The 218,369-nt window shown below is 43.3% G+C and overlaps 2 protein-coding genes and 2 long non-coding RNA genes across 11 annotated transcripts; 2 read left to right on the top strand and 2 right to left on the bottom strand.

Moving 5' to 3' along the window:
• Positions 1–6,454: 6,454 nt before the first annotated feature.
• On the bottom strand, positions 6,455–77,009 carry ARFGAP3 (ARF GTPase activating protein 3). 2 transcript variants are annotated; one of them, XM_075899250.1, is made up of 17 exons: positions 76,772–77,009; positions 65,041–65,159; positions 61,693–61,765; positions 54,846–54,977; positions 53,116–53,199; positions 49,279–49,366; positions 44,787–44,846; positions 44,528–44,572; positions 41,843–41,889; positions 38,072–38,217; positions 21,524–21,649; positions 20,417–20,539; positions 16,402–16,539; positions 12,179–12,302; positions 10,635–10,725; positions 8,483–8,604; positions 6,455–7,565 (listed from the first exon to the last, which is right to left on the bottom strand). In XM_075899250.1, exons 1-17 carry the CDS (start codon positions 76,838–76,840, stop codon positions 7,548–7,550), a joined length of 1,605 nt encoding a protein of 534 aa, XP_075755365.1. In that variant the 5' UTR covers positions 76,841–77,009; the 3' UTR covers positions 6,455–7,547. The 2 variants fall into 2 exon arrangements, with proteins under 2 accessions (XP_075755365.1, XP_075755370.1); XM_075899255.1 differs by lacking the exon at positions 44,528–44,572.
• A 43-nt stretch (positions 77,010–77,052) lies between these two features.
• On the top strand, positions 77,053–129,783 carry LOC102459807 (uncharacterized). 3 transcript variants are annotated; one of them, XR_012896133.1, is made up of 5 exons: positions 77,053–77,493; positions 125,000–125,171; positions 126,084–126,249; positions 127,121–127,246; positions 129,459–129,783. It is a non-coding gene; the product is annotated as an uncharacterized LOC102459807 (long non-coding RNA). The 3 variants fall into 3 exon arrangements; XR_003090254.2 differs by lacking the exon at positions 126,084–126,249 and having other exon boundaries at positions 77,061–77,493; XR_003090253.2 differs by having other exon boundaries at positions 77,178–77,493; positions 126,084–127,246.
• Positions 96,515–215,305, bottom strand: PACSIN2 (protein kinase C and casein kinase substrate in neurons 2). 4 transcript variants are annotated; one of them, XM_075899269.1, is made up of 11 exons: positions 215,169–215,305; positions 170,210–170,331; positions 134,616–134,772; positions 132,994–133,229; positions 130,769–130,924; positions 116,423–116,598; positions 110,742–110,862; positions 106,635–106,759; positions 105,817–105,933; positions 104,496–104,692; positions 96,515–98,248 (listed from the first exon to the last, which is right to left on the bottom strand). In XM_075899269.1, exons 2-11 carry the CDS (start codon positions 170,267–170,269, stop codon positions 98,136–98,138), a joined length of 1,458 nt encoding a protein of 485 aa, XP_075755384.1. In that variant the 5' UTR covers positions 170,270–170,331; positions 215,169–215,305; the 3' UTR covers positions 96,515–98,135. The 4 variants fall into 4 exon arrangements, with proteins under 4 accessions (XP_075755384.1, XP_075755393.1, XP_006127767.1 ...); XM_075899278.1 differs by lacking the exon at positions 215,169–215,305 and adding an exon at positions 214,893–214,916; XM_006127705.4 differs by lacking the exon at positions 215,169–215,305 and adding an exon at positions 141,198–141,304.
• On the top strand, positions 146,138–153,563 carry LOC112546542 (uncharacterized). 2 transcript variants are annotated; one of them, XR_012896140.1, is made up of 4 exons: positions 146,138–146,271; positions 152,155–152,205; positions 152,818–152,973; positions 153,358–153,563. It is a non-coding gene; the product is annotated as an uncharacterized LOC112546542 (long non-coding RNA). The 2 variants fall into 2 exon arrangements; XR_012896139.1 differs by lacking the exon at positions 146,138–146,271 and adding an exon at positions 150,315–150,415.
• Positions 215,306–218,369: the final 3,064 nt, after the last annotated feature.

Raw genomic sequence — 218,369 nt, forward strand, 5'->3', positions numbered from 1 at the left:
CTACTGCCTATTCTCTAAACAAGTGTAAAAGTTATGTGAATTCTTATAATCATTCACAGTGTACAATCAACTTGCTCAGCCCTGAAGGCCAGTGACTTCAGAGATAGAGGGGGATTTTGTCTCCACTTCCATCCTGCCCTCTCTCTGAGTGCGCCAACAAATATGCAACCTACAGCTGAAGCACTCAATTACAATGGAAATAGGTGTGATATAAAAACCTAGACTGATGATCCAGTAATTTTTATGTATGCCATAGTGTAGCTTTCAAATAGTCATCCGCAATCCAGAATGGTTTCAACCCAGTGATACGGACACAAAAGGGTCCTTATTCCTTTATTATTCTCATAAATTATCCACCTTTTAACTGGAAATCTGATGGTGTCTGTGCCTCCATATACTTTCCTTAGAATTGTGCAGCTGTCCACTGAGTCATCTTGTGCTGCAGGGTGTATTTGCACACACCATTTAACATAGAACTTTTCCATCGCCACTAGCTGAGATAGCATAACCTGTCTCATTAACTATAGATTTCCTGCCTCACGTTATCACTTAAAGACTTGGGTGCAAGGTACATTATGTACATTTCTCCTCTATTAATGGGCATCCACCTTCCTTTCAGGATTACATTTCCTATTTTCCTGAGCTGTTTTTTCTTTAACTGGAACTTCATTTTCACATATTTATGTTTTATTTCCCAGTTGCATACATAATTCTCAGAGCAGACCAGCTATTGTGAGTGGATCCAGTCACGATATGCCATAAGCCAGGTTTACTCAAACTTTTTCAACTCCAAAGCCTTTACTAACTCTTTCTCGAGGTCAGCAGTGAGATCTTGAATGCGACACACAACAGTATTGTTTGACAGTGGCACTGCTTCCACTTTTTTTGCTCATCAAGCATACACATCACATTATCTTTTGCGCTAGACTTGATAAGTTTATCTGCAATTGTTTGTGCTTCGCCAGTGAGTTCAATACAGTCGCTCACTTCGTAGGGTGCTTTTCTTGCATTTTTGTTTTCATCACTGAGAGTTTACTATTTGAAAGTGCATCAAGCTTTTGCTTGAAAACACTTATGCCGTTGAGTTCAGAATGATTTGTTTCTAAACGCCTTCGGAGTTGAGCAGGTATCAGAGCACTGTTGTAAAGTATTTTGTTGCACACCACACACTTTGCATTGGGAGCATTTTTATTTCTAATGCATATAAATCTGAAAGACAAATAACTCATCATACTTGCATTTCTTGTTGCCTGCTGCTAATCCGGGGGATGAGTGCTTTCCTCTTCGACAGCTCACTTTCCGATTTTTTAGTCACAAAAGGCAGTGATTGTCCTTTTCCTAGCCCGACATTTTGCTCATTTGTTCCAGCAAATGTCCAGTTGTTAAAAGCCAAAATTCCTTTTTACATCAACTTAGCCATGGGCAAAGTGTTTGATAAGGATAAAAAACTAGAATGTTCCATCTAGTGACCTGTATTTTAAGGGGCATGAAGAAGCTGTTTTAGCTTTTCTTTCACACATGTAGAGATAAGTGGTGATGTATTGTGAAAAGTTGAATGGAAATTCAGCATGAAGACCACTGTATTGCAGCGAGTTTTGCTGAGCATACTTTGGAAAACCCTGCCATAAGCTTTTAGTCCTCTTGGATCAAGGTACTGACTTCCCACTCTTCTAAGGCACACTCCCAGGGGCACTCTTTGTCCCTTACTCTTCTCATGTAGTGGAACAATAGAGTCTGTCACTTAGACTGTGTAACCAATGCCTTAGTACTCCCAACCCCCGTCTCCCCAATAACTTCAACACATTCTAGCTAGGTTCCACCTGTCTATCAGAGTTCTAGTTTCCTAATTACAACTTTCAGGAAAGATGTGGTAACACAGGCTTAGCCAAAGAATTTTTTTTAATATACCACCACTTTTCTCTTGAGAAGCACAAGAGTTACAGATACATGGATAAAGTACAAATGCCTCTCAGTCTGAACTCAACCCCTTTTGTAAGTCTCCGGTTTTGGTCTAAGCACTTAAGCGTGGCAAAGTTTCTTCTACTCCAACTCCTTCTTTTAGGTTGTGTGTTTTTGGTGATGAAATGACTCTCTTAACCTTAAACATTTCTCTTTACAGAACAACTTCTAATACGTATCCTTTTCCTGCTCTTCAGCTAGGCATTTTCTATGCTCCAACCACTCCACTGGCTTCTGGACAGAGTCATTCAAAAGTCAATGGCTCCACCTGTAGCAACTCACTGTACCACAAGAGGAGAGCTGTTCAATGTTGACAGCTCTACTGCTAATCCCCAGCTAGTCTTTGTACTGGGTGCCAAGTTTCTGGTTCAAAATGAATGCTCAAAGCCACAGTAAAGGTTACACTCAAAATGGAGGTTGAAATATAGCAGGTGTTCAGAAACAAAAATAGAGTACATAAATTAATACAGACATGTCCCACATACTTAATTATTTCTCACAAACTATGTGTATCCTCTCTAGATTATTTGCTATGTGTTTCAGACAGGCCCTACTACCAATTTTAAAATACAGAAGAGACTATAATTCATGGGCCAAATTTGCAACGCCATTCAATGGAGTTAGACTAGGAATTCATTTGCCTCAATGTTTTAGAGCCTCAATTTTTCTTAGAGTGCGTCTACTCTGTAGGGCTTAACTCGAAATAAGCTATGCAAATTGAGCTGTGTCAATTGCATAGCTTATTTTGAAATTGGGAGTGCCTACACAGCACTTATTTCAAAATAAAGCACTCTTCCTCTGACTTCCCTTAGTTCTCATACAACGAAGGTTACAGAAGTCGAAGTAAGAAGTCCTCCAGCTTGACAGTATTTTGACACTATTTTGAAATAACTGCCTGCTGTGTAGATGCAGACCAAGTTATTTCAGAATAGCGCTAGTTATTTCAAAATAGCGTTGCAGTGTAGACATGCCCATATATTAGTTGTGTTAGTAACAGCATCTTAGATTAAAACTGACAATTTATTTCACACTTTTTATACCATTTATTCTATTATTTGCATTTCACTCAGCTTTACCATGACATTAGACTGGCTCACGTATACTAAAAGATGGTTTCACAAGTTTTTGAAAGTCAAGTTCAACTCTCAGAGGTTTAGTTTGGACATTAGGAAAAACGTCCTAACTCTCAGGGTGGTTAAACACTGGAATAAATTGACTAGAGAAGTTGTGCAATCTCCATCACAAGAGATTTTTAAGAGCAGATTAAACAAACACCTGACAGCAGGCTCCCTGAGGGGTAGGGAGTGGGGAGGGAGAGAAGAAAAGGGCAAAGGAAGCAACTCCTGCCATTCAAAGGGGCCTGGGGCTCCTGGGTGCCTCCACTGCTACTACTGTGGCTACTACTACTGGATGATGCTGGGGTGTATGTGTGGGCTGGTTGCCTCACCCCTTCTGGAGCACAGAGAAAGGCTGTCCCCATCTAGCCCAAGGGTCTAGCAAGGCTGTTGGCTCTCTGGCCATTATAGAGAAATCATCTGTGTAATACCTCACTCAGCCTAGCTAAGATCAGAGATTCCGATCTCGGTCTCACGGCTCTAATAGCTGGTGCCAAGAACTGTTTCAGTACCCAAGAAGCTTGCGTCCATACTAATGAGAACATAAATGCTGTATGAGTCACTGGCATCATGGGGGTTTAGTGCCGACTGTAACCTTTGATTTAAATATTTTCAGTTAGCATTTTCATTATGAATAATACTGCCAACAAACAAATTAAATTCCTGAGATTTGAGCCGTAGGGTGGTTACAGATAAATTTAATTTAGTGGAGAAATATAATTATATCACTCCTTGTGACTTTCAAAGACTTCATTTAAAATAAAATAGTTAAACCAAAAAGGCATTATGGTATAAGCATAACCTGTATATTTAAACACTCATTTTCTAAGATGAAATGGTGCAGCCAGCAGTGATCGAGCCCTGAAAGACAAAAATGGATATATAATCCTCCGCAACCCCCTCTCTCTGATATCTTGATGGTGGATGAGTGTGCTAATCTAAAATTAGCATGCTCCCCTTTTACAATTACTTATAACACCCCTTAAATAAGCAAGCCTGACTATTAGAATATCCATACTTCTGCTACCATAACTAGAAAGCCTTCTCCTCCCTCACTGGTTATATTAAACACCTGAATTGCATAAATGCCATTTCAATAACTATCACTATAGAAAGCATTCATCCACAACAAATATTTCCTCTAGAGCTTCTGTTAAAACCAGTTAGTGTCAAACACATTTACAGTGACCTGGGATTATATCCCAATATCTCTCTAACTTGCCTCAGAACGGTCTTACTTTATTTCACCCACAATTCAACAGGTTTCATTACTCTCTAAATTGAGGCCCCAAAACCTATTCTCTACTTACATTTTAGTACATTTTTATTTAACATGAAAAGCCATCACTTTGGTATGCTACTGATGCTTGTTTTCTCTGTCGATGCCATCTGTAAGAAACCATCCAGTGCATTGGCAGAGAGCAGTCTGCCCTGAGTTGTACCAGAGCAGCATGCAGCTTATTGTGGGGAGGGACTATCAATGCCAATTGTGATTTAGATATACATGGAGCCCTGCAGGAGGATGTTGTCTCATGACTGAAAGATGTGTCCATTCCCTGCTCTGCTGTAATAAACCTGGTGGCCCACTTCTTAAGCTGATGCCAGAGCTGCAAAGAAGCAGGACTTCTGAGTGTTCCATGTGCTTGGGATGACATCAAAGATTGCTGCCGTACTACAGGAGCGAGAGTAACTGGGTCAAGTAGGTCAGTCAAGTTACTTGCCAAGATTTGAAGACACCCACACAGATACAAGTCTGCCTTCTTTAGCTTTAAAAGCACACTTGGAGAAAGATTTGTACACTAAGCAGTTTACATTGTGTTCTCTAGGCATAAGAGGCATCTGGAATGTCAAGAATTGACAGGCATTTCGGTGTTGGAGGGCAGGCAAATCTTGAATTCTATAGACTTGACTTTGGCCATTTAGGCCCATGTGCTGGGAGATTGTGTTACTTGCCCTAAATCCTGAACGTCTGTAAAAGATTTTTTTTCTTATCAAAAGGTATTAACTACATTTATCTAAGTAACAATTCTAAGTAACCTCTCTGTAGGCAGAGGCATGGATATTGTGGGGTTCCATTTTGCACCACAGGCAATAAGAATCAGAGCTGGTTGAGGCTCCCACTCTGGTACACTCAGCTAAGGTTCTTGCGAGAGCTCTTAGAGCCTAGATGGGACCCACCAGACATTGCTATGCAAAAAGAATTCATTCTTGCACGTGTGGGACACATGTGCACCAAGACTGGAATCTGTGTGGGCAGGCACTCAAAGAACTTCTATTGTGGGGATAAGCTACATTTTAGTGCCTTTTTAAACTTTTAACATTAACACATTTTGCATTTTTTTGTCTATTAAGTATAAGGCTCATTTTTTAGCTGCAAACAACCACCTCAGCAATTGCTAAATATAATTATACTAAAAAGAATCTGACCTCTGGATTCATTTTCTCATTACACATTATAAAACTTATATTTCTGCCACTGACATAGGCAAGTTTCACCACTTCCTGAGACCCTGATCCAACTCCCATTGTAGTCAATAGAAGCTCTTCAATTTTCAGTGGGAGTTGAATCAGGCTCTTAAATGGAAGCAGTCCTGAGGTCTACGTGTACTTTCCCTCTGACTTTCGCATGACTAATGAGGTCTGTATCCTTCCAGCATGATTTTAGAGTGAGAGATTGTACAATCCTTTCCACATTCCAAGGGAACTCTTTATGCCAGAGAACCTGACTTTCAAATGTATTTATAAACATGGCACAGTAACATCCAGGTTCTATCAACTCCACTGGGCAAATGAGTATATTGTTTAAGCACCAGAACAGCAGTCAGCCCAATTGATACATGTATATAACCCCTATGGATGTCCTATATTAGCATTTCCCTCTTTTTCCTTTTTAATAGTATCAGGACTTTTTTTGTTTCTGCTTTATTCTTGCAAAAACACACCACCACTATCTACTAAAGTAAAGCTGTGTAGTTAACTAGGACAACAGTCCAGCTGTGTACAGTTTTTAGAAAAAAATTAAGGATTTTTGGATTAATACATCAGGATATACCACACAAAGCAGCAAGTAAAGATTAAGATTAAATGTAAAGAACTTGAATCATATTTGGCCGGTTAGATAAGAAGTGGAGCTACATATGAACACTACATTAAAATCTTAATTTACAAAGCTACTAGCACTACAGGTTCCTTCCCCCACTCCCAAATCAGTGGTGTTCTTAAACATAAAAAAACCGATATGAAATGTCCACTTCACTATATTTTAATTAAAGAATCATTCCAAACAGCAAGCACAGTGTTCCCAGAGAGACTAAACATGCATGTTGGGTTAAAAAAACTAAAAACTCAGCTCCTACATATATGCAGAAAAGAAAATACAATTGATTTCAATTGGTTTTTATTAGATTTTAGAAGTTTACAAATTTGAGAGTTGTTTAAGAAATAAAACTATAGACCAGAGTGAGTTGGAAACTCATTTGGGGAGTTTTTTTAGATCCATAAAATTTGCAATAAGTTTGTCAACAGCAAATTCCAGGCTGTCTAAAACACAGCCCACTATATTTTCTTATTCATCTATTTTGTAATTTATCAAAAAACTTAAGATCATTCAAATACTTAATGCTAAATATTCAATTATGCTACTCTATTTGTCTCTATAATTATGTATACTTGAATTCTGTTCATTTTGTACATGATACTGATTGTTTAAAAGCACTTAAGACTATATTGCATTTTTAATATTCTCAAAGTTATGAATAAATAGATAGATCGCATGACAAAATTAAATCTATTACCTTATGTATTCTGAGAATTTATATTTCTCATATTCCACCCTAAACAAAATATTTTCTAGAAGAAATAATGTTCTTTTATTTTAATGCTGAGCAACAAATTTCAAGAGCTTCTATTTCCTGACAAACAAAGGTCCAAATCAAGTCCTTATTTTGCTATAATACAGTAAATATCTCAATGTATGATTTTTTAAAAGATTTCATTTCTACAGGACAAAACATGTAAGTAGCCAAACTGTGTATACATGTGGCACCTGAGGTTTATGACTACAGATGCAGAGATTCATCTTATGAAGTCTCATCTTTCCATGTAAGAGTTCATCTATCCACCTTTTTCTTCCCTGCCCCACAGCCAATTTGGGAGGGGGGGGGGGAGAGAGCGAGAGAGAGGAAGAGATGTCATGTATATAACACTAAGGACACTGGAAGATATAACACTATAAAGCAACAAAAGCATGAGTGATGTAACAAGTTACTATAAGGTTTTTGCTACATAAAAATAAAGTGACAGTTAAAAAATTCCAAGAAACAGAAAGTAACATGGTAAACAAAAATGACAGAACAACTTGCAAAATATTTTACAGCCTTAAAGCTGCTTTCATTTCAATCAGCAATGTGATCCCTGGCATAGCTGAAGAGAAATTCTTCTTTAGTATACTTAATAACGTTGATATGCATCTGGTTAAGAATTATATCGATCCTAGAAAAAAAGGGGAAAAAAAACGAAAAACACTCATGGGAATGTCTTCCACAGCACAATAAATACAGTAATATTCATTAAAAGTGAAGTTCAATTTTTGAAGCCGCCACATTTGGAAAATTGTCCAAGATTTAAAAAAAAAACCAAGAGCTTAATATTGGGCTCTTCAATTTCAAACACCCAACAGCTCTTTAATCTGAGCTCAATAGGAATTGCTGGACTTTTTGTACTTTTGAAAAAACAGGTTTCTTAGTTAGGTGCTTAATTATGAATTTAGGATTTTAAGATTCAGTGTCTATTTTTAAAAATATTGATCCTTCTATCCATGGACGCTGTGGTACATTTTTCAATCAGGACAGTTACAGAGACAAACAGCTTACTAGTTACATTACAACTAGGTACTCTAAAATGGGATATAAACAGCATAAGAAAAGTGAATTATTAATTAGATAAAAAAAACCTTAAATATTTTACCATCTGTTACGAAAGTTCTCCGACATTTCAGCTACATCGTATAAAAACTTTTCTCCACAGAGGAGTTAATTAAGGATATGTCTACACTGCCCATGATACAGCATTGTCTCTGCAGCACTAACATGGGCAGCATAGTCAATTATCACTAGGTAAGAGCTCTCCTGTGGATAAAAACCCCACACCTTGTACAAGAGGTGGTAGCTTTATTGCTGGGAATACAACTTCTGGTGATATAGTGCTGTCTATTCAGGTTCTTTCCAGTGCTAAATCTTTTATTACTCAGGATGAAGTTTTTTCTCATCCCTACCTACGTGACTAAAGATTTAGCACTTAAAGTGGCAGCATATACACAGCCTAACAAGAGTCATGCTACTAAATCTTCATGACAAGACTTCATTCAATATTGATCCTTTTATTTTTTTAAATGTCTTTAGTTTACTAACCTGTATAGACGTCATGACTCCATTAGCAAGAACAGAAAGTTTTCCAGCCACTGATTTCACTCCTTGTTTAAACTGAGCCATATCAGGAGCTGAAGGCAAGACATTTGCAATACTGTAGTTTCCTATATAGGAAACAAAACATTTTGTAATTATACTATAGGAAAAAATAACAGGTTTTTAGAGATATTATCTACTACACTGAACCAATCCCATGAATATCTGAATGTTCATATTAACTAAAGTTCTAAAAATTAAAAAAATCATCATCTTTAGATTAAAAAGCTCACATTACACAAGACTCATCTTGCTTTACATTTCCAAATTTCTATTTGAGAATTTGCACATATTCCTACCAAACCTGCTATTTTCTAAAACTGTACACTCCACATTCCAAGTTGAGCAATTATATATTGACAGGGTGTAAGATCCTCCTGGAAATTTCAATTGGATACATTATTATTATTTTCCTTTCCTAAACTGTTATGTCGTGTTGCTGTGTGTCATTAAACAGCTACTGTGCTTTCACTTCAAATGCACTGGTTTAGGTGGAATTCAGGGCGGTGCCACAGGAACACCTTGTCCTGGTGGAATACAGCATTGGACGGATCTGCCATCATGGCTGCTAGCTCACCTACCCACCTGGTTGAAGTTATGCCAATAGCATGTGAAGGGCAAGACTCTCAGAGGTTACTTTCTGATGTGAACGCACTATTAGGAGCCAATCATTGAGAGAGTAGCCTGCTACCACTACAAAGATCTTTGGGAACATTCACAGAGCTGTTGTTATACCAAATGGGAGGAACTAAAACCAGTAGCTTTGTGGTCTTATCCAAAACTGGAGAAACTTTTGGTGGGACAGGTGAATATCTACACAGAAGTGAGCCAGGCTCCCGGGAGAGGTAGGGAATAAATGACATGATTAACATATGGAACTTGGACTTTCTGAAGAAAGTGTTCACCACCTGAAGTTCTAGAATGGGATGCTGCCACCCACCCTTCTTCAGGATGAGGAAGTAAGATGAGTAGAAGCCTCTTCCCTTATACTGAGGTGGGACAGGCTGTAGGGCCCCCCGAAGAGCACCAGTTTCTGCTTCTTGCTGGATACTGATAGGGTGGGTTCCTGGGGAAAAGTCCAGGAGGGGGAAGGTCAATGAGGTGGGAATGAAAGGAATTCTATGGAGTGTCTGTGGTGGATGATCTCCAGTACACAACTGTCCATGGTGATCTTGCTCCAATTGTGGCTGAAAAGGGAAATATGGCCCCCAAAGACAATATAGGGTGCTGCAAGTAGCACTGGGGAAGGTTCATGTGTTTGAACCTGCATGTCAAAACTGAGGTTTTGACTATTGCTGGGAAAAGGACAAAGAAGTGGTATTGGTGAAAGCAGGAAACCATGACCATTGTGAGCAGTACCGTCTATACTCCCTTTTATTCTCTCTCAAACCTACCTATGACAAGCCCCACCTGCTACTGCAGCCTGCTAATGCAAGCGGGACGGGGATGTCATAAAACAGACTAACAGTTTTCTTTCACCGAAGCCTGGCTAGGCAAATAATATGTAAATGTAGTATGCATCTTGTTAAATACACACATGCCACAAGGCATCTAAGGAAAAATAATTTTAAAACCTAGTAACAACACTATCTAAGTGTTCTAGGTCTTCTTGAATCACTTATGATTGCTTTCTCCCCCAAATAATGGTTTTATGTTTATGACTTTTACTATATGTGAAGATCAAAATCTATTTAGTATGATTTAAGTGCCATATAAACCTATCCAAAAGATCTGAAAATACTGGATCACTAGACTTCGTAATCCTATTTTGCAAAGATAATCATTTCCCATCAACTGACTAAAAAACGTAACATTTAGAAGTCATAGCCTAGATACATGGCATAAATTGAGCTTCAAATAATATTAAGTGACTTGCCTTGAAGGTTAGAAAAGCTTAATTGAGCTTCCTTGTATTTTTATAATTAAACTTGCCCAATAGTGTTCCGAGTGAATTGTTGCAATAAATGCTGCAGTTTATACATTTCATCTAGTGGGAAACGACAGAGCTAGCTTGCTGACAGTGTACACCTGGAAACTATTATTCTTAATATGTTTATACAGTGACATTTTAGTTTCTCTCATTGCCTTCCTTTGGTACCTGAAGGTTGCTTCTTTTGCTCTTCAAACAAGTCGGCTGAACTTATGGAGGAACTTGCAGAAAGTCTCTCTAGACGAGCCCTAGCTTCATACTAGAAAACAATTAAAAATACAACATCACTTAACAGTATATCGATGTCTTGCTTGTTTGCTCAGCTGCCTGATGGTGTGCTACAGAGACTTTCACCTGTAGAACACACAAAAATCTAGGCAAGACTAGCAACAGCTGAAAGTCACTACCATCTAGTTGTTCTTTAATGCTCTACATAAAGTGAGACGGTGGTCTCAAGTCTCAGCTAAGTTCCTAGTGGACAAGGATTTAGAGCAAAACCCACCACCACACCCTGTATTTATTAGAAAATTTGCTGTCTGTGTCAGTAGAGAAGGCAATGATTGACTAAAGAGGGAGAATGAACTCTCTCTCTCCCTTCAGCCATCCAGACAGATGTGAAACACATAGAATTGTAGAGTGAGGAAGCATGCACTGTGAATGCCCTCATACTATCTGTTCTGACCACACAATACTTTGTTTTAATGGTTTCTCAGTTAACTGTCAGTAGAGCCATGTGCAGATATAAATTTATACCCATGGGCACCAGTCTCACCAGCACAACCCTGACAGGAGATGCAGACAGCTGTATGGAAGGGATGAGGTGAGATAAAGGGTGCTACAGCCACACTGGAACAGCTGCCTATACAGGTGCTTGCTCCTGAGAGCAGCAGCCCCACATTCTACTCCTTTCTAAATTGCAGTTTCTGGGAAAGCCCTGTAATTCCTTGGATACTAGTTTATATTGGCAGATACCTGAATCCATGGGTATAAATTTGTTCCTGCACAAAAGTCTAATTGTAAGTCTTCCTGATTATAAGCTATGTAGGTACCATTTCCTATATTCTATACAATACTAAACACACTGTTGAAATTTCATAAATAATATATTATGGGCAATGATTCCTTCCCAGAAAAATGGAATGCAGCATTACAGTTTCTCTCACATTCTAACCACCAGTAATATGATGGATTCCCAAATTGCTTTAGCAAAACGAATGATTGGATCAGTCTGTGTGGTTAGTCCAGCCTTATGGTTGCACTATTTTGTTTTGTTTACATATTATAAGCACGAAGACAAGACCTCTGTTCATTTAATATTTTTCTTAATCAGCATAGCTGAGACCTTTACAGGACATAAGAAAGAAAATGTTTACTCATCATCAGGCGGACCATTTTTACACAAATTCACTTGACTCCTACTTTCTTACTTCTATTTTAGCACAGTTGCTAGGAAGTGATAGTATTATTATTTATAGATGTAATTCTTTTAAAGGGAAATACCACACCAGTTACAGCTAAGTCAAAAGCCTAAACACTGAATATTCAGTGATATGTCTCAGAAAACTCTCAAAAGGAAACCTACTCTCTGACCATTAGCCAATCAGAAATACTGACACTGTCCATTAGTAGTAACTGAGATACAATTTTCTAAAATATTCAGAATATTTGAGCGTCCAAAAATATTTATTTTGCACAGAAACTTTTGTACTTACATCAGCATAATCTTGCTTTCCAAAATACATATCTGATGAAATAGCTTTGACATTGCCAAATTTTTTTTGTGCCTCATCTGTGCCTAAAGGTGGTTCATATTCAGGTTTACGACGAGATGTAGGCCTAAAGTTTAAAAAATTGCATTAATGTTTTTAAATTCTATCCAGTATAACAAAAGCTTTCAATTCAATCATGTTAACAAAAAAGGTACTCCCTTTTTATAAATGCTAGTCAATACGACACAAGGACAACTACAAATCATAGAATTATAGGAGTAGTAGGAACCTTGAGAGGTCATCTAGTCCAGTTCTCTGCACTCATGGCAGGATAATTATTATCTAGGCCAGTGATTTGCAAACTGTACTTTGGGACCGCAATTTAATGAGGGACACCAGTGCTGACTTAGACTTGCTGGGGCCCAGGGCTGAAGCCAGAACCACACCACATAGGGCTGAAGCAGAAAACCAAGGGCTTCTGTGCTGGGTGGCAGGGCTCAAGTTACATGCCCTTTGCCTGGGGCTGAAACCCTTGGGCTTTGGCCCCCTGCCTAGGATAGAAGGGCTTGGGAATGCTTAGGCTTCAGTCCCCTGTCTTGGGGTGGTGGAACAATGAAGTTTGAGAAACCCTGATCTAGGCCATCCTTGACAGGTGTTTGTCTAACCTGCTCTTAAAAAAGTCCAATGAAAGATTCCACAACCGCTTTAGACAATTTATTCCATGGTTAACTATCCTGACCGTTAGGAAACTTTTCCTAATGTCCAACCTAAACCTCCCTTGCTACAATTTAATCCCATTGCTTCTTGTCCTATGCTCAATCATTAAGAATCATTTTTCTCCCTTCTTCTTGTAACTTGCTTTTATTTATATGAAAACTATTATGTCCTCTCTCAGTCTTCTCTTTTCCACACAAAACAAACCTAGTTTTTTTCTATCTTCCCTCAGAGGTCATGTTTTCTATTTCCCATTTTGTGTGTGTGTGTAATTGATTGTTCCTTCCAAAGAGGAGTACTTTGCATTTATCCATACTGAATTTTATCTTATTTACTTCAGATCATTTCTCTAGTTTGTTCAGACCATTTTCAATTATAATCCTAATATCCAAAGCATTTGCAATCCCTCCCAGCTTGGTATCATCCGCAAACTTTATAAGTGTACTCTCTGTGCCATTATCTAAATGATGAAGATATTGAATAGAAGTGGGCCTAGAACTTATCCCTGTGGGACTCCTCATTATGCCAGGGTGTAGAACATAATGCCTGGGGGGCTGGATGTAGCCCTGGCTTGCCTGGATCCAGTCCCTGAGTCTCTGCATTGGGGAGCCTGAGCTGGCACCCTAGCTCCCCCCACCTCCCCGTGGGGCTGGAGCACACAATCTACTAGCCTGGACCCCCCAAGGTTATGGGGCCACATCAATGAGGGTTTGTTTTTTGCTTCTCACTTGTGTGTGACTCCTGCCTGATTTTTCTGCAGGTCAGCAGCCCCTGACCCAAAAAAGGTTTCCCACCCCTGCACTATGCCATTCCAGCATGACTATACTGGGTAAGCCACGGTGGTCTCTTGCCATACTTCCTATCCTAGGCTATGGGATAGTTCACTTGTGTGCCCTTAATAATGACTATCAACTGCCAAATTGTTTTTCCTCTTAGACTTGGTTCCCATGGAATCTTACCTAGCAACTCCTTGAGAGTTTGCTAAAGTCTGCCTCTTTGAAACCTACTGTCCTTATTTTTCTCTTTTCCTTACCATGCCTTAAAATCATAAACTCTACCACTTCATGATCACTTTCACCCAAGCAGCTTTCCACTTTCAAATGTTCAACCAGTTCCTCCCTATTTGTCAAAATCAAATCTTAAATAGCCTCTCCTAAATCTAAAATCCTTTCAAATCTAAAATAGCAGCTTTCTCCATCTTCTGAAATTAAAAAAAAAATGGTCTCAAATGCATTTCAAGAACTGCTTGGATAATCTGTGCCCTGCTGTGTTATCTTCCCAACATAGGTCTGAATAGTTGTCGCTTATCACCACCAGGTCCTGTGCTTTGAATGATTTTGCCAGTTGTTTAAAAAAGCCTAATACACCGCTTCTTCCTGGTTAGTAATAGAGAGGTAGCCGTGTTAGTTTTTCCTTTTGTTTTCGCAAGATCAGACTATGTAGCACTTTAAAGACTAATGAATCACCCCTGATTAGCCATTCATTGACTGAAATAGCTATGCCCTCCCTCCCTCACCCTCACCTCACTTTCTGTACTAAATCTGATTTGTCAATTTAATAATGTGTTTACTTTTTTCATTGTATTCCTTTAGTATATACGGTCATGCCAATTCTCTTCCAGAATATGATCTGAGGAAGTGGGTCTGGCCCACGAAAGCTCACCTATTAAGCCATCTTGCTAGTCTTTAAAGTGCTACATAGTTTTTCCTTTTGTTCTTCCTGGTTACCACAGTCTTCACCCGTGAGGGTTTTTTTTTAACCTCTTATTCTTACGCAGAGTTTTCAATAAGTCTGTCTCCTATCTGAATGCGTACATTTTTAATATACAAGACACTTCCTCCTCCCTTTTTTCCCTGTTTCTGTCCTTCCTGAGCAAGCTGTGTGCTTCTACACCAGCATTCCATATTATCCCACCAAGTATCTGGGATGACAACTATATCACAGTTGTGTTTATTTATTAGCATTTCACGTTCTTCCTGCTTAGTCCCCATTCTGCTTATTCTCACACTAGTATACAGACATCAAAGATAATTATTTTGAACCCCTCCCAGTTTTGTGTTGTCTCTCCCTTATCCCTGTTATAATAGACCATAAATATAAAGAACTTTCCTTTAAAAAACTGATAGTGGCAGAACCATATTTTATTAACAATTTTATAAGTAAATAGTTATTTACAACTTGACTTATAGATTTAAATCAATGTGTTTTGTTGGTTTGAATTAGAAGAACTAATTCAAAAGAAATGTATTCAAATAAAACCAATGTCATAAGGGATTAGATTAATTCTACACCTATGTTATTTACATAGGTAAATCACACCTATGTTAAGCTCTGCCCAAAATGAATATGTAAAAAAATAGTTTCATCATTACTGTCCACATTTCGTTGTCAACTAAAATATATTCAAATTTTCTACAAAAATATAACATTAAAAGAATGCCAAGGAATCACAAACACGTACTTTAAAGTCAGGAAATTACAATGTTAAGAATACATTTTGATATTCTTTAGTTGCACAATCAAATTCTGTTATTTTCTGAGAACAGCTATTCATTTAGTGTGGATGTTGGGTGGTGTCAATAAATTAAGATGTGCAAAACTGATTGTTAAATAAACTGTACAGTAAAAGCAAAAAAGGATGCAGACTACAGTTGTAATTTATTATGGAAAACAAATATTTTAGACCAATTAAAAAAAATCAAATCTGTGCTTGTAAATTTAGTTCCAATTGTACACGTGCATCATTATTTCATTCATTCATTCAGTGTCCAACTTTTTTATATATATATATATATATATATATATATATATATATATATATATATATATATATATATATATATATGTTTTCATAGGCAAAACCCACTTCCTCAAATGAGCACAGTGGAAAGAAAAGGGGGGACCTTACAGTTTACAGCAGAAAAAGAAGAGAGGGGGGAGTATATGTCAACAGTAGTGCCGGTGCTAATGAGGCTAACAGAGTGCTCGAAGTGTCCCACACTTAGCTTTTGATGTCAGTTGGGTGTTGAATGTAAGGCAAGCAGGTTTTATAATAAGCACCACCAACAAAAAGTTACAGTGAAACAGAAGAAACTCAGGCTACATAGGTAAGGAAATCTCATTACTAGTGATCAGTTTTGACCAAATCCTTCTAGTATTAGTTTTATAGGCAGGACCATTTAAGTAATCAGGATTACTCTCAGAAACTAGGGGTATGTCTACATAGCAGCATTATTCTGGAATAATGTCGAGCTGGAGGACTTCTTACTTTGACTCCTATAACCCTCATTTCACAAGTAGTAAGGAAAGTCAAAGGAAGAGGGCTCTTCCTTCAACTTCCTGCTGCGTAGACAATGCCAAAAGCCAAATTGAGCTATTTTGACTTCAGCTACACAATTAACATAGCTGAAGCTGCATATCTTAATTTGACTTTTGCCCTGCTATGTAAACGTGCCCTAGATGAGCAGGTATAGCTTTTTGTACTTAAGTTAGTGCAAGTTATCTTCATTTACCTGTCAGCATAGTCGGCAATTTTTGACGTTAGAATTGTGTCAGCATCTCTGTTACTACTGTCCTTCTTCCAAAAGGAATTTGAAGTGTCATCCCATTTAGAAAAAGTGCTGCTCCTCAACTCTGCAGAATCAAAGTACCTGAATGAAAAAAGAAGAAAAGCATTAAATAAGTTGGCCTATTTCCTTTTTTTAAACTCAAAGCACTCCAGTCTTCTGCTATTACTAATGCAACGGTTCTCAAACTGTGTGTTGCGACCTCAAAAGGATCACCACTCCCTTTGAATGGGGTCACCAGGGCTGACAGATGTGCTGGGACCCAGGCTGAATCTTGAGCCCCACTGCCCAGGGCCAAAGCCAAAGCCTGAAGGCTTCAGCCCTGAGCAGCAGGGCTCAGGTTGCAGGTGAGCTTCAGCCTCTACCCCTCCCCCACCACCCTGCCACCCAGGGCAATGAGCATTGGATAGGCTCAGGCTTCAGTCCCTTTCTCCTGGAGATGTGAAGTAATTTTGCTGTCAGAAGGATATCGCGATGCAATTGAAGTTTGAAAACCCCTGTAATAAATGCCTGCAAAAGCTAACAGATTAAACTAGGCGAAACTCTTACAAATGGTTTCCAATAACCCAGGGGTGGGGAAGCTATAGCCTCCAGGTCAGATTCAATACCTTGCTCATTTTCATTTAGCTTGCAAGCCACAGACATTCAACTTACCTGTCCGTGTGTGAGTGCCTCAGTACCGCTCCCCCCCGGCTGGAGTCACCATCTCCAGCTCACCCTGCTGCAGGCAGGAAGCCCCGAGTCTTGGTGCCCTCTAGTTAATATTCCCTCTATTTTTTTCCATCCATGTGCAAAATCAATTTTGATATGTGCACCAATGTTGAGGTAATGTGTACGTATGTGCCACCAATACAAATAAATAAAAACCCTTGGATATATATTTTTTAAAAGTTTATAGATATGGAGTAATATAATAGAAGGGATAATTAACAAGGTGTGCTGCTTAGTATGTTAATTTAATATGAAATCAAAAAAAATGTAACACTACTCTTGGAATACACGTATTTATCATCTTTTCTAACAATTCAAGCTAGAAAACAGCAAAATGTAGCACACTGAGAACAGCTATACAGGCAGTCCCCGGGTTACATGGATCCGACTTACATCGGATCCCTACTTACAAACGGGGTGAGGCAACCCCGCACTAGCTGCTTCCCCCCAGCAGACCAGGGAGACGCGAAGCTAGCGCCCCCCGCAGCAGACCAGGGAAACGCGGAGCGGCTTTTCTCAGCAGACACCTCAGCTTGAGAATAAAGGACTGAGGGAAGTGAGGTGTGGGAGAATAAAACTGAGCTCTGGAGAAATGTTTGGCTAGAGTTTTCCCTACCATATGTACCAGTTCCGACTTGCATACAAATTCAACTTAAGAACAAACCTACAGTCTCTATCTTGTACATAACCAGGGGACTGCCTGTATCAATAAAACAAAGCTATGGTCATTAAGTCAAAGCATAAAAAAAATATGCGCCAGAAGCCCAATTTAATAACCTATCCTACCATAAACCACTAAATTTTCAAGAAGAGCTGCTTGAAGCATCTTCCCAACTTTCACAATCATGCATGATTTGGTCAATTTACCTTCAGAGGCTTTATAGTGCCTCTCTTTACAAGAAGGCACTGAGCTTTACAGTTAGTTTTTGCTTCTGTTCAGAAAAGGTCCCTCAGTCTTTACTCAGTGCTGCCTTCCCTTTACCCTTTGGGAGTCCACTTGTCTTCTTGACAGGGCGCTAGACCTGCTAGTAGAACTCTAAAGCGTGTTTCCTCTGGTCTGACGAGACGTTTACGTATTTTGTTCCTAATGATGGCACTTTAGTCTCAGACCTTCTGATTTACATGTTTATTTTTTGGCAAATGGTTGACACTATTATAGTAGGTCCCACTCTTTTCCTTCATGTGATGGGTCAGGTCACTCTTGCCCCTTACTCCGTTCTTGGAAGTTGATGGCTCCACTAGTGCCCTGGTGGGGAAGGAAAGGGAAGGGATAAAGGGACCCTTGGCCCACCCTCTGCACTGGGTCCCAGTTCAATCCTATAGACAGTGGCTAAGCACTTGGAACTGATTTGTATTGGTGGCTAGTTCCTGCTCGGCCTCCGAAGCTTCATGGGCTTCCCGCCCCCTCTTTCGGACTCCCTAGGCACTGAGGACCATCTGCTCTGCTTGAGCAGGGTTTCCCTTCCCCAGGTGCTCTGATGCTCTAGTCAACAACAATACTTCGCCAAATTACAATCAACTGGTTTTCCCCCTCTCCCTCTGACTAAAGCAGGGGATTTGATTAGGTCTCTGGCAGGGCCTTAATTGGCTTCAGGTGCTCTAATTAACCTGAAGTAACCTCTTCTCAGTCCACAGTGAATAAAGCTCTAATCATCCAGGGACTTATATACCCCTCATCTACCACTTTCCTGATGCCTTCTGTACTACAGTGTAGAGAATTAGCAGACCAAAACATCTGCTCTGTACATAAGACTTCTCCAAACAAGAGACACCCCTACTATGTTCAGCTACAGTCGGATCCACACTCACCCAACTTGAAAAAAAGTTAAAATGTTAAGAGATGAGAATGCCTAGTAGGCATTTTGGAAATTGTTAAAAACTAAACCAGGAAGCAGATTCTCTGCTGGTGTGAATTATTACTGCTAAACACAGATCAGAACTCTAAAGAGCCAAGTCTTGCTGGTGGCCATTCTCTCAAACCCATCTCTCTCTGTCCTTGCTTTCTATGGCCCTTCAGCTATGCTCTCTTTGAATTCAATTTCAATTGAATTCTGCTAATACAAAGCCCAACAGCTAGATCATGATTATCTTCTAATTATTGAACAAAAATATAAAACACCTCTTCCATAATTCATAATTTGACTGCTAGGGTACTAATGAATAATTTGAGAGCAATAAGAGCTCTTTTCATGGGACAAATAGAAGCATTCAAATGGTTCATGTTTTATTTTACAGCATTGTTGCCAGTGTATTTGGTACCATGCCTGCATTTCTGCCACTAGTGATTACGTTACAAAGTCATGACGTTAAAGTCTTTGTGTTTTAATTTGACATTCTGCAGGTAAGTAGGTACAATTTTTCAAAGCCTATTTTTTCCTGTTTCTTTGGCAGCAACCCAATACTTAAGATTTATAAAAGCACCATCTGTTCCTATCTCCATACATGAACAACTGTTTCATAGCAATTAAAGCCTTTAGGAGTTACTCTTTTTTCCTCCAGTGATAGCAATATCTACCATGCATTATATGTGCTTTGAATGAAAAATAAGCAATAATTTACACATTAAACATTTTTTCATTCAACTTTAAAAAAAAACAACACCTTACTTTTGGAATATAAAATATTTAAAAATGTGTACAAATCAGAAAGCTTACCAATATAGGAAAGCAATATATCTGAAACATTTGTAAGTTTTCCATGTTTGACAACACAGACGTACAATTAGATTTATTCCAATCAATCATAGCATTCTAGTGTCACAGTTTAATATGAAGCTTATCATTAGGATTGAGAGTTATTTTACACATGCTAATAAGGGAAGAAAAGTAATAAGCCAACATGATGCAGAACCCGCTGGATCCAAATTGCAACAAATCAGATTTTCCTACTCCCTACATATATTAATTGGTTTTGCAAACACACACAAAGTAAGAAATAACACAACATATAAAATAGATCCATCAGCAGGCCCAAGTTAAAATAAATGAAAAACATGTAGCCCCAGTCAGCAGAAACAAATCCCAACATGTCCCACCTTCCCCACCCAAAACTATTCACTTATTAAAATAGTAAAAAGGTTCAAAAATAAAAGTACTATTGATTTGCTTTTATTACTGAGATATTAAAATCAACTATTTTGCAAATTTTCCATTTAAATTAGTTTACTCTAAACAATAACTGATGAACCGCTGTATGCAATTCTGCCCTCTGTCTTTATTTTTAATACAAGCAAAAACTTTTAACACATTACCTTGAACTAGGGGAAGAAAAATATGAATCATCTTCATCATTGTACTTTTTTCTTGGTTTTGCGGTTGTAGGTGTTTCTTGTTCTATTGTTTGCATGTCTGAAATTACTGAATGGGAAATGCCACTATACAAACAAAACAAAACAAAACAAATCATTAAATTGAAAAGAGACCGAGTACAACTCTGAGCTCAAGAAAATTGCAACCTTATTTTTTGAAGGTTTCAGGTACCATCCAAAACCTAGGAATAATTAAGGTTTGGGGGCAGACAGGGAAGCTATGAAGTCTGCACTGTATATTTTCTAACACAGTCAAGCAAAACTGAGAACATGCCTGACATCTCCTCTGATTTTAAAGTTTGCTAACTTGCTTTGTTAATGGAGCTCTAAAGCAGGAACTGTGTTATAAGTTTACAGGACTTGGAGCTCAGTATAAACATACCACCTAGTCCCCGATCGTCAGCTAACTAGAGCAGAAATTTGGTGTAGAGGCACAATACAACAACCTTTGGGAATATGAAGTCAGACTTCAGTTAGCTGACTCTTTTTGATTCATGTGAGATGCACTGTATATAATATAGGATTTACCACAGCAGCAGTGCTCACAGGCCACAAAGTCCAGTATTTTGACTCCAAGAATGGGAATACCAGTTTTGGCAATGGATTTAAAAATGGCTTCTGATCAGTTATGCATCTTTTATTTCCTTTCTGATCCTTGTGATATTAAATCAGATTACCCTCACCAAAAACAGGGTGAAAAGTACTAGGGAAGTAAAGGGTTAACCAGTTAGCAGAGGGCCAGACTGGAAAAGAAATCTCCCTCTCCCCCACCTGCCATATCACACTCACTCTCATTCAGACACATACAGACACACACTCTACAGGCTATCCTGAGAAAGGGCATCTGGACTCAAATGGTAACAAATCAGATTTTCCCTTCTCCTACATACATTAACTGGCTTTGCAAATAAACACACACAAATTAAAAAATAACCAATTACATTAAAATTATGCTGTTTAATTGGTTAACATTTTTAAGGGGTATTTACATCCCTAAAAATACAGAGCTACATAAAAGCATTTTAACACAGTTTACAGAATTTCACATACCTTCTGTTGCTTCCAAATCCCATGCCAAGTCTTTCTACCTCAGTTTTCTTTTTACTAGATACATTTAACTTTTCTTCTTTCATTTGAATTTCAAGATCCTTGTAGGCCAATCGTAAAGATGATACACTGAAACAAAAATACACAGAGAGTGTATAATACATGTAAATTAATTTTAACTTTTAGTCCCCCATCCAGTAATGTTAGTAGGAAAGCAACAGAAAACTCCATTTGATAATAAAAATAATAGGACTAAATTAACATTCCTGTAAGAACTTTAACTTTTGCATCTCCTGACTTATTTTAAGTGCTCAGTATTAATACAATCAATTTTTACAATTATTACAAATAAACTACTTATTTAAATAAATAAGGTAGCTAGAGGAGAAACCCAAGGGACAGGAGGGTCAACGTTAGTGACAAGTGCCTCAATCTGTGTTTAAGCATACATGTAAAGATGAAAAAGTATGCATTTGTGGTCTGTTTTGAACTGCACACCTTTCGACTGTTGTACTGTGAAAGTTCAATATGTAATTTTCTTCTGTTGAGTCAACCCATATGTTCCCCCCCAAAAACATCTATGTACTTTACTTCTCATTAAGGAGTATTTGCTTGAAAAGTTTCAAGCATCCAAATATACCAGTTTGAACACAATCTAAAAAGTGCAACCACAAAGTATTCTTTACCCACTTAAATAAAGACAGGTGAATTTTTTTCTGTGTATAAAAAAAATTGTTTCTCCCTATCATAGTGGTTGTGAAGGATGGGTGGCCCCTGCTCAATCACAAAGGGGGAGAGCTCACATCTATGCTAAGTCTAGACTCCAAGGGTAAGTCAGAAAAAGAAATGCAATTTGCAATACACAAACGGCATAATTTTTTCCACTTTACTGTCGAAAGAGGCTTTTCCAAAATTTGGTGCACCTACCTACATGTCACCAAATTTTGGAAAGAGTCCTCTTTCGACACATCCCTTCTTTCTTATAAAATGAGGTTGACAGGGATGGCAGAAGAGTGCATCCGCTTTATCGAAAATTTTTCCAAAAAAGCAGACATGTTCTTTAGATGCAGCATTGCTTTTCTGGGATACCGCTGGTATCCCGGAAAAGCACCGCAGTCTAGACGAAGCCCTAGGCTGGAGCTTTGTTGCTCCTTGCACCTCAAATTAATTGTGTGTGGGAGTATGCCAAGAGTAGGGGCTTCTGTGCCTTCCATTGGCCAGCTGGAAACAATTAAAGGGGCTAATTAGCTCATGAGAACCAGGAGGAATCTTGCTGTGATTGTTACCCCATCCACTCTCCATCAGATGTCTCTCTCAAATTATGTTTCCAGGATGCTGTGTGTCCAAATGATCATCTGTTTTTAGGATCAAGAAAAAAAAATTCCTCCATGAGGGTAAACTGACAATCTAGAAAACGTTTTGTCCTCATCACAGCACTGAGGCACAGTTTAGTTTAAAAGAAATAAGAATAGAAATTTTAATATTAGGAGGTAACAAACTAGTGTTTATTTTATCAATTTTGTAGGCTATAAAGAAATAAATAAATGAATATTGGGATATGTCTGATGGACTTTTTGTTGCAAAGAGATGGGGAAACAGAGTCTCCTCAAACAGAGATCCCTTTTGGTTTCCTCTATCCCTACATGGGAGAGATTGGGGGGTTGGTGGCAGGAGAATTCAAATATGAGCTAAGTCCTAGTATTTAGGCAGGAAAGGGCCTACCATGTTATTGGTTACATGGTGAGAGCCCTGTAACTTCACACTAGATCCAAGCAAATGCCTGATATGTGAGAGAATGTAGATGGGTAGTGCCCTTCACCACTGTTACATTAATAAAGTTATCTATCCTTGTGTTTTTTTCCATTCACCACTAAAGACATCATAAATAAAATGGAAAAAAACAGATAATTTCCACTCTGCTATCAATATATCCCACATCTTGGCTACTCTCCTCTCTCGGTAGCTCAATCAGGAGGATTCGTTTGGGAGCCATGTGGCAATGCCCTCCTGCTGCTTCTTGCTCCCAAGTGAATTATTCACGAGCCCTAAGAGCTATATAATATCATTAACAACTGTAGTGGGCCGGAGTGGCCGCCCACTGACCCGGAGGAGGAGGAACCCCTCCGGCCGCCATGTTGGGCTAAGGCTGACCCCCGCCCAGCCACCTGACCAGAAGCCACGGGGCAGGCCCAGAACTATAAACGCCCAGGCAGTAGCCTCAGTCAAGGTAAGCCTGCCAAGAGACTAGAGGCATCCCCTGGGCTCCCAGCCTGGGAAGCGGGGACTGAGGCCTGGCCAGGACTCTATAGCAGGCACTATAACAGCCAAGGTGGTAACCTTCCAGCAGAGGATGAGAAAGGGAACAGGAAGCCACAAGCTCAAAGCAGTGTTCTATGAGCCATGACCGCACAAGATTCAGATTCCAAGACAAGACAGGGTCTTGGATGTGGGAGTAAAGTTGCTACAGATCCTTGAGATATCTGACCATTATGCCCTGATCAAAATCCAACCTACTAAGATGCAAAAGGTAGCCCAGGTTTTACTATGGTAAGGCTTGCTCAAGCCGAATTCGTCAGTCAAAAGTCCAGCACAAACTCCTTTCATTTGGCCATATAGGTTGCTCTGGTAGAAGGCTTTCTGCTGCCCAACAGGACTTGTTGGGCACAAGCTGAGTATTCCTGTTCCTCCACCTTCAGCCATGCAGCAGCCAAACCGGCAGGTGCAATGCTGCTAGGCTCAGGTGCAAAAGACTGCCTTGGTTCTGGGACAGCACATTCGTCTGCAGCAGCAGCTATAATGGGGCAATCACAAAGAGGTCCAGCAGCATGCCAAGCCAGTGCTGGCCTGACCAAGCTGACACTATGGAGGATAACATTTGCCCTATCTTGTTGATTTTCATGAGGATTCTGTGGATTAATGACACTAGGGGTATATTTAAACTACACCCCACTGCGGACAGAGGGATGTAGATTAGGCCCATCCTATTGCAAATAAAACGGGGATTAAAATATCCCAACCGTCATTTCAATAGAAATGGCCACCGCTTTTTGCCGATGCAGCTGTCTAGACGGGGATTGGTCAACGGGGAAAGCCTTTTCCAACCGATCCCTTATGCCTCATGCAACAAAGTTTACAGAATTGGTTGGAAAAAGCTTTCCTTTTCGACCGATCCCCGTTTAGACTGCCGCTTTTTGCCGGCAAAGTGCTGCGGCGGCAAAAAGCGGCGGCCATTTCCATTGAAATGAAGCGCGGGATATTTAAATGGTGAACTGAACCTGGAAGTCCCATAGCCAGAGAGCTTCTTGGCAAAGAGCAGACAAATACCCGCTGCCTTGCTTGTTGACACAGAACATTGCAGTGATTCTGTCACCCTGACCATCAGATGAAGCAAGAAAGCCTGGTAGGCCAAATGAATCATTCTGAGCGATCAGACTTTTGATCAGACTTTTATGCAGAGGCGGCAATTGTGACTCATCCAATGTCGTTGCATACGGAGACCACCCAGGCAGGCTCCCCAACTCAGGTCTAAGGCATCGGCGACCAAGATCACTGATAGGGATTAAAAGGGGAACCCCCAACACAGATCTGGGATTCAACCAACATGTGAGGGACGACAGGATGCAGACTGATGCCAGCTACACCTGCGGAGGCCTGAGATGGAGCTGAGCACACTGAACAATGTAAGTACAGGCTGCCACATAGCCCAACAACCTCAAACATGTGTGAGCAATGATGAGAGAGAGTGATCACATGGAAGAAATCAGGTCGCTCATAGCTTGGAATTGAGCTTCAGGGAGGAAGGCTCTAACCCAAATGGAGTGGAGGACTACCTGATTAATTCTATGCTCTGCACTAGAATTAAAGTAGATTTTTCCTCATTTATTAAAAGACTTAGGACATGACAGGTAGAATAAATCATATCAAGATGTTGCATCTCATGTTGGGAACAACCTTTGATGAGCCAGTCATCGAGGTATAGATAAATCCGGACACCCCAATGCCTCAGATAAGTGACCCCTGGTGCCATATGTTTGGTCAACTCTCAGGGCTGATGGGATACCAAAGGTCAGAGATGTGAATTGGAAATGTCACTGGCCCAGTGCAAAACAGAGGAACCATCTGTGTCCTTGGAAGATGGAGATATGCATCCTTTAAGTCAAGGATAACACAATCTCCCAGATCTCGGAAGGGGATTACAAAGACTAGAGAGCCCCTGCAAAACTTCAACTTTTTGAGAAGCTTGTTGAGGTGCCACAGGTCTAGAATGAGTTAAGACCTCTTTTGTTTTGGGGATTAGGAAATAATCAAGAGTAGCACCCTTTCCCCCTCATTTCCTGAGGGACCTCCTCTACAGCCCCTCAGACAGAAGAGATTCTCTACCTTTTCGGAAGAAATTGCTCATGAGAAGGGTCCCCAAAGAAGGATGGGGAAAGGAAATAGAAAGGAGGAACAGTCAAGAACTGCCAGGGTGTAGCCTGAAGAGCCACCCCGGGAGCTACCAGTCCGCCAACACAAGAGATAAGGGTCGACCTGAAGAGATAAGGGACAACGTTAAGGTTGGGAGGGTGCCACTGTATAAGGGGCATCCTGAAGATAGGGTGGTGGGGTGGGTTCCCACGTGGTTCTATGAGTACCCAACGGACCAAGATTACTTGTACCATGCTGACCAAAGGCATGCAGGCAGCTACAGGAAAAATAGGATCATAGATGCCGGAATGTGACAGGGGCACCATTCTCAAGTGCACCCTCAAGATGCCTGTTTTTCCTCCTCTTAGTCCCCTGGTGCCTCAAAGGGCCAGGTTGAGCAGGTGAATAGGAAGACAAAAAGTAGTCTCACTTAAACCCCTTGTCTCTGTCCTTTTTCCTATAGCTGTCTTGTTGGGAAGGCCCCCAGAACCTAGAAACTGATAGTTCAGGAGGAGGCCAGAATGGCTTTCTAGCCTGCTCTGGAGTGTGAAGGCCCTAAAAGCACATGGAGGCATGGGCGTCTTTAAGGTCACACAGCCTTGCACCTGTGAACTCAGAGAAAGGCCCCACTCCTTCAAATGGGAGGTCCTGAATAACGGATTGCATCTCTTGGGATAAACCCAGGATGTGCAGTTAAGAGTTATATCTCATCACTACCATGGAAAGCATGACACCTGCCACCCAGTCTATAGCATCCCAGGCCATCTGTAGGGCTCTTTCTGCCACTGCTTAGTCTTCCTTCACTATTGTGGTGAACTCCTGAGCATGGTCCTGTGGAACGGTGTCCTTGAACTTGCCAAGGGAGTCCCACAGTTTAAAACTGTATCTGCCCAACAGGGCCCGATGATGGGACACTTGAAATTACAGTCTAGTCACTGAATAAATCTGCCAAAAAGGCCCAGTCTTTTGGTGCCTTTGTTCTTTGTCATACTGCTCACTGCAGATACAACCAGTGACCCAGCTGGTGAGTGCAGGGTTCGCCAAGCCACAGCAAGCCCTGCTCGCCAGCCGCGCAGTTCAGCATGCTGCACATGCGCAGACCGCGCTGCGCATGCGCTGATCATGCTGCGGTGCCATGCCGGGCTATAATCTACTCGCCCATGGCAAGTAGATTGCCCAAATTGTCAAGCCCTGCATATAGGACATATGCAAACCCTTTTGTGGGGACACAATACTTTTCCACCTTTTTTGGAAGTAGATGGAATAGAAGAGTAGATTTGCCTCAATGCCTTAATGATTTTGAGGATGCTTGGGTGGACTGTCAACACTACGTGGGGCAGGCTAGTGGAAAAAAGGACAAGAGATCATCTGATTGCTCTTCCAACTCCTTATTTTCCAAGTTTGTTGGCAGCCACCCTCTTAAGGGGAGCCTGGGGCTCCTTAAAGTTGCTGGGGGAACTGTCAGTCTGGAAAGGGCTTGCCACTGCTTCATCAGGTAACAAAGTGGTCTCTGGGAGAACACCCAGGTAAATAGGGACCAGCGCTGGATCAATCTCTGGCAAGAGACTGACTAGTACCAAGAGTATGGAGACTGGTGCCTTGATTCTGGCGTTCCATGCCTCATTGAAGAGGAGACCGGAGACCTGGCTCTTTTAGCCAGAGACTAAAAGTTGTGGGGCAAGGGACAATCTGAGGACTGATGGTGCTTCACCACTTTGGAAAGTGGAGAGGTCACGTGGCTGGCTTGCCCTGGGATTGCAGGGTGTTAGCCACATCCAGAGCCTGGTGCAGCATCTGCAGTATCAGCAGGCCCATGAGGTCTTTGACTGTCTGGGCAACTTCAGGCATCAAAGGTCCCAGGAGAAATCATGGTCCCCTACTCCTCTCAGGAATCTGATCCCTGGTTAGAGTAGGGGGACCAACCATAGCAGTGCTCCCTTGTAGCTTCAGGGTGGGTGTGTGGATGGAACTAGATTCTGTGCCCAGAGTTCCCTTCCCCTCTTTAAAGGAATCGGGGAGCCTCTTTTCTGGCACCAGTGACAAGAAACTGCCAGGTGGATTCCAGTGCCTGCAGGGTACTTTGCACCGATGACGAGATGCTGGGAGCAGAGTCCAATTGGGTGATCTCTGATGCCAGAAAAAGTGCAGCCTCCATGAAGACGGCTTTCAAGTGGATATCCAACTCCTTACAAGTTTTGGGACAAAAGTTCTTGCAAATCCTGCACCAGGGTCATCCTTAACCATACACAGAATATGCAGCTGCATAGGGCATCTGAAAATTTTAGGCACCACTTGGTCTTAATATGTCTATTCACCCACCACTTCCTAACCCTGTTCTATGGCTCTGCTTCCTCTGAAAAGGATCTAGCTAACCTAAAAGGGAAAAAGCAGAATGCCTGAATCTGTAAAAGAACCATTCACGTGGTAATAAAGCCATTTAACAGGTATCTGCCAACCCCAGGTATTTACAGTCAGTTTCTGAATTAGTTTCTGTGTTAGTCTACAGGACCTTAGTTTAAAATTTGCTTTAAAAATATTACATTAGTTGCTGAAGATTATAAAATCACATCTCTAACAATACTGTCATCTGCCCACCCTTCAGGCCACTGTCAGGCACAGGGGCACCAGTTTAATAGTATTATATTGGGCCCCATAAACCGTAAGGATGTCTCTCTCCTGCACTTGTCCTTTACATGATAGTCCCCCCAGGCACTTCTAACAGCTTTTATGGGAGTCAGTAATAAGCATGAATGAACCTGGTTTGAAGCCAAGGGAACGGGGCATGCTACACTCTGGGGTGTAGTCCCAGCCGGGACACCAACAATTAAACTAAGACTTAACTAAATGACTAAGTATCTAAGAACTATATACAAAGATCAAAAATGGGCTGTTAATCACCAATGTTCTTGCAGTGAAAGAGGAGGTGTTCTGACCAACAGTCACAGGCAGTAAGAAGGAACTGAGGGGGCCTAGGTCTGGCAGTACCTAATATACTAACACATGGGTGCAACACTGAAAGGGGCACCACTGCTGGCCATACAGATGCCACTAAGGCAAAAATCTCTGACTGTGCAGGTGGATAAACACACCTAAAATGGAACTGACATTAGCAACATTCAAAGAACATGACTGTCCTCTAGGCTGGACTACTAGAGCTTTCACAGAACCAGCTTGAATCCTCTTAGTTCTTGAAGTTTTATCTGGGGATTTGTCCTTGAAGTTCCAGATGTCTTGCGCAATCTGGGACCCCAGGTGTGTTTCCCCACCCCCCTTCAGGCTGGCATTGATTGTGAGAATCGAGGGATCTGAAAAGCATATAGGAGGATATTAAGCTGACCACCATTTTAAGGAGTTGATCACCTGTGTCAGAACCCTCCATCGATCCTTCATGCATTCTGGGTAGTTGTCCCATACCTTTAAGATACAGCCTTGAAGGCAAGTGATGTGTGACTGCACTCACAGAATGACCCCTGTGCACAATTCTAGGAGGCAAGGGCTCAGTGTAGTAGTGGCCCTCTTACAGATCCAAAACAACACAAGGCATTCTTGATTCTTCTGATACGTCTCAAGAAATGGATATATCTTTGGTTACCAAAGTGAGTTACGTTGGTGGACCAAACCAAGTAGCTTTTCTTAGTGTTGATACATAAAGCCACACTTCCTCAGGATTTAGCTTGGTGTACAGCTGCTGAGAATCGAGCTCTAATTAAAATGTCATCCAAGAAGTGATACAGGTGGAATCTCCTATGATCTGAATCTGGCTATGATTACCATCAAAAACTCTTTAAAGACCCTAGGGGCAAAGGACAAGAAAGTACATTATTGATAATGATTTCTGACATAGGCAAACCTTCAGAGTCTGATCAGGGTGCAAAGGTATGCATTTGCCAAATCCACTTAATTTAGATAATCCCCAGGACAAAGAGGACACTAAACAGGTTAGGGTCCCCATCCGAAATACTGCTTTCTTCATCAACTGTTCATAGAACACTAGAACTGGAAGGTACCCCAAGAGGTCATCAAGCCCAGTCCCCTACCCTCATGGCAGGTATCATCTAGACCATCCCCGATAGATGTCTATCTAACCTGCTCTTAAATATCTCCAGAGATGGAGAATACACAACCTCTCTAGGCAGTTTATTCCAGTGTTTAACCACCCTGACAGTTAGAAAAATTTTCCTAATGCCCAACCTAAACCTCCTTTGCTGCAGTTTAAGCCCATTGCTCCTTGTCCGATCATCAGAGGCTAAGGAGAACAATTTTTCTCCCTCCCCCTTATGACAACCTTTTAGATACCTGAAAAAAAATGTTGATGGTATTGTTTCAGTGGGGAAACTGAAAAGCATATAGGAGGCATGTTGAGCCTTTTGAGCAGTAGAATGCTTCAGATTCCCCTTGTATGCTTCAAGGTTATAAAGAATCTTGAATGTCTTTCTTTAGGAGGGAACATTCTCTTATTCTCCTATACCCAGGACGACAGAAATCTCATTTTGGATTAGACCATGCTTTAAGAACAACAACAAGTCGTCCTGTGGCACCTTATAGACTAACAGATATATTGAAGCATAAGCTTTCGTGGGCAAAGACCCACTTCATCAGATGCATGTAGTGGAAATTCCAGAGGCAAGTATAAATAAAACCTGCCTCTGGAATTTCCACTACATGCATCTGACGAAGTGGGTCTTTGCCACGAAAGCTTATGCTTCAATATATGTGTTAGTCTATAAGGTGCCACAGGACTTCTTGTTATTCTTGCAGATTCAGACTAACATGGCTACCTCTCTGATACTTGTCACCATGCTTTCTGAGGTCATTTGATATGGCACAATAGATGAAAAAGAGATGGGGTGGAGACCGTGAATTATGGATAGTCCCAAATCACAATCTCCCTGACTTACTGGTCCATGATTGAAACAATCCATACCTCTAGGCCAGTGGTCCCCAACACGGGGCATTTATGTGCACCCACTGAGTGACCCGGGCTGGCCCAAGCCATTCTTGCGCCCCGCGCCCCGGCTGCGCGGCAGCCCCAAAAGGTTGGGGACCACTGCTCTAGGCTAATGGAAATCTTGCCTCCAATCATCAGCTCCAGGCAGAGACCTATAAAGAAGCTTTGGAAGTCACAGGATTCCTTGAGACCTTTCTTCCCGAGTCAACTTCAAAGCTTTCCTTCAGAGACCTAGCTATCACTTCACTGCCCTTTAAGAAGGCCAGTCTCCTTTCTTTTAAGGGTACGAACATACTCTTTAGATATTACAGCTCTGCTTGCCACTATCTTGTCTAGCTTCTCTCCCAAGAGCTCTCATGAATTTGGCAGAGTGTCTGCTTCACATAGCTATCCTTTCAGTGATGGAGTCAGAGATGGAACCTGGTCACTGAATTAGAGGCCACAGCTTTGGCTGAGAATCTCATCTCATCCATTGAGGCATCAGCAGTGAATGCTGTTGTCAGGGAAAATTGTCTTTAAACAGAGTTCAAGTCAAGGTGAACTTGAGGGCTCCGAGAACCTTCCATACAGTAGAGTGATGATCTTGCAGATCAAGCAGCTGCTAGGGATTCCTTGAAAGAAGCTGGGGTGGCCTCAAAGTCTTTAAAGTAGTTTTTTATTCTATCTGTAGTTAAGAATGCGATCTGTTATATACCCTGGCCTTCATTTTTTTTTAATCAGTGGGAATCTTTAGGATAGAACTCCCCTTCTAAGGGGACAAACATACCTCTAGCTAGGGATGCCAAGTCAGCATCAACCTTTGGTATCTCAGTAACTGGAACTTTTGGTTTATGAATCCTATAGACCTTAATGTCATTTCTGTTAATCTCATTACCCCATTCATCCCTACTTCCTTGAAGGAGTATAGGGAAACTGCAGCTTCAGAAGAGGTTTTGAAAGAGAAAAATTTGCTCAGTGGCTTATTCTTTAGATATGTTTAAGGTTGAATCTGATTAATGGATTCAACTGAATATAGTCTTGAATTTCTCAGGAAGGGGAAAAAACTTTTGCCGAGTCTTTCCCTGATCCTGATTGGAGTCACCCTGACAATTCACCATCCTCTGTGAAGAATGAGGTGAAAGAGGAGTCAGACTCTCAGATCCTAAATCCTTTAACATTTTGTTTCCCATTTTTGCTTTCTTTGATTTATTAGCTTTTTTAGCTTCCTTGAAAAGTATAAAAGCTCCACTACAGTTTTAGTGAATCTTTTTTGCACAAGTATGTCAGATCAGCTTAAATAAAGCACCAAACATCATCCAAGTGGTGCTCCATCAGTAAGCCTGCCCTTTTGGTCTCAGCAGACAGTGAGTTATGTCCAGTCTGCACCAGCATTATGTCCCTAACTCCAATTCCTGGGGCTGTAAGTTACACAAGCACATGGAATTCCATACCATTTGTAGCAAATGTGACCCTGTTGTGGGAAAAATAGACCAGGAGACTAGACAGAGGGGGAACTGGCTTCAAAGATGACAGGAGACACTCCAACTGGCTGACTCAGGGGGTAAGTCCCAAGTGGCCTCTGGAGAACAGAGAAGGCAGACTTATAGGGTCACAAATCCTCTCCTCCTCAAGTCCTAAAATAGTCCTGAGTGTCCTGGAAAAAGAAGTAGGGCTTGTAAAAACACCCTATCCTTTCCAATTCAGCTAAGAGGAGTGTCGAAGCTATTCCCCCCTCCTACCCCGTCAGAAGAATGGGACCCAGCAGGGGTGGACGTAGAAAGAGATCTCTTAGGAAGACTTAGGACCCTCAGCAGGGCTAGCTGCAAAAGTATTGTTAAGGTAGCACATATGTACCTATTATAAAACCCTTTTCTGCAGCCTAGCATCTTCCATAATTACTGACATCTGGGCTGCCCTCCTCTGCAGCTCACAGAAGCAAATCAGAGTTCTGGAACTATACAGACAAGCTATGCCCCTTCAGTTCCTGCTTACTGTAGGTTTCTCTGCTTCTGTGGCAGTCCAGCAACTGGGCATTTTTACAACTCCTGCCTTCATATCTGCCTGCGGGTGGGGGATATTTTTGTCAAAATTTGTGGTAGTAGTCTTAAAAGTCCAAACTTTTGCATATAAAGTCTCAAACAAAAGGTTATCTTAATTTATTTTTTGTATTTCCTGTAGGAAGGGATTATATAAATGGAAAAGCATGTGTACGTTTCCACCACGTTTTTACAAACTTGTTTTAATATGCATGTAAATCAAGTTGAACTTTTAAAATTAAACTTTTGGGGAAAAAATTCCACAATAAAAAAGGTATTTGAGGCCAACTGAGTGGACTGGAAGTGCCTCAATCTTAACTTACACAAGCACATGGAATGTCAATTGGGAGCTGAAGGTAAGGGAAGCTGGTCTTATAATGGCCCATCACTTATAAGATTATTATATTAATTAGTCTCTAAGGTGCTACAGGACTACTCATTTTTTTATGGAATTTTAGCTGAACTAAATTCACTTCAAAGCTCAGAATCAAATACATCTCCTCAACTATCCAATGTCACTTTTGCGGTTATGTATTTTGATACAGGATGAGCCTCTTTAGTTTGGCATTCTCTGTTCCAGCAATATCCGTGGCCTGGCATTATTTTAGTCAACCGTATGTTCACTTATCAAGTGTGTGGCCAAGTTTCCCGTGGTCCCATAAAGTCTGTTTACAGCCACCAGTCCTGGCTCTTAGTGTTCTGTGCAGTTTAGTTCTAATTCACCCCAAATGTCTTCCAGTAAGCAGTGAAGTGCTGGCAATGCTGTGGTCCGGCATCAGTCAGATCCCGAGGGTGCTGAACTAGAAAGATTCAACCTGTATAACTTCCTAGTAATTGGCATGTACTGATTTTTTAAAAGAGTACAGTCTCTCCAACATATGCTTGAAAACCATCTCCAAAATACTGATCCCTTTGCTTGATTCTGTCTTCTGGCCCTCTCACTTCTACATATAATTCTGCTAACTCAATTCCATTTTTTTATTATATCAATAATGTAGTAGCAGGACAGCAAACACGGTTATTCCATCAGTAGTTAAGAATGTAATCATTCACTATTATAAATCTGAATACTATGAAGTTTATAATAAACATTAATACAAACCTTCTACAGAAGATCTCAAAATTAAAATGCAAAGTTTTAATAAGGTATTTCAGTATGAGGTTTAGACCCTATATATGCACATGGTTTTCAATTTCAAAATGATTTTAATATAAATGCATACCAGCTAATCAGATACAAAAGAATGCTAATAAGCCGTTTATGCTACTCCATGTTAGGTATCTAATTTGACTCCTTACTCTTGATTTAAATATACCGTAATGACTTGATTAGGATATTCCCTAAAGCAATACAGTGCTGATAAAGAATGCCAAAATGCAGATACATTCAATATCTTGCCTCACCCACAAAGATAACATTTCAAATCTTGTAGCATGGGCATACTTAAAATCAATGTACAGTAAAAAGTATCTATTAAACATATCAGTTGCCCCTTTAAATATTAAGGTACATCAGGGAAATTGTATTCCTGTGGCTAGCTACAGTAATAATGTACTCCTTACCATACATATTTTAAAAGGCATAAATGTACACATCCTTGAATATGTAGTTTACATCATCCCAAAAAAGAGCAAAGATCTTTCCTTTATATTCGTATAATATTATACAGATGAATAGATTTCTTCAAGTAGTAAAGAGTAAAAATGTCAAACGACATTTAAAATTATGACTGGGACAACAAAATTATGGAATAAAATCTTAAGATATGAAGTATATTTTTCTGGATGAATATAGAATTTCTACAAGTTCCAACAACGAGATATTTACATGCATCTATCAGACAGAAAGTATAATCTTAAACATTTGATTACTGTCACTTTCTCTCCACAAGCATATTAGCTAAAACTAAAGGATTAACCTTACCTTAAAATTTTAAGTTCATGTTGGCATGGTAAATTTAACTCTTTTTACAACTGTATCTAGACATACATATCCCAGAAAAGTCAATATGAACAAAAGCAAATCTGAAAAAATAGGCCAAATCACTAAACTGAAGATGGTCTATAAAAAAAAGGAAGTTTCCTAAGCTATTGTGTACTCCTTTAAGTTTACAGTTCACTGAGTAAAGTGTTCTACAATGGAAGACATGAAAAAGATGTATAAATAACAATCAGTCAATGGAAATTAGAGCAGTTATGTTACTTAGGGAAATGGCTGTATATAGCAATAGAAGTAAGAAAAATCTGCATTAGAAGTAAATGCAACAAAGGAGCTTTTCCTTAGAATTATCCATTATGAAGCCGTGCATGTTTTTATATGCTGAGAAAACTTTCACTTCTAAAAACATGCATTTTGACTTTTACAATTATAAATAAATTAGACTTACTGTTATACTTCTGTGAGAGCATTAATGAAATCAAGAAAATAAGAAAAAACACATGTCTTCAAACCAAGGCATATCTTTTGGGCAAAGTCATTAGTTCTTATTAATTCCCCCATTTACAGCAAGCTCTGTCACAGGGCAACTGAAACTAATCATGTCAAATTCAATTTGAAACTTGTACTGGACTTCAATTTTTAAACAACCAAATGACCAAGATTTTAAGGACTGAGCTGAAGAGCACAGTTTACCAAAGATATTTTAGCAACATCAAACATTCATATTTGCTGCTAGTTAAAATAAACAACATACTCATGGCATTGAATAAGTTCACTTATCCACTCTAACAGAACACATCACAACAATAGCAGAAAGAGAAAAAATAAAAATCTTAGAAATCTTGTACACAAAGAGTTTAAAATTATACACTACATTTAGAAAATAGTACATTTTTCCTCAAAACTTTTGTGATTTGAACGCAACTTTTGATTTCTAGCTATTTCATAAAATCCTACTGGTTTTTTCCAAAATTTTAAATTTAAACCAGCAGAGAGATCATTTGGAGCCCACTGCCAATTAAACTATATTCATGCTCCTTTAAATTTTGTATGCACTGCCACCTAGTGGCACACAGCAAAGTGTCAGTCAGCATTTTTTAAGGAAAAAAACAGGCGACTTGCCTATAACTGCAAGATAAGGTTGCCTATCCAGAGCCATGCACCCACATTTTTTCCCCAATAATTTTCTAGAGGATTTTGGCCCCTAGAATCACATGTATGCTTCCTCAATGCATCAAGCTCTTGGCTCCAAAACCTCAACCCTGTCCCTCCAACTATTCCATTACCCAGACTTCCCAGAAGTAGAAACACAGCATGGATCGTACAGAACTGTACAAGTAATCATCCAAAGAACTTCATTCATGGGTGGGTAGCCTATTTTCCTTCTTCAAGTACTGTTTTCACAGAGCCACACTTGGAGATTGCCAAGTAGTAATACTGGCCCTGAGGAAGACAGAACTTAATACAAATATAATTACTCTTTCAAATTAATTATCAAATCTTCAAGACCTGTATGAAGATTCATGGCTCTTAGTTATGGACAAAGCTTCAGGCAGCAGCTCTGTTATTACAGAGAGGTTTCTGAGATATAATATAGTAGGTGGCTTAAATCTTGTATTTAAACTCCTTGCAAGTGAAGACCCAATTTAAGAAAACAAAATAATTGTGTCTCTTCACTAAAACAGCTCAAGTTATTACACTCAAGCTAATATAGCTCTAACAAGAACTGCCCCACTGTGGCATAATATTTGAGCTACACAGATTGATTGGATTGGCATCTAATAAGTTCTCAAGCTTGTAGCCTGTAGCTGCATCCCCAATGTATTACTAGTTCAAGCATCAGCAGTACATGAGCTTCACAACCAATACTCCTTGAAGGTATGCTTACAATGCATTGCAACCAATAGTACGTCTCCTAGTCAGTATACACCTATGCTAGAAGTGTTTGAACTAGCACATTAAAAATAGCATAGTGAATATCACAGCTCCAGCAGCAACTTGGGCTAGCCTCTTGAGCTCAAACGCAGGGAATCAAAAGCAGACTTGAGAACCCAACCTGTCTAAGCCACAACAGTCACACCACTATTTTTAATGTGCTAACTCAACCTCCAAAAGTTCCATTCTATCTATCCATAATGGGAGATTTGTTAATAGCAGTAGCATAAGCATATCCTGAGGGGCCAGCAAGCTTGAGTTTAAAGCACCATTTAACTTAAGCCAGAATATGTCTATACTACACAACTTTTCGTGACAAGGCTGAATCACAGTCCTGTCGCTACAAGTCAGCATGTGTGAAAGCTTTTTGTCATAACCTTTGTTTATAAAATAATTCCATCCCCAAAAAAGGGGGTTGGCTTTGCCGGCAGCAATGCATTCCTGCTGACAAGGCCATTCACACTTTCACTTTTCAATCAAGTGCGAGTGTAAACATAGCCCTAGAGATATGCATGTGTGGATAGGAAGTGGGTTAGAAATAAAAGATATACCGTGAATGACACTGCAACAAAGAAAAGCCCTATGCAAGTGGCAATTTGAACCTTAGATGACACCTGTAGGCTACAGACAATCTGGGAAACTCAGTAGATTTTTAAAGGAGTGCACCCTTGGCTACAGGAAAAGGATTTAATTTTGCAACCGTACAAATGTACAAAAGTCAAGTGCTAAATATATTAACTTAGTTAATAACTACCATAAAAACTAGAAATAATAAAAGAAAAACATGCAGCTATCTGAAATCTGCAGGAAGAAACTACAGAGGTTGCAACTAACTGCTTTAGTTACTGAAAAGAACTAAGGTACAGGGTGGAAACACAGTTCCTTATGGTCTGAATGATCATTACCTAGGGAATATGTGAGGCAACCTAAAGGTAAAAGCATTTTAGTAGGTTCTGATAAAGATTCGGGATGTACTCGACACCCTCGATCATGGATTTGTACAGGTAACGGTACTCACACTATTCTTTAATTTTAACAGAAGATAAATAGTGAAAAAAGACTGAAACACCATTTCCTCTAACTAAAATAGGTTTTCACCTTTATTAAGATTTTGTTGCTGCTGTTTTATTTTCTAAACAGAGCTTTTAGCAAGTTACTTTTCAAACCACAATCTATTATTGCAGTAAAATACGAAAGTCAATTGAAGCTTTATTTACACCAAATATACTTAGATATCTACTAACATTTTGAGCAACACCAATTAAGTAACAACTGTGTTTTATCTTTTATAAGAAATTCATACTTACAATGGTTCTTCCCTTTCAGTTCTCTTACTATCATGAAGATCTTCCTGTTCCTTCATTTTATCTACAGCTTGTGCTTGCTTTTCAATCTCATTAAAATTCTTGCTGCTCACTTTCTGGGCTCCCAAGCCACCTTTTTTGGCACCAAGCTTTAATTTAAAAAGAAAACAGAAAGGCTTTATAACCTATAGATACCTAGATTAACTAGTCCTATGGTTTAGTATGTTTTTGAAAGAAGAATCAAGTACTGTCCCTGATTCCATAGATTCTGGTATCAGTAATAAAAAGTCAGAGTGAAGAAGATCACATAGCAATATGTTCCTAAAAGCTGCTCACCTGAGAAAACCTTTGATTTTCAGGAACATAGTTAGGCCTCCCACACGGCAATTACAGCCTAGTGAAACTCCTGCAGTTTGTCAGACCTTGTTACTATTCCGATAAATTCTGTACTGAATACCATAAAATATGAAGGTGCCTCAGCCACTATTGAAATAAGAGGGACTAGTTTTGTATAGCTGTCGAAATTATGGTTAGCGAGGAGAGCCGCATAATTAGACATTCTTAAGGTTGAGGTGGCAGAGGAATATACTTTTCTGCCTAAAATATCCAGCCGCTTAGCTTCCTTGTCATTGGCGGTGGTTTTGCCCTGCGTTGTTTTTGACCTCTGTTGTGAAGCATCCATGACGAGGGAATTGGGCTGGGGGTGAGTCATCAAAAACTCCATACCCTTAGGAGACACAAAGTACAGTAAAACTCCAGTGGTCCGGCATCCAACGGTCCGGCACCATCTGGAATCTGGAAGTGCTCCAGGCAGCCGGATAATTGGAGCTGCTCTGCCCCCAACTTCCCCAAGTCAGCCGCTGGTCAGTTTCAGCAGCGGCTGACTTGGGGACGCCTGGGGCAGAGCAGCTGGGGTGCTGCAAGGTTAGTCCCGCAGTGCCGAGGGGCGCATCCCCCCCACTCCACCTCAGACCCCTCATGGCCCCCCCTTCCTATAGTCCAGCATATGTGATAATCCGGCACCCCCTGGGTCCCAATGGTGCCGGATTGTCGGAAGTTTACCGTACTTTTTATCTGATCATTTGTTAGTTGGAGACTGCCAGACGTCAATAGTGATCTCCAGTATGGCCTCGAAGGGAAGTGCTAGCTTCAACTTTTGGGACCACTGCAGGTTCTTTAGCAAGTGATGTTGTTTTTGCTACACGTCTGTGGTTTGAACCTCCTGAGATTGAGCAACTCTTTTGAAGAATTCCTGGAATTGCTTATGGTCATCCGTCAGGGAAGATTCCTCTTGGAAAACTGCATCGTCTGGTGATGATGATGATTGATCGGTTGGGGAATCTAAATGTTGCTCTTGTTATGAAGGGTGGTTATCATTCTGCTCTTCATGGCTAAAGGATGAGATCGTGTCTCCTGTGGGAGTTGACGAATCCATACGAGGAGGCGAAGTGTCCTGAGCAGGATGGTGCAGAAACACTGGAGAGCTATAAAGCGGTGATCGTGATTGCGGGTATCCTCTACTGTGCGAGCACAGGCACTCGCGATAATAGTGGTCGTAGTGTTGCCTGTGATGGTATGCATCAGGTGAATATCTTGAAGGAAACCCATTGGCACTCCTATAGAGGCAGGAGTACACTGAGGGTATTGGGGATCTCGGTGACATTGACCTCCTGGCGTAGTGAGACGGGGATCAGGAATAGTGGGCTCGGTAATATCGTTGCAGAGAGGGGAGTGATGAGGTGACCTGTTGTAGCACTCTCTGGTGGAGACATAGTGCGACGCATGGTGGTGACTGTCAGGATAAGAAGAAATTGGTGAGGGAGGCTCCGGAGAAAAAGTGGCCAGGTCTGGGCTAAGGGACAGTGTTTAAATGTGACCAGACGTCCGTTGTGCCTTTGTAGGCACTGGGAAGATGTGTGCAGAAGATGGGGCCGTTTCCAGACGGCTGGCTGGTGCAGAGACATCATGGGTGGAATGTCTGATATCACCAGCGTGCGTCGGTGCCGCTGGTGTTGTCAGTGGCATTGGCACCGCTGGTAACGGTGCCAACAATGAGGGCTGCATGGAGTCTATCGCAGTCGACACCGCCGGTGCTGTAGCCCTGGGCGCTGCTGATGCCGGCATCATTGATGTCGGTGCCAGTGCTGTCAGCACCAGTGTTACAGGTGCTGGAAGTCTCGTCTCAGCACAGATGCCAGAGGGGCCGGTGCCGAGGTGGTCGGTATGGGCTTCGTGCGAGCCGTTAGGGCTGTTGCCAGTGCCAACTCTGATTGCAGTTCCTTGTGCAGTGCCGGATCTTTTGATAGGGGAGGGCTTGAAGCCAATGCACTGCGGCCCTTGCCTGTTTTATCAGTAGATTGCCTCACCTGAAGTGCCCAGCCTGTCACCCACACTCACTTGCCCGGTGGGTTTGGAGGTCCTGTGGTCCAGAGTATCGGGGACCGGGCAAGTTTTATGTGCCACTGCGGTCTTGTCAGGCAGCGCGTTCGAGTTTGGCGGTTGCAATGCTTTATTAAATAAAAGCATTTGTAGCCTCATTTCTCTATCGCGGCTGGCGCGCGTGGTTAGTTTAGTTCAATGTGTGCACTTTTGAGAAATGTGCCCTTCTCGTAGGCACTTAATACAGCATGAGTGCCCATCTGACACAGGCATGGCATCCTGGCATGCCATACTGTTTTTTAAACTGGGAAACCCTGGCATAAAGATTGTTTTCTTGCCTTCTTGCTCGTCTTCTTTCTGTGTTTTGTTCCGTTTTTTTTCTTTTCCTTTTAGGGATACTCTAACAAGGACGTATAACTGGGACCAAAAAGATTTTTTTTTTCAAACTGAAGTATACTTAACGAAACAACTACTAACAAGAATTTGTGAATGAACGAACTAATTATTTCTATTTTCCTATTCTCCTCAGAGCAGAGAGGGAGCTCATCCTGACTCCGTCTGCAGCCGGGGACGGTTAGGAAAGAACTGACAGGACCGGACAGCACTCCGCAAAAGGGTGTGAACAGCGCGAGACAACATGCGTGTATGCGCGGTCCGGCTGGGTTACTGCTGATGAAGGTTGTCCGGACTACGGCACCAGGATGAGCCCAACACCTTCAGTGGAGCACCTACGGAGACACTACTCGACGAAGAATATAACACATACACAAAGTAAATTCTGCTATTGAGTATGTATACAAAATGTCTATTGAATTCAATTAATTACATACGTATATCCAGGATCAGCAAGTGCTCAGTATTATCATAAGAAGTCAAAAAAATGACTTGAAGGATAAAGTACTCATCCCACAATACTAAAAATCATTTAAACAAATACGTATGAACAAGAGTTTAGGAGACCATTTTGTTTATAATGTTGAATATTTTGCCATAGTTCCAATTTGTTTTAGTGAAACATGTTAGGCCAGATCTACACTAAAGGAGAAGGTCAAATCAAGATACACAACTCCAGCTACATTAGTTACCTTGATTTGAGTATTCCTGCCCTCTCCACAGTGGGAGGCCGATGAGAGAAAATGCTCCCATTAGCTTCCCTTACTCCTCACAAGAGCAGGAGTACCAGATGCCGACAGGGACACCCTCTGAGTTCAATTTAATGCATCTTAATTAGACCCTCAAAATCAAACTCCAGAAGATCGATCGCAGCAGCGTCGATCTTCTGCTGAGTGAAAACATAGCCTTACTGATACAAAACAGTAATTCCACAAAACACTTAGTTAAAAGTCTTGCAGTTTAAATGATATAAGCCAAAATATATATTAATTACATACTTACCCCCTTTTTAGCTTGATTTGGTTTCTTTTTCATAATAGAGATGCCCTCTGAAAAGATTAACAACCGTTACTTTGGTATATAACTTGATATTTATTCAATACTTGCAGATGTATATTTCCACAACTAAAGTCTTAACCTGTAATTTTTGCAGTTCACTCTGCTACTTTAAAATACTGTAGTTTCTAAATGAAGACATTTAGAAATTAACTGTGTTACTATGTCAAGTATCAGAGGGGTAGCCGTGTTAGTCTGAATCTGCAAAAGCGACGAGGAGTCCTGTGGCACCTTATAGACTAACTGAAGTGTAGGAGCATAAGCTTTCGTGGGCAAAGACCCACTTCGTCAGATGCATCTGACGAAGTGGGTCTTTGCCCACGAAAGCTTATGCTCCTACACTTCAGTTAGTCTATAAGGTGCCACAGGACTTCTCGTCGCTTGTGTTACTATGCTTTAATGTATCTTGTTGTACTGTCTGTTAGTGCTTTCAATTTATGGCTAAATTTTCAAACCTGGGTGCCTAAATAAGAGCAAAGGATTTGTCATATTGGATCAGTCTCTCAGTTCACTTAGTTCAGTATCTTGCCTCCAACAATGGCTATGCAGATAAAGGTTGAACTGCTCTAGTGTGGCACCCTCAGGAACCACACACGGTCAATATTACCAACATTTCCACTGCTTACTGGGATCTTCAAAGGCTCGTAGGGGTAAATTAGAGCTAAACAACAACAGCACAGAACACAGACTGGTGGCTATAAACAAACTTTATAAGACCGTGGGAAACTTGGTCACAGCCATCTGGCTAAACTAAAATCATGCCAGACCAGAGAGTGCTGGACTAGCGGTTCAACCTGTAGAACTTCTGTGGACATATATGTTTTCTGAATTCTCAACTTTTCTGAAAATTAGGTGATTTATAATCTATATTTAAACACTTAAATAAAAACAGTTTAATGTTCAAAGGGGCTGAGCGCACTCAGCCTAAAATTAATTTTATGTAAGTTAAAAAAAATTAAGTGCATAAATACTGATTTCAGAATCTAACAAGTTTAAAAATTTCAACCACTGTGAACAACACTAAATTTTGAGGTGTGGAAATGAAGTGAAATTAATTTGCATAATGTTTATCAAAACCCATAAAAATGTAGATTTTTGTCAATAAAAGAGTAAAGAAAATGTTGTACTCTTTCACAATAGCTTAAATTTTATATGATTTGGCTTATTGTTTAACATGGGAATTTTCAAATTATTCTCACTATAATAATCCATAACTTCCAGTATACTAATAGTATCTTCATAGCAACTTGAATTTACTGCAAAGACATTGGAAGTGTAATTTGCAGCTTGTGTAGATATTTGAAACTCTAGGTATGTGCTAGGACCAGATAGCCTGTCCATGAAGTCATGGCTACACTGCTAGTTTTAATACACTACTGTAGTTAGTTCTCACTATCCAACAACTCGCCCACCCATACTTCCAACTTCCATTAAACTCTCTTTGTTTTATGGGGTGCATGTAGGAAAGAAGTGTACATTGAGAGAGCTGGCAAAGAATGGGGCCCAAATGAGAAGGATACTCAATGTCCAGTCCCATGTCGTTTGACCAAAAAAGATAGAGACCAAGATACCAGGGAGAGAGAGAGAAGGGGATCCTGGTAACTTTAAACTAGTGCAGAGACATTAGGTATTCTGTGGGTGGATGGACTTTTTCATAACACTGAGTCTGACACATCTGCAGGAATAGTTCCTGTGGCTTATCCCCCTCAGCAGAAACAATACCCCCCATCTCCCAGAAAGGATGATCCAGGCTAGTATTTTCAAAGATGGGATTGTTTATAATTTGGAAATTAGTCCAGAGTATGGAAAAAGCAGATCCATCCTCTTATTCAAATATATCTGAGTGTCCTCATTAGGGATGTTAAAATGTGTGTACTTTTGTAAACATGTAACTGCTGAAATTTCCAGCAGTTACACACTTTCACACAGGGGAGGAGGGCTCCATGGGAGGCAGCAGCACAGGGTGGGGAGAGGCAACATGGGCAGTGAACATAGGAGGAATGATTTGGGCTAAAATTTAGTTGTGTAACTGATTTATTTAGCTTTTAAATTTCTAAGGACAGGGACTATGTCTTTTTATAATTGTGAAATGCCATGTAAATCTAGTATTTGTTTTTATATTATAATTGCTCTACTTGACATCAAAATGCCATTTTCACTCAGCATGAAAGGGACAGACACTGTTTCCTATGTGAATATTATCATGATTCATTTTTATAAAGAGACAGTAAAATTATCATAAAAACTGTAGTATATTTCTGGGAATATTCTCTTTCATTTCTGAAAAACTGAGTTTCTTATGTTTATCTCAAGTAATTACTCTACAACTAATTAATTTAGGTTGTAGGATTCAGCTTTGCAATGTTGCTTAAATTAACAATACAGTACTGTATGCTGAAAATGTATATTATTAGTTTGCTGCAATACATTAGAAAAGGTTTTTAAACTAAAAATTATTGCTGGAAAGAGCTAAATAATGTTCAAGACAGACAGGAAAGCCTATTAGAGAAACATGTGTTTGCTTTATGTAAACAGCAGGCACGAATCATAGTACAATGCTCTATTCCACCTGTGTGCTTAAGTGTGGAACCTGAAGCAGCCCAACAGGAGGTCTAAAACATTAAGGATCACCTTTGTTAGGTGCGATGCCTGTAGCATTTAAATTCAGCAAGTCAGCTAAAATGAGATAAAAAACAAAGAGTATTGAGTAAAAATCACTTAAGTGTCATACACTCGATTAACATCTTATATTACAAGTTAACTCGTTTCAGTTATCCCATGTGTATAAATATTAACATAATACTTGCACATTTCTTCCCAACCCAACATTTTGTTTAACAGGTGTGCTGGAGTAAAATATACTGTTCATCTATCTGTTTAGGGCCATTACCTAATGCAGCTTTTGGTGAGACACTAAGGCAATCAACACTTGGTCCATGGTCTGGTCCACCTAAAAATATAAAAAAATATTGAGAACAACAATGTATGTTTATTAGGATATTTTGAATCACTCATATACTTAAAAAAAAAAAAAAAAAAGATTCCACAATCTGAAATCCAGTTCTCCCTTCATTTCCTTATAATTTTCTGTAATTTCACAGAGGCATGATAGAGCTTGATGCAGTTAAAATTACATTTCTTCTGTACAGATTTGACTTTTCTAGTCTGGCACTTTCTGGTCTAGCAACATTCATGGTCTGGCATGATTTTAGTTAGCAGACGTCCACTTGTGGGTGTGGCCAAGTTTCCCACAGTCCCATAAAGTTTGTTTATAGGCACCAGTCCTGGCTCTCAGCATTCTGTGCTGTTATTTAGCTCTAATTTACCCCAAATGTTTTCTAAGAGCCCAGTAAGCAGTGGAAATGTTGTTAATGCTGCTAAACAATATTGACCTCCCCGACTTGATAAATTCTCTGGTTCGGCACTGGTCAGGTTCCAAGAGTGCTGGACTAGAAAGGTTCAACAGGATACCTGTAGTAACATTACAAGTGATTCACAATACTGCAGGTAGAAGGAACCTTTTAATGACAGTTAGATAATTTCTATGTGGTCGTAAGTACTCAAAATTCCAGTCTCTTTCTCAGGCTACAAAACATGAAAACTAGAAGCTCGAAGTATGTTTGGAATATACAGAATTTAAAAGTACTGAATTCCAAGGACCAAAGAGTGAAAATTTTGGCTCACGTTGATTATTTTCAAGAAGTAAACAAATATGGCAAACCCACAGCGATACAATGGGGAAAAGTATATCTGAACAGAATTGGTTTTACAAACCTCTTTAAAATGGATTCCAAATTAACATGTCCTGCTGGCCAAGAAAGACATGTCACAACAATCCCTACCCAGCTTATAGCTTTTAGTAGGGGGGGAAAACATAATGGCAGCGTCACATAAACCAGACAAAGTAAAAACGTAAACAACAAATAGTCTAGTAGCACCTTAAACACTAACAAACATGTAGATGGTATCGTGAACTTTCATGGCACAACCCACTTCTTCAGATGACAGGAGATCCAAGAATAAATAAGTGAAGGACGACGGGGAGGAGGAAAGAAGAGAAACAGTGAGTAGATGGTTCAAATTAACTATTTGAACCATCTTGAGTAGATGGTTCAAATTAACTATTTGAACCATCTACTCACTGTCTTTCCCACCTCCCCTTCTTTTTCATCTCTTTTTCCTCCTCCTTCCCCTTCCCTTATTTATTTTTGGTTCTGGACTTTTAACACTCCTATCATCTGAAGAAGTGGGTTATGCCCATGAAAGTTCATGAAGCCAGCTACATGTTTTATTAGTCTTTAAGGTGCTACTAGACTATTTGTTGTTTTTTAAGTTTTTCCTGTTACAGACTAACTCGGCTATCCCTCTGAAGCTTTCAAACAAAGTAAGTTAGCCTGAACCAGTTCTTTATGCAATTTTGCAAGCAAGGAAAGTTTACTCACTTTGTGCAGTAGCTAAGGTTCTTCTCCCTGTGGGTACTCCACTTCATGTGTGGGTGGGTCCCAGTACTACTTGGAGATTTATGGTAGTAGTGGCTGCGCAGGTCAAGCATGCACTGTAGGAGTCTTGTGATGTTTTTGTCGACGCACATAGTGTGCACACAACCCAAGCCCTCCAGTTCCTTCTCTACAATAGAGCCACTACTGTGAACCCCGAAGCAGAGGGGAAGAGAGTGAGTAGTGGAGCACCCACAGGAACACACATCTCGAAGAGCCAAGGCAAGTAACCATCTTTCTTCAAGTGCTGTTCCTGTGGGTGCTCCACTTCAATGACTGTAGAGTCATGCCCCTCAGAGGGAGGGATAGTGGGAGGACTTGAGGTTTATTGGAGTCGTTGTGGTAAGTACTTTGAGACCCACAATGGCGTCAGCCTTGGAGTCATGAATGATTCCCTGAAGTCCTGTGTCCAGCTCTACCCCCGAGGTTGGCTCCCCCACTCTTTCCGGCTTCCATGTAGCCCCCCCACCAGCCCTGCCCGGCCCCACCTCCCCTGGCTCGCTCACATACAACACTCCTGGCCCTGGCTGGTCCCATCCCCGTGGAAGACCAAGCAGCACAGACAAGGAGGTATTGCTCCACACAGCTCTGAGCTCTCTGCAAGGAGAGAAGGGGAAGCTAGGTGGAGTTAACATCCTCAGCTGGCCAGCTGAAGTGTGTGGGCAGATAGGAAGCGACGGGGAGACACTTGCTGGCCCAGCTCAAGGAAGGGATTGGAAAGGAGTCTGCACCTCAACAAGAGAGGGAAAGCCCAAGCCCTTTGCAGTACCCCCCTGCCTTTGGCACTTTCAGTCTGGGCTCAGTTTGCCCGTCCCTACTTAAAGCAGTAATTCTAGCACTATTGGTACTGATACTATAAAGGCTATTAAATGTCTTCCTTGACACCATGTGGAGCACCTCTTCCATTTTTGAAGGAAAGAATTATGCATGGTCATCTTCATGCTGTTAATAGCATGTTTAACTTGTTGTCATCTGGTTAGTTTGTCATGGTGAAACCATGTAAGAGCCAAACTTGTAAATGGAGTTTCTCTGAGTCCTGGTGAAGAGTTTGAGCACTGTGCTGAGAAAGCAGGTCCAGACAACAAGGGAAAGCCTGTGGGGTACATCCAGTAAGGGTAACACGCTTGTCTGGGCCATGTTGGAACTATGAGGATAACTTTGGCCCTGTGTGTTCATATCTTCTGTATCATGCATGGTATTGATGGAATAAGAGGAAACGCATAGGAGTTGTGCCTTATTTAGGGGTGTTAAATTTAGTTTAATCAAGTAATCGACTAGTCAATAAGCACGGGAGCTGCACTGGTATTAGTTCCTAGCGCCATCAGCTAACTCTGCTGTGGCTCAGCCTTTTAAATATATTAAGAGCTGGCAAGACTGATGCACAGCGCTGGGGACTCGGCGCAAGCCGAGACAGCTGATTGCCGGCTTGCGCCAGTTCCCCCGCTACATTTTTGCTTTTTAAATTGGAGTGCCAGTCTTGGGGAGCCAAGGCAGACTCCATTAACATCACTTTTAAGCAAATACACCTGTCTTTAGTTCTAGGGCAGATCCGACAGAGTCTCACATCATTGAGAGGAAAGACAACAAAAGCAGTTCACATGGAGATCACTAACTGGCATGGACCTGCAGCAGTTAGCATATGATTTAAAGCCATGGGAGCAGGGCATGTCCTGTCCCCAGGCTAGTTCCTAAAGGGGACTATCTACTTGTACAGCTAACAAACAGAAGGAAACTATTTACATTTGAAAGAAAAACTATTCACACCAGCAGAACAATGTCCCGAATGGCAAAGAGGATCTGAGGGAGGGAGCTCCACTTGTGGTGGGGCGGGGGGGCGGTGCTGGAGCTGGTCTACCTACTTTGAATGGACATAAACAACACTCAAGAAGAAGAACTGGAAGGCTCACTTGCTATGTGTGGCATCAAAAGCACCACAAGATGCCTCTGTCTTCTGCCAAGGATAGCTAAGAAAGAACTGGAAAACTCAGGCTGTGCACATACTACATATGCATCAGTGGCACCACAAGACACCTACTGCACATGCACAAGCCACAGAGATGCTGCTATCGTAAATCTCCAATCAACCTGAAATGGAGCACCCACAGGGACAGCATTTAAAGAAGACAAGTTAGTTCTCAATATAAATAAGGCTAAAGTCTCTGGTTGTATTACATTAGGCCAAGGGGAATTCTGCAATTGTTGCATTTGGAGTCATAGAAAATTGCAGAATTCCCCCATGACCGCGGTCACTGTCTGCATTCTTAAAACACAGAATTCATATTTGTAGTGTTAAAAAAATAATATACTTTTGATTTAAATAAGCAAAACACTTTTTATGAGTTCACGTAAAATACTATAATGGAAAAAAATCCTTCAATGTGGATTACTATTAACGTTCTTATCCACATTTCACTTAAGTGTAAAATAAAATGAAATCTTAGACAATTAAGCTGTTACTTGACTGATGAAGAAAAACCCTTAAGTACCTTAGCAACACCAAATTTTAATCTACTAGTAGCCTATGTTCTGCAAAGAAATAATAAAATATGTTTAAAAGATTAAATATACTCTGATCATTAAAATTACTTTCTGGTGTAAGACTTACGTTTATGCTTTCAGTAATTTCCAAAGTAACCAAGTTTAATGGACAACTCAGAGAGTAAAACCTGGCTCAAAAGGTTGCAAAGTAAATATGAGTTTACATTAAGGGCCTCTAACAATACATGCACTGCACAGCATGACCCCTTTACACTGTGTTCCCTACCTAACCAAAGGCTTCTTAGATTATTGCCAGCAGAACACAATTACACAGTGAGTGGCTGTTACTGTTATAATAAATAGATCAATACAACAGTGAACTTATTGTTAATGGAAGGTGAATTATACCTTCATTAGATTCTGGAATGATTTCTGAAGAACTCTCCTTTTGAAAAACTGCCTCTGGTTGTGATGATGCCCATTCTGTGCCACTCACCTGCAACAGGAAAGGGAAGTTACTAAATAAAAACGTACACAATATAAAATTCATTCAGTAAAATACAATTAGCATCTGCACTGACTAAGGCAAGCAGTGACTGATCTTGGCATTTTGGGGTAACTGTTGGATTGGATTTCTACCATTTACGTTTAAAAATTGTCTCAATTAGTAATGATCTTTTCCTTGTTAAATGGGTACAACCATATGATACTGGGAAAGCAACTTAAACATAGTGTCTCAGTTCTCCGTCCATAAAATGTCATTATACTTCTCTAGATCTAGATCAATATACTTCTCTGAGATTTAGCATGTCAATGAAGCCTTACTAATACCATAATAATTTAAAGTACAGGAAGTCCCCGAGTTACGTGGATCCAACTTATCATAGAATCATAGAATTATAGGACTGGAAGGGACCTCGAGAGGTCATCGAGTCCAGCCCCCCGCCCTCAAGGCAGGATCAAGCTCCGTCTACACCATCCCTGACAGATGTCTATCTAACCTGTTCTTAAATATCTCCAGAGAGGGAGATTCCACCACCTCCCTTGGCAATTTATTCCAATATTTGACCACCCTGACAGTTAGGAATTTTTTCCTAATGTCCAATCTAAACCTCCCCTGCTGCACTTTAAGCCCATTACTCCTTGTCCTGTCCTCAGAAACCAAGAGGAACAAATTTTCTCCTTCCTCCTTGTGACACCCTTTTAGATATTTGAAAGCCACTATCATGTCCCCCCTTAATCTTCGTTTTTCCAAACTAAACAAGCCCAGTTCATGAAGCCTGGCTTCATAGGTCATGTTCTCTAAACCTTTAATCATTCTTGTCGCTCTTCTCTGTACCCTTTCCAATTTCTCCACATCTTTCTTGAAATGTGGCGCCCAGAACTGGACACAGTACTCCAGCTGAGGCCTAACTAGTGCAGAGTAGAGCGGCAGAATGACTTCACGAGTTTTGCTTACAACACACCTGTTAATACAACCTAGAATCATATTTGCTTTTTTTGCAACAGCATCACACTGTTGACTCATATTCAACTTGTGACCCCTAGATCCCTTTCTGCCATGCTCCTTCCTAGACAGTCGCTTCCCATCTTGTATGTATGGAACTGATTGTTCCTTCCTAAGTGGAGCACTTTGCATTTCTCTTTATTAAACCTCATCCTGTTTACCTCCGACCATTTCTCTAACTTGCTAAGGTCATTCTGAATTATGTCCCTATCCTCCAAAGAAGTCGCAACCCCACCCAGTTTGGTATCATCTGCAAACTTAATAAGGGTACTCTCTATCCCAATATCTACATCATTGATGAAGATATTGAACAGTATGGGTCCCAAAACAGACCCTTGAGGAACTCCACTTGTTATCCCTTTCCAGCAGGATTTAGAACCGTTAACAACCACTCTCTGACTACGGTTATCCAGCCAATTATGCACCCACCTTATCGTGGCCCTATCTAAGTTATATTTGCCTAGTTTATCAATAAGAATCTCATGCGAGACCGTATCAAATGCCTTACTAAAGTCTAGGTATATGACATCCACCGCTTCTCCCTTATCCACAAGGCTCGTTATCTTATCAAAGAAAGCTATCAGATTAGTTTGGCATGACTTGTTCTTCACAAACCCATGCTGGCTATTCCCTATCACTTTATTACCTTCCAAGTGTTTGCATATGATTTCCTTAATTACCTGCTCCATTATCTTCCCTGGGACAGACGTTAAACTGACCGGTCTATAGTTTCCTGGGTTGTTCTTATTCCCCTTTTTATAGATGGGTACAATATTTGCCCTTTTCCAGTCTTCTGGAATCTCCCCTGTCTGCCATGATTTTTCAAAGATCATAGCTAAAGGCTCAGATACCTCCTCTATCAGCTCCTTGAGTATCCTGGGATGCATTTCATCAGGACCTGGTGACTTGCTGACATCTAACTTTCCTAAGTGATTTTTAACTTGTTCTTTGTGTATCCTATCTTCTAAACTTACCCTCTCTCTGCTTGTGTTCACTACGTTAGGCACACCTCCAGACTTCTCGGTGAAGACCGAAACAAAGAAGTCATTGAGCATCTCCGCCATTTCCAAGTTTCCTGTTACTGCTTCTCCCTCCTCACTAAGCAGTGGGCCTACCCTGTCCTTGGTCTTCCTCTTGCTTTTAATGTATTTATAAAAGGTCTTCTTGTTTCCCTTTATGCCTGTAGCTAATTTGATCTCATTTTGTGCCTTTGCCTTTCTAATCTTGCCCCTGCATTCCCGGATCCCTACATACGAACGGGGCTTTTCTCGCCGCAGAGGACGCATCCTCCGCGTCTTTGCTCCGCGTCTCCCTAGGAGAGACCAGGGAGATGCGGAGCGGCTTTTCTCGCCGCGGAGGATGCGGGCGGCGGGACCGCGGCGCGTCTGGACGGTCCCGCCGCCCGCATCCTCCGCGGCGAGAAAAGCCTGGTCTTCTGGGGGGAAGGGCGCACTAGCTGCGCCCGTCCTGCCCCCCCCAAGCACACCAGGGAGACGTGGGCGGCGGGACCACCGAGAGGCGCCACGGTCCTGCCGCCCACGTCCTCCGCGGCTTTGCTCTGCGTCTTCCTGTAGCAGCTCTGCCTCGAGCTTCCTGTAGTCAGCCACTGGTCAGTTTCAACAGCGGCTGAATCTGGACGCCAGTTCCGACTTACATACAAATTCAACTGAAGTACAAACCTACAGTCCCTATCTTGTACGTAACCCAGGGACTGCCTGTATTAATTCAAAGAACTGTTTTCCATTGAAACTGCTCCAAGAACAGTACTGCCTTATTGCTTACTGCTGAAATTTGCCTCTCCTTAAACTCCCCCCAAAATTATACCCACTTGTCATTTCCATCGTGTTTATTCAGATAATAAGCACCTGAGGGCAGACTTTTTATTTGCCTATAAAGCAATGTGCATGCAATTATAGTATGACATTAATAAACTGATGAGGAATAAGCATTTTGCATAGCAAGTGCCAGTTTGTCAATATAAAACCACAGAAATGTAGGATTGGAATACACCTCTACGGGTCACTTAGTTCATTCCCCTGTACTAATCAGTTCATAAATATCTCCAATGATGGAAATTTCACAACCTCACTAGGTAATTTTTTCCAGTGCTTAACTACCCTTATAGTTATGAATTATTTCCTAATGTCTAACCTAAATCTCCTTTGCTGAAGTTTATGCCTATTGCTTCTTGTCCTGTCCTCGGTGGATAAGGAGAACTTATCATCCTCCTCTTAACAACAAGCTTCTATGTATTGGAAATCTGCTATCACATCCCCATTCAGTCTTCTCTTCTCTGGACAAGAAAAAAAATTCCCTACCATTTTTCCTCGTTTGTCATGTTGTCTAACTCTTTAATCATTCTTGTTAATCTCCTCTGAACTTTCTTCAAATTTGTCTTCTAAAGATCAAATATTTGAGATTCTGTTTTTTCAGGAAAATGTGAACTTAAATATTTGCTAAGAGCTACTAATCCCTTATTGATTTACCATAAATTTAATCTATTATAATGTTTTCATCTCATCTGACATATTTACTGACTAAAAGAACAGCATCTAAGGAACAAAATAAATAGGAAATAAGCTTCAACTCAAACTGTTGTCAGACTAGCATCCCTCCTGTAAAATAAATTTTATTTCAGAGATTCATGTCTAACTATCACAAAGCATACATTTAACAACACTGAGACAACAAGCACTTGAAAAGAGTAATGTAAGAAATATGTACAGCATATTCTATACCTTCAGAGAAGCATGGGATGCAAAAAAATCCTCCTCTTTGTGTTGGGGTGATCCAGGCAGAATTCCACAGCCATCTAGCCACAACTAAAATAAAACATCTTATGATTAGAGCTCCAGCTTCCACCGGATGTTACACAAATATATTTAACATTTCTTCCAAATATAGGACAAAAACTATTAATTGAGACTTAAATTGATCTTAGACATACTGACAACACCAGAATCATGACATAGCCTTTTATCCTAAAGGTCACAAATTTAATATTTCACATTGTCTGTTGTCTCTCACCAATAACTGTGCAAGACTGGTTCCCTTTCCCCACCCATGTTATTTGAAGCAGAAGTGTTCTGAACTGCTTTAACAGAAACAAGAATTGAAAAAAATAGCTCTTTAAGTGTTGTAGTGCTTTCAAAACCTCAGATGTGTCTACATTGCACTGTAGGTCGAAATAAGATATGCAATTTGAGCTACGCAAATTGTGTATCTTACTTCGATGTTATTTGGAAATAGCTTATTTCAAAATTTGGCATGGTCTACACAGCACTTACTTTGAAATAAGTCACTCTACTGAAACGTCCCCTACTCCTTGTGGAATGAGGATTACAGGGATGTCGGAAAAGCGAGCCTGTTATATTTCAAAATAATGGGTGTGTTCAAAAGACGCAGAATAGCTATTTCGGGATACCTCTAGTATTCCGAAATAGCACTGCAATTTAGACATAGCCCTAAAGTGCTAACTATAACTTAATGAAAACATAGCATATGATTGAGATTATCTAATTATACTTTGAACCAAAACAATACAACTTTCTCAACATGACTTAACCCTACTTTGAAAGAACCCTCCCACTAACCCAAGAATAAAAGGGTGCCAAAATTTCGATCATATTTAGGGCCTGCTTATGCAAGTACTAATATTTAACTTCCCAATGACTGCAAAAGGAGGCAGAAGGCTTTCAGCATATTGCACGACTTTGCAAGTCAGGACTTTAATTCTTTGCCTGCACTCTAAGACAATTGATAAATAAGTCATTTGTCATGGCACTCTCAATTATGTGGACTAAAAAACTAAAACTAGCAGTCTATTCCATAAATGTCACAGAATAATAAGCTGGTAATAAATGTACTTCTACCATAGCTTGAGTAGGATTTGACCCAGTGATGCTGAAAAAGTAAGTCCCCATATCATTGCAAAACCCAGAAGTATTTTAAAGTAGACATTTCATAATCCTTGATGACCATCCCTTTCTGTACTATTTTCACCTGCTCTATTAACAGAGAGGTTCAACTTCAGAAGCAAAATACACACATTTTACTGTTTACAAAAAAAGAGAGACTTTTTCCATTAAAGTTATATAAATTAATAAATGAGCTACTCCATAACAATAATGATTATAATTAAATAATAAAAATTACCTCTTTTGGATGTAAAGTTTTTTCTAGCATTCATAATCATCACAGTAGTACTTATCTGATTAACCCAAAACTGAGTGACAGTATTAGCTCAAACTTGACATTCTTAGCATTCACCCCAACAAGAAACAGAATTAGTTTCAGTACATTTCCTTGCCCCGCAGTTTCACTGTAATCTGTATTTACTTAGCTACAAAAGCAGACAAATACCACTCTTTACATTACATTTTGTCCACTGCTTAGAGATCTAAAATTACTTTGGAGCCAGGAAAGCAATCATTTTATATTAAAGCAAATTATCCAATATATTACTTACATCAGTACCATGTTTCCTTGTTGCTTGTGTTGCAAGATATTTAATCTTTTCCCTGTAAAGTTGTGCACCACGACTATTATACTTGGCATTGGTGTCATTTGTTATGCATCCATGTTGTTGGAAAAATGCAGACTGTAAAAATAAACAAAAACATGTTTAATTCTATGTCTTATAATATGCATGTGTAGGGTAGAATGAGGTAATTTTAAATTGGATGCCAAATTTTCTTTTAAAAATTATTAAAAGTATTTTTTTCATCTTTTATTGGACAAACTTGTTTAGAAGGGAAACAACAGAGGCTGATCCAATAAAAGATATTAGCTCACCTCAATTTGAGTCTCTAGTATTCCTGAGACTGACATTTACAACATTACATATAAAAATACTTAGACCAAAGGAACAAATTATAAGCAAGCAATCATTACTTGTCTCTTTCACTGCCAAATCATGGAAAAGCAATAATCAAAACATGGAATTACTGACACGCTATTCATGAGCCTCTCTTGGGGGATTTGACTCCTAATATTTAAGATATACAATTTATAAAATCCTTAGGGGACACCATAATTAAAAACCAAGCAAAATAATCTGAATTAACAACCTCAGCTATGTTATTATTAAAGAAAGGAAGGAACAGAAAAATATTAAAAACAAAACAACCCATATAATCAGAGATTATAACAAATAACCACCTTTCACTATGCCTCTCTGTTTTAGCACTTAATGGCCACGTGTGGGATATTCTTCATTTAGTAAATTAAGATCTATGTATATTGTTTCTCAAAATTATTCTGAATCCAGTCTTAGTATCATAGATACTTAAAGCTATTTACATGTGGACATAATATGTTTAAAGAGGTGAATTTTGTGTAGTTTTGATTAAGAGCCAATCCTAATTAAATCCTATGAAACCAAAAGAAATATTGAAATTTGTTACTCAGTTACTTTAAGCACCTATCTTGAGACAGGCTAATTTCAAATATTAAGAATCTCAAATCCAACTAAATTCTACTATTTCTCTGTTTACTAATGTTAGGCCAATCCTCTTCTCTAGGCTACATGATCTAAGCATTACGTGATTAACAGGTGAAAATGCTAGTATCTTACATCACAACATCATTTCCATATCCTAATAAAATAAATGCAAGAGTTTGAAATCTAATCTCTTCACAGCATCTTTGTTAACTTCTTCTCACCAATCCATGTTAAAGTCTTGTATAGATTTTCCTTAGGTATGGTTTCTTCTTAAGTCTTTTCTGTTCTTAGCTTTCTTTAGTAACTTGCTTGTAAATATGGACCGGATGACTTGTGGAATATTTGCTGTTTAAACAGGATAACAGTATGTGAAAGATTGGGGGGTGGGCTGCTCACATCATGGTTTTATATCCTTTCCTTCCTATTTTAATGAAATTATGGGAAGACATCTTTCCCGTGTGTTTCGATCCAGAGTTGGTTGCTGTCATTCTTTCACTGGCTCGATACTTTCCTGATTTGTCCTTAGGAGCATCTTCAATTTACGATGTAGTTTGTTAATAAATGCAATTCTTTCTTGACACTATCTCTTTTGTTTTAGGGGCAGGAGGATCTCAACATCTTAGATTTTGGAGTTTTAAATCATCCTTTTCAATCTATTCTCTGGTGCTATCCCTTCAAATTTGAGTTCAACAGAAAATAAAATGCTTTCAAAGAGTCCAAACATTTCTGTTATTTATATAAAAGCTATTGTTTCAAAATACAGGTGACCCTCGACCTCCCGCATTTACGGTCACCCTGCTCTGGGAGCTGCCTACCGCCCAGAGCAGCCCCCAGCTGGCCGGCTCAGGGTGCCGTTTGTGCCGCGGGGCCACCTACTGCCCCCAGCCAGCTCATGGCACCATTTGCACTGCAGGGCTGCCTACCACCTAGCGCAGCCCCCCGCCAGCTGGCTCAGGGTGCTGTTCATGCCGTGGGTCTGCCTACCACCTGGCGCAGCCTCCGGCCGGCCGGCTCACAGCACCATTTGCTGAATCGCGGCGATGCCTACCGCCCAGTGCAGCCCCCAGCACTGCTTACCGCCCAGCACAGCCTCCTGGCCCCAGGAGACAAAGCGGGCCAGGAACGGAACCCCAGTTCTTAAAGTTGCCCCTATGGGCAATAAGGGTTCATGTTACAATGGCCCAACTTACGATGGTTCTCCAGGAACCAATTAGGTTGTAAGTGTGGGGGGGTCGCCTGTAATCTTTTAAAATTAATCATTATTTACATAAAGTCTTTCTAAGAGTTATTTAAACAAGTTGTTGATTCTTCATTACAATTTTTGGAAAAATAGTTGTTCTTGTAGGAATTAGGGATGTAAACAAATAATTGGCTACCCGAGAAGCATATACCTCTATCAGAGAGAGGCAGCAAGGGGGGACGGAGCAAGAGCCGGTGCTGGGGGGAGCCAGCTTAAAAACCTGATACCCCAGCACTGTCTCTGCAGGGGGGCAGAGGAGGCAGAGGCTAGTGTGGGGACTGGGCAAAAGCTGGGAGTCAGCTGATTCCTGGCTTGCGCCTGTCCTCTTGGCTATACCTCTGCCTTTAAAATGTATTAAGAGTTTGGCTCTTACTACATTTAAAAGGCAGAGTGGCAGCGAGCTTAACTCCTGGGGCCAAGAGCTAACCCCACTGAGGCTCTGCAGTTTCCCCCCTTATCAACTAATCAAGTAGTCGATGGAAATTCCATCAACTACTCGATTGAGTGAATGCAATTTAGCATCCCTACTAGGAATTACTTGAGCATTAATTCATTCCCTATTAATATAAACATTCTATTCCTAAATATTTCTTAAATTAGTAATTAGTTTAGTAAAATCATTAGATTATATGTTGCTATACAAAGTATTTTACCATTTATAGCAATGATATTAAGAAACTACATTAAATACTGACATATTTGAAAGTACTTTAACTAAACAAAACAATTTGCTTTTGCAACATTCAAAAAAAATAAGCATATGCCTGGTCTATACTACACAGCTAGCTCAATGTAAGCTTTCCTTATGTCAACCTCAACATGTCTTCGTCTGCACTGCCAGGTCTTTTTCGCTTGATATCTCAACTTAATTATTCCATGTCCGAAAGAGGCAATGTAGTGACAGAGGAGGCATGGTATTGTTTACATTGACTCAACTGGCCTCCAGCAGGTGTCCCACAATGCTACACTGTGATTGCTTTAATCACTGTTCTCAACTGGTGCCAACCAGGAACTTCTGAATTTCCATTTCCTGTTTGTTCTTCAGAGAGAACCGGCTTGCCCAGTTGAACATGCTGACTGCAAGCTGGAGTAGGCAGGAGGCAGTGGATGCTCTGGGTCTGCGAGGAGAAGAGGCTATACATGTACTGTCCTGAGCCCAAAATACAAATGTAGACATATATGAGCGGCACCACATGAAAGTCAAAGAACTGCAGCAGCAAACCATAAGACAACTGAAGCCAACAGTCCCTCTGGTGCAGCACCACAGATATGCCATTTTTACACAGAGTTGCATGCTATTTACAGTGGCAACCCTAAGAGCAGCATAGTAGCAAGTTTCAGACAGGTAACTGTCTTAGCCTGTTTCAGCAAAAATGAGGAGTCCCATGGACCATAAAGACTAACAAATTTATTTGAACATAAGCTTTCATCAGATGGAGCCCACTTCATCAGATGCATGAAGTAGAAACTTCAGTTTGGCAGTGATATAGACAAAGATGGGAGTGCTACATTACTATGCAGAGGACCAGTGTTAATGAAGACAAGCCAGTCAGGATGGATGCTGCTCACTCCCAACAGTTAATATTAAGGTGAGAATATCAAAAGAGTAGAAAATTACTTTTCATAGTAAGCTAGCCATTCCCAGTCTCTATTTAGATGCAGTCTGAAACTGTCAAGTGTTCATATGAATTCCAGGACAGTCTTCTTTTGCAGTTTTTTTGCTCAAATAATGCAACTTTCAGGTCTGTTACTGTGTGTCCAGGGAGGTTAAAATGCTCTCCTATTGGTTTTTGAATGTTACTGTGCTTGATGTCTGATTTGTGTCCATTTATTCCTTTGTGTAGAGCAGTAGTCACCAACCAGCAGATCGGGATCTACTGGTAGATCTTGGAGCCTCTGACAGATGATACTGACTGGTTTGGCCAGGAAGCTATTAAGCGCTGGTACTTCAGTTGCCCCTCCACCCACTGTCATTCTGCTCCTACCCTCTGCCTTGGAGCTGCCGCCCCGGGAACCTCTTACTTGCTGTGCAGGATGTGGGAGGAAGAAGAGCAGGGAACACTGATGTCAGGGTGTCCCTCCTTCCCCCATTTCTGTACCCTATCTACATACAGAGAGAAGGGGATGGCGGGAGCTTGGCAATGCAAATCTCTGTCACTCTTATACACTGTGTGTGTCTGTCATTCTCACAAATATACACTGTCCTTCACTCTCATCTCCCGACCCAACACATACGTGGGGGCTTGTTGTTACTTCTTTTATTGCTTGCAAAGTGGGTTACTTTTGGTTTTGACTGGTCTGTGCATTTCATCATTTTCATTTCTCTCTTATGCTTAAACGTAATTCTTTGAGTAGTGAGTTCTAGAATGCCTAACCTGTCATGGCTGGAATAATTATCCCTATGGGAACTGCTGCTCTTGGAAGTGGGTGGCATGTCCCTGCAGCCCCTGAGAAAGCCAGAGCATGCGGTCTCCACATGCTGTCCTTGCCTGCAGGCGCCACTCCTGCAGCTCCCATTGATCAATAACAGGAAACCGTGGCTGGTAGAAGCTGTGGGCTCAGTGCCTATAGATGAGGAGCAGTAGATGGCGCCACTGCTGTATACGCCAGCTGCTTTCAGGAGTGGTGCAGATCCCAGGCAAGAGTAAGCCTGCCTTAACCCTACTGCTCCACCACCTGGAAGCAGTCTCAGTTAAACAGTGCCCACCCAGATCCCACTTCCTGAACCCGTCAGCACTTTGAAAAAACTGGCCATTTATTTAGGTCTCTATATACACAGTTACGACTGTGACATTTGAAAATCTTACATACACGAGAATAGCCTTACTATTGTGAGAGGAACCACTTCAGAAGAGTATACTGATTTTGTAACTATATTATATATTTCAAGGGAACTAATCACTGTAGATAGCCAAGGTTCAAGCTTAAAGTGTAGCTACAGTAAAGAAATAGTAAAAATTAACAATATTGCTAAACAGAGAATTAGTAAAAAAAAACAAATAAACTTATGAAATACTTAATGCAATTTAACAGAATTAGAGTACAGATATTACAGAAACTAAGTTACTTAGAAAATGTGAAGTAGTTCATTAGCTATGGTATCACAAGTTTCAGACAGTAGCTCATATTGGATCATTAATTTATACCTCCCTGGAACCAACTGAAGAACTCTTGGGTTTGTATATTAAATGAAAAAATACAAATTATGAAAAAATAATTTTTCCCATCACCACATCTACTGTTCACTGAACTTTTAAAAACTGAGCTTTGGCCAACAACAAGAAAAGGACATAGAAGCAAAGTAAAACTAAACAATTATTTTGGGTATTTGCCATTACTTAAAAAAAAAAAAAAACCTGCTCTTTTTTTTTTTTAAACTTTTGATTGTCTTAAAATATTAGGATAAAAAAAACCAACAAATATCATTTCATGCTATCTATCACTTGTGTAATCTTGAACACAACTGATTCTTCCCTTCACTAAGGCCAAAACATATGGAGAATTCAAAATAACTTATTGCATTTTGCTATAATGTATTGACTTTATGCCTCAGAAGTCTGCAAATTTCTTGAAGCAGCACATATACTGTAATGAACCCATTTTTATATTAAGTAGTTTCTAGAGATGTTAAATTTTGAGTAATTGACTAATCGACCGGGCACCTACACCTTTGAAGTGTACACTTCAAAGGCAAAAGCGCTGCAGGGAGCACAGAGCCAGTGAGGCAGTGCCCCACTGGCCCAGGACTCCTAATGGTATTCCAAAGCAGCAGCTGACCTTGGGCTCCGTGTGGTGATGCCATTTTGAAATGCCGTGGGGAGCCCAGCCTCAGGCTGCAAGTGACGTTTCAAAGCACCAGCACCGCATGAAGCCTGGAGTCAGCTGGGGACTCCCCCAATGACCTTGAGCCCCCTGTGGCGCTGCCACTTTGAAATGTCGCAGGAAGCCAAGCGTCAGGCTCCACATGGTGTTTCAAAGCAGCAGCGTCTCATGGAACCAAGGGTCACAGAGGGAGTCCCCAGCTGATCCCAGGCTCCATACAGTGCTGCCGCTTTGAAATGCCACATGCAGGTGGTCCCAGGCTCCATGCGGTATTTCAAAGCGGCAGCGTCATATGGAGCCCGGGATATGGCCCCAGACTCTGTGAGGCGCTGCTGCTTTGAAGTACCCCCTCTTCTTCTGCCACCTTGCTGCCTCTTTCTGATAGTGGTGGCAAGGAAGGAGGGGGGGGAAGCAGGGGCACGACTAGTCAACTAGCCTGTCAATTATCCAAGAAGCATTTGATTATTGGATAGTTGACTAGTCGTTCACATACCTAGTTTCTACCCAACAGGATATATAAAGTTTTAGGAGTGTAGCAGTTAATACATTATTATAACCTGAAATACTCAAATACACAAATATTACAAAGTGTTGTGGAGTTAAGTTCTCCATCCCTGAATTCTTAACTAACACTTAAATATAACCTGAAATACACAAATACACAAATATTACAAAGTGTTGTGGAGTTAAGTTCTCCATCCCTGAATTCTTAACTAACACTTAAAATAGCAATGAAGCTAAGTGTGATACTGTTAAAACATGAAAAGCAAATACCTTGAAATTAGAAAAACATTTCTAAGATATACTTACAGCATTTGCATTTCCTCCTACTTGCATACATCTCAACTGAAACCAAGACCAGTTGGAATCTAATTCTGTAGATCTAAACAGAAGAAACATGTTAAGTACTGTTTTCCAAAAGAATATTAAAGACATCTTTTAAAAGTTGTTTTCAGAAAAACTAGTAGCTTGTAATAAATCATAATTCAAACCTTGTACTACTGTGCACAAAACCCCTACATAAGGGCATGTATACACTATAAACTTAAATCAACTTAAATTAACATACAGCCATCGCGGTTCTCCTTTTATTTACCACAGCTTTTAATGTCCACGCTACCCTCCTTCTGTCGGTGATGCACATCCTCACCAGGAGAATTTGCATCAACTTAAGAGAGGAAGCGGAGTTATTATGTTGGTCCAGTACAAGGGGTCTCCAATCAGTGGCATGCAAGCAAACTGTGAGTGGCACACGCAGTCCATGGCTCAAGCTCAGCTGCTCTCCACACTCCCATCAGCCCCACACAGTGGGGAATTTGTGCTGCTGATCCAGCCTGGTAGTTACCATGCAGCCACGAGGTGCAAAAAACAAGCTCCAATTCCTGTGCACTGGGCCCTTTAAAATGTCCTAAGCAGCTGCCCTCTATTGAGACATGGTGTCTGGCCAGTTGCTGGAAGTACCGATGCTGAGAATGCTCAAGCCATGCTCCTCATCCCCTCTGCCCCCACGAGAGTCCCCAGAACTTGTTTACGGCAGTTCTGTGAATGACTCGCATGCGCAACAGGCTGCTCCTGATGCCCTTTCCCCTCGTGCCAGTACTCACTGTGCATGTGAGAGAAGGGAGGTGATATGGGGTAGCCTGCTTGGAGCTTCAGTGCGTGGAGGGAGAAGGGGAGGCTACTGTCTCCCCTGGGGCTGCGCAGGCGATGTGCTCGTCCCAGGGAGCAGGGAGCTCCCCTGCGTCATCACTGATTCCACCCCCCACCCTGCACTCAGCCATGGTGCAGGAGTGGAGTGGAGCGGAGCGAATGACACCAGGGACATGGGTGGGAGCACCTGGCTCCAGAGCTGACCCTTGTTACGTGTGAGGTGTCTGCACCCTGCTCGTGGAGTGAGGCAGAGCAAGCGACTCCATGCACTGTTCCCCCAGCATGGAGCCACTTCCTCTGCCTCTCTCTGCAAGCCCATCTGGCAGGAAAGGTCAGCAATATCTTCATCAACCCCCAACCCTGCTGAGGAAACAGCAGTGCAGTGACCTGCCAATGAAAGCAATGGGGGTGCAAAGCCAAGTAAGCATCCCCCCCATTCCAGACCCTTGCACCCCAAGTCCCCACACCTCCCCTCCCCAAGACCCCACAACTCCAGCTTGCTCCTATACCCTGGCAGGAAGATGAGGGCTCCATGGAACAGACCCTCCACAGGACCCTGCCCCCAGCAGGGATGGACACCCCAGAGTTACACACCCACCCACACCTTTCCCATTTCCCTGAACCCCCCAAGCCACCCTGACCCCAGCCCTTAATGGTGATCCAGCATCGTGACCTCCACAAGATTGGAGCTAGTGCTGGCTTCCTGCGAGGGGGAAGCCCCTGGATGCCGTACCACATCTAGCTTCTGGGGAAGCAGATGCGCTGCTCTTCTCCTCCCCACAGGAAAAGCTGGAGCAGAGCCCAGGGCAGGAGACCAAGTGGGACGCGTGGTGGAGAGAGCCCCTTCCCACCTTCTGGGAGAGCGGCGCGGCCCAGAGCAGGAAAGTTAAATCTTGGCACACCACTTCGGAAAGGTTGTTGATACCTAGTCTAGAATGTAATAATGTGTAGGCATAGAGATCCTGTACTGCTTTACTGAGGACAAAGTTAAAGGGTCTAATTTAACTCTTCAGTACAGTCCCAAGAGTCAAAGTACCTTCCTGGTTGTTGATAAAACTTATACATAGCCTTAGTTAAGCCAAGGTTAGCAAAGAATTTCTAAGGTCTAGTCTGGAAAAAAAAATTTAATAGCATTGCTGGACCTGCCAATTCCCCCAATGTAAGATTCAGTTTACACAGGCAAAAGAGAGCACTAGCTAGCATAGTTTATACCAGTTCCCTAAATAAAATAAGCCATGCCAGAAAAAGAACTTTTTTTCTCCTGTAATTTCATCTGCACAGACTTTAGCTGTCACAAACATACTGTTTAATTATTTTTTTTAAAATCACACTACTAACCACATATCAGCAAAAATTTGAAGTGTAGGCCTAGGCTACCTGAATAGGTCAGGCTAATCAAGCTTCTGCCTGGATTTAAAGTTTGTCCAATTACAAAAGTCAATCAAGAAAATGAAAACTGAAGGTAATATGTTGGAGGTCATGGAACAATAAAACTCCCTTTCCAAATATTTACCTTTGTGCCTATGTATGTCAAAATGTTACAGTCTCAATCTCATTCCTATAATGATAATCACTAAGTTTTTGTGAAGATTCCTTCAACATTCCAAGTCAGGGAAAATGACGCCTAGTATCAATTTTCCTCATTTTTTCAGGAGAAGCAAGTATCTTCTCACCTGCTACCACACATTTCACTATTCCAGGTTTAAAGAACAGAGGCATACATACCTTTTAAACATTTCTGATGCATGCAACCATGAAAAAATACTCAGTATATTGTAACACAAAGCTAAAGATGGCAAAAAATCTTTAAGCAATGCTACAGCTCAAAACTGATATGGAAAAGCCATTAAGATGAGAGTATTAAATTAAGTTTCATGCCTGTTTAAATCTTCATCTTCTGCAAGAAAGTTGGACAAAGCTGCCAACAAGGGACTTAATTATGTTTGTACCGCAGTTAGTGCAATGTGCATAACAGGAACTCTACTGAGACCCTCTCCTCTTGGACCTCCCTGGTCCGGCATCCTCAGGACCCGACTAGTCCCAAATGAAGGGATCTGCCAGACCAGGGGGGAGATCCCCTATCATTGGTCTCCCAGCCCCCCACCCCTTCCTACTGCCGACTGCTTCCGGCCCATGCCTGGCCCTCTTGCCCTTAGGTTCGGGACCCGCTGGGCTCCAGAGCCAGTTCCCCTGCCACTGGCTCTGCTGCCCCACTGCCACCAGAGCTGGAGCTCCACAGCCTGCCATGGGGCTTCCAGCTGAGTCACTGGTTCCCCTAGCTGCACTCCCAACCTCTGATTTAGGGAGGTACAACCTGTATATAGGTCCCAACATACAGATAACATTCAGCCATCACTATCATAGATGGATATGAACAAGTAAACATGAAAAGCTCATTCCCTCATTAATAAGTATCCACAATAAAAGCCTCTGAAGAGCTACGTAATATGACAAATACTGAAAACAAATCTTACCACTTACTTGGCAAAGAATCATGTTACTACTTACCGAATGAAACTCAAGTGAACACCAAGTGATCGATGGGTCCCTGAGCAATCAATACAAAGAAAAACACCATATGTTATGCTTGCCCAGCTAGGGTTTTTGGCTCCACAGTCAAAACACACCTAGAAAAGATAAAGTAACAAATGAAATTGGACATAATCAATTCCCACCAAAAAGATACTCTTCTAATTATTAATATACGTAGTGCTTAGCATTTTAAAAATTAATTAATCTTCACGACACGTTGACTAGCTCATTTTATATTATCCCTATTTCGTGGATGTCTCACACACACCTTGGCACTGTGCAGCCATGTATGCACTGTCCAGAGGAGAGAGCAGTGCACTACAGTGGGATAGTGTGGGTTTTATCATAGTGTTCAATTTCTGCAGGGAAGTGTTCGCAGCCACTGCCCTGCGTCTACTTTGTTTCCTCTCTCCTGCCTCAGTCCATGCTGCCTTGTAGAGTGTGAGGCTACATTAACAGCAATATGTTAACCCTAAGGGCACTGCCAAGAGGTAGTTAATCATTTCGCAACAAGACATTCCCTGGGAAATATTACACTACTAAGCAGGTGGGGCCCATCGTTGACCAGGCAAAGTCATTTTGCAAAGATTACACATATATATTTAATTTCTTAAATTTTCTATAATAGATTTTCTTATTAATGTGCTTGCAAAAGGGAAGTAAAAGAACAGTTTTAAATTTTCAGGATTTCAACTTAAAACATTATTCATTTTATTGAATCATTACCATACACAGTAAATTTGAGTCAGAAACTCATAAAGCTTCCATTGCGCTTTCCATAACTAATTCGAACTGTTTTGTGATTTGTAACAATAAAAATTTTCTTTGTACTAATATGACAGTTGAATAGGTGACTCGATTTTAATTTTGTTTTATGAGATCTAATCAAAAGTGATGACTTTTTGCAATGAAAAACAAAAATAATTATATAAAAACTTTTCACCCGGCATATTCCAGTGTAAAAAGTAGTGGAATCAGCTAATTTAAGTGGCAGGATTGTTTATGCAAAATTTGGTATCTGTAGCTAATCAGGAAGTAGGACTATTTTGCATAAGCAAATCTATAAACTCCTCAAAATGTATAATACATGACTCCACCACTTTAACCAAGCTTCACAATCATCATTGAAGTGTACAGTACTAAATCGTTTAAAATTATTTAAAAAACATATACTGTCTTGTCTGCTGAAAAAAACTCCCCCGTTCCTCCCCATTTACATTAATTCTTATGGGGAAACTGAATTCGCTTAACATTGTTTAGCTTAAAGTAGCATTTTTCAGTAATATAACTACAAAGGTAAGTGAAGTGTTACTGTATAGGGAGCATTCTCCCCAATGTACATCAAAACCCAGTTCACTGTGGCTTCTATTTGGGAATAGAACCAGAGGACCTGTTGTTCCAATGATTTTCTGGTTGTCCAAAACACAGGAATGAGCAGGCAGAAGTGTTAACAGCCACTCTCTTGCATGATGCAAGGGTTCCTTTCCCCTGTGTTCTCCAGGGAGAATACCCTGCATCCAGCCAAATTACCAAAGATTTGAGCCTATGAATCCATTTTCAGGATTTGTGTGGAAAAGCAAGTTCAATTCAATATTTCAGCGTTCTTGTGTCTCAGTAATGCTGATTTTATTTTTTTGGTGGCTATGGGAAAGTGAGACCTCACACTGAACATGGTTTCTCCCTCTGTAACAAGCTTAAAATTGAGGTTCAAAAATTATGGCGGGATGTTATAGATATCAGTGGGAAAAATTCTACACAGAAAATCAGAAGGACTATGGGACACAGTGTCCTTTGCATCAGATCTGCAAATGCAGATGCTCCTTCAGCTTCAGGAATATATAAACAGCTGGTTAAAAACACCCATAAACAGATTCAGCATAATACCTCACACTAGATATGTTAGCAACTAGTCGGTTAACCATTTAACCAATAAGCAGTTGCTTATAGGTTAACAGTCCCAGTTAACTGTACCAACTCCCTCAAGCCCCCACGTATTTAAAACTGAGAATGGAAGGCTGGCTCAATCCTGGCCCACCAATCCGAGTTTTAAATGAAAAACACAAAGGGGAGCCCCACCTGCCACCCTGCACTGCAGCCTCTGTATTAGAGGCAGCAGCACAGGGCAGCAGCAAGCTCATGCCACCACTGACAGGGGCTACTGCTGCAGATCTGTGCCATACCATAGTCCCAGACTTACCACGGACAGAGGCTGTTCCATGAGATGCCGGAGTAGCCTCTGTTTGTGGGAAGCTTGGCCTCCCCCCCACAAACAGGGGCTGCTGCCACCCCACACTGCTACCTCTGATATGGAGGAAATAGCATGGAGTGGCAGGGGGATCCCCAGGAGTGGGGTTAGCAACACACTGGCTACCAGGAACACTCCCAGAGGGAGCATTTTAGTAACCATTAGGAATTGCTGCGGCTACACAATTGCCAAAATAAACCATTTCTAACACCCCTATTTCACACTTCAGCACTGCCCAGTCTTCCAACAGAGTTTACAATAACACCACCTTGAATGACCTGTCTCCCAGACAGAAGAACGTTATAAGAACTGTGAAGGGAAAGAGAGGGAGAGGAGAAACAGGTGTGCACAAAGAGCTCATTGCAAGGAAGGAATAATTCAGCAGTCTGACAAGGATGAAACAAGGGTACGCAGAGCCTGTGGAATGGGCATGAAGAGGAAATGGGGAGGAGGAGCATTTAGAAGCCCTTAGCATAGTGAGAATGGGGGGGACAATGGTATGGAGGAAGGGGATTCTGGGGAAACACAGAGCTCCTGGTATGGCAGGGAAGAAGGAAAATGTGGAGGAACACGCACAGAGTACTTAGCATAGGGGGAATATGGAAGCACAAAAAGCCCTAAGCATTGTAGGGGGGCGGGGATGGAAGATAATGACTGGGTGAATGAGACATGGGGAAAACAGAGCCCCAGGTACGGTGGGGAAGGCAGTAATGAGGGGGCACACCCAGACTCTGTCTTTGGGGGAAGATGGGCTGCAGGGAGTCCATGAAACAGGGGGATGGGAGGGCTTGCAGCACAAGAATAGAAAAAAGAAAAAGCCCCTGATGTGTGTAATGATCTCAGCCTACAGAATCATAGAATACTAGGACTTGAAGGGACCTCAAGAGGTCATCGAGTCCAGTCCCCTGCCCTCATGGCAGGACCAAATACTGTCTAGACCATCCCTGATAGACATTTATCTAACCTACTCTTAAATATCTCCAGAGATAGGGATTCCACAACCTCCCTGGGCAATTTATTCCAGTGTTTGACCACCCTGACAGTTGGGAACTTTCTTCTAATGTCCAACCTAAACCTCCCTTGCTGCAGTTTAAGCCCATTGCTTCTTGTTCTATCCTCAGAGGCCAAGATGAACAAGTTTTCCCCCTCCTCCTTACGACACCCTTTTAGATATCTGAAAACTGCTATCATGTCCCCCCTCAATCTTCTCTTTTCTAAACTAAACAAATCCAGTTCCTTCAGCCTTCCCTCATAGGTCATGTTCTCTAGACCTTTAATCATTCTCGTTGCTCTTCTCTGGACCCTCTCCAATTTTTCCACATCTTTCTTGAAATGTGGTGCCCAGAACTGGCCACAATACTCCAACTGAGGCCTAACCAGCGCAGAGTAGAGCGGAAGAATGACTTCTCCTGTCTTGCTCACAACACACCTGTTAATACATCTCAGAATCATGTTTGCTTTCTTTGCAACAGCATCACACTGCTGACTCATATTTAACTTGTGGTCCACTATAACCCCTAGATCCCTTTCTGCGGTACTCCTTCCCAGACCCTCACTTCCCATTCTGTATGTGTGAAACTGATCATTCCTTCCTAAGTGGAGCACTTTGCATTTGTCTTTATTAAACTTCATCCTGTGAAGTGATGAAGTATGCAACCAGTGTTCCCTCTAAACTGCAGGGCAGCACAGCTTCACAGGAGATTAATCAGCCCCACCCAGTCAGCTCCTTGCATGGAGCCCTGAACCTCTGACTTGTTGGGACTGATTAATCACCTGTGAAGCTGTGCTTCCTCGCAGGTTAGAGCATGGATTCTCAAACTGGGGGGCATGCCCCCGGGGGGGGGGGGGTGAAGAAATTCCAGGGGGGGAGTGAGGCAACCCAGCCACACACACCCCCGTCAATCCCGCCCCAAGTTTTGCTGCTATTTTTTTGGGAGGGGGGGCGTGAGGGTTTCTCAAAAATCAAAAAGGGGGAATGATGCCAAAAAGTTTGGGAACCACTGGTTTAGAGGGAACACTGTATATAACCCTCTAGCTCTTCCACCACCACTTTAAAACAACATTTACAGCAGGGGTGGCCAACCTGCGGCTCACAAGCCACATGTGGCTCTTCTCCCCCAAAAGTGCAGCTCACAAAGCTGATCCTGCCCACCCCCCATGGTCCCTGCCTCCCTGTGTGCTCACTGGGGGGGGGGGGGGAGGATTCAAAATGGTACCCAAGATGATGTCCATCAACAGGAAATGATATGGCCAAAAAAGCCTACGCTTGTTTCTTAAAGGGGCAGCCTCTCCCCCGCCCCCCTTTTTTTTTTGGTGTGACAATTCTGATGCAGCTCTTCACATTTTTTCCGCCGCTGTGTTGGCTCTCTTTGTTAAATGGGTTGGCCACCCCTGATTGACAGCAAACAGATTAGGGATATAAGAGACCAGTCGACTATCCAATAAGCAGAAGCTTTTCGGACAGTCAACTAGCGATGTGACTAGTCGCTCTCCCTACCCCACCCGCCAGCTGCCTCTGTCAGAGAGAAGCAGCAAGGGTTGGGAACAGGAGCCAGTGCTGGGGTGAGCCCATTGGGGCTCTTGCATATTTCACAGGCTCAGGCACCATAAGTAGTGCAGGGCCAGAGGGGTCCCCCGCTGGTCCCATGCTCCCTGTGGGGCTTCTGCTTTTAAAACATAAAACCCCCACTGGGACTCTTGTACATTTCTGGACTCCTCCGCTGGCCCCACACTCCCTGTGGCACCTCAGCCTTTGAAATGGAGCTCTTGTACATTCAAAAGTGGAAGCCCAGCAGGGAGAGGGAGCTTCCTTATAGGCTAATCAAATAGTTGATGGAAATCCCATTGACTATTTGATTAGTTAATTAATCTAAATTCAACATCCCTAAAACAGATTAAGTGCTACTTAAAAATCAGATCAATCTAGCTACGTTGTTCAGAACGCTGAAAAATTTTACACCAAATGCCAACATTGTGGAAGCAACTAACTAGACAGAGGAATTCTTCCGGAAACCTAGCTACTGCTTCTCAAGGAAATTAACTAACTACAACAATGTAAAAATTCCTACTCTAGCTGTAGGAACTGTCTATTCTACAGCACTAAGCAGCAAAGATGAATCACTAGGGTGATTCTGCTGTAGTGCAGACATATCCTTAATTATGCAATGTTATTTCAAAAAATGTTACTATCAACATGGATTCATTGCCTTTCTAATCGTATGTAATTAGAATATAAAATTTCAAATATTAGCCTGCCTCTTGAAACCGGTTATTTCCAGACATTTTCTTGTAAAATCCTGTGTCAGCACCCCCAATTCCTTCTAACTGAGGGAATAGAAAATACAACAATACAACTCATGGACTGAAATTAATAAAACCAACTCGGTCTTGTTTCCAAACATGGGAAGCAGAACAGACTTGCAGCTTTATTCTGAGTTCTCGATTCTAACAATTTACCCCACTAACAATAGGGAAAAATATCTGAATGTCAGTAAATAGTTAGGTTTAAACAAATAAGTGTTGAACTTTTTAAACATAGTAAGTAGTCCAAAATATTCTTTTCTATGTGATTTATAAACATGTTTGCTTATAGCTTTCTTGATTGCTTCATCTTGTAAATGTGATTGCCACAGTACAGTGAAGTTCAGTGTCTTTGCTGGTACAGGGTAGGAATGTGAACAGGTAACCAGTTACCTGGTAAAGCATTACCCTTAATGGGTGATGCATACCAGGTAACAGTTAACCATTACTTGGGAGCAGCCCCCCCATCTGCAACCTGCCATGAGTGGAAGGCTGCTCCAGAGCTGCTAGCTTCCAGTCCATGATGGCTTGCAGTTGGCAGAGGGGTTGGGAGGAGCTGGCCAGCAGCTTTCCTCTACTGCTGCTGCCAGCCCATGCGCACTGGGAGCCCACAGCCTGGAGCAGTCCCTGCCTGCGGAATGGGGGCCACTCTAGCCTGGTTGTGGTGGGTGGGGGGAGTAGCTCCAGCCCAGTAGGCTGGAATGTCCCCCCGCCCCAAATCTACTTTTATTGAATCTGTTAAGTTAACATTTAATTGGTCAACTAATTAAACTGGATTTTACATTTCTAATGCCAGGAATGAATTGGCTATTTTATTGTGTCCTCTGAAAATTCACAGTATGAAATAATGCATAATTTGTAAGTCATTGGTTATACAGAAACCATGTGTACTACTTTGTGAAGTCTACTGTTTTGTAGCCATTGCATCTTACGTCCTAAGCGTAACATTGCATCTTATGTTGTTGCAGCAGTAGAATCATTCACCTCATTAAAACCATATTCACATTTCTTTTACTCGTCTGACTTTTTTTTTTTTATAAAGTGCTCCTCAACTTATTTGAACTATGACAGGAAATTAAAACAAATTTCCATTGTAACTAGTATTTCTGAACTAGTTTATGAAATCACTTCCACCTAAAAACAGAGCAGGGTATACTTTACACTGTTTTAGGTGTACACAATGATCAACACCAGCAAGGAAAGCAGAGGCCTGATTCCAAATTCTAGCAGGCAATTAGAGGGAAAAAAATCCATTTTCAGTTATTTTATTTCAAATCTTGTTTGTAATAATGTTTTACAAAATCAGTGTAATAGAAAGCTTTTTAAACAAAGCTTTTCTGTTCATCTTAACAGACATTTTTGAAAAACCAAGTGTCAGATAATCAGTGTATTTGCACTAGAAAACAGGTAACTCAGATAAATTCTTGCGTCTTGCAATATGCATGTATTAAACCCGGACTTACATAGTATTAACTCCGTATATATACATATATACCACTACTAGATATGGAAATACACTAAATGTAGTCCTAAAAAATTTTGGTGGGTGCAACACTTAAGGATTTGAGCAGATTAATTGAATTCAACACTGACCTCTCTGAATACTTCTTTAGAAATATTCATTTTAAAACAATACACAACTTATATATCAAACTACATACTGTTTTCATAAATCATCTTTTGGACTGTTACTTACAAAACTTTTGTCCTCTTCAAATACAGGCAATTAATTATTCTGATCTTTTAGTTTAGCATCAACAATGAATACAAAATAAAGATACCCCATGTCCTGAAAAACTTGAGTAAAAGATTAGTTATACCCTAATTTATAGGGCTGAAACAGTGACACAAAAGTTGACACAAACACCAGCTGTGTTTATGTCTTTATAATTTTTGAAGGGTCAATTAAGTTAAATACTTAGCTGAAAGGATTATTTTATTATACAATGTTTTAAGTAAATGAGACTTAGGTCTACACTGGAGATCTTACAGCAGCACAGCTGTACCAGTGCAGCTGCACTGCTGTAAGATCTCTCCCTTATCTGTGCCAACAGGATAAAGCTCACCCTATAACACATTTAAACCCAAGGAGTGGCAGGCAGTAGCTATTAGCACTAAGTACACTGCCATTTATGATGTCAAAACTTATGTCATTCATGGAACTTTTTTCACATCCCTGATTAAATTATGACAATATAGGTGGTAGAGTAGGCATGACCTCCCCCGCCCCCTTCTCTGTTTTAGAACTGAATAAGATGCAATGTATGTCTACCCTGCAAAGTTCACTTGAGTTAAGGACACTTGAGATACTCCTCTTGCTTAGCCTATCTTGAATAATTGAAAAGCTTCAGAGGGGGTAGCCAAGTTAGTCTATAAAGGATAAATTTAAAAAACAAATAGTCTGGTAGCACTTTAAAGACTAACAAAACATGCAGAGGGTATCATTAGCTTGAAGAAGTGGGTTGTGCCCACGAAAGCTCATGATACCATCTACATGTTTTGTTAGTCTTTAAAGCGCTACTAGGCTATTTGTTGTTTTTTAAGACTTCTACAGGGATATTTCTAAAAGCTCTTTGCACCAGAATAAACTGAGCCACTCTATGAATTAGTTCCCCATAGACTGGATATGAACTTGTTTATCCTTTCTGGGAATATGGAGGAATTGAGGGCAGGTATTGGAAGACTAGCTACATATGAATGGAGCTAGTCTGCATCCACATGACAGAATGGGTTTGTTAACAGCTAACAAACTATGCTAATTCCAGCTTTTGCCTATGTCAGACACACCAGACAACCTGAGTTAAAAGCATCATTGTATTTGAGTTAAGGAAGTGTGTGCAGATGGGACTTGAGGTACAGTGAAGACAGGGCCTCACGTTCCTAAGTGCAAAACTTCGAGGATGAGGATGAGAATGAGGCCAAAATTTTCTCTTTCATATACTGGAGCTAAATGTTATTAGGCACTTTACAAACAGTAACAAGACAGAATCCCTGCCTCAGACAGCTTATTATCTAAACAGCCATCATACAAATAATGTGCAATAAAACAGGAAGTGATGAGGTTCAGCATACATTTCATTAGCTCAAGGATACACACATTTAATTTTCACTATTTCATTTACATTTCTTTGATGGGGCCAAAGCTTAAAACAATACTTGTTCAAAAAACTGAGAAGAATATTCTGAGACTGTACTACAAATCATGCATCTTTCAAATTTGGATTCTTCCTTTCATTGGGTGCGAAAGAAGGCCAATGAAATTATTTTTTATAGTTCTGAAAGGGTCTCTCAGCAAATAAGGTTTTTTTTTAATTTATGAAAGCCTACTGAACATCTTACTGCATACTGAAATGAAAGTGCTGCAGAATAGTGATCCAAGTAATTTGCAATAAAACAGCACAATTTACAGACTGTAAAAGAACGGCAGCACTTTTATTAGTTTCAGGTAGTTTGATAAGATGCTAAATTCACTGCTGCCAAATCATAGCTTCAGTTTTTGAAACTTTGCTTCCATTCCCCAGCTATAAAATAGTAATAATGCTAGTCAGGCACCTCAAACAGCAATTGAGAGGGTTCATTTATTAATGTTTGTTCTAAACACGGGAAGCTCTATTCATGAACTTAACAGCAGTTTAGAGATAAGGGAAGGTTCAGATGCGAGAGGTTATGGCACCCTGCTCCCTATACTCACTTCTCCCAGGCAGCACACTGGGTTTCCCTCCCTAGGATCAGCAATAATTATTGGAAGTAAAGTAGGCTGAAAATGTAACCATGGAGAGTCTTGATCGCCCACCCATTCCCAGAAGAAGAGATAGAGGGAAAAAATCTAGATCCCAAGTGTCCTCACACTGGGGATGGGAGGAGCAGTGAAGCAGAAGCTGTGACACTGCTGAGGTGAATCACTCAGGGGAGGTTTGTGTGTAGGGAAGAAGAGAGTATTACAGTCCTAGCAATAATAATAATTACAGGTAGGGATGTAAAATCCCAGTTAACCACTTAAATGTTACATTTAATCGGTTAATCGCTCGACCAGGATCCCGTGGCATGGTGGGCCCAGCTGGGCTGGAGCAGACATGCACCCATGGTGCAGTCGGCCCAACTAGGTGTGGTTCAGGTGTGTGTGTGGGGGGGGGATTGCTCCATGCTGCAGATAGGTGTGTGGGGGGGGGGGTTCTCCAGCCCAGCTGGGCCACCAGTTATAATCCCTAATTATAGGTGGACTGACATGGGTGGCTTTTGGACATATGTTGAGTTCAGCCACACTATCAAATCATAATATTTAAGGCCAAAAGGGGCCACCTGGTCCTCCAGTCTCACCTCCTGCACAGATTAGTGTTTAGATCTCCGCAGTGCTGGTAAACACAACCAAAATTAGACCAAAGAGTTACAGCCCATAGCCGATTAAACTATTATGTGCCACAGGCAGAGATTCAGAAGGACCAAGGTGCACCAATGCCTGATTGGCCTGCAATGACAAGGAAATGATTGACACACACCCAGATAATCGTGGCAAGTCACGTGTGCCCTGTGCTGCAGAGGAAGGTAAAACACCACCACCTCTTCTACAAGGTCAGCTGCCAAGTAGCCTGGGAAAAAATTCCTTCCTGACCCCACATGTAGTAATCAGTTAAACCTTAAATATGAGCGTTAGAACCAACCAGCCCCTCAGAAAGAGAGAATATGCTCACTATCACCTCAGAGTGCTGATTCTCCCAGTCTAATATTCCATCCACAATCATGACTACCCCATCCTTCAAAGGAAGATAATTAAAAATACATATACAGTAGAACCTCAAAGTTATGAACACTAGAGTTATGAACTGCCCAGTCAAGCACACACCTCATTTGGAACTGGAAGTACAGAGGCAAGCAGCAGCAGACACACAAAAAACGAAGAAACAAAACAAAACACAACCCACCATCACCACTAGCACACACATAATTTTTACATGTAAACTACTTTAACCAGGGGAGGGGTTAAAGACCTGACAAGATAAGGAAACTGTTTCTGTATTTGTTTCATTTAAATTAAGATGGATAAAAGCACCATTTTTCTTCTGCATAGTAAAGTTTCATAATTGTATTAAGTCAATACTCTGTTGTATACAAACTTGAAAAAAACACCATAAAGTTTTGTTCAGTGTTAAAAGTTTTCAGGAACCTCCATTCCCAATGTTTTAGTGTACATACACCAGGGGTGGGGAACCTCAGGCTCAGATGTGGCCCCTGGCTTGCCTGGATCTGGACTCAGGGCTCCCCCTGGCATTGGGGAACCCATGCTAATGCTCCAGCCCCCACCCCCGCTGCCTCCCTGTGGGGCTGGAGCACACAACTGCTACTATCCTGGTCTTCAAGGGAGTGTGGGGAGTAACTTTCTCCTTCTCACTCCGGGGCCACATCAGTGAGAGTTTGTTTTGAGGGTTTTTTTTTCTTTTGCTTCTCACTTGTGTGTGACCCCTGACTGATTTTTCTGTGGGTCACTGACCCCGATCCAAAAAAGGTTCCGCACTCCTAACATTCACACACATTAAATTTGGGGAGTATGGAGAGATCCCTTTTTGACACCTGTCACAGGCCCACTAAAACCTTGAGACATGAAGTCCAGGAACAAAAAACATAAACCAGAAGCGAACCTGTCCACCTATTGTCCTGTTTCCACTGAAATGAATTTGCTTGCCCACCTCTATTCCTCTTGGGAGCGTCTTCCAGATCCTCATGCCTCTCTTGGCTAGAAACCTTTTTCTAATGCCCAACCCGATCATCCCTTAGCTTATGCGGCCCTTTCTCCTCCCTCGTTTTTCTAGCATATGCACAGAGAGCAAACATAGTTCTCCCCCCCCCCCCCCCCCGGCCAGGCAAAACAAGACAAAAGCAGTTCCTGGGCTATGACACACACACACACACACCCGCTTTCCCAGACCCCGGGAGCTTCCCCAGGAAGCTCCCCCCGAGCCGTAGCACTTAGGGGAAGGCACAAGTGGGCCGGTGCCCCCCCAGCGGCATCCGAGAGCGGCACCCCACGATCCCATTGGCCAGTCAGGGCGGGGGGAGGTACCCGCTGGCGCCGCCCACGCCCACGCCTAACAGTGCGACGTGTCACTAACAAAGTTCAGGTCCCCCCGCCCCCCAATGCCGGGCTCTCGCCCCACCGCTGCCCGTTACCTTGTTGGTGGGGACGGCGCGGAGCCGCTTGAAGATGGCGACGATGTCCTGCTTGCGGGGCTCGCACATGGCCGCGGCGGGCACCGGGCTGGAGAGCGGAGGAACCGGCCGGCCACCCTCGCACACACGCAGCACGGAGGGACACTGGCCGGCCCGCGCGGGGCGGGGTCTGAGCGAGCGCGAGGGGGCGGGGCGACACGCCGTCCGCCGGCCAGTTCGGGCGAGGGGGCGGTGCTCGCGCGCACAACCCGCCGCGTTCTGAGCCCCAACCGCCACTTCGGCCAGGCGAGAGGCGGGGCGAGCGGGCTGCCGCTGGGACAGGGTTCGGGGAGGCGGGGCGAGTGAGCGGTCGCTGTAGCAACCGCGCCACGTCCTGCCCGGCCGCTGGCCCGTCGTGTTGCCCGACGGCTAGTCCCGCTGCGCGCCCACGGTGCCGTCACAGGCACCCCGCTCCCCTTCGCGCGCCTGGTGCCCGGCCGGGGCCGCGGCAGCGCTGGTGACTGACTGGAGCTCAGGCGTCGTGAGCCGCCCCAGCCGCTGGGCAAGTCACTTCGACTCAGGCTGCTCAATATCCCCATCTCCGAACCGTGCCCCGCTGCCTGCCTCAGCGCCACAGGACAGTGGCGAAGAGAGCGCCTCAGGCTGCAAAGTCACCCTCACACCGCCCGGGCAGCCCTACTGCAGCAGTGGGTTGAACGTTCACCACGCAGGGGGGTTGGAAGGTAAGGTTGCCCTCCTGGATTGTTCCCAGCACTTAGAGATTAATCTTTAATTCAATAGTGATAGAAATGTAGCCGTGTTAGTCTGGGGTAGCTGAAGCAAAATGCAGGACAATGTAGCACTTTAAAGACTAACAAGATGGTTTATTAGGTGATGAGCTTTCGTGGGCCAGACCCACTTCCTCAGATCAAATAGTGGAAGAAAATAGTCACAACCATATATATATTTTGTATCCTTTGGTATATATGGTTGTGACAATTTTCTTCCACTATTTGATCTGAGGAAGTGGGTCTGGCCCACGAAAGCTCATCATCTAATACACCATCTTGTTAGTCTTTAATTCAAGACAAAGCACTTCTAGTCTATTTAATTGTCCTCATTAGCACCCCTTCTACAATTGGCAGGTACCCTTCCACCCCCTTCTGTTTCTCTTAAAAATTCTGGGTTTGTATAATTCCTCTTCAGCTCATCTGATAAAGTAGGTTTTGCCTACACTAGCTCACGGTACTATATGGCTACATCTAAGGAGGCATAATTTTCCGCAAATGCTTTTAACGGAAGAGTTTCTCCGTTAAAAGCATTTGCGGAAAAGAGCGTCTAGATTGGCACGGACGCTTTTCCACAAAAGCACCTTTTGCAGAAAAGCGTCCTTGCCAATCTAGACGTGGTTTTGCGCAAGAAAGCCCCGATTGCCATTTTCGCAAAACAGGGCTTTTTGCGCAAAACAATACCGCATTGTCTACACTGGCCCTCTTGTGCAAAAGCATTTGCGCAAGAGAGCATTTGTCCGAACGGGAGCAGCATAGTATTTCTGCAAGAACACTGACAATCTTACATGAGATTGTCAGTGTTCTTGTGGAAATTCAAGTGTAGACAGCTGGCAAGTTTTTCCGCAAAAGCAATTGCTTTTGCGGAAAAACTTGCCAGTCTAGACGCAGCCAGTATGTTTTTGCTAGTCTCGGTGGTGCCACAGGACTACTCATTTGTACACAGAGTAACAGGCATGGCATAAAACCCTAGATATTGTGAGAAACTTGAAGAAAATCTGAGCCAAAGAAGAATAGTGGTAACAGTTATCAAGATGACTTTGGATGCCTGGATATTTTACTGGCAAACAGGGTCCTTATGCCAAAAATCTTATCTGAGTTAATGATTGTGAAAGTATTTCCAAAGGTTTATAAAGCACCTGAAAATATAAATTTAAAATTGAATATTATCCTCCTTATCAAGGAACTCCCACACCAGTTCCCTTTCCCTATGCCTTATTCTTTAATTTTAGAATTAGAGCTGGTTGGAAATTTTCAACTGAAAAATGGAGCTTTTACTAAAAAAGTTACTAACCTTGTCTGAAAAATGCAGCACAGACTAAAATCTTATTTTCCCACATGACATTTGGCAGCCAGCTAGGGGCTCCAGCGGTTAGTTGTGGTCAGGAATGGGGAAGGATGGGATTTTTTTCCCTGTAGGAGCTGCTCCCAGGGCAGGTCACACCCACCTCCAGGAATCCCTGCCAGGTACAGCTATCAACATCCCTTGCTAGGAGGCTGTTGGGAAAAGAGATATATGGTAACTTTCCCATCCTCCATGCCCTGCAATCCTTGCTTCTGCCCGGCTGCTGGCAGTGGCCCTGACTTTACAGTTAAGTGCCCCCAGGCAGCAGCTTTCCTGTATGGCTGCCCAGCTCTGAAGAAAGTACTGCTGCCTAAAGCAGGACAAGTAAGGGCTGCATTCACACAATAGCCTGGCTACCCTCCTGCATTTTGACTCTCGCTTGGTTCAGGAGAGTTAGGGTTACATCCTCATGACACTTCAGATGTAAATGTCAGTATCCTCCCCCCCTCTTGATATTGGCCAAAGTGGACTCTGAATTTGGTAGGCCTCAACTTATGAGTAAGTGATGAAGATGAGGAACACAGAGCAGGTTGAGGTAGAGCTTCCTATAATTTCAAGGGAGATTCCAGCACTTTTGCTTCTGTTTGGTACCAAGCTCCTGAGTTTCATGCAAACTATCCTAGCACCTACTTGGGAATTGGGAGGGAAGAAGGTACAGGTAAGATCTGATGGTGGGAGGAAGCCTCATGGGTTGTAATATTTCCATTTTTAGGGCATTGAACACCAATCTCTTTAAATTTCGTAATTGGCATGGATAGTTGTTACTAAAGATAACAGATTTCTTTGATTAAATGTAGCATATAGATAATAGAATTACATATATAAACATAGCACATGTACAATGACATTGTTTTCTGACTATAATGTGCACTACTTCAGTTTAACACACGTATGTGCCTTGACATAGTTTAACAAGGGGTTTTATCTTTTGGAGATACGTCAGAGAGCGATAGCTTAGTGTATGCTATTGGACCTAAGTAGTTAGCTGTGAAGGAGACCATATTGGTTGGAGCTGGGATCCACCTTGACGACAATACACTGATCCAAATTCCCTTGCATTGGAGAAATGAAGAGCAGAAAAGCCACTGTTCAATCTTGTAACCTCTCTGCAGATGTTATTCCAGCTAACTACAGCATGCCATTGGGTTAGGGTGCGACTGTCACCACTGAAAACCCAAAATCCAATTAGTTGGGCAGTGTGCAGGGAATGAGAGAATTTAATCATTGATATAATTTATAGCAAATGCAAAATATGTATTAGTCACATAACTAATAATATTTTAGTTAACCACTATAAACACATTTTAGCATATACTTTAGCCAATGGAACAGAACAGCCTTACGTTCAGCATTACACATGAATGAATAAAATAATCCATTTAGCAACATTACTTTCTTGCTGCCTTTGTACCAATAGTTTCTGATCAAACCAGCTGTAATGAAACTTAGTCCATGCACACAATTATTTTGTTATCCCAGCCTTTCTGCACTTGTACAAGCAGACAGTATTTCTAGAAGTATTACATCCTGATGTCTTCGCATACATTTCCTACTGAGGACTACAGAGTTTTTGCTTGAAGAATTGAACTGGGTGAATTAATTATGTTCCAAGGTAGTATTATCAGATTAATAGTGTATAATTTCCAAAAACTATTGCCCTTACGTTGTATTGTTTAATGAGTTAAGCAGTATTTTGAACGTTACTGAATTTTAATATAATTAAAACATTTGGGCCTAAATTCTGTGCTGATTTATGATTGGTGTATCCTTATTATATATTGAATAATAATAATTTAATCCAGAATCTGTAAAGCTAAAAAAAAATTAAAAAATACACAAGAAACAGAACAAAACAAGGATATAAAAACAGAGTAAAATACAAAAAAAATGGCAAAGTTCCATCCCACCAGATAAAGCTAGATAAAGTCAATAACAGAAATGTAGTGCTGTCTCAAGGACAGCCAATTCAAGCACTGAAAAGTGCAAGAATTAAGTTGGAACTGAATTACCTGATCTAAAGAATAGAGGGCAAAAAAATTAATGCAAAACAAAGGGAAAGGCATCTTTCAGCCTACCTTTCACTAGTTATCACCACAACCTTCATTCTGGACATGAGACATTTTAATCTAGATATCTAAAAATCCCAAACTGAATCTCACAGGATATAGGCATAACAATAACCACAGCATGCTTTCACTGCTGCATCCCTCCCCACTCTGCTATTTTATTGCCATTCATGGTAGCGCTGCAACTTAACACCTTGAGGCTGAAAATTGTTCCATACAAGTAGATATATGCCCAGACAGATTTCAGTGTGTGCGGGGGTGGGGGAAACTTGCATGCCGTGATGGGGGGGCAGACTGGGGCTTCAGGAGTGTTACTGAGCATGCTCCGTACAAGCCAAGCAACAAATGGGGAAGGCAGGAACCATCCCGATTCATCTCCCTCCCCTCCCGGATATATCATCTCTATCCAGGGGCTACCAAGGTACTGGAAAACTAAATTTTTTGGCAGACAACTTAGCAGTTAGCTGACAGGAGCACTGTATTTTATTCCTATATAAAAAGAAAAAAAAATAAGTATTAGACCACTCAGCTCTAACGCTAATATATTCTGACATCTTGTGGCAAGTCACTTAAGGGACACTGATGATTAGTCTTAACATATTAATGTATATTCTTACTTTGTTACTAACTCTGTGGAGAGAGAGAGAGAGAGAGTCAGGACTCCTGGGTGCGCTCTCAGCTCTGGAACAGAAGTGGGGTCTAGTGGGTTACAGCAAGGAGGCGGATACATTTCATTTCTATGTAAGAACATCAGAATGGCTGTATTGGGTCAGACAAAAGATCCTTCTAGCTCAGTATCCTATCTTCTAACAGTGGCCAATGCCAGATGCTTCAGAAGGAATCATCAGAAGAGACAGTCATCCTGATCTATCCCGTCGCCCGTTCCCAGCTTTTGGCAAACAGAAGCTAGGGACACCATCCCTGCCAATTCTGGCTAGTAGCTATTGATGGACCTGTCTTCCTTGAACTTATTTTGTTCTTACTGGAACCCTTTTATAGTTTGGACTTTTCCACCATCTCCTGGCAAAGAGTTCCACAAGTTCATTGTGACAAAAATAATGTATTTTGTTTCTTTTAAATCTGCTGCCTATACATTTAATTGGGTCAGCTTCTTGTGTTATGTTAGTTAAGGAATAAATAACATTTCCTTATTCTATTTTTCCACACCATTCATGGTTTTCTATACCTCTAACATATCCTCCCGCCCTTTAGTCTCTTATTTTCCCAGATGAAAAGTGCCAGTCTTATTAATCTCTCCTCATATCCCTAATAATTTCTGTTGCCCTTTCTGCACCTTTTCCATATACAATATATATATCTTTAGATGGGTTGACCAGATCTGCATACAGTATTCAATATATGGGCATACAATGACTTTATGTAGCGGCAATATGGTATTTTGTCTTATTTGTTCCTTTCCTGATATTCTGTTAGCTTTTTAGTTTTTAGACTGCCACTGTACATTGAACAGATGTTTTCAGGGAACTATTCACAATGATTCCAAGATTTCTTTCTTGAGTGGTAACAGCTATTTTGTATCTATAGTTAGGATTATGTTTTTCCATGTCCATTACTTTGCACTTAATACTGAATTCCATCCATCTTTGTGTTGCCCAATTACCCAATTTCATGAAATCCCTTTGTAGCTCTTTGCAGTCAGCTTTGAATTAGTCCCTGTTCACCCCTTTTTCAAGAACATTTGTAAGTTTAACACAGTAGCCCAAATGGAAATCCCAACATCACAACACTCATTCCTATTCCCCCCCCTTTTTTAAGTGGAGCAATGTTTTCATGATGAAGCAACAAGCCTTCAATTGCCTGAATGCCCAGCCTTTTATTGTTATTAATCACCCTGCCGTCCTCTTTTTAATAAACTCCCTACCCCAAAGGCAAAACTGGGAGCAGCTCAAACTCTTGCATTTAAGAACTGCCTCTTAAGTCAGGGCATGCAGCTTTAAGCAGACCTCAAGTATTAAACTCATAAGGGGGCTACTGCCCTGCCCTGGCCCCTGTGAATGGTGTCTTTGCCTAGATAGTACCTCACTGAAGTCAACAGAACGCTGCACTGGCAGAGAAGACTGGTCACACACAACAGTTCATAGGATCAGGACTCAGATTAGACTGTAAACTTCTCAGGCACAGGATCTGTAATTTCTAGTTTCTCAGTAAAGCATAATGCATGCTTGTGGTGCTGTATAATTGCAAGTAACCTCTTAGAATTAAAGTATTTCAAATGTACATCGTTCCAGCAGCAACACTTACCATAGTTAGCCTTACTTATAACTACAAGGAGTAAGGTCAGGTACTGAGAGCTCAACCCAAGAGGAGCTGAACACTTGCACAGAAGCTGAATACCACTTTCACCACAGCCAGCAGCTCTTCCAGTTCAAAATTGGAGCAGTCTGGCAGTAGCGTATAAAAGCTTGTTCTGGCACCTGGACTGCTGCTGTTCTAAAGATAAAAAATACTTGACCCACAGGGAGGGAAGAGGTCAAGGAATCCAGCCCTCAGGCATAGTAACATAAGTAAAGAGACTAAGAGGGGTAGCCATGTTAGTAACTTTAAAAATGAGTAGTCATGTGGCACCTTAGGGACTAACAAAAATATATAGAGAAGCATGGACTTTTGTGAGTAAAACTTCAGCCCTTCAAAACAAAACTTCAGATGAAGTGTGTTTTACCCACAAAAGCTTACAATTTTCTGTATTTTTTGTTAGTCTCCAAGGTGCCACAGCACTACTTGTTTATAAGTGAAGAGATATATCTGTGTGGCATTAAACCTAATGATTACTTTTTAGTATAAGTATTGTCTACTTTGTGAATTTTACCTACTTCTAAAAATTTCACTAGTTTTAATGTAAAATCAGAATTCACATAGCAATTTGCAAAGATTACTAATAATATACACTGGTTTCTACTCCATTGTCAGTAATGTGATTTCAGGGTTTATTTGATTAATTACGGCTGAAAGTTCCAACAGCTCAGTTTCCCTACAGTGAATCTGCAGCAACACTGAGGATGGATATCAATGTGAATGATTTGTCAACATGTTCATGACCTCATAGGTAAGTATCAAAATACAGTTTCGCTCTACATTTGAGATTATATAAAAATTAGGGATGTAAAATATCAAGTAATTGAATAGTCGTATAATCACATGAAATCTTTGAGGTTACACGACTATTTGATAGTCCCTAGGTGCAGGACCAGCAGCTAGTGCATTCCCAGCCCCACTCCTGGGGAGTCCCCTGCCACCGCAAGCTACTGCTTCTGTAAGAGAGACAGCAGCACGGAATGGCATGGGAAACCGGTCCAGGAGGGGAGCCAGTTTAAAAACCAGCTCCCCACAGAGACCAGCTGCCTTCTGCCCCGTGTTGCCACCTCTGATATAGGGGCTGCTGCTACAAAGCAGCCTCTGCCTGTTATGGGCCCAGGCTCATCGTGAACAGAGGCTGCTCTGTGGGAAGTGGAACAGTTTTGTCCACAGGATGCTTGGGGCCGCCACAGACAGAGGCAGCTTTACAGCAGCCTCCCCTATTCCCCACCCCAATGCAGCAGCATGCGGGGGAGAGGTAGCACCACAGAGCCAGTGCTGGGGAGAAACCAGCTGGGGGGAAAATGCATGTAATTGACAAGATTATTTAGGTAAAATTGTATAGTCAAGTACATGTTGACATTCCTAGTAAAAATTTACCACAAATAGCTAGTGATTGTAATCAGTGGAGGAATTAGACTGCTCAGTATATCAGCAGCACTGAAGCAGGTGCTGCTTAAGGTCTAAGGTAAGGCAATAATTCTATCAGAAGAATTAAAGACCTAGATTATACTTTTTCATTTTAATATTTCTGAATAAAAATTAAAGATGACATCAACAAATTTCACTACAAAAATCATTTGCTGGTAAAACCTCACTGAAATAATATACTACATAATGTAGAGTTCTTCATCGAGAGATGTCCCTGAGGGTGCTCCACAGTAAGTGCAGGTGCATCGCAGTACCTCAGAGCGGATTCTTGATAGCAGGGCATTGGGGGCCGCACACTCCTACCATCACCTATCTGAATCACGGAGACCTTGTGGTCTCCTCAACTTTTAACTCCCCATTTTTAAGTACTGACAAGCTATCTTATTCACCACGATCCAAATACACATAATCGTCTACTGTATTATCAACTGACGATGATGAGGATCCAGGGGTTCTCACCCCACAGCTATCCCCACACACAAAGGCATCGGGACGCTCATTTCATTCTGATGTTCCTGACTATACCAACACAGCCATGGCCCCCTAGGGCCCATATTCATGAATGCCACCACCCATTCCCTACCCACATCAATGGCAGTTTTGGAGCCCATGGCCTCAACGCCACAAGAAGAGACCATATAAGACGACGCATACTGCAAAAGCACTTTCTCCCCAACCCAATCCCTTCCAGTTAAGAGGGGACAAAATGAAATTGATGAATATCATTCTCTGAACTTGGATCCAGAGGCATTACTTGACACAAGCTCACCATCTGTGATGGACAAAGCTGTCAGGCAACCACCCTTGGCAACCACCGAGGACTCTTTTCAGGACCTTTTTAAGCAAGTTGCAGCCAATTTGAAGATTGACATGGAGGAAGTACAGGACATGCAACATGAACTCACAAATATCCTTCAGGCGATGCCTTCTTCAAAAATTGCCTTGCCAATTAACTCAGCCATACTGGAGCCAGCCAAAACTCTGTGGCAAACCCCTGCCTCAATCCTTCCCACCTGTAAAAAGGCAGTCTGCGAGTATTACGTCCCCACCTAAGGAGTCAGAATTTCTCTTCACTCATCCACCACCGAACTCCCCAGTAGTGGACGCAGATCAGCAAAGAAATAAGCAACAAAAAAACCACTCCACACCATCCAACAAGGATAATAAGAGACTTGACACATTCGGTAAAAAAGTGTCCACATTAGCCATGCAAATGAGAGTGGCCAACTATGCAGCATTACTCAACAAATACAATTTCAATAATTATGCAAAGCTTAACACTTTTATTGACAATATACCAGACACTAAAAAGGTGCAGTTTAGAGCAGTCATCACAGAGGGTCAGGCAATATCACAGACAGCCCTTCTCCAAGATGTTAGCAGTGGTCATGGCCCACCTCAGGAAACGTGGTGCCACCATTTATCTGTACCTTGACAATTGCCTCATCAAGGCAAGAACAAGGCACAACTCTTACCGGTGTATCCATCTGGTACAACTTTGTTTCCAATCATTAGGACTTCTGATAAATGAGCATAAATTAGTCCTTACACCCACTCGTCTCGACTCCACCTCAGCCATGGCCTCCCTACCTCCCAGTAGGTTCTTCAGGATCAGCCAATTAGCTTATTCACTCTGTGTAATGCACTTGTCACAGCCCACGACTGTCTACAACTCTTGGGTCACATAGCGTCTTGCAACCCCTTGGTCCCCAATGCCTGTCCATTCATGAGGTGTATTCAGGGATAGCTCAGATACACCTACTACCCACCTGCAGCCAATGACCAAAACACTGTCAGTCCCCGAAATAGTAAAGAGATCATTACTATGGTGGACAAAACTGTACAATCTATGCAGGGGCATACCCTTTCAAACCCCAGAACCCACAGTAGTTATTGCCACAGATGCCTCTCTCATCGGCTGGGGAGCGCACGTGAAAGAACTCACAACCCTGGGCCTATGGACTCCAACAGAAAGAACACTGCACATCAATGTCTTCGAACTCAGGGCTGTCTGGCTTGCATGCCAGTACTTTCTTCCTCACATCAGTGGAACCCATGTCAGAATATATATGGACAATACGGCCTGTATGTTTTATATAAACAAACGAGGAGGGGCATGATCCCAGGCTCTTTGGAAGGAAGCCATAGAACTCTGGAACTGGTGCCTCACTCATGTCATATGCATAAGCACTTGCCACCTCCCCAGTGCTCTAAACACAACAGTGGACACCCTCATCAGGGCCCTACCCCAAGACCATGAGTGGGAAATCAACAGGTCAGTCCTGATGGACATAATCATGCACTGGAAACCACCCCACGTAGATCCATTCACCGCCAAAGTGAACAAGAAATGCCCACTTTACTGCTCTAGGACAGGCATGGGGAAACACTGGGAGATGCTGTCACCCTCAAATGGAACATGCCCTTGCTCTACACATTCCCCCCTTTCTCCTCCTCAATAGAGTGTTCATCAAGATATGGAGGGACAAAGCGAGAGTTATCCTAATAGTACCTTGCTGGCTCCGACAACCCTGGTTTCCCCTCCTGAACAGAATGTTCCTGCATCGGCCAAGCATACTATTGCAACCAGGAACCGAGATTCCTCACCCTTAATTTCCTACTCTTCATCTCAAAGCATGGTACCTCCATGGTTCATGGAGGTAGAACTGCAATATTAACAACAGGTGCGTAAAGTACTCTTACACAGCAAGGCCTCTGCAATGAGGAAGACATATTAACAAGTGGTCTTGCTTTGTACATTGGGCTGCCTCCCACAAACATATCATCGGAGGGTGCCTCCTGCCTACAATCCTCAATTACTTACTGTACCTTAAGCAATCACAACTTTCCCTGAACTCAGTTGGAGTTCATCTTGCAGTAACAACCACCTTCCATATGGCAGTTGATGACACAACAGTTTTTGCACATCTTGTAACCAAGCGCTTCCTAAAAAGGCCTACAGGCCCTTTATCATGACATTAACGCTCCTTGGGAATCATGGGATTTACATCTGGTACTTAAAATGCTCATGAAACCCCCATTTGAACCCATAGCCACATATCTCTTTTCCACTTAACGCTAAAAACGGCATTCCTAGTTGCAATAACATCAGCACGTAGAGTAGGTGAGATGGCCGCCCTAATGGTGGACCCACCGTTCACCATCTTTTTTAAGGACAAAGTCTCTTAACAGATGCACCCCAAGTTCTTACCAAAGGTGCACTCCCTCTTTCACCTCAACCAAATGATACACTTACCTGTCTTCTTCCCAAAGCCTCATACCAACACCTTCGAGGCAGATGCATAACCTTGATGTCCACAGGGCACTCAACTTCTACGTCCACAGAACAAAATCCTTTAGATCATTTCCACGACTCTTTCTCCATTGCAGAATGCAACAAGGGAAGCCACCTATCATCCCAAAGACTATCTCATTGGATCTCTGACTGCATCACCATGCGCTACTCGCTCAATCATCTATCACCACCTACCTTTTTCCAGACACACTCTACAAGAGCAGTCGTCACCTTGGATCTTACCTGAGGAAGGTTCCCATCAATGATTTATGTGCTGATGCTACATGGATATCAGAACAAACTTTTGCTAAGCACTATGCACTTTCCTCCAGCCCTCTTTACTGCACAAGAGTAGCAAAAGCTGTATTGCAGACAGGTTACCTGCCTGATCCAAAGTCCCTACCTTCATAACACTAATTGCTTTGCAGTCACTGACTGTGGAGCACCCCCAGGGACATCTCTCAAAGAAGAGGGGGTTACTCACCTTGCTGTAACTGACATTCTTCTAGATGAGCATCCTCATTGGTGCTCCACTACCCTCCCACCCTCCCCTCTATTTCAGAAAAAAAAAAAGCAGCGATTTTCTGCTACACCGGGTTCCGGATAGAGGAGGAACTGAGGGGAGGGTGGCCACACATGCACGATGGTGCCGGGGGTGGGAGGGACCTGTGCACCATATGCGTGGCCCCCAATGCACTATCAAGAATCTGTGCTGGGATGCACCTGCACCTACTGTAGAGCACCCCCAGGGACACTCATCTTGAAGAACATCAGTTATAGCAAGGTGAGTAACCTCCTCTTTCTCAAAAAAATAGTTTGTGATGTTTCATGTTAATATTTGTAAAGGAAGGTTGTTTTTTGGGGCTTATATGGGAGAGAAGGATTTAAATATTTTCTTCTGAGTTTGCAAAAACTGCAATATTGTACCTGAAAATCTGAAAATGACAACAATTTAGTAGATTAATGTGATTTCATCATCCAAGCAGAATGAAATCCAAGAGGCAGCCAGGCAACTTAAATAGTGAAAAAATTGATTTGTAACAAAATGTTTAGATCTGTTAAACTAAGCTGTTATAATTGTTCATTTTTCAATAAAAATAAAGTATTTTAGTTGGCAGCATTCATTCCAAATAGGCGACATTGCTATGTGTATAACATGGCAGCAATGTTTTAATTTAGTGCTAATGAGAGAAAAACAACTAATACCATTTTAAAAACACCAACAATCTTTGGGAACTCTTCCTCTGCTTCTTTACTGAAGATTACCTCTTGGCCTATTCTTGCTTTTGTCACTGGTAGAGGCTATACAAATATGTCATCTTCCTCAGCATGTGTTTATTTTTCTTCTAAATTGAATGAATTTTGTAATGCATTGTCAGTTTTTTAAAAGGAAATCCTCTTCACATAAGAAGCACACCACTAAAAACAACAGTGAAAGCTTCCCCAATTATCTACCAAACCCTTGGCATAGAAAAACTACACGCTTGCTCTATAATGAATTCCTCTATATTCGTTCAACTTTTGGTCTCTGCTGAGCTGCCCATGAAATTGCCAGTCAATACCTATGGCAATGGGGACATCTGCTCTCTAGGAGCTCATTGGAGAAAACCAGATTAAAATTTACAGAAGGCAAAAATATCACGAGACAGCATCCAGTCTGTGCAAAATGGGAATCTATAAACCCACCCCACACTTTGTGAAAGCCCACAGAAAGCAGTATTTACCACTCACTGTTTGCCACCACCACCACCACCTTTGTATTTAATACTCAGAAGGCTTTACTTGCTTCACTTGTTGCCTCAGCAGTACTTAAATTGTGGGTTGCCAAGACCATGTTAGATATGCTGAGGCCAGAGGCTGAAGCCAAAGCTATGCCCCACTCCTGAGGCTAACGCCAAAGCCCAAGGGCTTCAGCTCAGGAGGGTGATGCTCAGGCACTGCCCCCCTCCCTCAGGTTATGTAGTCATTTTTGTTGTCAGAAGGGAGTCATGGTGCAATGAAGTATGAGAACCACTGCTCAAAGTGGGCTGTGCCGATGAAAGCTCATACCACCATCTACATGTTTTGTTAGTCCTTAAAGTGCTACCAGACTATTTGTTGTTTTTTAAGTTTTTCCTGTTACAGACTAACTCAGCTACCCCTCTGAAACTCATGGTAGGTAGTGGGCTTGGTTGCTAAGCATAACAGCACTGAATTTGTCTATTTGACTTTGAGAAAACAGTAGGAAGACTGAAGCAACAGCAAAAACATGTCAAGCAGCACATGAGTGCCAGGATAAGTAGCAACTCATAACCACACCAAGGGGAAAACAACAAGCTTGTTTGCTCAGGAGAATCCAGGTTGTTTGAGTCCTGTGGAGCTTCTTATCGCACTAAGGATGAATCAATCCCAAAGGAACTTTAGCTCATAGCAAGAGCAAGTATACACAACACTAGTGGGTGAACAGACAGATGTCAACACATTAAGGACCCAATTTACTATAGCAACTAAGTTATAGATGCTTATTTACATTCCAGAACCAGAGTATCTATTCTCTAGGCCAAAAGAAGTTTAAAAAGTCCATTTCCAGTGACTCTAATACATTAACTGTTTCATTGCCATCTCTTAGATCAGAAGCAGAATCTGTGATGCTTAGATTGGTCACCAGTTATGATTATTTAAGATATATTCAGCAAATCCATGATATTTTGACATGACTGTACATTGACTGCTGTTAGGTCTGCCAATGAAAAAAAGTTTGAACGAGAAGAAACGTCTGCCAAATATTCTATGCAATAAGTTAGTCAAGCCACCAGACCACCCTACTGGGACCCTCAGGCACACAGCTGCACGGGCAATTGGGTTGGGGGTGGGGCGGGTGCCTGGCTCTGGGGAAGGGAAGGTGAGGGGAATTGGGTCTGGTGGGTGCCTGGCTCTGGGGGAGGAGGGGAGGGGGCTTAGGGTAGGGCACGGGCAGGGGGGGTGCCTGGCTCTGGGGGAGAGGTGGGGGTTTGGATTAGAGCTGTGGTTACCAACCTATCAATCACAATCAACTAGTTGATTGCGGGGGCATAAGTAGTTGATCATGAGGTGTTCCACCCCCAAGAAGCAGTCTGCACTGATGCTACCACCAACAAAAATGGAGGTAGCATGCCAGCTTTCTGCATCATGGTGGGGAGTCCTGCAGCTACAAGCCAGAGCCGGCATCTCAGGAAGTGCGCGGGCTGCTCTTCCCCTCCCCTAAACAGACAGTGCACTTCCTGAAATGCCGGGTCTGTTGTGCCGCTGGGGACTTTCCCCCCTTCTGCCTGCCTGTGTGGGGAGGGGAAGGGGAGAGGAGTAGGAGTCCCAGGACTGCATACGAGCTCCAACTTCTCAGGAAGCACGTGACTGTCGTGAGGAGCAAAGGAAAAGCGTGTGCTTCCTGAGAAGTTGGAGCTGGTGCGCAGTCCTGGGACTCCTACACAGCCCCCCCCCCCCCACACACACACACCCCACGCGCAGGCAGGCAGCTAGCCACAGATTCATAACACTCCTGCACACACATATCCCAGATCCCATACCTGATCTCCCAGATCTCTCCCAGGCTATGTCCAGGCTGCCGGTATTTTTCTATCATACACTGGAACCCCATCCTGAGCCTCTCAGATCGCCAACCCAAACTCCTGCACCTTCACATCCACAAGCCTGTGGCTTGCTCAGCACCCCAACCCTCCACCTAACCCCAACACTCTAGCCTAGAGCCACCTCCCTGAGCCAGCATCCCCTTTACTTCCTCCTGCACCCAAATTCTCTCCCAGGCTATGTCCAGACTGCTGGGTTTTTTCAGCAGAAGATATGCAAATAAGAGCATGATTTGCATATCTTCTGCCAATCCTTTTTGCGGAAGAGGTTTTGTCAATAAGAATCCTTGTATAGACAGGGCCATTTCTCAGAAAAGAAAAAAAAAACCCTTTTTTGCAAGATCCTGTAAACCTCATTTTTGAGGAATATGGGATCTTGCAAAAGAGGGTTTTTTTTTTTTTTAACTGACAAATGGCCCCCTTTACACGGGGCTTTTTATCAGCAAAACCTCTTCTGCACAAAGGATCTGCAGAAGATATGCAAATGAGTGCAATTTGCATATCTTCTGACAAAAAAACCCAGTAGTGTAGACATAGCTCCAGAGCTTGTACCTCTTACTTCTTCCCACATCCAAATCCCTCATTCTCACCCCAGAGCCCACACCTCCTGTTTCAACACAGTGAAAGTGAGTAAGGGCTGGGGACAGCAAATGATGGAGAGGAGGGGAACAGAAAGCCGGGCCTCAAGGAAGGGAAGGGTCATGAGAAAGGGATGGGGTAGATCTTAGCTTGCCCTGACATTTAAAAAGTGATCGTGGGTGTAAAAAGGTTGGAGACCACTGGGTTAGAAGTGAGGGGGGAGTGCCCAGCTCTAGAGAAGTGGAAGGGAGATTGGGTTAGAGCAAGGGGTGGGGGACCTGAAGCACCTTAAACTCAAAGTCTTCATGGATGCAGAATAAGGCAGTCAACACAAATGTCATTTAAATTCCGGGGTAAAAAAAGACTCAGCATGTACCTGGTTTATACTGTTTCTTTAAAGAAAATTCAATGGCTATTGTTTGCCAGGCTGAAGCAATTAGTCTTTTTTATTAGTTTTTGTCCAAAATGCCCTGTAATGTTATTTTTATCACTACATTTTGTGTACTCTCGATTGATCAATAGATAAAAATAAATATATAATACATGGCTCTTTGCACTCTATCCACTGCTATTTTGGCTCTTTGTCTCTAATGGGTTGGCCACCCCTGGCCTAGGGGATGGGAGCAGTGCAAGTCTCTTCCCCTCTAGGAGCTGAGAGCCATATAGACACAGCAGTTTGCAGTTTTAAGTCATCTGAGGCTGCAGCAGTCAGAGAGCCCAGCTTGCCTTGGGGGTGCTGTAGGCTTAGGTAAATGCTACCCGGCCATAGCCTGCCTGACACCCCAAATCCCTCCCCCAGGTCACCATCCAAACCCTCTGCACCCCCTACCCCTGGTTACAACTCCCTCCCAGGCCCTGTACCCCCTCGCTCCAGGCCAGAATCCTCTCCTGCACCCAAACACCCTGCACCCCAATTTCTTGGCCCAGGTCATAATTCCCTTCTTCTCCCAAACATCCTCTCAGACCACACACCATCTCCTACACCCCAGTTCCTTACCCTGGGCACTCTTCTGCACCCAACCTCCATCTTAGACTTCGCACCTTCTCCACAGAAGTGTGGCCCTTGACCACTTTCCAGATTCTTGGAGTGGCCCTGCACCAAAAATTATTGCCCACCCCTGCGATATGGTGTTGGATCATAGGTTGGCAACCTATGGCTGGTGAGCCAAATATGGCTCTTTTGGAGCTCCAGCTTAGCCCCTCCAGCTGCCCTCCAGCAAGGATCCAGTGCTGATGCTCCAGCCTTGTGCCCCTCTTGCAAGATTAGAATTAGTGCCACCTTGCTGGGGGGGGCGGGGAGGAGGCAAGGAGAGAAAGCCCTGACCCTCACCACCAGATTATGCCTACACATCAATGAACTACTTGATAAGCTAGGCAAGGCCCAATGACCAAGCTGGGCTTGACCATCTGTCCTTTTTGGACTCCACAGGGTCCCAGTAACAGTTTTAATGACGAATGCATGAATTACTACAACCCCACACCAGGCATGCCACTCCCTATTTTGTGGATATAATCATCCATAGTCCTGACTGGGAGACTCACCTATGAAAAGTAGAAGCAGTGTCAGACGCCCTTAGGCCAGCCTTGCCACCAACCCTCCCAAGGGCATGGTCAAATTCATGGCCAGGTACCTCAGTTATGTAGTAGAAAGAGGCTTGGTGAAACCCCAGTGGAACGTGGTAGAGGCAATGCAGGGTTGGTGCGTCTCGCCGAGTATGCAAAAAGCAATTTAGAGCATTCCTACATATCTTGGGGTACTAGCATAGATTCATCATCACTTTGCCATGAGTCACAGCATTGCCTCTTCCCACAGCAGCCTAATCTGCTGCCAGGGTAGCAGGAGGACTCCAGCAGCTGCACAGGAGAGGAGGGGTGGGGTTGAGCACCCACTATGAGTGCCACTGAAAATCACTTATACCATGCATGCCATAGGTTGCCAGCCCATGACAGATCATTGTGGTTATGACATGGCAATTTCCTGCAATGTCCTGGACAAACCTTAATTAATTAAATCTTACTATATTAAATTTAATACTTTTGCTTTACTGAATATACAACTGTTGGTGTATATAACTGTAAATAACTTCTTTTGAAGGGGGTATATGCTAGTGTACTTCCTTTATCAGTCCTTTGACGTTTCACCAGGGGAGGTGGGCATTGTCTGGCTGATAACCTATTCAGTTTCTTCAGTTGTTCAAATTGGATTGTCTAGAGATCAGCAGAGAAAGACAGAACAGTTGGTTTAAATAACCTGAGATTAAAATGACTCGAGGCTTTTGTTCTGATCCAGCAAACTGACAGGACCTCCAGGTAAGGGAGAGCCCTAATCCTGAGGCCCAAGTCCTTCCGGCCTTTCTCTAAGGCCCCATAAGACTGGGCCCCCCCAAGCAAGAGCATGATGAACATGAAACCACAAGGAAACTAGGGATGTAAGCGAGTAGTTAACTACCCGATAAGCAAATGCTTATGTTTCCCCACCTTTGCTGCCTGTATCAGCCAGTTCCCTCCAGCACCGTCTTCGCAGGGGACAGAGGAAGCAGAGGGCAGTGGGGAAACGGCGCAAGCGGGGACTGAAACAGTCCCACTGCTGCTCCTCTCCCTTTGGAATGTACAAGAGCTGCCTGCAGCTCTTCTACATTTCAAAGGAAGAGGCACAGAGGTGAACCCACACCAGCAGGGACTGCTTCAGTCCCCACTGGTGCGAGTTCCTCCTGCATCCCTCCCTTTGAAATATAGAAGAGCTGTGGGCAACTCCTGTACCTTTCAAAGGGAGAGGCATAGCAAGATAGGGAGCCCCCTTATCGACTAATTGATGGAAATTCCATTGACTACTCAATTAGCTGATTAATCAAAATTTCACATCCTTAAAGGAAACCCCTTGATGGCATTTTGTAGGATTGCTTCTGCTGGAGTCCATGTTAAATTATGCAAATCAGTGGTGGGCAACCTGCAGCCCATTGGGATTCTATGGACAGCCCATGAGACATTTGTTTACTGTTGCTCACCTGCAGGGTTGCCACACTCAGCTGGTTTCCTTCCACCTAGGAAAAACCCTACTGCTATTATTAAAAAGACATGTATGTAAAGCAAGAGCATGTAAAGTGCACACGACATTGATTGAGAGCTGTGAGATTCCTCTTCATTCAAATAAAGCACTGATGTTATTCAGTTGGTATGCCCTGCAAGCGGAGTTAGGAAAACCACTCTATCCCAGGAGATTGTCTTGGTTATGACAATCTTGTGTTCCACTGAGATGGAGGGTCTCTTGTGTCCTACTCACTGCTGTAAATACTTGTTATTTGGACTCATCTCTTTATGCACATAAAATCTGTTTCAAATTTTAAATGTGGTTTTAAATGTAAAAAATGTAGTAAACCAAATATTTCTAAGTGTTCAGATTAGCCATAGTTGCAAAACCCTGAAGATACAACACACCTCAGGACAAAATATTTCTGACATTGATTAGTATTTTGTAAGAAGGTAGTATAAAGAAAAAACTGAAAAATAATTGAGAATTCTATCTCCATTTTAGAGATTGTGGATTTTTGTGCTGTGGAAGTAAACCATCCTGTGTAGATCCCTCATGATAAGCAGTCACATAAAATTTCCCAATATTGCTCTACTAATACATCTTAGTCTTGATTCTTAATATTTTTCTATGTTCTGAAACAGATGTGCACAGTTGACAGTTCTTGCACCAGGCTGACAAAGGTCTACTAAAAAGCAAAAATAAAACGAAAGACATTTCCATTTTAGTTAATCTGAGACTGAATTTCCCCACTCAGCAGTATTGCCTGGTTGTAACATAACAAAGAAGAGTCCAAAGTAGTTGAAAAACAGGACTTGCTTTTTAAGTCTGTTACCAATACCAACATAATTGCCAGGCAAGCAATCACCACCATAGGACGGTTCTATAGCAAGGAAGTTTGTCATTTTTCTTCCAGCACATTCATTTTTCTGACAGCGTCTTTAAGCAGAGTGAAACATTTTCAGAGCAAGGCAGAAAGATCTTGTGGAATGTACTGTCTGAATCCTGATGTGTTGAACTAACTTTATTTAACAAGCACATACCTTGATACAGACTTAGACATCACCTGTCTTGTAGACAGATGTAGTTACATTGAAACAATAATTAACCCTCTCCCATTCTACAAATGTGTTTCATTACAAGCTTTTGGAAATGCCATCTAAATTTGGTGCCATGCTTCCTTCTTTACCCAAGAGACAGCTTCTGTTCATATCAAGAGTGAGTTTATGAATTTTGTAGACTCAAATCAATTTTGGTTACCCATCTCAAGTTGCAGAGAAATGCATAGAATTTTTCCACTAATAAGTCAGAGGTTCATTTAAGAGATTAACAGATTTTATTTTACTAAAATATTTTAGAATACAAAGACCAAGACCTCAAATTCTTGACAGTTTTTGCTAAGTCTTTATCTTGTGGATGGTAAATTCTTATGGCAGACATACACTTCCTAAACTTGTACATTTCGACTCAAAACTACTGACTAAATAGATATCTATGATTTCAAAAAGCAAATTGTATAGCTAAGGAACACCTATTGTGTTTCAATTACATGAAAATAGATTTCTTAATTTGATTACAATGTAGCTTTCTAACATAGCGTTTTGACTCACCTGATAAGATTTAAAGTCAAAAACCTGCAACAAGTATAACCCAGCCTTTAAATGTCACAAATATATACTATTTGACACTATTACATATGACCGAGTTGTAGCTGCAAACAAAATGTAGAAGACTTTACAGTGTTCTGCTACAATAGTCCACACAGGGACTACTAAAGCTAGTTTATATTTGAATCCACAATTTACCAACCAATACAGTTTTAGCATATACTGTTGTATTTACTAGATTTCTGAGAGTCTGAATCACAGAATATTTGGCTCTATGACACTGCACAATAGGAAATAATGCAGATTTAAATATCCATATAATTTAAGATTTTAAGCGAAATCTAATCAACAGAAGGCTCACAAAATTAACAGTGGACACTTTAAATTCTGAATATCAAATTATATATACACATATACACAACATAAAGAGCCTCTATTTTTCAGTCTCCTTTGCTTGAAAAATTAGTCTTCATACATATTTAATCTTTCAAATAACTGATATCATTAATACAGAAGGTTAAATTTCTCAGCAAGAGTATGACTGAAATAGTTTTAAATATTCTGTTTTTCTTTTAGAGTGCAATTTAAGGTGTATTTGGGAAACTCACATTTAAATGTCAAAATGCATAAATAGCATTCGCAATAGAAATCCAACCATAATATATGCAGATATAGCTGCTACAAAACAATTTTCCGTAACAGACATTAAATACAATACTAGTTTTACAACTTTAATCCATGATGACAGCATGGAAAGATTAACATTACAGCATGGAAAGTTCTCATTCACTTGACAGGTGAATCATTCAGTCATAATTTAAGTATTAATTGATAAATCAAAGCATAAAAAAGGTGCTTACCTAGGTAGGATTTAAATAAAAAAATACTGCATCTGTCAGACATTGCTAAGAACGAACAGAAAATCAACAGTCTTAAAAGTCCAAGTTGAAAATTACTGAAGGTCACTTAAAATAACTGATTAAATGAAAAATCAAGATAGCCATATACCCAGAGTGGATAGGGCACCAGAACAGAAAATGCAAAAATTATATTAACACAGATTAGATAGGAAAGAAGCTAAAGAGTAATTTCCTTGTTGTACTATATTTTTCAATCTGATCCTTTTGTTTTGCAGTTTGTACACAATGGAAATTTGTTTTCAAATTGCAAGTTCTAGTTTTTGTCTCCAACACATCATAAAGTCAATATCAGTCCATCATTCCTTTTGCATTAATATATACATTCTGTAAATCATTCAGTTCTCCTTATTGTGAGCAACATGTTCTATACTGGCTTACAAAGTTATAGTACTTCCAAATCACAATCCTTTGTCACTGGATTGCTTCTACATAGTTTGCTGGATACAAGCCAACTTGTCCATTGTCCAGACGTCCTTTGCACCAACCTTGCTCATCTTCATCCTCTGTTTTAGTTAGCTCATCCCCTGCAAAATAAAATTTCACATCTGACAAAACTTTGCCAGTAACAGAAAATTTAGTATAAACTCTATCCTCGATAACTACCCTTCTTCTTTACCAACCTCTACCACCAATTCTTCTTAGATGCTCTTAACCATTTCTTTGATCTTGAAATATAACCCTTTTTATAGACAGTCACATATGATATGAAGGCATCCAATAAGCACTTTAAGATACTTAGAAAGGAATTTTATAAAAGTGAAGAATTATAATGCTAACATTTCAAAAAGGCAATAATACTTGGTTATATCAAAATGAAAATAACACGGTAAGAATTACATAAATGAATATTAACTTCCTACCTTTCTAGAGAACGTGGGTGGTCAAGGCTAATTTTGGGAACCATAAATACTTCTACCAAGTAAAAAAGGACTTTTTACCCACAAAAAGCTCATAATACTAGCTATATTTTTTGTTTGCCTCTACGGTGCTACATAACCACTCATTTAAGGTTTTTTTTTTTTTTAATTAAAGTTACAGACTAACATGGCTACCCCGCTGGAGATATTTAAGAGTTGGTTAGATAGGCTCTATCAAGGATGGTGCTTGGTCCTATCATGAGGCAAGGGGACTGGACTAGATTACCTCTCGGGGTCCCTTCCAGTTCTAGTATTCTATGATTCCATATTTCGCCCTTCATTTAATTTTTTACCTTTCCCTTTAAACATAATGGACATTGGTATTTAGCTTCTGGCCCCAGATATGCAACTGGAAGTTGATACATGGCTGTGACATCAGAAAGGCAAGTCAGATTTTGGTTTGAGATTGAATTGCAAGCCATAAATGAATATTATCTATTCTTGTTGTATAAAGTATTAGACTGCCCCCAATAAACTTGTTTTTAGCTGCTCAAGATGTGTGATTGCCTCTTTTCAAATATCCTATGTCACTTATTAGCTCCCACCCCAATGTCATAGTCAAGGTCTACATTGAGAATTTAGGTCAAACTCAGATGCATAAAATCAATTTTCTAAACAGAATCCACACCACCAGTCCTGTTTCATTGACTTCAAGGGCTGCAAAGTCAATTTCTGTACTTTTGCTTTCATGAGCAGTAGCCACTAATTCGATTTTGCCTGGTCAATTTTGTTGTAGTGCAGATGTGTATGCAAGGAAATCCTATTTAAGAATATTTACATACATTTACTCAAATTGATTTTGGAGAGATTAATCCCTTGATGACAGGCTTTTACGAGATTAGCCATATCCGAGCTAGAGAAGAGGCACATACTAGTTTGACTCGTGTGTCCTATAAAGCTGTTCCTCAAGAAACTTTTATGTTTCAAATGCTCAGTGTAATACAAGTCTCACTCATTCTAATACTGCTGCACAAAATCTATAAAAAGTTCTTTAGGGTAGCCATTCAATGCCCAAGCCTCAAGCATTTGGAATTAACCATCTAGTACGGAGAAACTACCACAATTGTTATTTTATTTATGTAAACCAGGGTCAGATTAACCTTTTCTGGGCCTGGCACCATGGGGACAATGAAGCATAGTGTGACAGGAGCAGCCCCATTCTGCCTAGCCCAGCCAGAAGGCACTGTTCACGAATTGGTAGCTGCCAAATGCACACTTGCCCACCTGGCCCTACACTACTAGTGCTTCCTTTCTCCTTGGAGGTGGACCTGGATTGTGCACTACACCACACTGCCTCCCGTCCATTTAGGGATCACCCCTTCCCACACACAAACCCTTATGCCCAGCACTTACCACAGATTCACCTCACCCTCATCACAACAACTGAATAGCACCCCTCACAGACAAACCTCCAATGCCCCCAAACACACAAACCTCTGTGGTTTGGAAGCATCGGAGGATGAAGATGCCACCCCCAAAATGATCATGACACCAGTATTTTTAGACCAAAACAGGCAGCCATTAGTTCCCATTATTTTTGATAATCCCAATATTAGAGCAGGAGTGTTACATTATATTGATTTAAGTTCAATTTTATAAAATTTTAAATATTGATGCTGATGTTAATCTACTGCCATTCACCTCATAAGAATTTTGCATATTAAATGTCAGAGGGACAACTCTTGATGCCAATAAGTGTGCCACTATCAATCAACATAGGCCAAAAACAAATGAGTATTAGGTTTGGTCTTATGCACAGAGGGGTGGAAGAATATTGTATCATAGGTGCTGACACAATAGAGATATTGATATAAACTGCAGCATGTAATGGAGCATAACTGATTTACTATAGGAAAAAATAAGAAGTTACTGTTAATATAAATGTTGCAAACAACAAAAAAGCTAAGAGTTACTTATTTTTAAACTGTTAAAGTAAAACAATTGTTTTGAAAAGGGCCTCATTTATCTTTCAGAAGTGAAAGCTCAATGGTGGAAGATGTGGCTCTATTAATCTTGGCTCTTCTGGGTATTTGTAGCTACGGGATTCTACTATGGTGGTACGAATTTAGGCAAAAGCCTTACAATAAAATAGTCTAAATCCCATCCAAACAGAAGAACCTTTGCCAATCACAGACAAACGAGTGTTTACAATTCCAGAAGCTAGGAAAACAGCAATTAAGGTAATAATGGGACTTGCTAGTGTTACAGAATTTACAGCACAGAATTATAGGAGTAAATGCTTTATCACTGATGATGCCCACAAATATGACATCTTATTTGATGATCAAGGGAAAGGACTTTTAATGCAAAGATATGGGAAAGAGTTACTACAGCCCTCAAATTGAATTTTGAAGTCAGAGAAAGGAATAGGTACCATAAGTGGTAACGTAGTTAGAACTGGATTATGGCAGTGTGCATTATAGGAAGGATTAAAAATAACTGCCTGATCAACTACCTTATTGTAGTAGTAAGAGATCCAGACATAGGAATTATGATTAACCAAGTAGCAATAATGAAACAATGGACTCCAAAATGAAAACAGTAATACAGTGGATCACACCTAGCAGTACTGCTTCACTTAATAGAATTCAGAATTGCAATTTCAAAATTTAAAAGATACTAAGCCTAGAACAGTGGTCCTCAGTGTAGTCTGTGACCGTCTTGCAGGTGGGCTGTGGGCTTGGCACTCCCCCTCCCCGTGAAGAGTCTGCACTTGCAACTCCAGCCCCCACTCCCCCCACCATGAGGTTGGAGCACTAGTGCCAGCTTCCCACTGTGGGAGGGGAGAGAAGATAAGCCTCACAGGCCAGATCTGGCTGGCAGAGGCAGGAAGCAACTGTGTGTGCTGCCGCTCCCCTCTCCTCAACTAGAGGATGTGGGGGAAGGAGGGTGGACACAGTAGCATAGGAAACCGCTCACATGGAGGCTTTCCCTGTTGCTCCATTGGCCAGAATCACAGCCGATGGAAGGCACAGAGCCAGGTGAGCATCCCCCATTTCCCCTCATACCCAGGCCCTGCACCGCCATCCCTGCTTCTGCACCCTATCTCCTGGCCAGACCTCATCCCCCATGCCCTCTTGCACCCATTTTGTTATCGTGGGTGGTTGGTTGCTGGCCCCTGAAAAGGTGTGTGTTGAGTGGGGTAGACCACCGGCAAAAACATTTGAAAACCACTGGTCTAGAGCCATAACAATTACAATGGGGTTTATAAAAGTTATAGAACAAAGTTTAGAGACAAGGAAGCAGATTACAACCAATTAGGACGCTCATAAATGTTCTATTACATATGGCTTCTACAGGTGAGGATGCTTAGTGACAAAGTTCTTAGTTAAAAATTATTTAGAAAAGCTAGACAAACAAATCGATGGGTCCGGATTTAATGCATTCGAGGGTACTGAGGGAGTTGGCAGATGTCCTTGCAGGGTCTTTGGCCATTATCTTTGACAACTCGTGGAGATCGGGAGAGGTCCCAGATGATTGGAGAAAGACAAATGTAGTGACCATCTTTTAAAACGGAAGGAGGACAATCCAGGGAACTAGAGATCCATCAGCCTCACCTCAGTTCCCAGTAAAATCATGGAGGGGATCCTCAAAGCATCCCTTTTGAAGCACTTGGAAGAGGGGAAGTGATCAGGAATAGTCAACATGGATTCACCAAGGGCAAATCATGCCTGACCAACTGATTACCTTCAACAGTGAGGTAACTGGGCTCTGTGGATAAGGGGAAGGAGGTGGATGTGATATACCTTGACTTTAGCAAAGCTTTTGATACAGTCTCTCAATATTCTTGCCAGCAAGTTAAGGAAGTATGGATTGGATAAGTGGACTGACTGCAAGGTGGCTGGAAAGATGGCTAGATTGTTGGGCTCAATGGGTAGTGATTAACAGCTCAATGTCTGGCTAGTGATCAGTTTCAAGTAGAGTGCCACAAGGATCAGTTCTAGGGCTGGTTTTAACATCTTTATTCATCCCCTGGATGAGGGGATGGATTGCATCCTCAGCAAATTTGTGGATGACACTAAGCTAGGGAGAGAGGTAGATATGTTGTAGGGTAAGGATAGGGTCCAGAGTGACCTCCTAGACAAACTGAAGGATTGGGCCAAAAGAAATCTGATGTGGTTCAACAAGGACAAGTGCAGAGTCCTGCACTTGGGACTGAAGAATTCTAAGCACTATTAAAGGCTGGGGACTGACTGGCTAAGCAGCAGTTCAGAAGAAAAGAACCTGGGAGTTACAGTGGATGAGAAGCTGGATATGAGTCAACAGTGTGCCATTCAAGCCAAGAAGACTAACGGCATATTAGGGTGCATTAGAAGGAACATTTCCAACAACTCTAGAGAAGTGATTATTCCTCTATTTGGCATTGGTGAAGCCATATCTAGAGTATTGTGTCCAGTTCTGGGCCCCCTACTATAGAAAGGATGTGGACGCACTGGAGAGGGTCCAGCAGAGGGCAATCAAAATGATTAGTGGGCTGGAGCACATGACCTACAAGGAGAGGCTAGGGGATTTGGGCTTGTTTAGTCTGCAGAAGAGAAGAGTGAGGGGGGATTTGATAGTAGTCTTCAGCTTCCTGAAGGGAGTTTCCAAAGAGGATGGAGAGAGGCTGTTCTCAGTAGTGATAGATGACAGAACAAGGAGCAATGGTCTCAAGTTACAGTGGGGGAGATCTAGGTTGGATATGAGGAAAAACTATTTCACTAGGAGAGTGGTGAGGTACTGGAATGGGTTACCTAGGGAGGTTGTGGAATCTCCATCCCAAGAGGCTTTTGAGTCCTGGCTTGACAGAGTCCTGGCTAGGATAATTTAGTTATCCCTTTGCACAGGGTGCTGGACTTGATGACCTCCTGAGGTCTCTCCGAGCCCTAGGATTTTATGAAATCCTGATTACCTAAATTCACCAAAAACCATCAAGATGTGATTGGGATGCCACTGGAAATATGTGAAAGACATATGAAAGGATAATAAAATCACAGCAATAGCAATGTATAATAATAGGAGGACACAATGTAATGGGATGATCAGAAAATTTGGCTATAGACGTGGCGTAAAAGCTGGCTTCCCACATGTACCAGCTCCTGCCTCTCCCCTGCCCCACCCCATGGCGCAGGGCATGCGCACAACCGTGAAGGTTAACTCATGAGCCCAGGCTCATGGGTTATCCATTTACATGTTTACATCCCTACATTATACTAGAGTTCTATGGATGTGTATGAAAGGTCCCTATGTATCCTGCATAGTAACTATATCTAGCTTAGGACGTCACTCTATTTTGTTGTATTATACTTAGTGTTTCACATTTCCATGCATGTGCACTAAATAGTGTATGTTTTCACTGGGAGTCCCATGAATACGTGAAAGGGGTCAGAGTGTGCCAACATTACAACACTGTAGCAATCACACAAGCACATTACTATTAAGCTGCTTTAACTTTATGATCTCTAACTACAGTATAACTGTTCTTTACTATTTACGGCACTGTTTTCTCTTGCCCTTTTAAAGTAAACAATTACAGTGTAGTTTAACAAACAAAAACTGTTTGCAAAGAACAACTAACTGTTTGTCAGTCCTTGAGTGGAGGGCTGTATCTGGGTCCTCCCAGGGGTTAGCAGGATTAACTGCTCTGGGGAGTCCTTGGCAGGTCATACATAACACTTCCCAGGATGAAGAGATTTTTGTAGCCAGGAGGATGGATTATTTGCAGGCAAACTACTGTAATGTGCATCTTTTTTTTTTTTTTGTAAAAATTCAAGTTTTTGTTTTAACCCTAAAGAGGAGAAAAGGCCATATTCTTCAGGAATTTTCTCATGTTTCCCCTTCTGACAAATATTTTAAATGAATGAAGTTAACTTACCAGCCTTGAAGCTGAGTTCATCATGCTCTTGACCCTCATAGTCATATAGTGCTCGTACTCTCACCTCCATGGCAGAGGAGGCATCTTCATCGAATGGGTTAGTTTCTCCATTTGCATCAGTGGAAGAAAATGGATTGCTAGTCTCTTCATCGGACCACTCTGTAGGGTAGCTTTGATTTTTCTCAGAGCTGCTAACACTAAAAACAATTTAAATTTTTCCTTTACTCTGAGATTACATACATCAATACAATAATACCAGCCTCCTATAGTTAAGTATAAACTTAATGGTTTATACATTAGAGGCAATGTTTCGTATTTCTATGGTAGTGTTTCTTAACATGTTTAGGCTGGGTAATACCTAAAGTCAAAATTTTTGTAACCTGCTTACATTTACTGTAAAAGAATAAAAAGTATACTGATAAGTATCTTATTTGTATGTTGAGAGATTGATAGAACACTTGACCTTGCAGAGGTAGTGGGAAAGGAAGATTTTCTTTGCTTTAGATAGTAATCTGATTGCTTTTTGTGACTTCCTATGGGTCACAACCCACCTGTTGAGAAACGTTCTAGACTCTAGAGCAGTGTTTCCTGATTTTATTTGGCCACGGAATCCTTTTCAGCTTAAAATAATTTCAAGGAACCCCTAGGGTTCCCAGAGTAAAATTTGGCAAGCAAAAAAAAAAGGAAAAAAAAGCCCCGCCAGAATTGGTTGAGCATAAAAACCTGCAAAATACTGTCTCTTTAAGAGGGGGCAGGGCAATGCCACGTTCTCGCGGAACCCTTACTTTTGCTTTGCGGAACCCTGGGGTTCCACGGAGCACCAATTGGGAAACACTGCTCTAGAGCAATACTTTTAGAGCAAGTAGTTTGTTTATAGTTAAAGAAATAGAAACTATTGAATGTACACACAACATTCATGCAATAATATGACACACCAGGATTGCTTCAATGAAACAGGAATTGAGAAGGTATTAAGAGGAAAGAAAATATTAAGTGGACTTTCTGGTGAGCACACACACAGCAGCAAAGCTCCAGCAGCAGTTTCACACATTTTAGAACAGTTAAATGAGAACAAGAAGCAACTGGCAAGTTTTGTTTCCAACTGCCAATAACCTCAGTATAGTTTAAAACCAGATGAAATTAAGTCCACATATACAATCTGTTAGAAAAAGAAAAGTTAGGTTTACAATGCTGCTTATATAACCATAAGGACTGTCATGCATTACACAATATGGTGCCTTTGTAGAAACCCGAAATTGGAAACCTTGGATAGAGAAAGAGCAAGTGTGAAAACAATTTAAAAAAACATTCTTTCACCGACTTTTTGATTTTATTGTCCTCCTTTTCACTGACAGTACTCCCCGTATCATCTTCGTCTTCAAAGGGATTGTAACTTGATTGTAATGACTGCACTGTATTACTCGGGACACTAAGATTGCTATTTGGGAGAGAAAAAGCATTAAGGTGACCCTATCTGCTCATGGAGTCAAATGTATATGTAATTAGTGTCACAATAAGAATGAACTATTTAGAATTACCCTTCTCCAGGCAGTAGCCACCAGTCAAGCACATTGCTTGGGTGCCTTAGGAAAGCATAGGGCCCCCCAAAAGTACTACACAAATATTATACACTTAGGGATAGCACCTTTTTCTTTAGCAGTGAAAAATGTGAAGGATTTAAAAATCTCCAGACTTATCAGAAAGCTCAGCAGGTCCTTCAATGACTATTACAATAATGAACCATCAAAGCAGACATGTCTAATGTTGTCATTTGCAACTGACTGAATACATTTTACTTAAATTCACAAAAAGGAGAAAGTTTAATTTCTGATGCAGATTTTTTCCCCCCCAATTCCAAGTTGAATGGCAGATAAAGATATGCTGAATAACTCCAAAATGAGGGGGGAAAAGTATTTTGTGAACTTGCAGGCATATAACCCTTTCAAAAAGCTGAAATTTAAGGGCTTTCTTGTTTGTTCCCTAGCCATAGAATACTGCAAAGCACTAAGTCCTGTTCTGAGACAACAGAACCATATTCCATTTACATAGGTGAGCAGTGAAATTTCTGACCTTATATCCACCTAATGTACATTCTTTCCCATTTAGCCTTTGTTTCTCCCAGACATAAAAATGTTCTACCTGCTTTGCTTGGTTTGCTGTGAAGCCTGATCTCCTGTCTGATTAACACCAGTTAGAGTCACTCCATCTGAAGCCTTCTTCTTCTCTCTTCTACTGAGAGTACGGTTCAAGTCTGCAGACCACTCCTGCAAAACAAATGCAAAAACAGCTGAGAGTTTAAGATAATTAGCAGCACAGTATGTAATTTTGAAATTCAGTTATATTAAGGTATCTGATCAGTTGTGTATGCCAATGAGAACAAAATACTTTAAATATTTCTAGTTTATTGTTAGATCTGTTCTTTTCTTTCCTTTGCCCTCCAGATGAGGGATCTGTGCATCTTTGCTAGACATCCATACTTCTCCCAGCCTCTTACACCATACCCATGACTATGAAAGCCACACAATATTTAGCTGCCCTTTAACCTAAGGCTAAATGACTGCCAAGAGAGATTGCTGGTGCAATGTATAATCAGATATACAAACAAATTATAAGTTCTGTACAAACAAGTTATAAGTTATTTCTGGCATATTTTATTTGGCATACAAATCTTGATTCTATTTAACTGTTAGTATGGGGGGCTCTCCAATGACCTAGCAGAAATCTTAGGTCACTTCACTTCCTATTCAGAGCCAATGGACAAATATTTTAAAAATATTTTAGCTATCTTAATGTTGTAGTGCAGCTGGAAACAAAGAGGATCCAGCAAACGCTCCTCAGAGCACTAGTGGTTCAAAGGCCATTATAAAACTGCTAACATAAGAACAGCCATACTGGGTTAGATCAAAGGTTCATCTACCCCTAATATCCAGTCTTCTGATAGTGGCCAATACCAGGTGCCCCAGAGGGAATGAACAGAACAGGTAAATTCCTAACTGTCATCCATTCCCAGTTTCTGGCAAACAAAGGCTAGAAATACCATCTCCGTCCATCCTGGCCAGTAGCCACTGATGCACCCATCCTCCACGAACTTAACAGAGTTTTTTTTTGAAACTTATTATAGTCTTGCATACATATTCTTCTTTTCCAATACCCTATATTTGACATATGTTTAGCCTACTGTTTTATAGAAGACCTACTCTTTGTTTTCTACCACCCCTCACCTTGTCTGTTTCTACTTCTAAGAAACAGTTATGAAGCCCAGGGGAGGCAGGAGGGGTTGGGGACAGCAGGACACAGGATCAGGACCTAGAGAGGACCAAGGCGCTATAGTGGGGACTTTGATCGGTGTAGGGAGCAGAACCCAAAAGGTACCTGAGCAGCCACCAGGCAACCTGGAAGTGGGCCAGAGTGCAGGAAGCAAGTCCCAAAAGGGCTGAAATGGACCACAAAGCAGGAATGCCCCCTCTCCCCCCCCCATCATGGAGCTGATTCCCCAAACATCAGTCCCCCCATTCATAGGGAGCTTCTACTCCCCACCCTGTAATCAAGGGAGGGAAATTCACTGTGACTTATCAAAACATGTTAATGTATCAAGTGAAAGCCATAAAGGAAAACCTTTAACTTGATATCTAAACAAAGGAAGGGTTAGGTAAATGGCAACAGAAAACTTTTAAATTCTCTCAAGTGAGAGCATCAAAATTCTCTTATGGTCAAGCTTTTGGTTCTGCAAGGGAACAGCCATTGTAGGATCCATAGCTTATGTATACATATAGCAGTTCTGCACAAATAGCATAAAGATTAAAACTTTGCCCTGGATATCAGCAACAAAATTAAGAGTCAAGTGAACCACTGTCAAGATCAGAAGCAATATGCTGATTTATAATTTGCCGTAACTGAAGTCTTACATTCTAGCTCCCTGCCTCTCAGGCTATGTCTACACTGCCTTTTTTTACAGCAGAAGATATGCAAATCACGCTCTCAGTTGCATATCTTCTGCTGATCCTTTTCACGGAAGCGGTTTTGCCACTAAAAAGCCCCGTGCAGAAGGGGCCATTTGTCGGGAAAAAACCCTTTTGTGCAAGATCCCTTATTCCAACAAATGGCCCTGTCTGCACGGGGCTTTTTAGCGGCAAAACCTCTTCTGCAAAAAGGATCAGCAGAAGATATGCAAATGAGCGCAATTTGCATATCTTCTGACTCAAAAAAATGGCAGTGTAGATGTAGCCTAAGAATGCCAAATTCCCCAATGTTCACTTAATCCAGCTGCCACTAATCTAAAATTAAGGGAGAAATCACAAAAAACTGACTCTATAGGTAGCAGAGTGCTCATCCACTGCTACAAAACAGCCGGGCACTGATAGTACACATAGTTTCCAAGATTTAAATTTAATAGATAAGCACATATTAAGAATGATCTATGGAGAAGTCAACTTGTTTAACAAGCAACTATTCTAGATGTGACCTATTGCATGAAATATGACGATTTTGCATTTCAATTTAAGCCCTTGTGGTGCAGCTCCCTAAGTTTAATAAAATATATATTGGTATTTTGGCACACTTAAAGGCATGTAGGTAGACAGGCAGGCATGACAGTGAAGATTTCAAACACAACTGATAGCTGCAAAGTCAACCCTGAATTGTATGCTAATTTAAAACATGAACTGAATGACAACAGTGCAGCAATAAAAAGGCCAAAGTGGACAGCCTACAGCAGTGTTTCTTAAACTGTGTTCCCCCCCCCCCATAACTTTCCCTCAGAATCCTCCCCCCCCCCTTTTTTTTTTGCTCAATAACTTTTCCCTGTCCTCTTTTGTTTGTTTGTTTGTGCTCAACAAGAAGTTCTTGGTGTTCCTCATAAAAAAATTGTTTGGTGTTCCTCCATCTTAAAAAGTTCAAGAAACACTGGTCTAGGGAAAATTCCAACGCACCCTATGGTTTCTTCTTCCTCCCACTTTTTAGGGTAAATAGTGTTACAAAGTCAGAGTTAGGCTGTTGTACAAAAGGTTGAAGAATTCAAATAAGGATTAAAATGAATCAAAGCTCAACATTCTGGTATCATGATTGGTTTTTTTACACAATTAATATGCTCCATCAGTCTTAACAAGCAGACCGCCATTTAATTTTAATAGAGGACAAGTTCTTTAAGCAGTTTTATATAGATAGAAATTGGAAGTTTAAATTACTATAACTTAAAAAGGAATGGACTTAAGCATACTTACAACATATGACAGCATTTCTAATACATTTGACCATAAAAAAAAAATCTTACTTACATCCTCCTTGTTGCATGTAAAGAAAAAAAATTCTATTAGAAAAATAATAACCTACATTATATTAGTATCTGCATCTTATCTATTAAGAGGCCTGGCACTGTCGATGAATAAACAACTCCGGTCATCTGAAGAAGTGGGCTGTGCCCACAAAAGCTCATGATACCATCTACATGTTTCGTTAGTCTACAAAGTTTAAACAAAAATCACAGCACATTAATGCCACCAAAACTCATTTTCCCCAGGAGTGATCTCAAGCAAGGTGTGTCTAATGTTCTCTTATGGAGGAAAGTGATATTTTAATTCTATCAACTCGGTGCTCAAATTAGGTGAATTTTTTAAAAATCTCCTACTCCTTCCTATTAAGCATACTTTTAGCACCCATTTTATTATTTGGGGTGGGAAGGACAGTGATATTAACAGAGCTCTTTTGGAAAAAGGCATACGTGTATGGTGGAAAAGGTTTTTTTTTCCCCCAAAAGAAAAGGCCTCCAGAAAAAAGCACAGGTGCCCTGGTGGTTACTCTGTCCATAGTAATCACAACTTTAAATGCGAGACAGTGTCCAATCAATGTGGATGCTATCTTTCAAAAAAAGTACATGGCTTTTTTGATGCGCTTTTGCTGTATGGACATTCTCTTTGGAAAGAAGTTTTTCCAGAAGATCTCTTCTGGAAAAGCTTCTTCCAAAAGAAGCCTACAGTCTAGACATAGCCTTAGTTGCTTTTTGATCAACAGGATCCAAGTTGAAGTGAAAGCCATAGCACATAAAAAATTTTTTGTTTATCTGTATAAAAACAGCCAAAGTATGGTTCAAAATATTAACTCACCCAAAAGCTATAACAAAATTAAGACAAACAGGGAGGCAAGGAATTCAGCTTTTTGAAACAAGACAAATAATTACTGTTCAATTAAGGGGAAGAATGAAAGACAAATCAAGTATCAAAAAAGCAAGTTTTTAAAGGTATAAATTCTTACCTCAAATTGAGGCCAATTCATTGACATCCCTGGACCATGATTAGCTCTAAACCACCTCAGATCTTCAATAGCATCTGCTGTTTTGATGTTCTGCTCTAATTCACGATAGATATTTTTGTAACTGCAAGATAAATTTGTTTTTCTATTTAATATAGATTTACTAGAATCCAGTAAATCAGAATAGAAAATTATATAGAGGTTGGACCTCCCAAAATTGGAACTTTCTAGTCCAGTAACATCCATGGTCCAGCAGGATCAGGGATATTCCTGGACCAGGGAGTCCTGACTGGGAGCCCAGTGGTAGGAGAGCTGGCAGCTGGGAGCCAGGTGGGGCTGGTGGCAGCACAACTGGGACCGGAGCCAGAGCAGCCCCGGTAGTGGAGCCGGGGCTGGGACCGGGGACATGGCAGCCCAGGTAGTTGAAGATGCAGCAGCGCAGCAGCCTAGCTGGGAAGGGGGGGAAGGAGACACACTGAACTGGTAGTGGGGAGAGGCAGTGGGCTGCGGACCAGTAGCAGGAGACCCCCCTCCCCGGTCCGGCAAATTCCCACATGTGAACGAGTCAGGTCCCGAGGGTACTGGGGCCAGAGAGGTCCAACCTGTATTTTTGCCGTGATTTACATGAGCCAAAACACTACTCTGTAGTGTAGGACAAAAGACATCTGTATGAAATTCTTGTGCAAATCTTAGCAATAGCAACGAAATAAAAAGAAAAACTATGTGGCCCACCCATTGAGTTTTTGATAAAATTATTTAACTCAAAAGGTTGTTTTTATTTATGTAGCATCCTCTGTGTAACCGTTAAGCAGTGATAGTTAACTGTAAGTGATAAATGTTTTAAACGCTTTTTAGAATGAATTCATTTATAATATTACCTAAAAATTCACTTAAGCAAAATTTTCATCAAGCTTGCCTAAACTAGAATGAAAAATTATAGTGTAAAACTAATGAATTCTAGTCTAAATTATGTTCATAAACGTATTTACTAGGAACATTAAGGTATACTAGAAAAACCTGAAATGCCAGAAAATCAAAAGTATAATTAAAAAAATTAACCCCAATAATTGGCTGCTGTTTCCTTACAATATATATTTCCTAACAATGCTGTCAGCAATTAAATAGTAATATGTTCCAGATAAGGTTAAAGAGAGATAAAAATAGCCTTCAGAATAAAGATGTGGGCAAGATCCAAGTGATGACAGACTAACATTTATCCCACATTTTAATCCATTTCAAATGAAAAATGGTTTCAATATCTCCAGTACTGCTTCAGTTTTATCTCTTTAACAATGATTGGTGTCAGACATGTTTATGCCATCATATCTGTGCACTCTGAAATTAATAGATTCTAGTTTTTCCTGTCAAAGAGAGACAGTTATGTACCTTTGGTAACTGGTGTTCTTCAAGATGTGTTGCTCATGTCCAGTCTTAGGAAAGCTTTTCCCTAGCTGGAACATGTAGGTTGACAGGGGAGACCCCTAGAGTGGTGCTAATCTGGCTAAGTATATAGCCTCCCTCAGTTTCTTCTTGCCAGAAGCTATTCCAACATAGGGGAGGTGGGAGGGTTTGGAATGCACATGAGCAACATCTCGAAGAACACCAGTTACCAAAGGTACATGACAGTCTTTTCTTCTTCAAGTGTGTCAAACCTGTTCCCCGCTCTAGCATTCCAAATGCAGAAGGTGCAAGAGAGCTTCAAATCCTTGCCTCTATAGGCACTAGTTACAAAAACTTCCCCCCAAAATCCTAATACACATATTTTGGGAAATTTGCGGCAACCATCAAGTGCTTTTGATCCCTAAAAAACCCAGAGGTGAATACCTGAAACCACCCCTACGGGTACCCCAAGCTCCTTTGCTCCAAAAGAGCTTGAAAAAGAAAAGAGAAAAAACAAACTGCAGTCTCTGGTAGCTGACCCCTAAGCCAGAGGCATGCTGATACACACATACAGACTTTCCAGGACACACGAATCAAATCATCACCTTAGAAGTGATTTTTATTACAAAACAAAAGATAAACTTGATACAGCATACTTGATTTGCTAGATGTTACAGAGCAACCAAGGGAAACATTAAAAAACCAGAGAAAAGTCTCGGCACAAAGTTTAGTAGTAAATGGGGGGAGGCATAGATTCACAGAGCAGTTCAAACCAAACCACAAAATAAAGAAAAATTACCCTGAACATGACTGGACTCACATTTCCCTGGCACTCACTTCTAATTTTCTGTTTGTTCAGTCCGCTCCCATGCTCTACATTCCCAGGGCGGGGGGGAGATGGTAGCCCTGCCTGGGTTTAAATCACTCCATCTCTCTCAACTCCTGGTTTATTTCTCCCACACAAAGAAAGAAGGCAGGGAATCTATATTCAGTTCAAATTTCAAGCCTCTATTGCAAATGGCTCTCCTGGCCCCTGGCCAACACCTTTGCTAGGTATCTGAGTTAACCCCTTAGTCAACGGGTACAGGTCAGCATTCCTCTTGTTCATAACAGAGTGATTGCTCAAGGTCATTCCAAGTTAGGGGATTCCCAATCTGCTATCTGATGGAGGGATTGGAGATCACCAGTCTGCAACACTACCCTTCCAAACGCAGTGTCCTCTCTAGCCTGATGTTGGATGGCAGTGTGGGACAAACGTGTGGACTGACAACCACATGGTTGCCTAACAAATGCCTTAGGCAGGAACATGAGCAAGAAAGGCTATGGATGAGGCCTGTGGGTGGACAACTAAGGGGTTGGGACCTTTGGCAAATCATAGGAAATGCAGATACAGGCTGTGATCCAGGAGGAGATCCTACAGGAGGTGACGGGGGAACCCTTTCATTCTATCTATCTGTTATGGCCACAAGCAATTGGTTGGATTTCCTGAAAGGCTTAGTGCACTCCAAAAGCTGAGGCACACCTCACATTCAGAGAATGCAGGGACCGGTCCCGAGAGGTAAGGTGAGGCTTGGCTTGGAAAACCAGCAGGAAAATGTCCTGGGACACATGAAAATGGGGGACAACTTCCGGGAGGAACAAAGGGTGGAGTCTCAACTGAACCTTATCTTTAAAGAAAACAGTATAAGGGGGTTCAGACAAATGCTTCAAGTTCAGAAACTCGTCTGGCTGAAATAATGATCACCAAACCCACAACTTTCTCAGACAAATACAACAAGGACAAATGGAGGGACCCACTAACCTTACCAAAACCAGATTCAGGCCCCATTGAGGCACTGGGTCCCTCACATGAGGGTATAACGTATCCAACCCCTTAGGGAACCGGCCCACTAAGTGATTTATAAACCCCGAACGTCCCCCAGACCCAGGGTGAAATGTCAATATTGCAGCTAGGTGTACTCAAGTGGAGGAGGTGCGAGCCCTTGCTGATTTAGCCCCATAAGGTATTCAAATGTCAGGGGAAAGTTGCTTGCAGGGGTTTGATGTTTTGCTGACAGGCCCATATGGGGAACCTCTTCCACTGGGAAATATATTGCCCACATGAAGGGTTTTCTACTACCCAGTAGGACCTGCTGCTCCTTCTCCAAACATTGCTGCACAATCGCAGAGCCTCCAGGCAGTCAGGTACAAGTCCTAAAGTTTATGATGCAGCAAAGGACCGTGATCCTGGGACAGCAAGATCCGAGACTGAGGTGAGAGGGATCGAAGGGGCCACTGACAACGCTAGCAGCTTTGTGTACCAATTCTGCCTGGGCCAGGCCAGTGCTATCATAATGGAATCTGCCCTGTCCTCACGGATCTTGATCAGCACCTTGTGAATTACAGGGAAAGGAGGGAATGCATATGGGAGCCTGACTCCCCGTGAACTTGGAATGCATACTGGGAGCCCCCTACTTGCTACAATTGGGGGCTCGGTGCCAAACAGGAATCCACTAGCACCCTGAACAGCTGAGTAGTGGGCATCTGCGACCCAGAGCCTGTGTGCTGCAAGGAAGATTGCACCTCCTACAGCAATCTTCCTAATGTTGCCAACAGTGTGCCCCTGCTGACAGAGGCGACCAACGTTGACCTCGAGCCCACTGTCTGTGCCTGATGGTAGGCCCAGGGGATCCAAAAGGGCAACTAGGGTGGCGCCTGCCACTGAGGAGGCCACTGCACTGACACCTCTTGCCTTTCCACATGACAATGCACAGATGAGAGCCGCCTCTTAGTCCTGCGGGTCTCTGGTTCCTACTATGATGTAGATGTCAGAGATCACTGGAAGGGCTCTACCTTACACAGGAGCCATCGCAGGATTGGTGCAGAGGTGAGTGGTCCCGACTTGGGGAATGGTACTGAGGTAAAGGAGACTTTCTCAACGTGGGAGGGGTTCCCCTTTGCACGCACTGGACCCAGTATGGGTGCCGGACCAGCAGGTAGGGACTCTCTTGGAGACGCTGACTGTCCCAACATTAGTTTGATGAGGTCCTGGGCTGCCTCACAAATTTTGGGAGTGGAAGGCATATCCACATCTCTCCATCTGGTTCTCTTGCGATGGAAAGTCCACCAGTACCGGACTTGACGGAACCAGCTGCGTGCTGCCAGAGTCAGCAATGCTGGAAGGGTGGGTTGTTTTGAAGGGTGCTCGGACTCAGGATGCAACCCTTCAAATTTCTTCACCCTCAAAGTAGGGGACCTGCCACTTTCCTGCCTTTGCCACTTCTGCTCCAGAGAATGAGAGCAGTGCCATGCAGAGGCCTTCTGTGCCAGTGATCACTGATGCAGGAGGTCTCTTCTCCAACTCCTTACACAGAGCCAGTGCACTCCGCACCTACAACGGTGCATTGTGCACGGAGGCCGATCGGTCCAATCCCCCATTCAGCACCACGGGCCATGGATCAAAGGAGACCTTCACCAAGGTAGTTCAGAGGCAGAACTCCCTATCACTGTGCATTCTTGAAGTGAAGGCCCTGCAGATCTTGAACTTATCTGTGAGGTGAGTCACTCCCAGACACTTAAGGCAGGAGTTGTATGGGTCACCCATAAGCATAAACTTCATGCACTCCTTGCACCATTTGAAAGCCCTAGAGCCGAGGCATGCCCCAGCCCTGGCATAGGAAAAAGCACAAGAAGTCCCCACAGAGAGCTATTACCTACTAACTACCAACTAACTTGAAAACTTAAGATCTGTCTGAAACAATAGCTAGGGAACTAATGCTTGCCCACAGCAAGATAAGCTAGCTCCAACGACCATCACTGATGGCAAGAAGTAACTGAGGGAAGGGACAGTCGGCAGGGGGCTATACACGTAGCCATTTTGGCACCGCTCTAGAAGTCTTCCCCTACTAACCTATGGGTTCCTGCTAGGGAAAAGCTTTCTGATGACTGTGCATTCAGCATGCACGCGCACACGCACGCACCCCTGTCTAGCTTGGAATGCACACAAGCAATCACTCAAAGAGCCAAGTGTTATTTCAAGCTACTAAAAGCATATTTTAACTGTCTCTTCTGCCATTTTTGTATTCTAAATTTTAAAGAAAGCCATTGGATTATCATCTTTCCAACATGTTGTCCTGAACAAAACTAATAAAGTAAATTACAGAAATGGCTTACTACTGAATTATTAAAACCTTTCTATTTAATGCCAGAAAAAAAGAAACATTTTAAAAAGCATTTAGTCAGATTGTAAACTCTACTGGATGCATAATATTTAATGGAAACATTAAAGCAATTTTAGCAAGAAATGTTTTAAATATTAAATTTACCTCGCATCATTAGACAAGTCAAGGTGTTTCTGAACTTCCAGTAACACTTCCCGGAAAAAACGCAGACGTTTTTCCTCAAACTGCTGACACTGTTCAAATACCTGCTCCATATTTTCCATATACTGAGGTGTTACCTGATCCAGGTCTTTCAGTGATTTTTCATACTTTTCTTTTGTCTGGAAAAAAAAATGCAATGCAAGTTGTTCTTGCTGTAACTATTTGCCTATTACAAGAGGTTCACAGAATGGTGAACTAGTCAGTAAAGTAACAGTCAATACTGAGACTATAATAGAAACATCTGCTTTATTTATCTTAGTAAAGTTTTTTTTTCTAGGTTATATGATTTGCAACAGCTCTGTCTACCATAAGGGGGATATTTTTATTTGTAAATTAATGAAATCTTTTAAAGGTGTTGAACACAAGCTAATGAGACCGTATCCCTAAGATTATCTAGATTCCTTTTTCTTTAAGCATTTTAAGTACCATATGTAGTAGTTCCAGCATCCAGAGAAGATTGTAAAGCTGTCACATTCAGATGACTTGAGGATGAAATCAGAGAAGTTACTTACCTTCCAGTAACTATGATTCAAAAATGTGTTGTCCATGCAGATTCCACTTCTACTATGCACAAGACACATGCACAAATCATCAGATTATTTTGGCTAGCAGCATCTGTTGGGACTGTGACTACTCTGGATGCTCTTGCCCCTCACCACGCAAAAACACAAAAGAGACAAGTCCAACTATTTCTCCGTTCCTTCACTAATGAAGAACCCAGATGGTATAGGACTCCAGAGCAGCAATGGATGGGGAGTCATGGAATCCATAAAAGGATGGATTTAATTTAGCTATATTGTAATATAATTTAACACAGATTCCCATTTAGACAATGTTTGGATGGGTATTTCCTGACCTTTAACCCTATCTACAAATGGCATAAAACAGCCCAGGGAATCTTCTGAAGGGTCTTATTCTATCCAGACAACATAGAAGAGCCCTAGACACATAAAGGTTGTTCAGTTCAGCTTTCCCTTAGTTTGTGGGGCTTGTGAAAGAAAAACTGGCAGCATCTGCTGATTTAAGTAAAAATAAAGAAATTTCTTCTAACAACTTAGGGTGAGTGCTAAATTAACTTTCCCTTTGTGAAACATGTGAAGTTGACCTGCCATGCAGAATTTCTCCTACTGTTCAAGTTAATATTGCAACAACTAAAAAGGCACTCTATGGACTGACCATGTAACAAGCAGGTCACTAGAGTCCAAAGAAATTCCCATTAAACCACCTACCACCATATTCAGGAACCCTTTCCTTTGTGGGTTCTCAATGGGGAAATACATGAATGAGAAGTCTATTAACAGTATGATGACAAAATACCATGCAACTCAACAGAAAATTAAGTGCCTCTGTTGCTACCGAATGTACCTTTACAGAGCCAACAGATGGTCCTGAATAGTAGAAATTAGAGCTTTTAAGGAAGATCTTTTCCATGTAGCTACATAGGTCAATCTTGTAGAGTGTTTTTGCTATACACTAAAGCATTCTTGCTTTCAACTGAACAACTTCTTTCAATGCTAGTTAACTAGCCAGCATTTGCGCTGTCAGAGGTAAAGATACTTTGTCTGGGTTACATATGACCTTTGTTTTGAGAGATCATGTCAGGTAGAACAGGTACTGTGATCAGGGATTGCGCTGACAAGTTAATAAAATCTAAAAAAAATCATAACTCTCTGGTCCATCCTAGGACAAAAACAATCATTACTGATGAAGGCTCAGTTTCTTCAAACTCTTAGTATTTATGACATTGATGGGTAGGTAGGTGAACCTGATCTCCAGTGTAAGGAGCTCTTGCTCCAGAGAAGACAGTAGAGCAGGGCTGGGCAAAATATGATCTGTGGGCCAATTTCGGCCTGCCAAGCCACCGAACCCAGCTTGTGAGAGTCTCAATAGGGTCCCTGTCTGCCCTACCCCCATTCAGCACTCAGTGTAGCTGCTGAGAGCAGTACAGAGTCATGAAAGGCAAGGATCCTGGCTAAGGAACCTGCTGGGCTGCTGGCTGGGAGCCACTTAAGTTCGTTCTCCAAGCCAGAGCCTGCCTCCTGCACCCTAGCCCCTCCTTCCCCTAACCATCTTCCCCTACCCCAAGTAACCTAAAGCCTCTGCACCCCTGCCCTAGCCTCTGACTGACAGAAGCTGGGACTGGACAATGGGATGGATCCACTCAATAACTGCCCTGTTCTGTTTGTTTCATCTGAAGCATCTGACATTGGCTGCTGTTGGAAGAGTGGCAACTGGGCTAAATGGACCAATCGTCTGACCCATTATGTTCATTTACCTTTTCCATTCTTAGGAGCCCTATTTTATCTGACTGGGAATCCAGGATTTTCCCTTAAACACAGACTCCACCCGAAAGTGAGCAGAGTCCCCGGGAGAGCCGGGTGGCCCTGGTGGCAGATGGACAGCAAAGGCCTGGTCAACGCATGGGCATTGCTTTAGGCTTTACGGGGAAAATCCATGCAAGACTGCCCGGGTGACAGCAGGAGGACAGGGAGGAGCTATAGCAATCCAGCTCTCCTAAGGGTCTCCCCTGGATTCCCCAGAATCCTTGTTGAAAATGTTCACCCTAATATCTGCCTTCATGCTTTGCAGCCTCTGACACTTTCAATACAGTGTTGTCTTTAGTTGGCCCCTTAGAATATGCAGTCAACTATGAAGCCTCACTCTGCTATAGGGGTGGGCAATACTTTTTGAAGGGGGGCCACTTCATGAATTTCAGAAGTGGTTGTGGGCCACTCTGGAAGAGATGGGGCTTCTGGAGAAAGGGGCAGGGCCAGGAGACTTCATGTACTCCTCACCCATAGACCCTGATTGGTTTGGGACAGGGGAGTGTGTGAAGTCTTTGCGTCCCGCCCCCATCCTGCAGGGGCGCATGGCGCCTAGAGAGAACCAACAGCTGTTTTGAACAGCTGGCAGTTCCTTCTGGTGCTGTGTACCCCTGAGCAGAGGAGGGGAGGGGAAATCTCTCGTCCCCAGGTCTTGTGGCCTGGGGTGGGAGAGCACCCACAGGCTTGATCAAGGGGCTTGGAAGGCCAAATCCAGCCCACAGATGCTATCTTGCCCACCCCTGGAGTACAGGGTCTTGGAGGGGAGGTAACCAGGGGCAGGCGGGGTACAGGGTTTGGGGGGGGGGGGTTTAAACTTGGGGTAAGCGTGCAGGAGGTGGTGCAGGGATTTAGGCTGTGACCAGGGATAGCAGAGGGGGGTACAAGGTCTGAGAGGGGGTTGTGACCTGAGGAGGGTATAGGAGGGGATGCAAATTTCAGAAGTGTCCGCAGGCCGACCTAGAAGGGGCGGAGCCTCGAGCAGAAGGTCATATTTGTTTTATCCCCCCTCTTAAGTACTACTCTTTCAGAAACAACTGTGCCACAGATTGTATTAAAAGCTACAATAGAAAAGCCCAAAGGGGGGAAGAAAACTGCATGTGTCACTAATGTAACATTTTCCAGTGAATACTTGATCATTTTAGTTTTGTAGAGCACACATCACTTTCATGAAGAGGCATAAGACACTTAAAATTAATACTTGGTCCTAATATGAGTGCAAGGGACTAAACTAAATGACTGAGTTGTCTGGGGTGGAGGCTTAGATTTCATATCACAGGGCTTGCAGCTCCTGCCCCCCACTTCTAATCTGTTGCCTAGAAGCTGCCCAGCAGGCACAAGCCCTTTGAACAGAAGCAGTTGAAAGGGCTCATGTCTCTGGGCAGCTCCCAGGCAACTGGCTAGTGGGGCAGAGCTGTGAGCTCTTTCCAATTGCTTCTGTTTAAAGGGCTTGTGTCCATGGGGTGACTGCCAGGCATTGCAGCCACCCAGCAGGTGATCCTTTTAAACAGAAGCAGTTGAAAGGGCTCACATCTCTGGCTTCCTAACACCACATGGGGAGGGGAGACCTGCAAGTCCTTTTACATGCTTTTATTTAAAGGGCTGGCTGGGGGAAAACACAAGAGCCCTTTAAATAGGAACAGCTGAAAGGGTTTGCAGATCCCCATGCCTTTAGTGCCTTGCCAGAGATGAAGGATTCCTTTGAGCTGTTCCTATTTAAAGGGCTCTCCTGTTCCCCCCCTGCTGCTAGGCAACACATTGTCTGACAAGGGCAGGGAAGGTGCCAGCCCTTTAAATAGAAGCACTTAAAAGGGCTTGCAGCTCCCCCAGCCTCTAAAGCTGTTGCTAGGGAGTTAGACTCAAGCCCTTTTAAGTGCTTCTATTTAAAAGGGATTGTTCCTTCCCCAGGGCTGCTAAGCAATGCCCTGCCTAGCAGCCTCAGGGAACAGGAGAGCTCTTTAAATAGAAACAGCTGAGAGGGCTCACAGCTCCCCACCATCCAGCCTGTGTTGCCTGACAGAGCCCTCTCAGCTATTTCTATTTAAAGAGATAGCACCTTCCCTATGCTTGTCAGGCAATGTGTTGCCTAGCAGCCCCTGGGAAAAGGAGAACCCTTTAAATAGAAACAACTGAGAGAGCTCCTCTAGAGGCATGTTGCTATGGAGCCAGAGCCAGACCCCCAGCCCGGTTCAGCTGTTTCTATTTAAAGGGCTTGTACTTTACCCACAGCTGCTAGGCAAGCCACAGGGAAGATGGGAGCTCTTTAAATAGAAGCAGTTTGAAGGACTTCCATCCCTCTCCTGTTCGGAGGCAAGGAACTAGGGGGCGGGTCCTGAAACTGCCTCACTGGCTGGATCAAAGCCCTAGGCGGGCCGGATCCAGCCCACAGAGGTTTTTGCCCACCCCTGGGCTAGGGACGCACACAGAACATGGGATTGCATCCATGCCCATCTTGACTAATAGCCATTAATGAACCTGTCCTCCACACATTTATTTTGAGCCCAGTTATAGTTTTGGCTTTCATAATATCCCCAGGCAGCAAGTTCCACAGGTTGACTGTGTGTTGTGACAAGCCAGGGCTGGCCTTACCATGAGGCAAACTGAGGCAGCCGCCTCAGGTGCCAGACTGGGGGGGTCTGTCAGGTGCCAGACTGCCACTAGAACTCAGTGTAGAAAATTGTGTCTGCTGCTGGTGCATATGTATTCTCTCTGCTCTAGATGCACTGAGATGGTGGAGTGCTGTGCTGGAGGAAGGAGGGCACAAGACACAGAACAGGCAGGCAGGAGAAAAGATGCATGGGGGTGTCATTTGAGTTCCCCACCTCAAGTGCCAAAATGTTGTGGGCCAGTCCTGTGTGAAGCAGTACTTCCTTTTGCTTCAAGCTTTTGCCTTTTACAGGTTGGAGCTCCCTTGTCCAGCACCCTCAGGACCTGACCCATCCCAAATGAGGAAATTTGCTGGACCAGGGGAGGCCCTCTGCTATCAGCCTCCCAGGATGCTCCAACTCCCTGCAGCTGGCTGAGCTCCAGCCCCACTGCCTCTGGCCTCCAGCCTGCAGGGCTTGGATTTGGGCTCCGGCCTGCTAGGGCTCCTCTGAGATGGAGCGGTGGGCCTGCTTCTCCCACATCCAACCGGGAACCCCAGGGATAGGGCTTGCTGGCTGCCTCACTTTTGCCATCGGCTTCTGTCCCATCTGTCCAGGGCTCCCCTGTGATGGGGCTTGCTGGCCCTGCTGCTGTCCTGTCCATCTGGGACTCACTGGTCCTCTTGGCCAGGGTTCCTCGGGGACAGGGCTCCCAAGCAGTTTGCACTCCAAGGCACCGGAGCTCTCTGATCCAGCAACATCCAGATGTTGCCAAACCAGAGAGTCCTGGATTTTGGAGGTTCAACCTGTAGTTTCATTCATTGACCCCTGATTCTCTTATGTAAAGGGATGCATAGTACTTCCCTATTCCCTTTCTCCACTCCCTCCATGATTTTATAAACCACTGTTATATCTCCTTAGTCATCTTTTCCAGACTCAACAGTCCTAGTGTTTTTAGTGTCTCCTCGTCTACATACTATTTCATACCCTTTAATTATTTTTGTTTCCAGTTTCAAATTCTTTTATATATTGCCAGTGCTTTTTTGTGACGGTACTGCCTGGTACTCAGTACCAGCATCTCCAATCAGAGCTCAACAATTTTTCCCCTGGAGTACCGGCACTTTTTTTTTTTTTTTAAACAAAAAAAAGCACTGCATATTGCTATGGAGAGAACAGAATAAAACACAGTATTCAAGGTATGAATGTATATAGTGGCATTATATCATCTTGTTTTATCGATTCCTTTCCCAATGTTTCCTAACACTGTTAGCGCTTGACTACCACTGCACCAAGCAGATGTTTGCAGATAATTAACCATAATGACTCCAAAATCTCTATCACGAGTTATACCAGCTAATTTAAATCCCATCATTTCATATGTATAGTTGGGAGTGTATTTTCTAAGGTGCATTACTTTGCATTTATTCAACTCTGAATTTCTTCTATTTTATTGCCCCACTACCCAGTTTTGCAAGATCCCTTTAATTCTTTTCAGTCTTTGGACTTAATTGTCTTGAGTAACTTTGTATCATTTGCAAATGTTGCCATCTCACAGTACCCCCTTTTCCAGACCATTTATGAATAATACCCTACCTAATTTCATGAACCTCAAAATTAGCCCTTCCCTATGGAATCTGATCTCCCCTGCTACTGGGCACCTGGGTCTTCTTCCTGCTGCTCTAGTCATTCTGTAGAGGAACAGGAATTGTTCTTCCCCTGCACAGCTGCTCTTGGTAGGGAGATCAGACCCACCTCGATGGGCAGTACAGAAATGAGGGTGATTCAACCTCACCTGTTTGCTACAGAAGCCCCGGTGCTGGGCTCTGGGCTTCTGTCACTCCCCAGCTCCTGACACCGCTCCAGGTCCAGACACTGAGCTCGTGGCTTCCTCCCACAGCTGCTTCTGCTACGCAGGGGGCTTACACTCTCACTAGTTCCAGCCTCCTCCCCTCTGTTGCAGCTCAAGGTTTCCAGCCCAGGCCTAGGGCTTCTCTGGCTCCCCTCCCCACCACTTCAGCCTGGGGCAGCCCAGTCCTCAGGATGTCCACTCCTGAGCTGCTCCAGACTGGGACTCCTTCCCCTATGTCTGCTGCAGAGTGATCTGATAGGGGTTTCTGCCCTGGGACTTCTCCCACTGCTTGGGAGGGGGCAAACTGACCAGCGGCACCTGTATTAATCTGTCCCTGGCATGGACTGCTAACTAGGAACCCACAGCAGCATGGGTTCTCCACCTCTCAGAACCTCTTCTAACTTCTGGGAGAGTGCTGGTCTCTGAAGGCAGCACAGAAGTGAGGGTAGCAATCTTGAGCTATGTCTACACTACTGGGTTATTTTGAAATAAGTTACAAGAAATCACTTCTGAAATAAGTATTAATCCTCTTCACAAGCAGGAGTTATTACTTCGAAATAACAAGCCCATTATTTCAAAACAGGCTTGGTAGTGTGAATGCTTAGTAGTGTTATTTTGAAATAACTCCCCAGTGTAGACATACTCTTAACAACCACTCTACAACAAGTTTGCAACTCCCCGTGGTCCCATTTTAGGTCAGGACACCCCATCGTTAAAACACCATGAACTTTCAGATGTGAACAGCTAAAATCATTAAATAGATCAATTTTTAAATCTTGTGGCCATAAAATTAATGTGAATGGACCATGAATTTGATAAGGCCCTATTTATGAATGTTGAATAGCACTGTTTCCAGTACAGATTCCTGCAGGACCCCACTATTTACCGCTCTCCGTTCTGTAAAATGGACCACTTTGCTAGCAGTCCCGCAGCTGCCTGTGTGTGCAATCGCCCTGACTGACAATCAGACATGTGCCGGCGGCTGTTCCCTCTGTTCCTTCTCTACGCCCAACTGTGTTAGCCAGGAGCACAATGGAGGAGGGTGGGTGTGGAGCATCCACGGGGACACAGCTCAAAGAACTCCAGTTACTGCACAAAGTGAGTAACCTTCCCTTCTTCTTTAGGGTCCCCATGGGTGCTCCACTTAGGTGACTACGAGGCAGTGTTCCTGCTTGGCGGTGGATGCTCCGTGATGCAGGACCAGATATTGGACAGGACCATACGTCCAAATCTAGTGCCTGAGTCCGGATAGGTCTGAATAGCGTAATGCTGTGCAAAAGTATTGGCCAAAGCCATGTTGTTGCCCTGCAGGTAATGTCTATTGGTAGGCCTTAAGGAAAGCAGTCATGGTAGATACTACTCTCATGGAGTGTGCCCGTTTTTCTGGGAGTAAGCCAACTGTATGCATGTAGAAATCCATTTGGATATTCACTGTTTGGAGACAGGTTGACCTCTGGACCTGTCTGCGCAAGCCACAAATAGTCTGAGTGTTCTTTGGCAATCTTGTGTGTGTTCCACGTAAAAGGCTAATACCCTGAGTACATCCAGCCTGGTTGTTGTCCTTGTGTGGTTTCAGAACACAGATAGATATGTTGGTTCATTACAATGGAATGAGGTAGGTATCATGGGGAGGAATTTCGGGTGGGTTCTAAGGACACTTGTCCTTGTGTAAGAGAAGACCCACTGAACACCATATGAGTGCTGCTATCTCCCCCCCTCTCCTGGCTGATGTTATTGCAATGAGAAAAGCTACTTTCATTGATAGGTGGAGTACCGAGCAGGTTGCAAGTGGCTCGAAAGGCCGTCTCATGATTGAATCCAGCACGACGTTCAAATCCCATGATGGCACTGGCTCTCTACCTGGCGGATACAGGTTCTGTATCCCTTTGCAGAATCTCTTAACGCACAGATGGGAAAAACAGAATGCACTTGTATGGGTGAGTGAACTGCTGATATAGCTGCTAAGTGTACGTTGATGGAACAAATTGGATTGTCCTGTGTCCTGCAGGTGAAAGATATATTCTAGTACCGTGGTCCCCAACATGGTGCCCGCGGGCGCCATGGCGCCCACGGGGGCATTTGTCTGCGCCCGCCAAGTGCTCAGGACTGGCCTGGCCCCGGGCATGTGGCACATGCGCGGTGCCGGAGCCGGCCCCGGGCGCCGCGGCGCACGGTGAGCGCCGGCCCCGGGGGCGCCGCGGATTGACCCCCCGCAGCGCATGGGGGAGAGGGGGGGAAGAGAGCACCAGCGCCGGCCCCAGGCGCACGGCGCTTGGGGGGGGGGGGGGGTGGAGAGCGCCAGCGCCAGCCCCGGGCACGCGGCGCTTGGGGAAAGGGGGAGGGGAGAGAAAGCGCCGGCCCCGGGCGCGCGGCGCTTGGGAGAGAGCGCCAGCGCCGGCCCCGGGAATGCGGCTATGGGGGGGGCCCCGCTCGGGGGGGCCCCGCCCCCGGGGCGCCCGGCGGGCGAACGGCCACGCCCCCTGGCGCCCGGCAACCCCATATGGTTGGGGACTACTGTTCTAGTACATCCAAAATCCCTGCCTTGCATAGATCCTGTGCTCGAACCGAATTCCTGGCCACAATCCTGGCCCACTTCTGCAGGTAAGTTCATCTTGTAGTGGGTCTCCTGGAATTAATGAGGATGTCTCTGACCCTTCGAGATAGGGTTAGCTTTTTGTTTAAGAGCCAACAAGCATCCAGGCTTGCAGGTTTAGTGTATGTAACCCAGGGCATGGTATACACCCCCATCCTGAGTCGAGAGGGTACCAAATTTGTCTCTGCCAATTGGGGGCTACGAGTATGACCCTTGATGCCTCCTGTTTGACCTTTATTACTGTTTGATGTATTAGAGGTATAGGTGGAAATGCATATGCCTGTGGGAAGTCCCAGTGTATTGCAAACGCATCTCCGAGAGATTGCAATCCAACGCCTGCCCTGAAACAATATTGTGGGCACTTGAAATTGATGTGCATTGCAAACTGATCTACAACTGGGTATCCCCCATCTCCTGGAAAGGTTGGTTATGATAGATTTATTGATCTCCCATTCGTGGTTCTGTGGGAATTGTCTGCTGAGGGCATCTGCTAGTACATTGTCCTTGCCCAACAAATGCATAGCGGTAGGTGTGATGTTGGGTAGAATACACCATTGCCATAGTTTTGTTGCTTCTGCACATAGGCTGCGAGACCTTGCCCCCCAACTGTTCATGTAATATGTTGTTGTGACATTGTCCGACAATATCCTCACAATTGTTTTATATGCATGGAAACAGTTGGGAGCATGCCCTTTTCAATGCTCTGAGCTCAAGCACTGGGACTCTTCGTGTGTCCATTGTCCCTGTAATATCACACGCCCCAGATGGGCTCCCCATCCCATTGGGGAAGCGTCTGTCGTGATAGTGATGGATGACGTCAGCGTCTGAAATTGAAGTCTTATACAGACGTTGTTTAAGTCTGTCCACCAATCCAGGGTGGCTTTGACCCAGCTGAGCACATGGAGTGTATTGGAGAGCGTAGCCATACCTAGAACGGCCTCATATGTAGGTGGGCATTCGGGACCACAAAAGTGGACAGATGCTGCCACATGTCCAAGTATTTGCAGGCATGTATGCGCCATTGTATGTGCGCCACTCTGTATGGACACGATCAAGTCGTGCATTCTCCACCATCTGTGGGTCGGCAGTGAGGCTATGTCCCAACTGCAGTTCAACCGTACCCCTATAAACTCCAGCATCTGGATAGGAGGGTTCACTTTTCCAAATTCAACAGGAGCCCAGGCATGTCGAATAACACTCTTGTTGACTCCAGTAATTATTCTGTGTCACCACAGGTGGACGCCATGATCAGACAATCGTCGAGATATGGAAATATGTTTGTTTTCTTTGCAGGTGTGTGGCTACCATTAACAAAATTTTGGAAAAAACTCTGGGGGCCGTGGACAGCCTGAAGGGGGGCACCCTGTACTGACTGTGTAAGTCCTTGATGGTGGACGTGAGGAATCATCTGAGAGCCAGGTGAACAGATACATGAAAATATGCATCCTTGAGGTCAAGGGCAGCTAGCCATGCTCCTTTTTCCAAGGCAGATATGGTCTTTGCCAGTGTGACCATCTTGAAGTGTTGATATTTGACAAACCGGTTGAGTGCACATAGGTCCATGATAGGCCTCCACCCCCCCGATTTCTTGACAAAGTATCGAGAATAAAATCCCCTCCCTCTATAGCGCCTAGTTCTAGGAGGCATGGCACTTCGTCCAGGAGGACTAACTCGTGAGAAGGGTTCCCTGAAGAGGGACGGGGCAGGGAGGTGAGTTGGTGGAACTGCTGTGAATGGTATGCAGTATTCGGTTTGTATTATTTCTAAGGACCCATTGGTTTAGGTGCTGCGTAGTCACCTAAGTGGAGCACCCACAGGGACCCTAAAGAAGAAGGGAAGGTTACTCACCTTGTGCAGTAACTGGAGTTTTGAGCTGTGTCCCCATGGATGCTCTACACCCACCCTCCTCCATTGTGCTCCTGGCTAACACAATCGGGCGTAGAGAAGGAACGGAGGGTTATCTCTGGAGGGAGTTGAATGAGGCTGTGACTCAGCCATGTTGTGGTACAAAAATAATCGTCTTCTTTGTAGCTCTCGCACCTTCTTAGAGCATGGGGCAAGCTTCTGACAGTGCGGGCAGTGACTGACAGGATGGTTTTGCTCTGGGCAGTGCAGGCACTGCTCGTGTCCGTCTACCGCTGTGATTGCTGTCCCGCACCCTGTGCACCTTTTAAAGCCCAGTGATACAGGCATAACAGGGTTTTTTCCCCCCTCTGTGTTGTCCTTTGGGCAAGCAGGACGCAGCAAAAGTGCCCGGGCACCATTTCGCCTGCTTTTCTGTTATTCTTTTCCTCTTTTCTTTTTCTTCTTTTTTTCCTTTTGATGCTGTTAGGGAGACTGACTAAGTGCAACCAATGCCAGCAGCGGTTGAGAAGAACTGAGTGAATGGCCATCATTGCATGTCTAACTGTTAACTGGGGCGATTGCGCAATAGCGCAACATGCGCAGGTGGCCGGAGGGCTGCTAGTAAAGATCTCCAGAGCATGTGCACAGCAGTGCTGACGCCCATGGAAACCCTCAAAAAACTAATAATTCTGTATCTTGAATATAGTTTCAACCAATTTACCTGGTACTGAAGTTAGGCTTACTGGACCAATGCCAGGATTGCCTCTGGGAACTTTTTAAAAAAATTGGTGTCACATTCGCTGTCAGTCATGTGATGCAGAAGCAGATTTAAGTGATAGGTTACATAACAGTTAGTAGTTCTACAATTTCATATTTACGTTCCTTCAAAACACTTAGAAGAATTACCATCTGGTTCTGGGGACTTACTATAGTTTCAAATCCTTCTCTGGCATCACCTCAATCTGGGATAGTTCTTCAGATTGGTCATCTAAAAAGACTGGTTCAAGAATAGAAATTTCTCTCATTCTTGGAATAAAAACAGATGCCATTGTGGAGAAGCTAAATTAATTCCTTGCTAAAGGAATACTCAAGAAAAGAATGTAATTTTATTTAGCGTCCCCACTCCTAATTCTTGAGTCTTTTGATAGTTACTCTTCAAATGTTTTTTTTTTTTGGCCTGCTTAATACTTTTACACTTGACTTGTCATATTTTATGCCCCTTTTTATCTTCCTCAGTTGGATTTAACGTCCAGTTTTTAAAGGGTGCCTATTTGACTCTTACCACTTTTTACTTTGTTGTTTAGCCATGGAAGTACATTTCTGGTCCTCTTTTTTCCAATTTGGGGTATACATTTAATATGAGCCTCTATCATGGTGTTTTAAAAAGGTTTCCATGAAGTTTGCAGACACTTCACTCTAGTGATTGTTCCTTTAATTTAACCAGCTTCCTAATTTTTGCATAATTTCCCTTTCTGATGTTAAATGGCTCTGTGGTGCCTTCTCTGGTAACCCTTCTCCCCCAAGGATGTTTACATTTAATTATATTTATAGTCACTATCAGGGCTTGACAAACAGCAGCAAAAATCGCTTGCCAGCCCCGTACTGCGCATGCGCAAGAGCCGTATTGCACATGCGCGTGCCACGGATGAACGGGGCGCGTGGCGAGTAGACTGTGTAGTTTGTCGAGCCCTGATCACTATTACCAAGTGGTTCAGCTAATGCTCCTCTTTGTGACGATCCTGTGCTCCACATAGGAATAAATAAAAAACTGCCTCTCCGCTTACAGGTTTCCAGGATCAGCTGCTCCATGAAGCAATCATTTATGGGGTCTCAATTATTTCTGCATCCTGTCCTGAGGAGACATGGACCCAGTCAGCATGGGGATAATTGAAATCCCTCATTTCAAACTATTGAGTTTTCTACTTTTATAATCCTTATCTCCCTGAGCATTTCAGTAACCACCACAATCTTGGTCAGATGATCAGTAGTATATTACTCCTGCCATGTGCTTATTATTAAAGTGTGAAATTTCTATCAAAAGATTCTATGGTAGTTTGATTCATTTAAGATTTGTATTACATTTGTCTATGCATTCTCTCACAGAGTGCCACACCCACACCAGCAGAACCTGTTCTGTCACATATTTTGTACCCTGGGGTTAATATTCTATTGATTATTGACATTCCATCAAGCTTCTGTGATGCCAATTACTGCAGTATCTCCATTTAATACCAGCTGCTCAAGTTCATTCATATTAGTATTTGGACTTAGTATGTTTATGCAAGCACTTAAAAAAATGTATCACTTTTTAGTTGTCTGCCATTATGCAATGTAACAAAATGGGACTCTCTTGCATTTGCACTTATTTGCGCTATATCTGCACTTCTTAAAAGTAAGGCTCTGAATATGTACAGAAACAGATACAATAAGCTTTCTAATCAACCACTACAAGAATGTAATGTTGAATCCTGAAGGGCCAGAGAAAGAAAGGGCTGCTTTCCCCCTCCTCTCTACACTCCAATGAATGGCATCTTGTATGGAGAATAAGTGAAAAAAAGGGAGATCAAAGCAGAGAGGATTTGAAGAGATAGAAGATGCCCAAATAGGGCAGCTGGTAGTGAAATTTCACAAATATATTCACTCTTTAAAACAGAGTCATTGTCTTTAATGCACTATTTAACTGAGTCAAAAAAGTACATTCTGCAATGAAGCATGACCATCTGCGTGTTGTAGGTTTTTTACTCACAGTTCATAGCCCCTTTAAACTAAAAGGACAATTCAGCCTTCACCCACTCCTAGAACTGCTCTTCCCCTGCTCCCCCCCACAAAGTAACAGTATAGACTCATATTATGGTTGTTTTTGTTACAAGCTTGCCGCTGACATGCTCTGGAAAAAGGGTAGTATCTGTTCTTGACACTGTGGCTTTGACACAAAGATCATAATTTAAAATAGTCTCTGCTCAATATAATGAGTTTATCACCCCCACATTGCACTTGCTCGTGCTACAGTTTGCTATATATGTATTCCACACAGATGTGCAGTGTAGCATACACAGAATGTTAAATGAACAGTACACTAGCTTGGAGAGTTCTTACCTTTAACACGTCTTGTTTGCTTTTTTCCACTTTGTCTTGTAATTTCTTAAGTTGTTCTGGATTCAGCGCTGGATCAGCTTTGCTATTCATTTCTCGGGATATAGCCAGTTTCTCCTCTTTGCATGCTGCATGGTATGCTTTTTTAGCAGCTTCCACCTACAAATGAAGTTTTGAACTTTTCTGTCTGGTACAATTTATAAATCATCAACAGCAGTTATGTATTAGTAACTTCACAGTAATGAAGAAAATAGTATTTGTTTGGGAAGAACCTTATATTCAGACCCATTCATTAGCTCCTTCTTGCTGGTAGCTCTGACCAAGGGGCAGAAGAGCAGGTAATGAACTGAACAGAGCAACACATCTTGAAGAACAATACAGGTAGTCCCCGGGTTACATACAAGATAGGGACTGTAGGTTTGTTCTTAAGTTGAATCTGTATGTAAGTCGGAACTGGCGTCCAGATTCAGCCGCTGCTGAAACTGATCAGTTTCAACAGCGGCTGAATCTGGATGCCAGTTCTGACTTACATACAGATTCAACTTAAGAAACCCAGGCGTCCCCAAGTCAGCTGCTGCTGAAACTGATCAGCAGCTGATTCCAGGAAGCCCGGGGCAGAGCAGCTCTGCCTCGGGCTTCCTGTAGTCAGCCGCTGGTCAGTTTCAGCAGCGGCTGACTTGGGGACGCCTGGGGCAGAGCAGCTCCGGTGCTGCTGGGTTGGTCCAGTAGCGCGGCCGCTCCTCGGCGCTACTACACCAACCCAGCAGCACCCCAGCTACTCTGCCCCAGGCGTCCTGATTCAGCCACTGCTGAAACTGATCAGCAGTGGCTGAATCAGAACTCCTGGGGCAGAGCAGCTGGGGTGCTGCTGGGTTGGTCCAGTAGTGCCAAGGAGCGGTGCTGCGGGACCAACCGGCAGCGCCCCACCTGCTCTACCACAGTCCCCAGGCTTTGCTCCACGTCTCCCTGGTCTGCTGGAGGGGGGGGGGCACTAGCTGCGTCCCCCCCCCCCCCAGCAGACCAGGGAGACGTGGAGCAAAGCTGCGGAGGACACGGGCTGGACCCGCAGCGCTGATCTGGAAGCACCGCGGGTCCGGCCCGGGTCCTCCGCCGCCTTGCTCCGCGTCTCCCTGGTCTGCTGGGGGAGCCAGCAGACCAGGGAGAGATGGGGAGCAGCTTTTCTCGCCCCGGAGGAGGCGGGCGGTGGGACCAGGCGTCCTGCCGCTCCAGTCCTCCGGGACGAGAAAATCCCCGTTCGTAACTGCGGATCCGACATAGGTCGGATCCGCGTAACTCGGGGACTGCCTGTAGTTAAGATAGGCAAGTAACAGCTTTTAATGTGAGTGCTTGCTCATGTTGATTCTAGTCTAGTGACTCAAGCAGTATCCCTGGAGGCAGGCTGCAAGTTCATGGGCATACAGCTTGCAGTACTTACTAATGAACTATAGTACAACTATTTACAAGACACTAAGGCTCGAAGCCAGAAGAGAGCATTGCTAACCCTTTCTATGCAAGGGAAAGAAGCATTCCAATCAACTAGCGTGGGTGATGAGACGGAACTGAGAATGTAGGGCCAGTAATTCCTCACCTATCAATGTATGAGTGCAGCAGTTGAGGAGCTATAGCTGCTCAACTAAAGCAAAAATCTGACAACTATCCACATAGATGCATGCACTTAGAATGGAATCAACATGAGCAATCACTAGAAGATGAATTCTATTTTTATATATACATAATTGGACATTCTCCTTCTATAGAAAATAAGTTACTATCAGTCAGAGAAGCTTAATAAAAGTGAGGGAAAAAAGATTTTCTGATGCCTCACAAAAAGCTCTGAATAAAATGGTTTGCTTGTTTGTCTCTCTTGTGAGTCCCCGCCCATACCCTTCTTCAAATAGACACAACATTAAAGTGACTCTCTCAATGTTTTTTCCATGAACATTTTTCCTGCAGCTTGTGCCTCAGCTAAGTCACAACCCTATAACTGTACAAACAGATACTGCTAGGCGGACAGAAAAATAGGTTAACTCCACCCTCTCCAGAACTTTGCTCAGGGTACTGAGGTTGGAGACAGGGCAGTGGTTACTGAGAAAATCTCCAGAGAAGATTTTTCTTCAGAAAAAGATCTAAAGCAGACAATGAATGAGAAAGGATCTAGACTGAGTTTTCCCACTTCAGTGATTTCTATGTGGCATCAATATATTGATATACAACCTCTAATTATGTACCTCTTTTAGCTTTTTTGCCCAGGGTTTCTGGGCCTTCCTATATAAATCGTCTGCTTCTTTCGTTTCCTTAAATCCTCCGATCATTTGCTTATGAAAGGCTTCCTTCTGCCAGTTCTTGATCTTTTCAAAGTCGTCGTTCATCAGTGCATTTTTTACCTCTAAATGTAATTCGCTCACTTTTTCTGCTTCTGACATAACTGCATACCAAGCCTTTTCTACTGTTCCATACTGTGGACCTAAACACAACAGGACACATCATTTTCAATAAGCCACAACACGCAGGACTTTCATCCCTAAAAAGCCATCTGAACTTCTCTTACTACAGAGTTCTTAAATGGTATTTAGTTGTACATAATCCATAATCCTACCTTATATTTTACATCTTAAATCCATTTTCTGACAAATTATGCAATTGCAGATTAATAGATTTTAAGTCCAGAAAGAACCAGTTTCATTATGTAGTATAACTATGTGCATAACACAGGCCATAACATTTAAACCATTAATTTTTATATCAAATCCAATATTGAAATTGAATGTTAAGTATCCGTCTAAAAACTACGCTAAATTCAATTTAAAGAACTGAACATTCTACCACATCCTGTGATAAATTATCTAGAGATGTTAAACAGTTTACTGGTATGCTTACCAGTTATCATGAGGCTTATGAGTATGCTTATTGGATAATTGGCCCTTGCTGATGAACTCTGGTAGGATTCCACAGCCACAGTGGGCTGGGTAGCAGGACCTAAGCTAAAATGGTTAACCGGTTAATATCGTTTAACTGATTAACTGTCTTAACATCCTTAGAACTACCCTCTAACAAATTACAGTTTGTTTTCAGTTTCAAGATTTAACTGCCAACTACTGGAACTTATTATATCTTTGACTGCGAGAAAGTTCTATATCATCAGATATTCTCTTCCCAGCTAGGTATAGGCCACCACCAATTTCCCTCTTAATCATCTCTTAAATAAGCTAAATAATTGAGTTCCTTAAGTCTCCCTATACAGTATGGTTTTCAGCCCTCCATCATTCTCTTTTTCAGCCCTCCATCATTCTCCTTCACCACTTTTTCCAAATTTCTGTGGATCTATAAACACCAGGGGGGGGGAAAAAAAAAACCCCAAAAAAAACAGTACTCGACTAGTGGCCTCACTAGTGCCAAATTCTGAGATAGTAATTTCCCCACCTGATGTACCTCTATTTTTATAGAACCTTGATAGCCTATTTGATGAACTTCTGTTCATATACACAAACCATATTTACTCTTTTGGCCCTACATTGAGCACTCATTCTGGTAAGCCACCATGATTGCCCAGATCTTCTGAAACGATCTACACTTTGTCACAGTCAAAGCACCCTTCTTTGAAATTGATTCATAATTCCTTCTTTGTTGATATACGATCACAACTGCCACTGACTTCTTAACATTTAAATTGCAGTCTTCATATCATGTGTCCTCTACTACTTCAGATAAGTAATATCAAATAGTTAAGTTCTCTGGTACTACATCCCTAAGAACCTCTGAGCAAACAAGGAAAGAGTCACTTCATTTGAATAATGGTCTTCATTTAACAAAAATTAAGCCTCTCAGAGTTTAATCTCATGACATTTGTTACCTTTTTCCACAAGTTGTTTCCATCTTTTTGCCCATTCTGTAAGCTGCTGAGCATAGACCTTCTCTATTCTTGCACGTTCGTGAATACAGTTCATGAGATCGCTGCAAAGTCTGTGACCATCATCAAATCGCTTTACTGTACGTTTATAATTTCCAACCTAGACATACAAAAATATTTAGGAATTGCTACTTGAATGCTGTGGGCACAACAGAGGCAAATCTCCGCTTTATCAGTAATATAAGTATGTGAAAACGTAAACCACATTATTAAAAGCAGTAACACAGATGCCACTGTTTATAGCATAATTTTCAATAGAAACAGTTGAAACTATGAAAAATGTATATTTTGTTTAAGTAGGAAAGCTGAATATGAGATTTCAATTTCAAAGTACTACATGGTTTATGGAAGACTATAGCAAACCATTTTCAACAATGCTCAAAGGTCACACTGCATGCTTTCCTGCTAAAAATAGTGGGGTCCACTTGGAAAGTTACACTAAGCAAAGACAAAAACAGAACCACAAATATACATTAAGTAAGCACTTCTGCACTAATAGAATCCAGAACTGTAATAATGTACGTATGCATCCAAGACTTTTGGTAATGTAATTATGACTGCAGTTTAGGATATTATTTAAAATATTTTTACCCCGCCTCTCTATTTAAAATATTCGAGGAGGCTTTAAAAATTTTAAACACACACACACACACACACACACACACACACACACACACACACACACACACACACACACCCCTTGTGAAATGAGGTTTACAGGAGCGGTAGACAAAGGCTCCCCCTGTCAACCAATCCGCTGAGCCGGCACAGCGGCCATTTTTATTTTAATGAAGCCGGGGATATTTAAATCCCGGCTTCTTTGACTATGTTGGGTAGACTAGTTTACATGCTTCTGTCGGCAGAGGCATGTAGTCTAGACATACCCTCAGAGACTAACTTAGTAACATGATCTAACAGGACCACTGCTGTTCAAGTTTTTTTTTTTTTTTAAGTTACAGACTAACACAGCTACCCCCTCAGACTTATGGAAACTATAGTTAGGGAGGAATGAATAAGGAGCACTGTAAAATTTACACTTAGTATCACAAAGGAAAAGTCCAGGGTAAAGGAGAACATAGTTTATGGATGTCACATAGAACAGCTCGATCACTTCAAGTCTGGCAGAGACACAGAAGATAGGCAACAGATTTTCAACAGTGAAAAATTAAAATGGAGTAAGTAGGTAACAGTATAAGTTACTGTAAAATTCTATTTGGAAAGGAACTAAGAGCCAATAGGAGATCCCATTAACAACATGCAGCCTCTAGAGAAAACTGAAAAATATCCACAGGCACTGTGAAGATGAACTAATGCTTTTGTAAACATTAAAAACAATTAACAGATTTTGTCCAGTTTATAAACTATGAGAATTAATTACTCAATTTGCCAAAAAATCCACTCAGCTGCAAAAAGAACACACTCTGATAGTTAGGTGGCAATTGAACTTATTTTAATATTTCATATTTAAATGTATATGACATTTTCAGATATGGACACAGTTAATGATTTGGGGAACTAAACACAATCTTTTAGGTTTGCTTTTTACAAAATTTTAGAACAAAATTTTGTAAATGACTAAAAACTGGACAAGACTGCAAAGTAACCTATGTGTAAATTCACTTGATTCTAATAGTTGCACAATCAATTCACAGGTGTACATTTTTAAAATGTTCCTCCCACTTTTGTAAAAGGGAATTTAACAAAAGCAATTATTTTCTACTCAAAGGTAAGTAAAAGGCCACACTTCATTTTCAGCTCATCTATGATGACTATGTCGACATTTCCATATAGAAATATGCTAAGTCAAAAGTGACAAGCTTGTTGGACTGATGACCACAGTAACCTGTTCAGCATTCCTTAGTTACTGGGGTATATCCATTTCCCCAAAGCAAAGGATGCCAGGTGGCAAAACCTACTCTCTTCCCTCCTGAAAAGCCAATTATCTAGCTTAGCTATGCAAAGGTGATTTGTTTTAATCTGGTCAAAGAACAGTGTATTCACTGTTAAATAACTCCTTACAGGTAGCAGACCATTTGTTGTTTTTTAAGTTTATCCTGTACAGACTAACTCAACCATCCCCTGAAACTTCCTTATAGGATATGTGAGGCTAGAAGCAAAGTTAACCCATCTCAAGTGAGACGGGTCAAAAGTGGCCCATGCTATATGCCTTTCATCTAGTAACACAAAAATTTTAACATTTTCCTTTATTTTCAGCAGAAAAACTGGGAGATGATTCACTTTAGACAACTAGGAGAACAACTGTACATAATTTACTTAATCTTTGTGTAATTAAAAGAAAAAAACTGAGCAGTACAAAAAATAGGCCTCCAGACTCTTGACTATGAAGGAACAGATATATTTGCTCCAGTTCTGCAAATGAATGCTATCAAAACTGGTTATGCTACCTTCCACCACTTAAGGAAACCTCATATAAGCATCAGTTATTTTTGTGTCTAATTACATATCCTAGGACTTATCGTAGGCTGTAAGTTAGATCATACATTTAATTTACCAATAATTAATAGGACTTTGATCCCTGGCTTATAGGATTCATAATGTAATATAGAGGCTACTAATTCTAGGTTTCTGAACATTTTGGTAATGGCTAAAGACTGCCACCCTCAAAAAATTGATCACCTACCTTTTGCAATTATTCTTCCAGGTATGTTGCTTATTCCACTCTTGTGCACACACAGTCATTGGAGGTTTTTGCCTTAACAGTATCCATAGACACTAGTGCTGTCCCCATGAGTACTGCTAGAGGAAAAGTCTCTTGCTCCAGTGAATGGGACACTTATTAGAAATGCATGTTTGTATCTACACAAAGAAGCAATGTGGACGCTAATAAGCTTTTTAGGTGGTGTAGCCAGACACAAACCCCATTTTGTTTTACACGAACCCCATCTTGTTCCCCCCCCCCCCCCTCCAGAGAGCAAGAGAAAGGCAGTCAGCCTTTGATGCCCTGGGAACGCAGGTGTGGTGCCTGTCCCTGACTCTACCATAAACAGAAACCAGACAGTAAATGGGCTAGCTGACGACTCAGGGCCTCCTGTCGCCCTGATGGCTAGTATCAGTAATTGACACACCTGCACTGTCTCAGGAAAGGCATCTTCGCCCATCACATACCAGAGGTGCCCATTGTCTGCATCTTCCCAGGTGTGAATTATGCTTTGCACCCTTCGTGGGAAACTTGGTGTTCAAAGCCATTTTTCCTAATTGGCCACTTAAGACCAGGAAGAAGCCTACATGACCCAAGGGGTATAAAAAGAGGTTCAGTAGCCCACCCCATTTGAGCTCCAATCATCTATACCTGCTGGCAGGTATTGATTGTCTCCCGAGGTCTGTGGGACGCCCAACCTCGCCCTACTTCTTCCCGAGGGATTGAGAGAAAGACGCTGGCCACGCCAAGTCTGGAATGCAGGGGTAAGAATATATACCTGCTAGTTGTCTATTTTGCATGCATTTAATAAGAGCTCAGAAAACCAAAAGGGTTTCATGGTACCTGTAAGTGACTTAGTGTAATTTCTGTCCTGTTTTTTTTGTAGTGGCTGTGTTATCTGCAACACAGTAGTAGCATTTAACAGCTAAGTTTACCCTGTAACAATAAAATAGTAACTGTTTAAGCTTTAACCTGACTCCTTCAGTTGCTGTAACAGAACCAGGCACAATTTAAAAGAACTTCAGCCGGTCATTAGGGACAGATATAGGGAGAGCTTGGGCGTTTGGATTTGTGTCACACCCAGGTGGCAAAATCCACTGGGGCACCTTTCAGTCTTTCCCCAAGGCTGCCCGCTGCGAAGGAATTACGAATTCTAGCAGCTGAAATCTAAGGTGTAATAAGCTCTTCCTATAAACTCGGGGCGTCTGAGAGCCTGTTGGCTGCCCTCTGCGATGGGACCTCAGTCCTAGCAGTAAAGTCACAGACGTTAAACTATTTTTCAGGGCGCCCTCCAGCCTCCTAGGCTGCCCACTGCAACGAGACTTTGTCTCAGCAGTTGAAGACTTGGGTGTAACACACACGCACACACTGCCCTGACCGTCAGCTGACAGGTGGTAGCCACTTTTATTGCTATGACCCCAGACAAAAGGACTATACTGCATGAAAGTGAAAATAAATTTCTTATTCCTCAGTGAATAGTCCAAGAGCAGGGTGTCACATGTTGAATTGGGACACAGTACTTCACTCTTCTGGGTCACTGAGCTTTCATGCAAGTTGAATGACTTTCACAGGGGTTGTCTAGATCAGTGGTTTCCAGCCTGTCAAACCGCAGGCCAGCAAACCCATTCGCAATTTGACTATGCAAATAAAATGTTATCGGTCCACCAAAAGCCCCAGCCCCCAGTGCCAGCCCTAACACCTAGAGCTCCCCACCCCTCCACTACTCCCCAGCACCAGCCACTGACCCCAGAGTCCCCGGCACCCAACCCCCCATGTCAGGCTCCCACCCTCAGAGCCCCCAGTGCCAGTCCCCCATCCCAAAAGCCTCACTGCCAGCCTCCCATTTCCAGAGCCTCACTGCACCCAACCCTCACACCAAGTCTGCCAAGTGCCAGCCCCAGTCCCCAATATTAGCCCCACCCCCAGAACCTCCCCAATGCCAGCTCCCCACCCCAGACCTCCAGTGCTCCCTAGTGTCAGCCACCCACCCCTTAGAGCTCCCCAGTAATACCCCTCCCCCCAGGCCACAGTGTCAGCCCCACCTCTTAGAGCCCTCCCATGCCTGCCTTGCCCCTCTTACCTAGCCCTGTGCTGCTGCCTATGCAGCTGCTTTAAGGCTGCCGTGCCAGGCTCTGCATGGCCCTTACGCCACACAGCAAAATCCTCTTCCATGGCCAGAAAGAGACTCTGCTCCTGCCCAGCACTGGTTGGTTGATGGGAGTGGCATGTCCTGCCCCACCTAACAACCACAGAAGGAGGGGAGGAGCTGGGTGATGTATCCCAGCCCCAGCCCTCAGAGTCGCCACAGCCTGGCAGTTGGGAACCACTGATCTATATAGGCTTCAGAGGGTAGCCGAGTTAGTCTTTAAAGTGCTATCAGACTATTTGTTGTTTAAGTTTATACTGATCTATATAAACATTTTGTTTCTAGCAAAATTAGCATATGAATCTACTCTGATCTAGTTTGCCATGGAGCAACTGTCACGTGGACTTGCTGACACACAGTAACAATTTCTTAACCTGATCTTACCTAGGGATGTAAGTGACTAGTCAACTATCCACTAAGCATATGCTTATCGGATAGCTGACTAGTGACTAGACTAGTCACTTACACCCCCACCCCTCCGCCACACACACACACTTTCTGCCTCTATCAGAGCGAGGCAGCAATGGGGATGAGCAAGAGCCTATGTTGGGGAGAGCCAGCTTAAAAACCAATCTCCCCCCCCCCCCCCTCCAGCACCATATCTGCAGGGAATGGGGGGGGTAGAGGAAGCAGGGGACAGGACATGAGCCAGGACAGCTGAATATCCGCTTGCACCTGTTCTCTCCTCCCCCCCTCCCGCTGTGCTTCAGCCTTTTCAATGTATTAAGTGCCTAGCGGCTCCCTGCTGAGGCTCTGCAGTCCTCCCCTCCCACTCAACTAATCCACTAGTCAATGGAAATTCCATTGACTAGTCAATTAGCTGATTAAATGCCATTTAACACCCCTAATCTGACCTACTCCCATTTTAAAAAAGACAAGATCAAAGCACATTCAAAACTGTTAATGCCCGTCAACAGGGTCCACAAGATAGTTTGTCTGTGGCATGCTAGCATGGGGTAGATTCATACCCTGCTTGCTGTGAAATAAATTTCATGTAGACAAGATCTCGTGACTCTTAAAAAGTCCCTGTGCCAAAAAGAGTCATTGTAATATGTGCTGAAGGCAGAGACTTGAAACTGCTTTCAGAGCATCAAATATAACAAACGGAATAGACAAACAACAAATATGGCTGTCTGGCTTAGGGATGCGAACAACTAGTTGACTATCTGATAAGCAAATGCTTATCAGACAGTCAACGCACTAGTCAATTAGTTGCTTCCCCCTCTTGCTGCCTCTATCAGAAAGCAGCAGCAAGGGGGTGGAGGGGAGGGGAAAAAAAGAAGGGGTGTTTCAAAGCATGGAGCCTGCAGTCAGCTGGAGACTCCCCCACTGACCCCGGGCTCCATGCCCTGACACTTTGAAACACCACAGGGAGCACAGGACCAGTGGGGGACTGCTTGAGTTCCCTGCAGGCCCTGTGCTCCCCCTCGCAGTGCTTTCACTTTTGAAGTGTAGCAACAGCCCCGACGCTGTTGCTATACTTCAAAGCAAAGGCACCCTCATTGACTAATTGAATAGTCGATGCAAATTGCATCAACTATTAGATTAGGGATGTTAAATTTAGATTAATTGGCTAATCTTGCTTTTATACTCTTCTGGTAATGGGCAGCTTGTTGACCACTAATATTTAACATTTCTCAAAAATTAAGAAGTGCTGAACAAATCCTAGAAAAGGAGGACACTGACAGTAATATCAGTTTGGTCTGGGAAAGCTGATTACCTCTGAATATTCACTGAAATCAAACTGTATAGCTGGAAGGGACCACAAGGAGATCATCAAGTCCATCTTCTCATGTTGAGGCAAGACTATAGTTCTCCTATTAAATTCTTAATGACAAACAAAGCTCAGTTAGGGAGCATACCAACAAGTTTTTTAAAAAAAATTCTATAGAAAGCAAATTACTTATTGTAATAATTGCATCAAAAACAAATATATGCATCTCATCTGAACTGCTGTTGTATGCAGTCCATCCCAACTCAGAATTCCCAGCTGGTAATGTTTTCTACACTTTTGTAGATCTCTGTCAGAATATGATATTTATTTTTGCTTGATACGAGATACAACTATTTTGCCTAAAAAGGCAATTTTTCACTGGATGTTTCCCATAGTTCACAAAAATAAATCCTGAGTTGCTTTTACATATTACATACAGGAAAGTTGCTAACTTGGAGACAAGAAAAAAAAAATCTAGATTTTTTGTCTGGGGGTCATCATTTAGTGGAAATTCTCACCTACTTTGTTAGGGGTTCTCTTAAAAACACAAGCGCTAAAAAAATCAGAAGATCATAATACCAACAAAGCTGCCAATGAAAATTAAACTACCTTCCTCAGGGTAGTAGTTTTACATAAGATATGCAGAATTCTGAACTGCACTGCTTCTATTTTGACAACCATCAAACTTTATCCTTTTTAAGAAGCACTGTTCTAAAGTCTGGCAGACAATTCTAAGAGTCAGGTTGGACTGATTTCAATCATGGCTATTTAAAATCACTGGTCTTAATCACGAGTACAATATTTACTAAATGAGTTCACTTTCAAGATTGAAATAAATGATCCTCCCACCTCCACCCCTTTAGCCATTTTCTTATTCGAGCCCACTGATCCTTACCGGGAATTTTCAGTTTCTATACAGCTTTATAATACAGCTACATAGGTAAGGTAATGCACGCTATTTTTAGTTTTACCAAAACTGAAAATTCTCAATTTTAATGGACAGGTCAGATCTAATGCACCTGGTAATACAAATAAGTTGTTTTTGATTGGGGCAAAACTCTAATCTCCTGCAAATTCATGGGCACAGCTTTTCATGGCGATGTTGCCTTTATGCCAAGCAATAGCAGAAATTTGCCCAGTGTCAGTTTCCCATTTGGCGTAAAAATCTATGACAAAATAAAATCTGATATTTGTAAAATATACATTAGTGCAGTTTCCCTAAATAGCAGTAGAAACAAACCATATATAGAGATTTGGGGTTCCTACAAAAGATGCTAAAAACCACTGTTTTGTCTCAAGTTGCATCTATTTCGAACAGCTGCCTCTCTCCAAAAGCCTGGCAATCAAACACAGACTACAATATTTCCATTCAGAGAGCAAACAAGCTCACATGTTCTGACTACTTAATGCATAACTTTGTTCCAGCCAGACTTATCAGAAACCAAGGAAATTCCATTAGCTCTACACTGTCCCTCTGGACAACATGGTCTTCAGGTGCCCCCTCACATCAGCCCTCTCCTTTATTTGAAGCTGTTTTACCGCAAGGGAATCTAAAGGTATAGCTGCACTACCAGATCAGGTGGAATTCGTTACAGTTGATTTAACATCTGAGTTTATAAAGTCAAAGGTGTATGTGCTCATTGGGCATATAAAGTTGACAGAGTGTAACCCCCCGTAGTGTGTCTACCTTCAACTTTAACAGTGATGCATCATGGGTAGTATCCCACAGTTCCTGCCGCAGGGATGTAAAATCCTGTTTAATTCTTAACCAGTTAACTAATTAAATACAAGTGGTTAACTGATGGCTAGCAGAGTCACTGACACTTCTGAGGACCACTGCTGCTTCCTGGGGTTCAATGGGGCTGGAGCAGCCAACGGGCACTGTTAACCATTACTGGTGATGCTTACTAGGGTAACCAGCCTGATGGGACAAAAACATTGCAGCAGGTGCTTCTGGGTACATCAGCAGCCCTCCATAATGCACTGATTTCCTCCCTCTTCCTCCTTGCCCCTGCTTGAAAGCAACAGCAAACAACCTTCTGCACCCTTTCTATCCTAGTTATCCATGCTGCCGCTATAGAAGCACAAGAATGGACCCCATTCAACTTCAAACTACTGCATTGCAAGCACCTTGCATGTTATGCTACGGCAGGGGTCAGCAACCTATTGCAGACATGCGGGAGCTCAGCCCCACCCCTCTTCCCCCACACAGCCACTGGAGAGAACTCCCTCCTCCCTGTAGCAGGTTAGGCTGTGGTGGAAGGAGGCAGCGCTGGGCCGAGGCTCCTCAGCCATGCCTTGGCCGGGACCAGAGACACTTCTGCCGCAGCCATGCAGTCCAGGGACAGCCCAGAGTCACATTGGAGTGGCAGCAGGACCTTCAGAACAAGCCCTGGACTATGTGGTTGCAGCAGCAGCAGGGCTCTGGGGCCAGCCCCAGACCATGTGGCCACAGCAGTGAGGCCTCTGGGGTGGGCCCTGGACCACTTGGGCCCTAGCAGTGGCAGCGGGGCCTCCCTTCGTGGTAGCCCAGGGCAGTGGGGCCACAACTGTTGCTACAAGATCCCCCTTCGTGCCTAGACCCTCACACACTCCAACCCCTTCACTCCCCTTCTCCCACCAAGACCCGGCATCCCCAGCTTGTTCTGTTACCCTCCCTTGTTCCTGCACCCTCCCGGCCAGACACTCCAACCCTGCTCCTGCATCCACTGTTGCTGCTGCACCCTCTTACCTGGCCATACACTGCATCCCCCCCTTGTTCCTGCTTCCTTCACCTAACCAGGCACCCTACTCCTAGCCTGCTTCTGTACCCTACCTCCCACCCAGACCTCGCAACATCTCTCCCTTGTGCACCCCACCCCTGTCCCAGATCCTGCACCTATCTCTATCCTACTTGCTGGCAACCCTGTCTTGCACACTGTACCCCTCATTTTTGTCCCTACCCCAGAGTCTAAGGGGGCCAATAGAATTCACTAACTCCAGAACCCCAGAAAAGTAAATCTGGTCTATGGGAAGCTCTGAGCCTCAGTGCCCCCCTTGCCTTCTTCTCACCCCGTGGAGCTGGGGCATTAGAGGAGTGAGGTGTCTCAGCTGGAGGCCACATTAGTGAGGGCTGGGGGTTTCTGCAGTTTTTTGTTTCTCGCTTGTGTGGGCTCCAACTGATTTTTCTGTGGGTCAGTGATCCCGACCCAAAAAAGGTTCCCAATCCCTGCCATAAAGAAAAAAAACCATGGAAACCTTTTGTGTTGGACATAATATTTTACTTTATTTAAAATGAAGTTTGATAAACTAATATGAGAAAGTTAAAACACTTAATCAGTTTCATAATTTAAATTAAATCATTCTCCCTAGCTGCAATTGGTTCAGAAAATACCATCACCGTACCCAGCCTGCCCTTGCCTCCCATCTCCTCCCCCCAGCAGACAGATTTATGAATAAGTTAAATCTTGGTATGGCACTTCTGAAAGGTTGCCGACCCCTGAACTATAAAAGGGAAGATCCGCAACAGTGGTAGCCGCCAAGGTTGGGATAAGGACATTCGCATGAGTTGAGGCAGCCAAGTTTGTCGGGGCCAAAAGGGTGCTATCAATATCACTGTTGTGGCATCTGCAAGAATCTTCGCTATCACCCGTGATATCAACGGGATGGGTGAAAAGGTGTATAGCAGGTGTCGTGCTCCCCAGTCGAGGAGGAAGGTATCTCCCTGCGAGTTGCTGCCTATGCCCATCCTCGAACAATAAAGGCGGCACTTTTTGTTGCATCGAGTTGCAAAAAGGTCCATGTCTGGATAGCCCCAGACTACTCCGTTGAGCAGCTCCCATTCGTGCTGCAAATGGAAGGTTCTGCTCAACGCACTGGCGATGGTACTGCTCTTGCCCGGAAGATATGTGGCCATGAGTGTACTTTGGCGTTGGATTGCCCAATTCCAAAGGTGTATGGACTCTGCACATAGGGATCTAGATCTGGCACCACCCTGCCGGTTGATATAGTAAATTGTGCAGATGTTGTCAGTACGAATTTATACCGTAGTACTGTGCACGTTGTGAAGGAAATGTCTGCAGGTATTGAAGACTGCCCGTAACTCCAGAAAGTTTATGTGGAAGAGGGATTCGTGATGGGACCATAGTCCCTGAACCTGAAGGTAGTTCATATGCGCCCCCCAGGCAAATAGAGATGCATCCGTGGTGATCTGAAGAGACTGGGTCTGAGCGTGAAAGGGGACACCTGCCAATGTATTGCTTGGGTCGCGCCACCAAGCTAGGGAGTCCCTGACACAACTGGGGACTACCACACATCTGCGAGTATCATCGGTACCTAGCATATAGATTACGAGAAGCAAATGCTGAAGTCATCACATATGAAGTTGTGCATGTGGAACTATGTACGTTGCTGCCGCCATGTGCCTCAACAGCTTCAGACACATGAGTATGGAAAGCCTTGGAGCCGTGAGCAAGGTATTTGTTAAGTCCCGTATGATGTGGGATCTGTCAAGAGGTAGGTATGCGGTAGCAGTCCTGGAGTCCAGCCTCACTCAATGAACTCCAGGGACTGGGACAGAATCAGGGAAGGCTTTGGCACGTTGATGATGAGGCCCAGAACCTCTAACGGGTCTCTGGTGGTATCGACCGCAGCTTGTGCCTCGCGTGCTGTGGGAGCCTTCAGCAAACAGTCGTCAAGGTAAGGAAAAAATCGCGATGCCCGAATGGCCGAAGGTGAGCAGCGTCAACCACTGGAGTCTTGGAGAAAACTCTTGGCAATGCCGACAGTCCAAAGGGGAGCACCACGTACTGATAGTGGCCATTGTCTAAGGTAAAACACAGGAACCTCCTGTGGGCTGGGTGAACAGGCACGTGGAAATACGCGCCCTGGAGATCGAGGGATGCGAACCAGTCCCTTTCGTTCAGTGCTGGAATGATAGAGGCTAGAGTAACTATCTTGAAATTGTTTTCTTAGATGATGGTTTAGACCACAAAGATCGAGGATAGGCCTCCACCCGCCGGACTTCTTTCGCATGAGGAAGTACCGTGAATAGAAGCCTCTGCCTCTGAACTTGTATGGAACTGTTTCCACCGCTCCAATGGTAAGTAGACACACAACCTCCTGTCGTAGCAGGGTGTAGTGGTCAATTGCAGAAGAACTTTGTATGTGTTAGTTTAGGGGTGGTGAGGCCTGCATTCCTTTCCCCCTTTTCCCTATATCTGATGAGCCAGAAGGAAGTATTTGGCAACATACGCCACTTAAGATAAGCATTAAACATAAGAACATCAGAACGGCGGTACTGGGTCAGACCAAAGGTCCATCTAGCCCAGTAGCCTGTCTGCTGATAGTGGCCAGCACCAGGTGCCCCAGAGAGGGTAGACCGAAGACCATGATCAAGCGATTTGTCTCCTGCCATCCTTCTCCAGCCTCTGACAAACAGAGGCCAGGGACACCATTTCTATCCCCTGGCTAATAGCCTTTTATGGACCTAACCTCCATGAAATTATCTAGCTTCTCTTTAAACTCTGTTACAGTCCTAGCCTATATTGTTGCCAGTATAGCAGGAACAAGTATGAGACAAGGGCAAGAACGCATAAACAATTCTGTTTACCCTACTGTACTGATCACAGGGCCAGAGAACAAGTAGAACTAGATCAGAACCAGATCGATAACTAACAGCTAAGCCCTACGTCAGCACATAATGAGTAAACCCTAGAAATTTCCAAACTGCCAAACAAGGCAGGAAAATTGTATTTAAGACTGCCTCAGAGCCTAGCAAATCGGACCTCACCGATGGGCTTTGGGTACCGGCACCTCAGAAGCTGAGACAACTTCCCACTTCGTCTGCAGCCTACCCGGGGTTCCAGGCTTGCAGGAAGGGACGTAAGATATGCCACTTCTTTGTTATGTTGGTCTTCCAGTTATGGGGCACAGCTGTTAACGGTCAGGAAATAAACTACTTGTGTTTGGCAGATACCTGTGTGGTGTATTTTGTACCTTGAGAGTCCAGTGTCGGACCTGAGACTTACTCTGGCCGGCTACACACAGGCTCTTGAGAGGGGCCCCTGAAAAGGGACAGAGAAGGAGGAGTGGGAGGGGGCAGGGTGGAAAACGGAATGGTGAGGCCGGAGGTCATGATCTCTCTGACCCATCGGTTGGTAGTTATAGTGAACCAATGGGGATGGTAAGGCCTCAATTGGTGGTGGAACGGCTTGGTTACTTTGCTGGGAGCCTCTCAAAGGGGAATAGCGCACAGTCCCTAGACTGACATGTCAAACTTGCTGCCGAGACTGTTGCTGATTCAACGCCTTAGTAGGTTGCTGGCTCCATCTCTGAGGGCGTTGCCTTTGCCTCTGCTGATCATAAGGCCTGAAGCGCAACATGGCATATGAAAAAGGGCCTCTGCTCGTTGTAGGGGTCGACTCTTACGCCTGAAGGGCGGCGTGTACATCCGAAGTATTCTCAGGGTTGTTCAGGAGTCCTTTCCAGAATGGAATAACTGGTCGGTGTTCTGTGCGAATAGGGAACGCCGGTCAAAAGGCAGGTCCTCCACTTTAGGCTGGAGATCTTTGGGCACAGCGGCCAAGTGAAGCTATGAGGCACGCCACATGACCACTGATGTTGCAGTGGTTCTAGACGTAGCATCAGCGATGTCTAGTGAGATTTGGAGTGCAATGAGGGCTGTTTTATAACCCTCTTGCACTACCGCCCTAAGGAGCTGCTTTTTGGAGTCGGGTAAATGCTCCATGAGTGGCACCAACTTGGAGTAGTTGTTGAAATCATGGTTCACAAGTCGGACAGGATAGTTGGCCATCCTTAGGGTGGCAGTACCTTCCAAGGAGGTCTAGTCGTTTAGCTTCCTTGTCAGGAGCTGTGGTCTTGCTTTGTGAAGATCTAGACTTCTGTTGGGCAGCCTCGACAATGATGGAATTGGGCAGGGGATATGTAAAAAGGAATTCTACGTCCTTGGCGTCAAAGTATTTCTTGTCGGTGCGCTTGTTCGTTGGTGGTACAGAAGCTGGCATCTGCTATATATTGTTGGATATCTCCAAAATTGCCTTGTCGAAAGGGAGAGTCAATTTTGCCCCGCTAGAATGCCGAAGAGTTCTCAGAAGAGCATGCTGCTTTTGAGGCGCTTCTGAGGTATGCAAATTCTGCAAGTGGGCCACCCTCCTAAAAAGTTCTAAGAAATTGTTTATCATCTATTGGAGAAGAATCGTCATTGAACACCGGATCATCTGGCGAAGACGATGATAAATTGGTTGGAGAGTCCAACTGTTGTTGTTCAGCAGGCAGAGAGTGGGCATCGCCGCCATGGTGGGTAGAATCTAATGGGGCACTGCCTATGGGTGTCGGAGGCACTTGAGCAGGAGGGAGAATGACCTGAGTCGGCAACTGTGGCGAGTGAGACCGGGGACTGTATGATGATAAATGTGGCAACCATGTGGAGCAGCGTGGGCGATCCCAATAAAAAGAGGCATCACAAGTGTAGTGGTGATGTCTATGGTATGAGTGTCCAGGAAAGTATGAGCTCGCACTCCTATAACGGCAGTGGTGCAAACGAGCCAGGGAGATCGGTGAACGTGACCAGAATGAACAGTGAGACAGGGATCTGGAATAATAGCAGTGATAACAGGGAGACTTAATAGATTGTCTTGGGAACCTCCAATAACGCCTTGAGGGCGATCGGTGTCTGTCAATCTCATCTGTCACGTTGTGGTGAGGTCGAAGGCTTAGGCGAAAACACTGCCCTCTCTGGACTGGGCGAAGGTGTACGCATATGCCTGGTTTTCCTCTGGGCTTTGATAGGAATTGTCGTAGGTGATGGAGGCACGGGGGCAGGACTACCGGAGACTGAGATGACCGATCCAGACTCGGATTGTTCTTGTCCCAGGGATGATGATCTAGTCAATGAGGCCAGTGAAGGCGGTGCCAGGCTCACTTCTAATGGTGCAAGCTGTGCCGGTTCCACGGATGGTGCCGAATGTAGCTGCAGTGCCAAGTCACCCCAAGAGACTCTTGGTGTCGGCTTGTCACGCACAGTGCTCGGTACAGAGCCACGCGGAGCAGAGTCCTGTGCCAGCTTTCTCCATGCTACCCTCAGTGTCATCTCTGCCCTCAGTGCTGTTGGTAAGGCAGGGGCGACGCTTGATGCCATTCTCAGCACCGGCTCCGGTCTCAGTGCCACCAGCAGTGCCACTGCAGGTGGCGATGCCGCATGAACTCTCGATGCTGCTGCTGGCGCCAACTCGGGGCATGGTGCTGGGCGGGACACCGGCGCTGACATCGACGAAGGCACCAGGCTAGGCACTGATGTACTTTGGGCCTTAACAGGTTTTGCCACGCCATGCCTTGAAGCGAGTCTGGACATGCTCGGCGCGTCACCTGCGGTTACACTCCGTGATGGAGTGGAGCTTTTAGTCTGGTGGGCCTTACGAGGCATCGGGTAGCCCACCTGTTGTCCCGCCGGTGGCAGCTGAAGTGCCTTGTTGAAAAGCAACATTTTCAGGCACATCTCCCTGTCACACCTGGCCCTGGCGGTCAGCTTCGAACAGTGGCCGCACTTTTGGGGAATGTGGCCTTCCCCCAAGCAGCGTATGCATCGGGAGTGGCAATCCGATGCCGGCATACCTTCGCCACATGAGGCGCATTTTTTGAAGCCCGGAGAGCCGGGCATGGTGAAGGTTGTCCATCGGGTGAGTCCTAACGTGCCCGCGGATAACGGTAATGGTGAACAGGAACCAAACTTAGTTTAAAAACTAAGAACTAACAGTAACTTTAACGAACTATAGCTATGAGGAAGGGGACTAACTGGGACAAACGAGTAACTAATTTCTCCTCAGAGCGGAGCAGGAGCTTGTTCCAACTCTGTCTGCAGCCGTGGACGGTTGTGGAAGAACTGGCGCATCGGACCGCGTGACAGAAAAAGCACGAACAGTGCATGGAGTCTTCTGCGCATGCGCGGTCCACCGGGGGCTATTGCTGGGAAAAACTCTCCAGACTGCGGCGCTGGTACGAGTCCAACACCTATAGTGGAGCACAGGGACACTACTCAAAGAGGAACAATTAGCAGTGTCTGCAAAAAAATTTTTTGCGTATTAAGGCCACTTTTACTAAACTTTAATTATTTCCCCCCACCCTGAAGCACAGCAATACCAGAAAGAGACCCACTTTGACAGTTGAGAAGCAAGTGGCAAAAGCCCTGTGGAAACTTGCAACGTCAGATGGGAATCAATTCAAAGAAAGTAAGTCTACAGTGGAGGCTGCTGTGATCCAAGTAGCCAAGACAATCAATACACTTCTGCTGCAAAGGGTAGTGACTCTGGAAAATGCAAAGGTCATAGTGGCTGGGGTTCTCTAACTGTGGTGGGACGAGTACATAAACTGCAAGGAGTACTTCTCAATGGCAGGTGCTGGTAGATCACAAGAGACATTTCACCAACATCAGCATAGGATGGTTTGGAAAGGTGCATGACACACACATTTAGCAACTTCGGTCTCTTTGGAGAGGTGCAAGACAAAACTTTCTTCCCAGACTGGAAAATTACCATTTTCACGAAGCATAAGAGAGCGGTCAACAAAGGCTTCCCTTATCAACCGATCCGCATCTAGACTGCCATGCTGTGCCGGATCAGCTGACTGTTGGCACAACGTGGCAGCCATTTTTATTTTAATGAAGCGAGGATTATTTAAATCCCCACTTCATTGACTATGTCGGGCAAACTAGTTTACATGGCTCCATCGACGGAGCCATGTAATCTAGACATACCCTTTTTGTTGTACTGGGTGGCGAATAGGTCTATATTGGAGTATCCCCAGTGCTCAAAGAGGTTGCAGGCCATGTCGTTGAGCAGTTCCCACTTGTTTTGTGGGGGAAAACACCTGCTGAGGACATCGGCAATAGTGTTGTTCTTACCGGGGAGGTACGCCGCAGTAAGGGTGATCCCATGTCAGACAGCCCAATTCCGTAAGTGGATGGATTTGGTGCAGAGGGATTGAGAACCATCCTGCCAGTTGATGTAATAAACGGTGCATATGTTGTCGGTGAGGATCTGTACTGTGGTAACTCGTATGATGTGTAGAAAGTGTTTGCAAGCATTGAACACCACCCACAATTCAAGAAAGTTTATGCGCTGCAGACACTCCTGAGGTGCCCACAGACCTTGAGCATGATAGTTCCGTAAGTGGGCCCCCCAACCAAGTAAGGATGCATTTGTGGTGAGTTGTGCAGCTGGTTTTGGGCCTTGGAATGGAACGCCCGATAACATTCTTGGGGATGCACCACCACACTAATGAGTCCCTAACATATCTGGGAACAGCAACTGCCTTGCGCATGCTCTGGATCCCTGGCACATATATAGTAAGTACCCAATGCTGAAGGCACAGTAAATGGAGCCTTGCATGAGACAAAACATAAGTAATAGCAGCCATGTGTCCCAGCAACTGTAGGCAGGTAAATATGGGGGTCTTGGGAGCGACCACTATGGTATGTACCAGATCTTGGATGGTATGAAACCTGTCTAGGGGTAAGTATGCTCTTACAGTTATCGAATCCAGCCTCGCCCCGATGAATTCCAGAGATTGGGACAGTGTTAGGGAAGATTTTGCCAGGTTGATAATTAGCCCCAGGGTTTCAAATGCTGCCCTGGTTGTGTTGACCACCAACGTAGCCTCATCTAAGGTGGGGGCCTTCAATAGACAGTCATCCAGATAGGGGAAGATCGTGATGCCAAGATGTCAAAGGTAGGCAGCAACGACTGCTAGGGTCTTGGAAAATACTCTGTGCTGCCGAGAAACCAAACAGTAGCACTCTGTATTGCTAGTGTTCCATGCCCACTACGAAACAGAGGAACCTCCTGTGGGCTGGGTGTATCATTATGCGAAAGTACGCATCCTATAAAATGAGGGACATGAACCAATCCCCTTTGTCTAGAGCTGGAATGACTGAGGCTAACATGACCATTTTGAATTTGTGTTTTCGAAGGTGGTGGTTGAGCCAGCGCAGGTCCAGGATAGGCCTCCAGCCTCCATTCGGGTGAGGAAGTACTGGGAATAGAGTACTTTCCTTTGGAATTGATCTGGTACCCTCTCCACTACCCCGACTGTAAGGAGGCATGAAACATCTTGGTGCAGAAGAGGTTCGGGAGAGGGATCCCTGAAAAGGGACGGGGAAGGAGGGGCAGGAGGGGGCAGAGGAGTGAAAAGGATGGTTAAGCCCGATGTGAGGATCTCTCACGCCCAACGGTCGGTGGTTATAGCGAACCAGGGTGGGTAATATGGCCTCAACCAGTGATGGAATAAACCGCCTGTGTTGTGCGGAATCTCTGTAAGGGGGATGGCACGCAGTCCTTCAATTGACATGTCAAACCTGCTGCCCGGCGTCTTATTGATTGGACGCTTTGTTGGGCTGCTGGTGACACTTCTGTGGACGTTGTCTCTGTCTAGGTTGGTCATATGGCCTAAAGCGGGGCGCGGCATAAGAGAACCATCTCTGCTTATTGTATCTCCTGCATCTGTACGGTGGCGTGTACATTCTCAGCATTCTCAATGTGGTGCAAGAGTCTTTGCCCAGGTGGAATATTTAATCAGTATTTTGGGCAAAAAGCAACTGCTTGTCAAAAGGTAAGTCCTCTACCTTTTATTGTAGGTCTTTTGGGACCAATGCGAGGTGGAGCCAGGAGGCGCACAGCATGACCACCGAGATGGCCGTAGTCTGCAATGTCGAGGGTGATCTATAGCGCTGTATGAGCTGCTGTATAGCCTTCCTGGACAACCGCTTTCAGCATCTGCCTCTTGGCATCAGGTAAGTATTCTAGTAGAGCGACCAACTCAGTATAGTTGAAGTCGTAGTTGGCAAGGAGAGCCACATAATTAGCCACTCTCAGCGTGGTAGTGGCAGACGAATACTCATCCAGAGTCCATCTGCGGCTGTGGACGGTTAGGAGGAATTGGCAGGGCCAAACTGCGCGCCACAAAGGAGCGTGAATGGCGCGAGATAGCGAGCTCACATAAGCAGTCTGGCTGGGCTACTGCTAATGAAAAATCTCTAACTTGCAGCACAGGGACGAGCCTAACACCTTCAGTGCAGCAACCATAGGGACACTACTCGATGAAGAAACTAACTATCCAACTACTAAAGAAACTAACTACTAACTAGAAGAATTGCTATTTTATCTTCTCAAACCAGGCAAAACACTGACGTGGATCTGCAGCCAGGGACGCTAGAGAAGGAACTGATGGGTGGCACAACTGTGGACATGATCCAGTAAGGCGCTAACACCTTGAGGTGCTTACGGCATATGCACAGCCCTGTGACTAATGCTAGGGAGACAGTGCTAGGGAGAACTGATTTAAAAGCCAGTTTCCCCACAACACTGCCTCCCACTCCCCCCCCCACCCCCGCCACCTCTGATAGAGGCAGCAAGGGGTGAGGGAGAATGCAAGTGGTCCAATCAATTACCCAATCGCATCCATAATCTGGCCTGAGGCCCTAAACCTAAATCCTCCCTGCCCCTTCCCCTACCATGGAGCTGGAGCACCAGGGGAGTGAGGTATTTCAGTTGGGGGGCCAATAAGAGAGGGTTAGGGGATTCTGGATGTAGTCATCCCCCCCCACTTGTGTGGTCCCCAACTGATTTTTTTTGTGGGTCAGTGGCCCCCAACCCTAAAGACAATGTTGAAACCTTTTGTGTTGGACATAATATTTTATTCTATTTAAAAATGAAGCCTGGCGAATAAGACTCCAATTGGCCCAGCCCCCATCTGGCCACAGCATCATAACACTCCTGCACCCCCCTCAAACCAACCCTGAACCCATCATATACCTGAACCCCCTGCCCTGAGTCCCTTACATCTCCACATTCCCAAACTCATGCACCCCCACACTCCCAGTCCTCTGCCATAACACTCCTGCAACCCCACATACCATAGCTTTGTGCCCTGAGGCCATCATACACCCAAGTCCCCTGTCCTAAGCCCTTCATACATCCCAACCCAGACTCCTGCACCCTCACATCACCAGTCCCCTGCCATAAGAGTGACAGAAGATAACCTGAATGCACACATAAAGCTGGATTTCATTTCTGCTATTATTAATCATTATGTCAATTATCAATAATAGTAAGTTGCATATTTTCATTCATGCAAATTGACATTCTTATATGGCTTTTTGTTGTCAACTTGTTCTGAATTTTGATGTAGTTTGGCTCTTTGGTTTGAAAAGGCTGCCGACCCACTGCGCTAGAAGGAAGGAAATTCTTAAGAAAATGGGCCTTAATTTACCATTCTTTGCTCAGAAAAATCTATTGTTCCATTACAATGGGATATCCAATAGCAGTGTCAACAGAGAAAGAAAATAAATGAATAAGATAGAAAATAAGTGAGAGATGCATCTATTTAAAACAAGGGGTGATCATAGTATGCAAATCCCTGTCTCCAAAGGCAGAAACTAAGGGAGACAATGCAATTAATTTATTAAAACACACACACACACACACACACACACACACACACACACACACACACACCCCTTAGTGAAGCTCTTAATGTTACCTGGTGGTCACCCTACTTTTCTGTATGCTGGATATGCTCCTTCAGGACAGGAGGGTACTATGGCTCTGAATAAATGAGCATGCATATTTGGAGGGCGGGGAGCAAATTGGCTTCTACCTTTTACAGTTTCTGAAATATAACAATTCAGTCATCTACTAATTCAAGCCTTGCTAGATGTTATTAAATTTATTATCTGAGGTTTAGAGATCACAGCTATAGAATTCCTGAATTGGATTACTGCACTCAATGTTAATTTTTAGCACTCCGACATGTCATTTGTGCCTGGAGGTCTTTAAGGTGTTTCGTCCACATGGGCATAAAACAATTTCTTGTAACCAAGTTAATTTTGGGAATAATGATTTAGAACTATGCCTCATGAGAAATGCAGTAATCCAGTGCTTAGTTTATAATGAAAGATGTAAGGGCTCACATAATTAGGTACCAGGGCCGAAGTAATTTTTTTTTGTAAACTTCGTAACTGACTCAAACTCCAGATGTCCTAGGCCTACAACCTGCCAAGCCTATAGATGCCAGAGCTCAGTCTGGACAAAAATTAAGCACTGCAATGTTGTCTTTCCTCAATAAGATCTTAGTTTCAATAAATGTTCGTTCCTGAAGTAACTGCACCCAGTATGGCAACCTTTAAGGATAGCAAATCCATGACACTTCTGACCATGAATTTTACAAGATGCTTAGAGCACTGGATACAAGAGCTAGCTTCCAAGAGGAGGTCCTTAATCGGTATGGATTTGAAATGTATAGCACTGAAGAAAACATGTCTGCATGAGGACAATCCTCTCTAGTGAGCTGGAAATGATTAAATTTGGATTTTAGAGTCTAAGGCAGGGGTTCCCAACCTGGGGTACACATACCCCCAGGGGGTACGAGAAGCTTGCCAAGGAAGTACGGGGAATATCTGGTAAATAACTGGATTATCCTAACTGAAATATTCTAAAAGTAGTAGTGTTAGTGAAAAAAGTTGTTGATTCTAGAGTCTAGAATTTATTTCCTTTCATATTGAATAGGGGGCATGGGAAGGTTTACTAAAAGCCAAGGGGGTAGGGGGACCGAAAAAGATTGGGAACCCCTGGTCTAAGGGATTAGTACAATTTTAAGATTTTACTGCAAGAGCTCTTTTAAAAAATTGTTCTGCCCTTGCATTAACTGAATCCATCTAGATAGATATGACCCTCAAAGATGCCCTGAATATTTTAAGTATTATATTTTATTATATTTATTATTTGCAGATTATTATTTTAAAGCCAAACGTGTTACAATCTAAATAGTGTTTTAATTGACACTTACGTATCCACATTTTTTTCTGGGTTTGGATACAGAAATTTGTCTTTGGGAGCAAATACTTGTAGAGGAGACATAACTGAGGGTAGCTATCAGTAAATTGACCATGAGAACCAGAACAATGTGGGGCCACTCAACTTACTTTCGTGTGTGCACACTTCCATCTTGGAGAACAGCGTGGGCAATAAACGACAGACGCACATTTTTAGCTAGAAAAGAATATCGCTACAATCATGCCATCTGAATAAGACCTGAATTTCTTTGCTGGGGTTTGGAAACAAATAGATCAACTGAAGGCCAGACTACTTGAGAAGGGCTGTACACTTGTCTCTCCTGGATTTATCATTTACTTTCTTAAATACTTGCTATGATGTTTATTCTCATTTTGCATGTAGTGCTTTAGAAAACTGAAGATGCTTCCTCTTTCTTTTACGGTAGGAACAGAGACAAGGTTGAGGATCTGGTACCTTCTTCCTCATTGATAAAAGCCAGTGCTGAAATGTTAGAAGACATCACCAGTACATCTTTGCTAGCCAGGACTGGAGCTATCATCAAATAGTTCTAAACCTGTGCCTACTGATACACTGGAGGTCTGTTCTTTCATTAGTCTAGAATGGTATTGTTCCCTAAAGCTGACATTTACTACACCAACCCTCTCTGATTTCAACATACTGTGACCTTCTGCATATCCCTTGGCAATGGGACAAAAGGAGAATGGGGATGATGGATCCTGCGGGCTCAAGAAAATTAGAGGGACTTTTAGAGAAGAACCATGTAATCATTTTTCTCTCTCCCCCTCCTTTCACCCCCTTCCCATATTTATTCTTGACAGGAGTGTTGTAAGTCCAGATCCATCTGAAAAGTGGGTTGTGCCCATGAAAACTCATGATACCAGCTGCGGCTACGTCTAGACTGCAAGCCTCTTTTGAAAAAGCCTCTTTCGAAAAAGAGCATCTAGACTACAACCAGTACTTTCGAAAAAGCAAGCCGCTTTTTTGAAAGAGCACCCAGGCAGTCTGGATGCTCTCTTTTTGATTTACTTTCGAAAGAACACAGCAGTAGTCTAGACGCAGGGGAAGTTCTCTCAAGAAAAGGTCACTTTTTTCCAAAAAACCCTGTAGTATAGACACACCTGCCATGTTTTGTTACTCTTTTAAGGTGCTACTAGACAATTTGTTTTTAAATTTTTTCCTGCTACAGACTAACTCTGTTACCCTTTGAAGCTTTTGAATATGTAATAACACACTGAAGTATGTTGATGAAGAGACCTTTACTCTCAGCCAAGACATCAAAGCCCTGATAGATGCAACTGGAGTTGTAACAGCACAGTAAACTATGGCCACAAGCTTCTGAATATATCAACTGCACAGTGACTGTTTACTCATGGATAGTGACAAATCTGTTTTATTCCATGACAAGTTGCATAAAGGCTGTTTTGTGGGCTTTTCTAAGAAGAGTGCACCAATTAGATTTTAAAATATGTACAAATGAACCAAAGAAAACAATGATAAAACAATGAAATGTTGGTAATCTCATGAAGGCTGGAAAGTGTAATAGTCACCTTTTATTCAAATTAAATGTAAGAAGCACTTAAGTTGCTTTTTGGACTAAAACAGATGAAAAAAATAGAATTAAACACCTAAAGACACAGGCCACATGTAAGGGCTAGTCAAGATCCAAGTTACATGGGTCAAAGGGTTCTACAGCAGACTTAACAGAGGTCTAGGTGTTGTTTTGGTGGAAGGGCAAAGGTGTGCAAACATACACACTGCCAGAAATACTGCAGACACAGAATAAGCAGCAGGAACACAAGGACATCCAGATAAGTACCTGCAACATGAACCTAGCAAAAAGTGGGATCTTTTTCAGGTAGAGTACTGTACTGACTGGAAAGAGGCTTAGAATATTGTGGAAGCAAACTATCCCCTGTGAGATTCCTAATATGGTCAGGAAAACAGGACTTTGCCTACATTGTAAAATAATCAAAACTGCATCAGAAAATACACCTATCAATGTCTTCTGCAAGACCTACACTGGTTATCCACTAGTGAAAACAAGTTAATACTAGATAGCACGTTGGAAGATGCTCTTAAAGAGAGGCCAAAAAGGTAAAGCAGCATACCAGTAATGCCGGCTACCTTTGAGAGATCTCTGGGTGGTTCATATACTATTGTGTAAACAAGTGTTCTTTGGCTCAACTAGTGGTAGAAAAAACTCTATTGTAAATGGCAGCTCTGGTGTAATTTAGGATCTCTATCTTTAAACATATGACTTCTGCAAGAATCCGTTAATGAACAGATTGAATCCTCACGTCTGTGGAATGCTTGGCATTGGGGAGAGAATGGGTACAGCTCAAAGGCTGTGTCTACGCTGCCAAGTTTAAAGTGCTGCCGTGACAGTCTGGTAGCGGCACCAGTGCTGGGGGCGGGTAGAAGGGAAAAAGGAGCTCTCCTAGCACTGTAGGAAAAACCACCTCAATGAGGAGTGTAGCTAACAGCACTAGGAGCCTATTTACATTGGTGCTTTACAGTTCTGTAACTTGCTACGCAAGACAGTTACAGTGAAGCAAAGTGGCAGGATACACAAGCTTTAAGACTTTTCCCCCTCCAGGGAAAGCAGTTACAGACTGAAGCAGAGGCAATATTTCAGTCTTCATATTTTCATGTTCTTACATGGAGGAAGAGGAGGATAATCAGTGACATTGCTGAAAGTTACATTTTATCCAAAAATATACTCCAGGATGGATTTCTTGGCCTAAGATTAATTTTTCAGGTGTAATAATGAATCACATTGCATATTTCAAGGAAACAGTTACAGGTGGACACTGTGTGAGGTGTTCTCCGAAATAAGGGAAGGGAGAAGTGGCAAGAAATCTGAAGAGTGTTTTCCCACACTAGCGCCTTAGTCTTCATATCAATTGGTATATTCAACCAACTAATTAGTCCTCCAGTACTTCTAAATGTGATTTAAAAAGTTCAAAGACACACAGTAAGTTCAGTATTTCTTTGAGATACACGATCCTTACGTAAATAAAGGTTACCTACTGCTCATAACTGTTTAGAAATGTGTTGCTCATGTCCATTTTAATACGTTTGAGTGTCCCATGTGCATGATCATCAGAAAGCTTTTACCCTAGCGGAACCAGTCAGGTCAACAGGGAAGCCCCCTGGGAGTGGCACCTCCATGTTGGCATATAAAAGACACTGCTGACCTTCCCTCTCTCCTCTCCCCCCTTCTCCCTCCCCCCCACACACAACCTACCCTCTCAGTTCCTTCTTGCCAGAATACTCTGACAGAAGGGAAGTGAGTGGGATTTGGAATGGACATGAGGAAAACATCTTGAACAACAATTACAAGAGATAGATAACCATTTTTTCTTTAAGTTGTAGTTCATGTTCATTACAATATGTAACTCACTAGCAGTTTCCTTGGAGGAGGGGGTTGGAGCGCACCCCGTAGCCAAAAGAAAGACAGGCCTACTGAAAGCAGTGTCATCACTTGCCTATTGTATGATGGTATAATGGGATGTGAAAGTATATAGACAACCATGGCACTGCCTTACACATCTCCTTTATGGTGAAGTGCGTTAGAAACACTGACAAAGAAGCCTGTGCTCTCATAGCGTGCAGTCAGCAATGGGGGCAGAACTTTTGCCACGTCATAGCACATCATTATGCAGACTGTGATCTAATAGGTGATGTGCTGACAGGAGATGGGAAGTCCTTTCGTTCTCTTGGAGATGACAATAAAGAGCAATGGTGACTTACGAAACTGCTTTGTGCTCCCAATACAAAAAAACAAAAACACATCAAACTTCCAGAGTGGAGTATGCAGTCTAGTTCACATGAAACTGAAACCACATTTGGTAAGAATAACTAAACTTTATCTTTACAAAATACCATGTACCCAAAGCTCGAAGTCCTGATGGAGACCTCCTGGCTGATGTGATCACAACCAAAAAGGCCACCTTCCAGGATAAGTATGAGAGGGGACGAGTGGCTTTGAGTTTGAACAGTGGACACATTAGTTTGGACAGTACCAGGTTACCAGATTGTACCCACGTCAGGCAGTCCACCTTGTCCCTAGTGCCTGATCAGGCCGGGGACTGTGGAACCAGGTGTTGATGGGAGGTCAACGTCTTCCCCACATTGTTCCTTAGACAGAGAAACCGCAACGATTAAGCTTAATGGCAGAGCCAGAGCTGCTACGTAGCTTATGGGTGCCCTGACACCAGGCAAACCCCACTTGAGTCCCTGAGTGGTGACTTGATAGGCAGCTAGCTCCCCTCTGGCTACTTGTGTTGCACCAGGGATTGGAAGTAGTGACTGTGGGTGGTGTTTCTTTGGTGCAGAGCTGTCCCATAGTATAGCAAGATCACCGACACAAGCTCCTCCTGATGGAAGCAGCATGTCAGTGCTGCTCTTCCTTCACTCAGGGATGGAAGCTACAACAAATAGGGCACTTGTCAATCTGATGGCCCTTACACAGACACTTGAGGCAAATCAGTGTGGCTTTAAACCCTTGGGAGCACAACATACCCCAGTAAGGGAAATTAAGATGGGGAAACCCCTAAACAACTACAACTGCTAGCTATTCTACCATAACTAAAACCACCAACTAACTGGGCCTACAAGTAGGTTAATTGCGAGACACTTGCGAAGCAAGAGACTGGAACTGTTCCAACAACCATCACTGGCATAAGAACTGAGAGGGCAGGGAGACAGCAGCATCTTTGCATACACTGCCATGGAAGTACCACTCCAGGGGACTTCACAGCTGACCCAAGAGACACCAATGGGGAAGGATGGGCAATAACTCCAGAAGGGGCGGTGGGCCTCAGGCAGAAGGGGTGAGGTTGAGAGCTACCCTACCAGAAGCTTTGCTTGGCCTGGGGTCCCCGCCCCCCTGACTTCTGGCCAATGGAAGGGACCTGGAACTGAGGGGAGGGTGCCAGAGGCTAGTCTCCTCCCAGAGTTGTCTGGGATGGAGGCTTACATTCCCATATAACAAGGCTTGCAGCTCCTGGCCTAGAAACAGTTGAAAGGCCTCGTACCTCTGGGCAGCTCATAAGCAATGGGCCAGTGGGGCAGAGCTGTGAGTTCTTTTCAATTGCTTCAGTTTAAAGGGCTTGCGCCTGCTGGTGATTGCCAGGCATTGCAGCCACCCCATAGGAAAGCCCTTTAAATAGAAACAGTTCAAAGGGCTGAACTCTGGCTCCCTAGCAATGCGCTAGAGGTGCAGGGAGCTGTGAGCCCTTTTAAGTGCTTCTATTTAAAGGGCTGGCACCTTCCCTGCACCTGTCATGGGGAACACAAGAGCCCTTTAAATAGAAACATCTGAAAGGGCTCGCAGCTCATCGTGCCTTTAGCACATTGCTAGGGAGCCAAAGCTGCAAGCCCTTCTAACTGCTTCTATTTAAAGGGCTTGCTCCTTCCCTGTGGCTGCTAGGCAAGGCCTGGGGAAGTCACGAGTCCTTTAAATAGAAACAGAAGGACTCGCGTCCCTCTCCCGCTCCAAGGCAATGCGCTACAGGGCGGGATCTGGAACTGCCTCGGGGGCTGGATCAAAGTCTTCAGCAGGCTGGATTTGGCCAGCTGAGACGATTTTGCCCACTCCTGCGCTAGGGTGAAAGCTTTCAGTGAGGTGTGCATGTGTAGCGCACACCTATTTCAAAGTACACGAACCATTTCTCAAAGAAATAAAGATTAAAATAAAATCTAAAGGTTCTCAGGGCATCTCCATTTATAGTCCAAAAGAGCCTGCCTCCTCAATGCTTAGCAGTAGCCAGTACCTCCTTGGCCTTAAGATTCAGCTTCCCATAGCATCAGACAGAGCCTATGTGATTTTAAAAGCTATAGCTCATTGCTTTTATTGCTGGAGGTAGGAGACAATCTTCCATGACCGTTACTACTAAGGAATTCACTCTCAAGGAACGGTCCTAGTCCAGAGGACAACAGGAACAAGTATAACCATTCATTCATGGCTCTAGCATAGTGGTTCAACCATTTTTTTCATTTGTGGACCCCAAAAATATTACAAATGCCAGTGTGAACCCCTTTGGAAATCAGTCTGCGGATCCCCTAGTGATCTACAGACCACAGGTTGAAACCACTGCTCTAGCACAAGACCTAGAGCCAAGGCTGGTTAGATATTTTTAAGATAAATGCAATACAAAGACTTGCCATATAATCAACCTGAGATTAGGTTTATATTGATTTTGGGAGTATAAAACAGAATAACTAGGGTGGACTAACCACCCTTCTCTCCCAGGTTTCCTTTTTCAGGAACTTACTGAGTAGAACATGAGCCTGCATAATACTCTTTCAAATAGTTTCGATTGACTTTTCCATGACAAACTGACTGTGGTTCCTCCTCTGTGGATTATAGTCAAGTCTAAAAAAGGCTGCTCTTACTCCCATCAAGATGGATATGAGAAGCCTCTTTACACTTCCTAGAGCCTCTCTTGTCCCTATTAGACACTTTACCCTCCAAAATTGTGTATGATCGTGATCTAGAAAAGGAAGTCCCTGCACCTCCTTCTCCCCTTATACTGAGAAAATGAACCTTAGCAATTTCTCTGTGGATCAGCGACTCCTATTATCAGAATCTGTAAGGTCCTTCCCTGATGCCTTATTCTTTCCTTTTCCAGTTGGTCAGATTTACAGGAGGTAAGTGAGAGAAATCAGCTTCTGAAAGCCTAACCATTGACTGTACAATGACTATGCACAGTTCCCCCTTATTTGTAGGGCAGAGAGAGATAAACTAATAAAATAAGACCTGGAGAATCAAACTTACTGATGTGCTATAGATGCCTAATTGACTTGTTGAACATTATATATGCTCCCTATGGTCCAGCTCCAGGCAGAGGTAGGGAAACCCTTTACCTGGAGCAGACATTGTGTCTCACGGAATCCTAAGCGAACACGGCAGAGTTCCATAAGAGCAGAATGACACCTTGTTAAAGAGGCAGGCAAAATACAAATAAGCAGCAAGCTAGAAAGATCCTTACTGACCACTTGTTCTTGTATGTCTTGTTCTTTTATGTTCTCCCTCTCTTTTTCTCTAAGGTTGGCAGTATGGAAGAATTAGAAAAAGGCAGGATATAATCCATTCACAGCATGACTTGATTTCAGTGAGCTCAGCAAGTGTGGCATGGCTGACCCAAGGCAAGGGCATTTTGGACCTTTTTCTGCCAGCCTCCCTATTCTTCCTGTTGTATTTCTGCCTGAGATAGCTATCCATTCCACTCTGAAAACTGATCGAGTCAGTTACCTAAGCATCAAAAAGCTGTTTCCAGGAACCCTGCTGTAGAGCCCTCACAGTTAAATAAACCAGTAATGCTTAGATCCAGTTAGCTGAATTGCAAAAATAAAAAAGGATCCCTTTTTAGTTGTTTTGCTTTTTTGTTGCTCTAAGCAGATCTGGTAAAGCTGTGTGACCTCCCCTACAATTGCTGGAGAAAAATTCATGCTTTCTGGCCAGGTCTTCAGGGCAGTAGCCAATCACAGCCTGCTTTGACTGACTAGTCTGGTTTCTGCTTAAAGGAGCTGTAAGTCAAAATAAGATCCACTGTGCTGAAACTGCAAACATTCATTGCAAAGACACTCCAAGAGAAGAAAATAGTGATCTAAAATGTTCTAAAAAATAAATGGAAAGCCCATTCGAGATTTTATGATGTGGTATCCAGAGTCTTCGCAAGAGTGCATGGACTATTTCAACCACAGAAGTCTTCCAAGAAGCTATACAGCAGCTGGTTGAAAGTTGTCCAATAGAAGTCTCAACTGGTCAAACTAAGCATTCCCTTGATATCTGATCCAACATCAAAATCCAATAACCTCTGCTAGCATATAGTCTTGGAAGGATTAGATTCTTTTAATCAATAAGTGTCAGTACACATCACTGTGCACAAACTAACGAAAAATACATCCACCAAAATAAAAGTTTACAGATACACAAAGAAAAATGCTTTCAAAAGGTCTTTTAATCTCAATGCCAATGGTCATTAAATTGTCTGACCTCCCCTGTAACTTCCTGCAACTGTGAGTATTTAAATAGGTCAGAATGGGGAAAAATGCTTAAACTCAATTTTTTTTAGAAAATATAAACATAAAAGCTTAAAAATAAATATTGATAATATCCATTAAGATTGTAAAAAAGACAACAAAAATTAATTTTTGCCAAGCCTACTTGTGAACTAAGCATATAAAATCATCAACTACCTGATGGGAGGCCTGATCCCACCACAGCATCACAAACCAAGTTATCTGATAGTGCAAGATCACAGTTATCGAAATATTTAAATATCTTCCTTCACCCATTTGTCTCTGCTTTGCCACAGATCAAAGCCATAAGTATTAGTCACAAAAGTACTTCATTATAGAACACTGATCTTTCTCTTCTATTATTCCAAAGCTCTTATACTCATATATTTCTTAACGAACTTCAATGTTATAGCATTTTAAGTATCTATTTTATGAAGATCAATACATTCAGTACATTTTAATACAATTATTTTCACTGACTAAACATCTCCATTGAAGACAACTTTTTATTTCAGAAGGTTGAAAAATCTACTAGGGGAGAAGCTGTTCTAGATTTGATTTCAACAAAGGAGGAGGAACTGGTTCAGAATTTGAAAGTGGAAGGCAAGCTTGGTGGAAGTGATCATCAAATCACAGAGTTCATGATTCTAAGGAATTGTAGAAGAAGGGAGAACAGCAAAATAGAGACAAATAATTTCAGGAATGCAGATTTTGGTAAGCTCAGAGAGCTGGTAGGTATAGTCCCAAGGAAAGCAAGATTAAGGGGAAAAACAACTGAAGAGAGTTGGCACTTTTTCAAAGGGACATTATTAAGGGCCCAAAACAAGCAATTCCGCTGTGTAGGAAAGATAAAAAGTATGGCAAAAGGCTGCCTTGGCTTAACCAGGAGATCTTGCATGATCTAAAAATACAAAAGGAGTCATAAACAGTGGAAACTAGGACAAATTACAAAGGATGAATATAAGCAAACAATACAGGTATACAGGGCAAGATTAGAAAGGCAAAGGCACAAAACGAGCTCAAACTAGCTACAGATATACAGGGAAACAAGAAGACATTCTTTAAATACATTAGAAGCAAGAGGAAGACCAAGGGCAGGGTATTCCCAGTGCTCAGTGAAGAGGAAGAAACAGTAACAGGAAACTTGGAAATGGCAGAGATGCTTAATGACTAATGCCTAACAGTGAACGCTAGCGGGAAGGGGTAGATTTAGAAGATAAAATAAAAAAAAAACGAACAAGTTAAAAATCACTTAGAAAAGTTAGATGTCTGCAAGTCACCAGGGCAAGAACAACCCAGGAAACTACAGACCAGTCAGTTTAACTTCTGTGTCAGGAAAGATAATGGAGCAAGTAATTAAGGAATTCATCTGCAGACACCTGGAAGATAATAAGGTGATAGGTAACAGCCAGCATGGATTTGTAAAGAACAAATCATGTCAAACCGATCTGATAGCTTTTATTGATACGATAACGAGTCTTGCGGATAAGGGAGAAGCGGTGGACATGGCATACCTAGACTTTAGTAAGGCATTTGATACAATCTCACATGATATTCTTATCAAACTAGGCAAATACAACTTTTTGTAAATGGGGCTACTATAAGGTGGGTGCATAACTGGCTAGATAACCGTTCTCAGAGTAGTTATTAAAGGTTCACAATCCTGCTGGAAAGGCATAACAAATGGGGTTCCGCGGGGGTCTGTTTTGAGACCGGTTCTGTTCAATATCTTCATCAACGATTTAGGTATCGGCATAGAGAGTACACTTATTAAGTTTGCAGATGATATGAAGCTGGGAGGGGTTGCAACTGCTTTGAAGGATAGGGTCATCATTCAAAGTGATCAGGAGAAACAGTCTGAGGTACATAGGATGAAGTTTAATAAGGACAAATGCAAAGTATTCCACTTGGGAAGGAACAAATCAGTCTCACACATACAGAATGGGAAGTGACTGTATAGGATCGAGTACTGCAGAGAGGGATCTAGAGATCATAGTGGACCACAAGCTAAATATGAGTCAGTGTGATGCTGTTGGGAAGGGGGGGAAAAAAAGGCAGCAAACATGATTCTGGGATGCATTCATAGGTATGTTGTGAGCAAGACAAGAGAAGTCATTCTTCCACTCTACTCTGTGCTGATTAGGCCTCAGTTGGAGTATTGTGTCCAGTTCTGGGCACCACATTTCAAGAAATGTGGAGAAACTGGAGAAGAGCAACAAGAATGATTAAAGATCTAGAGAACATGGAGGAAGACTGAAATAACTGGGCTTGTTTAGTTTGGAGAGGAGAAGTTTAAGGGAAAACATGATAGCAGTTTTCAGGTATCTAAAAGGGGGTCACGAGGAAGAGGGAGAAAAATTGTTCTCCTTAGCCTCTGAGCAGGGGCAGCCCTTGAGTATAGGCTGTCTCCTAGGGCGCCGCCTTCAACAAGTAGCCCCATGATGACATCACACCATTAACAGCTGTGCAGGCGGGGGTGCCAATCGTGCGTGCCACAGCCTGCCTCAGGCCACCCCTGCCTCTGAGGATAGGACAAGAAGCAATGGGCTTAAACTGCAACAAGGGAGGTTTAGGTTGGACATTAGGAAAAACTTCCTGTCAGGGTGGTTAAATACTGGAATAAGTTGCCTAGGGAGGTTGTGGAATCTCCATATCTGGAGATATTTAAGAGCAGGTTAGTCAGACATCTATGAGGGATGGTCTAGACCAGGCATGTCCAAAGTCCGGCCCACAGGCCAATTGCGGCCCGTGTTCCGGTTTAATACGGCCCCCCAGGTAATTTGGCAATATCTATCTTTTATTGCCCCCAACGAATCCCCGAGCGCCGCTCAGGACTAAGGATGAGCTCGGGTGTGTTTGCAGCTCCACGTACCCGAACCCGCCGGGAAGCTGACAGCACGCAGCGCTAATCACAGGTACTGAGACATTTTCCCGGTCTGCAGCTGCAGAGATCAGGAAATGTCTCAGTACCTGTGATTGGCGCTGCGCGCTGTCAGCTTCCTGGCGGGCTCGGGCACGTGGAGCTGCGAACACGCCCGAGCTCCTCCTTAGACTCTTCACCACACACAGCCACAAAGGCAAGAGAATTCTTGTTGGGCAGTGTATTAGTGCTCGGACAAACACACTTAGACCAAAACCTCTGGCACTGCGCTCACATGATCCCTTCCCCTTCTGGTCAATTTCAAAAATGACAACTGTAAATAAGAGAAGGAAAGTTGACAGTGAGGGCCGCCGCTTCCAGGACAGGTGGAAAGTGGAATATTTCTTCACTGAAATACGGAATCACTGTGTTTGTCTGATATGCCAAGAGACTGTGGCTGTTTATAAGGAATTTAATGTCAAGAGACACTACCAGTCGAGACATAGCACATACGACAAGCTAACAGGGCGCGACCGCAGTGAAAAGTTGAAGCAACTTGAAGCTGTTTTAATGTCACAACAGCAATTTTTCACAAGAGCCCGTGAGTCAAATGAAAATACCACAAGGGTGAGCTATGAGGTGGCAACGTTAATTGCTAAAAATTGCAAATCTTTTGCTGAGGGTGACTTTATCAAAGAATGCGTTATGAAAATGGTTGAGAATATCTGACCCGAGAAGAAGCAAGAGTTTGCCAACATTTGCCTGGCTCGTAACACTGTAGCACGGAGAATTGAAGAGATTTCATCAGATATTAAGAGACAGTTGACATCCAAAGGAGTGGATTTTGACTTCTTTTCAATAGCCTGTGATGAAAGCATGGACCTGACACAGCTCAGTTGCTGATTTTTATGAGAGGGGTGGATGATGAAATGAATGTGACTGAAGAGCTACTTGACCTCCAGAGCCTTATGGACCAAACAAGAGGAAAAGATTTATTTGTTTCTGTTAGTTCTGCCATAGATGACATGAAACTGCCTTGGAACAAAATTACTGGGATTACTACTGATGGGGCACCTGCCATGGCTGGTGAACAAAGTGGATTATCAACCCTAATCTGTAACAAGGTGATCGAAGGAGGCAAAGCTATTAAACTCCATTGTATCATTCATCAACAAGTTCTCTGTGCTAAACATCTCAAATATGATCATGTTATGAAACCGGTGCTAAAGACTATTAATTTTATTCGCTCTAAAGCCCTGTATCACCGCCAGTTTAAACAGTTTCTACTGGACATCCAGGCTGAATATGAAGATGTTTTATATCACAACGATGTAAGATGGCTCAGTCGGGGGTCTGCACTGCAGCCTTTCTACTCTCTCAGAAAGGAAATCGGAGAATTCTTGGAAACAAAGGGACAACCAATGCGAGAACTATCTGATCCTATTCGGCTGGCTGATTTGGGGTTTCTAGTTGACATAAAGCATCTAAATGTACTGAACACGAGTCTTCAGGGGAAAGATGCAGCGGTGAACCAGCTTTATTCACACCTCAAAGCCTTTGGAACAAAGCTGCAACTTTTCATAAGGCAGTTGTCACAAACACAGCCCAATACCATACATTTTTCAGCGTTGCAGGAAATAATGAACAGTTTTCCACAGGACAATATCAGTGCGCAAACGAGCAGGTATGCAGCAGACATCGCATCTCTGGCTGGGAAGTTTAAACCGCGCTTTCAGGATTTTGCAGCTATTGAAAGGAGATCAGCCTTTTCTCCTCTCCATTCTCTGTTGACCCCGATGATGCTCCAGATCAGCTGTAGCTCGAGCTCATTGAGCTGCATTGTGACAGCGAGTTACGCAGTCATCACCAACAGCTCTCTCTTGTGAAGTTTTACCGCCAACTGGATAAGAGCCGGTTTCAAGACATTCGAACATTGGCTAAGAAAATGCTGAGCTTGTTTGGCTCAACATATATGTGTGAGAAGACATTCTCTGCAATGAACTTTAACAAGAACCACGTGAGGACAAGACTAAGTGACTCTCACCTGCGTGACATTTTGCGCATCAAAACCACTGCCTTTGAACCAGACCTAGCCTACGTGCTGCAGTCCAGATCTCAGTTTCACCCTTCACATTAGTGCAGGCAAGTTTTTTTTTCCAATTGAGATGAATACATTGTAAAATCTCAGTTAATGTCAGTTGGTCTAAATCAGTTATAAATATATTTGGACACAACATGTATACTTGGTGTTATGTTCCTGTTCATATTTTTTTAACTTAAAAGTTGACAGACAACCTTTATTACCAATAATATGTAATGTACTTTACAATGTTCCGGACATATATTTCAGCTTCCTGGATTTTTTTTTCATCTGGCCTTCAGATATGAAAGAGTGATTTAACACCTGTTTAGATTTGTCATCCACGTGACGAAATGAAAAGTATGCCGTTTGCAATAAACTTTGCATAAAATAGTTAATTTGCATTTAATTTTAATAGTTCAAAGAATGTCAGGCAAAATGGTCGGCCCTCACGCATGTTCACTTCATCAAATCTGGCCCTCTTTGAAAAAAGTTTGGACATCCCTGGTCTAGACAGTACTGGGTCCTGCCATGAGGACAGGGGACTGGACTCGATGACCTCTCGAGGTCCCTTTCAGTTCTAGTGTTCTATGATTCTAATTACAATACCTTTTCAGTACACAGGCTGAACTTCTCTGGTCCAGCAGGATCCCATATGCTGCTGGACCAGAGAGCCCTTGCAGCAGAGCCCCAGTGCCAGGCTGGCCTCAAAGCTGGGAGCCCAGCAATCTGACAAACCCCAGGAGAGCCCAGAGTTCATTTGCAGAGGGGCCAAACTTCCCTGGTCTGGAAAACTTCCTCCTTCGGGACCAGTTAGGTCCCAACAGTGCCAGACCATAGAGATCCAACCTGTACTCTTTAGCTTTCATCAATCTCTAACTACAGAATGAAGTATTTTACACAGACATCCCTAAAGGTCAGAAAGATTAACCAGTTCAATTGCATACCATATCCTACTAAAATGGATGGAGTTTGTGATGTTGTGTCCACATTTTCATTTTATAAACTTTTAACGTGACAGAACTGGGCCAAAAATTAAAGGTCACTGCTGTCTTCAGAAGTAGCCTTGAAGTTTAAAATAACCACACATTTCTCGTACACTGCTACAGTCTTCAGTTGCTTAACTTGGTGCACAGAAGTCACAGTAATATGTAGAAATGAGATTTAGATGCAAACAGGATAGCGTGTAATAAAGTGTTCAGGTTACCTCCCAGAAGCTATCACTAGAAACCTCTACTCCAACAGAATCATCATATGATCCAGACATTTCTGTGTTTGGAGAGCTTGCAAGTGTTCAGTGTTCTATTACCAGCACCAGATCTTCAAAATCTGTAGGGAGGAAAAAAGAAAAACATTAGTAAAAATTAAATTTACCTGTAAATTTATGATTTTCATGATTCATTTCTGCCATAATTATTAGTCAAAAAGTTAAATGTCACAAGAAAAATTTCATTGTCCCTCTAAATCAATATAGGCTTAATTACTGTTTTATTTAAGAAATCAAATAAAACCATCTAGATAGTGAACACACTTGCAGAAGTAGATATAGAAATTCCTACTCTCCAGGCACTGTAAGGCCCAATATCCCAGTCAGAAGTTGGTTTAATAAATGTTCAAAAATCTTCTATCTTCCTGTGTGTAAAAGCTGTCCTTTATTAGTGCACCCATAATTATTTTTCCAGAAACCACCACAAAAGTAAAGATAAAAATTACAGCATTCAATACACCTCTGTTAGGTAGTACAAAACAGACATACAGGAAGCCTGCTGCAATGATCTCACAATCTAAACATCTCCCTCTTATATTACTGATAAGATGTACAATCTAACACACTTCCTAATGCCTCTAGGCCAAAATTGGTATGTACTATGTCAGGGGTAGCCAGCCTACAGCTCTGTGCTTAAAGCAGTGGTCACCAACCGGTAGATCCTGATCTACTGGTAGATCTTGAAGCCTTTGACAGGTGATCCTGACTGGTTTGGTCAGGAGGCTATCAAGCGCTGGCACGTCATCTGCCCCTCAGCACTGTCATGATGCTCCTGTCCTCTGCCTTGGAGCTACCTCCCAGCCCTGGGAGTCTCTTGCTTACTATGCAAGGCAGAGGAAGAGGGGCGGGAGGTGACTGATGTCTGGGTACCCCTCCCTTCATCCTATACCCCATCTCCACAGGGCAGAGGGGGGCCAGGGATGGAGAGAGTTTGCTGGCTGCTTTTGGGAGTGGTGCAGGGCCAGGGCCAGGGCAGGGGTGAGACTGTTTTAGCTCCCTGCACCACCACACCAGCAGCCACCTGTGATAAACGGTGCCCAGCTGGAGCCTACATTTCAAACCCTGGCACAAGTCCTGAATCCCTCCTGCACCCCAAACTCCAGCTCTAGCCCTGAGTCCCCCTGCACCCAAACTCCCTCCCAGAGCCTGCACCTCAACTTCCTTCCCCAAGCTCATCTCAGAACCCCTCACACTCCAAATCCTTTAGCCCAAGATCAGAAACCGCATCACCCTCCCTCGCACCCCAGCTCTCTACCCCCAGCCTGATAAAAGTGAATGAGGATGAGGGAGGGAGAATGGAGTGAGCAGGGGTGGGGCCTTGGAGAAAGGCTGGGAAGGAGGCCTGGCAAGGATATTTGGGTTTGAGGTGGATCCTGGATTGCACTTAAATTCAAAAAGTGATCCCATGCTTAAAAAGGCTGAAGACCACTGGCTTAAAGAAATGCAGCTTTTGCTACTTCTGCGTATGCGCCCCAGCACCTGGAGGGAGAAGTGCATGACGGAGGCGGCTCCAGGACCCAGGCATTGGGTTAGAGCGAGGGGAGAGGGGGTTGGCGGTGCTGGGCTGGGCTCTGGGGAGAGGGCGGGGGGGAGGCATTGGGTTAGAATAGGGGAGGGGGGCACCTGACTCTGGGGGAATGAAGAGGGGGGGTGTTAGAGCAGGGGGCTGAGGGTGCCTGGCTCTGGGGGAGGGGTGGGGCATTGAGTTGGGGAGGGGTGGGAGCTGAAGCACCTTAAAAAACAACTAAGTCTACATGGACTTAGAACAAGGCAGACAACACAGATGTCATACAGTAAAACTCCATTAGTTCGGCATCCAATGCTCCGGCATTCCTGATGGTCAGGCACCATCAGGAACCCGGAAGTGTTCGGGGCAGCCAGACAAATGGAGCTGCTCTGCGCCCAGTTTCCCTGATTCAGCCGCTGCTGAAACTGACCAGCAGCTGAATCGGGCAAGCCAGGGGCAGAGCAGCTGGGGTGCTGCTGGGTTGGTCCCGTAGTGCTGCCCCTCGGGGCTGCGGGATTAACCCGGCAGCACCCCAGCTGCTCTTGGGGACGCCTGGTGCAGAGCAGCCGGAGTGCTGCCGGGTTGGTCCCGCAGCGCCGAGGGCCAGCGCTACAAGACCAACCCAGAAACACCCCAGAGCAGCTCTGCCCCAGGCTTCCCGGAGTCTGCCACTGATCAGTTTCAGAAGTGGCTGACTCTGGGACACCTGGGGCAGAACAGCTGGGATGCTGCCGGGTTGGTCCCATAGCGCTGCCCCTCGGCGCTGCAGGACCAACCCAGCAGCACCCCAGCTGCTCTGCCCCTGGCTTCCTCCATTCAGCTGCTGCTGAAACTGACCAGCAGCGGCTGAATCGGGGATGCCTGGGGCAGAGCCAGACTTTCGGACGGGGGGCTATGAGGGGTCTGGGGTGGCTCCCCCTTCTGATAGTCTGGCATATTTGATAATCCGGCACCCCCTGGGTCCTAAAGGTGCCGGATTATCGGAAGTTTACTGTATTTAAATTCCAGGGCTAAAAAAGAATCAGCATGTACCTGGTTTACACGGTTTCTTTAAAGAAAATTCAAAGGCTATTGTTTGCCAGGCTGAAACAATTATTCTGAGATATGAGTCTCTCCCTTATTGTTTTTGAACCTCTCATATTTGCAATCTGCGACAGACCTGAATTTTTAAAACCATAAAAAAAGCTATAATCTTCGTAAGTAAAAAATAAGAGGAAACCATACCAGAGATCAACAAGCTAGAATGAAACAAGCACTTCAAATTGTGCCAATTTACTTCTCAGTTCAGTTTAATTTTAAAAAACTCACAGGACATAATAGGGCAGTACTGTTAAATTGAACATACATGGTGGGGATGCTTTTTTTTTAATTTGATGTTTGTTCCTTGTCAAGTTCTCTGAAGATCTATGGACTGGCTGTGAATTTAAGTGACTAGTGACTTTATTGGTTTTTGTCCAAAATGTCCTGTAATATTTTTATCACTACATTTTGTGTACTATATCTATCTAGATAGATATATTTTTATATAATACATGGCTCTTTGCACTCTAGCCACAGCTATTTTGGTTCTTCATCTAACTGGTTGGCCACCTCTGTACTGTGTCAAAAAGCAATCTTGAGAGAGAGAGAGAGAGAGACAGAGAGAGAGAGAGAGAAAAAACCATTTGTTAATTCCCCTAGCAGCTGAAAGACCTGGACACTTTTGCCCTTTGACAAGTTTTACCATATCACAATATGTGCTCTTTTACCACTTAGCATAACACTATGTTTTACAAAAATACTAATCACTAAATCTAAAAAAGGTACGCCATATCTGTTTCATGACACTGCTGATCCTTCACACTACAAACAACAGCTGAAGAGAAAGGAATGTGTGATGTATGTTCCCTGGACAGAGGGTGTTTTCTTTGGAAGATACTAGACAACTGAATTTAACAGTACTATTTCTTTAAAACATTTAATAACTAGCTGTTAGCAAATTCTCTTTGACCAATATCACAATTAAAGTAATTGTTGCATGATCAACCACTGCCTCTGTAGCCAGAAGTATTGACAAGGTACTTTTTCATGAAATACACACAAAATAAGTCAATGTCACTAAAATATAGGTAGTATTAGTAGATTTTTTCTAATTAGTAAGACACCATGCACAAGTATTTAACTAACATTTCCTAAAAAAGAAATTGATTAGAAGAAATCATTCTGCCAATATAAAAGATGAACAACAGTGCCTTCAGGTAAAAGTCAACTTATTTTCCGCAAGTGTTCACTTAAGCTGAAAATATCAATTTTAAAAAGTCAACATTCCTTTGAACAACAAGTAGCCATCCTGTGGCACCTTACAGATTAGTAAATCTAAGGTGCTACAGGACTACTTGTTTTTCAAATTACAGACTAAAACGGCGACCCTTCTGATTCCCTTGAAGTTCTATCAATTGATGTGGCAGTGCGACTATTGAAAGAAATGCACCCCTAATACGTAACTAGAGACCCATCGTTTACATGCAATAGGACTGATAACATCTCTTGAGTACTCATCTTTTAAACATGTCCTAATATCTAACCTCAATTTTCCTTCCTCCAGATTAAGCCCATTACTTCCTGTCCTATCTTCAGTAAACTGGGAAAAGAAATTGTTACCCTCTTTATAACATCCCTCAGAAATATTAAGGACTGTTTACCAGATCCCCCTTCAATCTTTGCTCAAGGTAAATATCCCCCTCTTTTTTAAAAAAAAATCCTTCCTCCGTAGGTCAAGTTTTCTAATCCCATCGTTTTTCTAGCGATCCTCTGTATTGGCTCAAATTTGTCCACATCCTTTTGACATGTGGCATCCAATACTGGACACACTACTCAAACTGAGGCCTCACCAAAGCTGAGTAGAATGGGACAGTTACTTCCATTTTCTTACATGAAATGCATATAATAAAACCCAGAAAGATATCTCCCTATGCAATTGCAACAAAGTGTTCGTTTACATTCAATGTGAGCCCACTGCGAGCCCCAGATCCTTTCCTACAGTACTACCACCTAGCCAATTCCTTACTTTGCATTTGATTTTTCCTTCTTATATGTAGTACTTTGCACTTTATCATTGAATTTTATCTTCTTGGATTACTGAACAATACTCCAATTTTGTTACGGTCCAGAGGAATTCTAATCCAGTCCACTTCAGCTTGGCATTATTTTAAAATTTAACTCCATTTTATTACCTAGTTAGTATTTCTTTAAAATAAAACCTTAATACAGCGAGTGTGGGAGTTTGTTTGGTTTCCTCAAATCCACAGCAAACAGGCTTCTTAAGAGAGTTATTTTACTGGTCACTAATGTTAAATTTGGAAAAAAGGTTCTGTAGTAATGATGTAATATCAATTCACCTCCAGTTTAAAGAGTTCAGAGTATTTTACTTTAGGAACGTCAGTTGATAAATTAGCTGGAAAACTGAAGAAATCAAGGCAGCAATAGAACAATATTTCCTAAATCGATTCAGAGAACAGGTGTTTGTGGTTTTTTAAATAAAACTGCATAAAACAAAAGCTATCCACTTTTTCCCACAAAAGTATGAAAATAACTATGATTGAGGAAATTCTGTTTAATTGTAAAGTTTATACATGCCAGATACGATGCTATGAGAAAGTATGAACAAGCATATTAAGGGAAATATTATGAAGTCATGGCAACAACTAGCACAGAAACTCTAATTGTACAGCACTATTTAAAAATAAACCAAATACTGACATACCAACATTAAGCAACAATGAGTCATGCTGGCCACTTGAAATATATTTACTAGAACAGACAGTCCTTTAAAACACATTTCTCTTTAGGGTTTGGTTCTCTCCCCTCACAAACCAATTCAAAGGTTTGCACAAGAGAAAAGTCTAAAATTCGTGTCTCATACTTTTAAGTGTATTAACCACAAAAAGAGTTAAAGTATTTTATGCCCAGTTTTTATTCCGTCAATCAAGAATACCAAACGGGAAGAGTCTGACTATCTATGCAGAATCAACTTTTCATCAAGTGTGCCTGGTTATCCACCAAAAAGGGGGGGGGTCATGCCTGTAATATGTAGATTTATACTTCTCTCTTAGAAAGGTCAAGCAACAGAACACTCATACTGAAAACCCCTTCTTTTTTCTGGATTTCCTGAGTAGTTCAGCCTTTTTGACATAGCCAATGAATTGCAATATAAAAGGAAAAATGTAGTGGTTTCAGAGAAACTGAAAGACTAAAAAATGGCTCCTTCAGCCAGATGTTCCCTTATGTAACTTTGGGGAAACTGTGGCATCTCCAAATATTTGAAGGTTCAGTAGTGAAAAGCTTATTTTTCCATGGCAACATAAGGATGTAAATCATGGGAAATGAATGATGCTAACAAGAAAACTGAAGCCTTTGATTGGTGCTGTAAAGACTTTTGACTATTCCTCAATGGAAAAAACAAATGATTTTGCTAAAAACATCGGGGCTACGTCTAAACTGACATGATTTTCCGCAAATGCTTTTAACAGTAAAGTTTTTCCGCTAAAAGCATTTGCGGAAAAGAGCATCTAGATTGGCACGGACGCTTTTCCGCAAAAAGTGCTTTTGCGCAAAAGCGTCCGTGCCAATCTAGACACAGTTTTGCACAAGAAAGCCCCGATCGCCATTTTCGCCATTGGGGCATTTTTGCACAAAACAGTTTTTAGCTGTCTACACTGGCGCTCTTGCACAAAAGCATTTGCGCAAGACGGCTTTTTCCTGAGCGGAGCAGCATATTATTTGTGCAAGAACACTAACAATCTTACTTTAGATAGTCCGTGTTCTTGCGCAAATTCAAGCGGCCAGTGTAGACAGCTGGCAAGTTTTTCCGCAAAAGCAACTGCTTTTGCGGAAAAACTTGCCAGTCTAGACGCAGCCTGGCTGTAGCAAGTTTGTCAGAAATCAACAGGGGTAAACTTATGTGTTTTAATCACATCAAGCATAGAGCTGTAAATAACCTCAAGAAATTGGCAATGGAAAGAGTGGTGGCATGTCATCATAGTAGGGAATGACCAGCAAGGAGATAGCATGCAGCAGATCACTGGATACTGAGAGCTGAGAGTGATGGATCCAGGCAACTTCCAGAAATTCTGCTATGGCAGCAGTCAGCAACCTGTGGCACGGGGGCCAATTTTCTGTGGCACACAGGGTGGGAATTCAGCCCTGCGAGCCTCAGGACTGCCATGCAGCTGCAGTACCAGCTTTGGCTTCCAGCTGGAAGGGAGGACAGGGCAGGATAGGTGTATGGCGTGGGGCTGGGGCAGCCCACTCCTGAGAGCTATGGGGTTAACCTTCTTCTTCCCCCCCCCCCCCCCCCCCATGCTACAGGCTCTGCCTCCTGCTCTGGTAGGGGAGGGGTCAGAGCTGGGGCTGCTCCTCAGATCAGGATTGGGCAGTCAGTCACGTGGGATGCCGGGGCCCGGGCTGCAGCGCACTGCACCCCATGGGTTGTGTGCGGGGGCAGAGAGCCCCTCCCCCAGCACCCGGCTGTGCCTGGCCAGGCTGGAACCAGCCCCGAGCAGCCCCAGGCTCTGCCCACCTCAGTCCCAAAGCCACAGCCTGAAATTGAGGGGTGAGCCCTGGCAAAGGGCTGGGCCAAGCAGGGAACGGACTCTTTTGCCTCACCCCACTGCTGCTGCCGGGGGGAGGCTGCAAGTCCCAGTGCTGCTGCCCTGCTAGCGTGCACGCTGGGGGCACAGGAATGGGGTGGGAGGGGTGAAGCAATCTGGTTTGCATTGGCCCAGGTGATCCATGGGGTGTGAGGCGCGGCACGGCCCAGGGCAGGAGGGTTAAATCTTGGCATGCCACTTGAGAAGGGTTGCCCACCTCTGTGCTATTTTGTCACCAGTATTCAGACATAAATAAATGTTGATAATTTTGTCTGCCTTGCAAGTTATCTTTCATCCAAGGCAGATATTGATGTAGAACTCCAACATCACCTGAGCTGTGCCAGTGCAGCCTTTGCTCATTTATAACACTGGGTTTTTCAAGATCACAGCATTCAAACAGACACCACGTTTCTTGTTGATCAATCCGTCATTCTCTCAACACTGCTGTATGGGTCTGAAACCTAGGCAAACTACAGACATCACTTGAAAGTCCTTGAGAGGTGTCGCCAACACTGCCTCCGCGACATCTTGAAGATCAAATGGGAAGACAGGCACACCAATATTAGTATTCTGGAAGAGGGAGAGACCACCAGTATCAAGACAATGGTGATCTATCAGAAGCTTTGCTGAACTGGTCACATTGTTCAGATGCTAGACCATCGCCTCTCAAAACCGGTCCCGTTTCCTCAGCTGAAAGAAGGATACCGTAATGTGGGAGGACAATAGAAACATTATAAGGACTTGCTAAAAGATAACTTAATCAAGTGCAACATTGACATTGACACTTGGAGGCACTCGCCCAGGATTGCTTAAAATGGAGAGAAGTCTTACACAATGGCTCCCTTCATTTTGAATTTGTCCACCGACGAGCTGAGAAGGAGAAGAGACACAGGAGGAAGGAGAGACTGGCTACTAGTCATGGTCAACAGCCTCCTGCTGTTCCTGGAAACATCTGTCCTCAGTTATAGAATTTCAAGTATTGGCCTATTCAGCCATCTGAGAGTTCATATCTCCCTTGGAAGAGGACCATAGTTGGCAATGAGTGATCTCCCAACATCATTCAGACATGAATAAATGTATTTGTATTATTTTCATCCTAGGAAAACCTGGGAAAGAACAAGTCAGATGACTGGGACTAGACACTGTAGCCAACCTTTTGTTTTCCTTTGCCGCAGGGGTGACAAGAAGAACCTCTTGCTTCCTCTTCAGTTAGGAACTCCCAGCAATAATTCCCTGGACCCACTTCTTTTTGCCCAGTACTGAAATCCTTGTGTACACCCCTTGATGAGGAGACTGAGTCTGCACAGCATGGGGACACTGCTGGAGAAAAACTGCTATTCCAGATCCATGCACATGCTGCTAAATTTGAAAAATGGACACTGACGACAACGAAGCCTCTTAGGAGGGACCAGGCTCCCAACTTGAGCATATCTGGGGACTAAGTACTGGAAGCAGGGGAATAGGTCTGTGGACAGAATGAAGCAACCTCTGTCTGAGCAAACAGCAGGCTGTTGAGAAAACCTCTGGAAGAAGGGAGGACAGATCTCAATTCTGTACTCCGTGCTCCTTGACTACTTCTCCCACATCTAATTCAGCTCTCTCACCTCAAGCACTTCTAAGCTGTAAGGAGCAATGGCATAAGAAGGCCCACAGTTGTAGCCATGCACATATCTACCACCATAAAAGGGGGAGTTTGTCTCATTCTTTAGAGAGGTCTTGAAGTTTTTCCTGTAGATGTGGGTTCTGAAACTTCCTTCAGGATCCAGTGTTCTTGCTCCTAGTTCAAGGCAGGGATTTCATGAAGATACTTGTTCCAGATGCCTCTAGATACCGGACACATTGAGGGATGAAGGGTCAAATCCATACACACACAGCTCTGTCAAATGGCTCACCCAGCTAAATTTCCTCCTTGCAGGGCAATTGAGTTGGGGAACTATTCTGGACAGAGAAGCAGAGACAGGATCTTCTCAACAAAAATCCATCCAAATTTGTCTAGATTATAGGCCTTTGAGGTTGGGGAGGAAGCAGTATGTAGGCTTGTTAGACCTTATAAGCTAAATTATCAGAAGATAATGTGTGTGATAGGCATGATCCAATCCTGGAGCTTCTAGAAATGAAGGGCCTCTGTGGCAAAAGGAGCAGGAATTAAGTGTAGGGAGACCATCTCTCCTGCACTCCCTATGCTTCCCATCTGGTACACAGAAGGAGGTGGTGACATGGCTGGAATTCAGAAGAATAAGCCAAGGGACGACTGAAGAATAGGGCAGGAAGATGGGACACAGAGGTAAGCTGCCGGGAGTACATTTTAGGGGGAAGAGAGCGCGCATTTGGAGTGGAAAAGATCTAACCCCAATATAGCACATTCTGTTCCAGAACCTGGAAATAGAACCAAGATTCCAAGTTTCAACATTCCTTTGTTGTCTAGCTAACAATTGTGAAACCCACTGGCATATTGTGTGTCATCCCCGTCTTGTTGCTAGTCCCCAGAGGATAAAAGTGTGTGCTACCGATATCAGTTACTCTTGTAACTGAAATAGAGGCCTGTACAGTAAATCTAAATGATCCACTGGAGGGGGGAATTAACATGATGGAAGTGAGCTCTTCAGGGTTTGGTTTGTTTTTTTTAAACTTACATCCAAAAAACCCTATATTACAAATACATTAATGATTAGGGGTTTTGAACGGGTCCCATATGAAGAGAGGCTAAAGAGACTGGGACTTCTCAGCTTAGAAAAGAGGAGACTGAGGGGGGATACGATAGAGGTATATAAAATCATGAGTGGTGTGGAGAGGGCGAATAAAGAAAAGTTATTTATTAGTTCCCATAATAGAAGAACTAGAGGACACCAAATGAAATTAATGGGTAGCAAGTTTAAAACTAATAAAAGAAAGTTCTTCTTCACACACAGTGTGTAGTCAACCTGTGGAACTCCTTGCCAGAGGAGGCTCTGAAGGCTAGGACTATAACAGAGTTTAAAGAGAAGCTAGATAATTTCATGGAGGTTAGATCCATAAAAGGCTATTAGCCAGGGGATAGAAATGGTGTCCCTGGCCTGTGTCAGAAGCTGGAGATGGATGGCAGGAGACAAATCGCTTGATCACTGTCTTTGGTCCACCCTCTCTACGGCACCTGGTGCTGGCCACTGTCAGCAGACAGGCTACTGGGCTAGATGGACCTTTGGTCTGACCCAGTATGGCCGTTGTTATGCAAAAGTCAAGCACTCAAAAAAGTTAGAAAGTACCAGAATAAAGGTTACCTATGTAAGTGAAATTCAGCCCCTTATGTTGATGCTTTAACATAGTCTAATCATATGATCGGTAGTTTTTTCCTCATTCTGTGTCCTGGATACACAATGCTCAGGAAACGAACTTGGCTGTGTATAGTGAAATAGCAGATGTACTTGGCATTGCTCGGGTGTGTAAATGACGGAATGGTCTTTATGGAAAAGTGAAAAATATACATGTGCTATTTCAACTATTATATTTTTCTAAAATAAAGAGTGTTCAGAAGTGAGAAGGGGAAAGGAGTAGGTGGCTTAGGGCAGAGGGTTGTGAGGTGGCAGTTGAGCGCAGGGGAGCGAAAGGAGCTGCTGAAGCCAAGGCAAGTGAAAGTGCAGGACTCAGGTCAGGGGCTGCTTACTGGGCGGCGGCAAGAGTGGTGCTGCTCCAGCAACAACTCCTCCCATGGAGCCAGAGCAGCACTCCCCTTACAGCAGTCCTCCCCTAACTGCCCTTCCCTGCAGTCTGTTTGCAGGTGGGGACCAGGCTTCAGAGGCTGCTGCCTCCTCCATCTGCCTTCCCCCCAAGTCTGCAGGTTGTCTGGGGGTGGGGAGTGAGGATCTGGGGAGTGCCCTCCCTGCAGTTGGTCTTTGGAGGGGACAAAGCTCAACCCCCCCCAACTCTGATAGTATCCCAGGGAAGGGGTAAGCTCTGGGAGTTGCTCCCTCCTGCAGCTGACCCCTGACGCATATCTGGGCAGAGGCCAGACTCCAGGTGCTCCCCCACCCCCAGCAGCCTGCAGACTCTGGAGGCTGCTCCCGAGGGGAGGCAGGCTCCATGTTTGGGGAAAGAGGGACACAACCAAACCCTGACCTTGGCTTAAGTTAGGGTAAGAGGAAGCTGCATATCAAAATGTGGTAGTCCTAGTTCTTAATGTTTAGGAAGCATTCTTGAACAAATGGACAAAGTGATTCACTCTCAAATATATAGACACGAAACTGTTGTCTGTAGGACCTCTGCCTCCTTTGTTGCAGCTGCATGGGGAGGGAGGGAGGAAGGGAGGGCGGGGGGCTACATGTAACCATGACTCATCAATTAACCCTTTACACGTTTACACTTTTACATCCCTAGCAAGCAGTGGAAGGGTTAGTAATGGTAGACAGACAATGACCTTCTGCGCTTTGGCAAATTCTCTGGTTTGACATGGGTGAGGTCTCCAGGGTGACCTCAAGACTAGAGAGGTTCAACCTTTACCATATTGTCAGATCACTGAGCAAGCAAAAAAAAAAAAAAGTACTGCCTCTATAATCACCATGCCTTTTATCTTTCTTCCCCATCCTCATCCTGTTCCTTTTCCTTATCTCTGCACATCCTTCATGGCAACAATTCCCACTCATTAGCTTCACCGTTAATCCCTTCCTATTCATCCATGACCAGTTGAAAAAAGCCTACTATGAAGTGGTTTAATTGCACTACCCTCTAATTCTATAACACAATAAATTTCATGAAAACATAAGCCTCAGTACTTATTTTGCAGAGACAGTTTTATTTTAGCTAACAAATTATGACAAGACATATGTTGTACATTAAATTGCTAAGAGAGATCTACATAGTTTTCTATGCAGTTAGAGCTATTTAGAAACAAACACATGAAGGTTGCTATATCTACAGTGCTATAAAATGAGCCCAATTTTCCTCACTTTGTAGCACAAGTGATATTTCTGGCACATAAAAAGAAAACTCAAACATGCATATTTATATACAGTTACAGTGCTGCTTGATACAACTGGCCTAGATGTAGTAGCTTTAGCTATTTTAGGAGATAGGTTGATATCTTATGGACAATTAATTTCCATGACTGAATGATGGCAATGCCATTTACATAACAAATGGATGCAGTGCAGTCTGCAAAATTCAGACTCATTAGCTGAACCACAACTCCTGCTGGTGGCTACTCTCACTTTTTTCCTAAAATATTAGCTATAAGAGAACTAAAACAGATAACTAGGCATAAGTACACACTCAAAGCATTGTAATTTAACTACTTCTTGCTAGTAAATCAGTTGAGAGAAGTGATATTAATCAACATACAGTAAAACTCTATTGGTCCAGAATCCAATGCTCCAGCACTCCTGATGATCCGGCACCATCTGGAACCCGGAAGTGCTCTGGCTGCCGAACAATTGGAGCTGCTCTGCGTCCGGCTTCCCCCATTCAGCCACTGCTGAAACTGACCAGCAGCTGACTCGGGGAAGCCGGGGGCAGAGCAGCTGGGGTGCTGCCGGGTTAGTCCCGTAGTGCTGCCCCTCCGGGCTGCGGGACCAACCCTGCAGTACTCCAGCTGCTCTGCCCCAGGCGTCCCACATTCAGCCGCTGCTGAAACTGACCAGCAGCGGCTGAATCGGGGATGCCTGAGGCAGAGCCAGACTATCTGAAGGGGGGGGCTATGAGGGGTTTGGGATGGCATCCCACCCCACCCCAGACCCTTTATAGCCCCCCCCCTTCCGATAGTCTGGCATATCTGACAATCCAGCACCCCCTGGGTCCTAAAGGTGCCGGATTATCAAAAGTTTACTGTACATGCATTCCTTTCACAGACTGTGACAGCACCAGCAACCCTGGGGACAAATTGAGCCCGGTTGCCGGGGGGGGGAGGGGGGAGGGAGTGGTGAGGGGAGGAGAGTGGAAGCAGAAGAGGCTGGGGTGATGGAGTGGCTGAGGGAGGCAGATGGAGGTTGGAGCCTGAAGTCCAGGGAACTCCAAGGGTTCGAAACTAAAGCTGTGTAGCTGAAGTCTGAAGCCTGCCATTGTGCATCCAGAGCCTGGAGCCCAAAACCCCACAGACAGAGCCTACCATTCCAGGGCTGAAACCCAAAGCCTAAGCCCCACTGCCCCCTGGAAAACTCACCAGCTACATACTCTGTCACTGTTGTGCCCTACGTGTCTCCAAAGGAAGGGGAGGGGGGCAGAACCAACTCCTGCTGATAGACAGAGCAATGGGATTGCATGGGTGCATGTGCATGCGTGAGAGCACGGGTTGGAGCTGTAATACTTTGCCCACCCTTCACCCAGCCAGCTGTGGCGGTCCTGGAAGACACATGCAACCACAGTAGCCACATTTGAGAAACACTGTGCTAGTGTGTCTTTCAGGCAAATAAGGTATTTGAGAGTATTAATACTGCCCTCCCACCATTCCTTTAAGCCAGTGTTTCTCAAAGTCTACGTACCAGCACCAGTACACCTGAGATCTTCCTGACAGTTTAGGAAGGCAGCATTTTCTGGTACCAAGAAAGGTTGAGAAAATTGCTGTACATAACTTCTGTAGTAGTACAAAAATCAGATTCTGATTGTGGAGGAAACAGCAGTCAGGTAAATAGCAGAACGAAAACTAAACTGAAGTTGAGACCTAAGTTACAACCTTTTATAATACGGCTAAAGTATTTTTTTTTTAAAGCAGATATATTAAATCCCTGGAGTATGTTTGATATCTGGAAATCCAGTGCTGCAGCCTGACTCCCTGATCAATGCTTCTGATCAAATCAGCAGTTAATGAAAGCATTACTGAAATGCCCTCAAGAAGTCCACTGCAGAACAATCTATGATGCAAAGTACCTTAACATTTCATATTGAGTCAAGACTATGTAAACAGTAAGTGAGAAATGTTCTTGTTTATGGGTACAAAAAGACACTATAGTCAGTCCGCAAAATTTCAAAAATCTAAATACAATTACTTTTTAGTTCTATGCATCTCAATACACACCAATCAAGTACTGGGGGATAGGGATGTTAAATTTTGATTAATTGACTAATTAGTCAATGCAATTTTCCATTTTATTTGATCATCATATACAAACAACATTTCTAGGAAGCAGTTTAAAATCAACGTAATTAATGACTCAATTTTTTTCTTCATATTTCATCTTCAAGCACAATTTAATACAAGCCATTTCATGGTGAACCTGATGTAACATAGTAGGGTTGTTATTACCCTAACTTTTTCCAAGTCTTTGTTTCAAAAGTCTTTAAGTGATTCTATGTTTGTGAAGCTTTTCAAAGGCACAGAGACTGTGCTGAAGTGTTTGCCAACTAAGGAACAAGAACACCTTTACAAAGGCCAACTACAGTAGAGCAGGGGTGGCCAACCCGTTACAGGTGAAGATCTCGGGGGCGGGGGAGGGGGAAGAGTTGTCAAGCAAAAAAACAAACAAAAACAAAACAAACCTGCTCCTTTAAAAGGAGCCCCCCAGCCACGTTTGGTCAAGGCGCCCCTCCCCAAAGGCCTGCCTCTTTAAGAAACATGTTTAGAGGCTTTTTGGCCACATCAGGCTCCCATCAGCCAACGCCATCCTGAAGATGCCATTTTTAATGGCTGCGCCGGACAGCTCCTCCACCCCTGAAAATGTCTCCCTGTGCTCACCGGGGCAGCTTCACAAGCCATGGGGGCAGCTTTGCGAGCCACGGGGTTGGCCACAGCAGCAGCCTCTAGAAATTCTCTGAAGTCAGAATGTTAACAAAGAGCAGCGCTACCTAGAGTCCGTTCCCTGAAATTTCATGTTCCAGTACTCTCAGTGAAGTCAATATCCTATTTATTAGCTGTGACTATTTCCTTTCAGTTGCAGTTTGCAGAAAAAAGTTTAGAAAAAAAAAGGAACAAAAGGGTAGAAACATGTAAAAAAAATAAAAAGTTACAGGTAAAGAAAGTAAATCAGTTTCCCTCACTGGGCCATGGATGCACAAGACGACACCTCACAGCATTCACTCCTTAGTGCAGTGGTCTCCAACCTTTTTACACCCAAGTTCGCTTTTTAAATGACAGACCAAGCCAAGATCTACCGCCCCGCCCCTTCCTTGAAGCCCTGCCCTCTCTATTCTCCTCCTCTCCATCACTTGCTATCCCCAATCCTTATACTGCTACTTTAAAAAAAAATTCCCACCATTCCTCGCAGCTACTCACCTGTGCTGTTGCTCGGTGAGTAGCTGCTCCTCAAATGAGGAAATCTAATGTAAATACACTGTGCAGGCGTGCAGTTCAGAGAGGGCTCAAGAGCTACGCTTAGAGCCCCTGAGATCTACTGGTAGATCGCGATCTACTGGTTGGTGACCACGGCCTTAGTGCCTCACACATGTGACTCGACCCTCCCCGCCCCCCTTTCAGTTCCTCATCTACATGCAAGTAACTAAGACTCTGAATAGAGGGGTGGCCGGGAGGGTAGTGGAGCACCCACAGGGACACGTCTCAAAAAACAGTCATTATTGAATGAAGTAACTCCCTTTTCTTCTTCGAGTGATGTTCCTGTAGATGGTCCACTGTTGGTGACTACGGTGTTCAACTTGAACGGTGGGAATCGGAGTCATTGTTTGGCAGTGGAGGACAAGACTGCCATAGCCACTGCTGAGTCCGATGCTAGCTGAGGAAGAATTGCATAAAGTCTAGCGAAAGTGTGATCGGAGGACCATGTGGCAACATAGTAAACGTCTTTGAGGGGGACACTGTTCAAAAAGGCTATGGAACCCACAGTAGCATGAGTGGAATGTGCCCGTGATGGGTTCAGTAAGGGTCTATTGCAAAGAGAATGGCATTTGATTATGCAAATCAATAACCACTTAGAAATGCACTGGGCTGAAATTGGTGTACTCTGTGATAGAGCATTCTGTGATAGAGATAAAAAGGCACCGAGATTTGTGGACAGCTTGTATTCTCTCTAAAATGAAGGCAAGTGCCTGCTAAATGTCCAATGTGTGCAGCATCGCATATTTGGGGGGGGGGGGAGGGGGCGAGGGAAGAGATGCATGGGGCTTCAGGTAGAAGGTAGGGATCTTAAATTTAGATTAATTGACTAATCAAACAGTTGATACAATTTGCATCAGTTATTCAATTAGGGCGCTTCAGCCCCAGGGCTGTTACTACAATTCAAAGGCAAAAGTGCTGCCAGGAACATGGAGCAAGCAGGGGACTCAAGCAGTCCCTGGGCTTCATGCAGCATTTCAAAGTGGCAGTGCCACATGGAGCCCACAGTCTGGCCCCGGGCTCCATACAGTGCTGCTGCCGCCGCCTTTTTTTTTTTTTTTTTTTTGGAAGCACCCCTTCCCCGCCACCTTCCTGCCTCTGATAAAAAGAAATGACCAGTCAATTAGTGTCAACTATCTGATAAGCATTTGCCTATTAGATAGTCGACTAGTCATTCACATCCCTAGAAGAAGGTAGGCAACACAATGGGTTCATTAATGTGAAATGAAGTACACATTTTTGGCAACAAATGGTCTGGTAGCACTGTGTTGGTTTTTTGGACAGATTAACTCCACTACCTCCTGAAGCTTCTGAACATTTTTGGCAGAAAGGAAGGTAGTCTCGATCGAATTCTGTCCTTTGTAAAAATCATATGGGGAGTCCGCCATGAGGGCCCCAAGCTCACGGACTCTTCTTACGGAGGTGATGGTGATTAGAAAGGAGACCTTCATAAAAAGCAAGGGGAGTGAAATGGTGGCCATAAGTTCAAAGGGAGCTCTGGTCAAGCAGTTTAGAACGAGGTTCAAGTCACATGAGGGTAATGGAGCCCTATGAGATGGGTATAAGTTCTGAAGACCTTTAAGGAATCTTTTTGTGACTGGGTGTGTGACCCCCCCCCCCCCCCTCCGGATGGCAGCCTGCAGCAAGTGCAGCCGGGCTGATGGCCGAGTGCTGTGATGTGCCGAGTGTGGGCACTCAGGGCACTCCAAGCCAGGACTGCTTTGCAAGCAGGGAACCCCTGAGAACTGTCTGTCCGGGGTGGGGGTCGGGTCCCTGTAAGCACAGCCCTCAGCTAGCCTGAGACAGCAGCTCCACGCTCTAAGTCCTCATCTGATGCCCTGCCGGCACTGCTTCCGGCCATCCTTAACCTCAGTTCAGGGTCCACTCAGTGTGGACATGCTAGTTCGAATTAGCAAAACGCTAATTTGAACTAGTTTTTTAAGTCTAGATGTGCTAATTCCAATTAGCTTAGTTCGAATTAACTAATTAGCTTAGTTCGAATTAGTGCTGTAGTGTAGACATACCCAATGAGATCTTGAAAGGCTTTGAAGAGCTGCTGAGGTAAGTAGGCACAGGTTGAAACCGAGTCTAGGTGAGTGCAAATAAATTATGTCCTGCACTGGTTGTAGAGTAGATTTTTGCTCATTGATAAGAGGGCCAAGACGACCAAATAGATACTTAGTTTTGCATCTCATGGAGATGGTTTCCTCGCGTGACCACCCTTTTATAAGGCAGTCATTGAGGTTTGCATCAACTATTCGATTACTCGATAGGGCGCCTCTGCCTTTGAAGTGTAGCAACAGCCCTAGAGGCAAAAGCACTTCAAAGGCAAAAGCACTACATAGAGCCCGGCGTTAGGCTCCTTGTGGCATTTCAAAACGGCAGAGTCATGGGACTCCCCCACTGATCCTGGACTCTGTGCGGCACTGCTGCTTTGGAACACTGCAGGGAGTCCGGCATCAGGCTCCCCATGGTGTTTCAAAGCATCAGTGCTACACAGAGCCTGGGATCAGCGGAGGAGTCTCCAGCTGATCCCGGGCTCCACACAGCATTTTCAGTGTCAGCGCCATGTGGAGCCTGGCTCCAGGGTCCATGCAGCACTGCCACTTTGAAGTACTCCCTCTTCTTAAGTTGAATTTGTATGTAAGTCGGAACTGGTACATATTGTAGGGGAAACTCTAGCCAAACATTTCTCCAGAGCTCAGTTTTATTCTCCCACACCTCACTTCCCTCAGTCCTTTATTCTCAAGCTGAGGTGTCTGCTGAGAAAAGCCGCTCCGCGTCTCCCTGGTCTGCTGGGGCGGGGGGCGCTAGCTTCGTGTCTGCCTGGTCTGCTGGGGGAAGCAGCTAGTGTGGGGTTGCCTCACCCCGTTTGTAAGTAGGGATCCGATGCAAGTCGGATCCATGTAACCTGGGGACTGCCTGTAATTTGAAATTGTAGCTATTTCCTGTCTTTATTCCTTTTTTAAGGAGAGTTAGGAATATTTCTGTTTGTTCTATAATTTTTTTAGTTATTCAGAAATTTAGTTGAGTAAAAGTAGGGAGCTTACAAATAGACAAATCTCTCAATAACAATAATGGTGATTAGAGCTGATTAGTTTCTCCTTTACCTCTTCTGCTTTCACCACCCCTGAAAACCTGAACATTCACCAGAACACCAGTCATTCCAGCTTATATTAAATCTTTACAGAATACTTGCACTTTCTATACTGACAGTTAAATAGAAGGGTGGGAGTGTTCACATACTGTATCCATATAAGCACTTAATACAATGTGTGCATGAGCATGAAGAGTTAGACAGGACTACTGTCTGTCTAGATGTCATACCCCATACTTTCATTTGAGCAATGGCCCCTTTAACATCCAAAATTAGCCATGAAAAAATATGATGCAATATGAATGTGTTAATCCTTGTCTGGTGATAGACAAGACTGAAAAATTATACAGAATGTTGCGCTATAGAAGCTCTTTCAAAGGTGATCTCAACAGAATTTTAATTTTTTATTAAAATATTCTGGAGGCTTTTAAGTTTGGGGTCTTTTTAACTGCTTATTTGCTTTAAAAATTAACAGGTTTTTTTTTGGGGGGGGGGTGCTGAAGAAGTACTCTGAGATCTCAGGGACAATAGGAGTTTCTGTACCATAACTAAAGGAGCAGGGGTGTGTAATGTTTATCAGAGGCTTCTTTCACTTAAAACTCAGTTACTGAGGCTAAATCTCTTGTCTGAAACATCTGTGATCTGAATACCTCAAAAAAGGAGCACAAGACTATTTCCATATGCAAGTTACCTTTGAAAAAGCATTTAATTGTCAGTAAATCTTTCAGTCAATTGAGATTGAAAATGGTTTAATTAATTTGGTGTCCCAAATATTAAACTTCTCAGTAGCAGAGTTATTTTAACAGTGCATATAGAAACTATTATTGAAAATGTTGCTAAGTATAAATAAGACATGCTACATTTTAAATCTTTACAGAATTTATTCTTGTTTATACATATTAAGTTACAAAAATATAGAAACCTGGAAGAGTATCATTGTATAATCTTTGTCCCCCTTCACCTACTATAAATTAAAACAAGGCTGAGAAAAAGCTCAACTGTGATTCATTGTAGTAACAGAAAGGACTAAGATTTTTGTCAAAGTTTGTGGACATCTTACATTTATTAAGGCTAAGTATTAAAATCTGTTTGCTCGGTGCTTTAACCCCTTTTTGCCATGTAGGAAACTCAGACTTGAAATTAGCAATATGACTTGCACAAAACGAAATGGTAGTTGGAAGCATGATAGAGTTACGCTGTTAGCCCCTTGAAGATTAAGTTTTTGAATTTGGGGTGAGCAGGTAAGTAGTAAAGACGGTAGAATAAGAAGGAGATATGAATTTTATGTATTCCCTAGCAAAAAGGCATGAAACAGCATTTACTGTAATCTTGGCAAAGTAACTGTCTGCTTCCCTAATTGCAAGAAAGAAAATATAGCAAGATTGTATTTTAGAGGGAACTGGGAAAATCATAACAGTTGTAGTAACCCAAAGATGAAGAATACAAGATATGCTGTCAAGTAAAACACTCAGAAATCTAACAGAATATATATTTTGCGATGCAAGTACCTATCCAGATAGCACTTCCAAAAATACAAACAATGCTAAGCAAAAGCATAAATCCACAACCTGAATCACAACCTGAACCATCTACATTTTTTGTTAGTCTAAGGTGCTGCAAGACCATTTGTTATTTACATTTTTTTAAATATCAGTATGATGATCATATTAAAGTAAAAGAAGGCTTCCATGGATTTTAGCCAATACCCTACCTTATTAACAGAAGGTAGGGTATTATATTATCCAACTCATTAAGTATTGGTTTAAACCAACTAGCTAAAAACCCATTCAATTCAGCCAAAATAGTTTCTAACTAATTATACTACATAGCTGAAATCTAGTGGGGTCTGGAAAAAAATTAAAGCTGTTTAACAATTCATTAAATATGCAGTTTACATAAGATTTATCTTAATAAAATGTTCACCTCACATTTGTCTTCCAGATGCCAAGTTCAGTTGCATAATTTCACAGATCAGCTTCAGTACCTGTCTTTTCCCTGCACAGCTCTGTATGACCTCCAGTTCCTCAAGCAGAATTCTCTCACAGTACATTTCATCATTTCCTGTTGGCTGCCGAAATCCTTATAGCTCAAACTAAGGTCATTCCTTCACACTGCAGTACTCATACAGATCTCAGGTTTTTTCCACAACCATTCCTGGCATTTACCTTCTGCAGTAACACTCTGGACTGCCTTTTCTACACAATATAATAAATCTGAATGTTCCAAATTTAAATCTTTCTTCAGAGTATCAATTCACTAAAGACATTTTAAGTGTTTAACTCTTCGTTAGCCTAACGAAGAGTTAAAGGATAAAGTTTTTTTTTAAAACTGTGCCAGTAAGATTGAAACTACTGTGCTACCAATTTCCCAAATACACATGCAGAGTCCTAGTTAAGAATTAACTACAACATTTCTATTTTTACAGATTTAAGCAGTTGGATTACTGTGTTTCAGTAAGAGCATGAGTTATAATCACTCATCAAATACTGACATGGAAGAGAACCAAGTCCAAGCCTGTAAAATAAATGGAACCAATTTCAAAAACACTATATTGTTTCACTTTAAAGTTCTACTAGAGGATTTCACATTAAAAAAATAGTACATTTGAATCTCAGTAATCCAGGTGTCCCTAACTCAGGAACACCTATGGTACAGAGGAGGAAGTGGCTCTGAGCATTGCCGCTCTCCTTCTCCCACCACTCCCCTAAGATGGGGGAACAGTAGCGCACAGAGCCTCTTCCTTTGAGACTTTTCCCCACCGCTCCCATTATCAACATGGGGCACAGAGCCATGTGTGTCCCAAGAAGCCCAGCAGCAGGTAAGCACCCCATCCCCTCACACCCAGCCCCCACAGTACCTCTTTTGCCCAGCAAAATCTTTAATCTGGTATACTCGGTTTCTAAGGATTGCCAGATTAAAGAGGTTTAAGTATAACCAGATACTTGATTTTTCATGTAGATCTATTTTATCCCAGAAAATCATCCCTAGCAAAGATTTCTTTCTTGCCACTATTACCAAGAACTGACTGGCATGGCATTCTACCTATACCATAAGGAAAAATTTAAACAAATAGTCATTAAGGTGCTGAAAAACTAACAAAACATGTAGATGGTATCATGAGCTTTCGTGGGCACAACCCACTTCTTCACATGAATGGAGTTATTAAAAGTCCAGTTTCAAAATAAACAGAGGATGGGGAGGAGGGAAGGAAATAAAACCAGAAGGGTTTGCTTGAAATAGCCTAAGGAAATCTAAAGATGAGGAAAGCAAAGCAAGATTCTTACTGGAAGACATTTGTCTGGGTTGATATTTTTGTGTGCACGCTCAAGCAGCGAGGGCAGAAGAGCTCCATTCCCATTTAGAAGGCAATTTTAAATTGAAAATTAATGACAATGTTGGGGAGTTCACTGAGTTAGTGGCGTGGGCTGATATATAGCCAGCACTCTCCCACAAATATTATTCGTATTTAGAATTTGACACGTGAACCCATCTTTACTATTACCTTTTCCCCTCTAAATCTTGTGACCTAAACAGATGAAGGGAGAGGCCACCCAGTAAGAGGGGAAAATAAGAAATCTAGTCTTCCCACAGATAAAGCAAACTGAAGGAAATAGGGAGAGAAAGGCAGACACAGACCTTCCCTTGGAATTTTTTTTCCTGAAGATTGGAACAAGGAATAAAGGCTGTGTCCTTTCCCTGTATTGTTTAAGTCCTATGTTACATTTAAAAAGGCTTCCAGCATGGGTATAATCCCAAAACCTTCTCCTAGCATAGGCAGCTTGCACCAGCCAAAACAGTTTGGTAATACTGTATTCATGTAAGTGAAATAAGTTATATTGGGAAAAGCACTTTTTTGCTGGAAAACTAGATCCACATTAGGACTTGTGCTAATATAGAAGTGTCAAACAGTCTCATTCCCTAACCAGCACAACTATACTGGCAAAAGATTTAAGAGTAGACTGACCTAAACACATCTAAACAAGTATTGAGACAGAGCCTAAGGGAAGAAATTACATCTGTCACTGATAGATGCTTACCCTTCTGGGAGAAAGCAGGTCTAAGAGCCTCAAAGATAACTTCATAAATCCTCAAGGTACATATCCATCTCTTTAGACACCATACCCCAGCTCCCAAAAGACATTTAAGTGCAACCTAGTAGAGGTGTTAAAACAGTTAACCAGTTAAATGAAATCACTTAACCTAGGTTCCACAACCTGACCCCATGGTTGTGTTACGGCCCTATCACTCTGCATGCTGCTCCCCCTCCCCCAAGGCTAGTGCTGCTCCTGCCCGGTGAGGCTGGCCACCATTGGAGTTAACTGGCAAGGGCCAGTTAACCAGTGAGCATGTCAGTAAGCTTCATGCTTATTGGTTAGCCATTTAACATCCCTATAATCTAGTTACCTTTGTGCTGTCAACACAATAATGAGTATAACTTTTAGCACTATTTAATTGCTTAAGCAACTGGAAAGTATTCGTTTGCAATCTCAATAGTTCAAAAAGATTAAACCTTAAAAGCAATCACTTCTACTTCTATTCAGCAGAACTTTTGGCACCAGTGCAGAACTTACTGACTCAGACCTCAGAGGAATGTAGTTTTCACTCGTATACATAGAAGAGACATATCTGGCCTTTCTAATTCTTGTTTTATTTAACAAAGAAGTGATCGGTTCCTTTTAAAAGGATCAACAATGAAGCTTTTTATCCAAACTGTTTCAAAATCAAGATCTGGAAGGTTGAAGCCCAGACTGTAGCATTATCACAAGAAAACAAAGTTATTTAGATCTGAGAATAAAGATATTTAACAACACTTTAATGCTAAAAATAATTTAAAACATAATTCTTATCTAAATGTACTTTCTCTAACCTTTAAGCTGAACACCCCAAACTGTTTTTAGACATTATATCTTTTGACTCTTATTCACTGTGGATCAAGACAAACGAAAGATGGGGTTTGAAAAGAGAGTTTCTGAATCATGTTTGAACCATAAATGCAGTTCCAACTTAAACCATAGTTTAGATATAGTCAATCAGAAGGCCCAATGCAGCAGCTCTTAAAACCATGGATCATGACCCCAAAGTGGTATTTTAATGGGGTTGCTAGGTTGCTGGGGCCCAGAGCTCAAGCCAAAGCCCACAAGGTTCAGCCTCAGGTAGCAGAGCTCAGGCTCCACCCCCACCATCAGGACAGGTCATAGTAATTTTTGTTAGAAGAGGCTGCACTACAATGAAGTCTGAGAACCACCTATACTAACAAATTTCACTTTCAGATTCTCATACTTCACCATACTACTACAACATAAGTTTGTCAACACTGCAGGGGATATTGACTACAGGCAGTCCCCGACTTACGCAGATCTGACTTACGTTGGATCCGCACTTACGAACAGGGCATTTCTCGCCCTGGAGTTCACGGGCGGCGGGTTGCCACCCGTGTCCTCCGGGGCGAGAAAAGCTTCTCCCGGTCTCCCTGGTCTGCTGGGGGCGTCCAGCAAAGCCGCTGGACCCCGCCAGCAGACCAGGGACACCCGAGCAAAGCCGCCGCCTGGGCAGCTTTGCTCGTTTGCCTGGGAGCAAAGCCGCCCAGGCGGCGGGACCCCCGCCACCTGGGCGGCTTTGCTCCTGTCCCCCTGGTCTGCTGGGGGGGTCCAGCAGACCAGGGGGACAGGAGCAAAGCCGCCCAGGTGGCGGGGGTCCCGCCGCCTGGGCGGCTTTGCTCCCAGGCAAACGAGCAAAGCTGCCCAGGCGGCGGCTTTGCTCGGGTGTCCCTGGTCTGCTGGCGGGGTCCAGCGGCTTTGCTGGACCCCCCCAGCAGACCAGGGGGACAGGAGCAAAGCCGCGGAGCACGCCCGCAGCAGGACAGCCCGGGCGCACTTGAGCTGTTCCGCTGCGGGCGTGCTCCAATGCTTTGCTCCCTGTCTCCCTGCAGACCAGGGCTGAGGAGCCGCGCTACTGGAGCAACCCAGCAGCACCCCAGCTGCTCTGCCCCAGGCGTCCCCAAGTCAGCCGCTGCTGAAACTGACCAGCGCTGACTACAGGAAGCCCGAGGCAGAGTTGCTCTGCCCCAGGCTTCCTGGAATCAGCCGCTGATCAGTTTCAGCAGCAGCTGACTTGGGGACGCCTGGGTTCTTAAGTTGAATCTGTATGTAAGTCAGAACTGGCATCCAGATTCAGCCGCGGTTGAAACTGATCAGTTTCAGCAGCGGCTGATGCCAGTTCCGACTTACATACAGATTCAACTTAAGAACAAACCTACAGTCCCTATCTTGTACGTAACCCAGGTACTGCCTGTACTACAACAAGCAATTACAGGGAATGATAAACATTTATATTAATGTCAGTACAAATCTTAACCTAAATATGTGAATTTAACTATTTAAGAAATTACTACATACTAATTCATGGGTCTTAAGTACCTGAGAATATCCCTTTAAATACTATATCATTAACAATTTCAAAATCTTACAAACAGTTTTAACGAGACAAGCAGAATGTTTGTTCAGGCTTTCTTGTCAGTCACTTGAAAGCAAAAGCAGTTAACTAAAATGTTCACTGTGTACAAGGCTTTGTTTTAAGAAAACATCCATTCAAGATTACACAAAGATGGTTCCAGTTTCTCTTGTGCTCTAAAGGCTTATAAAAACCTTAAACAACATTAAATATTCTAACTAAGGATGCATTACTGTAGTAGATTAACCCAATAAACCAAAGCTTATAGGTTAACACTATAGATTACGTAAATTCCCACTACCCACCCCTCTTTGCCAGTAAATTTTTTTTTAGCAGGCTGGTCCAGCAGCCTGGCTCAGTCCCAGCTTGTGCTGGGTCCAGGACCTACCCCACTTGTGGTTCCTAATATATTGCAACGTAAGCCCGGGGTTAGTAGAATTTAAATTAGCAGGCCCTGAGGAGTTTGCTAGGAGTATTAGGAGCCAGGCAGGCAAGCAGCCCAGTTCAGTTCTGGCTTACACCGGGTCTGGACCTCAGAACCCTCCAGACAGGAGCTGCTGCCACCCTGCGCCGCTGCCTCTGTATCAGAGGCAGCAGCGTGGGGCAACAGGTAGTTGTTCTGTGAGGGGAGCTGGTTTTTCAACTGGCTCACCTTACGGGCCAGCTCCCGCCTAGCACTCTATGCTGCTGCCTCTGATACAAAGGCAGCAGCGCAGTGTGGCAGGAAGCTCCTCGGGGGTGAGGTCAAAGTGCACTGGCTGCCAGCCCAACCCCTGGGTACTATAGACTAGTCGAGCAACCAATAAGAATTCATAAGGTTAATCAACTATTCAATTAACCGATATTTAACATCCCTAATTCTAACATCTAATGTTTTTTCCTTCATAATTCCAAAACAAGCAACTACTAAAAACCAGAATCCCTAACTCAGGAGCGCAAATTGTATATAAAAAGTTCAACCTGGAAATTTATTAGTATCAGAGAACTCATCCCACATAGTCTTTTCCAAAATGATGTAATCGTTTCCACCCAATTTTCAAAGAAAGATTGATTGTAATACAAATAAATTAATCACATCTAAGCCTATGGTCAAATTCTGTCAGGCTCATGGCAATTAGCACACAAGGCCTTACTGGCTACTAATTCTTTGCTATGACTTTTTTTTTTAAATCAATGCAATATAATTATGAAAAACACCCTTGTCTTGTTTTTACCAGTTCCAGTCTCCAAAAAACACACACACACACACACACACACACACACCCCCACACACACACACCATCCTAGAAAATTCTCTACAGATAAGTTAACAACCACATCAGCCAACACAGGAAACTAAAAATCTTACACAGTTAACAGATGAGCCTGGGCTCATTAGTTAACATGGATGGTTACATGCAGGCTCCCCGCCCTTCCACCTCTGTATCAGTGGCAGCAGTGGGTGGGTGAAGGCAGGAGCCAATGCTTGGAGGGAGCCAACTTAAAAGTCAGTTCCCTGTGCATGCCTGCCCCCATCATGTGTAACTGAATAACCACTGAAATTCAGTAATTACACGTTTACTTTAATGAAACAGGTTTTAACATCCCTAATTCAAATAATTACTTTATTATTTTCCTGATTGTTAGAATTTATTATTTCCTGTTTATAGGTCGTTTTTCTCTAAATAGAGATTATGTTGAAGTTTACTTCTTCACCCAGTTGTGCTCTGACAAAAATTTTACTCTGCCTAGTAATCCAAAAATAAATCAATACATGAAAATCAGCAAAGTTAAGACTCTTATTTTTCTGATCTTCTGATAAAATTACTGGTCAAGAAGTGGGGGTCAGTGAACATTCTTCAGGCTAAAACTCTAAACAATATTATTTAGAAACGATAGGGTTGACCTAGCATTGCAAAGCAAGTAGTATGACAACATTAGAATATGCACTCAATTTTAAAAAAAATCTCCCTTAAGTTCTTATCCATAGTGATGAGGAAAGTTAAGTTGCCTATTTCAGCAGCATTTAACATTGCATTTAAAATGTTATGTTTCTAGACTTTAAAAATACCTTTTGAATGTTAACTGATGCAACCCAATCTGTCTACAGATTAGGAGGTCAGTATGTAGTCAAAGCGACAAGGAGTCCTGTAGCACCTTATAGACTAACAGATGTATTGGAGCGTAAGCTTTCGTGGGCAAAGACCCACTTGGTCACATGCATGTAGTGGAAATATCCAGAGGGAGGTATAAATATGCAGGCCAGAATCAGGCTAGAGATGACAAGGTTAATTCAATCAGGGAGGATGAGGCCCACTTCTAACAGCTGATCTGGAGGTGTGAATACCAAGAGAGGAGAAGCTGCTTTTGTAGTTAGCCAGCCATTCACAGTCTTTGTTTAATCCTGAGCTGATGGTATCAAACTTGCAGATGAACTGTAGCTCAGCAGTTCATCTTTGAAGTCTGGTCTTGAAGTTTTTTTGCTGCAGGATGGCTTCCTTTAGATCTGCTATTGTCACTGACATCTGCATGGCACTCTCACTGAAGGACTGTCTGGATATGTGGACTCTACTCAGACCCTATGCCACCAGCACTCTCAGCTATCTCTGTGATACCACTGATTTCCTGAGAAAACTACAGTGCATTGGTGATCTTCCAGAAAACACCATCCTAACCACCGTGGATTTAGAGGCTCTCTACACAAACATCCCACACATAGATGGAATACAAGCTGTCAGGAATAGTATCCCTGATGATGCCACAGCACAATTGGTGGCTGAGCTCTGTGACTTTATCCTCACACACAATTATTTCAGATTTGGTAACAATATATACCGCCAGACCAGTGGCATGGCTATGGGCACCCGCATGGCCCCACAACATGCCAACATTTTTATGGCTGTCTTAGATCAACACTTCCTAAGCTCTCGTCTACTCACGCCCCTTCTCGACCTATGCTACATTGATGACATCATCATCATCTGGACCCCCTGGGAAAGAAATTCTGGAAGAATTCCACCATGATTTCAACAGTTTCTACCCCACCATCAGCCTCAGCCTGGACCAGTCTACACGGCTATGCCTACCTTCATGCCTCCAGCTTCCATCCCGGACACACCACACGATCCATTGTCTACAGCCAAGCACTGAGATATAACCACATTTGCTCCAACCCCTCAGACAGAGACCAACACCTACAAGAACTTCACCAAGCATTCTTGAAACTACGATACCCACACGAGGAAGTAAGGAAACCGATCAACAGAGCCAAAGACTCCTGATGTGGGACAAGCCCAAGAAAGAAGCCAACAGAACGCCACTGGCCATCACCTACAGTCCTCAGCTAAAACCTCTCTAATGCATCATCAGTGATCTACAACCCATCCTGGACAATGATCCCTCACTTTCACAGGCCTTGCGAGGCAGGCCAGTCCTCGTCCAGAGACAACCCGCCAACCTGAAGCATAGTCTCACCAGCAACTATACACCGCACCATAGTAACTCTAACTCGGGAACCAATCCATTCAACAAACCTCGGTGCCTACTCTGCCTACATATCTACACCAGCAACACCATCACAGGACCTAACCAGATCAGCCACACCATCACTGGTACATTCACCTGCACATCTACCAATGTAATATATGCCATCATGTGCCAACAACGCCCATCTGCTATATACATCAGCCAAACTGGACAGTCCCTACGTAAAAGAATAAATAGACACAAATCAGATATTAGGAATGGCAATATACAAAAACCTGTAGGAGAACACTTCAGTCTCCCTGGACACACAATAGCAGATCTAAAGGAAGCCATCCTGCAGCAAAAAAACTTCAAGACCAGACTTCAAAGAGAAACTGCTGAGCTACAGTTCATCTGCAAGTTTGATACCATCAGCTCAGGATTAAACAAAGACTGTGAATGGCTGGCTAACTACAAAAGCAGCTTCTCCTCTCTTGGTATTCACACCTCCAGATCAGCTGTTAGAAGTGGGCCTCATCCTCCCTGATTGAATTAACCTTGTCATCTCTAGCCTGATTCTGGCCTGCAGATTTATACCTCCCTCTGGATATTTCCACTACATGCATGTGACCAAGTGGGTCTTTGCCCACGAAAGCTTATGCTCCAATACATCTGTTAGTCTATAACCGTGGTCACCAACCCGTCAATCGCCAGGCGTTTGGGCATGCCCACCCTCCATTTTCTTCCCACCCCCGAGAAGCCCCACTATCTACCTCTAGTGTAGTGCCAGCTTCCTGTGGGATGGACGGAAGTCTTGTCCGAAGCCCGTGTCACTTCCGGGGGTTCCGGAAGTGCGTGGGCTGCTCCCCTCCCACAGTTCTTTTGCATCCTGGGGGAGGGGGCGTCAGCCCTGGAGGAGGAGTGTGGCGGCTTCCCTGCACAGGAGGAGTGAGTCGTGCGCAGGGCTTTCCCTGCGCCACGGGAGCAGGGGTCGGCCCCGGGGTTTGGCCGCGCTGTGAGACGAGAGGGGGTTGGCTGGGCCGCGCCACGGGAAGGGGGTTTGGCCCTGGGGCAGGCACCCGCGGCAGTTGGCCGTGCCACACCGCGGGAGAGGGCATTTGGCCCCGGGGCAGGTGCCCACGGGGGTTTGGCCCTGCCACGGGAGTGAGGGTTGCCCCTGGGGCAGGTGTCCGTGGGAGGGGGGGTTTGGCCCCGGGGCAGGCACGTGCAGGGTTTCCCTGTGCTGGAGGGGGCGGGGGGAAGAGAAGAGTCAGGCCCGGAGGAGGCACATGCTGGCTTCCCTCTGGGGGGAGAATCCTGGGAGGAGGCAGATGCAGGGGACTCTGCTGCCACTGGCACCTCGCCCCCTGTCCTCACTCCCCTGTCCCCAACTACAGAACTCTGTCCCTTTTCCCGTCCCCACTCTCCAAACTCTGTCCCCACTGGCACCCTGACCCCAGCTGCATAACTCTGTCCCCACAAAATGTATAATTATAAATGCTTCATTTTAGATTTAAATAGCATGACTAAAAAAACAGACCATTTATTTCATAACTATAAACACGTGATTTTAATTTTATATATCGTATAATTTAAAAATAAACTGTTTATCAGTGTGTAAGTAAGGGCTGGAGATAGCAAGTGATGGACAGGAGACTAGAGAGGGCGGGTCTTCAAGGAAGGAGCGGGGAGGTAGATCTTCGCCTGTTCTGAGATTTAAAAAGTGATCTTGGGTGTAAAAAGGTTGGAGACCACTGTTCTATAAGGTCTACAGGACTCCTTGTTGCTTTTGCAGATCCAGACTAATACAGCTTATCTCTCTGATACTTGGAAATATGTAGTCAATTACATGATTAACCAATAAACCTGGGTTTATCAGTTAATACACCACATACTCCCTTCTTGTCTCTGTATCAGAGGCAGTACAACTGGGGAGGGAGTGGGGCAGGCATCAATATGCGTGGGGAACCTCCCCATGACCTCCCACAGAGGCAGCAGGGCATAGGTGGGGGGGACAAAGGAGCCCATGCTGATAGAGAGGCAGCACCATGAAGAGTGAGGGATAAAGCAGAAGGGGGCAGAACAGAGAGTGAGCTGCTGCCTCTTTATCAGAGGCAGCAAGGGGGAGGGGAGAAGAGACAGGAGCCTGTGCTCAGAAGGATCATGAGAACCAGCTTCCACCTACCTGCCCTCTGTCTAAATATGATGGAACACCTACAATTTCTAGCAGTTACACATTTATACAAGTACCTGATAGTTAACATCTTTACTACAGATTCAGGATGGCAACTTCAGTGCCTTTGCTGCTGCTCATAGCTTTCTGAAGCCCAGGAGATTATGCCTTAAGAAGAGAAAGCTCTTTCAGCAGATCAGAAAGCTGTCTGATGCGTGCAGTCTGCCAGAACAGAGTCCAAGGACAGCAAAATTCCAATACCCCCCTCCAAACCAGTGCATGATAGTTCAGGATATGCTAACTCATCAGGGTATTCACCCTGTATTTAACTGAACCCTGCAAACATTTTTCATATGGGCTGCTAGCTAGTAGACTATGATACTAGACAATACTCAGAGAAGTGCTACAACCCCAAGAAACCACAGACCCAGAAAGCCAAATTATCCTGCATTAACTGAAGGAATTATATATATCCAAAAATTCTACTATGAAGGTTGGACCCTGTGTAAGGCAAGACTTGAGGTACGAAACCCTCAATTTTGCCTGAATTCCCTCTCAACTTCAAAGCTTCACAGCTGCCTATAAAGCTCTGTATAGAGACGCTCATCTCTTGGCTCCAACGCATCCATGGCAGGAATCTGCCATCGACTGGGGAAGAGGCACCTCTCCCTCCGGATGCTGCTGCGGGGGTGGGGGAGGGAGAAGAGAGATCTCTCCCCCATTGCAGCTCCCAGGGCAACCAGCACTCCAAACCCTTCATCCCCAACCCCAGCCCAGAACATACAGCTAGAGCCCTCACCCCCCCAATCCTTTGCTTTAGCTCTGCACCCCTCACCCCAAGTCCCACCCTGAGCCCTCACACAACCCAATCCTCTCCCCTAGGCCTGAGACTTCCTCCCATACTTCAAGTCCCTTTCCCCCCACCACCACACTAAGTAAACTTCCAATGATCCGGCACCTTTAGGACCCAGGGGGTTCCGGATTATCAGATATGCCAGACTATCGGAAGGGGGGGCTATGAGGGGTCTGGGGAGGATGGGGGGGCAGCACTGTTGGACCAACCCGGCAGCACCCCAGCTGCTCTGTCACTGGCATCGCCAACTCAGCCGCTGGTCAGTTTCAGCAGTGGCTGACTCAGGGACGCCCAGGGCAGAGCAGCTGGGGTGCTGGGTTGGTCCCGTAGCACCGCCCCGCGGGACCAACCCAGCAGCACCCCAGGTGCTCTGCCCCAGGCGTCTGGAAGTCAGCCGCTGCTGAAACTGACCAGCGGCTGACTTGGGGAAACCCAGGACAGAACAGCTCCAATTGTCCGGCTGCTTGGAGCACTTCCGGGTTCCAGATGGTGCCAGACCATCAGGAGTGCCGAACCACTAGATGCCGGACAACTAGAGTTTTACTGTATTAACTGTATTATGTGCACCAATATGGAGGTGACATGTCATAAGTGGGAAAAAGTAGCCGCGACACTGCTTAATGCCAGTTTTTGAGAGAGACTCCTAGTTTACTTGGAGATTTCTGATAACTTTATCCTACTCCAAATGCCAACTTCTACAGTTGTTAATAACATCCAAAATTACTCAGCGTGAGGAAAATACGTTTGTATTTTTCCGGTGTGACATCAGTGTCAGTTCCCTATTGTGCAAACAGTTTACAAAAAACAGAGAAGAGAAACCTTCTTTAATAGAAAAAAAACAAGGAGCCCTGTGGCACTTTAAATACTAACAAATGTATTAGGGTATTAGAGCATAAGCTTTTGTGAGCTACAACTTATCTCCTCAGATGCTGAAGAGAAAGAGACGGAAAGATTATGCCATTCTTAATGTCTGATTTGTATACATGTATTAATTTACATAGAGACAGTCCAGATTAGTTAGCAATAAATACACACATACAGCTCTTCACAGCTAAAGATTTTTAGAAAAACTGTTTGAGGCTTTTTCCATTTATGCACAGAATTTCATTTATCCCGGGGGCAGGGGAGGGGGGAGTGGGCACTTGTCAGTTCCAGTTTCTGGTTCCCATTCGTTCGTTAGCACAATACTGCAGCATTCCCTGAGTACAATAGGTTTTGCATTCCTTCAGCTTTATGAATTTTGGATCACAACTATTTTCCGCATCCGTTTAGTTCACAGTAAAGAGTTTTATGAACTTTTAACCTGTTTTTCTGGTGCCATGCATTTAAATTCAGCCAAGACCCAGTAAATGCATGATAAAGCAAGTGCCCTTATATATCATCCTTGTAAGAATGCAACTGCCAGATACTAATCAATGTTTGAGCTCACACAACATGAGTTACTGAAGAACAATGGAATTCAGCTATAATTATGAGTTTTACTGCTGTATTTATACAATCTTTAAAGACCCATAACATAGAGGGTGCTAACGCCCGTCCCCCCCATGGTCCTCTAAGTAAGTGTGAGGCTGTGGCAGCATGTTGCCCTACCCTCCCTTGTGCTCCAGCTAGCCAGGGGAAGGCTGGGGCTGATTCCTCCCACCCCCCGGCCCAGAAGCAAGGCAGGGAACAGGGCTGGATGTGGAGGGGCGGGACAGTCACTAGCCCCTCCCACGACTCGGACACCCCCCCCCCCACACACACACAGAGAAATTCCTGCATATGGGCCTCATTACCACTCCATCTGATAGATCCTCTGCAGCATTTGGCATAACAGTGTTAATTTCTTAAGATTTAAATAAAAAACACTTATACAAAAGCTCTACTATCCTAATATTTAATCTTACACATAATGTACTGTTGGTTTTTAATATTGTGTACAACTGAATACTCCAAGTTATTTGTCCTTTTAAGTTACACAAAAAAGGGTCAAGGATTATATATAAAAAATGCCATCAGTTAGCACTTCTACAAAATACCAGGACAAGGTGTCAGATGACATGACAGCCATATGCTCAGGTAGATGTTTGACAGAACTGAAACAAAAAAATAAGGAAAGGGAACAAAAAAAATCAGAAAGACTCATCCCAAGTTTCCAAATACTTCTACAAGTACTCATTTTATTTGTGTAGAAATGGAACAGCTTCATTTAACCATAATTAGTTTAGCAGAACACCAACATTCCATGCATGATTAAGTTTTCATTAAATTAATTAGTGGGAATTTTAAAATGGAGGGGAAGGGACCAGCAGTATTAACAGTAGAATTCTTTGTAATCATAGTTACAACTTGAAGTACAACAGGATTGACTGGTGTTTCTAATTAACAAAAGATCATCTCTCTCAATCTTCCCTGACAGTCCATTTTTAGAGACTTATTCCCAAAAGTGACTATGCTAGGCATAATGCACAGAACATGTGCAGCTTATCCTGGCTACGCAATTGCCATCTTCCAGAAAGAAAAAAGAAAAAAAAAAAAACCTCAGAATACAATTCTTTTGGGGTCTAATAAAAGGCTCAAGTACTAAATATCTACATAGTCCACCAGACTGAAAAGTTGTTCTCCATGAGTTTTCAAAGTTAATTTCAAACTCAGGTGTATGACTTAAGAATATTTCTAAGTGACAAAATGACTTACATTTTCTACTCTGGAAGAGATGTCCATTCTTAATTTTCTCTACAAATAGGGTTATCTTATTGTTATGATGGATGTTAGCAGTAAGTCTCATCTACTGTACAGATAATCACAGACCTGGTTAATGCTGATGGTTGTGCTCATCAGACATCTTTCAGGTGAAGCAGAAGCAATTAAGCTGTTTACACTGTTATAGCGGATAACAAAGCCACCATCCAAAGAAAAAGTCAGATGACAAGGCCTGATCAGAAACTAAGCCATGTAAGCCAAGAGGTTCTCCCCTCTCACAGCTTGCCAAACAGTGAAGTAAATTGCCTAGAAATCAAGTTGAAAGTGAGGGAAACAGTTGTGAGCGCAGACATTTCTTTGGGGGCAAAGAACTCGCTAGCCTGGAAATTGTAAGCAAGGGAATGGCTTGCTGTTTGTTTCTACTATGGTTAGACAAAACAGATTTTGGTTTTCATTTTTTGTAAACAAACAGAATTCTAAAGAATACACTCAACTCAATTTGTCCTCCTAATGGAATCTTCCTCGCAAAGTGGGCAACATTAGTTAAGTGCTTGGGCCAGAAAGGTCTCCAGCTGCAGACATTTTCAACTCACATTAAGGTTAATGTTCCTTTGGAGGGCAGTTTACTGCTTGATTGTTCCTTTGACAATGTATCAGTGTTTAAATGCTACGAACCTGACCATATTCCAAGACCAAAGTATTTTCTTAATGCACAAGGATTAAGCAGAGAGTCCTGTGTACAGTAAATGGGTCCATCCTCAGTCCCTATAGCTAGAACTGGTTTCTACTACTGTGGAACAGGAGTGGCATATTAGCATGGAATGCCATAAGTCCCTTGAAAGAACTCCAACTAGTAAAGTTAATGCCAGATATTACCCCACTGTCAACTTGGTGTAGCTGCCATTTCAAGGTTAAATGCAATTTTATAAAGTTTGAATTAGATAATGTGAACAAGAATAAATCCCTTGAAGCTTTTGTTTAGGACCAGTTGAGTACTCTTTCTAGCTGTTAAGACTTTGAATACAACACAAAGAGGATTAATGAACTAAGAAAGGCAACATGATAGTTACGTAGTTTATTTTCTGTAGAGTATTCATTTTAAACAATATTCACATGGATTCATCAAAAACAGGCAAAGGTGCCTTAACCTATTCATACCTATTTGGTGGATTTCTTACATCCCTGAAAAAGAACAGTGTTATTATTTTGAAAAGTGACCTAGGTATTTGTCAAGTTGCCAAGAAGATTCCTATTAGCAGAGAAGACTGGAGGCATAATATAGGCATCCCTATGATTTTCAAATTGATTAGTCCTATCATTCATTTTATCACAAACATCTATACCCCAAGTTCCCCATTTAGAATTAGCTTGCCAAGGGATGTCTGCTCGCCCTTGATGTTAGCTATAAATTCACTGCCTTTAAAAACAAAAAAAAAAGCACAGCTTAAAGGAGTAACAAATAGCAGCTGTATGTATTCCTGACTTAAGATACTAACTCCTTACACCAACTCAAAAGTCACATACTTTGCTACATCCCTAATAACTCCATTAACTATGCTAAGAAATGCATTCTGTATAAACAGTTACAAATTTTCAGTTTCCAAGGGTCATGCTAATTGACTATATTCTGCAATGGCCCTTCAGAAAGTAGCATGCCGTGACATGAGTTACCAGTTAATGAAGTCATTCCTGTGGAAACTTAATACATATCTGCAGTTGGCACAATAGTTAAATAGCAGTGCAGCATGCTGCTACTCAGCAGGCCAATGTTTAACATGGCACAAACAAATAAATGAAATTCATAATTCAGATGTTTGTGTTACTGCCACCATATCAAAGACACGATAATATAGGAATGCCAAGATACTGCAAATAAGGCACTTTGTAGTGATTATAATAAGATTATATTTATTCTATTTTATACTTTGTAATTAGAGTCCAAGATTTCCACGCATATTGACAGTGATGCTTGTCAGAAAACTTAACATTTGTTTTCCCAGAGGTGCTTAATATCACCAACTACTTGGGAACCTTGCACATATTCCTGTGGAATCGGTTTTTCTTTTGTCCTGCATCTGTAAGTATTCCCCTTAAGAAATAGGTATGTTAAATTTTGATTAATCAACTAATCGAGTAGTGGATGGAATGTTCATCAACTACAGGCAGTCCCCGGGTTACGTACAAGATAGGGACTGTAGGTTTGTTCTTAAGTTGAATTTGTATGTAAGTCGGAACTGGTACATATTGTAGGGGAAACTCTAGCCAAACATTTCTCCAGAGCTCAGTTTTATTCTCCCACACCTCACTTCCCTCAGTCCTTTATTCTCAAGCTGAGGTGTCTGCTGAGAAAAGCCGCTCCGTGTCTCCCTGGTCTTCTGGGGGGAGGGGGAGCGCTAGCTTCGTGTCTCTCTGGTCTGCTGGGGGGAAGCAGCTAGTGCAGGGTTGCCTCACCCCGTTTGTAAGTAGGGATCCGATGTAAGTCGGATCCATGTAACCCGGGGACTGCCTGTACTCAATTAGTCAATAACAGGGGTGGCTCACTATCTCACTGCGCCTCTTCCTTTGAAACGTACAAGAGCCACAGGCAGCTCTTGTACATCTCAAAGAGAGGCACAGCAGTAGAGATGTCTCTGCCTCCCCTGCCTCCAGCGAAAATAATGCTGGGGGGGGGGGATACAGATTTTAAGCCATCTCCCCCTTGCTGCCACTCTCTGATAGAGGCAGCAAGGAGGAGGGAAAGCAACTAGTTGAGTGACTACAGTACTCAACTATCTGATAAGCATATGCTTATCAGGTAGTCAACTAGTAGCTAACATCCATAATGAGTGCTGGAAAGAGAAATTAGTTTTAACGCTGATCATATGCACATAAAATAGGATTGGAACTATGCTTCAATGTGTTCTTTCCATCCTATCCTTTTCCTTTCTATTCCTGAAGCAGTGAATAATAAACTAGTTTACAGTGAACCCTCGTTTATCGCGGTAGATAGGTTCCAAACCCGACCGCGATAGCTGAAAATCCGCGAAGTAGGCTTTGAAAGCCGCGGAGGGGCTCCGGCGGGGGAGCAGCCCAGGCGCGCCTGGGATGCCCCCCCCGCCGGCTTCCCCCGAGGCTTTGAAAGCCGCGGAGGGGCTCCGGCGGGGGAGCAGCCCAGGCGCGCCTGGGATGCCCCCCCGCCGGAGCCCCTCCGCGGCTTTCAAAGCCTCGGGGGAAGCCGGCGGGGGGGCATCCCAGGCGCGCCTGGGCTGCTCCCCCGCCGGAGCCCCTCCGCGGCTTTCAAAGCCTCGGGGGAAGCCGGCAGGGGGGCATCCCAGGCGCGCCTGGGCTGCTCCCCCGCCGGAGCCCCTCCGCGGCTTTCAAAGCCTCGGGGGAAGCCGGCGGGGGGGCATCCCAGGCGCGCCTGGGATGCCCCCCCGCCGGCTTCCCCCGAGGCTTTGAAAAAAGTCCGCGAAGTCGTGAATCCGCGATGGTCGAACCGCGAAGTAGCGAGGGCTCACTGTACCATACTTTCTTTCCCTCTTAATTATTGGGCACAGGGCAGAGACTCAAGTTTAATTGCCAGCAGTGTGAAAGGGTTAATGCCTTGCATTAAGCTCAAACCAAAAACTCTTCATGGTACACATTTCCAACATTGTGAAAATATTTATACCATGACCACAAATGTGATCTGAATCAGGATAATTTTTAAACATGATTTAAACTTGTGAACAAAATTTCATCACAATGCTTTACAGATATTTTATTTGAATGTTTATCCATATCCATTTCTATACCTGTTTAGGGATGGGTGCCTTCTCAAATAGGGACTCACCCTGTCTGCTCAATATCTTCCTGTGCCATGTGCAACAGCTAACAACAGCTCTCACAGACTTGCTTCTACTGACCTGATTCTACCCCAACCTTCCCTCAGGAAATATGGTACTCTGTAAGATGTCAGATAAAAGAAGAAAGATTCAAGATATGATGATCTTTACATTATGAAAAATACATCCTAAAGTACAGTAAACTTCCGATAATCCGGCACCTTTAGGACCCAGGGGGTGCCGGATTATCAGATATACCGGACTATCAGAAGGGAGGACTATGAGGGGTCTGGAGTGGGGTGGGAGGGGATGCCACCTCAGATCCCTCATAGCCCCCCCTTACCATAGTCCAGCTCTGCCCCAGGCGTCCCTGATTCAGCCGCTGCTGGTCAGTTTCAGCAGCAGCTGAATCGGGGATGCCTGCAATAGAGCAGCTGGGGTCCTGCCGGGTTGGTCCCGCAGCGCCAAAGGACGGCGCTGCGGGACCAACCCGGCAGGACCCCAGCTGCTCTGCCCCAGGGGTCCCCGATTCAGCCGCTGCTGAAACAGATCAGCGGCTGATTCCAGGAAGCACCGGGCAGAGCAGCTCTGCCCGGTGCTTCCTGGAATCAGCCGCTGATCTGTTTCAGCAGCGGCTGACTTGGGGACCCCTGGGGCAGAGCAGCTGGGGTCCTGCCGGGTTGGTCCCGCAGCGTTGAGGGGCGGCGCTATGAGACCAACCCCACAGCACCCCAGCTGCTCTGCCCCAGGAGTCCCCAAGTCAGCCGCTGCTGAAACAGATCAGGGGCTGATTCCAGGAAGCACCAGGCAGAGCAGCTCTGCCCCGGGCTTCCTGGAATCAGCCGCTGAATCGGGGACCCCTGGGGCAGAGCAGCTGGGGTGCTGCCGGGTTGGTCCCGCAGTGCCTTCCTTTGGCGCTGCGGGACCAACCGGGCAGCACTCCAGCTGCTCTGCCCCAGGCGTCCCCAAGAGCAGCTGGGGTGCTACCGGGTTGGTCCCGCAGCCCCGAGGGGCAGCGCTACGAGACCAACCCAGCAGCACCCCAGCTGCTGGTCAGTTTCAGGAGCAGCTGAATGGGGGAAGCCTGTCCGACTGCCCCAGCACTTCCGGGTTCCTGATGGTGCCGGACCATCAGGAGTCCCGGAGCATTGGATGCCGGACTAATGGAGTTTTACTGTAATTGTTTTTCTTCTGGAGATGCACAATAGGTTGTTTGTCTTATCAAGTTTAACTTCAATCAAAATAATTTCTCAATTCTGATGTGCTAATCATCCAGAAAACATACACATTTCCACAGAGTATTAAAATCAAAGTTACACCTAAGCAGATTCAGTATTTAGATGCATCTCAGTATCACTATTTCCTGCTGTATTCCACTTAGGGATGTCAATGTGTAGTTGACTACTCAATTAACCAATAAATCTGGGTTTATCAGTTAATCATGTCAACGAAGCGGGATGGCAGGCAGGAGCCCGTCTGCACAGGGAGCCGGTTTTTAAACTGATACAAAGGTAACAGCGCAGGGTGAAGGGCACTCTCTGGGAGTGGCATCGGAAGCACACTGGCTGCCAGTCTCACACCCAGGAACTATCGAATGGTCATGTAAATCACTAAATGAACACACTACAATCGCTAGATGCGGTTACATGATTATTCAATTACATGGTATCTAACATCCCTAATTCCCCTTCATATGCCAAAAAACCTCATGATTTTAAATGTAACCCTAAACTGATATTTGTCTGACTGAAAATTAGTTAATATTAAACAAAACTTAAACCAAAAATTGGTACCTATGAAACCTCTGTGGATAAAAACAGCTTGTTAGCATACTAATTTCTGTAGGACAAGGAAAATTTGCTCATTTCTGTCAGTATGTCTATAAATCAAATTGAAGGAGCACCCTTCAAAAGTAGATGCACCAACATATACTTTTACCAAACACATTTGAAAATTTAATGCAGCCAGATAAATAGTTCTTGAAAAGCTGAGCACAGAAAATAAAATTGATTCCTGGAAAATCTAACCTGTTGTCCATTTGAACCAACCACTAACATATAAACATTAATTAATTCGATCTAATTAGAGAATGGATTACATTAACGACAGACTGCTTGAAGGATAAAATAGTTAATGAATAAGGCTACTTATTTCATGAAATTGTAAAGGGCATTCTGAGCATCAAACCATAGAAGTGTTTTTAATTTTAAAAATCCTACACTTTAAAGTTAGGAACTGAGAAAGTTATTACACAAGAGATTCATCTGAAATAACAGGCCAGAGCCTGAAGTATATAAAGAAAGTTCTAGCCCTCCAACAGCAAAAAACCATCCTATCACCGTATTACTCTTGAACATAGGATAATTTATGAGTGACAAATATCATGTAGCTCTGTAGCAGATCCTGGACTACCCTGCATTGACAATAAAAGGTGATTATGTGCCTTGAACACAGCGCAGATCCCTAAAATGCAAAACCCAGGTCTGTCTCAAGTCTGGTGCACATAAGCATGCAGGCAAGGTTTGGAAGCGAGAAGCTGAGAGAGGTAGGAATGTTTTGAACAACAATGCAGATTAAGCATGGTACAGCGAGGCCATGTCGAGAACACACGACAAGCAGTCTTGTACTGTTACTTGTTTCTGATGAGCAAAAGTTACAGATGCAGCCATACAACTGTCAACTACGCACATAATAGCAACATCCTGAGTGACAAGATGTACTCCAAATAGGGTATTTGGGTATTTTGCATATCCAATACAATACTTAATCAATTGGTAAATATTATTAGAACAACCAAGCCTCGCTTTCCTATAAAATGGACTAGTAAGAACAATGGATGAGAGGAATTGGGAATGGGCACTATTGACCCACAGGTCCTGCTCGATGTAACTAGAAGTAAATAGGCCAGGGGTGTCCAAACTTTTTTCAAAGAGGGCCAGATTTGATGAAGTGAACATGCGTGAGGGCCGACCATTTTGCCTGACATTCTTTGAACCATTAAAATTAAATGCAAATTAACTATTTTATGCAAAGTTTATTGCAAACGGCATACTTTTCATTTCGTCACATGGATGACAAATCTAAACAGGTGTTAAATCACTCTGCCTTTCATATCTGAAGGCCAGATGAAAAAAAAATCCAGGAAGCTGAAATATATGTCAGGAGCATTGTAAAGTACATTACATATTATTGGTAATAAAGGTTGTCTGTCAACTTTTAAGTTAAAAAAATATGAACAGGAACATAACACCAAGTATACATGTTGTGTCCAAATATATTTATAACTGATTTAGACCAACTGACATTAACTGAGATTTTACAATGTATTCATCTCAATACATATGGATTCGTTGGGGGCCATAAAAGATAGATATTGACAAATTACCTGTGGGGCTGTATTAAACCGGAACACGGGCCGCAATTGGCCCGCGGGCCGGACTTTGGACATGCCTGAAATAGGCCCTTCATACTGGCAACCCAGTGCATGGTATTCCATTACATGGGAAGAAAAGAAACCACGACCTCCTGCCTGGAACTGTAGGTAGCATACGAGTGAAGTGCACGTGAATTAGGCTTTATTATTGTTTTATAGTAGATCTTCTATTAATTGCTTTTGCATTGCTTTGCGCTGTATTAATTGCTTTAGAATGTATAGTATTTAAGGTTTCAATTGTATAGTAATTGTTTTTAAGGCTTGTAACACTTAGACAACTATGTTAACTGCTTAAAGCTTGCAATAAATAAGAAAGTGGTTAAGTATCCCTGAAGTGTGCTGGTTTCCCTTGGATCTAAAATAAATTGAACCACACAACAAGCTCTGTCACCCCCTCTCTACGGCCAACACAGAAGACATGACATTAGGGTCACTGGCAGTTTGAGACACTTTCAACAACCCAGAATCAGAGGAGAACTCAACTAAGTTAAGGACATCTCTGCAAATGACTCTCCTTAGTCAAGTCAATATCTGAAACTACTTTTTCAAGGATGAATCCAATAACTAAACATACAAAAATTGTTTTTAAATCAATACACTCATGGATAACTAAAAGAAATTGCTTCATTAGCCACATTTATTAAAATAACTTCTACATTAACAGAAGACAACATTATCATGTCAAGATATAGAATTATCTATACTTTTCCGCTGTGGAACATTCTGTAATTAAGCCTCTCCCTTAAGGATTGTCTACGTTCCCAAACCTGACCTTTAGTTAAAATATTTTTTCTATAAAAAGAGAATAGGGGTTCACAGACCCAAATGTGAGAACCAGAGGCATAAAGAACAAGCAAACACCTTAAGTTGACAAAATATTAAAGTCAGACTTTTTCTGAAAAATGTATTTAGACATTCACAGATCAAATATTTCTTCAGGAAAACCACAGCATAAATTCCTATGTTGTACAACAGCATACAGTGAATGTCATTATATAAATTTATTTACAAAATGGAAATATACAAAAAGCTAAAAAATAAAATGTACAATGGCTGGAGTACTATTGCCACATAATTCAGGCAACTCATGAGTTCTGTAGGCCTTCCCAGATACCCAAACAAATGTGTCTACAAAAATAACTTTACATCATCTATGTCCACATGGAGATGCATCACCAACTCAACACCACCCACACAGTTAAACAATCTTATTTGTTAATTCAGCATTAGCTATGACCAATTTAGATCCTGAGGCCATATGCCTTTTTGGTGGAAGGGAGCATCAAGCAGAAAAGAGATGCTTATCAAAACTATTTCAAGACAGGTCTGAAGTACCATTAATGGGCTGCTTCACCACAAACTGTACATGTGGTATGCACTGCTGCTTGACCTGTGGTATGCAGCTGCACTCCTCAGGTAATCTATATTTAAAGTATGGGTTCCAACACACACTCTTGTTTAAGTTAGTTTAGTCATAATTAGAAGAACATATAATAAATATATTTGTCTCAGAACACAAGTAACTCCAAACAGGAAATGATAAAGGGTAGCATGGAAGATTAATATTAACTTAATATTTAAAAACATAAGACAACCTGCTCTGATCAATATCTATAATTTACATGTGGCCTTATAATTTCAGTATAAAGATGAGAATTCAAACTAAATCAGCCCTTTTTGTATCACCCTGAAGAACAAGAAGAGCCAAAAAACAATGGGTTGTACAGAGCTTGTCTTAATTATATCACACTGATTGAATAAAGAGACCAACAGACAAACTAAAGTCACACTATTTACTCATTTGTCAAATACAATTACCTTCATCAACAGCTCAAAAAGCAAAACATTAGTATACCTATTAACCTTTTAGAACTATTGGCCTTGTAATTTTAGTTCACATAACCTTGCATGGGAGCTGGCCAAGCTCTTAATTAATTAAAACAAGCACAAAGGAAAGTTTCCAATGGAGACCAAGAGAAAATGGTCCAATTATCTACTTTTTAACCAGTGTGTGGATGGGAGTCAGGTGTAAGTAGGAGTAAAGATGTTAAATTGCATTTAAGTAACTAGTTGATACCAGGGAGCAAATAGTTGAGTCACTACTGACTATCCAATAAGCATATGCTTATCAGATAGTCGATTAGTCACTTACATTCTTAGATAGGAACATGTTAGTATTAGGAACATTTACTCTGCACGCTGTCTAGTGTTCCAAGTTATGTGGGAGAAAACTTATCAAACTTATTGGAATTATTATAGGCAAAATAAATTTACTTCCTGAGTCTCAAATGCTCAGTCTATAATTTTAATTACAAGGGTGGGCCACCAAAAAAGCTGAGTGTTTTAAACTGTGTAAACGAGTATCTGGGATCACGTTCAGGTTTCTGGTATCCTTTGCTCTTAAAGAGAGAGAGCAAAGGGAAGCATGCATGCCAATTTCTGAATCCCTTCAATCAGAGTTAAACCTACTGGCTAGGAAGGACAGATACATCCAGACACTGTAAATATCAGTCAGTCTCAGTGGACTCAACCCACATTAAAGAGACCCTGGCTGCTCACTTCCAACAAAGTCTAACGATGTTTCACTATGTAGGATGAGGTGATTTGATTCTTCCTGGCAAAAAGCAGCATAGAGGAAATGGGTGGTGAGACAAGTAAGTATGGCCTAGTTGTGTCATTACCAATATTTAGAAGACATTACCCACTCTGATATTCAAGACTTAGGATAGACTTGCACTTGCTTGCTTTATTTGTGGGATGTCTGTGTTATGCAGGGATCGCTACAGTTATTGCATCTGATTTTCTTAAGATTTGGGGACCGAGGAACAGATCACTTCAGTTTTAGAAAAAAACAGCAAGCAAATGGTCTGGTAGCACTTTATAGACTCACAAAACATGTAGATGGGATCATGAGCTTTTGTGGGCACAGCCCACCTCTTCAGATGAGCAGAGTTATAGAGCTCTTCTCCCCTTGCTATCAAATGGGTCATTGAACTTCACCAAGCCGGTCTCAACTTCCCTGGTACAAAGTAAGAAACTTCCCAGCTGTCAACCTCCTTCCCCTGCCCTCCTCAAACTTCCCCAAGAAAAGCTCTCCCTTCCGCAGCTCAGCTACCCCAGACGGGACCAGGGAGGAGTGACACCAACAACCCCAGGGCCGAACAAAAACAAGCCAGTGGGACAAGGTAGCAGAAATCGACAGTTCCCCCTCGATCCCCATCGCCCAGCTCCCTCGCCCCCATCCACACCCCCCGCGCAGGCACAGGGCGAGCTGGGGACACGGACACACGCCCCCCGCACCCAGAGGGGCGCATCGCACGACAGAACCTTCAGCCCCTGCAGACCCCAGGCCAGGCCGCGGTCAGTAACCCGGCCACGCTCCGGTCGCCTCACGCCAGCCCGGCCGCGGGGCAGACAGCGGGCCACTGGAGGAGGCAGCCCCAAGGAAGCCGGGCTGGGGCAGCGCCCGGCGCCCCACGGAAGCAGTGACCGGCCCGCCCGGCCCCGCCCCGCCAGGATGACCCGGGTGGCGGGGCTGCGCCCCCTCCCGCGCTCCCTCCCGGCAGCGGGATACGAGTCCCGCCCGGCGGCGCGTCCCCTCACCTTCAGCTGCTCCCAGTCTCCGCTGCGGCCGAGTCTGGCGCGGGCGGGAAGATTCCCTGCTTCGCTGGGCTCCAACCGCACCAACTGCCGCCCACCCCGCTTGCGCCAGCCCGCGCGCTCCCATTGGCTGCCCGCAGAGACGGCCTCGCATGGAATCACGAGAACCCGCCTCCAAGTGGCGCAGCGAAGAATCCCATTGGTTCATTTCACTGTCGCTCAAAATCACTTCCTAAGCCACATAGGTTTGAGGAAGCCAAGGGGAGAGCCCGCTGGGGCAAGGAGCGCAGGCGCTGACGCGCAGTGACGGGTTCTTAGCCCTCTACTGCGTGTCCCTTCTCTAGCTTCAAAGCATTTGCCTTGGTGCAGCCCTGCTAATGGCATATTGGGGAGCATTAGGAGGATCAGTGCCAGCAGATCCAGAGATGTCATTATTCCCCTTTATTCCGCTCTGGTGAGGCCACATCTGGAGTATTGTGTCCAGTACTGGGCTGTCCCGTCCCCCCACTATTGAAAGGATGTGGACGCGTTGGAGAGGGTCCAGCGGAGGGTGACCAAAATGATCAGGGGGCTGGCCTGCATGACCTATGAGGAGAGACGCAGGGATTTGGGTTTGTTTAGTCTGCAGAAGCGAAGAGTGAGGGGGGATTTGATAGCAGCCTTCAGTTTTCTGAAGGGAGGTTCCAACAAGGATGGAGAGAGGCTGTTCTCAGTAGTGACAGGTGGCAGAACAAGGAGCAATGGTCTCAAGTTACCGTGGGAGAGGTCTAGGTTGGATATTAGGAAAAACTATTTCACTAGGAGAGTGGTGAAGCACTGGGATGGGTTCCTGAGGGAGGTGGTGGAATCTCCATCCCTAGCGGTGTTTAAGTCTCGGCTTGACAACGCCCTGGCTGGGTTGATTTGGTTGGGATTGGTCCTGCCTTGGGCAAGGGGCTGGACTTGATGACCTCCTGAGGTCTCGTCCAGCTCTATGATTCTACGTGCACGCTAGTATGGCCAAGCTCTGAGAAAGCAAGAACTGAGCACCCCTGTGGTTTTTTGTATTAGCTGAGTGTGTTGCAGCACCAATGCAGGGTGGCCCAACATTGATAACTGGACTCCAGGAAGGCCCCATCTTACAAATGGGCTGTGTTCCAAAAGTGCGTTTGGAAGTCGGATGTTTTGGAACTTGGAACAAATTTCCCCATAGAAACAATGTTTTAAAAGGCAGGTTCCCAGGCTAGACCACAAAAGCCTATTTTAACCCATAACTGCAGCTGACATCTATACATACATTTTTAGAGTGTCTGTGAGTCCATCCGTGTGTCCGTTTGTTCAAGAACTTCTCCTAAACTGTAAGAACTAGGACACCAAACCAAGGTCAGAGGTTGGTTGTGCTCAGAAAATGGGAAGTGTTGGGTGTGATGGTCTCCCCCCCCCCCCCCCTTTCATTGCTTTAAGAAATAGACTAATGGACACTGATGCATGCATCTCAAAGGTGCTTTAACAAATTATTTTATTTAACCAATCAATCTTGGTTACTTAGAATAATGTACATGGGATTGCTCAGTGGTTTGAGCATTGACTTACTAAACCCAAGGTTGTGAGTTCAGCACTAGAGGGGACAATCTGGGGCAAATCTGTCAGGAATGGAACTTGGTCCTGCTGTGAGGGCAGGGGATTGGACTCAATGATCTCTCAAGGTCCCTTCCAGATCTATGAGATAGATATATCATGATCCATTGGTTCTGTTTATCTTACTTTGATGTATGTATAATTTTTGTGCATAAAATTAGATATATGGAGTGGGGAATACTTTGTGGGTTTTTAATGTATGAATGAGAGGCATCCAGGGTGTTACACTCCATGTCTTGATGAGCAACTATTAAACAATCTCTTTTGTCCTTAAGTCTGAGCAGTGGTAGGTAGGGAGTGGCCTCAATTCCTTAAAAAAGAATAGGAAAACAGGGGTCTTGGTCTTTCCACTGGGCTGCACCTGAGGGAAGGAGCCAAAGACTCCTGCGTGGGGAGACAGCCCTGGTTTGGAGGGACAGCTGGAAAACAGGTTTTAGGGTGAGTTTGAAAAAGTTTGTACTGAGGTTTCAGTGTAGAATTAGCCTAGTGTTTTTGTTTCTTTTGATTTGTAATCTATTTTGCTCTGTCTGTTCTCACTTATTACCGCTTAAATCCTACTGCTTGTACTTAATAAAATCACTTCTATATTCTGTCAAACCCAGTGTAAATAATTGTTACCTGGGGGAACAATCAGTGTGCACATTCCCCCTTTCATTGCTAAAGGTGACCTACCTAATCCTTTGGGGTTTGATCCCATTTGGGGAGTGGTATCCCAGGAAGCTGTGCCCTGAACTGTACTCTCCTGGGATCTGAAGAGGCACAGTGTCTGTACTGCTTCTCAGTGGGGGAAGGGATCTCAGTTCTGGGCCTTGGCTGGGGGATACCAGAGAGCTGGCCCAGCACGATAAAGTGGTAAGGAGCCCCAGAGAGTAGAAAGGCGAGTGGCAGTGGCCATATCAGCACTGCAGGAGGCACCCCTGAGGAGTTGCCTGTGACCTCATCCAGTCACACGGGGAAAATGACTGTTTTCCATAATATGGAAAGGGAGGGAGCAAAGAGAGCAGCAGGTTATGATACTGAGAGTGGCCATTGGGGACAACTGCAGCACCAAGAGAGTGACCAGCAGGGTTAGGGCATCGCCATTTTGCCTGCCTCCCTGCCCCAAACCTGGAGTCTGCTCCCGCTCTCTGTGGAAAGCCTGCAGGTCATGGGGGAGTGGACGTTGGAGGGAGACACATTTCCCAAAGCCTGTCCCATTATGGAGAGCCTGCAGACCAAGGAAGGTTCAGCCACTGGAGCCTCAGCCCTCCCCAGACAGCAGCCTGTAAGCTTCAGGAAGGGCTGCTGGAGGCATTCCTCAGAGCCTCACCCCCACTCTCCCGCAGCAGCCTGCAAGCCACAGGGGAAGGGTCTGCTGGAGGAGGAGGCAGCCCTTGGAGCCTGGCCCCCCTCAGACAGCCTGCAGGCCACGGGGGGGGGGGAGCGGGGTAAATGGGGCAAGCTGTGGGCATTGCCCAGAGCCTCGCCCCCACCTCAACAGCCTACAGGCCAGATGGAGTGGGGTGGTCAGGCCAGGAATTGGTTTAAGCCAAATCCTTAATGCACAGAAAACAAAATTCATGGAACTTAGTGTTCCTGTCTGTCAAC

The sequence above is a fragment of the Pelodiscus sinensis genome, chromosome 1, assembly GCF_049634645.1.
Source record: "Pelodiscus sinensis isolate JC-2024 chromosome 1, ASM4963464v1, whole genome shotgun sequence".
In the NCBI taxonomy this organism is placed as follows: domain Eukaryota; kingdom Metazoa; phylum Chordata; order Testudines; family Trionychidae; genus Pelodiscus; species Pelodiscus sinensis.

What these genes read in the sequence shown, in the direction of transcription:
- ARFGAP3 (XM_075899250.1), bottom strand. Translation starts at nt 76,840, where the DNA reads ATGTGCGAGCCCCGCAAGCAGGACATCGTCGCCATCTTCAAGCGGCTC. An exon ending in CAAGGAAACATGGTACTGAT is followed by an intron (nt 53,200 to 54,845) that starts GTAAGTAATATA and finishes GTTTTATTTTAG; the next exon opens with TTGTGGCTAGATGGCTGTGG. An exon ending in ATTGCCGACTATGCTGACAG is followed by an intron (nt 12,303 to 16,401) that starts GTAAATGAAGAT and finishes TTTAAACTTTAG; the next exon opens with GCCTACATCTCGTCGTAAAC.
- PACSIN2 (XM_006127705.4), bottom strand. Translation starts at nt 141,263, where the DNA reads ATGGACTTGATGATCTCCTTGTGGTCCCTTCCAGCTATACAGTTTGAT. An exon ending in CAGCAAACCAAGCAAAGCAG is followed by an intron (nt 105,934 to 106,634) that starts GTAGAACATTTT and finishes TCTCCCAAATAG; the next exon opens with CAATCTTAGTGTCCCGAGTA. An exon ending in GAGGACAATAAAATCAAAAA is followed by an intron (nt 104,693 to 105,816) that starts GTCGGTGAAAGA and finishes AATTGTTTTTAG; the next exon opens with TGTTAGCAGCTCTGAGAAAA.